Source organism: Dasypus novemcinctus, chromosome 22, assembly GCF_030445035.2.
Source record: "Dasypus novemcinctus isolate mDasNov1 chromosome 22, mDasNov1.1.hap2, whole genome shotgun sequence".
Classification (NCBI taxonomy): domain Eukaryota; kingdom Metazoa; phylum Chordata; class Mammalia; order Cingulata; family Dasypodidae; genus Dasypus; species Dasypus novemcinctus.
The window spans coordinates 27,344,379-27,632,736 of NC_080694.1; the positions used below are offsets into that span (position 1 = coordinate 27,344,379).

General features: G+C 40.3%; 2 long non-coding RNA genes across 2 annotated transcripts; both read right to left on the reverse strand.

Annotated features, from left to right (window-relative positions):
* Window positions 1–8,819: 8,819 nt before the first annotated feature.
* LOC131275218 (uncharacterized) lies at window positions 8,820–9,997 on the reverse strand. The gene is made up of 2 exons (XR_009182627.2): window positions 9,751–9,997; window positions 8,820–8,957 (listed from the first exon to the last, which is right to left on the reverse strand). It is a non-coding gene; the product is annotated as an uncharacterized lncRNA (long non-coding RNA).
* Window positions 9,998–257,298: 247,301 nt separating this feature from the next.
* Window positions 257,299–262,096, reverse strand: LOC131275219 (uncharacterized). The gene is made up of 3 exons (XR_009182628.2): window positions 261,962–262,096; window positions 261,593–261,660; window positions 257,299–257,495 (listed from the first exon to the last, which is right to left on the reverse strand). It is a non-coding gene; the product is annotated as an uncharacterized lncRNA (long non-coding RNA).
* Between the last annotated feature and the right edge of the window lie 26,262 nt (window positions 262,097–288,358).

Genomic DNA, 288,358 nt, shown 5'->3' on the forward strand with positions numbered 1-288,358 from the left:
TCCATATTTGTCTCTCACAATTATTTTGCATTTAAAGTCTATTTTGTCTGATATTAACATAGTTACTCCTGCCCATTTTTGGTTATTATTTGCCTGTAAGATGTTTTCCAGCTATTCACTTTCAACCTCCTTGAATCCCTAGGTCTAAGATGCTTTTCATGTAGACAACATATAGATGGATCATACTTTCTTATCCAATCTTCCAGTCTGAGTCCCTTGACAGGTGAGTTTAATCCATTGACATTCTGTGTTATCACTTTCAAGGAATTATTTATATTAGCCATATTTTCTTGGGATTTGTGTTTGTTATATTTTGTTTGGTTTTTTACTTTTTTTTGTCTTTTTATTGTTCTTACACTCTCCTCCAACTCTGTCTCTCCTGTTTTTTATCTTTCCTCCTATAGAACTTCCTTTAGTATTTCTTGAAGGGCAGGATTCTTGTTGGTATAATCTATTAATTTCTGTTTGTCTGTGAATATTTGAACTCTCTATAATATTGAATGTCAGTTTAGGTGGACAGAGTATTCTTTTTTGGAAATTATTTCTTTTAGTACTTTGACTATATCATACCACTGCCTTCTTGCCTCCTTGGTTTGAGATGAGAAATCAGCACTTAGTTTTATGAAGCCTCCTTTGCATGTGATGTTTCTCTTTTCTCCTGCTGCTTTTAGTATTTTCTCTTTGTCTTGAGCATTGGATAATTTGACAAGTATATGTCTTTGGGTAGGCCTGTTGGGATTTATGCTATTTAGGGTGCATTGTGCTTCCTGGATGTGGACATTCATCTCCCTCAATAGGTTTGGGAGGTTTTCACCCATTATTTCCTCCAACACCCCTTCTGTTCCCTTTCCCTTCTCTTCTTATTCTGGGATGCCTATAATGCATATGTTTTCACATTTTGCTTTGTCATTCAGGTCCCAAAGTCCCTGTTGAATTTTTTCTCTCTTTTTATCTATCAATTCTACTGTCTGTTTGATTTAGGATGTACTATCTTCCATAATAGAAGACAGTACATCACTAGTTCTTTCCTCTCCCTTTTCAAATCTGCTGTTATTTGCTGAGAGTGTATTTTTGATTTCTTGGATTGTGCTGTTACTCGCCATCATACCCATTGTCTTTTTTTTGCATGATTGCAATTTCTTCTGTATGCTCTCCAAGTGTTTTCTTCATAGTCTTATCTCTTCCTTCACCTCATTAAATTGGCCCCTATTAAATGTTTTGAGAGCTTTAATTACTTGTTTGATGTTCTGCTCTTCTTCCTACTTTTTAGTTTGTTCATTGGATTGGGTCATGTTTTTCTGATTATTGGTTTGGCTTGTAGTTTTTTGTTGCTGCCTGGTCATCATTTTATCTTGGTGGGTTGATTAGCTTCTTTGTCTAGTGTCAAGGTTTAATTAGTTGCTGCTTTTCATGTGTGTTAAGTCTTCTCTTTGCCATTTTGTTCTTCTTATTCTATTTCTGTCCTGTTGGCTAAGTTCACTTGAAGGAAAATATTAGGGTAAGTGAAAGCAAAAAGAGTAAGAAAAGAAAAAAATATAATAGTAGTATTGTTAGTAAATATTAGCAGAAGAACCATGAGAGATCTAGAAGAATGGGTATTAGACTCATATAAGCTGTGTAGAGTTATAACAGTAAGAAAAATGGAGTATCTATAATGAGACAGTAACCTGAATATGGTGAGGAATATAGTATTAATTAAAAGACCAGTGTGGTTCAGGAAAGTGGGAAGAGAAAGGAAAGGACAATAATATAGAGAGTGAATAAAAGACAGAAAACAGTACAAAGGTATTAGAAATAAAAATTGGGGGCTAAATTAAGAGCAGTGCAATGTAAGAGAAACACTAAATGATGGAGGATAGAAAGATGTAGAGGAAAGGGGTAAGTATTGGTAGCCAAAATCAGTACACACAGAAAAGAGGAAATAGAGGATGAGGAAACACAGCAAATGTGAATCACTCCCTGCCACACCTAATATAAAAAATATAAAAAAGAAGAGAAAGGGAAAAAAGGGGCAACAGTGGGGGTGGAAATTCAAGCAAGAAAAGGGGGATGAAGAAGAAGAGGAGGAGGAGGAGGAGAAGTAGGAGGGGGAGGAGGAAAGGGCTGTGGGGTTATAAAGAGGAAGGAAAAACAAAAAAAAATAAACCAATAAAAAAGACCAACGTTTCGAGCAAGGAGTCCTCTTTGCATTTAAATAAAATGCTTAGGAGTCTGACCTTCCCCCTTTCTCCCTTTTTCCCTTCTCTCTCTCCCAGGGCAGCAGGAAAGCTGTGTGAGGTGTCCAGTAGGAGAATCAAGTGGGTCCTTGGTGAACAAAATCACCAGAGAAAACAATGTCTTAATTTCCAAAGAGAGCGTGCCCACACATCACCAGGAACACCAAATATGCTAATAGAAGTTTTCAAAACACATCTTACAGTCCATCTCCCTTAGTTGTACTACAGGAGGGCTAGTTGAATTTTTTTTTAAAGATTTATTTATTTATTTATTTCTCTCCCCTTCCCCCCCCCAATTTTCTGTGTCTATTTGCTGTGTCTTCTTTGTTCGCTTCTGTTGTTGTCAGTGGCATGGGAATCTGTGTTTCTTTTTGTTGCATCATCTTGTTCTGTCAGCTCCCCGTGTGTGCGGCACCAATCCTGGGCAGACTGCACTTTCTTTCGTGCTGGTTGGCTCTCCTTACAGGGCGCACTCTTTGCACATGGGGCTCCCCTACATGGGGGACCCTCCTGCGTAGCAGGGTACTCTTTGCGTTCATCAGCACTGCGCATGGGCCAGCTCCACACAGGTCAAGGAGGCCCGGGGGTTTGAACCGCAGACCTCCCATGTGGTAGGCAGACACTATAACAACTGGGCCAAGTCTGCTGCCTAGTTGATTTTCTGACTCCACCTTCTCCCAGACCAAGTTTCCGATCCCAGCATTTTTAGGTAAATTGGGCTTTCTTGGCAGATTTGCCTTTCCTTTCTTACCCAGTTTTCCCCAAGCCAGCTGGAATGCTCCTCAGCTCAAAAAAAAAAAAAAGGGGGTGGTGGCAGGACCTGAAAATTGAACCCCCATCTCATTTGGCCCCTCTGCACCTCCCACAAAAACCCTTCAACTCACAGAGTCACTCCAAAACTGAACGGATAGTGTATTCCCTTACCGCAGGGAGCACTGGATTTGGGAGAGCACTGGATTTGGGAGTGGGAAGTCTGGGATATTGTTGGCTTGGGGTCTGTGGGTCTGTGTAATGTGGGCTGTGGTGACTTAGGGGTCATGGACCTGGGGAGCATTCTTCTGGGGAACACAGGGCTTGGGAATGTCGCCACACTACTAACAGTCTAGGGAATGCCCTAGGGGGAAGAGTCCCACCTCTCCACAACTTCTGACCTCAGTGTTAGAAACTCACAATTCTACCCTTAGCAAGCACGACTTCTGTTCCAGTCTCTCCAAATCAATGTCCAAACACTTCCTGCCTTGCATGTCCCCGAAACAGCCCACTGCAGCAAGATTCCAACTGTACTCAGCCGGCCTTTTGCAGGAACAATTATGAAGTGCATTCACTCAGGTGCCATCTTTCCCCACCCATCAGCTATCATCTTTTAATATCTCCATTTGTTCATCCCAGCTTGACCTTAAAGGGAAAGTACGTCTGCCTCATTATCTAAAAAAGATGAAGAAATGCACTTGCTAGCTGTTCTTTAATCCTCCCCTGGTTAGCCATGTATATCACTTTGGCTGCTTATATCCTCCCGACAGTGAACTCAGACACGTGGTCTTGCTGGATTTGGGCAGGATCAGGTCTCGAACCTAATGCCAGGTTGCCTAAGTTTGTTTTTGCCTTACTTTTTTCCTCTGGGTGGGTAACAAAAGGAAGCATTTCTACCAACTACAAGGCACAAGGTAGAAAGTACAGTTAAGAGAATGCAGCACATATGCAGAGTATGTTGGAAAACCCAGTAATCCCCAAGCTCACTGACTCCAGGAACTCAGACTGGGTGAAAGCAGCTTCAACTGAGTCTCTACAGACCCTTCACACACCTTCCATCCTGTGCAAGACACCTGGTCATTCTGGGGGAGGTGTGAAGATAAGTCAGCCTGGTTGTTGTCCACAGCCACATGCTAAGGCCAACAAGGCAATCCTTAGTATTTTCTTAAAGTTCTTGAGAATTCCAGGGGTGCTATACTAAAGGAACTTGTCCCATGTCTGCTGGAAATCCTGGTGTGCCTGTGCTCCAAGTCACTTTACAGGACGGGGAGGACAGAAAACCTCCCAGCATGGGCTCAGGGCTCCTGCTCCCACACGACGGCTAGCCGGAACCAGCCCACCACACCTGAGCTTCCTTCCACTGCTGCCTTTAAGCTTGTCCACTTCTGGCATGGTCACTGTGGGTGCCCCGGTCCACTGTGGCCTTCACTTCTGTGGAAAGCATCACCTCCAGTATGGCTCCTACACTCCTAGGTTAACAAGAAGCCCAAACCATGGCCAGTGATAAAGTTTTCAGTGTTTGGTACTGTGAAAACTGGATAGCTTTTTGGTTAAAATTAAACTTGTATTTTCCCACTTCATTGCAGACAAAAGAAAATTCTGGACGGATTTTAAAAGGTAAGTGAAAAAACAGCTCTAAGGGCCTTTTAATCATCAGAGCAATGGGGAGAAATCAAAAAGAAAATATCAAACACTTTGACTATGCATTAGTCAACAAAAGGGGTACTGATGCAAAGTACAAGAAATCTGTTGGCATTGACAAAGGGGGCTTATTTTGGGTAGAAGCTTACAGTCGCAACACCATAAAGTGTAAGTTACTTTCCTCACCAAAGTCTGTTACCACATGTTGGAGCAATATGGCTGCTGGTCTCTGTAAGGATTCAGCCTTCTTCTTCAGACTCCATGGTCCCAGGTTCTTCTGGTCTCTGCTGTAGGCTGGCATAAGGCTTGTCTCTCTGTCTGGGGCTTGTTTCTTTATTGGCTTGGCTGATCTGGTGTCTCCACAAGGTCAGCTGTAGACCATCAGGTTCTCTCTCTTTCCAGTCCTCTGCCATGTCTATAGAGCCATCTCTGTTCCTCTGTGTTCTTCTCCTGTGTGTTTATTTCCCTGGGATCCAGCATCAAAACTCCAACTACTTCCTTTGCCATGTCTTTTTCTTAGTGAGTCCCTGCCCACCAAGGGGGTGAAGACTCAATGTCCTACTGACATGGGCCATTTCAACCCTTGATCATAATTTAATAAAGTAAAAGTGAAACCTCTGAAGTTAATACAATCTATTATGCCCATAGGAAGAGACCAGTTTACAAACATAATCCAATATCTATGTTTGGAATTCATAAACAGTATCAAATGGCTACACTATATAAAAACTAAAGATATTTGAATTAAATCAAATAAAATCCAACATTTTAAGAAACGTAATGCACCATGGAGAGATCACATTATCTTTAACATACATAACATAGGATGTTGATTGGCCGAGAGTCACCTCTTGCTGGCAGTGTTATGTCCTCTTGAAGGAAACTTTGTAGGTAAACCCCCAGATCAGAAGGCCCTTCAGGAACCCAAGGAAACCCAAGCATCCCACCCACTCTTCTGGGATGATACAAGGTCAATTCTCCAAAGGAGAAACTTGGTCTCCTGTCAGGGAAAGTTCTGGAATCCAGACCCTCCCCTCTGAGGTTCAGAGTTACTGCCCAGCCCACTTGAGGCCAGCTGGAAAGAAAAAAAGATAACATGGTCCCCATCACTCACATCACCTCCATATGCCTAGTAAATTAAGGACTTAGAATGAAGCTGGGCTCCTGGTCATTCTGTGGCTTAAGTCCTTCCTGGCCAGCCCACCAGAGGAACACATGTGTGGCTGGAGAAGAGCCACAGGGTCCAACACATAGACCAGGCCTCCAGACAACTGGTGGAGAGGTGGGAGGCACCTTCCTCTCTCACACCTGAAAGCCTGGTGCCAAAGGGGACAGGGCAGCAGGTCAGCCAGCAGGGGGCAGTGCTAACAGCAGGGGAACAGGGAAACAGAAGATGCTCCTGGAAAAGGCTTGGCTTGTGCTTCCTCTGACCCTTCTGAGCTGAATTAACCCCTAGGGTTCTTATTCTGAGAGAAAGATCCTAAAGGGGAAGGATGGACTCAAGAACAGAACATGCAATCACCCTGCACTGAATGTAAGAGCTAATGGCACTTTATTTTGTTCCCTAAGCTGGAGAAAACCAGCATAATAGAGTATGATATGCAACATTATTGAAAAATGCCCATTTCTTTTCGTAATGAGTTCTAAAACTCTCTTTAAAGTAAGAATGATGAGTAAGCAGCAATGCCTGTCCCCCAAGCCCTGGATTAGTTACCAGGAGCCTATCATAGCTCAGAATAACTTTCCTTAGCAATGCTGGTGGATGTTATCACAATCTTAGACAGCTCTTCCTCGTGGGGATTTCGCATATTCAGAACTTTTGCAGAACAAAATGAAATTTTCTATCACAGAAAAATAAAGAAAAAAATATTCATCACCAGCCAGCCTCAGTTAGTAACATGAGTATCCATTTCCAAAAACTAATCAAACTGAAAAATCTGCTTTTCCTTGATTTGTTTCACCAATTTTTCTTCTTTCCTCTTTTTTTCTTTCACTACTTTATGGATTGAAGCAGAATGTCATTAATAAAACTGACTCAGATTTACATGCTACCACAAAATGGAGCTTCTGGGTTTATTGGTATTTCATTATTACCATTTCTCAAGGGAGTTCTTGTTTCACACAGGATGTTGCTTTTAAAACACAAAGCAAAAAGAACGCCACTTACTTTTCTCTCTTGATGTCCATTAGGCCCTTTGTGTTTTGAGCATTATTGAAATTCAGTGTTTCCTGATACTGGTTTGGCCCTTGCTGTCTACCATCACTTTTCCCTCAGAAAATAGCTGAGGTGTGAACAATGTGCAGGGTGACACAGAAGGAGGGTTGCTGAGGTTGTTGGTGCTGGGGGTAGGAAACAGACATGACAGTGGAGGAGACCTTGCTACTGCAGGTAGAGCTGCTGGCTGAGAAAGGGTACTTGGTAGGAGAAGCAAGGGCTTTCCAACAGTGGGAAATGGAGCCAGAGACACAACCCTGGAGGGCACTTCAGGATCAGCTGAGTGGTAGATGGCACCAATAGCCAATTCTCCTCCACTCCTGGTCACCCACAGGAGTAACCGTCCCTGCTCCTCTGCTAGGTGCTTGCATGTGATCAAGGAGCCATGTGTGACTCTTCAGGCAGAAGCATGTAAGCACCCATGGCCAGGAGCTCCAGAGACTTCACACTGAAAGGACAACAGCCTGATTGGTGGCCCTCCCTCCACCTGGGTTCCTGAGACTGGACTGAGCAGAGCCTCCCTGCCACATACACAAACACACACACACACATACACACACACACACACACACACACCCCTTGGCATGGGAAGTCTATCTTTACTTTTATCCACTGTCTCAGTTTGCCAGGGCTCGTCTGACAATGCCCCAGAACTGCTTATTTAAGCCCCCAGGTTGACGGTTCTATCATGTGCCTCTCTGACAGTGATCAGATCAGGAAGGAAAGGCTTGGCCCTGTGGACCCAGTCCTTAGCAAAAGGGCACTGACCATCACTAGCCAAAGACAATTAGTCTATGGGGTGCAGCAGTGCTCCAAAATGTATTCACCAAATACAATGAATGTGCCACACTAATGAAAGAGGTTGTGGATGTGGGAGGAGTGGAGTGAGGCAGTTGGGGGTATATGGGAACCTCTTATATTTTTTGAATGTAACATTTTTTGTGATCTATGTATCTTCAAAAAATACAACTAAAAATTGATATGGGTGGGAGTGGGGAGTGGGGTATATGGGAACCTCTTATGTTTTCTAATGTAACATTTTGTGTGATCTATTAACTTTGAAAAAAAGATAATTAAAAAATAAAAAAATAAAAACAAACCAGTAATTAGAGCTCCACTGACCCAGGGCTTACTGTGAGCCACTGTAGGCACACTAAGCACATTCATTCTCTTAAGTGGTCCATGAGGTCAGTTCTGTTTGATCTGTGTTAGAATGGCAAAGTGAGACAGAGAGGCTGTGACTTGTGATGGCTCCACAGCTAGTCACCACAGAGCTGATACTTCCACCAAGGACTCCTCTGCCGGGGCTGCCAACCAACACACTGACTACTGTTAACTGTGCTCAAAGGAAATTGATTTAGGAAGAATTTGATCAGCTTTAGTACAGAGTTTGATCAGCTGTAGTACAGAATTCACCCTCTTTATGACCAATGATCCCAAGGTCAGAGAAACTGCTCCTGGAGCCCTGGAGCTGATCAGATACCAGTGCCCATAATCCCAATACCATGGTGTGAACATTGGTTCAAATAGACTTTGAAATGCCTTTTGCTGTTCTTATTGCTTTTAAGGCTCTGTTCTTTAGATTTTAATTAATATTTATTTCAGTTGCATAATTTCCTTTTGGCATGCACAAAGCCCCAGGACTTGAATTTGCCTGTAACCTCAGCTAACCAAAACTGCCCTGAAATGCTTTAAACACATAAAATCCCATTTGAATGCATGCGTTCTAAAGACAGTTACCAGACATTGTATGTCCTCCCATGGCCCACTGGGTGGACTGTGGGAGAGTGTGGGCTATAATGGGGACCATTGACCATGAGGTGCAGCGGTGCTCAGAGATGTATTCACCAAATGCAATGAATGTCTCATGATGATGGAGGAGATTGTTGCTATGGGGGGAGGAGAGGGGTGAGGGGAGTAGGGGGTATATGGGGACCTCATATTTTTTGAATGTAATATTAAAAAAATAAAGACAAAAAAAATAAAGACAAAAAAAATAAATAAATAAAGACATTTCCCATTTTCCAGGAGGCAATAAGGCATTCAAGCAGCAGTCAGCGACTTTCTTTCTGGAGGGCCAGGGGGGAACTCTTCTGGCCCTGTGGGCTCTGTCGTTATCACTCAACCCCAACATCCTGCACAGGAACGTTAGAGAAATGAATGGGTGTGGGTGTGTTCTAATAAAACTTTATCAAAACAGGCAGGCGGCCAGATTTGGCCTGCAGGCCTTAGTTTGCCAACCCTGTCATATAGAAAAGTGTGCTTATGGCTCATTCCTGATGTCCCACCAAGAGATAGAGCCCTGGTCACTTCTTACCTCGGGGCCCCTCTCTGGCCCTTGTTCAGTTAGCCCTGGAAGGCGGGGCCATTTATCAGACTGCCAAATTCTGGAAGGAGACACTGAGTCTTCAGGCTCACTCTGCCCTTCTCCCTCTTGGGCCTGGCCCGCAGGGGGCAGGGGCTCTGCTCTGCATTTCTACCACATTTAAGCTTCAGAATCCACAAGCCCCACTGTGCAGTCCTCAGCGGTACCTTCCATCAGTGACACCCCATCGAGGAGCAGTCTACAGTCCACCTTATGGAAAGGGACTCCTCAAAGGTACAAACAAAACGGTGTAGTGTGAACTGTCTTTGTTATTCTGAAAATCCAGATGAATTTTATATTCTCTAGATAAAGAAGATTTGAACAACTTCATACACCAAGAGTCTTGGCTTTTGACTATTATCTCATGATGGCCATCAACTCACTGGCAGTATCATAGGCACCGTAGACTCAAAATGTAAACCCCAATTAGTAGTGAAACTATTTACAGTTGTTGAAAAGCTATTGCTCACAGGAAGAAAACAGATGAGGTGTGTGTTTACAGAAGGTCAGGAACCCTTCCGTTCCACCCCCCTCCTGTTTTAATGGCCAGTAGAGACAGGTACCTTGTCAGACGGCCCCAGAAGTCACCTTCCTCCATCCAGTTCTTCCACACGCTAGAAGCCAGGCAGAGGGGTACCTCAGATTCAAGAGACATCCCGGGGGGCAGGCTGAGGGCCATGGTTGTTTCAACTGGAAACTACGCTTCTGTGTGTGAAGTGAAGCTCATGAGACTCAAGGGGCCTCCCATCAGTACTCGAGAGAGAGTTGACCTGAACTGGGGACTCACCTGGGCACCACTGATTGTGGGTAGCCAGGAGAAGAGGAAGAAGGCATTTTGTGGGATTATTTTATACACCATTAACTTCCTTTCCAATGGAATCTGTGTTCCACGTTATGGGTTGAGCTGTGTACCCCAAAAAGATACCTTGAAGTCCTAATCCTGGGTACCTGGGAACACGAAGTTTTTGCAAAAGCGTTATTGCAAGCAGAATCATTTAAATTGAATGAGGCTGACTGCAGTGGGTGGACCCTTAGTCCAGGATGGCTGGTGTCTTTAGAGGGGTGGTGGACACAGACAAAAGTGGGGGGCGGGAGCACCATGGGAAAAGAGACAGAGCAGGCCATAGGGTGACTGAGGAGGCACTGAAAACCGAAGGCTTGCTGGCCAAGGGACAGGCGCCCCAGCGGCCAGGACTGACACAACAGCACGGCCCACGCACTTGCGGCTTAAGCCTGCCGGGCTGAGAGAGCCGTTTCTGGTGTTTTTAGCCACCCAGTTCATGGCACTTGTGACAGCAGCCTGAGAAAAGTGAGGTGTCCCTCTTCTGGCAGTCCCATCCCTCCAGGAGTCCTGAGGGATAGCCCAGGTGCCCAGCTGTCCGCCAGGCTGAGGGTCCCCAATCAAGGCTTTTATCTAATCAGATGCCCTGAGGAACACCCTGGGGACGGACAGAAACAATGTTGAAAAGAAAGGAATGGGTGACCTGGACAATTCTGAACACCCTTCTCCTCCTTCCTTCCGCACTCTCTTGGGGGCTTCGGCTGCTTAGACCCCCGAGGTCTTCCCACCACGCACACCTTCCCAGAGGGTCCAGATGGTACAGACCTATTACTGGTTCTCCTTGTCGGTGGGAAGGCAGCCCGAGGGTTCCAGTGGCCCAGGACCGTCCATCAGCCTGGTTGCTTATTCACGGCCGCGGGAACCACCGCACATACTGCTCAGAGGGCCGCATCCTGCACACTGGATAGCCTCGGGGCTCCCTTTCTAGACTGTCCGCGCACCCCCGGATTGCTGCAAGGCCCCTCCAGCCCGGGGGAGGGGTGCCTCTGTGTCTCGCAGTACTAAAAGCTCTGCTCTTTCGGGTCCAGGCGCCCATCTCACCGACCCTGCTGAGCAGCCCCTGCCCCCACCACTCCCAGGCGCCCCATGGAGTCTTCCTCCCTGGTGAGGACTCCCTCCTTGCCCGCCCCCCACTTGACCTTCCAGGTAGCCCTTTCCATCTATAATGTCCTGCTCACACCCCCACAGAAGCATCCCCCACCCTGCCCGGGTCCCGCCCCCACGCCCTTGCTTGGCCCCCAGATCCCTTCCACGCGGTGCCGCTGGGTGTCCAGTCCCCGCTCCGGGTGGCACAGCCCTGCCCCAGCCCCTCCCTGGCAGGGGAACCCTGCCCCCAGCACCGCCTCACCCTTGCCGCGAGGTGCCGCCCCTCCCGCCTCACCCGGGCCTGGCGGGAGAAGTAGCTGCGCTCCTTGGGGTCCAGGCGCCGCTGCGGGACGTAGCTGAAGGCGGACTGCGCGGAGATGGGCGGCGGCCCGGGCTTGCCCCGCAGCCTGGCGGCGGTGATCTCCTCCTCATCCGCCAGGCCGCCCGCGTCCAGCTTCTCCGCCCAGGCCATGTCGGTCCCATCCGGCCGGGGGCCCCGCCCGAGTCCGCCTCCCTGGCTGCCCGGCGCCCGCGTTCAGCAGTTGCCGGGGAACCGCGGTCTCGCGTCACAAAGCTGGGCGGCGGGCGCAGGGCTGGGGCGCAGGGCCAGGGGCGCAGGGCGGAGGGCGCAGCTGGGCTGGGGATGGGACCGTGCCCTCCCGTCTCCTTGCGGGTCCCTGGAGGGCCCACTTGAGACACAAGGAGTCGAGTCTGCTGGAATGGGGGCCTGCGCCAGATTGCCCTTGCCCTTGCCCTTGCGCGCCCGGAGGGTTCCAAGCGGGCTGTCCGGTAGAAGTGCAGGCCACACCACCGCGGCATCTGAAACTCTCCAGGAGCCGCGGAACAGTAGTGGAAGACTCAGTGGAATTCACTGCCATGGTATATTAACACAGTGTGTCTGCAGCAGCATCGTGTCAACGTGCAAAGAGTTGGTTTTCAGCGCCTCGGTCACCACGAGGGGCCACCGCTCAAGGTCCTGGCAGGTGCTGTTGTGCAGCAGCACAAATGGAATCCATTCAAGTGGTATCTGGCAAAACTGAGCTGTTCCGCAGCGCTCTGCTGTTTCTTGAGTCAAATGCTGGTTCAAGAGGTGTGTTCCTTCTGTCGAAAATTCGCTTAACTCTCAAGCCTGGGATGTGTGTGTATCAGTAAAAAGGAAAAGGAGAACTAAACAGGCCTTGGGAATCCTTTAACCAGGGCAGCTCTAGGAAGACTGGCTTGAAACATAAATGATAATGAGGGGCAAGACTTGTGAAATCTGGGGAACAGTGGGTCATTCCAGGCAGAGGGAAGAGCATCTGTGGTGGCCCTGAGACTGAGCCCATTGATGTGCGGGTGGCAGAAAGGGAGGACAAGGGCGGTGCAGCTTTCAGAAGGGGAAGGCAGTAGGGAGTGCAGGTGGACAGGCAGGCCGGGGAGGGGGCGGTCTCAGGCCCGGACCAACGAGCACCCCTCTCAGGAGGCTTCTTGCCTGTATGTCCTTGATTCAGGCAGAGGTTTCAGAGATTTTTCAGTACCATGTCCTTGATGCTAATTAACAAAAGCAATAACCACACACTTACAGTGGCACCCCTAGAAGTAGAGCACCCTAGAAATATGGCACCCATGGAAGTACAGCACACCTAGCAGTAGGGAACCCTAGAATTATGGCACCCCTAGAAGTATGACCCAGCAAGCCAGTCTGTGCTCCTCCTACACCACCTTACACATGGACACAACCATTCTAAGGTCCACAGGATGGAGGACTAGAGTATGGGTTGGAGTGGACTTACTGATATTTCTATTCATGAACTATTGTGATTAGTAATTGAAGAAAATGTGGCATTGGTGTGGAGAAAGTGGCCATGTTGGCTGCTGGGGGTGGGAGTGGGAGGAAGAAATGTAAATGTGGGGGCATTTTCGGGATTTGGAGTTGTCCTGGGTGTTGCTGCAGGGACAGTTACTGGATATTGTATGTCCTCCCATGGCGCACTGGGTGGACTGTGGCAGAGTGTGGGCTATGGTGTGGACGATTGACCATGAGGTGCAGCAGTACTCAGAGTTGTATTCACCAAATGCAATGAATGTCTCATGATGATGGAAGAGATTGTTGTTATGGGGGTTGGAGTGGGGTGAGGGCGGTGGGGGGTATAGGGTGTGACAGGGAGGGACAAGAGAGCTCACAGAAGGCAGAAGTGACACTGGTCTTGGTCTGGGTAGCAAAGAGGGACTGTGGAAGGGTTTCTGAGGCATAGTATGATCCAGAATAGTGCTCAGGCCCAAAGCCATGAAATGCTCTAAGAACTGTAAGTGAGACCACTTCACAGGTTTCCCAGAGATGTGAGAATCCTTTTGGCCTGGCCCCCAGGTGAGCGGGAATTCACTTGGGTATATGAACACATCCGAATCGATTGCAGCTCTCTCCTGGTCAATCTTTCATTTGCTTCTGTTTGTCTCATTCCTTCTCTGCAAAGAAGCATAAAATTTAAAAGTGAACTTAGAGCTCTAGAACTCATAGAGTTTCAATAACCTATGCTAAAGATAAAAAAGCCTTAAAAAGTAAAGATAAAGAGATCTAAAATGTTACAGCATGATGGGGTCATACGATGGTTAATCACCATCCAGTTGGTGCCTAGTCATTGGATGATGCAAGCCCTGGGCTGCCAGTGTGAGGGCATTCTGTAGGTGGCTTTAGACCATTAGGCAGTTGCAGCTATGGCTGATGACATCCACGAACAAGGGCGACTGCCTTCAGCAAGGAGGGGAGTCCCATCACCCCAGCAGCTGGAGGTCTTAAAGCAACACCAAGGCCCTCAGCAGTGGCAAATCCTTTCTCTCCTTCTCCAGCTTCTCCCAAGGAAGTCATCCCCTGTGCTGTCTCCAATGCATGGCCTGCCCTAGGAAATCTGAACCTGCCTATCCCCAGGGTCACTGAGCCAATTCTACTAACAAATCCCTCCCTATTTACGTATGGACCCATATCCTGTTGGCTGTTTCTTCAGAGAATCCTAATACTGGTAGAAATGCAGACGTTACTAGCTAATATGTCCTGTGATTACTTTGTGGTGGGCCTTTTTCTAAATGTTTTTATGTGTATTAACTCATTTCATCCTTATTTTCTGATTAGCCATTTGGAAATGAGGCCCAAGGTCATACAATTTGCAAGAGAGGTTGAAATCAACCCCACGTGCCTGACTCCTGAAAACAGATTCTTAGTCCTCTGCTGTATCGCTGCTCAGACCAGGTTCAAGTCTCATCTTCACCCGTGGTTCTGTATACAAGGCAGGCATTGACCATCTGTGAGCTTTGGAGAGGAAACACTGCCCAAGTCCAAGGCCCCTTGGAAATCATACAAGCCTGTGTTCAAGTGCTTAGCATAGAGCTCAGCACAGAGCGGGTGAAAAGTAAATGGAAGCTCCTTTCCCTGTCCAAGGCCCCGGAACTAGCCAGAGGTAGAAACCCAGTCTCCAAACTGTGCGGCCCTTTCCACATCTGCCTGCCTTGTCTCACTCTCCCCTCAAGCTTTAACCTGACCATAATTGGAGAGTGAAGTATCTGTACTTCACTAAATTCAATTTATTTCACGCATGATTTACATTTTAGATTTCCCCCAATCAAACCTGCCTCCTTACAACCCTACCTAAATTTACTTTACTTCATTGTATATTTAAAAAGAGAATACTCCTGAATATATATATACTTAAAGATTTTATTTTAATTTACCCCTCTCCCCGGTTGTTTGCACTTGCTGTCTGCTCATCTTCTTTTTAGGAGGCACTGGGAACCGAACCTGGGGCCTCCAATGTGGGAGGGAGGCACCTAATTACTCAAACCACCTCTGCTCCATTTCATATGTCTCATTGTGTTTCTTCACTGTGTCTCTTACTGCATCATCTTGTTTCATCAGCTAACTGAGTCATCTTGTTGCATCAGCTCACCAAGTCAGCTAGTCCTGTCAGCTTGCTATTTGGCTCATCATCTTTACGAGGCACTGGGAACTGAACCTGGGATCTACCACAGTGTGGGTACGAGTCCAGCTGCTTAAGACACATCCACTTCCCTATATTTTATTAAAGGATTATTTCTGTATAATTCTACAATTATAAATGTTATAGTAATCCAAAGTGCTGTCATCTGTTTTCCCATTGCTCCTCCTCACCATACATTATATCTGCTAACAAAGTACATCAGGAAATGGGAAAAAAAAACATTTTTTATATTTGTAGGAGGAGGAAATGAAGGTCTCTAAAAAGCATACTCTTTTCATTTATCAGATAACTGTTACAAGATGGCAGATTTAAAAATAGTCATTCATTGTATTCATTTATTGTACTTGATCGATTCTGTTTGACATATAAAATCAAGTATCTATGATACTAATATTAAATTGAACTTTAATTTTAAATCAATCACTGACACTTGGTATTCATGGTAGAGGGAAAATAAAGGCTCCTTCCATGTCTCTGTAAGATCTAGACAGATCCTTTTCAGATCACCAAATAGTCCATAATTCTGCAAAATTGCTAATTCACAAATAAGGCTCTTTTTATGCTGAGACCCATAAAAACACAACTTCTTTCATGATCTGAGTTCTGAAGTCACTATTCCTTCTTGTCAGCACTGAACCCCGGGGTTTTGAGAAAACAATTTTCTTGATAAAGATTTGACAAATTCAAGCCTTGATTTTAGCATCTCAGCCTCATGAAAATGGATCTGTTACGGGAAGAATAAAAAAAAAAGGAACTGGCTAGTATAATCCTTCACAATTGAAATTACCATGTTGAACTTGTTTGTCTCTAACAACCTGCCCACAAATACTTGCACACACATAAGAATGGAAGCTCCTCGAGGGCAAAGTCACAGCTATCTTACTTGTGTACTCCCAGAGCCCAGAACAATGCTTAGTACATAATAAGAGCTCAATAAATATTAGTTGCTTAAATAAGAGGGATAATTAAAGGATCAAAGATGATTCCTGTCCTCGAAGACCCAATCAATACTAGAAGTATGCAACAAGCCAATGCAGAGTGTGTGAAGAAAATCAACATTCCAGCCCTCAGAGGAGGTCAGGGTATTAGGTTGTGGGGAAAGAAGAGACCTGAGTGGGGTGTTGCTGAATGGACAGAATTTAGTCATGAGGAGATGCTGTCTGGAGGGAGAGGGGGCACCTAGTCAAAGGAGCAAGGGGAGAGAGAATGGAGTGGGTTAGGTGGGAGGGAAGAGACCGCCAGCTTGAAGACAGGTAACAAGGTGCAGCCTCAGGGAATCCCAAAAGTCAGAGCAGAGGAGGTTCTACTGTATCCTGTGAGTAGGAAAGAAACAAGGTTTCTGATCACAGGCTGGCATGCTGAGGGTTTTCAGAAGATTAGTCTGGGGTGTGCAAGATGAACTGGACAAGAGTAAGCCAGAGAGGAAACCAGGGAGCAGACTAGCACCAATACCTTAGAGAACTTGGGAAATTCATCTACATTCTAGTCACTCATCATCATAATGCCTTATTAAGTAACTTACAAAGGAAACAATAAGGTCTTAGACATTAGGTAGTGATGAAGTTACTGGTTTTAGTGAGTCATCCTGTCCATTCTTACACTTACATCAGGGGGAAATTTAAACAGATATTCCAATAATTTAATAAATCTAAAAGCAGAGTTGAGCATATCTTATGAAGAATATAGGCATATTCTGCTTTTGGAAAACTGAAGATCAGAAAATTCTGTATTTCAAGGGAAGCAGACTTGGCCCAGTGGTTAGTGCATCTGTCTACCACATGGGAAGTCCACGGTTCAAACCCCGGGCCTCCTTGACCCGTGCTGGCCCATGCACAGTGCTGATGCACACAAGGAGTGCTGTGCCATGCAGGGGTGTTCCCCGCATAGGGGAGCCCCACACGCAAGGAGTGTGCCCCATAAAGAGAGCAACCCAGCATAAAAGAAAGTGCAGCCTGCCCAGGAATGGTGCTGCACACACAGAGAGCTGACACAACAGGATGACGCAACCAAAAGAGACACAGATTCCCATGCCACTGACAACAACAGAAGCAGACAAAAAAGATGCAGCAAATAGACACAGAGAACAGACAACCGGGGTGGGGGTTGGGAGGGGAGAGAAATAAATAAAATAGATAAATCTAAAAAAAAAAAGAAAAATCTGTATTTCAAAACATAAGCCAAAGATTTATAAAAAATATCAAGTACACTGAAAAGCCTAATTAACAAAGTGGGTACTTCAATTAGAGATATAAGATTCTCAGCCCACTGTCCTAGCAGACTACTTAGGACCCTGGAAAAAGCAAGTATGAATGAGGGATTACTTTGGGGGGTGGAGGGAATGGACCCATACCTGGACAACTTGATAACCAAGTAAATGGAGTTGCCGTTGTTTAATAGCCTCTTTTCCTAGTAAATTTTTGCTGTTAAAACAAACTCTTTTGGGGCCATTAGTGCATAGTGTTACTCTGAAGAAAAAATCAAAGAGAAATAAACTTAGTTTTTATAACAATCCAAAACATTATTTTTTTGGCCAAAATTTACTCAAAATGTGGCTTTTCCTAATGGCCAATACTCTCACATCAATCATGAATGTGTTACTCTTTAGTCTACTGAAAAAGTACTTGGCTTAATTAATGATGCTGTTTATAAAATATTACAAAGAAATTCCAGAAAACATATCCTGAAATGTAGTTTTAATTTCTGGAATCATCTATTTTTCTCACCTTTTTAAGAAAATGATCCTTTCCTATTCACCTCAACAGGCCTTTTAATATAAAAACTAGAACAATTTCTTTATCTTTTGTGTACATCTTCATCAACTGTAAAAGGTAATACAAATCCTTCTTTATCTAATTTAATTTCAATATCTAGTGAGAGAAGGAAAAATTCTTCATGTGATACCCTCACAAACACTATCTTCCTTTACTTCTTTGTTCTGTTTTGATTTCTTCCAAACTGTATTTACCAATAGGACAGAAGGCTGCAAAGTAATGACCACAACCAAATGAGGATGTTCACTCACTCAGCTTCAAGAACAAGCCTGTCAGCCTGAAATTAAGGAGGCTTCCTGGGCTAAAGCAAGGAGTAGGTCCTCAAATTAACAGGGGAAGAGTAGGAACCACACACTTTCTCCTTCTCCTTACAAATGGTGGCACACTTTCAATTCAGACAGTGAAGAAAATGTTGTAAGTTCAGCAATTTAGACAACTAAGCAGCTCAACACATCCCTCTCTTCCAAGTCTCCTGACAGCTAATGCAGCCCATGACCGTGGCACCCCACAACTGCAACATGTGACCAAGGGGAGTGGCTGGAGTTCCCTTCCCAGCCCTCTGGTATATGCCATTCCTTCTGTAGAAAGGGCCATGAGAGCAGGAGAGGTGGAACATGTGACCATTTGAAGACTATCAGAGATGGTTCTCTTTGAGATGATTTTTAATTGATGAAAGGAAGGACTTCGACTCAAAGTCAGCATAGTTCAGCAGCTATTTCTGGGAGGATTTGTGTGCTTATATCTGTGATAATGTGGTAGCCACCAGCTATGGGAGGCTTTGGAGTACTTGAAATGTGATATATGATTAGGGAAATGAATTATAAACTTTACTTATGTTTAATGTAAATTTAAGTAGCCATCTGCACTAGTGGCTACTATACTGGACAGTGCAGGCCTAGACTATAAGAGCAGCTCAACAGACATGAGCACTTACTGTGTTATTCCCTCATTTATTCCTTCTTACTATAAGTGTTTGAGGTCAATATTCTTCTTAATCACATTTTACAGATGAGTAAGCAAACAGAAAAAGGTTAAAAAGGGTAAGTACACTGTGCAAAGACATTCTGCTACTCTGTGGCAAGCTGGATTCAAATACAGTCTATATACTATATTCTACAATCTACACTCTAGAGCCTCATGTGGGGCAGTGAAGATTCCATTTTGCATTCTGTGGCTACTAAGCTCCACCTGTCTCCCAAAGAGATAACAACCACTAAGGTTCTGTAAATAAATCCCCTGTTACTTACCTACTGTATACCAATAGGTTATTAACAATTTGGAAGCAAAGTAGGATCTTCCTCCTAAAAGGTCGATCAATTCAATTACCAGAGATTTATGAAAGTGAAAATCCACAGGGGTCTCCAGGGAATGGTATGGAGTAAAAAATGATTTCATTTGATATTTAGGAAGGAGTTTGGGATCCTAAAAATCATATATTCAAACATGAGAGAAAAATAAGATACAAAACCAGAGAATAAAGTGAAGGTAGTGAGTTACCTATGTATAAAAGTTTGATACAAAATTCCTTTAATGAATGATATTTTTCTAGTACTTAGGACTGATATCTTTCTTAACACAGCAATGAAAAATATTCTTGTTATAGTAAAGTCTAATAGCTCAACATATTCTTAAAATGTGTTTTAAAAGTAGTCACTGGAAAAAGAACAATAAACATCATGACAATGCTGTCAAATTCAAGAAACATCTCTGAAACTCTCAGAATTGCTTTAAGGAGGACACTCAGTTAAAATTATTAATCCAAGAAGAAATGATAAAACTGACATCTCAATTCAATAAATAAAGGATTGCAATGGAACAACTAGTGCTGGAAAATTAGTTATCTGTCTAGTAAAGAAGAGTTAAACTCCTACCAAACATCAGACTATGAGCATATCTCCTTTTACTGAGTTTTGCTTTATTGCACTTTGCAGATATTGTGTTTGTTTGTTTTTTTAAATAAACTGAGGGTTTGTGGCAATCCTGGGTCAAGCAAGTCTATCAGTTCCAGTTTTCCAACAATGTGTGCTTTCTTCATCTGTGTCACATTTTAATTGAGGTATATACATTTAAAAATAAAAATAATGCTTTTGCATATTTAAAAGGCTATAGTACACGTGCACTGGGAAACCAAAACATGCATGTAACTCACTTTATTATGGTGGCCTGAAACTCGACCAGCCAAATGTCTGAGGTATACCTATATAATAAATCACAGGTGGATTAAAGATCCAATGGGGAAAAATTAGTAAATATTTGCACTAACACATATTTGGTGAAATACTCTTATGCATGATGGAAAAGTCAGGAACCATTAAAAGACAGGTAGATTTGGTCACACAAAACTTAAAAACACAAAGCAATAGAAAGATGAATAAGGGAGCAGGAAGGCAATACCTAGGAAATACAAATGGCCAATAAACATTTGACAAAATGCTCAACTTCATTACTGCTCACTCAAATGCAATTTAAATACATGACAAGACACCCTTTTCCACTGAACTGAGTGGCAAAAGCTAACAGGACTAAAAAAACACAGCCACCTTCACTCACTGCTGGGGAGGTGTGACATCTACCATTCAGAGTCACTACTGACATTACACCACTGGTCCCACTCTTAACATTCTAGTCTGCAGCTTAAAGGAACATGGGCTGCAGTAGAATGACACACAAGGGTGTTTACTACAGCACTGCTGATAGAGACCAAAGTTGGAAAGAACCTGAAAGATCATAAGCTGGGAAACTGGTGAGTAAGTCCCATAAAATACTGCACCACTTTGAGGAAGAACGTATTTGTTCCACACACATTGGCCTTGAGGAAGGTCTATGTATACTGTACATAATGGTAAATTATATGATATACTGGACATAAAGAGAAAAGAAAATTTGTTTATATATTTGTGTATGTTGGGCATAGAAAGCACAGTTACAAATTTGTTATTTCAGGGAAGGGAGATGTTTGGGGTTAACTAATTTTAGTGTTTATATGCATGGCATTGTTAAAAATGTTATAAAAGAAAAGAGTAACGACTTTCCACTTCTTTACCTTTTACCAGAATATGATCCTGAGTCAAGTTTGAAGGACAAAGCAGAAGGTGATGAAGTCTGTTGGGACTATTTCCAATCACACAAAAAAGATGTGCTGTGAAGTTTATGAGAGTGAATCTTTATAGCACAGATACCACCTAAAATAAAGTCTACCAGAGAAGAGTGAAATTTCTGACTTGGTTAAAAAATACACTCAGAAATAATTAGGATTTGTAGAGTTCAGAGATTCAGACTTTTTAACCAAATGGCTATTGTGCGTGCTAAGCCCTTTAAACCCCTTGAAATGAATCAAGGAATATTAAGATTTGTATGCCTTCAACACTTGAAACCATCTAGAAATCTAACACAGCAGGAATTGGTCCTATAGGACAAGACAGAAATGGGGTCAATTTATCAAAGAAAAGGCCAGCTGTTGCACCTAGCTCCAAGTAAATGAAAGTTTTCCCTTTTAATAAAGTTATGGAGACAGGTCAAAAGAGAAAAGACTTAGTTTTCAGAAGGGGCACAAGAAACCTGTTTTCCCTCCTTGAAATAAGGCCATACACCTTTTGTTTTTACCTTATAGAAAGGATATTCTATGACTGAGAATAAGTAAAGTTGTGTCAGTTGTGCTAGCCTCAGTCTGTCCAGATATGATTTTTCACCTGAAATGAAAACATCCCAATCAGTTATGCTTGAATTTTGGTACATGTAATGAAAAAAATCATGAACATACAGCACTAATTCATTCATTCCAGAAGTGTGATGTATTTTTAAGTGACACTAGAAAGTGAAGTTGTTAGAATTATGCTCTCATGCTTGTTTAACCAATGACATCTCATTTTGACTTCTATGAACCCAAGCTCCTACCTTCTGCCCCTTTGCATGATTCAGGCAGCTACAGCAGCAGACCCCTGCTAATGGGAGCATCTCAATGATCCCCTACAGGAGCATGAATGGCCCATTGAGGTGCTGATGTCTTCCACCTATGGGAAGCACATCCACCAGCCCATCAAGCCACTGAACCACCACCATGGCAGCGCCAACCACGTGAGGGCTGACTTCTACAGGAAGAACGACATCCCCAGCATCAATTCTCCTGGCTTTGGGCACTTTTCTCCAGTCTGAGGCTCACCCCAGGCTCCAAAGGCCCAGGGTCTCCTTTTACAGGGGGTGGGGAACCTAGGGCCTTATATCCTGGTTCTGCTGACATCAAGAAACTACAGAGATGCCCCCATCTGGCCTTATGGTGGGGACAATGAAAGACAAGCAGCTTCCATAAGGGCCCTTAGTCAAGAGCCTGGGAGATACCTTTAGGATATAGGCACATCCAGCAGGTGGACTTTTACATGAGACTATTTCAGATTAAGTGATGCTGGTGACTCATTGACTGCAGGCACCTTCACAACATTAAAAATATCCCCCCACCTTAAGTGACTGGGATTTTTGTTCATGGATTCTCTGCATTTGTATTTGGGGAGGGGTGTGCAGTTATTTTCCTAATAGTCACAGAAGCCACTACTACCTGATCTTATCTCTAGTTTACCTAAAACAATGCTTGCATTTTACTTTCTTCAAGAGGAAATATCAGGAAAGTTACATTTTAGCACAACTGAACTCTAGATATACTGCAATGCACTTTCTCCCCAATGATCTGAACTGCAAATAATGGAATTTTGTTTACTTGAGGACAAAATCCCTAGGAGGATGGATGGCCCTGGTGTCCAGCATTTTCTGTTGTCACCCTGTAAGTGAGAAGCAGCTGAGGTCATGAGGCAAGCATTGGGCTTGGCATTCACCAGGGTTGGGTAAAATTCTGGCTCCTCCTTTTTCTAGCTCTGAGGTCTAGTGTAAATCATGTCATCTCTTTGAGCCAACATTCCCCCATCTTTACAGTGGGGGATGCTAACCTCATCTGTCTGAGTCTGGCTGGTTGACTGTGACACATACCATAGGCAGTAGGAATTCAGTGTCTCAGGGTTTGGAGGCTAGACATCAAATCAAGGGATTAGCAGCCCCATGGTCGTGCAGGGGGGCATCCTACTGGTGGCTCAACCTCTGCTCATCACATGGCCATCTGAATCCTGTGGTCTCCACTTCTGCACAGGGGTCCATCTGCCTAGATCCTCTCCTTGTGAGGTCTCCAGTCCTGTAGGATGAAGGCCCTCCTGGCTCAATTTGGTTTTATCTTAAAAGGATCTTAGAGATTCTTCCAAATAGCTCCCACCCACAGCACCAGGGACCAGGATTTGAATGTGTCTTGAGGAATATGAGTCAGCCCCCATCACTAAGTCTGTGAGGGGCTTGTTGTGCTCCCGGAGTTGGTCATGAAACAGGTGGCCCTGTGGTACACCACCCTGCTCAACAATCGTGGTGATGATCACCAACTTTGGGTGGTTTTTAAGGCCGTCACTTTTAACCTCATTTGGAAATGTTTACTTTGGATAGAATACGAAAAATTGTTTGAGTGTTAAGATACTATCTATATTTTTAATGAAATGATCCCTTGGAAAAGATAATCCCTCATCTTTTGTGATTAAATTCTCCAGTTTAGTAGTTGAAAGGTAGGTGATTCAGTTGATTTCAACCCTGATTCCTCAATCATTGGTTTTATTGTTTTGAAGACCAGGTCATTCTCAAAGGACACATGACATTGAATTACTGGTAATTTCAAGGCTGAGTGACTTCTAAATATGTCTTTATTAATTTGAAGCCAGCTTTTTTCACAATATTTGCCTTTTATTTTTTTCAAACAATTAACAATATTTTATTCAGAATGCCTTTGGGTCCATGATATCATATTAGTATATTAGTAATGCCATAAAGGAAATATATAAAGTTTGGGTTATAGACATTTTTATAAATAACTCTTTCTTCAGTCTAGATTACCAAGAAAAAACAATGCATCTGTGGGAGATGCCTTCATCTGAAAGTGACAGCAATAAATTAATTTCAAACTCAAGTTATTTTCATTTAGTTTAAATTAGACCTTTAACCTTTTAGTGCTTACTTTTAATAAGCAGGGTTTGAAATGGGCAAGATTTCAAAAGCTCTCATGTTTGTTAGGCAGCTAGGGAAATTAAATGTATATATGTAGATGAGACATTTTCAACTTAAATGTGTTAAGTATGCCCATTAGAGCCATATCAAGCAGAAACATATCCTTAGATTAAAATAATTTGTTTTACTTAATCAGATATCCACCATTAGTCAAAAATGAATTTTCTATTGTTAGACATATCTAGAGCAAGGGGAAGTGGAGTGGTTGCTGGCTTTAAGAATTGCACATTGAGTTTGGAAAAAGAATAATATAGAGGATTCAAGACAAAGCCTAGTCATTTCTAAACAGATGCTTTGAAATACTGGAATTTTAAAGGGTGTGGACTTAAAGTGTTTTTGTGTTTTCTAAAGATTTTATTATTTGTTTATTTATTCATTTATTTATTTAATTTATCTCTATATTTCTCACCCTCTCATTGTTTGTACTCACTGCCTGCTCTCTATGTCTAGTGTTTTTTTTGTTTTTGTTTTTTTTAGGAGGCATCTGGAACAGAACCCAGGATCTCTCATATGGGTGGGAGGTGTTCAGCCACTTGAGATACATCTGCTCCCTGCATGTAGCATCTTTTGTAGTGTTTCCTCATTGTGTTGTCTCATTGTGTCATTTTGTTGTGTCAACTTGCTGCACCAACACTTTGCATCAGCTCTCTGTCTTCTTAGTTTTCTTTAAGAGACACTGGGAACTGAAGCCAGGACTTCCCAAGTGGTGCCCAACTGCTTGAGCCAATTCTGCTTCCCCTAAAGTGCTTTTAATGAAAGAATACTTCCTACAAAGCTTAAGCGTTTAGAAGAACTTTGAGTATGGGCATTTTTACTCACCTATGGATGTCACTGTTCATTGGCTTGACAGAAGTGAACTCCAAGGCTTCTCTTTTGCATTTTTAGTTCATAGAGTTGTTCAGTTGCCTGAAGCTTTGCATAGGTTTTACTCTGTCTTGGAATTCAGGAAAGAGGCAATTTTCCATTCCATTCTTGCCTCAGCCATTGGACAACTGTGAAAATTTGGAGATGTCCCTTATCCTCTCTGCAATTCAGTTTTGTTTTTGTAAAATACAGGGGCTGGTCTAGTGCCTGGACTCTCAGCCACAGGGTCTCAAGATTGACCTTGAATCAGAGTCTCCTGGACAACTGTTAACTAAAACAGCCTGCCCTATCCCTGGAGTTTCTGATTCAGCAGGTCTGGATCTGGGTCTGAGAATTTGCCTTTCTAACAAATTCCCAGGTGATGCTGTGGCTGCTGGTAGGTGGGTTGGGGGAACCCCACTCAGCCAGGCCCTTGTATGCATAGAGTTTCATCAGGTAGACTCTGATCATAATGCTGATTGCTTTTAAGGCCTATTGGTTAGAAAGACTGCTGATAAAGCCTCAGGAAAGAAAAATCTTCCCTTTGTGTTCTTTTTGCCATAAACCCCAAATTGAGATAATCTCATGGGGGTAGAGGGGAGGGACCATATTTGAGAGGATTTAGCAATCACTAGCTGTGGACATTTCCATGGGCTAGCAAAGGGGACGGCTGTGCTACCTCAGGAAGGTCTCTATGACATGGGCTATGGGTGGGAGGCTCTTTGTCTCTTCAGAGATAACTTAAACTGTCTGACTTGTGGGTGTGAAATGGTAAGAGGCTGCAGTCCTGCCCTTGGTGACAATGGCAACATCTCCAGTCCCAGGAAACAGTTTAACAATGCAAGGTCTATAAACTTTAAGTATTAAGGGGAAATGTAAACCAAATATGCTAAAAGCTTATCTAGAATGTATGAAGTCCATGCTAAAACCTAACCTAGGATGTGGAAGATATATATGCTAATTCAAGCCTATTGAGAACTGAAACAAAGGGACCATTTAATGTTTCCTCCATAAAAAAGGGATTCAAAAATCTTGTTCAGGGCTCAGGATTGAAACAGAAAGCTCCTGAGTCCGACCACCATCAATAAACCATTTTTCCTTCTCAAAATCATTCCTGAGTCCTGGCCTCTCTATACACAAATAATTGAACCTCTCTCAAATTCTACAACAATATCATACTATTTTCTGTCTTTTAACCATTTATTTCACCCTTTGTAATAATCTTCATTTCAACACTATTCTCCAAGTCTCTCTCTTTTTTTCCCTTTCAGGATGCAGTAGTCCCTTTTGTATCTCTTGTAAGTCTTTTGGTAACATTCTATTAGTGTTCCTTTTTTTTTCCTGTGAAAACTTTGGACTCACCCTCATTTTTGAAGTTCAGTTTTACCAGATACAAAATTCTTGGCTGACGGATTTTTCTTTTTAAGTACATTAAGGACTTCATACCACTTTCTTCTCTTCTTCATGGTTTCAGATGTGAGGTCAGCACTTAATCTTACTGAGGTTCTATTGCATGTGATGCTTTTCTTTTGCTGCTTTCAGAATTCTTTTTATCTCTTATGTTTGTCATTCTGAATAGCAGGTGTCTCAGAGTAGGTCTATTTGGATTTACTCTACTTCTGGTGCATTGTCCTTCTTGGATTTTGATATTTATATCTTTCATAAGGGTTGGGAAGTTTCCATTTGCTATTCCCTCAAATATTCTTTCTACCCCTTTTCCATTCTCTTCTGGGAAACCAATAGTGTAAATTTGTGTACTTTGCATTGTTTTTTGATTTCTTGAACACTTGTTTCACTTTTTCCACTCTCTTCTCTTTTACTCTCCTGTCTTTTCCAGTTCAGGTGTTCTGTTTTTGAAATCACTAATTCTGTCATTGAACATTGAAAATCTGCATTTATTGCCTCTAATGTATTTTTAAATTCATTGAACTATGTCACTCATACATAAACATACATAAACAGTAAGTGTATAATAGTTGTAAACTTACAAAACATATATAACATCAAACAAACATATATAATATCTCACCCTACCACCAATAACTTATATTATTTTTAAAACTTTTTAACTAATAAAAAGTATTGTCAAAATATTACTACTAAACAATTTTCCCCTAACCAATCCAATTATTATCTTTACATCATTCATATATGAGCATACATAAACAATTAAGTGTATAGTATAAGTTGTGAGCTTACAAAGCAAACCTGCATAACATCATACAGGGGTCCCATACATCAACCCTCCACCAACACCTTGCACTGTCATGAGACATTTGTTACAAATTATGAAAGAATATTGTCAAAATCTTACTATTAATCATAGTCCTTATGTTACATTTGTTGTGTTTTCCCCCAACCCACCTCATTATTTTTTAAATATTTTCTATGACAGAAGTTGTAACCTTATAAAAAATCATGCATATGTGCAGAATTCCCAAACAACACCCTCCATCAACACACCACAATGTGGTGTGTGTCATTTGCTACAGATGAAATAATATCAACTGATTGTTACCATGTCCATAGTGTACATTTGGCTCACTTTTTCTGTACTGCCTCAGTACCAACACAGTACATCTTTCACACAGATGCAAGAATATTATATTATTACTACTAACCACAGTCCATAGGTCACTCCAGCTGTGTTTTTCCCATCCTTCTCCATATTCCCAACACCCAGCAGTAGTGATCTACATTTGTTTTACCTAACAAAGGACACTCTTGCATCTGTATCATCAATCACAATTCTCACCCACCTCTTAGTTTACTATGCTACTCAGTTCCTAGATTATTTCCTAGCATTCTGTCAATTGGCATTTTCAGAACTAGACTACCATTTTCAGCCACATCTCCATTTATAAACTAGCTGTTACTCACTGTGTGTTACCATCCACTCTATATATTTCCATACCTTTACAGTAAAGCTAATTAAAAATTCTACATACATTAAACATCAGTAGTCCACTCAGTCCTTCTCTTATCTCTTCTAAGAATCCACCACCCACCACCAGGTATTGAAGATATTTTCCTAAAATGTCTTCTATAAGTTTTATGGTGCTTGCTTTTATTTTCAGTTTGTGATATATTTTGACTTAATTTTTGGATAAGGTGTGAGATAGGAGTCCTCTTTCCTATTGTCAGCTATGGATGTCCAGTATTTTCAGTGCCATTTGTTGAGTGGATTGTTCTGTCCAAGCTGTGTGACTTTGATAGGCTAGTAAAAAATCACTTGAACATATATGTGAGTCTGTTTCTGAACCATAAATTTGATTCCATTGGTCTATTGTGTCTGTCTTTAGGCTAGAACCATGCTATTTTTACCACTATATGTAGGTATTGTGATTTAAAGTCTGGAGATGAGGGCTTGCTTTTCCTTTTTATGATGTTTCTGGCTATTCAGGACTCCTTACCATGCCAAATAAATTTAATGATTGTGTTTTCAATTTTTTCTTTAATGCTGGTGGAATTTTTATTAGGATTGCATTAAGTCTATATATCAACTTGAGTAGAATTGACATCTTGATGATATTTAGTCTTCCAATCCATGAGCATGGAATGTTCTCCCAGTTATTTAGGCCATTTTTGAATTGTTTTAACACTGAGTTGCAGTTTTCTGAATACAAGTGCTTTGCAACATTGGTTAGGTTTATTCCTGACTATTGAGTTTTATCTGTTATATTGTATTTTCACCACTCTTTTGACAGTATTAGTTACTTTTATTGATATAATCTTCATTTCTATACTTTCTTCCAGGCCCCTCTCTCCTGTCTTTTCTTTTCAGGCTCTAGCACACCCTTTGGTATTTCCGAAAAATCTGGTCTCTTGCTTAGAAATTCTCTCAGTTTCTGTTCATCTGTGAATATTCTAATCTCACCCTCATTTTTGAATGACAGACTTGCTGGATATAAGATTCTTGGCAGGAAGTTTTTCTCTTGTAGTATCTTAAATATATCAGACCACTGTCTTCTTGCCTCCATGATTTCTGGTGAGAAATCAGCATATACTCTTATAGGATATCCCTTATATGTTATGTATTTCTTTTCTCTTGTTGCTCTCAGAATTCTCTGTCTTAGGCCCTTGACATTTTGATGAATATGTGTCTCGGAGTTGGTCTATTTGGATATTTTTTGGATGGAAGTACATTGTGCTTCTTGGACAGGGATCTGTCCTTCAATAAGGTTGGGAAATTATCTACCATTTTTTCTTCAAATATTTCTTCTGCTCCTTTTCCCTTCATTTCTCCTTCTGGGACACCCATGACTTTTATGTTTGCATGCTTTTGCTGTCATTTCTTTCCCCAAGACCTTGTTCAATTTTTTTCCATTCTTTTCTTCATCTGTTCTTTTATATGTTCACTTTCAGAGGCCATTTCTTCAAGTTCACCAATCCTTTCTTCTGCCTCCTCAAATCTGCTCTTATATGATTCCAATGTTTTTAAAATTTCATTGATTGCACCTTTCATTCCCGTAAGATCTGCTATTTTTCTATGTATGTTTTCAAATTCTTCTTCGTGCTCATCCAGTGTCTTCTTTTTTTATTTTTTATTTTTTGTCTTTATTTTTATATTTTAATATTACATTAAAAAAATATGAGGTCCCCATATACCCCCCACTCCCTTCCTCCCCTTCCCCCCATAGCAACAACCTCCTACATCATCATGAGACATTCATTGTATTTGTTGAACACATCTCTGAGCACCACTGCACCTCATGGTCAATGGTCCACATTATAGCCCACACTCTCACACGTTCAATCCAGTGGGCCATGGGAAGACATACAATGTCCAGTAACTGTCCCTGCAGCATCACCCAGGACAACTCCAAGTCCCAAAAACACCTCCAGTGTCTTCTTAATATCCTTAATCTCTTTGGCCATCTCATTGAATTTATTAAGAAGATCTCTTTGAACATCTATAATTAGTTGTCTCAACTGCTGTATGTCATCTGTAGGCTTATCTTGTTCCTTTAACTGGGTCATAGCTTCCTATTTCTTGGTGTGGATTGTACTATTTTTGTTGGTGTCTTGGCATCTGGCTTACTAGAGAATTTATTCTGGGTGCAGTTTTTCTCTTTAGTTTAGGGCTTCCTATCATTTCTCCCTTGCTGGTTGAGCAGTAGGAGCCAAGCATGTAGTTGGTGCTGTAAGCTATGGAGGCTAAAGCTGCCCTCATTGTGCCAGGGACCAATGAAGCTTCTTCCAACTTTCAACTTTGCCAGGGGTAGGGACAGGGTCACAGCTATGTAGAATAACCCAAGTGCAGGCCTAGACTGTAGTTGCCCAGAGAGACTGATGAAGCTTCATAACTTTTTCTCCCCTGCCTGGGACAGGGATGGAGCTGCAGGTGTGGGCAGCAATCTATGCAGTGCAGGTCAAAGATGACTACAGTTGCCCTGGTAGACTTCTGATTTTTCAGTCTTTTACAGCCAAAGTTACCTGCAGTTACCTGTATAGGCTGGTGCAGGGCTCCTCAGGCTTCTCCCTGCCAGAGGCAGGGCTGAAAGCCTAGGTGGGCTGCAGGCTGATCTGCATGAAAGAAACTGGTTCCTTGCCAACACTGAGAATTTCAGTCAGCCTGGCTTCCCCTCAGTCTGGAGGTGAAGTCAGAATGATGGCTACTGGCCTCTTTTTGACTTGGGCTGGTTCACACCCCAGCTGTTCCCAGGGTTATATCTTAGCCAGCTGAGTCTACCAATCAGCAGCCCAAATTGGCAGCCAACTGTCTCCTCCTTCCCCATTTCTGGGAAATGGAGCTTCCAATTCCAGCCACAGGATAGCCTCTGGGGTGGCTCCTGCAGCCAGAGTAGGATAGTCACCAGCCTCCACGGCTTGGCTGGTAATTTCCCAGAGAGGCTGATGCAGGTCTCTGCAGCTTCCTCCCTGCTGAATAAGGCACTGGGGCCTAGGCTTGAGCTGTAATATGATCTGGGTGGGAAGAAGCCAGTCCCCACCAGCACTGGGATCCTCAGTCTACCCCGCTTCCCCTCATGCCAGGCGCAGAGTTAAGTTGGTGGCTCCCCACCTCTTTCTGACTTGTACAGTCTCAAACTTTAGCTGTTCTCAGGATTATATCATAGCACACTGAATTTACTCATCAGTAGCTGAAATTCGTGCCCAACTGACTCTTCCTCCCCCATTTTGGGGAAGTGGAGCTTTCAGTTCCAGCCATGGAAAGCTCCCAAGGTGGCTTGTGCCTTCAGTGGATGATAAGCACCGACCTCCGTGGCATGGAGTACTCTACTTATGAGTCTTCTCTGAAGATTCATCTTCAGATGAATCGTCTACTCCTTCAAGGACATTGCAGGATGCTCTTCTGGCTTCCTGGAGCACCCAAAAAGGTGCTTCAGCTAGCTCCAGAGAGCTCTTTGTGTTTACTAACAGCCCCGTAGCAGGAGCTGATTCTAGGAGCGCCTTACTCTGCCGCCATCTTGCTGGTTCCTCTAATATATATTTTATATATATAAATAAATATTTTAAAGATACATAGATTACACAAAATGTTACATTAAAAAATATGGGAGGTTCCCATATGGCCCACCCCCACATCCCCCACTTTTCCTTCATCAACAACTTCTTTCATTAGTGTGGTGCATTCATTGTATTTGCTGAATACATTTTGGAACACTGCTACACAGCATGAATTATAGTTTATGGTGTGGATTACACTACCCCAGTCCACCTAGTGGGTTATGTCCCTGCAATATCATTCAGGATAACTCCATGTCCCCAAAAAGCCCCATATCACACCTCTTACTCCCTCCCCCTGCCCTCAGTAGCTTCAATGCCCACAAGCTCCACATCAGTGACATAATTTTCTTCCATTGCTAGAGTCACAGTAGTTCTATAGTAGAATACCAGCAAGCCCACTAAAATCTGTAATATATTCCTGCATCCTGTGTAACTTGGGATGGAGATGTACACTCCACCTCTAGAATCAAGTGGGGACTTAGATTCCACATGACTGATGGATGCAATTCTCCTGCTTGCAGTTGTAGACATTCTTGGTTGCCTGGTGCGGTGGTTCATCATTATACTTCCCCATCAGCTGATCTGGGTAAGTCCAAGGAAACACAGAGTAGGTGTTCCAACTCTGTCGAGGTTCAGGGCCCAGATGACACATGGACCATCCAGAGATTCCAGTCTTCTGAGCATACACAAACTGCAGCATCAGTCACAGGTTCAGTAAAAATGACAGAAGAGGCATGTGTAGAGAGGTCACATCTGAGTCCAACTCCATCAGTCAGGAGCACAAATTCTAAAGTAAGGCCCACTGCAAGGCAATGAATTCCACAGTCATCTGTCATGACTATAGGACCTGTGTGTCTCTGTAGCCCTCAGGAGCACCAGTATCTGGGGTTGTATCTACTTTGGCTGTCTTCCAGATCCTACTGAGATGTGCATTAGTGCGACCCCTCTGATGACCTTCCAACTCATTTTGAAATCTCTTAGCCATATAAATTAATTTGTCTTTACCACTTCCCCCTTTGATTTAAGGTCTTTTTCTAGTTGCATCACCAGCAGGTGATTGGTAGCAATCCATCAGCACTAGGTAGGCTCATCCCCGGGTGTCATGTCCCACGCTGGGGAGAAGGCAGTGCATTTACATGCTGAGTTTGGCTTAGAGAGTGGCCACATTTGAGCAACATGAAGGCTCTGAGGAGGTAACTCTTAGGCACCCTGCAGGTCATGGCCTAGTTTAAATATCAAGCACAGAAGCTCATAAGCATAGTCATCAGTACAAAGGGCCCATCATTGGGCCATTCTTCTTCATGGGTCTTTTCCCTTGCACCTGGGGATTATGCTCTTCCACTGGGGGATGCAACAGAGCTCCCCAGGATGGGACCTCAGCACTCCCTCAGTTGTCATGTGTAACTCTATTCACTATGACAATATCCAATGAACATCTGAACATATCTATATATCCTATATGCATACCCTGGAGAACTCCCTCCCACCCATATATTCCCTTTCAATGACACCCCTCACCAGTACTCTTCCCCTGTCATAGTGGATCCTCTCTGTAATCCAAAACTTCTTCAAAAATTAAGTCTAATATATTGCCAAATCCAATTAGAAGGATAATGAAACAGTATTGACATGCTTATAGATTAGATATAGAATTTATAATAATTTAAAAAAACTAAAATAAAGAAATAAATTGGGGTATTAAAAAATGAAAAATATCATAAAACTTTGTTCCTGATGTTCTGTGTTTCATCATTGTAATAGGTGTTGCCCTGCAAGTACAGTGGCAAGGCAATCTCTTCCATTCCTTCTGCAGTATCTACATCAATTTAAAAAATTTTAATTTTATCTTCTAAAGTTTTAGATCACAATAAAATCACATATACAATTAGGGGACCCCCATATACCCAATATCAAACCCTTTTCCCCCTTCCTCAGCAATGATCTTTTTACATGTGCATGTTGCATTTGCTACAGCTGATGTACAGATTTTAAAATATAACTATTAACCATGATTCCGTTATGGCTAACATTATGGCTTATATTTTAGACTGTATACTTTTTGGTTACTGTATAGTTTACATTATGTTTTACATTTTTGACTATTCACTTTTATATATTTTTGGTGAAATTTAACAGGGCTTACATCCATTTTTGTAAGATCTTGTGGAACACTTCCATTGCCCTCCAGTAAACCCCACTTCCATCTATTCTATTCCTCTCTCCCACTCCCCTCAGGGCCCACAGCGACAACCAAGCTTCACTCCTTGGAGAACAAGATTCATAGATACTTACAACAATGCTGAGGGCTTGACACTCTAGTCTATCCTCCCCTTTTGGGAACCACCCATGCTCTTGAGAGACACCTTCTCCTCTGTTTGAGAACATCAGGCCTCCCCAGGATGGGCGTACAATACCTTCGCACTCATTCTAAGTATCTCCACCCACTAATAAAACACAATATGACAAGATGAACCCTCACACACTCCCTAGAAGTCTGTCCCGGGTACATCCTGTGCCAAATGTTCCCCATCAAACACCTTAAACAAGTATCCTTTCCTTAATATATTTTCTAAAGAGTTTTCTCAACATGTAGTTTTAATCACATACCTGACAATCTCCCATGTTCTCCCCCTCCCCCAACCCTTGTCCTCAACTACATGGGCCAGCTGACCCACCCTCCCAATCCTAACCCCCCAAGCCTTCAAAACCCCACCCAATAGTATACCTATGCCCTCATCTTATCTCTTCACTCCACAAAAACTTACCCACATTTTATCATAGATTTCTCTCATGTAGACATCAGCTCACACACACACACACACACACACACATTTCCTATAAGCATATCGTCCAGTCTCTAGCTCTCTGAAACAGTCTGATTTGCTTAATTCATGTCAGAGAAGATATGTAGTATTTGTCCTTCAATGTTTGGGTTACTTACTCAACGTAAGGTCCTCAAGGTTCATCCATGTTATCCCATGTGTTAGTACTGTATTCTTTCTTACAGATGAGTAGTATTCTGTTGTATGTATATACTACATTTTGTTTATCCATTCATCTTTTGATGGGCATTTGGGTTGATTCCAACTTTTGGCAAAAGTGAATAATGCTGCTATGAACATTGGTGTGCATGTATCAGTTTATGTCCTGGTTTTCAGTTCTTCTGGGGATATACCCAGCAGTAAAATTGCTGGTCATATGGCAAATCTATAGCTAGTTTTTGAGGAACTGCCAAACTGTCATCCAGAAAGGCTGGATTCTTCTACATTTCCACCAACGGTGGATAAGGGATCCCATTCATCTGCATCCTCTCCAACACTTGCACTTCTCTATTTCTTTAATAGCCTCAAGTCTAATTGGTAAGACGGTATCTCATTGTAGCTTTGCTATGTATTTCCCTAATAGGTAGTGATGTTGAGCATCTTTTCATGTGTCTTTTATCCATTTGTATTTCTTCTTTGGAGAAACATCTGCTCAAATCTCTTGCCCACATTTTGAATGGGTTGTTTGTCTTTTTATTTTTGAGAAATAGGATTTTTTATATATGTTGGATATTAGGATCCTATCTGGTATATGGTTACTAAATATTTTCTTCCATTGGGTAAGCTGCCTTTTTACTTTCTTGATAATCTCCTTTGAGGTGCAAAATGCTTTAATTTTGAGGAGGTCCCATTTATCTATTTTTTCTTTTGCTTTTGTGTTTTGGGTGTGAAGTTCATGTAGCAATTTCCTATTACAAGTTCCTGTAGATGCTTCCCTACATTGTCTTCCAAGGTCTTTATGGTCTTGGCTCTTATATTTAGATCTCTCATTTATTTGAGTTGATTTTTGTATAAGGCATGAGTTGGTAATCCTCTCGTTCCTTTGCATATGGATATCCAGTTCTCCAAGGACCATTTGTTTAAGAGGCCATTCTTCCCAGTTTAGTGGGCTTTGTACTTTCTTGAATATCAGATGACTGTATATATGAGCATGTGTGTCTGAACTCTCAATTCAGTTTCATTGGTCAGTGTGTCTATTCTTCTGCCAATACGATATTGTTTTGACCACTGTAGCTTTATTGTATGATTTAACATCAGGTAATATGGTTCCTCACATTTCATTTTTCTTTTTCAAATGTCTTTGACTGTTTGGGGCCACTTTCCCCTCTAAATAAATTTCATAGTTAGACATTCCAGTTCATTAAAAAGTGCTGTGTTGATTTTTATTGGGTTTGCATTAACTGTGTAGATGAGTTTGGATAGGATAGTCATCTTAATGATGTTTATTCTTCCTATTCATGAACAGGGAGTATTCTCCCATTTATTTAAGTGTTCTTTGATTTCCTTTAACAATGTTGTGTAGTTTTCTCTAATATAAGTCCTTTACATGTTTAAATTTATTCCTAGGTATTTGATTTTTTAATTGGTATTGCAAATGGTATTTTTTTCTTGATTTCCTCCTCAGATTGTTTAATATTGGTGTGGAGAAATCCTACTGATTTTTACACATTTGATATTATACCCTGTGACTTTACTGAACACATTTATAAGTTCTAGAAGCTTTGTTTTAGATTTCTCATGGCTTTCTATGTAGAGAATCATGTCATCTGCAAAGAGTGAAATTTTACCTCTTCCTTTCCAATTTGGATACCTTTTATATCTGTTTCTTGCCTCATGCCCGACAAGGTACTTCTAACACAATTTTAAATGGGAGAGGTGATAATTGGTATTCTTGTCTTGTTCCTAATCTTAGAGGGAAAGATTTTACAATTTCAGCATGTATATGATGTTAGATGTGTGTTTTTCATATATATCCTTTATCCTGTTCAGAAAGTTTCCTTCTTTTCTTATCTTTTGCAGTATTTTTATTGGGAAAGGGTGGGTATTTTGTCAAATGCTTTTTTCTACATCTATAGACATGATCATGTGATTTTTATTTGACCTGATTATATGGTGTATTACTCTGATTAATTTTCTTACGTTTAGATTTCATTGCATACTAGGGATGAAATCCACTTTGTCATGGTGGATAATTCATTTGATGTGTTGCTGAATACAATTAGCAAGTATTTTGTTAAGGATTTTAGTATATAGATTCATTTGAGAGTTTGGTCTGTTAATTTCCTTTCTTGTGGTGTCTTTGTTTGCCTTTGGTATTATGGTAATGTTGACATCCTAGAATGAGTTACACAATGTTTCTTTTATTTCAATTTTTTGTAAGAGTTTAAGCAGAATTGGAGGTAGTTCCTTCCAGATGTTTGGTGGAAGTCACCTGCGAGGCTGTCTGACCCAGGGCTCTCCATATTTGGGTGGATTTAATGACAGGTTTTTTCTCTTTACTTGTGATTGGTTTGTTGAGATCATCAGTTTCTTCCTTTGTGAATGTCAACTGCTTATGTGTTCTTGTTGGTATATAGTTTTTCAAAATATTCTCCTATGATTCTTTTTATTTCTGTAGGTTCAGTGGTAATATCCCCTTTCTCATTTCTTATTTTGTCTATTCACAACTTTGGTCTTTTTTCTGTGTTAAAAAAAAACACAGGAAAAAGCTAAGGTTTTGTCAATTTTATTGTTTTTTTCAAAGAACTCACTCTTTGTTTTTTTTATTTTTTCTAGTGCTTTCTTATTTTCTTTTTCATTTAGTTCTGCTCTGATCTTTGTTATTCCTTTCTTTCTTCTCCCTTTGGGGTTATTTATTCTTTCAACAATTCCTCTAAATGTGCAGTTATTTGTTTGATTTTAGCTATTTTTTCTCTTATGATATATGACTATATGGCTAAGAATTTCCCTCTCAGTACAGCTTTTGCTGCATCCCATAAGTTTTAATATGTTGTGTTATCATTTTCACTTATTTCAAAGTAGTTGCTGATTTCTTTTGAGATTTCCTCCTGGGCCCACTGTTTGTCTAAGAGTGTGTTGCTTGACTTCCATATCCTTGTGCCTAATCTGGTTCTCCAGCCCTTGCAGACTTTCAGTTTCATCCCACTGTGGTCAGAGAAATTATTTTGTATGATTCCAATCTTTCTGAATTCATTGAGGCTTTCTCTGTGGCGTAGCCTGTGGTCTATCTGGGAGAATGATCCATATGCACTTGAGAAGAATGTATTTATGCTGTATTTTGTTGTAGTGTTCTGCATATGTCTATTAGGTTCAGATCCTCTAATAAATTATTCAAATCTTTGTTTCTTTATTGATTCTCTGTCAAGATGTTCTGTCTAGTGATGATAATGGTATATTAAAGTCTCCCACAATGATTGTGGAGTCATCTATTCCTCCATTTAGTTTATCCATGAATTTTGAGGCACTCTGTATTTTGAGGCACTCATGTATTTTGAGGCACTCTGATTAGGTGCATAAATATTTATGATTGTTCTTTCTTGATAGATTACCACTTTCACTAATATGTAGTGCCCATTTTTGTCTCTCACAATAGTTTTGTTTTTAAAGTCTGTTTTGTCTGATATTAGTATAGTTACTTTTGCCTTTTTTGGTTATTAGTTGCTTATAATATTATTTTTCAGCTATTCACTTTCAACCTTCTTGAATCACTGGGTCTACGGTGAATTTCATATAGACAGCATATAGATGGGTCACATTTCCTTATCCATTCTGCCAATCTGTGTCTCTTGCCAGGTGAGTTTAATCCATTAACATTCAGTGTTATTACTCACAAGAAATTACTTACATTAGCCATATTTTCTTGGAAGTTGTGTGTGTCATATGTTGTTTTTATTTCTTTTTTGTCTTTTATGTTCGTCTTAAACTGTCCTCCAACTCCGACTTCAGTTTTTTTCTTTCAAGCTACAGAATTCCCCTTCGTATTTCTTGAAGAGCACATTCATTATTGGCATACTCTGTTAGTTTCTGTTTATCTGTGAATATTTTGAGCTCTCCATCAATTTTGAATGCCAGTTCTACTCAATAGAGTATTCTTGGCTGGAAAATTTTTTCTTTTAGTATCTTGACTATGTCATACTACTGTCTTCTTGCATCCATGGTTTCAGATGAGAAATCAGCACTTAATCTTATTGAGCCTCCCTTGTGTTCGATGGTTCTCTTTTCTCTTGCTGCTTTCAATATTTTCTCTTTGTCTTGAGCATCAGATAATTTCGCAGATATGTTTTGTATTAGGTCTTTGGGATTTATACTGTTTGGGTTGTGCTGTGATTCCTGGGCATTTACCATCCATCTCCCTCAGTAAGTTTGGGAATTTTTCAGCGATTATTTCCTCCAAAAAACCTTCTGTCCCCTTTCCCTTATCTTCTCCTTCTGGGATATTTGTGCATTTTTTGTTGTCATTCAGATCCCTAAGTCTCTATTGGATTTCTTCTAAATTCTTATCTAATAATTCTACTCTTTCTTTGATTTCAGATTTAATGATTTCCACCTCAATGATTCTTTCCTCTGCCTATTCAATTCTGGTGTTATTTGCTTAGAGTGTTTTTTATTTATTTATTTATTTTTTATTTCTTGGATTGTGCCGTTCATTACCAACAATTCTGTTATCTTTTTCCATATGTTTACAATTTCTTTAGTAGGCTCTGCAAGTGTTTTCTTAATATCCTTAATCTCTTCTTTCACTTCATTATAATGAGCCATGATATTAGTTTGGACATCTTTGTTTAGTTGTTCAAAGTTCTGCTTCTCTTTCTGGTTTTAAGTTTTTTTCATTGGTGTGGGCCATGTCTTCCTGATTATTGGTATGTTTTGTAATTTTTTGTGGCTCTCTGCTCATCATTTTATCTTGATGGGTTTCTTCAGTTGGTTATGTCCTCCATGTAGTCTCAGGTTTTATTTAGTTGTTGTTTTTGTGGGTGTATTAAGTTTTCTATTTTACACGTTGTTCTTCTTATTCTATTTCCTTGTTGTTGTCTAAGTTCCCTTGAATGAAAAAGTTTACATCCAGGGGAAGCAAAAGAAGTTAAAAAAAAGATTTAATAGTAATATTGATAGTAAATGTTAGCAGAAGAATCATATAAGACCTAAGAGATTGAATATTAAACTAATGTAACTGTGTAGAAATACAGGAATAAAAAAGTGGTGCACCTACAAGGAAATGGGAAACTGAATATCAAAAAGAATATAGTGTGAATTAACAGGTCAGTGTGATGAAGAGAGAGGGAAACAGAAAAGAAAGGATAAAAATAGAAAGGTAATAAAGGATAGAAAACAGAACGGTTAGAATTAAAAAGTCAGGAAAATTGGGGACTAAACAAAGGTAATTGGAATGTAAGGACAACAACAGAAGGTGGAAGTTAGAAAGATGCAGGAGGGAAATGAGACAGCATTGATTGCCAAAATAAGTACACACAGAAATGAGAAAATCAAGAAAGTGGAATCACACCAATCAAGAAACAAGCTGGCAGCATCGAAATGACTCTCAGTCTCTTTGAAAGAGAGCACCCACACCTTGCTGGGAACCCTAAATACGCTCTTGGAAGCTTATTAAGCACTTCCTACTGTCCCCCTCCCTTAGAGGAGTTGCACAGGACTAGTTAATTGCCTGGCTCCACCTTCTCCCAGACCAATTTTCCCTATCCCAGGGAGGCTAGGTAAATCAGACGGCCTCAGCAGATTTACCTCTCCCATCTTCCTGGTTTCTCCAGAGGCCAGCTGGTATGCTTCTGAAAGCTAAAAAAAGGGGGGTCCAGACCATAGAACCCACACTCAGGGGATCCCTCTCCACCTTTCACCAGAACCCTCCCACTCTCAGAATTTGTCTCTTTTAGATGACTGACTGGCAAGGGTCAGGGAATGCTGTGGCTCCTGCCCTGAGGGAGGGGCTCAGCTGTCCAATAGCTCCTGCCTGAAGCATCAGAAACTCATGGTTTGACCTTGCACAATCACGCTTTTTGTTATGCTCTCTGCAGATGGATGCCCTTAAGCCTCCTGCTTTTTGGGCTCCCAAAACAGCTCAGTCAGGAAGGATTTTGCTGAACTCAGTTGTTTTACTTAGGAGAGATGATGTAGGTGTACTTAATCTGTCACCATCTTGCCTCTCTCCATTTTTTTTTCTTGATTGAATTTTTTATACAAAGTCTTTGTTAATTTCAGAAGAAAAGAAGTTAATATAGGAAGGAAGAGAAGTTGGGAAGAGTGCTGGTGAAGGAAGGGATGGGTCTGTGTGAAAGGACCTTTGTGCAGAAATGCCAAACCCAGCAGTTAGACAGGGTGAAGGACATGTCACTGCTATTTGATAGGATTTGTTATCTTGTTGGTGAATGAATTGCAGTTGCTTAAAGAATTTTATCATATCACAGTTTACATAATGATTTCAAGTACTTTTCACAAGTGAATCAATTTTCTCAGTTTATTCAACTATTTTAAAAGCAGAAACCTGGGAATGATATCTACTCTTTCCCCCCACATACCAACTAACTCTGTAGGGCACAGCTTTCTACTGGGATTCCCTCATTTTTGTCTGGAGCCAGAACCCTCAGCCCAGAAGAGAAGTGGCTCTTCTCATTCAAGACCCCCAGCACTTGCCCTCTGAATTTGAGTCATTTTCTGGTTGCATAGCAAACAGGAAATCTGCTTCTCCTCCCTTGGGTCTGACCAAGGCCACCAGACATTGAGCAGTGGGGCCAGGGCTGATGAGACCACAGTAAGCAGTAGCCATGTTTAAGGGTAAAGAACACATATTGAGGTCTGGACCTCAGAAATTCAGGGTCACCCCATTCCTCTCTGTACCCCACCTTGGTCTGCAGGCAACATCTTCAGACTATCACACATAGCTTCAGAGAGAGGGAACCCGCCCCATTCCCCACAGACAAAACACCAAAGGTCAGCCCGAATAGGGGTCCTGAATGTGAAAGAGAGCCCAGTGCTGACCCTGGTTCTCCCTTGCCTCTTCACGTTTATGGGTCTTGGTCTGTCCCTTTCCTTCACATGGCCTCAGTGTCCCCATCCCTAAATGAGGGCCTAGGACTCATATGTCAGTTGTAGAATTGGAATAGAGCCTGAGGGAGCTTTTGTTGATTCACTATCTTTTACCTTATTTATCCTTGAGTAAGCCAGCATAAGCAAACTATGTCTAGAATTAAATTCATGATCATCTTTGGGAATGGTTATTATGAAAAGGAAACTAATATTTTAATCACAGATATTTTTTTGTTTAAAAATTATTTCAAAGCTGTTTTGACTCTTGACCCCTAACTGAAATCCTAAAATGACTGGGCATAAATAAGACATTAACAGAGTAAGGGATTTATTATTCTTTTATTATTCTCCCAATTACTATGAACAATTAAAAGAATCAGGGAGTTATTGTTAAGTAAAAACAGTTCAGGAGAGTGACTGTGGTTCATGTATTGAGTGCCTGTCTCTGACATGGGAGATCCTGGGTTTGGTTCCTGGTGCCTTCTGAAAAACACAACAAAAAAGAAACACCAAGGAAACAAATGAAAAAAAAACCTCAGGGGATAAGTGATGATTTCTCACTTAAAATGTCCCAGGTTCAATCTCTGGCCCTGGGACCTCAAAAAAACCCACCACATCACAAAAATTCAAAGCCCCTTACCTGGCAGATCCAGTCACAGAAATTCCTCTATTGTTTTATTTTTCCATAAATAATATAACACCAGTTTGTTATTTCATTTATATACCAAACTCTCCTAACTGGCTCTCCTGTTCATAGAAATCCTTTAAATAAAATACATTCCAAGAACTAAAAGCATCTGTAAGTAGTTAAGATTTCTACTTTGAAATCATCATCAGGACTAACAGGGATGCCTAGGCCCGCCATGACCCTGGACCACCACGTAGCATTAATCTGCATCTTCTGCCCACAGGATCAGAGCTGTGAAAGGGGGGCTGTGTATCTGTGGGTCTCGGGCCCAGGAGGAACAGGACTCACAGAAGGTGACCACTCAGGGGATGGCTGGTGGGGAAAGACAGAGAATGAGCAGGATTCTGCTGACCAAAAACAGCATTTGTCCTGAGCTTATGGAGGAATGGGAGGGTTAGGGACTATATAAAAAGGACAGGGAGGGGGAAAGGAGTTGTCTTAAATTGTCATGTTTCCATGCAAAAAAAAATCATGTACAATTGTGTTCAAGCACCTGTAAACAGAGTGATAGAGAGGGTATATTGTGTACTTTTAAGTTAATATGCATAGACAAATATAAATAGGTAAAAATTAATATTGGTGTGAATGTGTCTGTAGGTAAATATAGCCACAGTTAGTTTGGCCTCACTGGCCCCGGGGCCTATAGTCAGTCTTATTTAGGCAACTGCCTGAGTAGGAAACAGGGTTGTGGTCTGTAGACCAGGACAGAAAGTGGTCATAAGAGACCCAGGTGGGACTTTGCCTTGATTTAGGAGTCCCCATGGGAGTTTACTTTAAGAAAGTCAGTTGACATTAAAAAAAGGATCAGGAAGCCATTATAAATGGCATTACTTGGCCTAGAATTGTCTCTTAATAAACAAACATCTATCTACTGTTATGGATTAGTGATATTAACCAGACTCAGACTTTGAATAAAGTTCAAATTGAGAGCTTCATTAGCTGTGCAGTGACTGTCTCATCCTATGCGGAGGAGACAGCAGCCCTGAGTTAAGGGAACAGGTGTTTTTATAGCCTTTGAGGATGGGGGGGGGAGAGTTACTAGCAAGCAAGCAGGCACAGAAGCAGAACACTGGTTAGCTGATGATAGTGTATCTATTTTTTTCTTTTTTAAAAGCCCTTTCTTGTGATCAGTCCCATGTTATTTTTTGGCCCTTTTCTTGGGGACAGCCCTAAGTTATTTACTGACACTCTCCTTGGAGACAGCCTAAGTTATTTATTTATCTGAAGGCACATGCAATTCCCATTTCCTAATGTATTTCTAATCCTATTTTCCCAATGTGGCCTTACCCTTACACTACCAAGAAATGAAAGACCTTCCAAATGGTGTGTTTAACTTTATGATGATTGTCATCCTGTGCAGCAGCCCTTGGGGATGCATCCCTAGGAGGAGGCTTCCCTAGGAATCCCTCCACATTGAAAGCCCTCAGCACAGGGTCAGGGACAAATCATTTGTGGGAGGGGCTTAGCAGTGTTGGGAATGCTGATGAGTCATTTCAGATATAGTAGCTTTAAAACTCTCATGACTGGCTTGCCTAGCTGTCAATTTTGCAGAAAATCCTCTCGAGAAAATACCTGTGAAGAAATAAATTTATTTTGAGATCTTTGAGGCACAGCTAAACTCAAATAATTACACTTGCAATTGTCTTAAAATTAGCCCAATAAACATTTTTTAGCCATTTAGCATTAACTGGCTTTGCATACCCCAGGAAACTAGTTCAACATAGGCTCTCAATTTGTAGGTAAGCAGGGATGTTTATATGGTCCCAAGCTGCCTTGGCACTCCTTGCCCTGCTTCCCCTTCAGCGGACTCCTTCCCACCTGTGGCCTTTGGAAGCTTTTCTGTAGGGGTCCATCCTACAAAACAGTCAACACCATGTCCGATGAATAGATGGTCACTGCCATCTGGTGGTTATGTCTTCTGGGTCAACGACAAAATCCTCCATTTAAATTCCCCACAGTTGCACATCCTGTTAATGTGCTTCCTGTGTTCCCTGAGCACATGAATTGTGGAATTTCCTTTCCGACCCAAAAAGGGGCTTCACCTGGTGTTCCACTGCTTTTTCTTTAGCTGCCCCAAGGGTAGAGAGGGAAGCTGTGGAAGGGGAGCAGATACCTGGATCCTGGCCCCCGATTTGGACAGGAGTATGTCCCAAGTGGGAAACATGTCATGGGGAGTCAAGAAGGAGGAACAGGTGCCAGAGAGCATCCTCCCTTCACGCAGACTCTTCTCTCCATATTTTATCCCAGCTCCAGCTGTCACACCCAGGCTCCGATTGTAGCACCGGGGACATCTTGATCACACATATGTGATGTTACACTGGGGCACCACTTCACATCACCCTCCTCCCCCCAGGTGCTTGGCTCCCTCCATGGAGTCCCCACCCTCTCAGAGCTCTCCCTCTCTTATGCCCATCAACTCTCTGCTGTGTCCTTTTAGGAAATGTTCACAGAGATCTAGAAAGTTCATCTGGGTAGAAGCTAAATGTCTGCCTCCATGCCAGTGATTCTCTAAGAGGGCTAGGAAAAGTGAGGAATGGGATTAGCCCCAGACTGGGGGTTTCCCAGAGGCCCTCTAATTTTCAACCTGCGACCTGGGTGTGTGGGGGGGAGGAGTAGTTGAAAGAAGCCTGTGGCTGTATCCCATACTGCATTTACACTGATGCTTCTAGCTTTCAGAATGTCTGCATTTGAAAGAAGTGATTGAAATCTGCTATGGGTTTGGGAGCAAAGGTAAGGGATTGTATCTTTTTTTTCTATCTGGTTGCACCATCCTCTTTTTGGTGCTTCATTTTGCATGTGGGGGCAGGGCTGCACCTCACTGCACAGGTCTGGGATGCCTTTATTTTTTAACAGGAGGTTCCAGGAATTGAACCTGAGTCCTACATATGGTAAATGGGAGCTCAATTGCTTGAGCCACAGCTGCTTCCTTAGAGTTGCATCTTAAACGATCAACCAAGCCTGAAGCCATCTATAGGAAATTATTCTCAGATAACTAAAAGAACTTCATTAATGCCACATTTGGCAACCTGCACTAAATTCCTGTGACAGGTGACATCCTTCCATCTAAGCTCAGAAGCTTCCTGTGGAATAACAGTGTGAGGACTGGTCTCTAAAGGTAAGTTAATTCTTAAGCTGAAATTCAACAAGTGTTTTAGGCAAAGTCCCCATAGTGGTGACCCATTTGGGGATGAGACCTTTATCCTGGGATTGCCCTTCATATATCTCTGCTTTGGGATCTGGTTTTGGCTGTGAAAATCCTGGGGAGGCCTGTGGAAGGAGGTTGGTAGGGGAAGACCATAGGATGGCCAGCCAGTGGCCACTATATGGAGCTGATGCCACCCTTGACCTGAGAACACAGAGACCGCTGATCCCCAGATCTTGGGGAAGGGCAAATGGAAACCATCTGTGATCTTATGTATGCAATTGCCAGGGTTTCTATTTATTCCAGGCAAGGTGTTAAGACATCAATAACAATACTACGGGAAGTAATACCAATAGAAGTGACTACTAGTCACTGCTCTTGGATAAGAATTGTTTCAATATTCACAGTTCCTCAAGGGGCAGGGGACTGGGCTTTTTATACAGGAGGAGGAGGCAGGGACACTTCTGTAAAGGGGTGTGTGGACCCATGTAGAGTGGGTGCCTGGGTTTGATCTGTGACTGATGTGTGACCCTCCCTCCTGCTGATAGCTCACCTGGCCCAAGGCTTGCTGGCAGTAGGAGCCTTGGTTGATCCAGGCTGCCTGGTAACATGGGCAGAGGGATTTCCTCACAAAAAATGTTCCATGACTGTGTCAAAGGGGCCTCCCCAAGGCTGGAGATATACTCAGGGTATCTTCTATCACAAGGCTCAAAGAAAAGTTCTGTCCATAGCATCATCTCCATCTTTTTATGTAAAAACGTGGCCTTATGAATTGTTGGTGGGAATCTGCCTTGTCTATCAGCCAGCTCTGCAGAGAACTGTCTCTCTCCTTTTGTAGGTAAATAGAGGAGGGCCTCAGAGTCTTTAGTGTTAGGAGTCAATTACCTCTGTCTCTTTTCTTTCTGGGATGAGAGGGGCCACTCACACCCCCAGTTACACTTACCAGGCTGCCCTTTCTCCTCATTCCTCTATTTTTCACCCTGTTCATGATCATTTTTATTTTTATTTTTTTGAGTTCTTGTGACCAAGAAAACAGCTTCTTAAAGATTTGTGTACAAGATTGTATGTGGAAATATTTTCCATTTTCTTGAGTAAATATTTACAAGTGGGACTAAAGGAATATTTGTTAAGTGTATGATTTACTTTAGAAGAAACTGATATTCTATTCCAAAGTGGCAGTTTTGTTTTGTTTGGTATTCATATGAGTAAAACATATGAGTTCCTGTTGTTCTGCATTCATGCCACTATTTGATATTCTCATTTTTTTCAAACTAGTGGTAGTGTTGTCCTACGAGGTTCTAATTTGCATCTCGCTCATGGCTAATATGTAGAACTTTTTTTCATATATTTTTTCCTACCTATGTATTTTTTTAAAAGGTACTATTAGGATCACTTAGCTATTTCTAAAATTAGAATGTTTGTATTCTTATGGTTGAGGTTTTTTCTAATGGTCAGAGAAGAAGCTTCCTTCCTTCATTTTTCTCCCCATTGAAAGTAACTGTGACATTCAGAACATAGCCTGCTGCAAACACACAATGAGACATTTAATCATGAGCTGTACTAGGTTAGACATGCTTATGATTAACCAGGAAAATAGATTCATGTGTTATGTTTCATTTTTAATTCTCCATCAATGATAGAAACAGGAGAATATATATGGTTGAGTTTTGAGTATTCTTTGTATATATCTCTAAGGAAGAAATACAAATGGCCAAAAAGCACATGAAAAGATCCACAGTTCTGTGGTAACCGCTCTGGTCAAGGGCAGTCTGGGGCACCTCCCTGAAAAAAAACCCTCTTCCGAGTCCCGAGCTTATACTGACTTGTTAAGGCTAAGAGGCGCCTTGTGTTCCCACAATGGACACAGCTGGGGATGGTTGAAACAAAAGGCTGAGTGAGTATTGTGCAGTGTCAACACACAGAGGAAACATGGGAAGCACAGAAAGTAGGACCCCATTAAGTTATATGCAGAAAAACTTTCCCTGAGTTTTCCACGAAGATGTGGCATAAAGTTCTAACCAGGAAATGTTAGAATGCTTTGTGAACTACAATGGCTGGCTTTTGGCATGGGCTGGCCCCAGGAGGGCACCTTTGACCCCGGATCATCTGTAAAGTCCATGAGATGTTAACGAGAAAACCAGAGTGCCCTGGCCAGTTCCCCTACATTGATGCCTGGCAGGACACTGCAAGTCAAAGTCCGCCCTAGTTAAGGGTGAGTAAGGAAGCCAGGATTTGCCTGATACAAAAGCCCACAGGTGCTGTCTGAGGAACCAGGCCAAGCAGGTGCCTTGCAAAGGGCCAAGAGAAAGTAAGCCCCAAATCTATTGACAACCCACCCATTCTAGAGGGGCAACCAACTTATGAGATTGTTCCTACAGTGCCAGTGCCGAGGAGTGGGGATGAGCCAATTTTCCCAAGCAATGCAACCTCGCTGCCCCGACTGCCATCTCCACTGCCGTCCTCCCTGAGCAGTATGACCTCGCTACCCTGACAGCTGTCTCCACTGCCATCCTTCCTGAACAGCGTGACCTCACTGCCTCCACATCCACCGTCCTCCCTGAGCAGCGCTACCTCGCAGCCGTTCCTGCAGCCACTTCCACAGCCATTCCCACAGCCGATTCTGCAGCTGCTTTCTCCAAGCAACACAGCCCAGCTCTTCCTACAGCCACTCCCACAGTCCTTTCCACAGCCGGTTCAGTTCCATGGCCACTTTCTCCAAGAAACAGGAGCCAGTTGCTCCTGCAGCTGTTTCCACAGCCGGTTTCACAGCTGCTTTCTCCAAGCAACACAGCGCAGCTGCTGCAGCAGCCGCTCTCACAGCAGGTTCTGCTGGCAATTTCTCCAAGCAACAAGGCCCAGCCACACCCACAGCCACTCCCACAGCTGCTTTCTCCAAACAGTGCAGCCTCTGCACCTCTGCAATGGCTGTCTCCACCAATCTTGACCACTGGCAGCATAGTGCTGGCCATCACTCAGGAGGAGTCCCTGAAAGATAGCAACTCAGACCACAAGGAGCCGCAGGGACAGGTGGAGCAGGGAGAAGGGCCACCCTGCAGCTACCTCTCTCTGAAGCCTGGGCTCCAATTTATTATGATGCTGATGACCCTGTACAAGGAGGACACTTCACTACTACTGATCTCTTTATCTGGAAAAGTCACACCCCACATACCTGGAGAAGCCTCAGGTCATGATGGACCTCTTCCAGTCTATCTTTCAAACCTGCAAACCCACCTGGGCTGACTGACTGTAAGCAGCTCCTTATGACCTTACTCAACTTCAAGGAGAGAATGTGAGTCACAAAAGGAGCTTTCACCTGGCTTAAAGAGCACCCTTCTGGTAGAAGCCTGGACAGGGATCAATATGCCCACACTCAGTTCCCAGACAAGGACCCCCAATGGGATCCCAATGACATGACCAGGCCCAACTGTTTAGAAACTTTCCATAGGGCCTTAGTTGAAGGTTTCAGAGCTGGGAGACAAAAGGTAGTAAACATGGCAAAGACCACCCAAGTCCTACAGACTCTCGAGGGAAGTTGGCTCAATTCTGACAGGATTGACTCCTGACATTTATTTCAAACTTTGGGGTGTGATACGATACTACTTTTGTTGTTGATTTTCAATTTGTTCTACTTTTTAGCCATGGTAGCTCTTTGCAGTGCATCCTATTGCTCTTTACTATAACCCTATCATTGACGGGTTTATTTTACATCTATTTACTTTTTGGTACTACAAAATATTCCAGATCCTTCTTGCATATTTCTTTCCTAGAAAGAGCAATTTCTCTAAGAAGGCATTTATTGGAGAATGGTTTTAAAACCTAAAGTCTGGGCATTATCTCTACTCATTGTTACTGCAGCCTTGAGGGCCTCTCTGCAGAGAGTGTAAGGAAATATATGTGTATATACTAAGATGTGTACATGCACATATCTAGAACAACAAGAAACCTCCCCTTTAAGAAATTCTAAAGAGAATTCTGCAGAAAGAAAGGAAAAAACAGGACAGGCAGAGTTCGTGGAGAGTGTAAGAGCAACAAAAAGACAAAAAGACAAGGGAAAAAAAGCACACAAAATATGACAAACACAACTCCAATCAAAATATGGCTAACACAAATAATTCCTTGAAAGTGATAACACTGAATGTCAACGAACTTAACTCACCTATCAAAAGATTCAGACTGGGACATTGGATAAGGAAATATGACCCATCTATATGCTGTCTACAAGAGACACATCTTAGACCCAGAGACTCATGCAGGTTGAAAGTGAATGGTTGGAAAATAATCTTACAAGCAAACAATAATCAAAAAATTGCAGGAGTAGCTTTATTAATATTAGACACAATAGACTTTAAATGCAAAACAATGTTGAGAGACAAAGAAGGATACTACATTTTAGTAAAAGGGAAAATCTGTCAAGAAGATCAAACAATCATAAATATTTATGCTCCTAACAAGGGGGCCTCTAAATACGTGAGGCAAATGCTGGAAAAACTAAGTGAAAGAATAGGTGCATCTACAATTATAGTGGGGGATTTTAATACACCACTATCAACTCTGGACAGAACATCTCAAAAGAGAATCACTAAAGAAACAAAACATTTGAACAGTATATTAGAGGAGCTGGATCTAATAGACATATATAGATCATTACACCCAAACACAGCAGGATATACATTTTTCTCAAGTGCACATGGATCATTCTCCAGGATAGACCATATGCTAGGCCACAAAGAAAGGCTTAATGAATTCAGAAAGATCGAAATCATACAAAATAATATCTCTGACCACAGTGGAGTGAAGCTGGAAATCTGCAAGTGCCAGAGGCCCAGATTTCACACCAAGATACGGAAATTAAACAGCACACTCTTAGAAAAACAGTGGGTCAAAGAGGAAATCTCAAAAGAAATCAAAGACTACCTTGAAACAAATGATAATGATAACACAACATACAAAAATTTATGGGATGCAGCAAAAGCAGTACTGAGAGGGAAATTGATAGCCATAAATTCATATATCAAAAAGAAGAAAGAGCAAAAATTTAAGAACTAACTGCACATTTGGAGGAATTTAAAAAACAACAACAAAGTAATCTAAGAGGAAGAAGAAGGAAGGAAATAACAAAGATAAGAGCAGAACTAAACAAAATAAAAAATAAGAAAGTACTTGAAAAGATCAACAAGACTAAGAGCTGTTTTTTTGAGAAGATCAATAAAATTGACAAACCTTTAGCAAGACTAAAAGTAAAAAAAGAAAAAAGATGCAAATACACAAAATAAGAAATGAGAAAGGCGATATTACCACTGACCCCACAGAAATAAAGACTATCATAAGAGGATACTTTGAAAAAACTATATTCCAACAAAAATGAGAATTCAGAGGAAATGGACAAATTCCTAGAAACACATAAGCAGCCCATATTGACAAAAGAAGAAATTGATGATCTCAACAAACCAATCACTAGTAAAGAGATAGAATCAGTCATTAAAAACCTCCCAACTAAGAAGAGCCCAGGGCAAGACGGCTTCACAGGTGAATTCTACAAAACATTCCAGAAAGAAAAAACACCAATCCGGCTGAAACTATTCCAAAAAATTGAAACAGAAGGAACATTGCTGAACTCCTTCTATGATGCCAACATTACCCTAGTACCAAAGCCAAACAAATACACCACAAGAAATAAAATGACAGACCAATTTCTCTAATGAACCTAGACGCAAAAATACTTAACAAAATACTTGCTAATTGTATTCAACAACACATTAAACAAATTATACACCATGACCAAGTGAGATTCATTCCAGGTATGCAAGGATGGTTCAACATAAGAAAATCAATCAATGTAATACACCATATAAATAGATTGAAGGAAAAAAATCACATGATTATAACTATAGATGCAGAAAAACCATTTGACAAAATACAGCACACTTTCTTGATAAAAATCCTCCAAAAGATCGTAATACAAGGAAATTTTTTGAACATGATAAAGAGTATATATGAAAAACCCACAGCCAACATCATTTACAATGGAGAAATCCTAAATTCCTTCTCTCTAAAGTCAGGAACAAGACAAGGATGCCCATTGTCTCCCCTTCTATTTAACAGTGTCTTAGAAGTACTTGCTGAAACACTGAGGCAAGAACCAGATAGAAAAGGTATTCAAATTGGAAAGGAAGAAGTCAAAATTTCATTATTTGAAGATGACATGATCCTATACATAGAAAACCCTGAGAGATCTACAACAAAGCTTCCAGGACTCATAAATGAGTTTAGTAAAATCGCAGGTTATAAGTTCAATGTGCAAAAATCAGTAGCATTTTTGTACACCAATAATGAGCAAGATCAGGAGGAAATCAGGAAACAAATACCATTTACAATAGTAAGTAAAAAAATAAAATATTTAGGAATAAATTTAACTAAAGATGTAAAAAACTTATACACTGAGAACTATACAAGACTGTTCAAGGAAATCAAAGAAGACCTAAATAAATGGAAGAATATTCCCTGTTCATGGATAGGAAGACTAAATATTACTAAGATGTCTATTCTACCAAAACTGATCTACACATTCAATGCAATCCCAATAAAACCCAACACAGCCTTCTTTAAGGAACTAGAAAAACTAACTATGAAATTTATTTATAAAGGAAAGAGGCTCAAATAGCCAAGGACATATTGAAAATGAAAAACGAAATTGGAGGAATCACACTACCTGACTTCAAAACATACTACAAAGCAACAGTAGTGAAAACAGCATGGTATTGGCATAAGGAGAGACACACAGACCAAAGGAATTGAATTGAAAGTTATGATATAGAACCTCATATATATAGCCATATAATATGTGATAAAGCCATCAAACCCTCGCAACTGGGAGAGAATGGCCTATTCAACAAATGGTGTCTGGAGAACTGGATCTCCAGATGTAGAAGAATGAAAGAGGATTACCATCTCACACCTTATACAAAGATCAACTCAAGATGGATCAAAGACCTAAATATAAGAGCCAAGACCATAAAGACCTTGGAAAGCAGTGTAGGGAAACATCTACAGGACCTTGTAATAGAAAATGGCTTCATGAATATCACACCAAAAGTACGAGCAGCAAAGAACTAATAGATAAATGGGACTTCCTCAAAATTAAAGCCTTCTGCACATCAAAGGAGTTTGTCAAGAAAGTAAAAAGGGAACCCACACAATGGGAGAAAATATTTGGTAACCATATATCTGATAAGAGACTTATAACTTGCATATATAAAGAACTCATATATATTGAAAATAAAAAGATGAACAACCCGTTAAGAAATGGGAAAAAGATTTAAACAGAACTTTTCCATAGAAGAAATACAAATGGCTAAAAAGCACATGAAAAAATGCTCCAAATCTCTAGCTATCAGGGAAATGCAAATCAAAATTATAATGTGATACCATCTTATTCCCATAAGATTGGCAGCTATGAAAAAAACAGAAGACTACAAATGCTGGAGAGGATGTGAAGAAAGGGGAACACTCATCCACTGCTGGTGGGAATGCAGAAGGATCCAGCCATTCTGGATGACAGTTTGGTGGTTTCTCAAAAAACTAACCATAGATTTGCCATATGACCCAGCAAAACCACTCCTGGGTATATACCCAGCAGAACTGAAAACAAGGACACAAACCAATATATGCACACCAATGTTCATAGCAGTATTGTTCACTATCGCCAAAAGTTGGAATCAACCCAAATGCCCATCAACAGACGAGTGGATCAATAAAATGAGGTATATACATACAATGGAATACTACGCAGCTGTAAGAACAAATACACTACAAACACACGTGATAACATGGATGAATCTTGAGAACCTTATGTTGAGTGAAGCAACCCAGGCATTGAAGGACAAATACTACATGACCTCAATGATATGAAATAAGCAAGCTGCCTCAAAGAGCTAGAGACTGGAAGATAGGCTTACAGGAAACCGGGGGGTGGAGGAAGGATGTGAGCCGACGTCTGCAGGTGTGAAATCTATGATGAGCTGATGGTAAGTATGAGCACAAAGAAGAGATAAAATGGGGCAAGGGGTTGTCTTTGGGTGGGGCTTTGCAGATTTGAGGGGGACTAGGGATGGGTGGATGGGTAATATTGCCCAAAAATTGGGAGGAGGGAGGGGCAACATATGAACATAGGAGAGAGTCAGGTGTTGGTTAAGAGTAAAATACTGAGAAAATCGTATCAAAATATAATCAGGAGTGTTACCTGTTTAGGATGCTCGGAGGGGATGGTCTGATGCAGGATGGACTCCTGGGGAATGTCTGAATGCTCATTTTGCCAGGGTGGGTTGCACCATTGGGTAGAGACTCAAGTAGTGAGAGTGGGGGTGGACCCACATTCTGGGGAGGACTAATGCCATCAAATAGAGGGAACTGTATCTCTTGAGAGAAAGGATGGCTCCCAGGGCATTAGGGCAGCGGAGCAAGTCAGGCCCTGAACACTGTTGCAAGTATCTCTGTACGTGGCTCCTTGGGAATTGGAGGTTGACTGTCACTTTGGGCCACAAGGGGAGGGGAAAATGGATGTTGAATGGATAGAACCAAGGTAAATGTAGGGATAAGAGAGGAGTTTCGCGAGAGTACACAAGGATGGATATAAAACATGTAATATTACACCATAAACATATAGGGGATGACAGACTAATAATGTAAACCATAATGTAAAACATAGGATAACTAAAAATTTAGAAACCTGTGTATCCTAAAGTATGGACCACGATGTAAGCACAGATGTCACCTTGTTTGAAAGCTATTGTCTCAGAGTCTGTTCTTCAGTTTCAGTAAATATGATATGAATAAGTTATTAGAATATCACTGTGGAAGGGAAAAGGTTTTATGGTGGATGTGTGGGAGTACTGTATATAATGTATATATGAATTACTGTGATCTAGGGCTCTTGTGAAGAGAAGCTCAATAGTTAGGAGAAAAGAAAAGAAAAAGAGAGGACATAGACACTGAGGAAAAGACGGAAGTACTTGCCTTGCCTATTTGCATACAGGGCAACACTTATTGCAGTGACGGAAGGTAAAACATCCAAAACAAAGCTTTTGCATTTTTAAATTTTTTGATACCCCAATTTATTTTTACCTTAATTTTTCCAAGTTAATATGTATTCTATATCTAACCTTTAAACTCATCACTACATTCCATTTTACTATTAATGGAACCTGGCAATATATTGGGTTTCACTTTTCATGATGTTTTGGATCACAGAGAGGTTCATCAATGGCAGGGGAGGAATACTGGTGTGGGATGTTATTGACAGGGGACACATGGTTGGCAGGATGTTCTACAGGGCGTATATCCAGGGTACATAAAAATGTTGGGATATTTTCATAGTGAATACAATTAAAAACAACTGAGGGAGTGCTGAGTTCCTAGCCAGGGGAGCTCTACCACAGCCCCTAAAGGAACAGTAACAATCCCCCAAGTGCAATAGCAAAGACCAAAAAATAAGTAAGGTCCAACAATGAGCCCTTGATACTAATGATTATGCTTGTGAGCCTGTGCACCTGAAATAAGAATAAGGCCTAGAGCTGCAGGGTGCCTAAGAGTTACCTCCTGAGAGCCTTCGTGTTGCTCAAATGTGGCCAGTCTTGAAGCCAAACTCAGCATGTAAATGTGTTGCCTCCCCCTCAGATTGGGACATGACTCCCAGGAATGAGCCTCCCTGGCATGGAGGGATTACTACCAAGTACCAGCTGATGATGTAACTAGAAAATGACCTTGAATAAAACGTCAACTCGCACCAGCAAAATATCTCAATCTACATGTAATACCAGGAGTTAAAAATGCTGTGTGACCTGAATCAAAGGTGGAAATGGAAAGGACAAATTAGTCTATATGGCTGTGAGTCTCCAAAAAGTTCCAGGAGATTATCAAAGAGGTTGCCCTTATGCATTCCTCAGCAGAGTTCCAGTGACAGATAAACTAGATACAACCCCGGGTATTGGTTCTTTGGAGGGCTACAGAGATCCACAGGTCCTATGGTCATGGCACTTGGAGTTCAGTGCCATGTCAGTTGGCCCTACTTTGGAGTTTGTGTTTCTGTGTGATGGAGCTGGACTCAGATGTGATCTTTGTTCACAAGCCTCACCTGTTGATATAGATGTGGAGTGGACACAACCATTCCAAGGTCCACAGGATGGATGAATAGAGTATGGATTAGAGTGGACTTACTGATATTCTATTCATGAAATATTGTGATTAGTAATTGAAGAAAATGTGGCATTGGTGTAGAGAAAGCGGCCATGGTGACTGCTGGGGGTAGGGAATGGGAGGAAGAGATGAGATGTGGGGGCATTTTTAGGACTTGAGGTTGTCCTGGGTGGTGCTGCATGGACAGTTACCAGACATTGTATGTCCCCCCATGGCCCAGTGGGTGGAATATGGGAGAGTGTGAGTTATGGTGTGGACCATTGACCATGAGGTGCAGTGGTGCTCAGAGATGTATTCACCAAATGCAATGAATGTATCATGATGATGGAGGAGGTTGTTGTTATGGGGGGGGGAGTGGGGTGAGGGGGTTGCGGGGTGTATGGGGACCTCGTATTTATTTAATGTAATATTAAAAAATAAAGACAAAAAAATAAATGATATTCACCTATTCCTAGAAAAATAAAAGTTGCCAAAAAATAGGCCCCCAAAATTAAAAATCTGAAAAGATTCATATCTTCTTCAGTGATTGAATCTATAGATTAAAACATTCTCATAAATTTTCATATTGACCAATGGCCTTATTGGGGAATTCCACTAAACTTTCAAGGAAAAAATAATACTTATTTACTCAAACTTTTCCAAGGAATAAGAAAAAAATGGGAAAATATCTCCATTTATGATTACGGCTTAACATTTGTATCAAAATCTTATAAGGCCATTAAAAATAGGAAATTTACAGGTTTCTAGCTTTTTTAAACATAAGCTCACATATCATAAAAAAATAATCTGCAGTCTAATTCCAGCAATATTTTATAAAGAGGATTTATCATGGCAAAGCAAGGTAATTCAGTATATGTACCCCCTGAAAAGTAGAAACTGTCATCTCAGTGAATGAAGGAAAATACTTAATAAAATTCAACACCCACCAGTGATTTTAGAACAAACAACAAAAGCATAACTTATCAAATAAAAATTGAGAAGAACCATCTTCATCCTTTAAAAGATACTTCCTGAAAACTAACACAAATTTCACATCATATTGAAGTATTTCATGCCTGGGAGATCAATAACAAAACAAAAATTTTCAATATTAACACATCTAACAATGCACTGGAGATCCTTCCCAAAGCAATATTGGCAAGAAAAAGATTGGAAGGAATAATTATTTGAAAGGATAAAGTAAAATTGACATAATTTGGAAAGGAGTTTATTGCATAAGTTGAAGATCTGGAAGATTTTATAAACTCAGTTTAGTGGTCTGAATACAAGGGTAATATAAAGGCTTCTTATATATGCAACTCATAGGGCTTTATAAAATGAAACTTCCAAACATGATATTTAAAATATCTTGAAAGTATTAAATGTCTAAAAATAATATTTAGGAAAGTTTGGAAAGACTTCTGTATAATAAAGGTATCAAGAAAAATTTAAAGAAAACTAAATAAATGGAGGGATGAACCATGTTCATAATTGAAAGGACTCAATATTGTAAAGATATCATTATTCTCCAAATTGATTGACTGAGTCAATGCAATTGTTATCACAATCACAACTTTATGGGGCAATTACAACTTATTAAATCATTCTTATGAGATCATTTTCAAAAAGCTTTGCTAAGACAAACTTTAAAACAAAGAGTGAAATGGGAATGTATATTCTACCTGTTTCTTTTTTTAAGTCACTATAATGTTGTTTCATCATAAGGATAAAAAGGAAATGAAATGAACCAAATGACATATCTAGAAACAAATTGGTCACATGCAGATTCATCAATATCAGGAAAATTGTAATTCTAAATGTAAAAATAAAAACCTTAAAGAAACAAAAAGGAGAAGAATGTTTTCATTTTCAAAGGAGAAAATATGTTTAATAAGACATGTATCATCATATATCATCAACCTTAAAGGAAAAGTTTAATGAATGTTAATTACATTAATACTGATATTTTCTGTTTGGCAATGAATGGTCAAGCCACAAGTGGAATAAATTATTTAACATAGATCTAGTCAATAGTGAATTACATCAAAATTATACAGGGACCATCTACAGAAACAAGCAGAAAATCCACTAGAAAAAGTATGATGTGTGGACAAGAAAAGAATGGAAGCTCAACAGTAAATAAATTACACTGTTATCAAATTGATGGACTGAATGTTTAAAAGAAAGCCAGAGGTCTAAGAGAAAGTTTAGGGAAGGAACAAGAAGCACATTAAAGCACAGGGTTATATAAAATTATCACAAGCTGGACAAATTTGGCTGAAATTGTCCAATGTTATTCTTTTGGGTCAAGTGAATAAGTGAGAATTACTGAACATGGGCTGATGACACTTTGCATTTCTCACCAGATGTAGAACACGTGTGAAGTGTCCAGATCATCAGAATGCAAACAATGAAAGAACTCATTCCCTCCAAAAGACCCATTGGGGTTGACTCTGGTCTGCACAGCTCTTTGCTTCTCTTTCCTCACTACTGTTATTCTTGGGGTCTTTGTGAAGCACCAAGACACTCCAACCGTCAAGGCCAATAAATGGATCCTCAGCTACATCCCGCTCATCTCCCTTACCCTGTGTTTCCTATGCTCCTTGCTCTTCATCATTTATCCCAACACAGCCATCTGCATCCTCTGACAAATCACATTTAGAATTGTTTTTGCAGTGGCTGTGCCCACTGTTTTGGCCAAAACAATCACTGTGGTTCTGGAATTCAAGGTCCCTGCTCTAGGGAGAAGGATGAGGCAGTGTTTGGAATCAGGGCCACCTAACTTTACTATTTCCATTTGCTCCCTAATCCAGATGATACTCTCTGGAATCTGGTTCAGAACCTCTCCCCCATTCATTGATAAAGATGCACACACTGAGCCTGGTTATATTACCATTGAGTGTCTTAAGGGCTCAGCTACTGCCTTCTACTGTGTCCTGGGATACCTGGGCTGCTTGGCCCTCTGGAGCTTCAATGTAGCTTTCATGGCCAGGAACCTGCTTGACACCTTGCTGGTGTTCTGCAGGGTTTGGGTCAGTTTCCTCTCTGTCTACCACAGCAACAAGGGGAAGGTCATGGCAGCCATTGAAATCTTCTCCAGCTTGGCTTCCAGTGCTGGATTATTAGGCTACATCTTTGCTCCTAGGTGCTATATTATTTTATTAAGACCAGATAGGAACACTCACCATGGATTATGGTATAGAACATATTCTGTGGACAATAAGACTTCTTAAGTTGTAACTGAATATTGTCCTGCAATAAATAGAATGCCTGAAGAAAATCAACACCATGCTTGCATTTACCTTCACCAATTAAGAAGTGAATCACATTTTTTCTCTAATAATGTCAGGAGAATGACAGTCACATCATCCAACTTTTCAACATTAAATTACATTTTTTTGTCCTTTTTCATTACATTAAATCTAATATTGAATACTCATATTCTAGTTAGTTTTGTATGTTTGGAATACATTTGAATAGACTTCCACTTTGGTTTTCAGTTTTTTGTTTACAAATTTCCTTTTTTCCTAATTATCCTGGAATGCATGATAAAGGTTTCCCTCCTTTCTTCTGTCTATGGTTATTTTAAAGATCCAACAACATTTTGGGAATATTCCTTATTTTTCCACATATTTGAATTGCTATATATTGAGGATAATAAATACCTACATATAAGTTCTGTTTCTGGACACACTCTGTAGCAGTTTGATATTGATTATGAATTCCAAAAATAGATGTTAGATCTTGTTTGTGAACTGGTCAGCTCCTCTGGGCATATTAGATTAAATTGATTCAGAGGTTTCACTTTTACTTGATTGAATAATAAGCAAAGCTTTGATCGGGCCACATCTGTAGCACACTGGGTGTCCATAACTTTGGTTTCTGAGATTCCAGCTTTTGGACTCAGAAACCAATAATTCCCCAACATCAGAATAGTTTGCAGTGCAAACAGTGCACAGATGAATACCCTGTTGCCCCTAGCCCTAGAGGTGCTCGCAGTCAAGACATGGAGACCAAGCTGATACGTAAACTTTAACTGACTTCTGTACCAAGAAACACAGCATTTTTCCATTACTAGAGGCTGCAGAAACAATGGCAGGCACAGACAAGTAGTTTATTGAGGAACTAGCATGGACCAGGTCTGAAAACCATGTGGTGTATGAATGGTGGAATGGACCATTGTATAGCTCTTGCCCAGTCATTTTAGGTATCATATTAAAACAATTTTTGTACCCCTCTTTCACCTGAATGCATTAAAAATGAATATACTTGCTTACTGGAAGTACTAAAGTGGAAGATGGGATCAGATTTTTAATCACTCTACTTCTGAATCACATTTAACCTGGTATAATTTATAGTCACTAGTACTGAATTACTGGACCTGAATTTACCCTGACATTGAAATGACATTATGCGTTTTACTCTTTAAGCCTTCAGAGGAAATGTTTCCTGTGCACAACACCTTGTGCACACTAGACATCAATATGTTAATTGAATAAATTTTGTGAATGTATAAAAGTGTGATACTATGTGTGCATTTCATTTGTGTGTGTATGTTCATTCATTCAACATGTCTGCATTAATTTACCTTAAGTATTTATTCCACGAAGATACAAAATTGAATACCATAGAGCCAGAAACTGTCCTCATTAGTCTAACTGAAAAGTTCAATTGTTGGCATTGGCCTTTGACGGGCGATTCAGGATGCAATGAGAAAATAGAATGGGATGCCCTAATCTGGATATGGCAATAAGAAAAACCCTTCCATGGTAAGGAAATTAGAGAAGATACCTTGAGGAGGAGTAGGAATTGAGACTAGGCAGGGAAAGGGGACATAGATGTAGAAAATGATATTACAAGCATGGGGACAAGCTGAGCATAGACCCCAAGTTTGACAGGTGCATTGAAGAAGACAGAGGCTCTGGAATCCAATGAGGAGGGAGAAGTGAGAATAGATAGGCATGAGTCAGACTGTATGGTTTTTGTAGTTCATTTTAGGGGGAGTATGAACAATTTTATGCTACTTTTATGCTAAAAAAACTAGACAATGTAGATAAAATAGAAAACTTCCTAAGAATGTACAAACAACCTACACTGATGCTCAAAGAAATAGAAGACTCAACAAACCAATCACAAGTAAAGAGATTGAAACAGTCATTTAACAGTTCCCCAAAATGAAAAGCCCTTGACCAGACAGTTTCACAGGTGAGTACTACCAAGTATTCAAAGAAGATTTAATACCAATGTGACTCAAGTTCTTCCAAAAAATCGAACAAGAAGGAATGCTACAAAACTCATTCTATGAAACCAATATCACCCTAACACTAAAGCCAAATAAAGCTATTACAAAAAAATAAAGTTATAGGCCCATTTCTCTAATGAATATAGATGCAAAAATCCTCAATAAAATACTTGTTAATCAAATTGAACAACACATTGAAAGAATTATCCTTCTTTATTAAGTGGATTATATACAAGGCATGTAAGGCTGGTTCAACACAAGAAAATCAATCAGCGTAATACACCACATTAATAAGTCAAAGAAGAAAAATCACATGATCTTATCAATTGACACAGAAAAGGCATCTGACAAAATACAGTATCCTTTCTTGAGAAAAATACGCAAAGAAATAGGAATTGAAGGAAACTTCTCAACATGATAAAAGCCATATAAGAAAAACCCACAGCTAACAATGTATTCAATGGTGAAAGACTGAAAACTTTCTGATTGTCATCAGGGAAAGGACAAGGATGCTCACTAACCACATTGTTCTTCAATGTAGTGGTAGAGTTTCTAGCTAAAGCAATTAGACAAGAAAAAGAAATAAAAGGCATGCAAATTGGAAAAGAAGAATTAAAATTTTCACTATTCGCAGATGATGATTATATATCTAGAAAGTCCTGAAAAATCTACAACAAAGCTGCTAGAGCTAATAAATTATTTCAGTAGAGTGTCAGTATTCAAGATCAATAAGCAAAAATCAGTAGTGTTTCTTTACATGAAAAATGCACAATCTGAGGAGGAAGTCAAGAAAAACACTCCATGTACAATAACAAGAAAAAGAATCAAATATTTAGGAATAAACTTAACCTAGGATGCAAAACACTTGTATTCAGAAAACTATAATGCATTGCAAAAAGGAATTTAAAACACCTAAATAATTGGAATAACATTTCTTGCTCATGGATTGGAAGACTAAATATCATTAAGAAGTCAATTCTACCCAAATTGATATACAGATTCAATGCAATACAAATAAAAATTCCACCAGTATTTTTTTTTAGCAAATGGAAAACACAATTATCAAGTCTATATGGAAGTGTAAGAGTCCCCAAAAGGCCAAAAACATTTTCAAAAGGAAAAGTGAAGTTGGAGGACTCTCACTTACAGACTTTAAATCATATAATTAGCTACAGTGGTAAAAACAACATGGTAATGTCATAAACATAGACACATAGACCAATGGAACCAAGTTGATGGTTCATAAACAGACACTCACATCTATGGCCAAGTGATTTTTGACAATCCTGTCAAGCCCTCCCAGTTGGGGAAGAAAAGCTTATTCAAAAAATTTTGTTGGGAGAACTGGATATCCATAGGCAAAAGAAAGAAAGAAGACCCCTATCTCACATATTATACAAAAATAAACTCAAAGTCGACCAAAGACCTGAATATAAAAGGAAGTACAATAAAGCCTCTAGAGGAATATGTAGGAAAACATCTTCAAAACCTGGTGGTAGGTGAAGGATTCATAAACCTTACACCAAAAGCACGAGCAAAAAAAGAAAACATGGATAAATGGGACCTCCTCAAACTTAAACATTCCTTTGATTCAAAGGGCTTCATCAAGAAGGTTAAAAGGCATCAAGACAATGGGAGAAAATATTTGGAAACCAATTATCTGATAAGGGTTTGATTTCCATGCTATATAGAGAGATCATACAACACAACAATTAAAAAGCAAGCAATAAATTTAAAAATGGACCAAAGATTTAAATAGACATTTCTCCAAAGAGGAAATACAAATGGCCAAAAAGCACATGAATAAATGTTTCATATCACTAGCTATTAGGGAAATGCAAATTAAAACAACAATAAGATATCATTTAACACCACATAGAACGGCCATTAATAAAAAAAATAAACAGAGAACAATATGTGCTGGAGAGGATGTGGAGAAACAGGAACACTCCTTCACTGTTGGTGGGAGTGTAAAATGGTGCAGCCTTCATGGAATACAGTTTGGAGGTTCCTGAGGAAGCTAAATATAGAACTGTCACATGATCCAGCAATTCCTCTACAAGGAATATATCCAGATGAACTAAAAACTAGGCCATAAACAGACTTCTGCACACCAATGTTCATAACGAAGTTGTTCACAATTGTCAAAGATGGAAACAACTCAAGTGTCCCTTCATGTTTGAATGTATAAACAAATGTGGTCTATACAAAGGAATATTATGCTGCAGTAAGAAGAAATGAAATTGGGACATATGTGATAACATGGATGAGTCTTGAAGACATTATGCTAAGTGAAGTAAGCCAGACACAAAAGGACAAATATTGCATGGTCTCATTAATATAAACTAAATACAAATAATAAACACATGGAATTGTATATGTTATTAGGAGATAAGAGGATTTTTGAGAATAAAGATGCTTAATGTATGTAGAAGTTTTTTTCTTTATTTTCTTTTAAATGTTACATTAAAAAGTAACAGGCCCCTTTATACCTCCCACCACCCTCACCCCACTCCTCCCACAACAACAACCTCTTGCATCATCATGGCACATTCACTGCACCTGGGGAATACATTTTGGAGCACTGCAGTCCCGCATGTACAGTGGTCTACATAGTAATCTACACTCTTCTCCAGTCCACCCAGTGGGTCATGGCAGGAAACACAATGTCCGGCAGCTGTCCTGCATCATCACCCAGGACAACTCCAAATCCTGAAAATGCACCCACATCATATCTTTTCTTCCTTCTCCCTAACATCAGCAGCTACCGTGACCACTTTCTTCACATCACTACTACAATTTCTTCCCTTACTAATCACAATAGTTCTCCAGCAGAACACCAGTAAGTCAACTCTAATCTATATCCTACTCCTCCATCCTGTAGACCCTGGGATGGTTCTGTCCAGTCCACCTCTACATCAAGAAGGGACTAACATTCCACATGGATGATGGATGCAATTCTCCTGCTTGCAGTTGTAGGCACTCTTGGCTCCCTGGTGTGGTGGTTGACCTTCTTCACCTCCCTGTTAGCTGGCCAGGATAAAAGCAATAAACCAGAGGGTATGAGTTGCAAGCCTGCTGAGGCTCAGGGCCTGGCTGTCACATGGACAGTCCAGAGATTCAGGCCTCCTGAGTATACCCAAAACCCAAAGCCAACTACAGGTCTGGTAAAAGTAACAGAAGACGCATGTGTAGAAAGATCACATCTGAGTCTAACTCCATCTCACTCAGGAATGCAAACTCATAGCATGGCCAACTGACATGGCACTGAACTGCAGAGCCATCTGCCATAAACATAGGGTCTCTGCAGCCCTCAGGAGAACCAGTACCTGGGTTTCTATCTACTTTGGCTGTCTCTGGGACCCTGCTGAGATGTGCATAAACGTTACTCCATTGATGACCTCCCAACTGTTTTTGGAGAATCATAGCCATACAAACTCATTTGTCCTTTCCATTTCCCCCTTTTGTCCAAGACAAAAAGCAGTTTTAAACACTTGATATTACATGTAGGCTGAGATATTCTGCTGGTCTGAGTTGGCCCTTTTATTCAAGGTCTTTTTCTAATTACATCATCAAATGGTGCTTGGTAGTAATGCCTTGGCACCAGGGAGGTTCATCCCCAGAAGTCATGTTCCATGCTGGGGGGAAGGTAATGCATTTACATGCTAAGATTGGCTTAGTGACCACATTTGAGCAACATGGAGGTCCTCAGGAGGTAACTCTTCAGCACCTTGCAGCTCTACGCCTAGTTCATATTTCAGGCACACAAGCTCATAATCATAGCCATCAGTATCAAGGGCTCATTGCTGGGCCGCCCATCTTTATTGGTTTTTGACATTGCACTTGGGGTATTGTTGCTGTTCATTTGGGAATGTGATAGAGCTCCCCTGGATTGGAACTCAGCACTCCCTCAGTTGTCATTTTTAACTGAAACCACTATGAAAATACCCAAACATTTTCATGTACCCTGTGTACACACCGTGGAGAACTCCCTCACAATCACGTGCCCCCTTTCAATAACACACCACACCAGTATTTCTCCCCTGCCATAGTTGAACCCTTCTGTACTCCAAAACTTCTTTAGAAAGGAAGCCTAATATATTGCCAGATTCCATAAATAGCAAAATGGTGTATAATGATGGGTTTAAAGGTTAGATACAGAATATATACTAATTTAGAAAAATTTAAAAAAGGAAAAATAAATTGGAGTATCAAAAAATGAAAAACTGAAAGTTTTGTTTTAACATTTTGCCTTTCATCACTGCTGTAGGTGTTGCCCTGCATATACCGTGGCAAGGCAATTTCTTCCATTTCTTCCTCAGTGTCTACATACTTTCTTTCTTTTTTCTTCTTCCAACTATTAAGTTTATCTTCACATAAGTTTTAGATCACAATAATTCACATATACAATATATGGAACTCCCACATACCCAACATCAAACCCTTTGTCCGTTCACAAACATTGATCTTTCTACATGTTCATATTTTATTTGCTGCAGTTCATGTACAGATATTGAAACAATAGCTTTCAAACATGATTCCATTTGAGTTTCCATTATGGTTTATATTTTAGACTATACAATTTTCTAAATTTTTAGTTATCTTATGTTTTACATTATCATTTATATTTTAGCCTATAGACTTTAATACATTTTTGGTGTAATTTAACATGTCCTATATCCATCGTTGCATGATCTTATGGAATACTTCCATTGACCCACAGTTACACTGATACCATCTATTCAACACCTTTTTCCCCATCCTCTCAGGGCCCACTGTGAAATTCAATCTTCATTACATGAAGGACCATATTCAGATATACTTGCAACAATGTTGAGAGCTTGACGTACTCGACTGCCCTAACCCACTGGGAGCCACCAATTCTCTCAAGAGGTAAAATTCCCTCTATTTGAGAACATCAGTTCTCCCCAGGATGTGGGTATACATTCACCCTCATTGTATGGGTCTCCAACCAATAGTATAACCCATTATGACACTCTCCCTAGAAGCTTTCCATGTGTCAGACCCCCCCCTTAAGCATCTTAAAACAGGTAACCTTCTATACTATATTTTCTAGAGTTTTCTCTAATTTATAATTTCAACCACATACCTGACAGTTTCCTATGTTCAAATGTTCTGCCCACCGTCCCCCCAAAAAATTCGGCCATCTGATCCATTCTTTCATCTCCAGCCCCCCTCATGCTCACAAAGCCCTGCCTCGAGGTATCTTTATGCCCCCATTTTATCCCTCCTCTGTACAAATACTTATATTCAGCTTATCATAGCTTTCACCCATGCAGGTGTCAGCTTGCACCCTTTCTCCACTCCCCAACTTCCTTTAAGCATATCATCCAGTCACTCTGAAGCTGTTTCTATCTGTCTGAAACAGCTTGGTTTACTTATTTCTTATCAGAGAGGTCATGTAGTATTTGTCCTTCAATGCCTGGGTTACTTCACTCAATATAAAGTTCTCAAGATTCATCCATGTTATCAAATGTGTTTGTAGTGTATTTGTTCTTATAGCTGAGTAGTATTCCATTGTATGTATACACATTTTATTTATCCATTCATCTCTTGATGGCATTTGGATTGATTCCAACTTTTGCCAACAGTGGATAGTGCTGCTATGAACATTGGTGTGTGTATATCAGCTTGTGTCCTTCTTTTCAGATCTTCTGGGTATATACCCAGCAGTGGAATTGCTGATTCATATGGTAAATCTGCACCTAGTTTTTTGAGAAACTACCAAACTGTCCTCCAGAATGGCTAGGTCCTTCTGCATTCCAACCAGCAGTGGATGAGAGTTCTCATTCCTCCACATTCTCTCCAGCACCTGTAGATCTCTGATTTTTTGATAGCTGCCAGAATTATGGGAGTAATATGGTATCTCATTGTGTTTTGACTTGCATTTCCCTAGTAGCTAGTGATTTTGAGCATTTCTTCATGTGCCTTTTGGCTATTTGTAAAATTTCTTTTGAGAAGCATCTGTTCAAATCTTTTTCCCATTTTTTAAATGGGTTGCTTGTCTTTTTATTTTCAAGATATAGGAATTCTTTATAAATGCAAACAAAGATGTACTTACCAAATCCAATGGATGTGTCATGATGATGGGAATGAGTGTTGCTGGGGGGGGGGAGAGGTGGGGTGGGGGGATGGGGTTGATTGGGACCTCACATATATATTTTTAATGTAATATTATTACAAACTCAATAAAAAAAAAGATATATGGTTACCAAATATTTTCTCCCACTGTGTAGACTCTCTTTTCACTTTCTTGACAAAATCCTTTGAGGTGCAGAAGGCTTTAATTTTGAGGAAGCCCATTTATCTATTTGTTCTTTGGCTGCTCATCCTTTGGGTGTGAAGTTCATGAAGCCGTTTCCTATTACAAGGTCCTGTAGATGCTTCCCTACATTGCTTTCCAAAGTCTTTATGGTCTTGGCTCTTATATTTAGGTCTTTCATTCATCTTGAGTTGATTTTTGTAAAAGGTGTGAATTGGTAATCCTCTTTCATTCTTTTAAGTATGGATATCCAGTTCTCCAGGCACCATTTGTTGAAGAGGCCATTCTCTCACAGTTGAGAGGTTTGGTGGCCTTGTTGAATACCATATGGCTGTTTATTTGAGGATCTATATGAGAACTCTCATTTCAAGTCCGTTGGTCAGTATGTCTATTCTTCTGTCAATACGATGCCATTTTCACAACTGTAGCTTTGTAGTACATTTTGGAGTCAGGTAGTGTGATTCCTCCAATTTCACTTTTCTTTTTCAATATGTCTTTGGTTATTTGGGACCACTTTCCTTTCCAAATAAATATCATAGTAAGTTTATCTAGTTCATTAAAGAATGCTGCGTGGATTTTTATTGGGATTGCATTGAATCCATAGATCAGTTTTGGTAGGATAGACATTTTAATGATATTTAGTCTTCCTATCCATGGGCAGGGAATATTCTTCCATTTCTTTAGGTCTTCTTTGATTTCCTTGAGCAGTGTTTGTAGTTTTCTCTGTATAAGTCCTTTACATCTTTATTTAAATGTATTCCTAGGTATTTTATTTTTTTTATTTACTATTGGAAATGGTATTTGATTTCTGATTTCATCCTCAGATTGATCATTATTGGTATACAGAAATGGTATTGATTATTGCATATTGATTTTGTAACCTGTGACTTTACTGAACTCATTTATGAGTTCTAGAAGATTTCTTGTAGACTTCCCAGGGTTTTCTATGAATAGGATCATATCATCTGCAAATAGTGAAATTTTCACTTCTTCCTTTCCAATTTGGATGGCTCTTATGTCTGGTTCTTCCCTCAGCGCTTGAGCAAGTAGTTCTAAGACAATGTTAAATAGAAGGGCTGATAGTGGGCATCCTTCTTTTTTTCTTGATCTTAGAGAGAAAGATTTTAGATTTTCAACATTGTAAATGATGTTAGTTGTGGGTTTTTCATATATGCTCTTTATCATGTTGAGAAAATTTCCTCTATTCTGATCTTTTGCATTGTTTTTATTAGGAAAGTGTGCTGTATTTTGTCAAATGCTTTTTCTGCATCTATAGATATGATCATGTGATTCTTTTTCCTTCAGTCTGTTTATATGGTGTATTACATTAATTGATTTTCCTATGTTGACCCATCCTTGCATACCTGGAATGAATCTCACTTGGGCATGGTGTATAATTTATTTAGTGTATTGTTGAATATGATTAGCAAGTATTTCTTTGAGGATTTTCATGTCTAAGTTCATTAGAGGGATTGGTCTGTAATTTTCCCTTCTTGTGGTGTCTTTGGCTTTGGTATTAGAGTAATGTTGGCATCATAGAATGAGTTAGGCAATGTTCCTTGTATTTTTATTTTTTGGAAGAGTTTAAGCATGATTGGTGTTAGTTTTTTCTGGAATGCTTGGTAGAATTCACCTGTGAAGCTGTCTGGCCCAGGGCTCTTCTTAGTTGAGAGGTTTTAATGACTGATTCTATCTCTTTACTTGTGATTGGTTTGTTGAGATCATCAGTTTCTTCTTTCATCAATGTAAACTGCTTATGTGTTTCTAGGAATTTGTCCATTTCCTCTAAATTGTCCTTCTTCTTGGAATATAGTTTTTCAAAATATCCTTTTATAATAGTCTTTATTTCTGTGGGGTCAATGTTGATATCTCCTTTCTCATTTCTTATTTTGCATATTTGCATCATCTTCCTTCTTTTTTTCTTTGTTAGTCTAGGTAACGGTTTGTCAATTTTATTGATCTCAAAAAACCAGCTCTTGGTTTTGCTCATTTTTTCAAGTGCTTTCTTTTTTTCTATTTCATTTAGTTCTGTGCTGATCTTTGTTATTTCTTTCTTTCTTCTTCCTTTGTGTTTAGTTTGTTGTTTTTTTCACTACTTCCTCCAATTGTACAATTAGTTATTCAATTTTAGCTCTTTCTTCTTTTTTGATGTATGAATTTATGGCTATAAATTTCCCTATCGGTATTGCTTTTGCTGCATCCCATAAGTTTGGATATGTTGTGTTATAATTTTCATTAGTTTTAAGGTAGTTATTAATTTCTTTTGTCATTTCCTCCTTGACCCACTGTTTTTCTAAGAGTGCTGTTTAACTTCCAAATCTTGGTGCCAAATCTTGGTCTCTGTCCCTTGAAGTTTTCCAGCTTCATTCTACTGTGGTCAGAGAAATTATTTTGTATGATTTCAGTCTTTCTGAATTCATTGAGACTTTTTCTGTGGCCTAGCATGTAATTGTACAAGTATATGTCTTGGGTAGGCCTGTTGGAATTTATGCTGTTTGGAGTGCATTGTGCTTCCTGGACATGTACATCCATCTCCCTCAGTAGATTTGGGAAGTTTTCAGCCATTATTTCCTCCAACACCCCTTCTGTCCCTTTTCCCTTCTCTTCTCCTTCTGGGATGCCTGTAATGTATATGTTTGTGTGTTTTCCATTGTCATTCAGATCCCTAAATCCATGCTGGAATTTTTCTTTCTTTTTATCGATCACTTCTACTATCTGTTTGATTTCAGATATACTGTCTTCCACGCCACTAATTCTTTTCTGTGCCTCTTTGAGTCTGCTGTTATTTGCTGAGAGTGTATTTTTGATTTCTAGAATTGTGCTGTTCATCACCATCACATCTTTTATCTTTTTGTGTATGATTGCAATTTCTTCTGTATTCTCTCTAAGTGTTTTCTTCATATTCTTAATCTCTTCCTCCACCTCATCAAATTTGTCCCTAATATATGTTTTGAGAGCTTTAATTACTTGTTTGATGTTCTGTTACTCTTCCTGATTTTAGTTTGTTCATTGGATTGGAGCATGTTTTCCTGATTATTATTTTGGTTTGTAATTTTTTGTTGCTGTCTTGTCATCATTTTATATTGATGGTTTTAATCAGTTGCTTATCTTCTTTGTCTAGTTTGGTGTTTAATTAGTTGTTTTTGCATGTGTGTTAATTCTTCTCTTTGTCACTTTGTTCTTATTCTATTTCCTTGTTGTTGGCTAAGTTCACTTGAAGGAAAATATTAAGGTCAGGGACAGCCAAAAGAGTAAGAGAAGAAAAATGAACAATAGTAACATTGATAATAAATATTAAGAGGAACCATGTGTGATCTAGGAGAATGGATATTTGACTCATGTAAGGTATGTATACTTATAACAGTATGAAAAGTAGTGTATGTATAATGAGACAGTAAACTAAATATGGGGAGGAATATAGTGTGAATTAAAAGGCCAGTGTGATATATATGCATTGCTGTGATCTAGGCCTCCTGTGAAGAGAAGCTCAATAATTAGCGGGGGGGGGGGGAAAGATAGGATGTAGAATTTTTTCCAAGTCAACATGTATTCTTTATATAACCTTTAAACCCATCGCTATATGCCATTTCCTAGTAAGGGACCCTGACATTATATTGGGCTTCAAATTTCAGGGAGTTCTGGATCACAGAGTGGTTCAACAAAGGCAATGGAGGAATACTGGTATGGGATACCATTGACCGGGGATATATGGCTGACAGGGAGCTGTACAGAACATATGTCCAGGGTGCATGGCAATGTTTGGATATTCTCATAGTGGCAACAATTAAAAACCACAGCAGGGGGGGCACTGGGTTCCTGGCCAGTGGTGCTCTGTCGTGGTCCCTAGGGGAGCAGCGACAGTCTCCCAGGTGCAGTGGCGGGGACCGGGAGGGAGTGAGGGTTCAACAGTGAGTCCCTGATGCTAGTGACTATGCTTGTGAGCTGATAAGCCTAAAATAAGAACAAGGCCTAGAGCAGCATTGTGCCTGGGAATTTCCTCCTGTCAGCCTTCATGTTACTCAAATGTGGCCAGTCTCGAAGCCAAACTCAGCATGTAAATGCAATGCCTTCCCCCCAGCATGGGACATGACACCTGGGGATGAGCCTCCCTGGCACCGAGGGACCACTATCAACTACCAACTGATGATGCAACTGGAAAATGACCTCTTACGGAAGGTTCAACGTGGATCAGCGGAATGTCCTTGTCTACATAAAATAACATGAGTTTAAAATGCTGTTTGACCTAATGTAAGGGGGAAATGGAAAGGAGAAATGAGTTTATATGGCTACGAGTCTCTAAAAAAGAGTCTGGAGGCTGGCAGAAGGATTGCCCCTATGCACAACTGAGCAGAGTCTGAGAGACAGATAAAGCAGATACAACCCCCAGATATCGGTTCCTTCGAGGGCTAAAGAGACCCATGGGAGTTATGGTCATGGCCGATGGGGTTAACTACCAGGTCAGATGGCCCCTCTTTGGAACTGGTGTTTATGTGTGACGAATCTGGACTCAGATGGGAACTCTCTTCATAAGACTCTCATGCTAATGTGCTGGAGGTGCAGTTAGTGTCGGGGTTTAAGATATATTTAGGGGATTTGAATCTCTGGACTGACAATGTGATAGCCAGGTACTGAGCCTCAACAGACTCCAGCACCTACAATCTGACTTATTGGGCTCACCACACTCAGCTAAGATGGAGTTGAAGAAGGACAACCACCACACCATGGAGCCTAGAGTGATTACAACTGGAAGTGGGAGGATTGCATCCAGCATCCATGTGGAATCTGAGCCTCCTCTTGACATAGAGGTGCAATGGACACAACCAATCCAATGTCCACATAGAAAAGGTGGCATTGGATTGAGAAAAGTGGACATGATGGCTGATGGGTATGGGGAAAGACAGGAAGAGATGAGTGGTAGAGGCGTCTTTGGGACATGGAGCTGCCCTGGATGGTGCTTCAGGGGCAAACACTGGACATTGTAAATCCTCACAGGGCCCACTGAATGGAATGGGGGAGAGTGTTTGCCATGGTGTAAACCGTTGACCATGGGGTGTGGGGGTGCCCAGAGAGGTACTTGCCAAATGCAATGGCTGTGTCATGATGATGGGAGGGAGTGTTGCTGGGGGGGGGGGGGAAGAGGTGGGGTGGGAGTGGTAGGGTTCAATGGGACCTCATATATATATTTTTTTAATGTAATATTATTACAAAGTCAATAAAATAAAAGAAAAAAAAAAGAAAGAAAAAAGGCCAGTGTGTTCAGGAGAGAGGGAAAGAGTAAAAAAAGGACAGTAATATAAAGAGTAAATATAAGACAGAAAACAGAGCAAAGGTATTAGAAATAAATTCAGAAAAATAGGGGGGCAAACAAAGAGATGTGTAATGTAAGAGAAACAATAAATGATGGAGGATAGAAAGATGTACAGGAAAGGGGATAGTGTTGGTGACCAAAATCAATATACACACAAAAGTGGAATGGAGAATGAGGAAATACAGCAAATGTGAATCACTCCCTGCAGCACCTAATATTTTAAAAAATTTAAAAAAGGAGATGAAAGAAAGAAAAGGAAAAAAGGGACAAAAAGGAGGGGGTAAGTAAGCAAGAAAAAGAAAAAGAGAAAAAAGAAAAAGAAAAGAAAAAGACCTTGGGGGATTAAGAGAAAGAAAACAAGAAGACAACCCAATAAAATGCCAGACAAAGTTTCAAGCAAGGTATCTCTTTGCAGTTAAATAAAATGCTTAGGGATTTGACATTCTCCCCTTTTCCCCTCCTTACTTCCCTGTCACCCAGGGCAGCAGGAAAGCTGCCTGAGAGGTCCAGTAGGAGATTCAAGTGGGTCCTTGTTGAACCAGCTCTACACAGAAAACAGTGACTTTTGTTTTCCAGAGAGAGAGCACCCACAGCTCACCAGGAACCCCAAGTATGCTATTGGAAGCTTGGAAAGCACCTCCTACAGTCCCTCTCCTTTAGGTGTGCTATGAGAGGGCTAGTTGATTTTCCGACTCCACTTTCTCCCAGACCAAGTTTCATATCACAGGGTATTTAGGTGAATTGGGTTTTGTCAGGAGATTCACTACTCCTTTCTTCCCAGGCTCTCCCCAAGCCAGCTGGTATGCTCCTCGAAGCACAGATACACAGAAAAAAGAGGGAGGGAGAACCAGAAAATTGAACCTTCACTCGCTTGGCCCCTTTGCTGCACCTTCTACCGAATCCCTCCCACTCATGGAGTCAGTCCAGAACTGGAGGGCCTGGGCAATCCCGGACCTCCAGAAGTGCTGGACTTGGGAAACGGAAGCCCAGAACACTGCAGACTCAGAGTATGTAGGTGTGTGGAATGCGGGCTATGGAGCTTAGGGGACACAGACCTGGGGACCACGTATCTGGGGATCATGGTGCCCAGGGACACCACCACACAACTGACAGTTCTCAGGGATCATTGTGGCCACCAGCCATAAGTGGAAGGGTCCCGCCTCCCCACAGCTTTCGACCTCTGTGCTTGTAACCTGCAATTCTACCTTTAGCAAGCACTACTTCTGTCACTGTCTCTAAAAAACAGACTTCCATACACCACCTGCCTTGCAAGGTCCTGAAACAGCCTGCTCCGGCAAGACTCCAACACCACTTTGCTGCTTCTTTGCAGTTGCACTCACTCAGACACCACCTTGCCCTGCCTCCTCCTGTAGAAGTTTTAATTAACTGGACTTAAAAGTGTAGTGATGGATAGAGTTGATAATAACACATTATAGTGAGTAGTAACTGGATTATAAATGGGATTGTGGCTGAAAAAGTTAGTCTGGGGAAGTAAATGTCAATAGAAAGAAAGCTAAAGAATAACTAAGAGGGAAGCAGACTTGGCCCAGTGCATAGGGCATCCATCTACCACATAGGAGGTCCGCAGTTCAAACCCCAGGCCTCCTTGACCCATGTGGAGCTGGCCCATGTGCAGTGCTGATGCACACAAGGAGTGCCCTGCCACGCAGGGGTGTCCCCGCATAAGGGAGCTCCATGTGCAAGGAGTGAGCCCCATAAGGAGAGCCGTCCAGTGCAAAAGAAATTTCAGCCTGCCCAGGAATGGCAGGCAGCACACAGCAAGATGACGCAACAAAAAGAAACACAGATTCCCATGCCACTAACAACAACAGAAGCGGACAAAGAAGAGCACACAGGAGATAGACACAGAGAACAGACAACTGGGTCAGGGTGGGGGGGGAGAAATAAATAAATAAATCTTTAAAAAAAATAAAAGAATACCTGAAGGACTGAAATACACAGTAAACCCAGAGGCAGTTGAGAATTGTGGTTAAGGGTGCAAATACAAGCAAGTTCTTCTGTGAACTAGAGCAGATGTATATCACTATTGTATATACATGGAAAACTACAATTAGTGTGACCTGTAGACTGTGGTTAACAGCAATACTATAATATTCTTGCATAAATGTCAAGCTGTACTGTGTTGATAAAGGAGGTGTATGGAAAAAGTGTGCTAAATGTATGCTATGGGCAGAGGACGTGGCCCAGTGGTTAGGGCATCCATCTACCACATGGGAGGTCCGCAGTTCAAACCCTGGGCCTCGTTGACCCATGTGCAGCTGGCCCATGTGCAGTCCTGATGCACACAAGGAGTGCCCTGCCATGCAGAGGTGTCTCCTACATAGGGGAGCCCCATGCACAAGGAGAGCACCCCAGAAGGAGAGCTGCCCAGCGTGAAAGAAAGTGCAGCCTGCCCAGGAATAGTGCCACACACACAGAGAGCTGACACAATAAGATGACACAATAAAAAGAAACACAGATTCCTGTGCTGCTGACAATAACAGAAGCGGACAAAGAAGACACACCAAATAGACACAGAGAACAGACAACTGGGGTCGGGCTGGGGAAGGGTAGAGAAATAAATAAATAAATAAATCTTAAAAAAAAAAGAAAGATAAAGGTTTGCATGACTCTAAAAAAAAAGGATGCTAATGGACCATGATTGGTAGTAATAGTCTGGTCATATTGTCTCATAATCTGTAACAAATGTTCAACAAGGGTGTGGAATTGTATGGGAAATTTACATATCTGTATGATTGTTTTGCAAGTTCACAATATTTGTAATAAAAATATATTTAAAAAATAATATGGGTTGGGGAAAAAATACACCAAATGTAAGATAGGAACTATAGTTGGTAGTAATATTGTGAAGATGTTCATGCACAGTTTGTAACAAATGTTTCACAATGCAAAGAGTTGGTGAAAGGGTGATGTATGAGACACCTGTGTGATGTTATGTATGTATATTTTGTAAGATCACAATCTTTAGTGTGCATGCTAATGTATGAATGATATACTTCCATAAAATATAAAAAGTTTTTTAAGAATAGAGTGTTCAGAGATGATGAAGAAAGAGTTGGCCTTGCTGATTCTGAAACTTCAAGATTCAGAGAGCCACTTACGCACACATTGTTGTGACTGGCAATGGAAGAAATTGAGCATTGATGTGGAGTAAGTGGCCACAGTAGTTGCTGAGGGCAGGGAGAGGGAAGAAAAGAGGTGATGTGGGGACAATTTTGGGACTTGGAGTTGTCCTAAATGATATTGCAAGGACAGATGCTGGACATTATATATCCTGCCATAACCTACTGAATGGACTGGGGGAGAGTGTAAACTAAAATGTAAACTATAATCCACGTGGTGCAGCAGCGCTCCAAAATGTATTCACCAAATGCAACAAATGAACCACAATGATGAATGAGGTTGTTGATGTGGGAAGAGTGGGGTAGGGGGTTTATGGGAACCTCTTATTTTTTTGATGTAATTTGTGATCTATGTATCAATACAATTAAAAATGATGCAATTGGGGGTGGGGAGTGGGGTGTAAAGGAACTTCTTATATTTTTTCAGTGTAACATTTTGGAAAAAATTCTACTCATTCCCTATAAATGTGTGTTATTTTCATAATTAATTATCTTTAAAGACATTTTCAATGATATGTTTTAAACTCTAAAAAAAGAAGTAATATTGGATATGAATGGACTCTGTAAAATAAAGCCAAAAGAATCTATGAAAGTACAGTTCTATAATTAACAATGTACCAACCCACCATGTATGGATTAACAATTCTAATACTTCTATGCATTTGCACTGGAATCAAGTTTCATAGATAGTTGACAGATGAGGGAATATTTTTCACACTGTGAAATAGGTGATTATAGATAAGCAAGGGAGGAGACTAGAATGTTCTATATGTTACTAGTTTAGATTTATTAACTCATGTATCAGTAAATATAGAGTGTTGTATGTAGGCATATTTATAAACATGTTTATACACACATATGTTTCCTCACACTCTCTTCAGAGAGGCCTTAGAAGGCACAGTACCATGGAACTCAGAACATGGAATTTATCACCATTATCCAATAAGTGTCTTCTTGGAGAAATTGTTGACTCTAGGAGAGAAACATGCAAGAAATGACTGGCACAATTTATAGTACCATAGAGTAAATATGTGCTAAAATAAAAGTCTCAATGATGGGGTTATACTACAGATAATGAGTACAGCTGACATTTTACACCCATGGCCAAAAGTGGAACAAATTAAACAAGAAAAGTAATATTGTATCACTACTAAAAGTATCATATAAATTTCATGAGTTCATCCTGATATTAATAAATAATTGATTAAATAAATAAGAAGAGACAAATCTCTCTTGCAGGAAAAAAATCAATAATTTATGTAGATATTACTTTTTCAAGGCCATGGAGAAAAATCCCACTCTTGAAGTATGGGTTTCACTTAGTGACTTCTTCCCAAAGGTGATATAAGGAAGGTTAGAGATATGAGGAACTTTATGCTGGGGAACCACAAAACACTGCTGAAAGAAGTCAATATCAACAATGATAAGTCATGTTGATAGGATGCACCCTGGTTATGATGGTATGAAAATGATACTTTATTTCTGGTGCATTCTTCCAAAAACCCATAAGCTCAGTCTAATCATGAGAAGAACATCAGAAAATTCAAACTGAGGGAAACTTTACAATATATCTTACCTACACTCCTCGAAAGTATCCAGGTTATCAAAACCAAGAAGAGTCTGGGAAGCTGCCACAATCACAAAGTGACTAAGAAGTTATGACAAATAAATAAAAGGTGTTATTTTGGATGGCAGATGGTACGAACAGGGGAAAGGGGGTAAGAGGTTCTTGGAAACTATCTATAACATCCTTACAGGATTTCTGCAACTCTAAAACTGTTCTAAATATTAAGTTTATTAAGAAGTAAAATTTTTAGTGAAATGCAAATTCCTGGGATCATAAAACTCCAAGATTCAATACCGACACAATTATATGCATTGGAAAATTACTCCGATTTCACAGAGTAATTGGAATAACTAAATAAGATGATAAACAAGAAATGACTGACATTATGCCAAGCATTAATAGTGAAAACTTTATGATTCAACCCCACATATGCTAACTCATCACACCTCCTTCCATGCATCCACTCTTCTATTTTCATCCCTCATCATCTTTCCAAAGTTTTTACAACAGATAGAGTCATATTAACCCAGAGAAATCTTTCTACTTGGCAAGGGTTTTCATGAACATCACTCTCTCTAAACCATACACAGACTCCAATAACCTCAAACATAAAGATCCAATTTGTGGACAGAATACAAGGCTCTCTTTTACAAGGCTCATTTTCAACTTTTCATGAATGCCCATCATTGTTCTTCAGATATTCAGAATTATTTCTAAAACTGCACCACATCCTATGGTTATACTGAACTCACATTTGTGTCCCTCTTATCTCTTTTTGTTGTGCTTCTACCTCCACATCCTCATGGAATTTTTCCAATTCCTCCTTCAAGGCTCAGTTCAATCATGAGGTCCCATATGATGCCTTCATTAACTCGCACAACACAGGATGAGTCCAAAGTTCTAGACCCTCTTCACTAGGAATTCAGAGCCAGCTCAGGATATTGCATGTACTCATTTCTATGTCTCTTAAATTGTTTAGATATAATCTTTTATAAAAGAAACAATGTATCACTCAATTCTTCATTCCCAAATTCATATTTAGTTCTTCATATTGTTTGATGACTAAATGTCAGTTGAATTACTAAACGAAAAAAATGGATGAATGTGTTGAACCGGATTCTTCCCAAAATTTTAGAAAAAGAAAAAGCAGTGAAAGAAAAATCTCTATCTATGAAATTATGTTCCACTGTGTGTCTTCTCCAGTGTATCTTCATGAGTGAGTGTTCATTTATATAGGACACCAAGGGGGCAGGGACTCAACCATGAGTACCACCAGTGATATGATCAAATCAAAGCTCTAATCTTGATTTAATTAAGTAAATGTAAAAAAATGAATTTAAATCAATCAAAGGGTATCATATACAGAGGAACAGACCAGTTTACAAACATAATTGAAATCTCTTCTTGGAATTCATAAATAGTATCAACCTGCCACAGAGACCTTTAGGGATTTCATTCCCATGAAACTCATTAATGAATTATTCTTTTGTCTCTCTTCTTGATAAGATACATACTTCTCTGGAGGTAAGAAAGAAAACCACAAAGCAAACTCGTGCCAGTTTTGAACCTCAGAAGACAGATAAGGAGAATCATGTCCATCTCTTATCCCACTGAACACCTTCCTTCCCTGTAGGAAGTCACCTTTCTTAAGATGTGAACTCTAATATTACAAGGTTTCCCAAAATGGTTTCTCTATCACTGATAGTAAAAAAGATTCTGGGTACACTAAAATATCTTGTTTCCAATCTGTCTCCTTTGGAGTCATGGGACTTCCCTCTCTCAACAAGATTTTCTTTTCTCTCCCTGATTCTCCATTCTCCCCAAAACTTAGCAATATATGTGCAAATCACTCAATCATTTATTTCTTAATCATTTAACAAATATTTATTCAACAATACTGTATGGTAAATAGTAAGTTATATTCTGGGAATGAATAGAAGAGTGAGATATTTTGCTTCTGCTCAAACAGCTCACAGACTTTAGAAGGCATGAGATAAGCAAATAAGTAAATGCAACATAATAAGATGGTACTGGAGTCCTCCTGGAGTATATTTCCATATAAATCAGGATCAGCTTTTCCCTTTCTGCTAAAAAGGCTCTTAGGACTTAGATGGAATTACATCGAAGCTGTAGATAACTTTGGGTAGTACTGACATGCGGCAGCTTGCTCGGTCAGTAGAGGTGCGCTCTGGCTGTGGACGAGGGGTCGGTCCAGCTCTGGACGAGGGGTCGGTCCCGCTTGGGAGGAGGGGTCGGTCCCACTTGGTACGAGGGGTCGGTCCGGCAGCAGACGACGGATCGGTCTCACAAGGGGTTGTGCGGTTCGGCTGACGGGGTCGCCCGGCAAAGCCAGCGACGAAGGGGTCGCCCGGAGAAGCAGGCGACGAACTGGAGACAAGGGAGGCCAGGCCCTTGTCGGGGGCTCTCAGGACTGGAGGGCGCACGGCAGAAGAACTACCGCGGAGACAAGGTAAACATGCAAGTCCACTTTATTGAGGGAGAGGCAACAGTTTTATAGGGGCTGGGGAAGGCTGATTGGTCAAAGCCACGCCCTGTTCTGATTGGTTGCCGCGAAAGGTCAGTGGGCGGTACTGGACGGGGGAGGGGTGGTAGTTAGGGATTGGCTGTCGCTGTTGCTGGGGGAAGGGGCAGGGTTTAGGGATTGGTGGCTGCTGTTGCTGGGGTGGAGGGCAGACTTGAGTTTCCCACCCATGCCTGGCTGTTGCTGCTGTCCGGGGAGGGGAAAAGGGCAGACTGAATTTTTCTGCCCACGCCTGGCTGTTGCTGCTGTCAGGGGAGGGGAAAAGGGCAGACTGGAATTTTCCACCCTGCGCCTGCGCAGGGAGAAAGAAGAAGAAGGGTGCCGCCCCACAGGCATCGTGTAGCACCATCCGGGAGGAGGGGCGGCCACAGAAGCATGGCTGCCGAGAAGGGGAGACCCAAGGGCACTCTGCACCCATGTCGAGCTCCCTTCAGGGGTGGCGGTGAGTCCGACCAGCCACCCTATTATGGGGGCAGCGGCTTGGCCTGCCGGGGCTGCTCCCCCGCCAGGCCAGCAAACCACACTTCAGCCTGAGGGGTGACCGCATTTCCCCCTTCTTTTCAAATAAGGGCCAGGATGGCAGCAGCAACAAGTAGCCAAGGCCCAAGAGGCAGTAAGCAATGAGGGAAGCAGGGCTGAAGAGGGAGGTGAGTATGATGGGGATATAAATGTACAATTTGGGGGGTGGTAACTTGCCATTGCAAGCAAGGGTGGCCAATGTCCAATTCTCGTTTATCTCAGTGGCTATAAGGTCCATGTGCTGTTAAAAGTCCAGGATGATAGCACGTTACAGGTAGTTGATCTCTTCTTGGCGGCGAAGAGCGGTAGAGGCAGACTGTGTGATGGTCTGGAGGATTGCAGCGGTGAGGACAAGTCGCGTCAGGGCACCAGCGACGGTGGTGGCGGCAGCGTCGGGAGTGGTGGATAAGTAGGCGAGGACAACAAGAAGGCCAAAGTCTCCACGGGCGTGAGAGAGGCCGATGTTAACGGGGCGGGCCGACATAGGGCGGCCCAATCTGCAACACAATGGGAGTTCAAGCAAAAAAGGAGGGGGGCGGGGGATGAGAACGGATGCTTTGGATGGCTGAGAAGAGGAGCGAGGTCAAGACAGGAGGAAGCTCTGCAGAAGTATGGGTAGGCAAAAGCAGAAACATTATTAGATGCTAGAAAGCAGGCCACGGGCCGGGGAAAGTGGGTTGCGGGGCCGTTTTGCGGGGCTGGAGCTGCTTGAGAGCGATGGCGGCATGGGGGGCCGCCATTACAGAAGACTTGGGGCTGTTTAAAAGAGATCTTACACCGGTGAGTGTGTAGGAGACCGGTGAGGGCCCGAACTTGTGGGGCTTGCTTAGCAGATAGGATGTTACCCATTGCTAATGGCCTTTTGGAGCCGATAAGGAAAGGGGCCCTTACCTTGAGAGCGCAGCGATGGGAGCCGAGGTGCACGGTGAGACGAAGGGTTGGAGCCGATGGGACTCCAACGGTGGTCATGGGCCAAAAGAAGGCCCTGACGAGGGGAGGGTGGAACGATGAGCAGTGGAGCAAGGCAAAGGGGAGCAAGCACGGAGGGGAGGAGGCAGAGGTGAAGGCAGGGGTGGAGGTGCTCAGGCACGCACTCCTGAGAGTTTTATTTGTGCCTCTTAATCATAGCGGGTCGGTATAAGCCCCCGACATGGAAGGAGAAAGCCATCCAGCGATTCTCCCAGACCGCCGTGGATCGTATGAGGTCACCAAGGTTCAGGAGCAGCAATGCAGAGCGAAAAGATAGGGGTGAGAGGAGAGGAGAGCGTAGGGCTATGGTAGGGTTACTTCAGACGTGCAAGCGCGTGCTCCCGAGAAATCCAAGGCTCCTCTTAATCATAGTGGGTCGGTATAAGCCCCCGACATGGAAGGAGAAAGCCATCCAGCGATTCTCCCAGACTGCTGTGGATCATATGAGGTAGCCAAGGCTCAGGTAGCAGCAATGTTGCACGAGAGAAGTCCCATGGTGAGAAGAGAGGAGGGGGGGGCGCCAGGTAATGGAGTGAGGCTGTGGTGGAGTTGCCTTGCCCCACGTTGGGCGCCAGCTGCGGCGGCTTGCTCGGTCGGTAGAGGTGGGGTCTGGCTGCGGACGAGGGGTCGGTCCAGCTCTGGATGAGGGGTCGGTCCCGCTTGGGACGAGGGGTCAGTCCCACTTGGGATGAGGGGTCGGTCCGGCAGCAGACGAGGGATCGGTCTCACAAGGGGTTGTGCGGTACGGCTGACGGGGTCGCCCGGTGAAGCCAGCGATGAAGGGGTCACCGGGAGAAGCAGGCGATGAACTGGGGACAAGGGAGGCCAGGCCCTTGTCGGGGTCTCTCAGGACTGGAGGGCGCACGGCAGAAGAACTACCGCGGAGACAAGGTAAACATGCAAGTCCACTTTATTGAGGGAGAGGCAACAGTTTTATAGGGGCTGGGGAAGGCTGATTGGTCAAAGCCATGCCCTGTTCTGATTTGTTGCCGCGAAAGGTCAGTGGGCGGTGCTGGACGGGGAAGGGGTGGTGGTTAGGGATTGGCTGTCGCTGTTGCTGGGGGAAGGGGCAGGGTTTAGGGATTGGTGGCTGCTGTTGCTGGGGTGGAGGGCAGACTGGATTTTTCCGCCCACGCCTGGCTGTTGCTGCTGTCGGGGGAGGGGAAAAGGGCAGACTGGAATCTTCCGCCCTGCGCCTGCGCAGGGAGAAAGAAGAAGAAGGGTGCCGCCCCACAGGCATCGTGTGGCACCATCTGGGAGAAGGGGCGGCCGCGGAAGCATGGCTGTCGAGAAGGGGAGACCCAAGGGCACTCTGCGCCCATGCCAAGCTCCCTTCAGGGGTGGCGGTGAGTCCGACCAGCCACCCTATTATGGGGGCAGTGGCTTGGCCTGCCGGGGCTGCTCCCCCGCCAGGCCAGCAAACCACACTTCAGCCTGAGGGGTGACCGCACTGACATCTTAACAATATTAATTCTCCCTATTCATGAACACAGAATACCTTGCCATTTACTTAGTTCTTTTATTATTTCATTCAACTTTTTTTTTGAAGTTTTCATTGTGCATCCTTTTTAGTTAAAGTTATTCCTATGCATTTTCTTCTTTTAGATGCTATGGTGAGTGGATTTTTTTATTGTCCATTTAAGAATGTTCTTTCTGTTGTATAATATAAAACTTTTTTTTTCATGTAAACCTGATAGGTTTAATTTGGTTGAATTCATTTATGATCTCTAGGGTTTTCTTGGGGCAGCTTGTCATGATATAGATAAGGATCACCACATTTCTTAAAACAGATGATTTTACTTTTTCTTTCTAAATTGGGTAGACTTTATTTAGTTTTATGGCCTAATTTCTTAACTTCCAGTATAATACTGAATAGCAATATTGAAAGCAGTCATCCTTGTTTTGTTCCAGATCTCATTCCACTCTTTCAGGATTGAGGATAAGATTACCTGTATTTTCTTATATATTTTGTTTATTCTGTTTGGGGGGTTATTTATATTTTTATTTTTCTAAGTATTTTTATCATGAAAAGGTGTTGGAATTTATCATTCACATTTTCTGCATCAATTTAGATTTTCATGTGATTTCCTTTTCATTAGGTTAATGGGTGTATTACATTGATTTTCTTAAGTTGAACATTCATTTTGAATCCCATTTTGTCTTAGTGGGTAATTCTTGTAATATTCTCTTGGATTTGACATGCTAGTATTTGTTAAGTGCTTTGCATCTATATTTATGAGAGAAATTGCTCCTTGCTTTACTTTCTTTGATATGCTTTATGTAGTTTTGGCATCAAAATAACTTTAGTCTCATAGAATGAGTTTGGAGGCTATATGTATCTTGACTTCAAGTTGGAAGGTTATGAAAAATATTGTCATTAATTCTTCTTTGAATATTTCATAGGTTTCATTTTGGAAGATGTCTGATCCTAGACTTCTAGTTTTGAGAAGTTTTTGATAACTAATTGAATTTCTTTACTCATTATGTTTTTGTTGAGATGTATTTCTTTTCAGTCAATTTAGAGAAATTGCATGTTTTTAGGAATTGGTCCATTTCTTCTATTTTCTAGAATTCGGTAGACAATTATTCATAGATTTAATTCATAATCCCTTTAATGTCAGCAATATTTAGCAACATCCCTGATTACATTTTTTATTTTGGTAATTTACATCCTCTTTCTTGTTTCTTTTTCAATCTAAATAAACCTTTTCTATTTTATTGATCTTTTCCAAGAAAGAATTTCATTGGTTCACACAATTGTTTTTTCTATACTCTAGTCCATTTCTCTTCACTTAAATCTATATTGTTTTTCTCCTTCTTCTAGATTTAGGTACAGTTTGCCCTTCTTTTTCTATTTCCCACAAATCTGTAGTTAGGCTTTTTAAAAAAAATTTCTCTCCCCTTCCTCCCTGCCCCCACACCCCAGTTGTCTGTTCTCTGTGTCTATTTGCAGCATGTTCTTTGTCCGCTTCTGTTGTTGTCAGCAGCATGGGAATCTGTGTTTCTTTTTTGTTGTGTCATCTTGCTGCATGAGCTCTCCGTGTGTGCGGTGCCATTCCTGGGCGGGCTTAACTTTCTTTCACACTGGGTGGCTCTCTTTATGGGGTGCACTCCTTGCGCATGGGGCTCCCCTATGCAGAGACACGCCTGCGTGGAATGGTACTCCTTGCATGCAATAGCACTGTGCGTGGCCAACTGGACACAGGTCAAGGAGGCCCTCATTTGAACCGCAGACCTCCCATGGGGACCTCCCATGTGGTAGACGATGCCCTATCCACTGGGCCAAGTCTGCTTCCCTGTAGATAGGTTTTTGATGTGTTATTTTTTAAAATATGAGGATTCACACCTACAAATTTCCCTGAATATTTCAAATTCATCCGGCCTAACAGAATGAATTAGTTTAGCCACAAAATAAAAAATAAAATGGACTGTGATGTGTAGTGGATTTCAAATGCCAGCTGCAGTTTTGAGAGACTGTCCACATTAAGGAATTTGAGATTCCATATTACTAAATAAGTTCTATATGAAAATGAATTAGAAAATTATCCTAAGTGGGAACTCTGGTAAGAGATTCCTGTATAAAAGATGGATCCTTAGAATTATAGTTGCATTGTAAAGGTTAACAAAGTACAAATACATTAATCAAGTATGTGTATGAAGAGACACACTTCTCCTGACCATGGTGCTACAAGTGCCAAAGCTCTCTGAATGAGGATCCAGCATGCAGTCTGAAATCACAGAAGCTTTGTGACCTTAAAGGCTCAAGGTGCTCAACTTAACATTAAATTGTTTTAGCTTGCTAATTTCCAAATAATTTAAAACGTGAATCCTCTCTTTTCCACTGAGACCTCCAAGAATTCACACAAATATGGCCTCAAATTAAACAGCAGAATTTTAAAACTCAGTATATCAATGGATAAATTCTTACATTGCTAGAATCACAATAAGTCCATAGTAAGATACCAGTAAGTCTACTTTAGTCCAAATTTCATTCCCCAAACCAGAGGATTCTGGGATGGTGATGTCTACTCCACATCTAATAGATAGGGGTTGTGATCCTTTAGAGCTGATGGATGGGACTATGTTGCTTGCAGTTTTAGGCTTTCTCTGTTACTTGGTATGTAGTTGTCCATCATCACCCCCTTGCTTGTTGTCTTGGGTGAAAGCAATGAACTGGAGAGTAAGTGTTGCAAATCTATTGAGGTTCAGGGCCCAGCTGGCACATGGGCAGCCCCCAAACTTAAGTCACTTGTACATAAACCTACAAACTCTAGTACTAATTACAAGTACAAATGAAAGGACAGAAAAGCCACATGTAGGGAATCTGAAGGTAGTGGTCACTGGAGGTTCTGAGGGTAGGAAACAGTAAAAAGTGTTATAAGACAGGGGCATTTTTTGGAATTGGGAATTGTCCTAAAAGACATTGCAATAACAGATGCAAACCATTATATATCTTGCCATAACTATGGAATTATGTCGAAGAGAGTGTAAACTACAATGTAAACCTTTGTCCATGCTTAGTGGCAATGCTCCACAGTTTGTTCATCAATTGCAATGAATGTACCTCACTAATGAAAGATGTTGTTCATGTGGGAAAATGTGGGAAGTGTGGGGAGTGGGGCATATTAGAATCCCCTATCTTTTTCATATGATATTTGTGTAATCTAAGTATCTTTTCAAAAATTAAAAATATCTATACAGACCCTAAGAAAGCAAGTTATCATGACTAAAAGACAGAAAAAAGACAGACAATAGGAATAAAAGCTTTTAAGTTTTTTCAGATTTTGAAAATATTCAGAGAATATGAAACAACACTTTTTAATGAGTTTTAGAAGATTAAAAAGAATATTGCAATTATATTAAATGGTATATTTCAATAATTAAATAAATAGAACCTCTGAAGCTAAAATGTACAATGATGAAAATGTAAAATTTCCAAGTAGGAATGGGAGAAATTTATCTACCATGGGAATCAAAGACCCACTAATCCTGAAACAGAAATGGAAAATAAACCAAATTTATATCTGTGGACCTACTACACTTGACATTTTATCCATGTCCCTCCATTTACTGCCAGTAAAACATTCCCTTTCATATTTTCTTTGCACAGTGAAACAGATCTACAGGTTGATTTCAGTGATTTATTGTTCCACTGATGTTTTCCTTCTTGGATAATAAATAAATACAAAATATTTTCATTCAGGAAACGAAAAAAAAATATATATAACCACACTTAGGATGATGTATCTCAGAGCTATTAATATGCAGGTGCTTCCAATTCTTCTGAGAGGGATGATCTGGAAATGAGGAGAAATGGGAAGTGTGACATTGGAGAAAGACATTAGAATGTGAAATCCAGGACCTTCTCATTCAATACTGTTACTCGAGAATTTGCTTCTCTTGCAAACTCAGTTCTTGGCAGTGGAGGGAGGAGTAATTGCTCCTATGTTTGAAATATACTCACTTAGGCATGGGCTACCTTATTACAATGCATTATAATAGGTAAGTGTTCTGTTACAGTTTTCTACTTTCTCTTGGTTTAAATGATGTTCCTTGGACCTGGGTGTGTTTATTCTGACTTCCCCACTCTGGACAGTAAATCTTCAATTGGCAGTATTCATCTTTTCTAAATTTCTCATGTTAGGGTCCCAAAGTATTTATTCTACTCATAAAACATTCAATTAAACAGAACACAGATCACTCAAAATGTATCTTGCCCTCCTTCTATGTAACATATATTTCATGGTTTTCAGACAGCAAATAAATCCCCCACTTATCCAGGAAAAAAAACAGTTTTTCCCTCTGTAACTTGGTGTTTATCTCTCACTGAAATTATGGAAGTGTCTTTCGATGAAATCTATATTTTAGGAACTCTCTGCAAGGTTTCCCTTTTTAAAAAAACCTAACTGTACTTAAGTTTCACTGATAAAAGACAATATGATGCTTTTTTCCCCTTATAGCCATTTATAGACTCTTAAGGAATAAACTTTGTTTTACATGAGAACAAATTTTACCCTCATTTTAGAGTGAATCATTGTTTTCACATATTTTAGGATCCTGGAGAAGAATAAAATTCTACTGACAAAACCAGGAATACTTTTTTATTTTAAAGGAAAAGAGAAGATGCAGGAATGGGGAAATAAGAAAAGATCTTTGTAATAACATAAGTTCGAGGAGAATATAAGAGAGTTGAAAAGGTCTCCATCACTCACATATGATATTTGCTTAATAAAAATGTTACCTTATGAATCAGTGTACCAGCTAAATATTTAGAAAGGAAACAGGAAGTTTCTTAGGGGATTTTGAAAGATACCAATCACCCTCTCTTCATAAATACAATCAAAGTGTAAGTAAGTTTGGCATCCACAACTGAGTCTTCTTAGGGTGTGACTTCAGTAGGGTAGGTTATTCTTAGCAGTCTTTTCTCCCTCTTTCTGGTTTGTGTTCCTGTCCTCCAGATGGGGAAACTGCAGGTGGTGGTGCCTATTTAATCAATACTGAAGACATGAGCCTCCTTCTCCCTGACTGCAGAAAGGGGGCATATTTGTGTGGTCAATAATTCCAGTGCAGTCTTCTTGATTATACAGTGTTCCTGATTATAACAGAAGTATCACCTTTCTTAGCTGGACTGTTTTTCACTCTTTTCCATACTTCCAAATATTGAAAGACATAACTCTAGTTTCTTCAGTAACATGAGTGTTCATGACTACCACGGTTTTTCTCAAGATTCTTTTTCAAAATTTTCTTAATGTTTTTATTTTTAAAGAAGCTTTAGATTACATAAATGTTACATTGAAAATACAGGAGATTTCCATATGCTCCAGCCCCTCAAGATCCCACACTTTACCACATTAACAACATGTTTCATTAGAGTTGTACATTTGTTAACTTTGAAGGACACATATTGAAGCATTGCTACTAACCATGGACTACACTGTAGATTATAGTTTACCCTCAGTCTTAGACAATTTTATAGGCTGTGACAAAATGTATAATGGCCTTGTTTCCATCATTGAAAGGTCATGTAGGAGAACTCTTATGTCTCCAAAATGTCTCCATATTACTCCTTATTCTTCCCTTTCCTCCCCTCAGAACCTCTGGTGGCCAATGTCTTTATTTCAATGATAAAATTCTTTAATTACTATAATAACACATCTATAATAGAATAATAATATCTAGTTATTATAATGTACAATGGACTAAAGTAAAAATTCTTAAAAGCTTTTATTTGGAAAGAGATTTCTGCTCAAAAATAAGCCCTTCATGTAAACTATTTTGTACCAGAACTGATTACAAAATAGCAGTCTTGCAGGGTAGCAATTGGGAACTGATACATCAAATTGTTGGGAGTGAGAAGACCACTGACACTATTTCCATGTGGTAAATGTACATAATTGCTCTTGTATAGCTTGGAAAAAATGATTCACAATATATTGTTTGCAGTAACATTTAAAGAAAGCACCTAGGAAAGGTAATGACAAACTGGTTTATGTGAAAAATGATTTTACTGAGAATCCTAATTCAAGTTAATGTGGAATAAGGTGGGGCTCTTACTTGCACTGGAGAGAATTCCAGAAAAAAGTGACAAGCTGAGGATTTTTAATTTTCAGATTAAGGTGTAATCAAAACATACATTTTATAAAACTGCATGAATGAAATATCTTTTCCTGAAAATTTCAGTTCTGATAAGTGTATGACTCACATCAGAGACTGAACCTGTGTGTCAATAAATTACAAGTGAAAATGAATTCACAGCTTTGCCAAAGAATTTGAAGTGAATACAAATATGTAAGCAATTATTAACATCTTCAAATATGACCATTAGCTCAGAGAAATCATTACCTCCAAAATGCCACTCTGGTTTGCCATTTGTAGTGATGGCAAGGAAATCAGTTGATGAATGAAGCATTCACCTTAGTCTACCCAGAAGAAAACAGCAAGCTTACATAAAAGTCTGAAATTATGTCTTAATATCTGGGTTTAATATAAGAATAAGATATAGTAGGAAAGGCAGAAAAACACATATTTGCTTTTTATGACCCATAAATGAGGACTATTATTGCAGGGAGTGCTGAAAGAAATTTCCAGAAAATATCCTTTAATATGGAAATATTTTTTAAAGGGCAAACTTACATCACTGGAAGAATGATAGAAATTATTGAAACCATCATTGTTTGAAAAATCAGGGAATGTGTCGTTGATTACAACCTCGCTTGAATTATGATTTTGAAGGTGCAGTAGAAAGGCACATATTGGAGATGGAATGTGGATTACTATAAAGCAGTCAGATGACATCTCCAGTTCAGGATGTGACCTCTTTCAGGAACTAATGAACAAGCCCTGGTAGGTGGTACAGAGCCTTTGCTAGGAGAGCTTATTTTTCACTAACACCATAAAACACAAGCAGTTTCTTTCATCTGGGAGTGACTGCAATACACTTTCATCCCTCCAGCACCTGCTATAATTTTATATATACAGAATAAACTGAATGAAATATTTTAGTGCTGAAAATCCAGGCAGGAGTTTCTATCTTCAATCCTGAATCCAGGAATACAATGAGGGAACACATGATGTAAAATAATAGAAAAGAAATAGGAATCCGTGATATACCAAAATGAAACAAATGTAAGTTTTTATTAGGCAAATGCAAGATTATCTCTCTATACACTTACAAAGTACCTAGATTAAGATCTCCTCTAATCCATATTTTATTCCTCCACCTTGTGTACCCTGGGATGGTGATGTCCACTCCACCTCTAAATTGAAAGTTGGCTTAGATCCCACATGGCTGATGGGTGGAATTCTCCTGCTTGCACGTGTAGACTCTCTCGGTTCCCTGGTATGGTGGTTGACCATCCTCACCTCCCTGTTAGCTGACACTGGCAAATCCAATGAATTTGAGAGCAGGTGTTGCAATTCTCCTGAAGCTCATTCAAGTCTCCTGACCATACAACAAACCCAGCACCAACAAAAGGTTGAGTAAAAGTGACAGAGAGGCACATGTAGAAAGATCACATCTGAGTCCAACTCCATCACACTTCAGGGTACAAATTCCAAAGTAGGATCTTCTGACAAGACACCAAACTCCAGAATCATCTGCCATGACCATAGGAATGAGGTGTCTCTGTAGTCCTCAGGAGAACCACTACCTGGGGTAGTACCTACTTAGACTGTCTCTGAGATCCTGCTGAAAGATGCATAAGTCCAACTCATCTGAAGACCTGACTCATTTTGAAGTCTCTTAGCCATATGAACTCATTTGTCATTCCCATTTCCCCTTTTTATTCAAGGTATTTTTCTAATTGTATCACGAGCTGGTGGTTGGTAGTAATTCCTCAGCACCAGGGATTCTCAACCCAGCGGATACGTCCCATGCTGGAGGGAAAGTAATGTTGAGTTGATTTAGGGAGTGGCCACATTTGAGCAACATGGAGGCTCTCAGGAGGTTACTCTTAGGCACCTTGCATCTCTAGACCTAGTTGAAATTTCAAGCACACAGGCTCATAAGCATTGTCATCAGTATCAAGGGCCCATCATTGGACCATCCTTCTTCACTGGTCTTTGTTCTTGCACTTGGGGGATAGTTGCTCCTCAACTGGGGAGTGCAACATAGTTTCCCAGAATAGGAATTCAGCACTTCCTCAGTTGTCATGTCAAACTCTACCTAATATGACAATTAATATCCAAAATATATTTATATACCCTGCATGAATGCCCTGGAGAACTGCCCCCTGCCCATGCATCCCCCATCAATGACATCCCACACCAGTGCTCCTGCCCTGCAATTGTTGAAACACTCTGTGATCCAAAACTTCTTCAAAACTATATGCTAATATATTTCCAAACTCAATTAACAGGAAAATGAAATATTAGTGATAGGTTTAAAGATAAAAAGTAGAATATTTTTATTCTATATTTAAGAAAAACTAAAAGTAAAAAATAAATCAGGGTATTAAAATGCAAAATATCATAAAATATATTTTACATTTTGCCTTCATCACTGTAATAGGTGTTGCTGTGTATGTACAGTAGAAAAGCTCTCTCTCCCATTCTTTTCTCAGGGTCTTCATCCTTTGTTTAAAAAAAATTATACTGTCTTCAAAAAAGTTTTAGATCACAATAAAGTCACATATACAATATAAGGGAATCTGATATGCCAACATCAAACACTTTTCTCTCTTCCCCCTGCAATTATCTTTTTAATGTGCGTATATTTGCTATAGCTGATGAACAGATATTGAAACATAGATACAAACCATGGTTTCACTATGGTTTACATTATGGTTTATATTTTAGATTGTACAATTTTATAAAAATTTGGTTGTACTATGGTTTACATTTAATTTTTTGGTGAAATTTAACAAGGCCTATATCCATCACTGCATAATCTTGTGGAACACTTCCACTGCCCCCAGTTGTCCCATCTTCCATCTATTCTATTCCTCTCTCCCCCACCCCTTGGGGCCCACAGTGACAACCAAGCTTCACTGCCTGAAAGACACGATTCACAGATACTTGCAATAATGCTGAGGATTTGACACACTAGTCTGTCTGGAGACAGTGGCTGTGGGAGTTGCTGAGTGCTGGGAGAGGGAAGATGTGTGATATGGAGGCATTTTTAGGACTTGAAGTTGTCCTGAATGATATAGTACGGATAGATGAAGGACATTACATATCATGCCATAAGCCATTGAATGGACTGTGGGGAGTTGCAAACTACAATGCAAATGATAATCCACACAACCATAAGTTGTTGGTATGAGAGGAGTGGGGGTGGGGTGGGGAGTGGTATATACGGGAACCTCATATTTTTAATGTTACATTTTGCGTTATCTATGTATCTTCAAAAAAAGACAACAAAATATTTCATTTTCCAAAAAAGAATCTTCTAGTGTTTGATCTCTGTTAATCATTAGCACTTTTGTAAACTTGAGACAAAGTATCATTTTATAGACAGAATGTTTCCCAGCTTTTTAAAGGCCTGCTTTATGTCCTTGTTTCTAAGAATGTAAATAAAGGGGTTCAACATGGGAGTAATCACTGTGTACATCACTGAGGCTATTGCATTTGCCTTTGAGTTTTTGGTAGCAGCAGAGCTAAGATACACTCCAATACTTACCATAAAACAAGGTCACTACTGAGAGGTGAGATCCACAATTAGAAAATGCTTTATATTTACCACAAGCTGTTGAGATTCTCAAAATTGAGGATATAATTTTATAGTAAGAGAAAAAGATCCCAGTGAGTGGTATAACCCCCAGAAGTCCACCTGCAAAATACATCACAAGGTCATTGAGGAAGGTTTCAGAACAAGCATGTCTGACTACCTGATTAAGTTCACAGAAAAAGTGGGGCATTTCCATCTCTGTACAAAAAGACAATTGTAAAACCATTAAGTTATGCAAAAGAGAGTCCAAAACACTCAATAACCAAGATACCAGCAGTAGGAGGCCACAGAGCCAGGGGTTCATGATGACTGTGTAGTGCAGGGGGTGACAGATGGCCACGAAGCGGCCATAGGCCATTGCAGTCAAGAAGGAGTTATCTAATTGTCCACAAAGCATGAAAAAATACATCTGGGTGAGACGGTTTTCAAAAGTTATGATTTTGTTGCCTGTCTGAATGTTCAGCAGCATCTTTGGTTTCGTGGTGGAGGTGAAACAGATATCAGTAAAAGACAGGATGGAGAGGAAGAAGTACATGGGTGTGTGGAGATGGGAGTCCAAGATGATGGCCAGGATGATGAGCAGGCTGCCAATGAATGTAACCAGGTACATGGACAGGAACATCCAAAGAGGAGGGACTGCACCTCTGTATTTTCTGAGAGCCCCAGGAGGATGAATTCTAAAGCATATGTTTGGTTTTCTGTTTCCATGTGGATGATGAATTTCCTGAGGAGATATTCAATACAATGCAATTTAGCCTCAAGCCATAATCAGAAAAATATAATAAATGGTACTGTTTGTATTGTAATTACATTACATTAATATTTTTATGGATTTTATAGAGATCTAGTACCCTTTTCTGGAAATAGGGAAAACATATGTTCCTGCTTCTCCTTGATAGTTGTGATGGCTAGAAACCCTTGGTCATAATAGAATACACTTTGCCAAGGCAATAATTTCCATGATAAGTTCTCTTAGACTTTATTTTAAGCAACAAACATTATGACCATGTTTTTGTACCCTGTGACAAAATAGAAAAGAAGAACAAAGTAGTAGGAACCATGTTATTTGGTTGTAAAAGTTATTATAAAAACACAATAATTTAAAAAATCTTTTTGGTGAAATGGACAAATGACCCCACACAAATGTGTTCCACTGATGTTTCACAGAGGACAAGGGTAATTCAGTGTAGAAAGTATGATCTTTTCAAGAAGTGGTGTTGGAACAAAAGTGAAGCAGGCTAGTAAGATAGGGAATAGATGGATCTAGAACCTGACAGAATCCACATGGACATCAAAACCCCCTAATGATGGCTGCTGGAGGAATCTCACCCTGGGATTTGCTACCCAGAACAAAGCCTCCTTCCTGAGAATATGGAAAAGCCTGGATCTTCCCTAGGAACTTTATCACTGGGTCCTCACTAAGGAATTGATGGGCAGGGTAATCAATCCAAAGAGGAAACAGCTGAAACCCCCTCCCCTGCCATTAGCAAAGGGGTGGATAACTAGCAGTTTAAAAGCAAACCATGAGGATTGAGCTTGCTCTTGCCTAGCTTTTTGCCTATTGACCCGTCTTGCCTTCTGCATGTCACTTTCATCATTTTTCCTCTGCCATGTGGCCATGCAAGTTACCCTCGAGACTTATAATCTATAATGGCGAATTGTAGCTTGTAAATTAGCCCTATTCATCCCTTTTCAGCCCCTTCCTCACTACCTGCTGGGGCCCTGATCTGTTATTTTCTCCCATTTCTCTTCCCTTCCTACCTGAATTAATTACTGGCCTAACTCACCTGGCGTGTTCTTGAAATTCACTTCTGCAGCATAGCCAAGAACTTAGTTAGAAGATGGTAACAATAGGATGCACTCATGCCAAATAAAAAAGGAACTTAGGCACTGATTGAATTCATTTCACAAAAATTAAATCAAAATGAATCATACGATTTTAAAGTAAAATGCATTGTGAAAGTGCTAGACTAAAATGTGAAGAAAATCTAAGGGCCCATAGGTTGGAAAAGAGTTTTTAGATATAGTAATGGAAGCATGATTCATGAGAGATTAAAATTTATAAGTCAGTTTTTATTCAAATGTAAAATATCTACTCTGTGAAAGACATTGATAAGGGGTTGTAAGAAAACATGCAGATTTGGAAAAATACTTACAAAACACATCTGATAAAAGATTTGTATACAAATGTAGAAATTAATATTAACACCACAAAATAAGAAAGCATAAGCTGAATTTAAAAATCTGCAAAAGATATAAACAGAATCCTAACTTAGGAAGAAATTCAAAATACAAATACAAAATACAATATATAAAAAGAAATTCAACTTCACTGGCACCTAGGTATTATGACCAAATGCCAACTAGCAATGTCTCTGAAAAAGACCTTGGCCTAAAAGGGGAAATATTCAGTGCAGATGAAATTTTATGATTAAGAGATTTTAAAGTGAGTTTGGTGGTCATTCCAGAGGTTATGCTTATGCTCATCTCAGCAGAATCTCACTATCTGTTACAGTAAACAGTGCCTCAAACAGTAGGGATCCTGATGGTTCTAGAGATATCTAGACACTGTAAATAGTGCAGGGAATCTCAGGAATTTGGCACCCTGTCAGTAGACCTTACTTTGGAATTTATGCTCCCCAGTGTAAAAGAGTTAGCCTCATTTGTAGATTCCCAACATGTGGCTCTTCTCTAAATGTTATTTACATAAAGCCATGTGTTGGCACTATCCTTGTTAAATACATGAGCCAGAGCATTATGTTTTTGGTCTGTTCATGTGCCAGTTGAACCCTTAATCTAAGCAGAGTTTCAACACTTACTCTCCAGTTCATTGGACCTATGTAGAACAACTAATAAGGAGATGGTAATGGACAACACCTATCCCAAGGAGCAAAGAATGTCTGCACCTCTAAGCAAGCTAGTTCCACCCATATATCCCAAGGGATCTAAGCCCCCTCTCAATTAGAAACAGTGGGCATCACCATCACAAAATCCTGAAGATTGGGGAATGAACAATGGACTAAAGTAGGCATTATTTTTATATTATAGACTTACTATTCTAGCAATGGAAGAATGTTTATCATTGATATAAAGGCCATGGCCACCAGAGATTCTGAGAGGAGGGAGCAGGCAGAATAGGTGTAATATCAGGGCATTTTCAGGACATTGGGATTGTTCTGCATGACATTGCAATGTTGGATACAGGCCATTATATGTTTTATCATTACCTAAAATTGTGCAGGACAGGCTCTTAACTATAATATAAACTATAATTCATGGTTAGCAGCATTGTTTCTATATGCATTCATCAATTGTAGCAAATGTACTATACTAATGAAAGTTGTTGTTACTATGGGAAAGAGTGGGAGGGTGAAGGGGTGGGGCATATGGGTCCCCTCTATATTTTATGTAACATTTATGTAATCTAAACCTGTTTTAAAATTTTTAAAATTTAAATAAATAAATGAATAAATAAACTCATTAAAACTCTTTTAAAAATTAAACATCATCTGTCATTAGGGACTTGGAAGACTATGAACACAATAATATATGACCACATGTTTATTAGAAGAGATAAAAACCTAAAAACTGAGAATACCAATTGCTGTTGAGTATATGGAGCAATACATCTCTCATTCACTGCTAGTGAGAACACAAAATGGTTCATCCAGAAGACAGTTTCTTTTAAAACTAAACATTGTCTTACCATACAACCCAGCAATTTTGCTTTTAGGTGTATATATATACACACCATATCATATATATATATATGATATGAAAATTAGAGTCCACACAAAAGTCCACACATGAACGTTTACAGCAGCTATATTTTTAAACTACAAATCTGAAAGCAAACAAAATGCCGGTCAACCACCACACCAGGGAACAGAGAGAGTCCACAACTGCAAGCAGAATTCCATCCATCAAACATGTGGGATCTAAGGCCCCTCTTGATTTAGAGGTGGAGTGGTCATCACCATCCCAAGATCCTCAAGATAGAGGAATAAAATAAGAATTAGAGTGGGCTTAGCGGTATTCTACTATAGACTTATTGTGACTCTAGCAATGGAAGAAATTGTGTCACTGTCATGGAGACAGTGACCACTGGAGTTGTTGAGTGCAGGGAGAGGGAAGAAGAGGGTGTGATATGGTGGCTTTTTTGGGGACTTGGAGTTGTCCTGAAATATATCTCATGGACAGATGCAGGATATTATATATCTTACCATATCACACTGAATGGACTGGAAGAGAGTGTAAACTAACATGTAAACAATAATCCAAGCTTTGTAGCAATGATCCAAAATGTATTCATTAAATAAAAGGAATGTGCCACACTGATGAAAGGTTGTTAATGTGGGAGGATGGGGAATTTAGGGAGTGGGGTATATGGGAATGTCATATTTTAAAATGTAAAATTTAGTGTGATCTATGTATCTTTAAAAAAGAAGACCATAATAATTTTTGCTAAAGAAATCTCATAGCGAATTTATAAAAACAAACAAGAAAAATCTTTACATCTCAATGAACATACTCTAATAATGACTGAGTAATAAATGCACAATTATGTCATTAAGGCAAATACAACAAATTTTACATGTCACAGGAATTGTATGCTTTTTAAATATGTATCAATAAAGTTTATTTCTTTTTTAAAAAGAACTATTTTTAAAACCTCACCACACCATATAATTATTGACTCCATATTTGTGTCCATGTCATCTCTTCTTCATGTACTTCTAGCCTTTTCTCCTTCTGAAATTACTCTAAATCCTCTTTCAAGCCTTATTGCAATTAAAATCTCCCTTGTGATGCCTTTACTAACCTCCCCAGGATGAGTCGGTAATTTCTGATCCACTTCACCAGAATTCCAGAGCCACATATATTGAGTGACTAAAAGAAAAAAAAATGAATAAACACAGGCAAACAGATAATTTCTACAAGTATAGAGAAAGAAGAATGAGTGAAACAAGGAAACAATGCTTCTGAGAGAGGGAAGACCCAAGAGTAAGAGATCAGAGGAGGCAGATTGGGAAAAAAAATCTATTTAATTTATCTGCTATTTTCACTCAGGCTTTTTAATAAGACAGAACTTTGTGTTTTAAGTTTTCTCTGTGGTCATAATCTGCTGATTTCCTTAAAGCTTCTACCAATAAAAGGTGTCCATGGAGTCAAAAATATATTCCCCCAGTACCTGTGAAGATTCTGTAAGTCGCTCTGAAATTATCAAGTCAGGGTCTAAGTTCACCAATGCAGGTTCTTCCTTGACAGATGAATGAAGTTGGAAACTCTGTTCCCAAGAAGTGAAGTGAGATGGAATGAGTCATAAGGTCTGTAGAAGACAAATTGTGTTTTCTTTGATACAGTGAAGGAGAAGCACATAGAGTATCTGAGCAATTAGGGATTCCGTTCCCATGAACCACATTAATGAAGTATTCTTTTGTCTCAATCTCCCTGAGATAATTATTTCTCTGGAGATAAGAAAGGAAAACACAATGCAAATTTGCACCAGTTTAGTCCCTTGTGACCGCTTTGGAGCTCCATGTTCATCTCTTATCCCTGTGGACACCTACCTCCCAGGAGGAGTCACCCTTATTAAGGTGTGGACTCTAGTCTTGTAAGGTTTCCCATGCTGATTTCCCTCTTGTTGCTTCTGGAGTAAGATTCTGAATACACTAAACTATCTTATTTCCCAATTTTTCTCCTCTGGAGTTGGCTGTCATGAATGGAGACACCCACTCACAAGTGAATTTCCTCTTGTCTCACTGCTTCTCCTTTCTCCCCCATAATTAGCAATATCTCTTCAACCCACACAACCATCTGGTTTCCTAGTCATTCAACAATATTTATTCAGCAATACTGTATGGTAAATCCTAAAGTACATTCTGGGAATGAAGAGAAGACAAAGGTACTGTGTTTCCTAACAAACTGTTCACAGTTTTAAAAAGCCAAGAAATGAGCACTCACACAATCCTTAGAAGCCTGCCCCTGGTGCACCTTGTGCCAGATGTCCACCATCCAATACCCTAAAACAGTAACCCTTCCTTATTATATCATCAACAGTGTTTTCTCAAGGATGGATAGAAGACATTTAAAATTACACAAAAAATATATAGGGGCTGATAGGCTAAATATAAATCATAATGTAAAACATAAGATAACTAAAAATATAGAAAATTGTATAGTCTAAAAAATAAACCACAATGTAAACACAAATGTTACCTTATTTGAAAGCTATTGTCTCATATCTGTACATCAGTTTTAGTAAATATGGTATGAATATGTTAAAAGATTACTGCTGTGGAAGGGAAAAGATATTATGTTGGATATGTGGGATTACTGTATATTGTATATATGAATTACTGTGATCTAAAACTCTTGTGAAGATAAGCTTAATAATTAGAAAAAAGAAAAGGAAAAGATAGGATGTTGAATTTTTCCAAATTAATATGTACTGTATATCTAACCTTTAAACTCATCGCTATATTCCATTTTACTATTAAGGGAACCTGGCAATATATTGGGCTTCACTTTTCAGGAAGTTTTGGATCACAGAGAGGTTCAACAATGGCAGGGGAGGAATACTGGTGTGGGATGTTATTGACAGGGGACACATGGTTGACAGGGAGTTCTACAGGGCATATATCCAAGGTACATAAAAATGTTTGGATATTTTCATAGTGGAAACAATTAAAAACAACTGAGGGAGTGCTGAGTTCCTAGCCAGGGAAGCTCTATCACAGTCCCTAAAGGAATAGCAACAATCCCCCAAGTGCAACAACAAAGACAAATAAGAATGAAGGTCCAACAATGAGCCCCTGATACTAATGACTATGCTTGTGAGCCTGTGCACCTGAAATAAGAACAAAGGCTAGAGCAGCAATGTGTCTAAAAGTTACCTCCTGAGAGCCTCCGTGTTATGCAAATATGGCCAGTCTTGAAGCCAAAGTCAGCATGTAAATTTGTTGCCTTCCCCCCAGCATGGGACATGAATCCCAGGGATAAGCCTCCCTGGTGCCGAGGGATTAATACCAAGTACCAGCTGATGATGTAACTAGAAAATGACCTTGAATAAAAGGTTCAACTCGGACCAGCAGAATATCTCTGTCTACATATAATAACAGGAGTTAAAAATGCTTTTTGACCTAAAACAAGGGGCAAATGGAAAGGGCAAATGAGTTTATATGGCTATGAGTCCAAAAAAGAGCTGGGAGTTTATCAGAGGGGTTGCCCTTATGCACAACTCAGCAGAGTCTTAGAGACAGATAAAGTAGATAGAACCCCAGGTATTTGTTCTTCTGAGGGCTACAGAGACCCACAGGTTTTATGGTCATGGCAGATGGAGTTCAGTGCCATGTCAGTTGGCCCTTCTTTGGAGTTTGTGTTTCTGTGTGATGGAGCTGGACTCAGATGTGATCACTTTTCACAAGTCTTTCCTGTTACTTTACCAGAATTGTAGTTGGTGATGGGGATTAATATATACCCAGGGGATCTGAATCTCTGTACTGACCATATGATAGCCAGGCCCTGAGCCTCAACAGACTTCAGCTCCTACACTGGTTTATTGGACTTACCCCACTCAGAGAACATGGAGTTGAAGAAGGTCAACCACCACACCATGGAGTCAAGAGTGCCTACAACTGAAAGCAGGAGAATTGCATCCAGCATCCATGTGGAATCTAAGCCCCCTGTTGACATAGATGTGGAATGGACACAACCAATCCAAGGTCCACAGGATGTAGGAATAGAATATGGATTAGAGTGGACTTACTGATATTCTACTCATGAACTATTGTGATTAGTAATCGAAGAAAATGTGGCATTGGTGTGGAGAAATTGGCCATGGTGGCTGCTGGGTGTGGGGAATGGGATGAAGAGATGAGCTGTGGAGGCGTTTTTGGGGACTTGGAGTTGTCCTGGGTGGTGCTGCAGGGACAATTAGTGGACATTGTAGGCCCTCCCATGGCCCACTGGATGGAACATGGGAGAGTGTGGGCTATGATGTGGACCATTCACCATGAGGTGCAGCGATGCTCAGACATGTATTCACCAAATGCAATGAACGTGTCATGATGATGGAGGAGAATGTTGCTATGGGGGGAGTAGTGGGGTGAGGGGAGTAGGGGATATATGGGGACCTCCTATTTTTTGAATGTAATATTAAAAAAATGAATAAAGACCAAAAAAGTGAAAATAAAATAAAGATGCAGAATCAGGATTATAGTGACAAAAAAAGTGTTTTCTCAACATTATAATTTCAACCACGCACACATCAATCCTGCGTGTTCACCTTTCCACACCGAACATACCCACAATTCCATGGACCATCTGACCCAGTGTGTTATATTCGTGAGTGTAGAGCAATACAATGAGCAAGAATTGTTGTACACCGATAATGAAGAGGACACTTAGATGTTCTCAAATAGAGGGGAGAGTATCTCTCAAGAGCAAGGCTTGCTCCTAATGGGAGAGGATAGACCAGTTTGTCAAGCCCTCAGCATTGTTGCAAGTATCTATGAATCTTGTCTTTCAAGCAATGAAGCTTGGTTGCCAATGTGGGACCCAAGGAGAGGGAGAGAGAGAGAAAATAGATGGAAGAGGGGGTAAATGGGGGTAAATGGAAGTGTTCTGTATGATCTTTCAATGATGGATACAGGCCATGATAAATTTCAACAAAAATTTTTGAAAGCGTATGGTCTAAATTGTAAACCATATTGTGTACTACTGAGCATGGTTGGTAGCTATCCAATATTTGTACATCAGTTGTAGGAAATGTAACATCCACAAGTAAAAACATCATTGGTGAGGAAGAGGGATGATGTTGGGTATATGGGAGATACCTATATTCTGTGCATGATTTTACTGTGACCTTAAACTTTTTTGAAGATATAATGAAAAATAAAAAAGGCAAGACACTGAGGAAGAAATGAAAGAGATTGCCTTGCCACTATATATACAAAACAACACCTATTAGAGTGATAAAAGGCAAAACCTTAAAAAAAATTTATAAAAATTTTCATTTTTGTTTTCTTTATATGAGGTCCTCATATACCCCCTCTATATGAGGTCTCCATATACCCCCCACACCCTCACCACACTCCTCCCCCCATAACAACAATCTCCTCCATCATCATGAGACATTCATTGCATTTGATGAATACATCTCTGAGTACCACTGCACCTCATGGTCAGTGGTCCACACCATAGCGCACACTCCCACATTCTACCCAGTGGGCAATGGGAGGACATACAATGTCTGGTAACTGTCCCTGCAGCACCATCCAGGACAACTCCAAGCCCAAAAATCGCCCCCACATCTCATCTCCTCCCACTCCCTACCCCCAGAAGCCACCATGGCCACTTTCTCCACACCAATGCCATATTTTCTTCGATTACTAATCACAATAGTTCATGAATAGAATATCAGAAAGTCCACTCTAATCCATACTCTATTCCTCCATCCTGTGGACCTTAGAATGGTTGTGTCCACTCCACATATATATCAAGAGGGGGCTTAGATTCCACATAGATGCTGGATGCACTTCTCCTGCTTTCAGTTGTAGGCTCTCTTGGCTTCCTGGTGTGGTGGTTGACCTTCTTGACCTTCATGTTATCTGAGTGGGGTAAGTCCAATAAACCAGAGTACAGGGGTTGCAAGTCTGTTGGGGCTCAGGGCCTGGCTATCAGATCATCAGTCCAGAGATTCAGGTCCTCTGGGTATACACTAAACCCTAGCACCAACTACAGATCCAGTAAAAGCAACAGGAGGGGCTTGTGGACAAAGAACACATCTGAGTTCAGCTCCATCACACAGAAACACAAACTCCAAAGTAGGGCCATCTGACATGGCACTGAACTCCATCTGCCATTACCATAAAAACTGTGGGTCTCTGTAGCCCTCAGAAGAACCAATACCTGGGGTTGTATCTACTTTATCTGTCTCTGGGACTCTGCTGAGGTGTGCGTAAGGGCAACCCCTCTAATAAGCTCTCAGCTATTTTGGAGACTCAAAGCCATATAAACTCATTTGTCCTTTCCATTTTCCCCTTTTATTCAGATCAAAAAACAATTTAACTCCTGGTATTCTATGTAGACTTATATATTCTGCTGGTCTGAGTTGACACTTTTATTCAAGGTCATTTTCTAGTTACATCATCAGCTGGTACTTGGTAGTAATCCCTCGGTGCCAGGAAGGCTCATCCCCAGGAGTCATTTCCCACACTGGGGGGAAGACAACACATTTACGTGCTGAGTTTGGCTTTGAGACTGGCCACATTGTAGCAACACGGAGGCTCTCAGGAGGTAACTCTTAGGCACCCTGCAGCTCTAGGCCTTGTTTTTATTTCAGGTGCACAGGCTTAAGAGCATAGTTATTAGTTTCAAGGGCTCATTGTTGGACCTTCCTTCTTTTTTGGTCTTTGCCATTGCACTTGGGGGATTGTTGCTGTTCCTTTCAGGATTGTGATAGAGCTCCCCTGGCTAAGAACTCAGCACTCCCTTAGTTGTTTTTAATTGTAACCACTATGAAAATATCCAAACATTTTTATGTACCCTGGATATATGCCCTAGAAAATTCCCTCCCAATCGTGCATCACCTGTCCATAACATCCCACACCAGTATTCCTACCCTGCCATTGTTGAGGTTCTCTGTGATCCAAAACGTCTTCAAAAATGAAGTCAAATATATTGCCAGGTCCATTAATAGTAAAAAGGAACATAGTGATGAGTGTAAAGGTTAGATATAGAATACATATTAATTTAGAAAAAATAACGTACAAATAAATTGGGGAATCAACAAATTAAAAAATTCAAAGCTTTGTTTTTGATGCTCTGTCTTCCATTACTGCAATAAATGTTGCCCTGTATGCACATTGGCAAGGCAACTTCTTCCGTCTTTTCCTCACTGTCTATGTCCTTTTTTTTCTTTTATTTCCTAATTATTAAGCTTACCTTCACAAAAGTTTTAGGGCACTGTAGTTCACATATACAATATACAGTACTCTCACATATCCAACATTAAACTCTTTTTCCTTCCACAGCAATAATTTTTTTACATATTCATACTATATTTACTGAAACTGATGTACAGATATTGACACAATAGCTTTCAAACAAGGTAACATTTCTGTTTACATTGTGGTTTATATTTTAGACTATACAATTTTCTAAATTTTTGTTATCTTATGTTTTACATTATGATTTACATTTTAGCCTATCAGCCCCTATACATTTTTGGTGTAATTTAACATGTCTTATATCCATCCTTGCAAAACCTGTGGAACACTTCTATTGCCCACACAGTTATATTGGTTCCATCTATTCAATACTTCTTTCCCACTCCCATCAGGGCCCACAGTGACAGCCAATCTTCACTGCTTGAAGGGCCATGTACAGAGATACTTGCAACAGTGTTGAGGGATTGACATGGTCAACTGCCCTAATGCATTGGGTGCCACCATTTCTCTCAAGAGATACAATTTCCTCTTATTGAGAACATCAGTCCTCCCCAGGAAATGGTTATAACTTTGCTCTCATTATATGGGTCTCTATCCAATTATATAACCCGCTATGGCAAAATGAGCACTCACACACTCCCTAGAAGCCTGTTCTGCATCAGATTATTACCTTTGAGCATCTTAAATAGGTAACTTTCCTTATATTTTTGAAAAAGTTTTCTCAGCATTGTATTCTCAACCAAATACCTGAGAATCTCCTATGTTCCTATGTTCCCCCACCGTCCTCCTAATTTCTTGGGCAATATTACCCATCCTCCCATTGCTAGCCCCCCTCAAGTCCACAAAGCCCTACCCAAATTTAGCCCTATGTCCCATTTTACCCCTTCTTTGTGCAAATACCTTCAGCTTATATAGATTTCTCCCATGTAGGTGTCAGCTTACATCTTTCCTCTACCCCCCAATATTCTTTAAACCTATCATCCAGTCTCTAGCTCTCTGAGGCAGATGGTTTACTTATTTCATATCATTGAGATCATGTAGTATTTGTCCTTCAATGCTTGGGTTGTTTCACTCAGTATAAGGGTCTCAAGATTCATCCATGTTATCACTTGTGTTTGTAGTGTATTCATTCTTAAAGCTGAGTAGTATTCCATTGTATGGATATACCACATTTTATTTATTTATTTATCCATTCATCTGTTGGTGGGCATTTGGGTTGATTCCAACTTTTGGCAATAGTGAGCAATGCTGCTATGAACATTGGTGTGCATATATCGGTTTGTGTCCTTGTTTTCAGCTCTACTGGGTATATACCCAGCAGTGGAATTGCTGGGTCATATGGCAAATCTATAGCTAGTTTTTTGAGAAACTGCCAAACTGTCCTCCAGAATGGTTGGATCCTTCTGCATTTCCACCAGCAATGGCTGAGTGTTCCCATTCCTCCACATCCTTTCCAGCACTTGTAGTCCTCTGTGTTTTTGATAGCTGCCAGTCTCATGGGAGTAAGACGATATGTCATTGTAATTTTGATTTGCGTTTCCATAACATCTAGTGATTTTGAGTATTTTTCATATGCTTTTTAGCCATTTGTATTTTTTATTTGGAGAAGTGTCTGTTTAAGTCTTGCCACTTTTTAAGATGTGTAGGTTGTCTTTTTATTTTTTGAGATATAGAAGTTCTTTATATTTGAAGGATATTAGTCTCCTATCATATACATGGTTACCAAATATTTTTTCCCATTGGGTAGGCTCTCTTTTCATTTTCTTGACAAAGCCTTTTGAGGTTCAAAAGGCTCTAATTTTGAAGAAGTCTCATTTATCTATTTGTTCTTTTGCTGCTCGTGTTTTGGGTGTGAAATTCATGAAGTCATTTCCTATTACAAGGTCCTGTAGATGTTTCCCTACATTGCTTTCTAAGGTCCTTATAGTCTTGGCTCTTATATTTAGGTCTTTGATTCACCTTGAGTTGGTTTTTGTATAAGGTGTGAGTTGGTAATTCCCTTTCAGTGTGTTTGGTGGCCTTCGGAATATCATGTGTCTGTATCTATGAGGATCTATATCAGAATTTTCAAATTGGTTCCATTGATCAGTGTACCTCTCCTTGTGCCAATACCATGCTGTTTTCACTAGTGTACTATGTTTTGAAGTCAGGTAGTGTGATTTCTCCAATTTCATTTCTCTTTTTCAATATATCTTTGGATATTCGTGGCCTCTTTCATTTCCAAATAAATTTCATAGCTAGTTTTTCTAGTTCCTTAAAGAATGCTATGTTGATTTTTATTGGGATTGTATTGAATGTGTAGATCAGTTTTGGTAGGATAGACATCATACAAATATTTAGCCTTCCTATCCATGAACGGGGAGTATTCTTCCTCTTGTTTAAGTTTTTTTTGGTTTCGTTGAATAGTGTTGGGTAGTTTTCTGTGTATAAATTTTTTACATCTTTAGTTAAATTTAATCCTAGGTATTTGATTTTTAAATTTACTATTGTAAATGGTATTTTTTTCTTGATTGCCTCCTCACATTTTTCATTATTGATGTACAGACATGCTACTGACTTTTGCACATTGATTTTATAACCTTCAAAATTACTGAACTCATATATAAGTTTTAGAAGTTTCGTTGTAGACTTCTCAGGATTTTCTATGTATAGGATCATATCATCTGCAAATAGTAAATTTTGACTTTTTCCTTTCCAATTTGAATGCCTTTTATGTCTGATTCTTGCTTCAATGCTCACCCAAGTACTTCTAACAAATATTAAATAGAAGAGGTGATAATGGGTTCCTTCCTTGTCCCTGATTTTAGAGGGAAAGTTTTCAGATTTCAAAATTGTAAATGATGTTAACTGGAGGTTTTCATATATATATTTTATTATGTTCGGAAATTTTCCCTCTACTCCAATTTTGGCAGTGTTTTTATTAAGAAATAGTGCTGTATTTTGTCAAATGCTGTTTCTGCATCTATAGATATGATCATGTGATTTTTTTCCTTCAATCTGTTTATGTGGTTTTTACATTAATGTATTTTCTTATGGTGAACAATCCTTGCACACCAGGAATGAATTCCACCTGGTCATGGAGTATAATTGATTTATGGTGCTGTTGAATATGACTAGTAAGTATTTTGTTGAGGATTTCCACATCTATGTTCATTAGAGAGATTGGTCTGTAATTTTCCTTTCCTGTGGTGTCTTTGTTTGGCTTTCATATTAGGGTAATTTTGGCATCATAGTATGAGTTATGCAATGTTCTTCTGTTTCAAATTTTTGGAAGAGTTTCAGCAAGATTCGTGTTAGTTCTTTATGGAAAGTTTGGTAGAATTCACCTGTGAAGCCATTTGGCCCAGGGCTCTTAGTTGGGAGGTTTTTAATGACTGATTCTATCTCTTTACTTGTGATTAGTTTGTTGAGATCATCAATTTCTTCTTTCATCAATATAGGCTGGTTATGTATTTCTAGAAATTTGTCCATTTCCTCTGAATTGTCATCTTTGTTGGAATATAGTTTTTCAAAGTATCCTCTTATGATAGTCTTTATTTCTGTGGGGCCAGTGTGATATCTCCTTTGTTATTTCTTATTTTGTGTATTTGCATCTTCTCTATTTTTTTCTTTGTTAGTCTAGCTAAGGGTTTGTCAATTTTATTGATCTTCTCAAAGACCCATCTCTTGTTTTGTTTATCTTTTCAAGTGCTTTCTTATTTTCTATTTCACTTAGTTCTGCTCTTATCTTTGTTATTTCTTTCTTTCTTCTTCTGGCAGGGTTACTTTGTTGTTTTTTTCCTAATTCCTCCAAATGAGCAGTTAGTTCCTCAATTTTTCCTCTTTCTTCTTTTTTGATGTATGAATTTATGGTTATAAGTTTCACTCTCAGTACTGCTTTGCTGCATCCCATAAGTTTTGGTATGTTGTGTTATCATTTTCATTAGTTTCAAGGTAGTTATTAATTTCTTTTGAGATTTCCTCTTTGACCCACTGTATTTCTAAGAGTGTACTGTTTAATTTCCATATCTTGGTGTGAAATCTGGGCCTCTGGCCCTTGCAGATTTTCAGCTTGATAGTGGTGTATTAAAGTCCCCCACTATAATTGTAGAGACATCTATTCCTTCCCTTAGTTTCTCCAGTGTTTGCCTCAGATATTTGGAGGTACCCTTGTTAGGAGCATAAATGTTTATAACTGTTCTTTCTTTTTGAATGATTATCCCTTTCACTAATATGTAGTGTCCATATTTGTCTCTCACAAATGTTTTGCATTTAAAGTCTGTTTTGTCTGATATTAACATAGTTACTCCTGCCCTTTTTTGGTTATTATTTGCTTGTAAGATTCTTTTCCAGCCATTCATTTTCAACCTCCTTGAATCCCTGGGTCTAAGATGTTTTTCATGTAGACAACATATAGATGGATCATACTTTCTTATCCAATTTTCCAGTCTGAGACTCTGGACAGGTGAGTTTAATTCATTGACATTCAGTGTTATCACTTTCAAGGAATTATTTATATTAGCAATTTTTTCTTTGGATTTGTGTTTGTTATATTTTGTTCATTTTTTTAGTCTTTTTAGTTGTTCTTACACTCTCCTCCAACTCTGTCTCTCCTGTTTTTTTCTTTCCTCCTATAGAATTTCCTTTAGTAATTCTTGAAGGGCAGGATTCTTGTTGGCATACTCTATTAATTTCTGTTTATCTGTGAGTATTTGAACTCTCTATCATATTTGATTGTTAGTTTAGCTGGAAAGAGTATTCTTTTTCAGAAATTTTTTTTTCATTTAGTATCTTGACTATGTCGTAAGACTTCCTTCTTGCCTCCATGGTTTCAGATGAGAAATCAGCACTCAATCTTATGAAGCCTCCTTTGTATGTGTGGTTTTTTTCTCTTGCTGCTTTTAGAATTTTCCCTTTGTCTTGAGCATTGGATAATTTGACAAGTATATGTCTTTGGGTAGGCCTGTTGGGATTTATGCTATTTAGGGTGCATTGTGCTTCCTGGATGTGGGTGTTCATCTCCCTCACTAGGTGTGGGAAGTTTTTATCCATTATTTCCTCCAACACCCCTTCTGTTCCCTTTCCCTTCTCTTCTTTTTCTGGGATGCTTATAATGCATATGTTTTCACATTTTGCATTGTCATTCAGGTCCCAAAGTCCCTGTTGAATTTTTTCTCTCTTTTTATCTATCAATTCTACTAACTGTTTGATTTCAGATGTACTGTCTTCCACATCACTAGTTCCTCTCCCTCTTCAAATGTACTGTTATTTGCTGAGAGTGTATTTTTGATTTCTTGGATTATGCTGTTCCTTCCCATCATATCCGTTGTCTTTTTTTTTTTTTTTTTGCATGATTGCAATTTCTCCTGCATGCTCTCCAAGTGTTTTCTTCATATTCTTATCTCTTACTTCACCTCATTAAATTGGCCCCTATTAAATGTTTTGAGAGGTTTAATTACTTGCTTGATGTTCTGCTCTTCTTCCTAATGTTAGTTTGTTCACTGGATTGGGTCATGTTTTCCTGATTATTGGTTTGGCTTATAGTTTCTTGTTGCTGTCTGGTCATCATTTTTTCTTGCTGGCTTGATTAACTTCTTTGTCTAGTCTCAGGGATAACTAGTTGTTTTTGCGTGTGTGTTAAGTCTTCTCTTGGCCACTTTGTTCTTATTCTATTTCCTTGCTGTTGGCTAAGTTCACTTGAAGTAAAATATTAGGGCAAGTGAAAACAAAACAAGTAAGAAAAGGAAAAAGTAGAATAGTAGTATTGATAGTAAATGTTAGCAGAAGAACCATGTGAGATCTAGGACAATGGGTATTAGACTCATGTAAGCTGTGTAGAGTTAGAACAGTAAGAAAAATGGAGTATCTATAATGAGACAGTAAACTGAATATGGGGAGGAATATAGTATGAATTAAAAGACCAGTGTGGTCAGGAAAGTGGGAAAGAGAAAGGAAAAGACAATAATATGGAGAGCGAATAAAAGACAAAACCACACAAAGGTATTAGAAATGAAAATTGAGGGCTAAATTAAGAGCAGTGGAATGTAAGAGAGACACTAAATGATGGAGGATAAAAAGATTTAGAGGAAAGGGGTTAGCATTGGTAGCCAAAATCAGTACACACAGAAAAGAGGAAATCGAGGATGAGGAAACACAGCAAATGTGAATCACTTCCTGGAACACCTAATATTAAAAAAAGAAGAGAAGGAAAAAAGGGAGGGAAGGGGGGAAACGGGGGTGGAAATGCAAGCAAGAAAAACAGGAAGATGAAGAAAAAGAAGAAGAGGAGGAGGAGGAGGAGGAGGAAAGGGCTGTGGGGGTATAAAGAGGAAGGAAAAAATAAGAAAATAAACCAATAAAAACGAGCAAAATTTCAAGCAAGGAATCCTTTCTGTATTTAAATAAAATGCTTAGGAGTCTGACCTTCCCCCTTTCTCCCTTTCTCACTTCCCTCTCTCCCAGGGCAGCAGGGAAGCTGTGTGAGGTGTCCAGTAGGAGATTCAAGTGGGTCCTTGGTGTACCAAATCACCAGAGAAAATAATGTGTTTTAATTTCCAAAGACAGAGTGCCCCCACCTCACCAGGAACCCCAAATATGCTAATGGAAGTTTTCAAAACACATCTTACAGCTATCTCCCTTAGGTGTGCTACAGGAAGGGCAGTTGATTTTCTGACTTCACCTTCTTCCAGACCAAGTTTCCTAACCCAGCATTTTTAGGTAAATAGGGCTTTCTCGGCAGATTTGCCTCTCCTTTCTTCCCCAGCTTTCCCCAAGCCAGCTGGTATGCTCCTCCAAGTTCAAAAAAAAAAGGGGGGTCAGGACCTGAAAATGAACCCACACTCATTTTGCACCTCTGCACCTCCCACCCAAACCCTCCAACTCACAGAGTCAGTCCAAAACTGAATGGCTAGTGTATTCTTTTACTGCAGGGAGCTCTGGATTTGGGAGTGGGAAGTCTGGGATATTGTAGACTTAGGGTATGTAGGTCTGTGGAACGTCCGCTGTGGTGGCTTAGGGGACATGGATCTGGAGACCATGCTTCTGGGGAACACAGGGCCTAGGAATGCCACCACACTACTGACAGTCCAGGGAATGCCTAAGGGGGAAGAGTCCCACCTCTCCACAACTTCCGACCTCGGTGCTAGAAACCTACAATTCTACCTTAGCAAGCATGATTTCTGTCTCTCCAAATCAATGTCCAAACACCTCCTGCCTTGCAAGTTCCCAAAACAGCCCACTGCAGCAAGATTCCAACCCTACTCAGCTACTCTTCTGAGGGCGCAATTATGAAGTGCATTCACTCAGATGCCATCTTGCCCCACCCATCAGCTATCATCTTTTAATATCTCCATTTGTTCACCCCAGCTTGTCCTTAAAGGGAAAGTACATCTGCCTCGTTATCTAATAAAAGATGAAGAAATGCATATGCTAGCTGTTCTTTAATCCTCTCCTGGTTAGCCATGTATATCACTCTGGCTGCTTAGATACTCCCAACAGTGAACTCAGACACTTGTTCTTGCTGGATTTGGGAAGTATCAGGTCTCGATGCCAGGTTACCTAAGTTTGTTTTTGCATTACTTTTTTCCTCTGGGTAGTAATGCTAGGAAGCATTTCTACCAACTGCAAGGCACAAGGCAGAAAGTACAGTGAAGAGAATGCAGCACATATGCAGAGTATGCTGGAAAACCCAGTAACCCCCATGCTCACTGACTCCAGGAATTCAGATTGGGTGAAAGCAGCTTCAATTGAGTCTCTACAGATCCTTCACACACCTTCCATCCTGTGCAAGACACCTGGTCATTCTGGGAGCGGTGTGAAGATAAGTCAGCCTGGTTGTTGTCCACAGCCACCTGTTAAGGCCAACAAGGCAATCCTTAGTATTGTCTTAAAGTTCTTGAGAATTCCAGGGGTGCCATACTAAAGGAACTTGTCCCACGGCTGCTGGAAATCCTGGTGTGCCTGTGCTCCAAGTCACTTTACAGGACGGGGAGGACAGAAAACCTCCCAGCATGGGATCAAGGCTCCTGCTCCCACACCACGGCTAGCCAGAACCAGCCCACCATACCCGAGCTTCCTCCCACAGCTGCCTTCAAGCTTGTCCACTTCTGGCATGGTCACAGGGTGCCCTGGTCCCCTGTGGCCTTCACTTCTGTGGAAAGCATCACCTCCAGTATGGCTCCTACACTCCTAGGTTAACAAGAAGCCCAAACAATGGACAGTGATAAAGTTTTTAGTGTTTGGTACTGTGAAAGTTGGATAGCTCTTTAGGTTAAAAATAAACTTGTATCTTCCCACTTCATTGTAGACAAAAGAAAATTCTGGATGGATTTTTTTTTAATTTTTTTATTTTTTATTGACTTTGTAATAATACTACATCAAAAATATATATGTGAGGTCCCATTCAACCCCACCCCCCCACCCCCTCTCTCCCACCCCCCAACAACACTCGTTCCCATCATCATGACACATCCATCGGACCCGGCAAGCACATAAATGTGAAAAACAGCTCTAAGGGTCTTCTAATCATCAAAGCAATGGGGAGAAATCACAAAAAAATATCAACCACTTTGACTATATGTATTAGTCAACTAAAGGGGTACTGATGCAAAGTACCAGAAAGCTGTTGGTATTTACAAAGAGGGTTTATTTTGGGTAGAAGCTTACAGTCACATGATCATAAAGTGTAAGTTACTTCCCTTACCAAAGTCTGTTGCCACATGTTGGAACAAGATGGCTGCTGGTCTCTGTGAGGATTCAGGCTTCTTCTTCACACTCCATGGTCCCAGCTTATTCTGGTCTCAGATGTAGACTGGCATAAGGCTTGTCTCTCTGTCTGGCACTTGTTACTTTATGGGCTTGGCTTCTCTGGTCTCTCCACAAGGTCAGCCGTAGACCCTCAGGTTATCTCTCTTCCCAGGCCTCTGCCATGTCTAAGGAGCCATCTCTATTTCTCTGTGTTCTTCTCCTGTGTGTTTACTTCCCCAAGTTCCAGCATCAAAACTCCAACTACTTCCTTTGCCACGTCTTTTTCTTGCTGAGTCCCTGCCCACCAAGGGGGTGAAGACTCAATGTCCTACTGAAATGGGCCATTCAAACCCCTGATCATCATTTAATACATAAAAATGAAACCTAGGAAGTTAATAAAATCTATCATGCCCAGAGGAACAGACCAGTTTACAAACATAATCCAATATCTATGTTTGGAATTCATAAACAATATCAAATGGCTACACTATATAAAAATTAAAGATATTTGAATTAAATCAAATAAAATCCAACAGTTTAAAAAATGTAATGCACCATGGAGAGATCACATTATCTTTAACATACATAACGTAGGATGTTGATTGGCCGAGAGTCACCTCTAGCTAGCAGTGTTATGTCCTCTAGAAGGAAATTTTGTAGGTAAGCCCCTAGACCAGATGGCCCTTCAGGAACCCAAGGAAGCCCAAGCACCCCACCCACACTCCTGGGATGATGGAAGGTCAATTCTCCAAAGAAGGAACTTGGTCTCCTGTCAGGCAAAGTTCTGGAATCCAGAGGTTCAGAGTTACTGCCCAGCCCACTTGAGGCCAGCTGGCAAGAAAGAAAGATAACATGCTCTCCATCACTCACACCACTTCCATATGCCCAGTAAATTAAGGACTTAGAAGGGAGCTGGGTTCCTGGTCATTCTGTGGCTTAAGTCACTCCTGGCCAGCCCACCCATGGAACACATATGTGGCTGGAGAACACATAGACCAGGCCTCCAGACACCTGGTGGAGAGGTGGGAGGCACCTTCCTCTCTCACACCTGAAAGCCTGGTGCCAAAGTGGATAGGGCAGTAGGTCAGCCAGCTGGGGGCAGCACTAACAGCAGGGGAACAGGGAAAGGGAAGATCCACATGGAAGAGGCTGAGCTTGTGCTTTCCTCTGATCCTTCTAGGCTGAGTAAGTCCCTAGGGTTCTTATTCTGAGGGGAAGATCCTAAAGGGGAAGAAGGGACTCAAGAACAGAACATGCAATCACCCTACACTGAATGTGAGGGCAAATGGCACTTTATTTTGTTCCCTAAGCTGGAGAAAATCAGCATAATAGAGTATGATATGCAACATGACAGAAAAATGCCCATTTCTTCTCCTTCTAATTAGTTCTAAAACTCTCTTTAATGTACGAATGATAAGAAAGCAGCAATGCCTGCCTCCCAAACCCTGGATTAGTTACCAGGAGCCTATCATAGCTCAGAATAACCTTCCTTAACAATGCTGGTGGATGTTATCAGAATCTTAGACAGCTCTTCTTTGTGGGGATTTCGTGTCTTCAGAACTTTTGCAGAACAAAATGAAATTTTTTTATCACAGAAAAATAAAGAAAATAATATTCATCACCAGTCAACCTCAGTTAATAACATGGTTATCCATTTCCAACAACTAATCAAACTGAAAAATCTGCTTTTCCTCGATTTGTGTCATCAATTTTTCATCTTTCCTCTTTTTTTTTTCTTTCACTACTTTATGGATTGAAGCAGAATGTCATTAATAAAACTGATCCAAATTTAGATGCTACCACAAAACAGAGCTTCTGGGTTTATTGGTATTTCATTATTACCATTTCTCAAGGGAGTTCTTGTTTCACACAGGATGTTGCTTTTAAAACACAAAGCAAGGCTATACTCAGGCAAGACGGCATCTGAGTGAGTGCACCTTATAACCTCTCCTGCAAAGAAGCAGCTGAATAGGGTTGGAATTTTGCTGGACTGGGCTGTTTCAGGCATTTGCAGGGCAGGAGGTGTCTGGATATCAAATTAGTGGCACGGTGAAAAAGAAGATTCGTGTATAATGTAGAATTTTGGGTCTCTTTCATGGAGATTGGAGCTGCTCATACGAAGCTTCCCCCTGGGGTGGGCAGTCCTGGAGACTTTGCTGAACCAGGGAATTCCCAAGACCTGAGTGGGCTATTCGGGGGCTTGCAGGGTGGGAGGTGTCTGGAAGTCGATTTGGTGAGACAGAGATGGAGGCATTCTTGCGAGACGTGAAATTTTTGGTTTCTGACACAAAGATCAGAGCTTCCAGCTAGAGCCCCTCCCACTAGAGCAGACAGCCCATCTACCACATCCCCAAACTGCTTGTAGTACAGTGGTGCCCCCAGCAGGCTGTTTCAGGGACTTGCAGAATGGGAGGTGTCTGGAAGCCAATTAGACAAAGACGGAGATTTTTGCGAGATGTGGAATTTTGGATTTCTGAGATGGAGCTCAGAGCTTCTGGCTAGAGCCCCTTCTCGTAGGGCTGGCGGCCCATCTGCAGCAGTCCCTGAATTGTCTATAGTACAGTGGCATCCCCAGCAGGCTGTTTCAGGGGCTTGCAGGGCAGGAGGTGTCCTGAAGTTGACTTGGTGAGACAGTGACAGAAGAGACCCTTGTGAGAGGGGGAATTTTGGGTTTCTGACATAGAGGTCAGAGTTTGTGGGCATGAACCCTCCCCATAGGGCTGGTGCCCAGCTGTGGGGATCCCTGAAGGCTGTGTTGCACTGTGGTGCTCCCAGGCTCCCTGTTAACTGGATTTGTGGTTCCCAGCTCTGTGCCCCCTAAACCCTGGTGGCTTACACCCCAGAGACTCACACCTCTTGAGTCTGCAATATCACAGACTTCCTATCCCTGAATCCTCCATGCCCTGAGGGCCATCAAGGTCCTTGACTGTCCTAGCCCTTGGCGTTTGTGGTTTTTTTTTTTCCTTTTTTTTTTTTTAACTGTCTTGGTTGCTAATATTGCATTATCTCCTGGACTTTTCTCCCATTGTATCCCCCAAGGTCCTTTTTTGTTTATTGGGTTTTTTTTCTTTTTTCTTTTCTTTTTCTTGCTTGTTTCCCTCTCTTTTCTTTGCCCACCCTCTTTTTTCCTTCTCTTTTTTTTCTTTTCTCTCTTTTTCTTCCTATTTTATATTATTTTATTTATACAGTAGGTGCTGCAGGGAGCGCCTCACATTTGCTGTGTTTCCTCATCCTCCATTTACTCAGTTCTGTGTGAATTGATTTTGGTCACCTACACTAACCTCTTTCCCCCACATCTTTCTATCCACCACCATCTACTGTTTTTCTTACATTCCACCTCCATTTCTTTGGTCCCCAAATTGTCTAACTTTTATTTTCTAATACCTTTGTTCTGTTTTCTGTCTTTTATCCACTCTTGATACTATTGTCTTTCTTTTCTCTTTCCTCTCTCATGAAAACACTGGCCTTTTAATTCATACTATATTCTCCCCATAATCAGTTGACTGTCTCATTACAGATACTTTAATTACTGCTATAACTCTACACAACTTACATGAATCTAATATCCATTCTCCCAGATCTCATATTGTTGCTCTGTTAACATTTATTACCAATACTACTTTAAACATTTTCTCTTCTTATACAATTTCCTTTCGCTGGCCCTAATATTTTCCTTCAAAGTGAACTCATCCAGCAACAAGAAATTAGAATAAGAAGAACAAAGTTACAAAGAGAAGATATGACCCTTATGCAAGAACATCAACTAATTAATCCCCTAGACTAGACAAAGAAACTAAGGATGATTAAACTCATGAAGATAAAACGATGGCCAGACAGCGAAAAAAAGCTACAAACCAAAAGAATAATCAGGAAAACATGCTGAATCCAATGAACAAACTAAAAACCAGGAAGGGGCAGATAATTGGACAAATGTTTATTAAAGATCTCAGAACATATATTAGAGACCAACTTAATGAAGTAAAGGAAGAGTTTAAAAATATGAAGAAAGCACTTGGAGAGGAAATTGCAGACATACACAAAAAGATAACAGATATGATGGGAATGAACACCACAGTTCAAGAATTCAAAAATACACCTGCAGCAAATAGCAGATTAGAAGAGGCAGAGGAGAGAATTAGCAACGTGGAAGGCAGTACATCGGAAATCAAACAGATATTAGAATTCATCGATAAAAAGATAGAAAAAATCCAGCTAGGACTTAGGGACCTGAATGACAATGCAAAATGCACAAACATACGTATTATAGACATCCCAGAAGGAGTAGAGAAGGGAGAGGGGTCAGAAGGGGTGTTGCAGGAAATAATGGCTGAAAATTTCCCAAATCTACTGAGAGAGACAGATGTACATATCCAGGAAGCACAATGCACCCCAAACATCATAAATCCCAACAGGCCCACCCCAGGACATACACTTGTCATATTATCAAATGCTCAAGACAAAGAGAAAATTCTAAAAGCATTAAGAGAAAAGAAAATGATCACATACAAGGAGGGTCCATAAGATTAAGTGCTGATTTCTCATCTGAAACCATGGAGGCAAGAAGGCAGTGGTATGCTATAGTCAACGTACTAAAAGAAAAAATTCCAACCCAGAATACTCTACCAAGCTAAACTAGCATTCAAAAATGATGGAGAGTTCAAAATATTCACAGATAAACAGAAATTGAAAGAGTATGCCAACAAGAAACCTCCCCTTCAAGAAATACTAAAGGGAGCTATGCAGGAAGAAAGGAAAATACAGGAGAGACAGAGTTTGAGGAGAATGTAAGAGCAACAAAAAAGACAAAAAGAGAAGGAAAAAAACAAACAAAATATGACAAACACAAGTCCAATCAAAATATGGCTAACATAAATAATTCCTTGAAAGTAATAACACTGAATGTCAATGGATTAAGCTCACCTATCAAAAGATTCAGACTGAGACATTGGATAAGGAAATATGACCCATCTATATGCTGTCTACAAGAAACACATCTTAGAATGTGAGAGAGTCTGGGCTATGATGTGGACCATTGACTATGGGGTGCAGTGATGCTCAGAGATGAACTTACCAGGTGCAATGGATGTATCACGATGATGGAGAGAGTGTTGCTGTGGGGGGAGTGGGGGGCGGGGGCGGTGGGGTTGAATGGGACCTCATATATTTTTTCAATGTAATTAAAATAATAATAATAAATAAATATTAAAAAAAAAGATGTCTCTGGCTATTCAGGATGACTTAACCTTCCAAATAAATTTGATAATTATGTTTTCCATTTAAAAAAAAAAAAAAACACATCTTAGACCCAGGGATTCATGGAGGCTGAAAGTGAATAGATAGTTGGAAAACAATCTTACAAGCAAACAATAACAAAAACAAAACAAAAAAACAGCAGTAGCTATATTTTTATCAGACAAAATGGACTTTAATTGCAAAACAATTGTGAGAGACAAAGAAGGATACTACATATTAGTGAAAGGGACAATCTCTCAAGAAGAATGAACAATCATAAATATTTATGCTCCTAACTAGGGTGCCTCCAAATACGTGAGGCGAACACTGGAAAAACTAAGGGAAAGAATAGATGCCTCTACGACTATAATGGAAGACTTTTTTTTTTTTAATATTACATTCAAAAAATTTGAGGTCCCATTCAACCCCACCGCCCCCACCCCCCACTCCCCCCACAGCAACACTCTCTCCCATCATCATGACACATCCATTGCACCTGGTAAGTACATCCCTGAGCATCACTGCGCCCCATAGTCAATGGTCCACATCATAGCCCACACTCTCCCACGTTCCATCCAGTGGGCCCTGGGGGGATCTACAATGTCGCGTAATTGTCCATGTAGCACCACCCAGGACAACTCCACGTCCCGAAAACGCCTCCCCATCTCATCTCTTTCTCCCATTTCCCGCACCCAGCAGCCACCATGGCCACCCTTCTCAAGACCATGTCACATTTTCTCTGTGGACATTGGATTGGTTGTGTCCATTGCACATCTGTGTCAAGTGGGGGCTTGGATTCCACATGGATACTGGATGCACTCCTCCTGCTTTCAGTTGTAGACACTCTAGGCTCCATGGTGTGGTGGTTGACCTTCTTCAACTCCATGTTAGCTGAGTGGGGTAAGTCTAATAAATCAGAGTGTAGGAGTTGAAGTCTGTAGAGGCTCAGGGCCTGGCTATCATATTGTCAGTCCACAGATTCAAATCCCCCAAATATATTTCAAACCCCAGCACCAACTACAATTCCAGTAGAGTAGCATGTGAGTCTTGTGAAAAGAGATCCCCTCTGAGTCCAGTTCCATCATGCAGAAACACCAACTCCAAAGAAGGGCTATCTGACATGGCAGTGAGCCCCATCTGTATAATGGAAATAAAGACTATCATAAGAGGATAATTTGAAAAAGTATGTTCCAACAAAAATGACAATTCAGAGGAAATGGAGAAATTCATAGAAACACATAAGCAGCCTATACTGACAAAAGAAGAAACTACTGATCTCAACAAACCAATCACAAGTAAAGAGATAGAATCAGTCTTTAAAACCCTCCCAACTAAGAAGAGCCCAGGGCCAGATGGCTTCACAGGTGAATTCTACAAAACATTCCAGAAAGAACTAACACCAATCTTGCTAAAACTCTTCCAAAAAACTGAAACAGAAGGAACATTTTCAAACTCATTCTATGATGCCAACAATAAACAATACCCTAGTACCAAAGCCAAACAAAGACACCACAAAAGAAAATTACAGACCAATTTCTCTAATGAACTTAGACGCAAAAATACCTAACAAATACTTGCTAACCATATTCAACAACACATTAAACGAATTATACACCATGACCAATTGGGATTCATTCCAGGTATGCAAGGATGGTTCAACATAAGAAAATCAATGAAAGTAATACACCATCTAAACAGATTGAATGAAAAAAATGATGTGATTATATTTATAGATGCAGGAAAAGCATTTGACAAAATACAGCACCCTTTCATGATAAAAACACTGCAAAAGATTGGAATACAAGGAAATTTTTTGAACATGATAAAGTGTATATATGAAAAACCGACAGCCAACATCGTTTACAATGGTGAAATCCTAAAATTCTTCCTCTAAGATCAGGAACAAGACAAGGATGTCCACTATCACGTCTTCTATTAAACATTGTCTTAGAAGTACTTGCTCAAGGACTGAGGCAAGAACCAGATATAAAAGGCATTCAAATTGGAAACGAGGAAGTAAAAATTTCATTATTTGCAGATGACATGATCCTATATATAGAAAACCCTGAGAGGTCTCCAAGAATGCTTCTCGAACTCATGAGTTTAGTAAAGTCGCAGGTTATAATATCAATGCGCAAAAATCAGTAGCATTTCTGTACAACAATAATGAGCAAGCTCAGGAGGAAATCAAGAAACAAATACCATTTACAATAGTCAATAAAAAAATCAAATACCTAGGAATAAACTTAACTAAAGAGGTAAAGAACTTATACACACAGAACTACACAAGATTGTTCAAAGAAATCAAAGAAGACTTAAATAAATGGAAGAATATTCCCTGTTCATGGATAGGAAGACTAAATATTATTAAGATGTCTATCCTACCAAAACTGATCTACACATTCAATGCAATCCCAATAAAAATCAACACAGCATTCTTTAAAGAACTAGAAAAAAGTAATTGTGAAATTTATTTGGAAAGGAAAGAGACCCGGAATAGCCAAAGACATATTGAAAAAGAAAAATATAATTGGAGGAATCACACTACCTGACTTCAAAACATACTACAAAGCTACAATAGTGAAAACAGCATGGTATTGGCATAAGGAGAGACACACAGACCAATGGAACCGAACTGAGAGTTCTGACATAGATTCTCATATGTATAGTTATATAATATTTGATAAAGCCACCATACACTCTCAACAGGGAGAGAATGGCCTATTCAACAAATGGTGCCTGGAGAACTGGATATCCATATGTAAAAGAATGAAAGAGGATTACCATCTCACACCTTATACAAAGATCAACTCAAGATGGATCAAAGACCTAAATATAAGAGTCAAGTAATAGGAAATGGCTTCATGAACTTCACACCAAAAGCACACGTAGCAAAAGAACAAATAGATAAATGGGACTTCCTGAAAATTAAAGCCTTCTGGACCTCAAAGGAGTTTGTCAAGAAAGTAAAAAGGGAGCCTACAGAATGGGAGAAAGTATTTGGGAAACATATATCAGATAGGAAACTTATAACTTGCATATATAAAGAAATCCTATATCTTGAAAATAAAAAGATAAACAACCCATTTAAAAAATGGGGGAAAGGTTTAAACAGACACTTCTCCAAAGAAGAAATACAAATGGCTAAAAAGCACATGAAAAAATGCTCCAAATCTCTAGCTATCAGGGAAATGCAAATCAAAACTACAATGAGATACCATCTTACTCCCATAAAATTGGCAGCTATGAAAAAAACAGAAGAGTACAAATGCTGGAGAGGATGTGGAGGAATGGGAACACTCATCCACTGCTGGTGGAAATGCATAAGGATCCAACCATTCTGGAGGACATTTTGGCTGTTGCTCAAAACTAACCATAGATTTGCCATATGACCCAGCAATTCCGCTGCTGGGTATATACGCAGCAGAACTGAAAACAAGGACACAAACTGATAGATGCACACCAACGTTCATAGCAGCATTGTTCACTATTGCCAAAAGTTGGAATCAACCCAAGTGCCCATCAACAGATGAATGGATCAAGAAAATGTGGTATATACATACAATGGAATACTACTTGGCTTTAAGAACAAATACACTACAAACACATGTGATAACATGGATGAATCTTGAGAACCTTATATTGTGTGAAGCAACCCAGGAATTGAAGGACAAATACTACATGACATTAATGATATGAAATAAGTAAACACAAGGTGCCTTAGAGAGCTAGAGACTGGATGATAGGCTTACAGGAAATCGTGGTGTAGAGGAAGGATGTAAGCTGACATCTACATGGGCGAAATCTGTGATAAGCTGGAGGTAAATATGTGTACCCAGAAGGGATAAAATTGGGGCATAGGGTTACCTTTGGGTGGGGCTTTGTGGGCTTTAGGGGGGCTAGGGATAGGCAAATGGGTAATATTGCCAAGAAATTGGGGGGAGTTTGGGGCAACATACGAACATAGAAGATTGTCAGGTATTTGGTTGAGAGTATAATGCTGAGAAAACCTTTTCAAAAATATAATAAGGAAAGTTACCTGTTTAACTTCCTTAAAGGGGATAATCTGATGCAGGACAGACTCCTAGGGAATATGTGAATTCTCATTTTGCCAGAGAAGTTTATATCACTGGGTAGAGACCCATATAATGAGAGTGAAGGTATACCCACATCCTGGGGAGGACTGATGCCATCAAATAGAGGGAACTGTATCTCTCAAGAGAAATGGTGGCTCCCAGGGCATTAGGGCAGTTGAGCATGTCAAGCCCTCAACACTGTTGCAAGTATCTCTGAACATGGCTCTTCAAGAAATGAAGATGGACTGTCACTGTAGGCCCTAAGAGGAGGGGGAAATAGGTATTGAATAGATGGAACCAATATAACTGTGAGGGCAATAGAAGTGTTTCATAAGAGTACGCAAGGATGGATATAAGACATGTAAAATTACACCAAAAATACATAGGGGCTGATAGCCTAAAATGTAAATCATAATGTAAAACATAAGATAACTATAAATTTAGAAAATCGTATAGCCTAAAGTATACACCACAATGTAAACACAAATGTTACCTTGTTTGAAAGCTATTGTCTCAATGTCTGTACATCAGTTTCAGTAAATATGGTATGACTATGTTAAAAGATTATTGCTGTGGAAGGGAAAAGGTTTTCTGTTGGATATGTGGGAGTACTGTATATTGTATATATGAATTACTGCGATCTAAAACTCTTGTGAAGATAAGCTTAATAATTAGAAAAAAGAAAAGAAAAAGATAGGATGTTGAATTTTTCCAAATTAGTATGTACTCTATATCTAACCTTTAAACTCATCGCTATATTCCATTTTACTATTAAGGGAACCTGGCAATATATTGGGCTTCACTTTTCAGGAAGTTTTGGATCACAGAGTAGTTCAACAATGGCAGCAGAGGAATACTGGTGTGGTATGTTATTGACAGGGGACATATGGTTGACAGGGAGTTCTACAGGGCATATATGTTTGGATATTTTCTTAGTGGAAACAATTAAAAATAACAACTGAGGGAGTGCTGAATTCCTAACCAGGGAGCACTATCACAGTCCCTAAGGGAAGAGCAACAATCCCCCAAGTGCAACGGCAAAGACGAAAAAGGAATGAAGTTCCAACAATGAGCCCCTGATACTAATGACTATGCTTGTGAGTCTGTGCACCTGAAATAAGAGCAAGGCCTAAAGCAGTAGTGTGCCTAAGAGTTACCTCCTGAGAGCCTCTGTGTTGCTCAAATATGGCAAGTCTCAAAGCCAAACTCAGCATGTAAATGCATTGCCTTCCCCACCTCCCCACCTCCAGCATGGGACATGACTCCTGGGGATGAGCCTCCCTGGTGCTGAGGGATCACTACCGAGTACCAGCTGATGACATAACTAGACAATGACCTTGAATAAATGGTTCAACTCGGACCAGCAGAAAATCCCTGTCTACATATAATAACAGGAGTTAAAAATGCTTTTTGGCCTAAATCAAGGGGGAAATGGAAAGGACAAATGAGTTTATATGGCTATGAGTCTCTACAAAAGAGCCTGGAGGTTATCAGAGGGTTTGCCATTATGCACACCTGAGCAGAGTCTCAGAGACAGATAATGTAGATACAACCGCAGGTATTGGTTCTTCTGAGGGCTACAGAGACCCACAGGTCTTATGGTCATGGCAGATGGAGTTCATTGCCATGTCAGTTGGCCCTTCTTTGGAGTTTGTGTTTCTGTGTGATAGGGCTGGACTCAGATGTGATCTCTTTTCACAAGCCTTTCCTGTTACTTTATCAGAATTGTAGTTGGTGCTGGGGTTTAAGATATTTCTAGGGCATCTAAATCTCTGGACTGACCACGTGATAGTCAGGCCCTGAGCCTCAACAGACTTCAGCTCCTACAGTCTGGTTTATTGGACTTACCCCACTCAGTTAACATGGAGATGAAGAAGGTCAATCACCACAACATGGAGCTTAGAGTACCTACAACTGAAATCAGGAGGAATGCATCCAGCATCCATGTGGAATCTGAGCCCCCTGTTGACATAGATGTGGAATGGACACAACCAATCTAAGGTCCACAGGATGGAGGGATAGAATATGGATTAGAGTGGATTTACTGATATTCTATTCATGAACTATTGTGGTTAGTATTCAAAGAAAATGTGGCATTGGTATGGAAAAAGTGTCCATGGTGGCTGCTGGGTGTGGGGAATGGGAGTAAGAGATGAGATGTGGAGGCATTCTCGGGACTTGGAGTTGTCCTGGGTGGTGCTGCAGGGACAATTACTGGACATTGTAGATCTTCCCATGGCCCACTGGATGGAACGTGGGAGAGTGTGGGCTATGATGTGGACCATTGACCATGAGGTGCAGCGATGCTCAGAGATGTATTCACCAAATGCAATGAATGTGTCATGATGATGGAGGAGAATGTTGCTATGGGGGGAGTAGTGGGGTTAGGGGGATGGGGGGTACATGCAGACCTCATATTTTTTTAATGTAATATTTTAAAAAATGAATTAAAAAATAAAAACACGAAACAAAACAAACTCCATTTACCTTTCTCTCTTGATATCCATTTGGCCCTTTGTGTTTTGAGTATTGTTGAAATTCAGTGTTTCCTGATACTGTTTTGGCCCTTGTTGTGTACCATCAGTTTTCCCTCAGGAAATAGCTGAGGTGTGAACAAAGTGCAGGGTGACACAGAAGGAGGGTTGCTGATGTTGGTGGTGCTGGGGGTAGGAAATGGACATGACAGTGGAGGAGACCTTGGTACTGCAGATAGAGCTGCTGGCTGAGAAAGGGCACTTGGTAGGAGAAGCAAGGGCTTTCCAGCAGTGGGAAATGGAGCCAGAGACCCAACCCTGGAGGGCACTTCAGGATCAGCTGAGTGGTAGATGGCACCAATAGCCAATTCTCCTCCACTCCCAGCCACCCACAGGAGTAACCGTCCCTGCTCCTCTCCTAGGTGCTTGCATGTGATCAAGGAGCCATGTGTGACTCTTCAGGCAGAAGCATGTAAGCACCCATGGCCAGGAGCTCCAGAGACTTCACACTGAAAGGACAACAGCCTGACTGGTGACCCTCCCTCCACCTGGGTTCCTGAGACTGGACTGAGGAGAGCCTCCCTGCCGCATACACAAACACACACACACACACACACACACACACACACACCCCTTGGCATGGGAAGTCTATCTTTACTTTTATCCACTGTCTCAGTTTGCCAGGGCTCGTCTGACAATGCCCCAGAACTGCTTATTTAAGCCCCCAGGTTGACGGTTCTATCATGTGCCTCTCTGACAGTGGTCAGATTAGGAAGGAAAGGCTTGGCCCAGTGGACCCAATCCTTAGCAAAAGGGCACTGACCATCACTAGCCAAAGCCAATTAGTCTATGGGGTGCAGCAGTGCTCCAAACTGTATTCACCAAATAGAATGAATGTGCCACACTAATGAAAGAGGTTGATGATGTGGGAGGAGTGGAGTGAGGGGGGTGGGGGTATATGGGAACCTCTTATATTTTTTGAATGTAACATTTTTTGTGATCTATGTATCTTTAAAAAATACAACTAAAAAATTGATGGGAGTGGGGAGTGGAGTATATGGGAACCTCTTATGTTTTTTAATGTAACTTTTTGTGTGATCTATTAACTTTAAAAAAAGATGATTAAAAATTAAAAACCAAACAGTAATTAGAGCTCCACTGACCCAGGGCTTACTGTGAGCCACTGTATGCATGCTAATTACATTCATTTTCATAAGTGGTCCATGAGGTCAGTTCTGTTTGATCTGTCCTAGAATGGCAAAGTGAGACAGAGAGGCTGTGACTTGTGAAGGCTTCACAGCTAGTCACCGTAGCGCTGATACTTCTACCCGGGACTCCTCAGCCTGGGATGCTAACCAACACACTGACTACTGTTAACTGTGCTCCAAGGAAATTGACTTAGGAAGTAATTTGATCAGCTTTGTTAGGGGCTGAACGTACCTGCAATGAATTTTGGGGCAGTTTGGTCCTTCAGCAAACCTGTAGTACAGAATTCACACTCTTTATGATCAATGATCCCAAGGTCGGAGAAACTGCGCCTGGAGCCCTGGAGTTGATCAAATACCAGTGCCCATAATCCCAATACCATGGTGTGAACATTGGTACAAATGGACTTTGAAATGCCTTTTGCTGTTCTTGTTGCTTTTAAGGCTCTTTTCTTTAGATTTTAATTAATATTTATTTCAGTTGCATAATTTCCTTTTGGCATACACAAAGCTCCAGGACTTGAATTTGCCTGTAACCCCAGCCAATCAAAACGGCCATGAAATGCTTTAAACACATAAAATCCCATTTGAATGAATGTATTCTAAAGACAATTCCCTTTTTCCAGGCGGCAGTAAGGCATTAGAGCAGGAGTCAGCGACTTTCTCTGTGAAGGGCCAGGTGGGAACTCTCCTGTCTCAGGGGTTCTGTCACTATCACTCAACCACGACATCCTACACAGGGAGGCAAGAGAAATGAATGGGTGTGGCTATGTTCTAATAAAACTTTATCAAAACTGGCTGGGGGCCAGATTTGGCCCACAGGCCTTAGTGTGCCTACAGTGTCATATAGAAAGGCGTGCTTATGGCTCATTCTTGATTTTCCTCCAAGGGGCAGAGCCCCAGTCACTTCCTACCTCCAGGCCCCTCTCCGGCCCTTGTTCAGTCAGCCCTGGAAGGTGGGACTGCTTATCAGACTGGCAAATTCCAGAAGGAGATACTGAGTCTTCAGGCTCACTATGCCCTTCTCCGTCTTGGGCCTGGCCCACAGGGGGCAGGGGTTCTGCTCTGCTCTTCACCACATTTGAGCTTCAGAAACCACAAGCCCCACTGTGCAGTCCTCAACAGTACTTTCCATCAGTGACACCCTATCAAGGAGCAAACCACAATCCACCTTAGGGTGCTATGGAAAGGGACTCCTCAAAGGTACAAACAAAATGGTGTAGCATGAACTCTCTTTGTTATTCTGAAAATCCAGATGAATTTTATATTCTCTCAATAAAGAAGCATTGAACAACTTCAGACACCAAGAGTCCTGGCTTTTTCACTATTATCACATGATGGCCATCAACTCACTGGCAGTATCATAGGTACCATAGACTCAAAATGTAAACCCCATTTAATAAGTGAAACTATTTACAGTTGTTCAAAACCTATTGCTCACAGGAAGAAAATACACGAAGTGTGTGTTGGCAGAAGGTCAGGAACCCTTCCGTTCCACCCCTCTCCGTTTCAATGGCCAGCAGAGACAGGTACCTTGTCAGATGGCCCCAGAAGTCCCCTTCCTTCCTTCCTTCCTCCATCCAGTCCTTCCACATGCTAGAAGCCAGGCAGAGGGGTACCTTGGATTCAAGAGACATCCCGGGGGGCAGACTGAGGGCCATAGTTGCTTCAACTGGAAACTACGCTTCTATGTGTGAAGTGAAGCTCATGAGACTCAAGAGGCCTCCCACTAGTACTCCAGCAAGAGTTGACCAGAACTGGGGACTCACCTGGGCACCACTAATACTGGGTGGCTAGGAGAAGAGGAAGGAGGCATTTTTTGGGATTATTTTACACACCATTAACTTCCTTTCCAAGGGAATCCGTGTTCCACATTATGGGTTGAGCTGTGTGCCCCAAAAAGATACCTTGAAGTCCTAATCCCAGGTACCTGGGAACATGAACTTTTTGCAAAAGCATTACTGCAAGCAGAATCATTTAAACTGAATGAGGCCGACTGCAGTGGGTGAACTTTTAGTCCAGGATGGCTGGTGTCTTTAGAAGGGGGGTGTGGGCACAGATAGAAGGGGAGTGCGCCATGGGAAGAGAGACAGAGCAGGCCATAGGGTGACTGAGGAGGCACTGAAAACCGAAGGCTTGCTGGCAAAGGGACAGGTGCCCCAGAGGCCAGGACTGACCCACCAGAACGGCCCACCCACTTGAGGCTTCAGCCTGCAGGGCTGAGAGAGCGGTTCCTGGTGTTTTTAGCCACCTAGTTCATGGCACTTTTGACAGCAGCCTGAGAAAAGTGAGATGTCCCTCTTCTGGTACTACCATCCCTCCAGGAGGGCTGAGGGATAGCCCAGGTGCCCAGCTGTCCGCCAGGCTGAGGTTCCTTAACCAAGGCTTTTATCTAATCAGATGCCTTGAGGAACGCCCTGGGGACGGACAGAAACAATGTTGAAAAGAAAGGAATGGGTGACCTGGACAACTCTGAACACCCTTCTCTTCCTTCCTTCTGCCCTCTCTTGGGTGCTTCCGGTGCTTAGACCCCAGAGCTCTTCCCACCATGCACATCTTCACAGAGGGGCCGGGCCAGATGGTGCAGACCTATTCCTGGTTCTTGGTGGGTGGGAAGGCGGCCCTAGGGTTCCCGGGACCCAGGACCGTCCATCAGCCTGGCTGCTTATTCATAGCCCCGGGAACCACCGCACATACTGCTGAGGGGGCCGCATCCTGCACACTGGATAGCCTCGGGGCTCCCTTTCTAGACTCTTTGAGCACCCCCGGATTGCCGCGAGGCCCCTCCAGCTCTGGGGGGGAGGGGTGCATCTGTGTCTCTCAGTAATAGAAGCTCTGCTCTTCAGGGTCCAGGTGCCTGTCCCAACGACCCCGCGGAGCAGCCCCTGCCCCCTCCACTCCCGGGCGCCCCATCGAGTCTTCCTCCCTGGTGAGCAATCCCCGCCCCCCTCCTGTCACTTGACCTTCCCGGTAGACCTTTCCCAGTATGATGTCCCGCTCCCACCCCCACAGAAGCATCCCCCACCCTGCCCGGACCCCGCCCCCACCCCCTGCCTGGTCCCCAGACCCCTTCCACGCGGTGCCGCTGGGTGTCCTGTCCCGCACAGCCCCGCCCCAGCCGCTCCCTGGCAGGGGAGCCCTGCCCCCAGCACCGCCTCACCCCCGCCGCTCGATGCCGCCCCTCCCGTCTCACCCTGGCCTAGCGGGAGAAGTCGCTGTGCTCCTCGGGGTCCAGGCGCCGCGGCGGGACGTAGCTGAAGGCGGACAGCGCCGAGGTGGGGCGGCGGCCGGGGCTTGCCCCGCAGCGTGGCAGCGGCGATCTCCTCGTCCCCCAGGCCGCCCCCATCCAGCTTCTCCGCCCAGGCCAGGTCGGTCCCACCCGGCCGGGGGCCCCGCCCGAGTCCGCCTGGGTGCCAGGCGCCCGCGTTCGGCAGTTGCCCAGAAACCGCGGCCTCGCGTCACAAAGCTCGGCGGGGGCGCAGGGCTGGGGCGCTGGGCCAGGGGCGCAGGGCCGAGGGCGCAGCCGGGCTGGGGATGGGACCGTGCCCTCCCGTCTCCCTGCGGGTCCCTGGAGCGCCCATTTGGGACGCGAGGAGCCGCGTCTGCTGGACTGGGGGCCTGCGCCGGCTTGCCCTTGCCCTTGAGCTCGCGGAGGGTCCCAAGCGGGCTGTCTGGAAGAAGTGCAGGCCACCCGCGCGCTGCATCTGAAACCCTCCAGGAGCCGCGGAACACTAGTGGAAGAAAAAGGTGGAATTCATTGCCATCGTATATTAACTCAGCGTGTCCGCAGCAGCATCGTGTCAACGTGCAACGAATCAATTTTCAGCGCCTCGGTCATCATGAGGGATCACCTTTCACGGTACTGGCAGGTGCGGGTGTGCAGCAGCACGAATCGAATCCAGCCAAGTAATATCTGGGAAAACTGAGCTGTTCCGCAGCGCTCTGCTGTTTCTTGAGTCAAATGCTGGTTCAAGAGGTGCGTTCCTTTTGACGAAAATTCACTTAATTCTAAAGCCTCGAATGTGTGTGTGTGTATCAGTAAAAAGGAAAAGGGGAACAAAACTGGCCTTGGGAATACTTTAATCAGGGGGGCTCTAGGAAGACCGGCTTGAAACATAAATGATAATGAGGAGCCAGACTTGTGAAATCTGGGGAACAGTTGGTCATTCCAGGCAGAGGGAAGAGCATCTGTGGTGGCCCTGAGGCCGAGCCCATTGATGTGCAGGCGGCAGAAAGGGAGGACAAGGACGGTGCAGCTTTCAGAAGGGGTAGGCAGCAGGGAGTGCAGGTGGACAGGCAAGCAGGGGAGGGGTCGCTCTCAGGCCGGGACCAACTAGCACCCCTCTCAGGGGGCTTCTTGCCCGCAGGTCCTTGCTGCAGGCAGAGGTTTTAGAGATTTTTCAGTACCATGTCCTTGATGCTAATTAACAAAAACAGTAACCACACATTCACAGTGGCACCCCTAGAAGTAGAGAACCCTAGAAGTATGGTACCCCTAGAAGTACAGCACACTAGCAGTAGGGGACCCTAGAATTATGGCACCCCTAGAAGTATGACCCAGCAACCCAGTCTGTGCTTCTCCTACCCCTCCTTACACGTACCCTCACCAAAAGCTGTGTCAATAAAATCTGACTGGAAAAGAAAGCACCCTAGCACCTCTATGAGAAGCGACGATAGCACCTGCCATTGACTAAGCATTCCCTTCACTGTTTGCTAGGTGCTGCCCTAAGCAATTCCATGGCATGTTTCATTGACTATCCTCCACTATTTAGACTACACTTATTTGAAATTTTGGGGATATCTCAGCCTCCAGAGGTGCTCAGTTCACCAATGAGCCAAAATCCCCTCTGGATTTGTGGCCCAAGCCCTTGTGATGGTGTAGCCTTTTTGGAGGGAACTGACTGCTCTTCTTCCCCAGGACTATCTCAACTACACTGATTTCTGCTCCTCCCTAGTTTTCCTTCCATCTGACAAGCATTCCCCAATTTCCTTATGCACCAGCCTACAAAGGCTTGGAAGGCAGCAACTTTAGGACCACACACTCCACAGGCACCTCTCCCAGCAGCACCATCCCTCTGCCTCCAGGCCTGGCTCAGGCAAAGTGCTTCTTCACTGGGAGGAAGGTAAGCAGTGCAAGAGAAACTGCTCCCCTTTTGCTCAGCCGGAACTGTCACTGTACCTTTCTGCAGCTACTGCTCTGCCCAGCAATTACAGGATCCAGGGACCATCCAGAGTTTCAAGGGTGGCCAATAAATCTACTAAGTTTTGCTGCCCCCTACTGACCGGAGACTACCTCCATTGCTTAAGAGGTGATGCTCACAAGTACAGCTCTTTTTAATCATTTTCCTTTCTCTGCTTTAATTTTGAAGACTAATGGCAAGAAGATGCTATGTTCAAAATTATCTTCAAATGCATGGCTCCAACACTTCCAACAGGAACACTGGGAAATGTTTTGCTAATCTCTAACCATTTAGGTGAATGTCACCTCAAATTCTTCAGGGTCATCATCAGAGACCAGTGCTACGCAGTGAATACTAAAATGGTTTGAATCTTGGTTTCACTTGCTACTAGATGTCACCTGCTTTGTCTAACACCACTACAGAGTTGGTGGGCAGAGTATATGAGGAAGTGAGATGGCCCCAGCATTATCGCCCATTTGGCTTGTGTCTGTAGAAACATTAGAATTAGATATACATGAGGATTCGGGTCGTAAGGACTGGACTTTGAAATCTAACAACTTGTCAAATCCCTCCCCTTGTAGTGGGATGGTTAGTGAACGCAGCAGTCATGTAATCAGTAGCTTAAATTTTTCATAACAAGCACATGCATTCTTGCAGGATGAAACATTTTAAGCAGTTGCAGAGGGAGCGCCAGCCCCGTGGCCTGACTTTACTTCATGCTTTGCACAGTGTGCTGCAGCCGGCGCCATGTCTCAGATGCTCCCCATCCATGGCAGCCTGCAACTCAGGAACCCACCCAAGGGCCTCCTCTCACTCCCTGGGCTGGCCTGAAGTCTCCTGCACTCCCGCAGAGGTTTGCACATGCTTCCAGAATGCTGCCTGCACATCACTGGAATGTGGACTCACTTATCTCTTTGTCCCACACAACTGCTAAGGCAAGCACAGGGGATCTTTTCTCCTTTACCCTGGAGCACTTAGCACAACACCTGCAAGTGGGAATCCCTTATATGATAGATGTGTGAAGTGGGCAGGGGGAGGCCGGATGAGGCAAGGGCTCCATGGAGGAGGGAACTGAAAGAGCAATGCAGGAAAAGGCCTTGATGGATGAGGACCTGAGTGGAGAGGGTGGAGGAATGTTCTAGGCTGCACGTTTTCTTCACATTATTCACAACCACATTACCAATGTGCATGGCAATGTAATCAGGTCTCCCCTCTTTAAACTCTAAACTCAGGGTTTACTTTCATACCAAGGGTGAGCTGAGAAACAAGGAGGATGGGGGGGAGGGCTGCAAGGTGGGGCAGAGAAGGACAAGAGAGCTCACAGAAGACAGAAGTGACACTGGGCTTGGTCTCGGTAGCAAAGAGGAACTGTGGAAGGGTTTCTGAGGCATAGAATGATCCAGAACAGGGCCCAAAGCCATGAACTGCATGAACTGTAAGTAAGTACCGCTAAGAACTGTAAATGAGACCACTTCACATGTTTCCAAGATGTGAGAGTCCTTTCAGCCTGGCCCCCAGGTGAGTGGCAATTCACTTGGGCATATGAACACATCTGAATCGATTGCATCTCTCTCCCGGTCAATCTTTAATTTGCTTCTATATGTCTCATTCCTTCTCTGCAAAGAAGCATAAAATTTTACAGGGAACTTAGAGCTCTAGAACTCATAGAGTTTCAATAACCTATGCTAAAGATAAAAAAAACTTTAAAAAGTAAAGATAAAGAGATCTAAAAAGTTACATGTGATGGTTAATCACCATCCAGTTGGTGCCGAGTCATTGGATGATGCAAGCTCTGGCCTGCCACTGTGAGGACATTCTGTCGGTGACTTTAGATTATTAGGCAGTTGGTTGCATCTAAGGCTGGTTACATCCACAAACAAGGGTGACTGCCTTCAGCAAGGAGGGGAGTCCCATCACCCCAGCAGCTGGAGGTCTTAAAGCAACACCAAGGCTCTCAGCAGTCACAACTCCTTTCTCTACTTCTCCAGCTTTTCCCGAGGAAGTCATCTCCTGTGCTGTTTCCAATGCATGGCCTGCCCTAGGAAATCTGAACTTGCCTATCCCTAGGGTCACTAAGCCAATTCTACTAACAAATCCCTTCCTATTTACATATGGCCCCATATCCTATTGGCTGTTTCTTCAGAGAACTCTAATACTGGTAGAAATGCAGACATTACTAGCTAATATGTCCTGTGATTACTTTGTGGTGGGCCTTTTGCTAAATGTTTTTATGTGTATTAACTCATTTCATCCTTATTTTCTGATTAGCCATTTGGAAATGAGGCCCAAGGTTATACAATTTGCAAGAGAGGTTGAAATCAACCCCACATGCCTGACTCCTGAACACAGATTCTCAGTCCTCTGCTGCATTGCTGCTCAGACCAGGTTCAAGTCTCATCTTCACCCGTGGTTCTGTACCCAAGGCACGCATTGACCATCTCTGAGCTTTGGAGAGGGAACACTGCCCAAGTCCAAGGCCCCTGGAAGTCATACAGGCCTGTGTTCAAGTGCTTAGCATGGAGCTCGGCACAGAGCAGGTGAAAAGTAAATGGCAGCTACTTCCCCTGTTCAAGGTCCCAGAAATAGCCGGAGGTAGAAACCCAGTCTCCTAACTCTGCAGCCCTTTCCACACCTGCCTGCCTTGTCTCACTCTCCCCTTAAGCTTTAACCTGACCGTAATGGGATGTACTTCACTAAATACAATGTAATTCACTCATGATTTACATTTTAGAAGATTTCCCCCACAATCAAACCTGGCCCCTCACAACCCTCCCTAAATTTACTTTACTTCATTGTACATTTAAAAGAAAAGCTCCTGAATACATATATATTTAAGATTTTATTTTAATTGACCCCCCCCAGTTGTTTGCACTTGCTGACTGCTCATCTTCTTTTTAGGAGGCACTGGGAACAGAACCTGGGGCCTCCCATGTGGGAGGGAGGCACCTAATTACTCAAACCACCTCTGCTTCATTTGATATGTCTCATTGTGTTTCTTCACTGTGTCTCTTAGTTACATCACTCACTGCATCATCTGTTTGCATCAGCTCACTGTGTCACCTTGTTGCATCTGCTCACCAAGTCAGCTAGTCCTGCAAGGTGCCGCCTGCAGGGGTCACAAAAGTCAGCAGAGGAGGTTCTACGGTATCCTGTGAGTAGGAAAGAGACAAGGTTTTTGATCACAGGCTGGCATGCTGAGGGTTTTCAGAAGATTAGTCTGGGGTGTGCAAGATGAACTGGACAAGAGTAAGCTAGAGAGGAAACCGGGGAGCAGACTAGCACCAATACCTTAGAGAACTTGGGAAACTCATCTACATTCTAGTCACTCATCATCATAATGCCTTATTAAGTAACTTACAAAGGAAACAATAAAGTCTTAGGCATTAGGGAGTGATGAAGATATTGGTTTTAGTGAGTCATCTTGTCCATTCTTTCCCTTATATCAGGGGGAAATTAAAACAGATATTCCAATAATTTAATAACTCTAAAAACAGAGTTGAGCATAGCTTATGAAGAATATAGGCATGTTCTGCTTTTGGAAAACTGAAGGTAAGAAAATTCCATATTTCAAAACAGAAGCCAAAGATTTATAAAAAATATCCAGTACCCAGAAAAGCCTAATTAACAAAGTGGGTACTTAAATTAGAGATATGAGATTCTTAGTTCACTGGGCTAGCAGACTACTTAGGACCCTGGAAAAAGCAAGTTTGAATTAGGGATTACTTTGGGGGTGGGGGAAATGGAACCATACCTGGACAACTTGATAATCAAGTAACTGGAAGTGCCATTGTTTAATAGCCTCTTTTCCTAGTAAATGTTTGCTGTTAAAATCTTTTGGGGCCATTAATGAGTAGTGCTACTCTGAAAAAAAATCGAAAAATAAACATATTTTTTATATCAATCCAAAACATTCTTAATGTTTTTTGGCCAAAGTTTACTCAAGATTTGGCTTTTCCTAATGGCCAATACTTTCACATCAATCACAAATCTGTTACTCTTTAGTCTACTAAAAAAGTACTTGGCTTTATTAATGATGCTATTTATAAAATATTATAAGGAATTTAAAAAGAAAACATATCCTGAAAAGTAGTTTTAATTTCTGAAATCATCTATTTTTCTCACCCTTTTAAGAAATGATCCTTGCCTATTCACTTCAACAGGCCTTGTAACGTAAAAACCACAACAGTTTCTTTACCTTTTGTGTAGATCTTCATCAACTGTAAAAGGTAATACAAATCCTTCTTTATCTAATTTAATTTCAATATCTGGTGAGAGAAGGAAAAATGTCTTCATGTGATACCCTCACAAACACTATCTTCCTTTACTTCTTTGTTCTATTTTGATTTCTTCCAAACTATTTATCAATAGGACAGAAGGCTGCAAAGTAATGACCACAACCAAATGAGGATGTTCACTCAACTACAAGAACAAGCCTATAACCTGAAATTAGGGAGGCTTCCTGGGCTAAAGCAAGGAGTAGGTCCTGAAATTAGCCAGGAGCAGTAGGAACCACCCACTCTCTCCTTCTTCTTACAAGGGTGGCACACTCTCAATTCAGACAGTGAAGAAAATCTTCTAAGTTCAGCAAAGTTAGACACCTAAGCAGCTCAACACATCCATCTCTTGCATGCCTCCTGGCAGCTAATGCAGCCCATGACCGCGGCACCCCATCACTGCAACATGTGGCCAAGGGGAGTGGCTGGAGTTCCCTTCCCAGCCCTCTGGTGTATGCCATTCCTTCTGTAGAAAGGACCATGAGAGCAGCAGAGGTGGAACATGTGACATGAAGCCTATCAGAAATGGTCCTCTTTGAGATGACTTTTTAATTGATGAAAGGAAGGACTTGGACTTGAAGTCACCATAGTCCAGTAGCTATTTCCGGGATGATTCATGTGCTTACATCTGTGCTAATGTGGTAGCCACCAGCAATGGGAGGCCTTGGAGCACTTGAAATGTGATATATGACTAGGGAAATGAATTTTAAATTTTACTTATGTTTAATTTAAATTTAAGTAGCCATCTGCACTAGCGGCTACTATACTGAACAGCACAGGCCTAAACTATAAGAGCAGCTAAGCAGACATGAGCACTTCTTGTGTTAGTCCCTCATTTATACCCTCTTGCCATATGTGTTTGAGGTCAATATTCTTCTTACTCACATTTTACAGATGAGGAAGTAAAGAGAAAAAGGTTAAGAAGGGTAAATACACTGTGCAAAGACATTCTGCTGATCTGTGGCAAGCTGGATTCAAATACAATCTATATACTATATTCTACCATCTACACTCTAGAGCCTCATGCGGGGCAGGGAAGATTCCATTTTGCATTCTGTGGCTACTAAGCTCCACCTGTCTCCCAAAGAGAAAACAACCACTAAGGTTCTGTAAAGAAACTCCCTGGTACTAACCTATTGTGTACCAATAGGGTGTTACATTTTGGAAGCAAAGTAGATCTTGCTCCTAAAAGGTCAACCAATCCAATCACTAAAGATTTATGAAAGTGAAAATCCACAGGGGTCTCCAGGGAATGGTATGGAATAAGAAATGATTTCACTTGATATTTAGGAAGAAGTTTGGGACCCTAAAAATTATATATACAAACATGAGAGAGATAAACAAGATACAAAACCAGAGAATAAAGTGAAGGTAGTGAGTTACCTATGTATAAAAGCTTGATACAAAATTCCTTTAATAAATGATGCTTTTCCAGGACTTAGGACTGATACCTTTCATAACACATCAATGAAAAATATCCTTGTTATAGTTCAAGTCTAATAGCTCAAAATATCTTTAAAATGTGTTTTAAAAGTAGTCACTGAAAAAAGAACAATAAACATCACGACAATGCTGTCAAGTTCAAGAAACATCTCTGAAACTCTCAGAATTGCTTTAAGGACCTGAAGGACACTCAGTTAAAATTTTTAATCCAAGAAGAAATGATAAAACTGACATCTCAATTCAATAAATAAAGGATTGCAATGGAACAAATAGTGATGGAAAATTGGTTATCTGTCTAGAAAAGAACAGGTAAACTCCTACCAAACATCAGAATATGGGCATATCTCCTTTTACTGAGTTTTGCTTTATTGCACTTTGCAGATATTGTGTTTGTTTGTTTTTTTAAATAAACTGAGGGTTTGTGGCAATCCTGTGTCAAGCAAGTCTATCAGTGCCAGTTTTCCAACAACGTGTGCTTGCTTCATCAGTGTCACATTTTATTTTGCCCGTTTTCCAACAACATGTGCTCGCTTCATCTGTGTCACATTTTAATTGAGGTATATGTATTTAAAAATAAAAAATAATGTTATAGCATACTTAAAAGACTATAGTATATGTGCACTGGGAAACCAAAACATGCATGTAACTCACTTTATTATGGTGGTCTGGAACTGAACCTGCCAAATCTCTGAGCTATACCTATATAATAAATCCCAGGTGGGTTAAAGATCCAATGGGGAAAAATTAGTAAAATATTTGCACTAACACATATTTAGTGAAATAATCTTATGCATGATGGGAAAGTCAGGAACCATTACATGACATGTAGATTTAGCCACACAAATCTTAAAAACACAAGGCAATAGAAAGATGAATTAGGGAGCAGGAAGGCAATTCCTAGAAAATACAAATGGTCAATAAACATTTGACAAAATGCTCAACTTCGTTATTGCTCATTCAAATGCAATTTAAATACATGACAAGACACCCTTTTCCACTGAATTGCGTGGCAAAAGCTAACAGGACAAAAAAAACTGTACAGTGGAGGTGGGGGTGACACAGCCACCTTCACTCTCTGCTGGGGAGGTGTGACATCTACCATTCAGAATCACTATCTACTGACATTACACTAGTAGTCCCACTCTTAGCATTCTAGTCTGCCGCTTGAAGTAGCATGGGCCCCAGTAGAATGACATGCAAGGATGTTTACTACAGCATTGTGGATAGAGACCAAAGATGGAAAGAACCTGAAAGATTATAAGCTGGGGAACTAGTGAGTAAGTCCCATAAAATACTACACCACTTTGAAAAAGAACGTATTTGATCCACACATATTGGTCTTGAGGAAGGTCTATGTATACTGGACATAAAAGTAAATTATATGATACACTGGACATAACAAAGAGAAAAGAAAATTGGTTTCTATATTTGTGTATGTTTGGCATAGAAAGCACAGTTACAAATTTGTTATTTCAGGGAATCGAGGTGGTTGGGGTTAACTAATTTTAGTGTTTATCTTTATAGGCCTTGGCATTGTTAAAATTTTTTTAAAAGAAAAGAGTAATGACTTTTCATATATTTAGCTTTTACCAGAATATGATCCTGAGTCAAGTTTGAAGGACAAAGCAGAAGGTGTTGAAGTCTGTTGAGACTATTTCCAATCACACAAAAAAGGTGTGCTGTGAAATTTATGAGAGGGAATCTTTATAGCTCAGATACCACCTAAACTAAAGTCTCCCAGAGAAGAGTGAAATTTCTGACTTGGTTTAAAAATGCACTCAGAAATAATTAGGATTTGTAGAGTTCAGAGATTCAGACTTTTTAATCAAATGGCTATTGTGCGTGCTAAACCCTTTAAAACCCTTGAAGTGAATCAAGGAATACTAAGACTCATACACCTTCAACACTTGAAACCATCTAGAAATCTCATACAGCGGGAACTGGTCCTATAGGACAAGACAGAAATGGGGTCAATTTACCAAAGAAAAGGCCAGCTATTTCACATAGCTCCAAGTAAATGAAAGTTTTCCCTTTTAATAAAGTTATGGAGATGAGTCAAAAGAGAAGCGACTTAGTTTTCAGAAGGGGCACAAGAAAACTGTTTGCCCTCAGTGAAATAATGCCATACACTTTTTGTTTTTACCTTATAGAAAGGATATTCTAGAACTGAGGATAAGTACAGTTGTGTCAGTTGTGCTAGACTCAGTCTGTCCAGACATGACTCTTCACCTGAAATGAAAAGCATGCCAATCAGTTACGTTTCAATTTTCCTACTTGTAATGAAAAAAAATCATGAACATCCAGCACTAATTCATTCATTCCAGAAGTGTGATGGATTTTTAAGTGACACTAGAAAATGAACTTGTTAGAATTATGCCCTCATGCTTGCTTAACCAGTGACATCTTATTTTGACTTCTACAAACCCAAGCTCCTAACTTCTGCCCCTTGTTGGGAGTCAGGCAGTTACAGCAGCAGACCTCTGCTAATGGGAGCATCTCGATGATCCCCCACAGGAGCATGAATGGCCCATTGAGGTGCTGATGTCTTCCACCTTTAGGAAGCACATCCACCAGCCCATCAAGCCACTGAACCACCACCATGGCAACCCCAACCACGTGAGGGTTGACTTCTACAGGAAGAACGACATCCCCAGGATCAAGGCTCCTGGCTTTAGGTACTTTTCTCCAGCCTGAGGGTCACCCCAGGCCCCAAAGGCCCAGGAGCTCCTTTCATGGGGGAGGAGGGACACCTGGGGCCTTAAATCCTCATTGTGCTGACATCTTGAAACTGCAGAGATTCCCCATTTGGCCTTATGGTGGGGACAATGAACGACAAGCAGCTTCCCTAAGGGGCCCTGGTTAAGAACCTGGCAGACACCTTTCGAATGTAGGCACATCCAGCAGGTGGAATTTACATGAGACTATTTCAGATTGTGATGCTGGTGACTCATTCACTGCGGGCATCTTGACAACATTAAAAATATCCCCCCACCTTAAGTGACTGGGATTTGTGTTCATGGGCTTTCTGCATTTGTGTTCTGGGAGGGGTGTGCAGTTATTTTCCTAATAGTCACAGAAGCCACTACTGCCTGATATTATCTCTAGTGTACCTAAAACAATGCTTGCAATTTACTTTCCTCAAGAGGAAATATCAGGAAAGTTACATTTTAGCACAACTGAACTCTAGATATACTGCAGTGCAATTTCTCCCCAGTGGTCTGAACTGCAAATAATGGAATTTTGTTCACTCGAGGACAAAAATCCCTAGGAAGGATGGATGGCCCTGGTGCCCAGCATTTTCTGTTGTCACCCTGTAAGTGAGAAGCAGCTGAGGTCATGAGGAAAGCATGCGGCTTGGCATTCACCAGGGTTGGGTAGAATTCTGGCTCCTCCATTTTCTAGCTCTGAGGTCTAGTATAAGTTTTGTCATCTCTCTGAGCCTACATTCCCCCATCTTTACAGTGGGGAATGCTAACCTTGTCTGTGTCTGAGTCTGAATTCAGTGTCTCAGGGTTTGGAGGCTACACATCAGATCAAGGGATTAGCAACCACACAGTCCTGCAGGGGGGCATCCTGATGTTGGCTCAGCCTCTGCTCATCACATGGCCATCTGAATCCTGTGGTCTCCACTTCTGCACAGGGGTACATCTGTCTAGATCCCCTCCTTGTGAGGTCTCCAGTCCTGTAGGATGAAGGCCCTCCTGGCTCAAAATTTGGTTTCATCTTAAAAGGATCTTTGAGATTCTTCCAATAGCTCCCACCCCCAGCACTAGGGACCAGGATTTGAATGTGTCTTTGGGTATATGAGTCAGCCCCCATCAGTAAGTCTGTGAGGGGCTTGGTGAGCTCACAGAGTTGGTCATAAAACAGGTGACCCTCTGGTACACCACCCTGCTCATCAATCGTGCTGAAGATCATCAACTTTTGATGATTTTAAAGCAGACTGCTTTTTTTTTCAAATTCTACTCAGTTTATTCATTTTTTAAAAAGATATTACATTAAAAAAAATATGAGGTCCACATTCACCCCCACCGCCCCCACCCCACCACTCCCCCCACAGTAACACTCTCCCCCATCATCATGTCACATCCATTGCGTCTGGCGAGTACATCTCCAGGCATCGCTGTACCCCATGTCCCGTATTCCACACCATAGCCCACTTTCCTACGTTCCATCGGGTGGGCCATGGGAGGACAAACAACATCTGGCAATTGTCCCTGGGGCACCACCCAGGACAACTCCAAGTCCCGAGAATGCCTCCACATTTCTTCTCTTCCTTGCCTTCCCCGCACCCAGCAGCCACCATGGCCACTTTATCCTCATCAATGCCACATTTTCTTGATTATTAACCACAATAGCTCATGAATAGAATATCATTAAGTCCACTCTGATCCTTACTGTATTCCTCCTTCCTTTGGACCTTGGCTTGGTTGTGTCCATTCCACATCTATGTCAAGAGGGGGTTTAGATTCCACATGGATATTGGATGCAATCCTCCTGCTTTCAGTTGTAGGCACTCTAGCCTCCATGTTGTGGTGGTTGACATTCTTCAACTCCATGTTAGCTGAGTGGAGTAAGTCCAATAAATCAGAGTGTAGGAGCTGTAGTCTGTTGAGGGCAGGGTCTGCCTATCATATTGTCAGTCCAGAAATTCAAACCCCCAAGATATATCTTAAGCCCCAGCACCAACTACAATTCTAGTAAAGTACCATGAAAGGCTTGTGAAAAGAGATCCCATCTGAGTCCAGCTTCATCATGCAGAAACACCAGTTCCAAAGAAGGGCCAACTGACATGGCAGTGAACCCCATCTGCCATGACCATAGAACCTGTGGGTCTCTTTAGCCCTCAAAAGGACCAATATCTGGGGGTGTATCTACTTTATCTGTCTCTAAGACTCTGCTCAGGTGTGCATATGGGCAATTCTTCTGACAACCTCGAGACTCTTTTTTAGAGACTCATAGCCATATAAACTCATTTGTCCTTTCCATTTCCCCCTTAATTTAGGTCAAACAGAATTTTTAACTCCTGTTATTATATGTAGATAGGGATATTCTGCTGGTCTGCATTGAACCTTTAATTCAAGGTCATTTTCTAGTTGCATCATCAGCTGGTACTTGGAAGTGATCCCTCGGTGCCAGGGAGGCTCATCCCCGGGTGTCATGTCCCACGTTGTTGGGAAGGCATTGCATTTACATGCTGAGTTTGGCTTCGAGACTGGCCACATTTGAGTAACACGGAGGATGTCAGGAGGGAACTCCTAGGCACAGTGCTGCTCTAGGCCTTGTTCTTATTTCAGGCATATAGGCTCACAAGCATAGTCATTAGTATCAGGTGCTCACTGTTGGACCCTCATTCCTTCCTGATCCTTACCATTGCACCTGGGGTACTACCGCTGCTCCCCCCTGGACAACAGCAGAGCCCCCACTGGCCAGTAACCCAGTACCCCCCAGCTGTTGTATTTAATTTTTTCCACTATGAGTATATCCAAACATTTCCATACCCTCTGGACGTATGCCCTGTATAACTCCCTGTCAATCATATATCGCCTGTCAATAACATCCCATACCAGTATTCCTCCGCTGCCATTGTTGAACCACTCTGTGATCCAAAAGTTACTGAAAAGTAAAGCCCAATATATTGTCAGGTTCCATTACTAGTAAAATGGAATATAGCAATGAGTTTAAAGGTTAGCTGTAGAATGCATATTGATTTGGAAAAATACTACATCCTCTCTTTCTCTTTTCTTTTTTCCTAACTATACAGCTTCTCTTCAGAGGAGTCCCAGATCACAGTAATTCGTATATACAATGTATAGTACTCCCACACATCCACCATAAAACCTTTTCCCTTCCACAGCGATAATCTTTCAACTTATTCATATCATATTTACTTAAACTGATGTACAGAATCTGAGACAATAGCTTTCAAACAAGGTGACATTTGTGCTTACATTGTGGTCCATACTTTAGGATATACAGTTTTCTAAATTTTTTAGTTATCCTTTGTTTTACATTATGGTTTACATTATTAGTCTGTCGTCCCCTATATGTTTTTGGTGTAATATTACATGTTTTATATTCATCCTTGTGTACTCTTACGAAACTCCTCTCTTGCCCCCACATTTACATGGTTCCATCCATTCAACATCCATTTTCCCCTTCCCTTGGGGCCCACAGTGACAGCCAATCTCCATTTCCCAAGGAGCCACGCCCAGGTATACTTGCAACAGTGCTCAGGGCCTGACTTGCTCAACTGCCCTAATGCCCTGGGAGTCATCCTTTCTCTCGATTGATACAGTTCCCTCTATTTGATGGCATTAGTCCTCCCCAGGGTGTGGGCCCACCCCCACTCTCACTACTTGGGTCTCTACACAATGGTACAACCCACCCTGGCAAAATGAGCATTCAGACATTCCCCAGGAGTCTGTCCCGCATCAGACCATTCCCTCCAAGCATCCTAAACAGGTAACCCTCCTAATTATATTTTGATAAGGTTTTCTCTGCATTTTACTCTCAACCAACACCTGACACTCTCATTTGTTCATATGTTGCCCCTCCCTCCCCCAATTTTTTGGGCAATATTACCCCTCCGCCCATCCCCAGGCCCCCTCAAACCCGCAAAGCCCCACCCAAAGGCAACCCCTTGCCCCCATTTTATCTCTTCTTTGTGCTCATACTTAAAGCCAGATCATCATAGATTCCACCCCTGCAGACGTCAGCTTACATCCTTCCTCTACCCCCCGATTTCCTGTAAGCCTATCTTCCAGTCTCTAGCTCTATCAGACAGCTAGCTTATTTCATATCATTGAGGTTATGTAGTATTTGTCCTTCAATGCCTGAGTTGCTTCACTCAATATAAGGTTCTCAAGATTCATTCATTTTATCACGTGTGTTTGTAGTGTATTTGTTCTTAAAGCTGAGTAGTATTCCACTGTATATATATACCATATTTTATTGATCCACTCATCTGTTAATGGGCATTTGGGTTGATTCCAACTTTTGGCAATAGTGAACAATGCTGCTATGAACATTTGTGGGCATATATCTGTTTGTGTCCTTGTTTTCAGTTCTTCTGGGTATATACCTGCAGTGGTATTGCTGGGTCAAATGGCAAACCTATGGTTAATTTTTTGAGAAACCACCAAACTGTCCTCCAGAATGGTTGGATCCTTCTGCATTCACACCAGCAGTGGATGAGGATTCCCATTTCTTCACATCCTCTCCAGCATTTGTATTCTTCTGTTTTTTTCATAGCTGCCAATCTTAAGGGAGTAAGATGGTACCTCATTGTAGTTTTGATTTGCATTTTCCTGATAGCTAAAGATTTGGAGCATTTTTTCATGTCCTTTTTAGCCATTTGTATTTCTTCTTTGGAGAAATGTCTGTTTAAACCTTTCCCCCATTTTTTCAATGGGTTGTTTATCTTTTTATTTTCAAGATATAGGAGTTCTTTATATATGCAAGTTACTCGTCTCTTATCAGATTATGGTTGAAAAATATTTTCTCCCATTGTGTAGGTTCCCTTTTTACTACCTTGACAAACTACTTTGAGGTGTAGAGGGCTTTAATTTTGAAGAAGTCCCATTTAACTATTTGTTTTTTGCTGCTCGTGCTTTTGGTGTGATTTTCATGAACCCATTTCCTATTACAAGTTCTTGTAGATGTTTCCCTAAACTGCTTTCCAAGGTCTTTATGTTTTTGGCTCTTATATTTAGGTCTTTGATCCCTCTTGAGTTGATGTTTGTATAAGGTGTGAGATGGTAATCCTCTTTCATTCTTCTACATATGGATATCCAGTTCTCCAGGCACCATTTGTTGAATAGGCCATTCTCTCCCAGTTGAGAGGGCTTGGTGTCTTTATCGAATATTATATGGCTATATATATGAGGTTCTATATCAGAACTTTCAGTTCAATTCCATTGGTCTGTGTGTCTCTCCTTATGCCCATACCATGCTGTTTTCACTTCTGTAGCTTTGTAGTATGTTTTGAAGTCAGGTAGTGTGATTACTCCAATTTTAATTTTTCTTTTTCAATACGTCTTTGGCTATTCAGGGCCTCTTTCCTTTACAAATAAATTTCATAGCTAATTTTTCCAGTTCCTTAAAGAAGGCTGTGTTGATTTTTATTGGGATTGCATTGAATGTGTAGATCAGCTTTGGTAGGATAGACATCTTAATAATATTTAGTCTTCCTATCCATGAGCACGGAATATTTTTCCATTTATTCAGGTCTTCTTTGATTTCCTTGAACAGTCTTGTATAGTTCTCGGTGTATAAGTTTTTTACCTCTTTAGTTAAATTTATTCCTAAGTATTTGATTTTTTTTTTACTATTGTGAATGGTATTTGTTTCTTGATTTCCTCCTGATCTTGCTCATTATTTGTGTACAGAAATGCTACTGATTTTTGCGCATTGGTCTTGTAACCTGCGACTTTACTAAACTCATTTATGAGTTCCAGAAGCTTTGTTGTAGACCTCTCAGGGTTTTCTATGTATAGGATCATGTCATCTGCAAATAATGAAATTTTGACTTCTTCCTTTCTAATTTGAATTCCTTTTATATCTGGTTCTTGCCTCAGGGCTCGATCAAGTACTTCTAAGACAATGTTTAATAGAAGGGGAGACAGTGGGCATCCCTGTCTTGTTCCTGACTTTAGAGGGAAGGATTTTAGGATTTCTCCATTGTAAACAATGTTGACTGTAGGTTTTTTCATATATACTCTTTATCATGTTCAAAAAATTTCCTTGTATTCCAATCTTTTGGAGTGTTTTTATCAAGAAAGGGTGCTGTATTTTGTCAAACACTTTTTCTGTATCTATAGATAAAATCATGTGATTTTTTTCCTTTAGTCTGTTTATATGGTGTATTACATTGATTGATTTTCTTTTGTTGAACCATCCTTGCATACCTGGAATGAATCTCACTTGGTCGTGGTGTATAATTTGGTTAATGTGTTGTTGAATATGATTAGCAAGTATTTTGTTAAGTATTTTTGCGTCTAAGTTCATTAGAGAAATTGGTCTGTAATTTTCCTTTCTTGTGGTGTCTTTGTTTGGCTTTCGTACTAGGATAATGTTGGCAAGAAAGAAGGAGTTAGGTAATGTTCCTTCTGTTTCGATTTTTTGGAAGAGCTTCACCAGGATTGGTGTTAATTTTTTCCTGAATGTTTCGTAGAATTCACCTGTGAAGCCATTTGGCCCTGGGCTCTTCTTAGCTGCGAGGTTTTTAATGACTGATTCTATCTCTTTACTTGCAATTGGTTTGTTGAGATCATCAATTTCTTCTTTCATCAATATAGGCTGCTTCTGTGTTTCTAGGAATTTGTCCATTTCCTCTGAATTATCATTTTTGTTGGAATATAGCTTTTCAAAGTATCCTTTTATGATAGCCTTTTTTTCTGTGTGGTCAGTTGTGATATCTCCTTTCTCGTTTCTTATTTTGTGTATTTGCATCTTCTCTCTTTTTTCTTTGTTAGTCTCGCTAAAGGTTTGTCAATTTTATTCATCTTCTCAAAAAAACAGCTCTTGGTCTTGTTTATCTTTTCAAGTGCTTTCTTATTTTCTATTTCATTTAGTTCTGCTCTTATCTTTGTTATTTCCTTCCTTCTTCTTCCTGTGGGATTACTTTGTTGTTTTTTTTCTAATTCCTCCAAATATGCAGTTAGTTCTTCAATTTTTGCTCTTTCTTCTTTTTTGATGTATGAATTTATGGCTATAAATTCCACTGTCAGTACTGCTTTTGCTGCATCCCATAAATTTTGGTATGTTGTGTTATCATTATCATTTGTTTCAAGGTAGTCATTGATTTCTTTTGAGATTTCTCTTTGACCCACTGTTTTTCTAAGAGTGTTCTGTTTAATTTCATTATTTTGGTGTGAAATCTGGGCCTCTGGCCCTCGCAGATTTCTAGCTTCACTCCACTGTGGTCAAAGATTTTATTTTGTATTATTTCAATATTTCTGAATTCATCAAGCCTTTCTTTGTGGCCTAGCATAGGTCTATCTTGTAGAATGATCCATGTGCACTTGAGAAGAATGTATATCCTGCTGTGTTTGGGTGTAATGATCTGTATATGTCTATTAGACAAGCTCCTCTAATAAATTGTTCAAATATTTCATTTCTTTAGTGATTCTGTTTTGAGATGTTCTGTCCAGAGTTGATAGTGGTGTATTAAAATCCCCCACTATAATTGTAGATGTGTCTATTTTTTCACTTAGTTTTTCTGGTGTTTGTCTCACGTATTTAGAGGAGCCCTTTTTAGGAGCATAAATATTTATGATTGTTCATTCTTCTTGACAGATTGTCCCTTTCACTAATATGTAGTATCCTTCTTTGTCTCTCACAATTGTTTTGCATTTAAAGACTACTTTTTCTGCTATTAATATAGCTATTCCTGCCCTTTTTTTTGGGTTATTGTTTGCTTGTAAGATTGTTTTCCAACCATTCATTTTCAGCCTCCATGAATCTCTGGCTCTAAGATGTGTCTCTTGTAGATAACATATAGATGGGTCATATTTCTTATCCAATGTCCCAGTCTGAATCTTCTCATAGGTGATTTTAATCCATTGACATTCAGTGTTATTACTTTCAAGGTATTATTTATGTTAGCCATATTTTGATTGGACTTCTGTTTGTCATATTTTGTTTTTTTTTCTTCTTCTCTTTTTGTCTTTTTTTTGCTCTTACACTCTCCTCCAACTCTGCCTGTCCTGTTTTGTCCTTTCTTCCTGCAGAACTCCCTTTAGAATTTCTTGAAGGGGAAGTTTCTTGTTGGCATACTCTTTCAATTTCTGTTTATCTGTGAATATTTTGAACTCTCCATCATTTTTGAATGCTAGTTTAGCTGGATAGAGTATTCTTGGTTGGAAATTTTTTCTTTTTGTAATTGACTATATCATACCACTGCCTTGTTGCCTCCATGGTTTCAGATGAGAAATCAGCCCTTAATTTCATGGGGCTTCCCTTGTATGTGATGGTTTTCTTTTCTCTTGCTGCTTTTAGAATTTTCTCTTTGTCTTGAGCGTTGGATAATTTGACAAGTATATGTCTTGGGGTGGGCCTGTTGGGGTTTATGATGTTTGGGGTTCACTGTGCTTCTTGGATATGTACATCTGTCTCTTTCAGTAGATTTGGGAAGTTTTTGGCCATTATTTCCTGCAACACTCCTTCTGACTCCTTTCTCTTCTCTTCTCCTTCTGGGATGCCTATAATATGTATGTTTGAGCATTTTGCATTGTCATTCAGGTCCCTAAGTCCTAGCTGGATATTTTCTATCTTTTTATCAATCAATTTTCTATCTCTTTGATTTCCGGTGTACTGTCTTCCACATCACTAATTCTCTGCTCTGCCTCTTCTAATCTGCTGCTATTTGCTGCAGGTGTATTTTTGATTTCTTGAACCGTGGTGTTCATTCCCATCATATCTGTTATCTTTTTGCATATGTCTGCAATTTCCCCTTCAAATGTTGACTTCATATTGTTAACCTCTTCCTTTACTTCATTAAAGTTGTCTGTGATATATGTTCTGAGATCTTTAATTACTTGTGCGAAGTTCTGCTCCCCTTCCTGATTTTTAGTTTGTTGATTGGATTCAGCCATGTTTTCCTGATTACTGGTTTGTTTTGTAGTTTTTTGTTGCTGTCTGGTCATCATTTTATCTTGATGGGTTAATCAGTTTCTTAGCTTCTTTGTCTAGTCTTGGGGATTAGTTAGCTGTTGTTTTTGTGTAAGTGTTATATCTTCTCTTTATCACTTTGTTCTTCTTATTCTAATTTCTTGTTGCTGGGTGAGTTCACTTTGAAGTAAAGTATATATAGGGCCAGGGAAAGGCAATTGTGTAAGAAAGGAAAATGCGTAAAGTAGTATTGGTAAGAAATGTTAACAGAGCAACAATATGAATTCTGGGAGAATGGATATTAGATTCATGTATGTTGTGTAGAGTTATAGCAGTAGGTAGAGTACCTATAATGAGGTAGTTGACTGAATATGGGAGGAATATGGTATGAATTAAAAAGCTAGTGTTTTCGTGAGAGAGGGAAAGAGAAAAGAAAGGCAATAGTTTCAAGAGTGGATAAAAGACAGAAAACAAAACAAATGTATTAGAAATTAACAGTTAGACAATTTTGGGGATCAAAGAAAGGGAGGTGGAATATAGGAGAGACAATAGATGATGGAGGATATCAATATGTGGGGGAAAGGAGATAGTGTAGGTAGCCAAAATCAATTCATACAGAAATGAGACAGTGGAGGATGAGGAAACCCAGCAAATGTGAGGTGTTCCCTCCAGCACCTATTGTATAAGTAAGATAAAATAAGAAGAAAATGAGTGACAAGAGAGAAAGAAGAAAAAAAAGACCTTGGGGGATACAATGGGAGAAAAGATTAGGAGATAATGCAATGTTAGCAATCACTACAATAAAAAATAAAAAAAAATTTAAAAAAAAACAAAACAAAAAAACAAAAAAGAAAAAACACAAATGTTGAGGGCTAGGACATTCAATGACATCAGATGTACCCCAGGGCGTGGTGGATTCAAGGAAGGAAAGTCTGTGATATTGCAGACTCAAGAGGTGTGATTCTTGGGGTGTAGGCCACCAGGGTTTAGGGGACACAGACCTGGCAACTTCAAATCTGGTTAACAAGGAGCCTGGGAGCACCGCAGTGCAACACAGCCATCAGGGATCCCCACAGCTCAGTGCCAGACCTATGGGGGAGATCACATCCACAAACTCTGACCTATGCTTCAGAACCCCACAATTCACCCTCTCACTAGTGTCTCCTCAGTGGCTGTATCACTAATTTGACTTCAGGACAGCTCCCGTCCTGCAATCACCCGAAACAGCCACCTGTGGGTCCCTCTACACTGCAGCCAATTTAATGACGCTGCAGATCAGCAGCCAGGCCCAGCTGGCGTGGCTCCAGCCGGAAGCGCAGATATCAGTGTCTGAACCCTAAATTCCCATGCCTTGCAAAAGATTCCCCTAATCTGCTTCCAGATGTCTCCCACCCTGCAGGCCCCTGAACCAACCACCTAGTGATGTCTCTTTTTTGTGAGCGATTTAAGGCTGCTGCAGTTTGGCAGCCAGCTTTGGGGGTGGGGCTCTAGCTGGAAGCACTATTATTCATTTCAGAAATAAAAAATTTCACCACCTCACACAAAACTCCCGTCTGTCTCCCCAAATTGGTCTGCGAAGGCCTCCTGCAGCTCCGCCCACCCCAGGAGGGAGCGTCCCACACGCAGCCCCCACCACCGTGTAAGAGAGCCTCAATTTTATCTTATACATGAATTTTTTCTATTGCCTTCCCACCAAATCAATGTCCAGACACCTCCTGCCCTGCAAAATCTTGAAACAGCCTGGTTCTGAAGAATTTCCAATGCTGCCCAGTTGCTTCAATGCAGGAGAGACACTCAGGTGCACTCACTCAACCACCATCTTGCCCCTTCCCTCTCCCCCTGCCTTTGAATTCAGCCCCCTACCCTCCAGCAAGTGTGAGGGAGGAACAATTCTTATCCAACAGTGGCCCCTACTGGTGGTAGATTTGCCTCTGACTTTCCACCACAGAGCCGCTTTCTTTTTCCTGTAGCTTCTTCTGCCTCTTTTCTTCCCATCAGACATACATGAGAGAACTGTCCAGGACACAAGAGCAGAGGTTCTCTTCTCACAAAATGATTTTAAGAGCCAAAGATGGGTTCCATATATTAGTAAAAGGGGTAAACTTTCAGGAAGAAAGAACAAAAATAAAGATTTATGCACCTAAGCATGAGGCTCAAAATACATGAGGCAAACACTGGGAAAATTAAGTGGAGAAATAGATGCTTATACAAGTATAGTGGGGTAATTTAATACAAAATTATTATGACTAGACAGAACATCTCAACAAAGAATCAATAAAGAAACAAAGACTCTGAATAATACATTAGAGGATCTGGACCTAATTGACATATACAGAACAATACACCCAATACAGTGGGATATACTTTCTTCTCAAGTGCACATGGACCATTATCCAATATACACCACATACTAAGCCACAGAATAACACTCAAAGAATTAAAAAAGACTGAAATTATACAAAGTAATTTCTCTGATTATAATGGTATGAAGCTTGAAATTAGCAGGGGCCAGAAAACTAGGTCAGACACAAATATATGGAAATTAAACAACACACTCTACAACAAACACTGGGTCAAGGAGGAAATTACAAAAGAAATCAGGAAATACCTTGAAATGAATGAAAATGACAACAATACATATCAAAACTTATTGGATTCAGCCAAAGCTGTACTGAGAGGGAAATTTATAGACATAAATATATAAATGAAAAAAAAAAAAAGAAGAGCAAAAATCAAAGATCTAACTACACACCTGTAGGAATTAGAAAAAGAAAAACAAACTAACCCCAAATGAAGTAGAAAGAACTAAATAAAGATTAGAGTAGAAATAAATGAAATAGAAAATAAGAAATCACTAGTAAAAATTAAGAAAACTAAAACATGGCTCTTTGAGAAGATCACTAAGATTGAAAAACTCTTAGCTATATCAACAAAGAAAAAAGGAGATAAGATGTAAATACACAAAATAATAAATGAAGAAGGGGATATCACCATTAACCCCACAGAAATAGAGTACCAGAAAAGGATACTTTGAGAAATTATATGCCAACAAGAAGGATAATTTAAAGGAAATGAACTAATTCTTAGAAACACACAAGCAGCTTACATTGACAAAAGAATTTGATGAACTCAACAGACCAATCACAAGTAAATATGGAATCAGAACCTCCCAAATAAGAAGAGTGCAGGATCAGACAGCTTCACAGGTGAATTCTACCAAACATTCCACAGAGAACTAACACCAATCCTGCTTAAACTCTTCCAAAAAAAAACAGAAGTAGAAGGACCATTGCCTAGCTCATTCTATGATGCCAACATTACCCTAAAAACAAAGCCAAACAAAGACACCACAAGAAAGGAAAATTACAGACTAATTTCTGCAATGTCCTTAGATGCTAAAATCCTCAAAAAAATACTTGCTAATCATATTCAAAAGCACATCAAATGAATTATATACCATAACCAAGTGAGTTTCATCCCAGGTATATAAGGATTATCCAACAAAAGAAAATCAATCAATGTAATACACCATATAAACAGATTGAAATTAAAAATCACATGATCATATCTACAGATGCAGAAAAGCATTCACCAAAATACATCACCCTTTTCCTGATAAAAATCCTGCAAAAGAGATAGTAATAGGAGGAAAATTTTTGAACTGGAGTATATATGAAAAAGCCACAGCTAACAACATGTACAATGGTGAAATCCTAAAACCTTTCCCACTAAGATCAAGAACAAGACAACGATCTCCACTGCCCCTGCTTCTATTTAACATTGTGTTAGAAGTACTTACTCAAGCACTTAGGCAAGAAAAAGATATAAAATGCATCCAAATTGAAAGGAAGAATTCAAAATTTCACTATTTGCAGATATCATGATCCAATGTATGAAAGGCCCTGAGAAATCTACACCAAAACTTGTAGAACTTATAAATTATTTCAGTAATGTCACAGGTTATAATATTAATGCACTAAAGTCAGTAGCATTTCTGTACATTAGTAATGAGCAATCTGTGAAGGAAATCATGACAAAAATCCAATGTACAAGAGCAAATAAAAGAATCCAATACCTAGGAATAAACTTATCGAAAATGTAAAGGATTCTACACAGAAAACTACACAGCCCTGTTAAAGTAAATCAAAGAAGACTTTTTTAAAAATGAAGAATATTCCATTTTCATGGATGGGAAGACTAAACTTCATTAAAATGTCCATCCTACTGAAAATGATCTACACATTTAAAACAATCTCAATAGAAATCAACACATCATTTTTATTGAATTGGAAAAACTAAATATGAAATTTAAATGGAAGGGCAAGTGTCCTCAAATAGCAAAAGATATATTGAAAAAGGAAAATGAAATTGGAGGAATCACACTTTTTGACTTTAAAACATTCTATAAAGCTACAGTGGTCAAAACTTCATGGTATTGACACAAGGATAAACATACCAACAAATTGAGTCAAATTGAGAGTTCTGATATAGAATCAGATATTCAAAAAGGCCACCAAACACATTCAACTGGGAGAGAATGGCATCTCCAACAAATTGTGCTTGGAAAACTGGAATCCATATCCAAAAGAATTTGAAAGAAACACCATCTCACACTACATACAAAAATCAACTCAGGATTGATCAAAGATCTAAATGTAAGAGCAAACAGCATAAAGACCTTGGAAGATAATCTAGTGGAGCATTTACAGGACCTTGTAATAGGGAATATTTTTTCATCTCTTTATTGTTTTTAATGTTACATTAAAAAAATATGAGGCCTCCATATACCCCCCACGCCCTCACCCCACTCCTCCCACATCAACAACTTCTTTCATCATTGTGGGATATTCATTGCTTTTGGTGAATATAATTTGGAGCACATGGATAATGGTTTACATTGTAGTTTACACTCTCCCCCAGTCCACCTAGTGAGCCATGGCAGGACATACATTGTACAATGTCTTTCCTTGCAGTACCACCGAGGACAACTCCAAGTCCTGAAAATGCCCCCACATCATATCTCTTCTTCCCTCTCCCTAACCTCAGCAGGTACTGTGGCCACTTTCTCCACATCAATGCTACAAATTCTTCCATTACTAATCACAATAGTTCCATAGTAGAATGCGGTCACCCCTCAGGCTGAAGTGTGGTTTGCTGGCCTGGCAGGGGAGCGGCCGTGGCAGGCCAAGCCGCTGCCCCCATAATAGGGTGGCTGGTCGGACTCACCGCCACCCCTGAAGGGAGCTCGGCATGGGCGCAGAGTGCCCTCGGGTCTCCCCTTCTCGGCAGCCATGCTTCCACGGCCGCCCCTCCTCCCGGATGGCGCCACACGATGCCTGTGGGGCGGCACCCTTCTTCTTCTTTCTCCCTGTGCAGGCGCAGGGTGGAAAAATCCAGTCTGCCCTTTTCCCTCCCCCTGACAGCAGCAACAGCCAGGTGTGGGCGGAAAAATCCAGTCTGCCCTCTTCCCTTCCCCCAACAGCAGCAACAGCCAGGTGTGGGCGGGAAACTCAAGTCTGCCCTCCACCCCAGCAACAGCAGCCACCAATCCCTAAACCCTGTCCCTTCCCCCAGCAATCAGCAATAGCGACAGCCAATCCCTAATCACCACCCCTCCCCCATCCAGTACCGCCCACTGACCTTTCTCCAGCAACCAATCAGAACAGGGCGTGGCTTCAACCAATCAGCCTTCCCCAGCCCCTATAAAACTGTTGCCTCTCCCTCAATAAAGTGGACTTGTGTGTTTAACTTGTCTCCGCGGTAGTTCTTCTGCCGTGCGCCCTCCAGTCCTGAGAGCCCCTGACAAGGGCCTGGCCTCCCTTGTCTCCAGTTCGTCGCCTGCTTCTCCGGGCAACCCCTTCATTGCCGGCTTCGCCGGGCGACCCCGTCAACCGAACCGCCCAACCCCTGTGAGACCGATCCCTCGTCTGCTGCCGGACCGACCCCTCGTCCCAAACGGGACCGACCCCTCATCCTAAGCTGGACCAACCCCTCGTCCGCAGCCAGACCCCACCTCTACCGACCGAGCAAGCCGTTGCAGCTGGCGCCCAACGTGGAGCAAGGCAACTCCACCAGACCGATCCCTCGTCTGCTGCCGGACCGACCCCTCGTCCCAAGTGGGACTGACCCCTCGTCCCAAGCGGGACTGACCCCTCGTCCAGAGCTGGACCGACCCCTCATCCGCAGCCAGACCCCACCTCTACCGACTGAGCAAACCATAACAGTAGAATATCAATAAGTTTACTCTAATCCATAATCTAATCCTCCAGCCTGTGGACCCTGGGATGTTTATGTCCACTCCACCTCTATATTGCAGGAGCTTAGGTTCCACATGGATGAAGGATGCAATTTTCCTGCTTGCAGGTGTAGGCACTCTTGGCTCTGTGGTGTGGTGGTTGACCTTCTTCACCTCTCTGTTAGGTGGCCAGGGTAAGTCCAATAAACCAGACAGTATAAGTTGCAAGTCTGCTGAGGCTTAGGGCCTGACTATCACATGGACAGTCCAGAGATTCAGGTCTCCTGAATATACACCAACTCCAGTGCTAACCACAGGTGCAGTAAAAGTGACAGAAGAGGCATGTGTAGAAAGGCCATATGTGAATCCAACTCCATCACACTCAGGAACACAAACTCCAAAGTAGGGCCCACTGACATGGCACTGCACTCTGGAGCCATCTGCCATGACCATAGAACCTGTGGGTCTCTATAGCCCTCAGGAGAACCAGTACCTGAGGTTGTATCTACTTTGGCTGTCTCTGGGACCTTGCTGAGGTGTGTGTAAGCACAACCTCTCTGATGACCTCCTGACTCTCTTTTAGAGACTCATAGCCATATAAACTCATTTGTTCTTTTCATTTCCCCCTTTTATTCAAGATCATAAAGCAGTTTTTAATGCCTAATATTACATATAGGCTGAGGTATTCTGCTCTTCTGAGTTGACCATTTTATTAAGTCTTTTTCTAGTTACATCACCAGCTGGTGATTGGTAGTAATTCCTCAGCACCAGGGAGGGGCATCCTTGGGAGTTGTGTCCCATGATGGGGGGAAGGTAATGCATTTACATTCTGAGTTTGGCTTGAACTTCACATCCAAATCCCAAGCAGTGAAAGAAAAAATAGATAAATGGGAACTCCTCAAAATTAAAACTTTTACACCTCAAAGATGTGATGGAAGAAAATATTTGGTAATTATATATCTGATAGGAGCCTATCATAAAGCATATATAAAGAAAACATATCTAAAAACAAAAGACAAACAACCCTTTTAAAAATGGGGGAAAAGAGAAAGACAAAGTAGATACAACTCCAGGTATTGGTGCTCCTGAGAGGTATGGAGACACACAGATTCTACGGTCATGGCAGATGCCTCTGGAGTGGGCCTTACTATGGACATTGTGCTCCTGAGTGTGATGGAGTTGGACTCAGAAGTGACCTTTCTACACATGCGTCTTTTGTCACTTTTACTGAATTTGTAGTTTTTCACTGGGGTTGGTGTATCCTAAGAAGACTTGAAGCTATGGACTGGCCATGTGGCAGCTGGGCTCTAAGCCTCAGCAGATTTGAACCTCCTATTCTCTGGTTTGTTGAACCTCCTATTCTCTGGTTTGTTGAACACCGGCCAGCTAACAGGAAAGTGAAAATGGCTAACCACCACACCAGGGAACTGAGATTGCCTACAACTTTAAGTAAGAGAATCATATCCACCAACCATGTTGGAATAAGTCCCCTCTCAGTATAGAGGTGGAATGGACATCACCAACCCAGGGTCTACAGGATGGAGGAATAAATTATGGAATAGTGTGAGCTTAATGGTATTCTACTGTAGAATCGTTTTGAATAGTAAGGGAAGCAGCTGTAGCATTGATCTGGGGAAAGTGGCTATGGTAGTTGCTGAGGGAAGGGAGAAGGAAGAGTTGAGATGTGGGACATTTTTGCTACTTGAGGTTGTCCTAAATGATATTGCAGGGACAGATGCTGGACATTATATATCCTGCCATAACCCACTGAATGTACTGGGGAGAGTGTAAACTACAATGTAAACTATAATCCATGCGGTCTGGCAGCGCTCCAAAATGTAGTCACCAAATGCAAATAATATGCCACAATGATAAACAAGGTTTTTGATGTGGGAGGAGTGGGAGGGTGGTGTGTGGGAAATGGAAGAACCTTTTACTTTTTTTAATACAACTTTATTTTGTGATCTATTTATCTTTAAGAAACATACAATTTAATAAGTAAAAAGAAAGAATACGGAACTAGCTCATGGAATAACATGGATGAACCTTGAGGTCCTTATGTTGAGTGAAGCAAGTCAGACATTGAAGGACAAATATTACATGACTTTTGATATAAATTAAGCAAATCAAGCAGACTCAGAGAGCTATTGTCTGTAAGAGATATTTAGAGGAAAGACAAAGGGAGAAGTTTGTGAGCCAATGCCCATATGGACCAAATCTATGATAAGGTGAAAGTGTGTCATTGGGTAGTGAAGGACTATGACAAAACATTGGTGATACTATTGGGTTAGGCATTGCTGGTTTGACAGGGGTGGGGTAGTGAGGGTAGGTTGCATGGCTCATGGAATTGGGGGAGGGTTGGGCAATGGACCATGTGAACGCTGGGAATTGTCAGGTATGTGGCTGAACGTAAAAAGTTGAGAACACTCCTATGGCAATATGACAAGGGAGGGTTATTGCCTTATGGTCTTGGATGGGGAGCATTCAGGACAGGGTGCACCTGGTGCAGGCTTCCAGGGAGAGTGTGAGAGATCATTTTGTCATAATGTTTTGGGTCGGTGTGTGGAAACCCACATAATGAGTGGGAAGCTGTTGAACTCCCATCCTGGGGAGAACCTATGTCTTCTCAAACAATGGGACAGGAGTCATTTGAGGGCATAGGTGATTCCTAGGAGGGGAGGACAAACCAGAATGTCAAGACTTCAGTGTTGCAAGTAACTATGAATCTTATCCAAGTAGTGAAGCCAGATGATCAATATTGGCCCCAAGGGGAGGCAGAGGTAGCACATAGAGTACATGAAAGAGGGGTATTTATTGGGCAATGGAAGTGTTCTACATGATCTTACAATGATGGACACTAGTCATGTTAAATGTCATCAAAATTTATAAATGTATGTGCTGTAAAATGTAAACCACAATATAAACCATTGACCGTGGTTAGTAGCTATGATTTACTGCTTGTATAACAGTTGAAACAAATGTACCATCCACATATAAAATGGTATTAACATGGGAAGGGGAAAATGGGGGAGGATGTTGGGTATATGGGAGTCTCCTATATGCTGTTTGTGACTTTTCTGTGAACTAAAACTTCTTTGAAAACAAAATTTTATAGTTTTGTTTAATGGAACAAACAAAATGGAGTAAATGGAAGGAAATGTCAGTATACACACAGTACAATATATATTAAACTGATGAAAGAAAAAAGTTTTTAAAAAAATAATAGTTTTCATTATTTTGTAATATCCCAAATTTTAAATTTTATTTTAAATTTTTTTTGTATTTTATTTTTAATATTTAACCTATCATTATTATTTGATTCCTAATAATTGTATTTGGCTATTTTATTGGCTTCATTTTTGAAGAAGCTTTGGATCACAGAAGAGTTACAATTGGTGAAGGGGAGAATCATTAGTGTGGAGTGTCAGTAATGAGGGATACATGGGAGGAATTTCACCTGGAAATACACATAAGGTATATAAATGTTTTCAAATATTCATGTGGCATTGCCACAGTGGATGGAGAGGCACACAATAACTGAGAGAATATTGAATTCTAATCCTGGAGAGCTCTGCTCCATTCTCTAATGGAACAGCAGCAATCCCCCAAGTACAGGGGCAATCACTAGTGAAGAAAAATGGCCCATTGATGGACCCTTAATATTGATGACTGTGCTTATGATCCTTTGCTCTTGAAATTGAAACTTAGCCTTGTGTTTAGGGTGCCTAAAAGTTACCTTCTGAGATCCTCCTTGTTGCTCAAATGTAGCCTCTTTCTAAGACAAATTCAGCATACAAATGCGTTGTCTTCCCCCCAGAGTAGGACATGACTCATAGGGATGAGCCTTCACCAATCACATAGCAGGGTAACTGGAAAATGATGTAAAAGAAAAGGGGAGGAATGCAAAGACAAACGAGTTCAAAAGGCTGAGAGACTTCAAAGTGAATTGGGAGGTCATTTCAGAGGTAGCACTTATGCACATCTCAGCAGGATCTCATAGACTGCCAAAATAGATACTACCCCAAATAGTGAGTCTCCTGAGAGCTCTGGAGACACCTAGGTCCTATGGTCATGGTAGATAGGTCAGGAATTTGGTGCCTTCCCAGTGGGCCTACCTTTGGGTTTGTGCTCCCCATTGTGACAGAGCTGGGACTCAGTTATGACTTCCCTACACATAGCTCATCTGTCCCTTCTATTTGAACTTATACTTGGTGATGGTGTTAGTAGGTGTACACCCAAGAAACTTAAGTCTTTGGACTGCCCATGTGCCAGCTGTGCCCTGAGCCTCAGTGGAGTTGCAACACCTACTCTCCAGTTCATTGGACCCACCCAGGGCAATTAACAAAGAGGTGAGGATGGGCAAACACTATGCCAAGGAAATAAGAAAGCCTATAACTGCCAGCAAGAGCATCCCATCCATATATGGGATCAAACTCCCCTCTCAATTAGAGGTGGATTGGGCATCACCATCCCAGAATCCTTAAGAATGGGAAAGAACTATGGACTAGAGTGGACTTACTGGTATTCTTCTATAGCCTTTTTGTCTATACTTCTTGTTACTTATTGTAATTCTAGCAATGGAAGAAATTATAACATTGGTGTGGAGGCAGTGACCGCTGGAGGATCTGAGGGCAAGGAGAGGGAAAAACAGTCGTAACATGGGGGCATTTTGGGGACTTGGAGTTGTTCTGAATGGCTTTGCAATGACAGATAAAGGCCATTATATGTCTTCCCATAACCTACAAAATTATGTGGGAGAGAGTGTCAACTACAATGTAAACTATAATCAATGCTCAGTAGCAATATCCTGAAATGTGTTTATCGATTGCAATGAATGTATGTCCCTAATGAAAGATTTTGTTTATGTGGGAGAATGTGGGAGCTACGAGGAGCAGGGCATATAGAAATTCCTACACATTTTATGTAACATTTATGTAATCTAAGTACCTATAAAATAATTTTAAAAAAATATTTTTTAAAAAAGAAACCAGTGTAAGTAGGATAAGACAAAACAGCAGAGATATTAGAATGATCACTGTTTGCCCAGGCCTTAGGCAGAGGGAGGTACATTGAGTAGGTGAAGCTCAGAAATTTTCAGAACAGTGAAATTATTCTCTGTTATACTGGGATTGCAGGCATATGACATTATGTATTTTTCAAAACCCATTGAACTTGACAACATCCAAGTTCAAAAATAATCTAACTGTATTGTAAATGCATCAAATGCCCTATCTGAGGGGTATGGGAGGAAAAGATGCTGGATTAGTAATATTGGATATGAACAGTGTCTGTAATATGAAATCAATGGGCACTGTACACAGGTATGCTACTCTATTTGATATTGTGTCCCGTCAGGGTATGGGTTAACAAATTTTACTTTTATACATGTACACTGGAATTAAGCAATGAAGTAAATGAATGGAATATGGGAAATATGCTTCCCAACATGGTGTGGAAGGATTCAGATAAGCAAGGGGAGGATGTTAGATTGTTCTGTTAATGAGTTAGAGACAGACACATCAGTGTGAATTTGTGTGGAGGTAAATATAGTTACACAGGGTTGCATGTAGAAATATTTGCAGATATGTATATATACATAGGATTGTGTACACACATGTGTGTTCTTGTAATATCCATGGAGATGGCCCAGTAGCAAGGCACATATAGTGTCCAGACTTTAGATATTAAAAGCATTTTTGCAAGAAGAATTTTCTTGGAGAAATAGCTGCCTGCAGGACTAGGTCAAGAAATATACAAAAAGAGTCTGGAGTATCTCTTAGTACCAAAAAGTTAGTATGTGTTAAAATAAAACTGGTAATGTTGGGGATAATTTCAAATAGACACAGGACATAGCCAAAAGGGTTCCAAAGGTCAAAACTGGAATAAACTGAAAAACAAAATAAAGTAGTACTGTATCACAACCCAAAGTAAGAAATAAATGTCATGAAGCAATCCTAATATAAATAATTGATTTTTAAAAGATACATATTTATTGTGAAGATGAATTCCATAATATATGGAGATATTTTTCTCTCAAGGCAGTGGCACAAACATCACACTCCTGAATGTGGGCTTCACGTATTAATTTCATTCCAAAAGCCATATATGGAAATGCAGAGAATTGATGAGTATTGGGGAAGCTGGGGAAGCTCCAAACACTGTTGATCAAGGTCAACATCAAGAGTGATAAGTCATGTTGATAGGATGCACCCTAGATATGATGCAATGAAAATAACACATTATCCTGGGATCTTCCTCCAAAATCCCATTAACCCTGTCTAAACATGAGAAGAATATCAGGCAAATTCAGAGTGAGGGGCACTTTACAAAATACCCGACCTACACTCCTGAAAAGTATACAACTCATAAAACATGAGGAGAAAATCTGAGACGTTGTCACTGCCTGAATGGCTTAAGAATTTTTGAAAATAAATATAATTTGCTATTCTGGCTTGGAGGTGTTAAGATGTTGGAAAAGTATGTGAGAATTTCTTGAAACTCCTCTCTACTATCCTTGCAACTTTTCTGTAAATCTAACACAGTTTTAAAATATTAATGTTATTAATAAATAAGTTATTAGTGAAGTGCAAAATTCCAGAAACTTTGAACGCCAAGGTTCAATCCATGACAATTACATTTACATATCTTGGATAAGAATATAGCATTGCTGCCTCACATTATTCTTCCATTAAATCAGAATAGTGAAAAACAACTTCATGGAATAATTGAATTAAATGAAATAATGAATACAAAATACCTGACACTACTGTGGGCACCAAGGTGGAAGGGAAAATGGACGCTAAATGTGTGGAACCAAAGTAAATGGGGGGTAAGAGAGGAGTTTCTTGAGAGTACACAAGGATGGATATAAAACATGTAATATTACACCATAACATATAGGAGATGACAGACTGATAATGTAAACCATAATGTAAAACATAGGATAACTAAAAATGTAAAGAACTGTGTATCCTAAAGTATGCACCATAATGTAAGCACAGATGTTACCTTGTTAGAAAGCTAATGTCTCAGACTCTGTACATCACTTTAAGTAAATATGATATGAATAGGGCGTAAGAGTATCACTGTGGAAGGGAAAAGGTCTTCTGGTGGATGTGTGGGAGTGCTGTATATTATATATATGCATTGCTGTGGTCTAGGACTCCTGTGAAGAAAAGCTGAATAATTAGGGGGGGAAAAAAAAAAAAGATAGGATGTGGAATTTTTTTCAAGTCAACATTCTTTATCTCAGTTCTTTATCTAACTTTATCCAAGTTCTTTATCTATCCTTTAAACCCATCGCTATATGCCATTCCCTAGTAAGGGACCATGACATTATATTGGGCTTCAAATTTCAGGGAGTTCTGGATCACAGAGTGTTTCAACAATGGCAATGGAGGGATACTGGTATGGGATACCAATGACAGGTGATATATGGCTGACAGGGAGCTGTACAGAACATATGTCCAGGGTGCATGGTAATGTTTGGATATACTCATAGTGGCAACAATTAAAAACCACAGCAGGAGGGGTACTGGGTTCCTGGCCAGTGGTGCTCTGTCGTGGTCCCTAGGGGAGCAGCAACAGTCTCCCAGGTACAGCAGCGGGGACCGGGAGGGAGTGAGGGTTCAACAGTGAGCCCCTGATGCTAATGACTTTGCTTGTGAGCTGATAAACCTAAAATAAGAACAAGGCCTAGAGCAAGATTGTGCCTGGGAATTTCCTCCTGTCAGCCTTCATGTTACTCAAATGTGGCCAGTCTCGAAGCCAAACTCACCATGTAAATGCAATGCCTTTCCCCCAGCGTGGGACATGACACCCGGGGATGAGCCTCCCTGGCAACGAGGGACCACTATCAACTACCAACTGATGATGCAACTGGAAAAGGACCTTATACGGAAGGTTCAATTCGGATCAGCAGAATATCCATGTCTACATAAAATAACATGACTTTAAAATGCTGTTTGACCTAAAGTAAGGGGGAAATGGAAAGGAGAAATGAGTTTATATGGCTACGAGTTTCTAAAAAAGAGTCTGAAGGCTGGCAGAAGGATTGCCCTCATGCACAACTGAGCAGAGTCAGAGAGACAGAAAAAGCAGATACAACCCCCAGATATTGGTTCCTTTGAGGGCTAAAGAGACCCATGGGAGTTATGGTCATGGCCGATGGGGTTAACTACCAGGGCAGATGGCCCATCTTTGGAAATGGTGTTTATGTGTGATGAATCTGGACTCAGATGGGATCTTCCTTCATAAGACTTTCATGCTAATGTGCTGGAGGTGCAGTTAATGTTGGGGTTTAAGATATATTTAGGGGATTTGAATCTCTGGACTGACAATGTGATAGCCAGGTCCTGAGCCTCAACAGACTCCAGCACCTACAATCTGATTTATTGGACTTACCACACTCAGCTAAGATGGAGTTGAAGAAGGACAACCACCACACCATGGAGCCTAGAGTGATTACAACTGAAAATGGGAGGATTGCATCCAGCATCCATGTGGAATCTGAGCCTCCTCTTGACATAAAGGTGTAATGGACACAACCAATCCAATGTCCACATAGAAGAGGTGGCATTGGATTGGGAAAAGTGGACATGGTGGCTGATGGGTATGGGGAAAGGCAGGAAGAGATGAGAGGTGGAGGCGTCTTTGGGACATGGGGCTGCCCTGGATGGTGCTTCAGAGGTAATCACCGGACATTGTAAATCCTCACAGGGCCCACTGGATGGAATGGAGGAGAGTATGGGCCATGATGTGGACCATTGTCTATGAGGTGCAGAGGTGCCCAAAGATGTACTTACCAAATCCAATGGATGTGTCATGATGATGGGAACGAGTGTTGTTGGGGGGGGGGAGAGGGGGGGTGGGGGGTGGGGTTGAATGGGACCTCACATATATATTTTTAATGTAATATTATTACAAAGTCAATAAAAAAATGCTAAAAAAATAAATAAATAAATAAATGGTAATAAAAATTATCTTGATTCTGTTAGGAATCTTCTGTTTTCATTTTAACTATGAAAAATAATTTTTTACCTCTATTACTAAAGTAAAATACCTACTATTATCTTCATGGTAAAATTGTATAAGTAAACAGTCATTTAATACGATGTGTTGCACTAAATTGTTTAAAATGTATATAAAAACAAGGAATAAACTTTAACATTGTCAAAAAATAAATAAAAATAAAAAATAAAAATAAAATAAAAAAAAAAATACCTGACACTGTGCTTAGGATAAAAATGAATATTTTTCTTTGTAGTCCAAGCCCACACAGATTCACTTCCCACTACAATTGTGCTATTTCCATCCCTCATCCTCTCTGTAGGGTTTTGGCAACAGCGATCATCATGTTGACTGAGAGTAAGCTTTCATCATGGCAAGTAATTTCATGACCATCACCTTCTATAAACCTGCCCTGACTCTCAATAATTTAAAACATAAATATCCATGTTCTGCACAAAACACCAGGCTCTCTATACTATGGCTACTGCCAAACTGGTCAGACTGCTTATCCCCTTTTCACATCCTACCCCTTCATTGTTCATCAGATAGCAAGAACTAATTTTAAAACCTCACCACACCATATGGTTATCTTGATTGGATTGTTTCCCTCTTGTTTCTTCTTGGTGTGCTTCTACACCTTTCTCCTCTTGAAGTTACCCCAATCTCTACTTTCAGTGTCAGTGCAGTCATCTCCCTTGTGAAGCCTTCACTTGTCTCCACAGAATGAGCATAAACTTTTAGATCCACTTCACCAGGATGTCAGTGCCATCTCAGGGTATTTCATGTAGTCACTACTATTTTTCCTTGCACATAATCTCTATAAGATGTGGAAGAATATTTTACTTATCTCTTTATTCACAAAATATTATTTAGTAACTTCCATGATGTGTTTGATGACTAAATGGTTGTTGAATGACTAAAATTAAAAATGAATGAGGGATGTGCAGAAAGGTCACATCTGAGTAAAATTCCATCATACTCAGGAATACAAACTCCAAAGTAGGACCCACTGATATGGTGCTGAACTCCAGAGCCAGCTGCCATGACCACAGAACCCGTGGATCTCTGCAGCCTTCAGGAGAACTAGTATCTGGGCTTCTATCGAATTTGGCTGTCTCTGGGACCCTGCTGAGGCATGCATAAGCATGACCCTTCTGATGACCCCCTGACTCTTTTTTGGCAACTCATAGCCATATAAACTCATTTCTCCTTTCCATTTCCCCCTTTTATTCAATCAAAAAACAATATTTAACAACTGTTATTACGTTATTACGTGAAGGTTGAGATATTCTGCTGGTCTGAGTTGACCCTTTTATTCAAAGTCTTCTTCTAGTTACATCATCAACTGGTGCTTGGTAATAATCCCTCAGCACCAGAGAAGCTCATCCCTGGGAGTCATGTCCCATGCTGGGGGAAAGTAATGCATTTTCATGCTGAGTTTGGCTTAGAGAGTGGCCACATTTGACCAACATGGAGGATCTCAGGAGGTAACTGTTAGGCAAACTGCACCTCTAGGCCTAGTTCATATTTTAGGCACACAGGCTCATAAGCATAGTCATCAGTATAAAGGGCTCATTGTTGGACCATCCTTATTAGTCTTTGTCATTGCATTTGGGGATTGATGCTGTTCCATTGGGGAATGTGATAGAGCTCCCTAGTTTAGGAACTCAACATTCCCTTATTTGAAGTTTTTAATTGTAACCACTATGAAAATATCCAAACATTTTTATGTACCCTATATACATGCCTGGAGAACTCCCTCCCAGCCATGTGGCTCCCATCAATAACATCCCACACAGTGTTCCTCCCCTGCCAGAGTTGAACCTCTCTGTTCACACTGAGACGATTTTAATACTTACTCTTTGAAATCTAAATGTGATTTTGAAAATAATTGATTTTTCCTTCCAATGTACAATATATAGTCAAAATAACCTGCTGGATGTTGATTAAATTTAGAATATTAAAATTTTGTTCAACACACACAAAAAAAAACTTCTTAAAAAATGAAGCCTAATATATTGTCAAGTTCCACAAATAATAAAGTGGAAGATAGTGATGGATTTAAAGGTTAGATATAGAATACAGAGTAATTTAGAAAAACTAAATAAAGTAAAAATAAATTGGGGTATCAAAAAATGAAAATGCTTCATTTTTGATGTTTTGTCTTTCATTAATGCAATAGGTGTTGCCCCGTATGTACAGTGGCAAGGCAATTTCATTTCTTCCTCAGTGTCTACATCCTTTCTTTTTTTCTAATTATTTGTTTCGTCTTCACAAAATGTTTAGATCACAGTAATTCACATATATAATATAGGGTATTCCCACATATCCAATATCAAACATTTTGTCCCTTCCCTAGCAATGATATTTTTACATGTTCATATTGTGTTTGCTGCACTTGATGTACAGATATTGAAACATAAATTTCACCCAAGGTTCCATGTTGGCTTACATTATGATCTATATTTTAGACTATACACTTTTCTAAATTTTTAGTTATCTTATGTTTTACATTATAGTTTACATTTTAACCTGTAGACTTTTATACAATTTTGGTGTAATTTAACATGTCCTATATCCATCATTGCATGATCTTGTGGAACACTTCCATTACCCTACAGTTACCCTGATTCCATCTATTCAATACCCCTCTCCCCCTCCCCAGAGCACCCACTGTGACAATCAGTCTTCATTACTTGAAGGACCATATTCAGAGATACTTGCAACAGTGTTGATGGCTTGACATACTCGACTGTCCTAACCCATTTAGAGCCACCAGTATTCTTGAGAGACACATTTCCCTGTTTGAGAACATCAGTCCTCAGGATGTGGGTATAACTTCACACTAATTGTATGGATCTCCACCGAGTGATATAACCCACTATGACAAAATGAGCATTCACACACTCCCTGGAAGCCTGACCTGTGTAAGATGTCCCTGCTTAAGCATCTTAAACAGGTAAAGTTCCTTATTATATTTTCTAAAAAGTTTTCTCAACATTACAGTTGCAACCACATACCTGACAATCTACTATGTCCAAATATTTCCCCACCCTCCCCCCAATTTCTAGGGCCATCTGACCCTTCCTCCCATCCCTAGCCCCCCTCAAGCCATCAAAGCTCCATCCAAGGCATCCCTATGCCCCCATTTTATCCCTTCCCTCTACAAATACTTACATACAGCTTATCATAGATTTCACCCATGTAGGTGTTAGCTCTCTTCCAAACTTTCTTTAAGCCTATCAACCAGTCTGTAGCTCTCTGAGACAACTTATCATGTAATATTCGTGCTTCAATGCCTGGGTTGCTTCACTCAACGTAAGGTTCTCAAGATTCATCCATGTTATCACATGTGTTTGTACTGTATTCCATCTTATAGCTGAGTAGTAGTCCATTGTATGTATATGCCACATCTTATTTATCCATTCATCTACTGATGGGCATTTGCATTGATTCCAACTTTTGGCAATAGTAAATAATGCTGCTATGAACATTGGTGTGCATATATCAGTTTGTATCCTTGTTTTCAGTTCTACTGGGTAAATACCCACCAGTGGAATCACTGGGCCATATGGCAAATCCATAGCTAGTTTTTTTTTTTTGACAAACCCACAAACTGTTCTCCAGAATGGCTGTATCCTTCTGCATTTCCACCAGCATGAGTGAGTGTTCCCATCCTCCACATCCTCTCCAGTACTTGTAGTCTTCTGTGTTTTTGATAGCTGCCAGTCTCGTGGGAGTAAGATGGTATCTCATTGTAGTTTTGATTTGCATTTCCCTAATATCTAGTGATTTTGAGCATTTTTCATGTGCTTTTTAGTCATTTGCATTTCTTATTTGGAGAAGTTTCTATTTAAGTCTTGCCACTTTTTAAAATGGGTGGGTTGTCTTTTTATTTTTGAGATATAGGAATTCTTTATATTTGAAGGATATTGGTCTCCTATCAGATATATGGTTACCAAATATTTTTACCCATGGGGTAGGCTCTCTTTTCATTTTCTTGACAAAGTCCTTTGAGGTGCAAAAGGCTTTAATTTTGAAGAAGTCTCATGTATCTATTTGTTCTTCTACTCGTGCTTCTGGTGTGAAGTACATGAAGCCATTTCCTATTACAAGGTCCTGTAGGTGTTTCCCTACATTGCATTCCAAGTTCCTTATGGTCTTATGGTCTTGGCTCTTATATTCAGGTCTTTGATCCATCTTGAGTTGATTTTTTTATAAGATGTGAGTTGGTAATCCTCTTTCAGTGGGTTTGGTGGTCTTGTGAATATCATATGACTGTATCTATGAGGAGCTATACCAGAATTTTCAAATTGGTTCCATTGGTCAGTGTGTCTCTCCTTGTGCCAGTACCATGCTGTTTTCACTACTGTACTATGTTTTGAAGTCAGGTAGTGTAATTCCTCCAATTTTGTTTTTTCTTTTTCAATATGTCTTTGGCTATTCGGGGCCTCTTTCCTTTCCAAATAAATTTCTTAGCGAGTTTTTCTAGTTCATTAAAGAATGTTGTGTTGATTTTCATTGGGATTACATTGAATGTATAGATCAGTTTTGGTAGGATAGGCATCTTAATAATATTTAGCCTTCTTATCCATGAACACGGAGTATTCTTCCATTTATTTAAGTCTTCTTTGATTTCCTTGAACAGTGTTGTATAGTTTTCTGTGTATAAATTTTGTACATCTTTAGTTAAATTTATTTCTAGGTATTTGATTTTTTAATTTACTATTGTAAATGGTATTTTTTATTGATTTCCTCCTCAAGTTTTTCATTAGTGTTGTAAAGACATGCTACTAATTTTTGCGCATTGATCTCATAACCTGTGACATTACTGAACTCATTTATAAATTCTAGAAGCTTTGTTGCAGATTTCTCAGGGTTTTCTATGTATAGGGTCATATCATCTTCAAATAGTGGAATTTTGACTTTTTCTTTTCCAATTTGAATGCCTTTTATGTCTGGTTCTTGCCTCAATGCTCAGGCAAGTACTTCTAACACAATATTAAATAGAAGGGGTAATAATGGGCATCGTTGTCTTGTTCCTGATCTTAGAGGGAAAGATTTTCAGATTTCAAAATTGTAAATGATGTTAACTGGGGGTTTTCCATATATATCTTTTATCATGTTCAGAAAGTTTCCATCTACTCCAATCTTTTGCAGAGTTTTTTATTAAGAAATAGTGCTGTATTTTGTCAAATGCTTTTTCTGCATCTGCAGATATGATCATGTGATTTTTTTCCTTCAATCTGTTTATGAGGTGTTTACATTAGTGTATTTTCTTATGTTGAACCATCCTTGCATACGAGGAATGAATTCTTCCTGGTCATGGTGTATAATTCGTTTAATGTGCTGCTGAATATGATTAGTAAGTATTTTGTTGAGGATTTCCACATCTATGTTCATTAGAGAGATTTGTCTGTAATTTTCCTTTCCTGTGGCATCTTTGTTCAGCTTTGATATTAGGGCAATATTGGCATCATAGTATAAGTTAAGCAATGTTCTTCTGTTTCAATTTTTTGGAAGAGTTTCAGCAAGATTGGCATTAGTTCTTTATGGAAAGTTTGGTAGAATTCACCTCTGAAGCCATCTGGCCCAGAACTCTTATTAGTTGGGAGGCTTTTAATAACTGATTCTATATCTTTATTTGTGGTTGATTTGTTGAGATTGTCAGTTTCCTCTTTCATTAATACAGGTTGCTTATGTGTTTCCAGGAATTTGTCCATTTTCTCTGAATTTTCATTTTTGTTGGAATATAGTTTTTCAAAGTATCCTCTTATGATAGTCTTTTTTCTGTGGGGTCAGTGGTGATATCCCCTTTCTCATTTCTTATTTTCTGTATTTGCATCTTTTTTTTTTCTTGTTAGTCTAGCTAAGGGTTTGTCAATTTTATAGATCTTGTCAAAGAACTGGCTCTTGGTTTTGTTTATTTTTTCAAGTGCTTTCTTATTTTTTCATTTAGTTCTGCTCTGATATTTGTTATTTCTTTCCTTTTCCTTTGTGTTTAGTTTGTCATTGTTTTTTTTTACTAAATCCTCCAACTGTGAAGTTAGTTTTTCAATTTTAACTCTTCTTTTATCACGTGTGAATATATGGCTATAAATTGCCCTCTCAGTACCACTTTTGCTGCATCCCATAAGTTTTGATATGTGCATTATCATTTTCATTTGTTTCAAGGTAGTTATTGATTTCTTTTGAGAGTTCCTCCTTGACCCACTGTTTTTCTAAGAGTGTTTTATTTAACTTTCATATCTTGTTGCCAAATCCGGGTCTCTGACCTTTGCAGAATTCTAGCTTCATTCCACTGTAGTCAGAGAAATTATTTTGTATGATTTCAAACTTTCTGAATTCACTGAGACTTTCCCAGCAACCTATCCTGTTGTCTATCTTGGAGAATGTTCCATGTGCACTTGAGAAGAATGTTTATCCTGCTTTATTTGGGTGTAATGTTCTGTATATGTCTATTAGGTCCAGTTCCTCTAATATATTGTTCAAAGTCTTTTCTTCTTTATTGATTTTCTTTTGAGATGTTCTGTCCAAAGGTGATAGTGGTGTATTAAAGTCCCCCACTATAACTGTAGAGGCATCAATTCCTTCCCTTAGATTCTCCAGTGTTTGTCTTACATATTTGTAGGCACCCTTGTTAGGAGTGTAATGTTTTTTGTTTGTTTTTGTTTTTGTTGTTAACGATGTATTTATTTATTTCTCTCCCCTCCCCCCCCACACTAGTTGTCTGTTCTCTCTCTTTTTGCTGCATCTTCTTTGTCCGCTTCTGTTGTCAGTGGCATTGGAATCTGTGTTTCTTTTTGTTGCATCATCTTGCTGTGTCAGCTCTCTGTGTGTGCAGTGCCATTCCTGAGTAGGCTGCACTTTCTTTCACACTGAGCAGCTCTCCTTACAGGGTGCACTCCTTACGCTTGGGGCTCTCCTACACGGGGACACCCCTGCATGGCACAACAATCCGTGTGCGCATTAGCTCTGTGCATGGGACAGCTCCACATGGGTCAAGGAGGCCCCAAGTAGGTCCAGGGTTTGAACCGCGGACCTCCCATGTGGTAGACAGATGCCCTAATCACTGAGTCAAGTCTGCTTCCCAGGAGCATAAATGTTTATACCTGTTCTTTCCTTTTTGAATGATTATCCCTTTCACTAATATGTAGTGTCCATATTTGTCTCTCACAATTATTTTGCATTTAAAGTCTATTTTGTCTGATATTAACATAGTTACTCCTGCCCATTTTTGGTTATTATTTGCCTGTAAGATGTTTTCCAGCTATTCACTTTCAACCTCCTTGAATCCCTAGGTCTAAGATGTTTTTCATGTAGACAACATATAGATGGATCATACTTTCTTATCCAATCTTCCAGTCTGAGTCCCTTGACAGGTGAGTTTAATCCATTGACATTCTGTGTTATCACTTTCAAGGAATTATTTATATTAGCCATATTTTCTTTGGATTTGTGTTTGTTATATTCTGTTTCATTTTTTACTTTTTTTTGTCTTTTTATTGTTCTTACACTCTCCTCCAACTCTGTCTCTCCTGTTTTTTATCTTTCCTCCTATAGAACTTCCTTTAGTATTTCTTGAAGGGCAGGATTCTTGTTGGTATAATCTATTAATTTCTGTTTCTCTGTGAATATTTGAACTCTCTATAATATTGAATGTCAGTTTAGGTGGACAGAGTATTCTCTTTTGGAAATTATTTCTTTTAGTACTTTGACTATATCATACCACTGCCTTCTTCCCTCCTTGGTTTGAGATGAGAAATCAGCACTTAGTTTTATGAAGCCTCCTTTGCATGTGATGTTTCTCTTTTCTCCTGCTGCTTTTAGTATTTTCTCTTTGTCTTGAGCATTGGATAATTTGACAAGTATATGTCTTTGGGTAGGCCTGTTGGGATTTATGCAATTTAGGGTGCATTGTGCTTCCTGGATGTGGACATTCATCTCCCTCAATAGGTTTGGGAGGTTTTCACCCATTATTTCCTCCAACACCCCTTCTGTTCCCTTTCCCTTCTCTTCTTATTCTGGGATGCCTATAATGCATATGTTTTCACATTTTGCTTTGTCATTCAGGTCCCAAAGTCCCTGTTGAATTTTTTCTCTCTTTTTATCTATCAATTCTACTGTCTGTTTGATTTAGGATGTACTGTCTTCCATAATGGAAGACAGTACATCACTAGTTCTTTCCTCTCCCTTTTCAAATCTGCTGTTATTTGCTGAGAGTGTATTTTTGATTTCTTGGATTGTGCTGTTACTCCCCATCATACCCATTGTCTTTTTTTTTGCATGATTGCAATTTCTTCTGTATGCTCTCCAAGTGTTTTCTTCATAGTCTTATCTCTTCCTTCACCTCATTAAATTGGCCCCTATTAAATGTTTTGAGAGCTTTAATTAGTTGTTTGATGTTCTGCTCTTCTTCCTACTTTTTAGTTTGTTCATTGAATTGGGTCATGTTTTCCTGATTATTGGTTTGGCTTGTAGTTTTTTGTTGCTGCCTGGTCATCATTTTATCTTGGTGGGTTGATTAGCTTCTTTGTCTAGTGTCAAGGTTTAATTAGTTGCTGCTTTTCATGTGTGTTAAGTCTTCTCTTTGCCATTTTGTTCTTCTTATTCTATTTCTGTCCTGTTGGCTAAGTTCACTTGAAGGAAAATATTAGGGTAAGTGAAAGCAAAAAGAGTAAGAAAAGAAAAAAGTATAATAGTAGTATTGTTAGTAAATATTAGCAGAAGAACCATGTGAGATCTAGAAGAATGGGTATTAGACTCATGTAAGCTGTGTAGAGTTATAACAGTAAGAAAAATGGAGTATCTATAATGAGACAGTAACCTGAATATGGTGAGGAATATAGTATTAATTAAAAGACCAGTGTGGTCAGGAATGTGGGAAGAGAAAGGAAAGGACAATAATATAGAGAGTGAATAAAAGACAGAAAATAGTACAAAGGTATTAGAAATAAAAATTGGGGGCTAAATTAAGAGCAGTGGAATGTAAGAGAAACACTAAATGATGGAGGATAGAAAGATGTAGAGGAAACGGGTAAGTATTGGTAGCCAAAATCAGTACACACAGAAAAGAGGAAATAGAGGATGAGGAAACACAGCAAATGTGAATCACTCCCTGCCACACCTAATATAAAAAATATAAAAAAGAAGAGAAAGGGAAAAAAGGGGCAACAGTGGGGGTGGAAATTCAAGCAAGAAAAGGGGGATGAAGAAGAAGAGGAGGAGGAGGAGGAGGAGAAGTAGGAGGGGGAGGAGGAAAGGGCTGTGGGGTTATAAAAAGGAAGGAAAAACAAAAAAATAAACCAATAAAAAAGACCAACGTTTCGAGCAAGGAGTCCTCTTTGCATTTAAATAAAATGCTTAGGAGTCTGACCTTCCCCCTTTCTCCCTTTTTCCCTTCTCTCTCTCCCAGGGCAGCAGGAAATCTGTGTGAGGTGTCCAGTAGGAGAATCAAGTGGGTCCTTGGTGAACGAAATCACCAGAGAAAACAATGTCTTAATTTCCAAAGAGAGCGTACCCACACATCACCAGGAACACCAAATATGCTAATAGAAGTTTTCAAAACACATCTTACAGTCCATCTCCCTTAGTTGTACTACAGGAGGGCTAGTTGAATTTTTTTTTAAAGATTTATTTATTTATTTCTCTCCCTTCCCCCCCCCAATTTTCTGTGTCTATTTGCTGTGTCTTCTTTGTTCGCTTCTGTTGTTGTCAGTGGCATGGGAATCTGTGTTTCTTTTTGTTGCATCATCTTGTTGTGTCAGCTCTCTGTGTGTGCGGCATCAATCCTGGGCAGACTGCACTTTCTTTTATGCTGGGTGGCTCTCCTTACAGGGCGCACTCCTTGCACATAGGGCTCCCCTTCGTGGGGGACCCTCCTGCTTAGCTGGGTACTCTTTGTGTGCATCAGCACTGCGCATGGGCCAGCTCCACACAGGTCAACAAGGCCCGGGGGTTTGAACCACAGACCTCCTATGTGGTAGGCAGACACTATAACAACTAGGCCAAGTCTGCTGCCTAGTTGATTTTCTGACTCCACCTTCTCCCAGACCAAGTTTCCGATCCCAGCATTTTTAGGTAAATTGGGCTTTCTTGGCAGATTTGCCTTTCCTTTCTTACCCAGTTTTCCCCAAGCGAGCTGGAATGCTCCTCAGCTCAAAAAAAAAAAAGGGGGGGGGGGTGGCAGGACCTGAAAATTGAACCCCCATCTCATTTGGCCCCTCTGCACCTCCCACCAAAACCCTTCAACTCACAGAGTCACTCCAAAACTGAACGGCTAGTGTATTCCCTTACCGCAGGGAGCACTGGATTGGGAGAGCGCTGGATTTGGGAGTGGGAAGTCTGGGATATTGTCAGCTTGGGGTCTGTGGGTCTGTGTAATGTGGGCTGTGGTGGCTTAGGGGTCATGGACCTGGGGAGCATTCTTCTGGGGAACACAGGGCTTGGGAATGTCACCACACTACTAACAGTCCAGGGAATGCCTTAGGGGGAAGAGTCCCACCTCTCCACAACTTCTGACCTCAGTGTTAGAAACCCACAATTCTACCCTTAGCAAGCACGACTTCTGTTCCAGTCTCTCCAAATCAATGTCCAAACACTTCCTGCCTTGCACGTCCCCGAAACAGCCCACTGAAGCAAGATTCCAACTGTACTCAGCCGGCCTTTTGCAGGAACAATTATGAAGTGCATTCACTCAGGTGCCATCTTTCCCCACCCATCAGCTATCATCTTTTAATATCTCCATTTGTTCATCCCAGATTGTCCTTAAAGGGAAAGTACGTCTGCCTCATTATCTAAAAAAGATGAAGAAATGCACTTGCTAGCTGTTCTTTAATCCTCCCCTGGTTAGCCATGTATATCACTTTGGCTGCTTATATCCTCCCGACAGTGAACTCAGACACGTGGTCTTGCTGGATTTAGGCAGGATCAGGTCTCGAACCTAATGCCAGGTTGCCTAAGTTTGTTTTTGCCTTACTTTTTTCCTCTGGGTGGGTAACAAAAGGAAGCATTTCTACCAACTACAAGGCACAAGGTAGAAAGTACAGTTAAGAGAATGCAGCACATATGCAGAGTATGTTGGAAAACCCAGTAATCCCCAAGCTCACTGACTCCAGGAACTCAGACTGGGTGAAAGCAGCTTCAACTGAGTCTCTACAGACCCTTCACACACCTTCCATCCTGTGCAAGACACCTGGTCATTCTGGGGGAGGTGTGAAGATAAGTCAGCCTGGTTGTTGTCCACAGCCACATGCTAAGGCCAACAAGGCAATCCTTAGTATTTTCTTAAAGTTCTTGAGAATTCCAGGGGTGCCATACTAAAGGAACTTGTCCCATGGCTGCTGGAAATCCTGGTGTGCCTGTGTTCCAAGTCACTTTACAGGACGGGGAGGACAGAAAACCTCCCAGCGTGGGCTCAGGGCTCCTGTTCCCTCACGACGGCTAGCCGGAACCAGCTCACCACACCCGAGCTTCCTTCCACTGCTGCCTTCAAGCTTGTCCACTTCTGGCATGGTCACAGGGTGCCCTGGTCCACTATGGCTTTCACTTCTGTGGAAAGCATCACCTCCAGTATGGCTCCTACACTCCTAGGTTAACAAGAAGCCCAAACCATGGCCAGTGATAAAGTTTTCAATGTTTGGTACTGTGAAAACTGGATAGCTCTTTGGGTTAAAAATAAACTTGTATTTTCCCACTTCATTGCAGACAAAAGAAAATTCTGGATGGATTTTAAAAGGTAAGTGAAAAAACAGCTCTAAGGGCCTTTTAATCATCAAAGCAATGGGGAGAGATCAAAAAGAAAATATCAAACACCTTGACTATATGCATTAGTCAACAAAAGGGGTACTGATGCAAAGTACAAGAAGTCTGTTGGCATTGACAAAGGGGGCTTATTTTGGGTAGAAGCTTACAGTCGCAAGACCATAAAGTGTAAGTTACTTTCCTCACCAAAGTCTGTTACCACATGTTGGAGCAAGATGGCTGCTGGTCTCTGTGAGGATTCAGCCTTCTTCTTCAGACTCCATGGTCCCAGCTTCTTCTGTTCTCAGCTGTAGGCTGGCATAAGGCTTGTCTCTCTGTCTGGGGCTTGTTTCTTTATTGGCTTGGCTGCTCTGGTGTCTCCACAAGGTCAGCTGTAGACCATCAGGTTCTCTCTCTTTCCAGGCCTCTGCCATGTCTATAGAGCCATCTCTGTTCCTCTGTGTTCTTCTCCTGTGTGTTTATTTCCCTGGGATCCAGCATCAAAACTCCAACTACTTCCTTTGCCATGTCTTTTTTTAGTGAGTCCCTGCCCACCAAGGGGGTGAAGACTCAATGTCCTACTGACATGGGCCATTTCAACCCTTGATCATAATTTAATAAAGTAAAAGTGAAGCCTCTGAAGTTAATACAATCTATTATGCCCATAGGAAGAGACCAGTTTACAAACATAATCCAATATCTATGTGTGGAATTCATAAACAGTATCAAATGGCTACACTATATAAAAACTAAAGATATTTGAATTAAATCAAATAAAATCCAACATTTTAAGAAACGTAATGCACCATGGAGAGATCACATTATCTTTAACATACATAACATAGGATGTTGATTGGCCGAGAGTCACCTCTTGCTGGCAGTGTTATGTCCTCTTGAAGGAAACTTTGTAGGTAAACCCCCAGATCAGAAGGCCCTTCAGGAACCCAAGGAAACCCAAGCATCCCACCCACTCTTCTGGGATGATACAAGGTCAATTCTCCAAAGGAGGAACTTGGTCTCCTGTCAGGGAAAGTTCTGGAATCCAGACCCTCCCCTCTGAGGTTCAGAGTTACTGCCCAGCCCACTTGAGGCCAGCTGGAAATAAAAAAAGATAACATGGTCCCCATCACTCACATCACTTCCATATGCCTAGTAAATTAAGGACTTAGAATGAAGCTGGGCTCCTGGTCATTCTGTGGCTTAAGTCCTTCCGGGCCAGCCCACCAGAGGAACACATGTGTGGCTGGAGAAGAGCCACAGGGTCCAACATATAGACCAGGCCTCCAGACACCTGGTGGAGAGGTGGGAGGCACCTTCCTCTCTCACACCTGAAAGCCTGGTGCCAAAGGGGACAGGGCAGCAGGTCAGCCAGCAGGGGGCAGTGCTAACAGCAGGGGAACAAGGAAACAGAAGATCCTCATGGAAAAGGCTGGGCTTGTGCTTCCTCTGACCCTTCTGAGCTGAGTTAACCCCTAGGGTTCTTATTCTGAGAGAAAGATCCTAAAGGGGAAGGATGGACTCAAGAACAGAACATGCAATCACCCTACACTGAATGTAAGAGCTAATGGCACTTTATTTTGTTCCCTAAGCTGGAGAAAACCAGCATAATAGAGTATGATATGCAACATTATTGAAAAATGCCCATTTCTTTTCGTAATGAGTTCTAAAACTCTCTTTAAAGTAAGAATGATGAGTAAGCAGCAATGCCTGTCCCCCAAGCGCTGGATTAGGTACCAGGAGCCTATCATAGCTCAGAATAACTTTCCTTAGCAATGCTGGTGGATGTTATCACAATCTTAGACAGCTCTTCCTAGTGGGGATTTCGCATATTCAGAACTTTTGCAGAACAAAATGAAATTTTCTATCACAGAAAAATAAAGAAAAAAATATTCATCACCAGCCAGCCTCAGTTAGTAACATGACTATCCATTTCCAAAAACTAATCAAACTGAAAAATCTGCTTTTCCTTGATTTGTTTCACCAATTTTTCTTCTTTCCTCTTTTTTTCTTTCACTACTTTATGGATTGAAGCAGAATGTCATTAATAAAACTGACTCAGATTTACATGCTACCACAAAACGGAGCTTCTGTGTTTATTGGTATTTCATTATTACCATTTCTCAAGGGATTTCTTGTTTCACACAGGATGTTGCTTTTAAAACACAAAGCAAAAAGAACGCCACTTACTTTTCTCTCTTGATGTCCATTTGGCCCTTTGTGTTTTGAGTATTATTGAAATTCAGTGTTTCCTGATACTGGTTTGGCCCTTGCTGTCTACCATCACTTTTCCCTCAGAAAATAGCTGAGGTGTGAACAAAGTGCAGGGTGACACAGAAGGAGGGTTGCTGAGGTTGTTGGTGCTGGGGGTAGGAAACAGACGTGACAGTGGAGGAGACCTTGCTACTGCAGGTAGAGCTGCTGGCTGAGAAAGGGTACTTGGTAGGAGAAGCAAGGGCTTTCCAACAGTGGGAAATGGAGCCAGAGACACAAACCCAGAGCGTTGTTCAGGATCAGCTGAGTGGTAGATGGCACCAATAGCCAATTCTCCTCCACTCCCAGCCACCCACAGGAGTAACCATCCCTGCTCCTCTCCTAGGTGCTTGCATGTGATCAAGGAGCCATGTGTGACTCTTCAGGCAGAAGCATGTAAGCACCCATGGCCAGCAGCTCCAGAGACTTCACACTGAAAGGACAACAGCCTGACTGGTGAACCTCCCTCCACCTGGGTTCCTGAGACTGGACTGAGCAGAGCCTCCCTGCCACATACACAAACACACACACACACACACACACACACACACACACACACACACACCCCTTGTCATGGGAAGTCTATCTTTACTTTTATCCACTGTCTCAGTTTGCCAGGGCTAGTCTGACAATGCCCCAGAACTGCTTATTTAAGCCCCCAGGTTGACGGTTCTATCATGTGCCTCTCTGACAGTGGTCAGATCAGGAAGGAAAGGCTTGGCCCAGTGGACCCAATCCTTAGCAAAAGGGCACTGACCATCACTAGCCAAAGCCAATTAGTCTATGGGGTGCAGCAGTGCTCCAAAATGTATTTGCCAAATACAATGAATGTGCCACACTAATGAAAGAGTTTGTTGATGTGGGAGGAGTGGGGTGAGGGGGGTGGGGGTATATGGGAACCTCTTATATTTTTTGAATGTAACATTTTTTGTGATCTATGTATCTTCAAAAAATACAACTAAAAAATTGATAGGGGTGGGGGTGGGGAGTGGGGTACATGGGAACCTCTTATGTTTTCTAATGTAACATTTTGTGTGATCTATTAACTTTGAAAAAAGATAATAAAAAAATAAAAACAAAACAGTAATTAGAGCTCCACCGACCCAGGGCTTACTGTGAGCCACTGTATGCGCACTAAGCACATTCATTCTCTTAAGTGGTCCATGAGGTCAGTTCTGTTTGATCTGTCCTAGAATGGCAAAGTGAGACAGAGAGGCTGTGACTTGTGAAGGCTCCACAGCTAGTCACCACAGAGCTGATGCTTCCATCCAAGTCTCCTCAGCCTGGGCTGCTAACCAACACACTGACTACTGTTAACTGTGCTCCAAGGAAATTGATTTAGGAAGAATTTGATCAGCTTTAGTACAGAGTTTGATCAGCTGTAGTACAGAATTTGCCCTCTTTATGACCAATGATCCCAAGGTCAGAGAAACTGCTCCTGGAGGCCTGGAGCTGATCAGATACCAGTGCCCATAATCCCAATACCATGGTGTGAACATTGGTTCAAATAGACTTTGAAATGCCTTTTGCTGTTCTTGTTGCTTTTAAGGCTCTTTTCTTTAGATTTTAATTAATATTTATTTCAGTTGCATAATTTCCTTTTGGCATGCACAAAGCCCTAGGACTTGAATTTGCCTGTAACCTCAGCTAACCAAAACTGCCCTGAAATGCTTTAAACACATAAAATCCCATTTGAATGCATGCGTTCTAAAGACAGTTACCAGACATTGTATGTCCTCCCATGGCCCACTGGGTGGACTGTGGGAGAGTGTGGGCTATAATGGGGACCATTGACCATGAGGTGCAGCGGTGCTCAGAGATGTATTCACCAAATGCAATGAATGTCTCATGATGATGGAGGAGATTGTTGCTATGGGGGGAGGAGAGGGGTGAGGGGAGTAGGGGGTATATGGGGACCTCATATTTTTTGAATGTAATATTAAAAAAATAAAGACAAAAAAAATAAAGACAAAAAAATAAATAAATAAAGACATTTCCCATTTTCCAGGAGGCAATAAGGCATTCGAGCAGCAGTCAGCGACTTTCTTTCTGGAGGGCCAGGGGGGAAGTCTTCTGGTCCTGTGGGCTCTGTCGTTATCACTCAACCCCAACATCCTGCACAGGAACGTTAGAGAAATGAATGGGTGTGGGTGTGTTCTAATAAAACTTTATCAAAACAGGCAGGCGGCCAGATTTGGCCTGCAGGCCTTAGTTTGCTGACCCTGTCATATAGAAAAGTGTGCTTATGGCTCATTCCTGATGTCCCACCAAGAGATAGAGCCCTGGTCACTTCTTACCTCTGGGCCCCTCTCTGGCCCTTGTTCATTTAGCCCTGGAAGGCGGGGCCATTTATCAGACCGCCAAATTCTGGAAGGAGACACTGAGTCTTCAGGCTCACTCTGCCCTTCTCCCTCTTGGGCCAGGTCCGCAGGGGGCAGCGGCTCTGCTCTGCATTTCTACCACATTTAAGCTTCAGAATCCACAAGCCCCACTGTGCAGTATTCAGTGGTACCTTCCATCAGTGACATCCCATCGAGGAGCAGTCTACAGTCCACCTTATGGAAAGGAACTCCTCAAAGGTACAAAGAAAACGGTGTAGTGTGAACTGTCTTTGTTATTTGAAAATCCAGATGAAATTTATATTCTCTAGATAAAGAAGATTTGAACAACTTCATACACCAAGAGTCTTGGCTTTTTGACTATTAACTCATGATGGCCATCAACTCACTGGCAGTATCATAGGTACCGTAGACTCAAAATGTAAACCCCACTTAGTGAAACTATTTACAGTTGTTCAAAAGCTATTGGTCACAGGAAGAAAACAGATGAGGTGTGTGTTTACAGAAGGTCAGGAAACCTTCCATTCCACCCCCCTCCTGTTTTAATGGCCAGCAGAGACAGGTACCTTGTCAGACGGCCCCAGAAGTCCCCTTCCTCCAACCAGTTCTTCCACACGCTAGAAGCCAGGCAGAGGGGTACCTCAGATTCAAGAGACATCCCGGGGGGCAGGCTGAGGGCCATGGTTGCTTCAACTGGAAACTACGCTTCTGTGTGTGAAGTGAAGCTCATGAGACTCAAGGGGCCTCCCATCAGTACTCGAGAGAGAGTTGACCTGAACTGGGGACTCACCTGGGCACCACTGATAGTGGGTAGCTAGGAGAAGAGGAAGGAGGCATTTTGTGGGATTATTTTTTTTTTATTTTTTTATTTTTTTATTTTTTTTATTTTTTTAAATAATTTATTTATTTTTTTAAATTACATTATGAAAAATATGAGGTCCCATTCAACCCCACCGCCCCCGCCCCCCACTCCCCCCATAGCAACACTCTCTCCCATCATCATGACACATCCATTGCACCTGGTAAGTTCATCTCTGAGCATCACTGCACCCCATAGTCAATGGTCCACATCATAGCCCAGACTCTCTCACGTTCCATCCAGTGGGCCCTGGGGGCATCTATAATGTCCCGTAATTGTCCTTGAAGCACTATCCAGGACAACTCAACGTCCCGAATTATTTTATACACCATTAACTTCCTTTCCAATGGAATCTGTGTTCCACGTTATGGGTTGAGCTGTGTACCCCAAAAAGATACCTTGAAGTCCTAATCCTGGGTACCTGGGAACACGAACTTTTTGCAAAAGCGTTATTGCAAGCAGAATCATTTAAATTGAATGAGGCTGACTGCAGTGGGTGGACCCTTAGTCCAGGATGGCTGGTGTCTTTAGAGGGGGGGTGGACACAGACAAAAGTGGGGGGCGGGAGCACCATGGGAAAAGAGACAGAGCAGGCCATAGGGTGACTGAGTAGGCACTGAAAACCCAAGGCTTGCTGGCCAAGGGACAGGTGCCCCAGCGGCCAGGACTGACACACCAGCACGGCCCACGCACTTGCGGCTTCAGCCTGCCGGGCTGAGAGAGCCGTTTCTGGTGTTTTTACCCACCCAGTTCATGGCACTTGTGACAGCAGCCTGAGAAAAGTGAGGTGTCCCTCTTCTGGCACTACCATCCTTCCAGGAGGGCTGAGGGATAGCCCAGGTGCCCAGCTGTCCGCCAGGCTGAGGGTCCCCAATCAAGGCTTTTATCTAATCAGATGCCCTGAGGAACACCCTGGGGACGGACAGAAACAATGTTGAAAAGAAAGGAATGGGTGACCTGGACATCTCTGAACACCCTTCTCTTCCTTCCTTCCGCCCTCTCTTGGGGGCTTCGGCTGCTTAGACCCCGGAGGTCTTCCCACCACGCACACCTTCCCAGAGCGGCCGGGCCAGACGGTGCAGACCTATTCCTGGTTCTCCTTGTCGGTGGGAAGGCGGCCCGAGGGTTCCAGTGGCCCAGGACCGTCCATCAGCCTGGTTGCTTATTCACGGCTGCGGGAACCACCGCACATACTGCTCAGGGGGCCCCATCCTGCACACTGGATAGCCTCGGGGCTCCCTTTCTAGACTGTCCGCGCACCCCCGGATTGCTGCAAGGCCCCTCCAGCCCGGGGGAGGGGTGCCTCTGTGTCTCGCAGTACTAAAAGCTCTGCTCTTTCGGGTCCAGACGCCCATCTCACCGACCCTGCCGAGCAGCCCCTGCCCCCACCACCTCCAGGCGCCCCATCTAGTCTTCCTCCCTGGTGAGCACTCCCTCTTTGCCCGCCCCAGACTTGACCTTTCCGGTAGCCCTTTCTCACTATGATGTCCTGCTCCCACCCCCACAGAAGCATCCCCCACCCTGCCCGGGTCCCGCCCCCACGCCCTTGCTTGGCCCCCAGATCCCTTCCACGCGGTGCCGCTGGGTGTCCAGTCCCCGCTCCGGGTGGCACAACCCCGCCCCAGTCCCTCCCTGGCAGGGGACCCCTGCCCCCAGCCCCGCCTCACCCCCGCCGCGCGATGCCGCCCCTCCCGCCTCACCCGGGCCTGGAGGGAGAAGTAGCTGCGCTCCTTGGGGTCCAGGCGCCTCTGCGGGACGTAGCTGAAGGCGGACTGCGCGGAGATGGGCGGCGGCCCTGGCGTGCCCCGCAGCGTGGCGGCGGTGATCTCCTCCTCATCCGCCAGGCCGCCCGCGTCCAGCTTCTCCGCCCAGGCCATGTCGGTCCCACCCGGCCGGGGGCCCTGCCCGAGTCCGCCTCCCTGGCTGCCCGGCGCCCGCTTTCAGCAGTTGCCGGGGAACCGCGGTCTCGCGTCACAAAGCTGGGCGGCGGGCGCAGGGCTGGGGCGCAGGGCCAGGGGCGCAGGGCGGAGGGCGCAGCTGGGCTGGGGATCGGACCGTGCCCTCCCGTCTCCTTGCGGGTCCCTGGAGGGCACACTTGGGACACAAGGAGTCGCGTCTGCTGGACTGGGGGCCTGCGCAGGCTTGCCCTTGCCCTTGCCCTTGCCCTTGCGCTCCCGGAGGGTTCCAAGCGGGTTGTCCGGTAGAAGTGCAGGCCACGCCACCGCGGCATCTGAAACTCTCCAGGAGCTGCGGAACAGTAGTGGAAGACTCAGGTGGAATTCACTGCCATGGTATATTAACTCAGTGTGTCCGCAGCAGCATCCTGTCAACGTGCAACGAGTCGGTTTTCAGTGCCTTGGTCACCACGAGCGGACACCGCTCACGGTACTGGCAGGTGCTGTTGTGCAGCGGCACAAATGGAATCCATTCAAGTGGTATCTGGCAAAACTGAGCTGTTCCGCAGCGCTCTGCTGTTTCTTGAGTCAAATGCTGGTTCAAGAGGTGTGTTCCTTCTGTCGAAAATTCGCTTAACTCTCAAGCCTGGGATGTGTGTGTATCAGTAAAAAGGAAAAGGAGAACTAAACAGGCCTTGGGAATACTTTAACCAGGGCAGCTCTAGGAAGACTGGCTTGAAACATAAATGATAATGAGGGGCAAGACTTGTGAAATCTGGGGAACAGTCGGTCATTCCAGGCAGAGGGAAGAGCATCTGTGGTGGCCCTGAGGCCGAGCCCATTGATGTGCAGGCGGCAGAAAGGGAGGACAAGGACGGTGCAGCTTTCAGAAGGGGTAGGCAGCAGGGAGTGCAGGTGGACAGGCAGGCAGGGGAGGGGGCGGTCTCAGGCCCGGACCAATGATCACCCCTCTCAGGAGGCTTCTTGCCTGTATGTCCTTGATTCAGGCAGAGGTTTCAGAGATTTTCCAGTACCATGTCCTTGATGCTAATTAACAAAAGCAATAACCACACACTTACAGTGGCACCCCTAGAAGTAGAGCACCCTAGAAATATGGCACCCCTAGAAGTACAGCACACCTAGCAGTAGGGAACCCTAGAATTATGGCACCCCTAGAAGTATGACCCAGCAAGCCAGTCTGTGCTCCTCCTACACCACCTTACACATGGACACAACCATTCTAAGGTCAACAGGATGGAGGACTAGAGTATGGATTGGAGTGGACTTACTGATATTTCTATTCATGAACTATTGTGATTAGTAATTGAAGAAAATGTGGCATTGGTGTGGAGAAAGTGGCCATGTTGGCTGCTGGGGGTGGGAGTGGGAGGAAGAAATGTAAATGTGGGGGCATTTTCGGGATTTGGAGTTGTCCTGGGTGTTGCTGCAGGGACAGTTACTGGATATTGTATGTCCTCCCATGGCGCACTGGGTGGACTGTGGGAGAGTGTGGGCTATGGTGTGGATGATTGACCATGAGGTGCAGCGGTACTCAGAGTTGTATTCACCAAATGCAATGAATGTCTCATGATGATGGAAGAGATTGTTGTTATGGGGGTTGGAGTGGGGTGAGGGGGGTGGGGGGTATAGGGTGTGACAGGGAGGGAAAAGAGAGCTCACAGAAGGCAGAAGTGACACTGGGCTTGGTCTGGGTAGCAAAGAGGGACTGTGGAAGGGTTTCCGAGGCATAGTATGATCCAGAATAGTGCTCAGGCCCAAAGCCATGAAATGCTCTAAGAACTGTAAGTGAGACCAACTCACAGGTTTCCCAGAGATGTGATAATCCTTTTGGCCTGGCCCCCAGGTGAGCGGGAATTCACTTGGGTATATGAACACATCCGAATCGATTGCAGCTCTCTCCTGGTCAATCTTTCATTTGCTTCTATTTGTCTCATTCCTTCTCTGCAAAGAAGCATAAAATTTAAAAGTGAACTTAGAGCTCTAGAACTCATAGAGTTTCAATAACCTATGCTAAAGCTTAAAAAGCCTTAAAAAGTAAAGATAAAGAGATCTAAAATGTTACAGCATGATGGGGTCATGCGATGGTTAATCACCATCCAGTTGGTGCCCAGTCACTGGATGATGCAAGCCCTGACCTGCCAGTGTGAGGGCATTCTGTAGGTGGCTTTAGACCATTAGGCAGTTGCAGCTATGGCTGATGACATCCGCAAACAAGGGCGACTGCCTTCAGCAAGGAGGGGAGTCCCATCACCCCAGCAGCTGGAGGTCTTAAAGCAACACCAAGGCCCTCAGCAGTGGCAAATCCTTTCTCTCCTTCTCCAGCTTCTCCCAAGGAAGTCATCCCCTGTGCTGTCTCCAATGCATGGCCTGCCCTAGGAAATCTGAACTTGCCTATCCCCAGGGTCACTGAGCCAATTCTACTAACAAATCCCTCCCTATTTACGTATGGACCCATATCCTGTTGGCTGTTTCTTCAGAGAATCCTAATACTGGTAGAAATGCAGACGTTACTAGCTAATATGTCCTGTGATTACTTTGTGGTGGGCCTTTTTCTAAATGTTTTTATGTGTATTAACTCATTTCATCCTTATTTTCTGATTAGCCATTTGGAAATGAGGCCCAAGGTCATACAATTTGCAAGAGAGGTTGAAATCAACCCCACGTGCCTGACTCCTGAACACAGATTCTCAGTCCTCTGTTACATTGCTGCTCAGACCAGGTTCAAGTCTCATCTTCACCCGTGGTTCTGTATCCAAGGCAGGCATTGACCATCTGTGAGCTTTGGAGAGGAAACACTGCCCAAGTCCAAGGCCCCTGGAAATCATACAAGCCTGTGTTCAAGTGCTTAGCATAGAGCTCAGCACAGAGCGGGTGAGAAGTAAATGGAAGCTCCTTTCCCTGTCCAAGGCCCCGGAACTAGCCAGAGGTAGAAACCCAGTCTCCAAACTCTGTGGCCCTTTCCACATCTGCCTGCCTTGTCTCACTCTCCCCTCAAGCTATAACCTGACCGTAATTGGAGAGTGAAGCATCTGTACTTCACTAAATACAATGTAATTCACGCATGATTTACATTTTAGATTTTCCCCCAATCAAACCTGCCCCCTTACAACCATACCTAAATTTACTTTACTTCATTGTATATTTAAAAAGAGAATACTCCCGAATATATATATACTTAAAGATTTTATTTCAATTTACCCCTCTCCCTGGTTGTTGGCACTTGCTGTCTGCTCATCTTCTTTTTAGGAGGCACTGGGAACCGAACCTGGGGCCTCCAATGTGGGAGGGAGGCACCTAATTACTCAAACCACCTCTGCTCCATTTCATATGTCTCATTGTGTTTCTTCACTGTGTCTCTTACTGCATCATCTTGTTGCATCAGCTAACTGAGTCATCTTGTTGCATCAGCTCACCAAGTCAGCTAGTCCTGTCAGCTTGCCAAATGGCTCATCATCTTTACGAGGCACTGGGAACTGAACCTGGGATCTACCACAGTGTGGGTACGAGTCCAGCTGCTTAAGACACATCCACTTCCCTATATTTTATTAAAGGATTATTTCTGTATAATTCTACAATTATAAATGTTATAGTAATCCAAAGTGCTGTCATCTGTTTTCCCATTGTTCCTCCTCACCATACATTATATCTGCTAACAAAGTACATCAGGAAATGGGAAAAAAACATTTCTTATATTTGTAGGAGGAGGAAATGAAGGTCTCCAAAAAGCATACTCTTTTCATTTAGCAGATAACTGTTACAAGATGGCAGATTTAAAAATAGTCATTCATTGTATTCATTTATTGTACTTGATCGATTCTGTTTGACATATAAAATCAAGTATCTATGATACTAATATTAAATTGAACTTTAATTTTAAATCAATCACTGACACTTGGTATTCACAGTATAGGGAAAATAAAGGCTCCTTCCATGTCTCTGTAAGATCTAGACAGATCCTTTTCAGATCACCAAATAGTCCATAATTCTGCAAAATGGCTAATTCACAAATAAGGCTCTTTTTATGCTGAGACCCATAAAAACACAACTTCTTTCATGATCTGAGTTCTGAAGTCACTATTCCTTCTTGTCAGCACTGAACCCCGGGGTTTTGAGAAAACAATTTTCTTGATAAAGATTTGACAAATTCAAGCCTTGATTTTAGCATCTCAGCCTCATGAAAATGGATCTGTTATGGAAAGAATAAAAAAAAAAGGAACTGGCTAGTATAATCCTTCACAATTGAAATTACCGTGTTGAACTTGTTTGTCTGTAACAACCTGCCCACAAATACTTGCACACACATAAGAATGGAAGCTCCTCGAGGGCAAAGTCACAGTTATCTTACTTGTGTACTCCCAGAGCCCAGAACAATGCTTAGTACATAATAAGAGCTCAATAAATATTAGTTGCTTAAATAAGAGGGATATTTAAAGGATCAAAGATGATTCCTGTCCTCGAAGACACAATCAATACTAGAAGTATGCAACAAGCCAATGCAGAGTGTGTGAAGAAAATCAGCATTCCAGCCCTCAGAGGAGGTCAGGGTTTTAGGTTGTGGGGAAAGAAGAGACCTGAGTGGGGTGTTGCTGAATGGACAGAATTTAGTCATGAGGAGATGCTGTCTGGAGGGAGAGGGGGCATCTGGTCAAAGGAGCAAGGGGAGAGAGAATGGAGTGGGTTAGGTGGAAGGGAAGAGACTGCCAGCTTGAAGACAGGTAACAAGGTGCAGCCTCAGGGGATCCCAAAAATCAGAGCAGAGGAGGTTCTACTGTATCCCGTGAGTAGGAAAGAAACAAGGTTTCTGATCACAGGCTGGCATGCTGAGGGTTTTCAGAAGATTTGTCTGGGGTGTGCAAGATGGACTGGACAAGAGTAAGCCAGAGAGGAAACCAGGGAGCAGACTAGCACCAATACCTTAGAGAACTTGGGAAATTCATCTACATTCTAGTCACTCATCATCATAATGCCTTATTAAGTAACTTACAAAGTAAACAATAAGGTCTTAGACATTAGGTAGTGATGAAGATACTGGTTTTAGTGAGTCATCCTGTCCATTCTTACACTTACATCAGGGGGAATTTAAAACAGATATTCCAATAATTTAATAACTCTAAAAGCAGAGTTGAGCATATCTTATGAAGAATATAGGCATATTCTGCTTTTGGAAAACTGAAGATCAGAAAATTCTGTATTTCAAGGGAAGCAGACTTGGCCCAGTGGTTAGTGCATCTGTCTACCACATGGGAAGTCCACGGTTCAAACCCCGGGCCTCCTTGACCCGTGTGGAGCTGGCCCATGCACAGTGCTGATGCACGCAAGGAGTGCTGTGCCATGCAGGGGTGTTCCCCACATAGGGGAGCCCCACACGCAAGGAGTGCGCCCCATAAGGAGAGCAACCCAGCATAAAAGAAAGTGCAGCCTGCCCAGGAATGGTGCTGCACACACGGAGAGCTGACACAACAGGATGACGCAACCAAAAGAGACACAGATTCCCATGCCACTGACAACAGCAGAAGCAGACAAAGAAGATGCAGCAAATAGACACAGAGAACAGACAACCGGGGTGGGGGTTGGGAGGGGAGAGAAATAAATAAAATAGATAAATCTTAAAAAAAAAAAAGAGAAAAATCTGTATTTCAAAACATAAGCCAAAGATTTATAAAAAATATCAAGTACACTGAAAAGCCTAATTAACAAAGTGGGTACTTCAATTAGAGATATAAGATTCTCAGCCCACTGTCCTAGCAGACTACTTAGGACCCTGGAAAAAGCAAGTATGAATGAGGGATTACTTTGGGGGGTGGAGGGAATGGACCCATACCTGGACAACTTGATAACCAAGTAAATGGAGTTGCCGTTGTTGAATAGCCTCTTTTCGTAGTAAATTTTTGCTGTTAAAACAAACTCTATTGGGGCCATTAATGCATAGTGCTACTCTGCAGAAAAAATCAAAGAGAAATAAACTTAGTTTTTTTTTATTTTTTATTTTATTTTTTATTTTTTTTATTGACTTTGTAATAATATTACATTAAAAATATATATGTGAGGTCCCATTCAACCCCACCCACCCACCCCACCTCTCCCCCCCCCCAGCAACACTCGTTCCCATCATCATGACACATCCATTGGATTTGGTAAGTACATCTTTGGGCACCTCTGCACCTCATAGTCAATGGTCCACATCATGGCCCATACTCTCCTCCATTCAATCCAGTGGGCCCTGTGAGGATTTACAATGTCCGGTGATTGCCTCTGAAGCACCATCCAGGGCAGCTCCATGTCCCAAAGATGCCTCCACCTCTCATTTCTTCCTGCCTTACCCCATACCCATCAGCCACCATGTCCACTTTTCCCAATCCAATGCTACCTCTTCTATGTGGACGTTGGATTGGTTGTGTCCATTGCACCTCTATTAAACTTAGTTTTTATAACAATCCAAAACATTATTTTTTTGGCCAAAATTTACTCAAAATGTGGCTTTTCCTAATGGCCAATACTCTCACATCAATCATGAATGTGTTATTCTTTAGTCTACAGAAAAAGTACTTGGCTTAATTAATGATGCTGTTTATAAAATATTACAAGGAATTTCCAGAAAACATATCCTGAAATGTAGTTTTAATTTCTGGAATCATCTATTTTTCTCACCTTTTTAAGAAAATGATCCTTTCCTTTTCACCTCAACAGGCCTTTTAATATAAAAATTGGAACAATTTCTTTATCTTTTGTGTACATCTTCATCAACTGTAAAAGGTAATACAAATCCTTCTTTATCTAATTTAATTTCAATATCTAGTGATAGAAGGAAAAAATTCTTCATGTGATACCCTCACAAACACTATCTTCCTTTACTTCTTTGTTCTGTTTTGATTTCTTCCAAACTGTATTTACCAATAGGACAGAAGGCTGCAAAGTAATGACCACAACCAAATGAGGATGTTCACTCACTCAGCTTCAAGAACAAGCCTGTCAGCCTGAAATTAAGGAGGCTTCCTGGGCTAAAGCAAGGAGTAGGTCCTCAAATTAACAGGGGAAGAGTAGGAACCACACACTTTCTCCTTCTCCTTACAAATGGTGGCACACTTTCAATTCAAACAGTGAAGAAAATGTTCTAAGTTCAGCAAAATTAGACAACTAAGCAGCTCAACACATCCCTCTCTTCCATGTCTCCTGACAGCTAATGCAGCCCATGACCGTGGCACCCCACAACTGCAACATGTGACCAAGGGGAGTGGCTGGAGTTCCCTTCCCAGCCCTCTGGTATATGCCATTCCTTCTGTAGACAGGGCCATGAGAGCAGGAAAGGTGGAACATGTGACCATTTGAAGCCTATCAGAGATGGTTCTCTTTGAGATGATTTTTAATTGATGAAAGGAAGGACTTCGACTCAAAGTCAGCATAGTTCAGCAGCTATTTCTGGGAGGATTTGTGTGCTTATATCTGTGCTAATGTGGTAGTCACCAGCTATGGGAGGCATTGGAGCACTTGAAATGTGATATATGATTAGGGAAATGAATTATAAACTTTACTTATGTTTAATGTAAATTTAAGTAGCCATCTGCACTAGTGGCTACTATACTGGACAGTGCAGGCCTAGACTATAAGAGCGGCTAAACAGACATGAGCACTTACTGTGTTATTCCCTCATTTATTCCTTCTTACCATAAGGGTTTGAGGTCAATATTCTTCTTAATCACATTTTACAGATGAGGAAGCAAACAGAAAAAGGTTAAAAAGGGTAAGTACACTGTGCAAAGACATTCTGCTACTCTGTGTCAAGGTGGATTCAAATACAGTCTATATATTATATTCTACCATCTACACTCTAGAGCCTCATGTGGGGCAGGGAAGATTCCATTTTGAATTCTGTGGCTACTAAGCTCCACCTGTCTCCCAAAGAGATAACAACCACTAAGGTTCTGTAAATAAATCCCCTGTTACTTACCTACTGTATACCAATAGGTTATTAACATTTTGGAAGCAAAGTAGGATCTTGCTCCTAAAAGGTCGATCAATTCAATTACCAGAGATTTATGAAAGTGAAAATCCACAGGGGTCTCCAGGGAATGGTATGGAGTAAAAAATGATTTCATTTGATATTTAGGAAGGAGTTTGGGATCCTAAAAATCATTTATTCAAACATGAGAGAAAAATAAGATACAAAACCAGAGAATAAAGTGAAGGTAGTGAGTTACCTATGTATAAAAGTTTGATACAAAATTCCTTTAATGAATGATATTTTTCTAGGACTTAGGACTGATATCTTTCTTAACACAGCAATGAAAAATATTCTTGTTATAGTTAAAGTCTAATAGCTCAACATATTCTTAAAATGTGTTTTAAAAGTAGTCACTGGAAAAAGAACAATAAACATCATGACAATGCTGTCAAATTCAAGAAACATCTCTGAAACTCTCAGAATTGCTTTAAGGAGGACACTCAGTTAAAATTTTTAATCCAAGAAGAAATGATAAAACCGACATCTCAATTCAATAAATAAAGGATTGCAATGGAACAACTAGTGCTGGAAAATTAGTTATCTGTCTAGTAAAGAAGAGTTAAACTCCTACCAAACATCAGACTATGAGCATATCTCCTTTTACTGAGTTTTGCTTTATTGCACTTTGCAGATATTGTGTTTGTTTGTTTTTTTTAAATAAACTGAGGGTTTGTGGCAATCCTGGGTCAAGCAAGTCTATCAGTTCCAGTTTTCCAACAATGTGTGCTTTCTTCATCTGTGTCACATTTTAATTGAGGTATATACATTTAAAAATAAAAATAATGCTTTTGCATATTTAAAAGGCTATAGTACACGTGCACTGGGAAACCAAAACATGCATGTAACTCACTTTATTATGGTGGCCTGAAACTCGACCAGCCAAATGTCTGAGGTATACCTATATAATAAATCACAGGTGGATTAAAGATCCAATGGGGAAAAATTAGTAAATATTTGCACTAACACATATTTGGTGAAATACTCTTATGCATGATGGAAAAGTCAGGAACCATTAAAAGACAGGTAGATTTGGTCACACAAAACTTAAAAACACAAAGCAATAGAAAGATGAATAAGGGAGCAGAAAGGCAATACCTAGGAAATACAAATGGCCAATAAACATTTGACAAAATGCTCAACTTCATTACTGCTCACTCAAATGCAATTTAAATACATGACAAGACACCCTTTTCCACTGAACTGAGTGGCAAAAGCTAACAGGACTAAAAAAACACAGCCACCTTCACTCACTGCTGGGGAGGTGTGACATCTACCATTCAGAGTCACTACTGACATTACACCACTGGTCCCACTCTTAACATTCTAGTCTGCAGCTTAAAGGAACATGGGCTGCAGTAGAATGACACACAAGGGTGTTTACTACAGCACTGCTGATAGAGACCAAAGTTGGAAAGAACCTGAAAGATCATAAGCTGGGAAACTGGTGAGTAAGTCCCATAAAATACTGCACCACTTTGAGGAAGAACGTATTTGTTCCACACACATTGGCCTTGAGGAAGGTCTATGTATACTGTACATAATGGTAAATTATATGATATACTGGACATAAAGAGAAAAGAAAATTGGTTTATATATTTGTGTATGTTGGGCATAGAAAGCACAGTTACAAATTTGTTATTTCAGGGAAGGGAGGTGTTTGGGGTTAACTAATTTTAGTGTTTATATGCCTTGGCATTGTTAAAAATGTTATAAAAGAAAAGAGTAACGACTTTCCACTTCTTTACCTTTTACCAGAATATGATCCTGAGTCAAGTTTGAAGGACAAAGCAGAAGGTGATGAAGTCTGTTGGGACTATTTCCAATCACACAAAAAAGATGTGCTGTGAAGTTTATGAGAGTGAATCTTTATAGCACAGATACCACCTAAAATAAAGTCTACCAGAGAAGAGTGAAATTTCTGACTTGGTTAAAAAATACACTCAGAACTAATTAGGATTTGTGGAGTTCAGAGATTCAGACTTTTTAATCAAATGGCTATTGTGCGTGCTAAGCCCTTTAAAACCATTGAAGTGAATCAAGGAATATTAAGATTTGTATGCCTTCAACACTTGAAACCATCTAGAAATCTAACACAGCAGGAATTGGTCCTATAGGACAAGACAGAAATGGGGTCAATTTATCAAAGAAAAGGCCAGCTTTTGCACCTAGCTCCAAGTAAATGAAAGTTTTCCCTTTTAATAAAGTTATGGAGACAGGTCAAAAGAGAAAAGACTTAGTTTTCAGAAGGGGCACAAGAAACCTGTTTTCCCTCCTTGAAATAATGCCATACACCTTTTGTTTTTACCTTATAGAAAGGATATTCTATGACTGAGAATAAGTAAAGTTGTGTCAGTTGTGCTAGCCTCAGTCTGTCCAGATATGATTCTTCACCTGAAATGAAAACATCCTAATCAGTTATGCTTGAATTTTGGTACATGTAATGAAAAAAAATCATGAACATACAGCACTAATTCATTCATTCCAGAAGTGTGATGTATTTTTAAGTGACACTAGAAAGTGAAGATGTTAGAATTATGCTCTCATGCTTGTTTAACCAATGACATCTCATTTTGACTTCTATGAACCCAAGCTCCTACCTTCTGCCCCTTTGCATGATTCAGGCAGCTACAGCAGCAGACCCCTGCTAATGGGAGCATCTCAATGATCCCCTACAGGAGCATGAATGGCCCATTGAGGTGCTGATGTCGTCCACATATGTGAAGCACATCCACCAGCACATCAAGCCACTGAACCACCACCATGGCTGTGCCAACCACGTGAGGGCTGACTTCTACTGGAAGAACGACATCCCCAGCATCAATTCTCCTGGCTTTGGGCACTTTTCTCCAGTCTGGGGCTCACCCCAGGCTCCAAAGGCCCAGGGTCTCCTTTTACAGGGGGTGGGGAACCTAGGGCCTTATATCCTGGTTCTGCTGACATCTAGAAACTGCAGAGATGCCCCCATCTGGCCTTCGGGTCGGGACAATGAAAGACAAGCAGCTTCCGTAAGGGCCCTTGGTCAAGAGCCTGGGAGACACCTTTAGGATATAGGCACATCCAGCAGGTGGACTTTTACATGAGACTATTTCAGATTAAGTGATGATGGTGACTCATTGACTGCAGGCACCTTCATAACATTAAAAATACCTCCCCCACCTTAAGTGACTGGGATTTTTGTTCATGGATTCTCTGCATTTGTATTTGGGGAGGGGTGTGCAGTTATTTTCCTAATAGTCACAGAAGCCACTACTACCTGATATTATCTCTAGTGTACCTAAAACAATGCTTGCATTTTACATTCTTCAAGAGGAAATATCAGGAAAGTTACATTTTAGCACAATTGAACTCTAGATATACTGCAATGCACTTTCTCCCCAATGATCTGAACTGCGAAAAATGGAATTTTGTTCACTCGAGGACAAAATCCCTATGAGGATGGATGGCCCTGGTGTCCAGCATTTTCTGTTGTCACCCTGTAAGTGAGAAGCAGCTGAGGTCATGAGGAAAGCATGGGGCTTGGCATTCACCAGGGTTGGGTAAAATTCTGGCTCCTCCTTTTTCTAGCTCTGAGGTCTAGTGTAAGTCATGTCATCTCTTTGAGCCTACATTCCCCCATCTTTACAGTGGGGGATGCTAACCTCGTCTGTCTGAGTCTGGCTGGTTGACTGTGACACATACCATAGGCAGCAGGAATTCAGTGTCTCAGGGTTTGGAGGCTAGACATCAAATCAAGGGATTAGCAGCCCCATGGTCGTGCAGGGGGGCATCCTACTGGTGGCTCAACCTCTGCTCATCACATGGCCATCTGAATCCTGTGGTCTCCACTTCTGCACAGGGGTCCATCTGCCTGGATCCTCTCCTTGTGAGGTCTCCAGTCCAGTAGGATGAAGGCCCTCCTGGCTCAATTTGGTTTTATCTTAAAAGGATCTTAGAGATTCTTCCAAATAGCTCCCACCCACAGGACCAGGGACCAGGATTTGAATGTGTCTTGGGGAATATGAGCCAGCCCCCATCACTAAGTCTGTGAGGGGCTTGTTGTGCTCCCGGAGTTGGTCATGAAACAGGTGGCCCTGTGGTACACCACCCTGCTCAACAATCGTGGTGATGATCACCAACTTTGGGTGGTTTTTAAGGCAGTCACTTTTAACCTCATTTGGAAATGTTTACTTTGGATAGAATATGAAAAAGTGTTTGAGTGTTAAGATACTATCTATATTTTTAATGAAGTGATCCCTTGGAAAAGATAATCCCTCATCTTTTGTGATTAAATTCTCCGGTTTAGTAGTTGAAAGGTAGGTGATTCAGTTGATTTCAACCCTGATTCCTCAATCATTGGTTTTATTGTTTTGAAGACCAGGTCATTCTCAAAGGACACATGACATTGAATTACTGGTAATTTCAAGGCTGAGTGACTTCTAAATATGTCTTTATTAATTCGAAGCCAGCTTTTTTCACAATATTTGCCTTTTATTTTTTTCAAACTATTAACAATATTTTATTCAGAATGCCTTTGGGTCCATGATATCATATTAGTATATTAGTAATGCCATAAAAGAAAATCTATAAAGTTTGGGTTATAGACATTTTTATAAATAACTCTTTCTTCAGTCTAGATTACCAAGAAAAACAATGCATCTGTGGGAAATGCCTTCATCTGAAAGTGACAGCAATAAATTAATTTCAAACTCAAGTTATTTTCATTTAGTTTAAATTAGACCTTTAAGCTTTTAGCGCTTACTTTTAATAAGCAGGGTTTGAAATGGGCAAGATTTCAAAAGCTCTCATGTTTGTTAGACAGCTAGGGAAATTAAATGTATTTCTGTTGATGAGACATTTTCAACTTAAATGTGTTAAGTATGCCCATTAGAGCCATATCAAGCAGAAACATATTCTTAGATTAAAATAATTTGTTTTACTTAATCAGATATCCACCATTAGTCAAAAATGAATTTTCTATTGTTAGACATATCTAGAGCAAGGGGAACTGGAGTGGTTGCTGGCTTTAAGAATTGCACATTGAGTTTGGAAAAAGAATAATATAGAGGATTCAAGACAAAGCCTAGTCACTTCTAAACAGATGCTTTGAAATACTGGAATTTTAAAGGGTGTGGACTTAAAGTGTTTTTGTGTTTTCTAAAGATTTTATTATTTGTTTATTTATTCATTTATTTATTTAATTTATCTCTATATTTCTCACCCTCTCATTGTTTGTACTCACTGCCTGCTCTCTATGTCTAGTGTTTTTTTTGTTTTTGTTTTTTTTAGGAGGCATCTGGAACAGAACCCAGGATCTCTCATATGGGTGGGAGGTGTTCAGCCACTTGAGATACATCTGCTCCCTGCTTGTAGCATCTTTTGTAGTGTTTCCTCATTGTGTTGTCTCATTGTGTCATTTTGTTGTGTCAACTTGCTGCACCAACACTTTGCATCAGCTCTCTGTCTTCTTAGTTTTCTTTAAGAGACACTGGGAACTGAAGCCAGGACTTCCCAAGTGGTGCCCAACTGCTTGAGCCAATTCTGCTTCCCCTAAAGTGCTTTTAATGAAAGAATACTTCCTACAAAGCTTAAGCGTTTAGAAGAACTTTGAGTATGGGCATTTTTACTCACCTATGGATGTCACTGTTCATTGCCTTGACAGAAGTGAACTCCAAGGCTTCTCTTTTGCATTTTTAGTTCATAGAGTTGTTCAGTTGCCTGAAGCTTTGCATAGGTTTTACTCTGTCTTGGAATTCAGGAAAGAGGCAATTTTCCATTCCATTCTTGCTTCAGCCATTGGACCACTGTGAAAATTTGGAGATGTCCCTTATCCTCTCTGCAATTCAGTTTTGTTTTTGTAAAATACAGGGGCTGGTCTAGTGCCTGGACTCTCAGCCACAGGGTCTCAAGATTGACCTTGAATCAGAGTCTCCTGGACAACTGTTAACTAAAACAGCCTGCCCTATCCCTGGAGTTTCTGATTCAGCAGGTCTGGATCTGGGTCTGAGAATTTGCCTTTCTAACAAATTCCCAGGTGATGCTGTGGCTGCTGGTAGGTGGGTTGGGGGAACCCCACTCAGCCAGGCCCTTGTATGCATAGAGTTTCATCAGGTAGACTCTGATCATAATGCTGATTGCTTTTAAGGCCTATTGGTTAGAAAGACTGCTGATAAAGCCTCAGGAAAGAAAAATCTTCCCTTTGTGTTCTTTTTGCCATAAACCCCAAATTGAGATAATCTCATGGGGGTAGAGGGGAGGGACCATAATTGAGAGGATTTAGCAATCACTAGCTGTGGACATTTCCATGGGCTAGCAAAGGGGACGGCTGTGCTACCTCAGGAAGGTCTCTATGACATGGGCTATGGGTGGGAGGCTCTTTGTCTCTTCAGAGATAACTTAAACTGTCTGACTTGTGGGTGTGAAATGGTAAGAGGCTGCAGTCCTGCCCTTGGTGACAATGGCAACATCTCCAGTCCCAGGAAACAGTTTAACATGCAAGGTCTATAAACTTTAAGTATTAAGGGGAAATGTAAACCAAATATGCTAAAAGCTTATCTAGAATGTATGAAGTCCATGCTAAAACCTAACCTAGGATGTGGAAGATATATATGCTAATTCAAGCCTATTGAGAACTGAAACAAAGGGACCATTTAATGTTTCCTCCATATAAAAGGGATTCAAAAATCTTGTTCAGGGCTCAGGATTGAAACAGAAAGCTCCTGAGTCCGACCACCATCAATAAACCATTTTTCCTTCTCAAAATCATTCCTGAGTCCTGGCCTCTCTATACACAAATAATTGAACCTCTCTCAAATTCTACAACAATATCATACTATTTTCTGTCTTTTAACCATTTATTTCACCCTTTGTAATAATCTTCATTTCAACACTATTCTCCAAGTCTCTCTCTTTTTTTCCCTTTCAGGATGCAGTAGTCCCTTTTGTATCTCTTGTAAGTCTTTTGGTAACATTCTATTAGTGTACTTTTTATTTCCTGTGAAAACTTTGGACTCACCCTCATTTTTGAAGTTCAGTTTTACCAGACACAAAATTCTTGGCTGATGGATTTTTCTTTTTAAGTACATTAAGTACTTCATACCACTTTCTTCTCTTCTTCATGGTTTCAGATGTGAGGTCAGCACTTAATCTTACTGAGGTTCTATTGCATGTGATGCTTTTCTTTTGCTGCTTTCAGAATTCTTTTTATCTCTTATGTTTGTCATTCTGAATAGCAGGTGTCTCAGAGTAGGTCTATTTGGATTTACTCTACTTCTGGTGCATTGTCCTTCTTGGATTTTGATATTTATATCTTTCATAAGGGTTGGGAAGTTTCCATTTGCTATTCCCTCAAATATTCTTTCTACCCCTTTTCCATTCTCTTCTTCTGGGAAACCAATAGTGTAAATTTGTGTACTTTGCATTGTTTTTTGATTTCTTGAACACTTGTTTCACTTTTTCCACTGTCTTCTCTTTTACTCTCCTGTCTTTTCCAGTTCAGGTGTTCTGTTTTTGAAATCACTAATTCTGTCATTGAACATTGAAAATCTGCATTTATTGCCTCTAATGTATTTTTAAATTCATTGAACTATATCACTCATACATAAACATACATAAACAGTAAGTGTATAATAGTTGTAAACTTACAAAACATATATAACATCAAACAAACATATATAATATCTCACCCTACCACCAATAACTTATATTATTTTTAAAACTTTTTAACTAATAAAAAGTATTGTCAAAATATTACTACTAAACAATTTTCCCCTAACCAATCCAATTATTATCTTTACATCATTCATATATGAGCATACATAAACAATTAAGTGTATAGTATAAGTTGTGAACTTACAAAGCAAACCTGCATAACATCATACAGGGGTCCCATACATCAACCCTCCACCAACACCTTGCACTGTCATGAGACATTTGTTACAAATTATGAAAGAATATTGTCAAAATCTTACTATTAATCATAGTCCTTATGTTACATTTGTTGTGTTTTCCCCGAACGCACCTCATTATTTTTTAAATATTTTCTATGACAGAAGTTGTAACCTTATAAAAAATCATGCATATGTGCAGAATTCCCAAACAACACCCTCCATCAACACACCACAATATGGTGTGTGTCATTTGCTACAGATGAAATAATATCAACTGATTGTTACCATGTCCATAGTGTACATTTGGCTCACTTTTTCTGTACTGCCTCAGTACCAACACAGTACATCTTTCACACAGATGCAAGAATATTATATTATTACTACTAACCGCAGTCCATAGGTCACTCCAGCTGTGTTTTTCCCATGCTTCTCCATATTCCCAACACCCAGCAGTAGTGATCTACATTTGTTTTACCTAACAAAGGACACTCTTGCATCTGTATCATCAATCACAATTCTCACCCACCTCTTAGTTTACTATGCTACTCAGTTCCTAGATTATTTCCTAGCATTCTGTCAATTGGCATTTTCAGAACTAGACTACCATTTTCAGCCACATCTCCATTTATAAACTAGCTGTTACTCACTGTGTGTTACCATCCACTCTATATATTTCCATACCTTTACAGTAAAGCTAATTAAAAATTCTACATACATTAAACATCAGTAGTCCACTCAGTCCTTCTCTTATCTCTTCTAAAAATCCACCACCCACCACCAGGTATTGAAGATATTTTCCTAAAATGTCTTCTATAAGTTTTATGGTGCTTGCTTTTATTTTCAGTTTGTGATATATTTTGAGTTAATTTTTGGATAAGGTGTGAGATAGGAGTCCTCTTTCCTATTGTCAGCTATGGATGTCCAGTATTTTCAGTGCCATTTGTTGAGTGGATTGTTCTGTCCAAGCTGTGTGACTTTGACAGGCTAGTAAAAAATCACTTGAACATATATGTGAGTCTGTTTCTGAACCATAAATTTGATTCCATTGGTCTATTGTGTCTGTCTTTAGGCTAGAACCATGCTATTTTTACCACTATATGTAGGTATTATGATTTAAAGTCTGGAGATGAGGGCTTGATTTTCCTTTTTATGATGTGTCTGGCTATTCAGGACTCCTTACCATGCCAAATAAATTTAATGATTGTGTTTTCAATTTTTTCTTTAATGCTGGTGGAATTTTTCTTAGGATTGCATTAAGTCTATATATCAACTTGAGTAGAATTGACATCTTGATGATATTTAGTCTTCCAATCCATGAGCATGGAATTTTCTCCCAGTTATTTAGGCCATTTTTGAATTGTTTTAACACTGAGTTGCAGTTTTCTGAATACAAGTGCTTTGCAACATTGGTTAGGTTTATTCCTGACTATTGAGTTTTATCTGTTATATTGTATTTTCACCACTCTTTTGATAGTATTAGTTACTTTTATTGATATAATCTTCATTTCTATACTTTCTTCCAGGCCCCTCTCTCCTGTCTTTTCTTTTCAGGCTCTAGCACACCCTTTAGTATTTCCGAAAAATCTGGTCTCTTGCTTAGAAATTCTCTCAGTTTCTGTTCATCTGTGAATATTCTAATCTCACCCTCATTTTTGAATGACAGACTTGCTGGATATAAGATTCTTGGCAGGAAGTATTTCTCTTGTAGTATCTTAAATATATCAGACCCCTGTCTTCCTGCCTCCATGATTTCTGGTGAGAAATCAGCATATACTCTTATTGGATATCCCTTATATGTTATGTATTTCTTTCTCTTGTTGCTCTCAGAATTCTCTGTCTTAGGCCCTTGACATTTTGATGAATATGTGTCTCGGAGTTGGTCTATTTGGATATTTTTTGGATGGAAGTACATTGTGCTTCTTGGACAGGGATCTGTCCTTCAATAAGGTTGGGAAATTATCTACCATTTTTTCTTCAAATATTTCTTCTGCCCCTTTTCCCTTCATTTCTCCTTCTGGGACACCCATGACTTTTATGTTTGCATGCTTTTGCTGTCATTTCTTTCCCCAAGACCTTGTTCAATTTTTTTCCATTCTTTTCTTCATCTGTTCTTTTATATGTTCACTTTCAGAGGCCATTTCTTCAAGTTCACCAATCCTTTCTTCTACCTCCTCATATCTGCTCTTATATGATTCCAATGTTTTTAAAATTTCATTGATTGCACCTCTCATTCCCTTAAGATCTGCTATTTTTCTATGTATGTTTTCAAATTTTTCTTCGTGCTCATCCAGTGTATTCTTTTTTATTTTTCATTTTTTCTCTTTATTTTTATATTTTAATATTACATTAAAAAAATATGAGGTCCCCATATACCCCCCACTCCCTCCCTCCCCCTCCCCCCTTAGCAACAACCTCCTCCATCATCATGAGACATTCATTGCATTTGTTGAACACATCTCTGAGCACCACTGCACCTCATGGTCAATGGTCCACATTATAGCCCACACTCTCACACGTTCAATCCAGTGGGCCATCGGAAGACATACAATGTCCAGTAACTGTCCCTGCAGCATCACCCAGGACAACTCCAAGTCCCCAAAACACCTCCAGTGTCTTCTTAATATCCTTAATCTCTTTGGCCATCTCATTGAATTTATTAAGAAGATCTCTTTGAACATCTATAATTAGTTGTCTCAACTCCTTTATGTCATCTGTAGGCTTATCTTGTTCCTTTAACTGGGTCATAGCTTCCTATTTCTTGGTGTGGATTGTACTATTTTTGTTGGTGTCTTGGCATCTGGCTTACTAGAGAATTTATTCTGGGTGCAGTTTTTCTCTTTAGTTCAGGGCTTCCTATCATTTCTCCCTTGCTGGTTGAGCAGTAGGAGCCAAGCATGTAGTTGGTGCTGTAAGCTATGGAGGCTCAAGCTGCCCTCATTGTGCCAGGGGCCAGTGAAGCTTCTTCCAACTTTCTCCTTTGCCAGGGGTAGGGACAGAGTCACAGCTATGTAGAATAACCCAAGTGCAGGCCTAGACTGTAGTTGCCCAGAGAGACTGATGAAGCTTCATAACTTTTTCTCCCCTGCCTGGGACAGGGATGGAGCTGCAGGTGTGGGCAGCAATCTATGCAGTGCAGGTCAAAGATGACTACAGTTGCCCTGGTAGACTTCTGATTTTTCAATCTTTTACAGCCAAAGTTACCTGCAGTTACCTGTGTAGGCTGGTGCAGGGCTCCTCAGGCTTCTCCCTGCCAGAGGCAGGGCTGAAAGCCTAGGTGGGCTGCAGGCTGATCTGCATGAAAGAAACTGGTTCCTGCCAACACTGAGAATTTCAGTCAGCCTGGCTTCCCCTCAGGCTGGAGGTGAAGTCAGAATGATGGCTACTGGCCTCTTTTTGACTTGGGCTGGTTCACACCCCAGCTGTTCCCAGGGTTATATCTTAGCCAGCTGAGTCTATCAATCAGCAGCCCAAATTGGCAGCCAACTGTCTCCTCCTTCCCCATTTCTGGGAAATGGAGCTTCCAATTCCAGCCACAGAATAGCCTCTGGGGTGGCTCCTGCAGCCAGAGTAGGATAGTCACCAGCCTCCACGGCTTGGCTGGTAATTTCCCAGAGAGGCTGATGCAGGTCTCTGCAGCTTCCTCCCTGCTGAATAAGGCACTGGGGCCTAGGCTTGAGCTGTAATATGATCTGGGTGGGAAGAAGCCGGTCCCCACCAGCACTGGGATCCTCAGTCTACCCCGCTTCCCCTCATGCCAGGCACAGAGTTAAGTTGGTGGCTCCCCACCTCTTTCTGACTTGGACAGTCTCAAACTTTAGCTGTTCTCAGGATTATAACATAGCACACTGAATTTACTCATCAGTAGCTGAAATTCGTGCCCAACTGACTCTTCCTCCCCCATTTTGGGGAAGTGGAGCTTTCAGTTCCAGCCATGGAACAGCTCCCAAGGTGGCTTGTGCCTTCAGTGGATGATAAGCACCGACCTCCGTGGCATGGAGTACTCTACTTATGAGTCTTCTCTGAAGATTCATCTTCAGATGAATCGTCTACTCCTTCAAGGACATTGCAGGATGCTCTTCTGGCTTCCTGGAGCACCCAAACAGGTGCTTCAGCTAGCTCCAGAGAGCTCTTTGTGTTTACTAACTGCCCCGTAGCAGGAGCTGATTCTAGGAGCTCCTTACTCTGCCGCCATCTTGCTGGTTCCTCTAATATATATTTTATATATATATAAATATTTTAAAGATACATAGATTACACAAAATGTTACATTAAAAAATATGGGAGGTTCCCATATGGCCCACCCCCACATCCCCCACTTTCCTTCATCAACAACTTCTTTCATTAGTGTGGTGCATTCATTGTATTTGCTGAATACATTTTGGAACACTGCTACACAGCATGAATTATAGTTTATGGTGTGGATTACACTACCCCAGTCCACCTAGTGGGTTATGTCCCTGCAATATCATTCAGGATAACTCCATGTCCCCAAAAAGCCCCATATCACACCTCTTACTCCCTCCCCCTGCCCTCAGTAGCTTCCATGCCCACAATCTCCACATCAGTGACATAATTTTCTTCCATTGCTAGAGTCACAGTAGTTCTATAGTAGAATACCAGCAAGCCCACTAAAATCTGTAATATATTCCTCCATCCTGTGTAACTTGGGATGGAGATGTACACTCCACCTCTAGAATCAAGTGGGGACTTAGATTCCACATGACTGATGGATGCAATTCTCCTGCTTGCAGTTGTAGACATTCTTGGTTGCCTGGTGCGGTGGTTGACCATTATACTTCCCCGTCAGCTGATCTGGGTAAGTCCAAGGAAACACAGAGTAGGTGTTCCAACTCTGTCGAGGTTCAGGGCCCAGATGACACATGGACCATCCAGAGATTCCAGTCTTCTGAGCATACACAAACTGCAGCATCAGTCACAAGTTCAGTAAAAATGACAGAAGAGGCCTGTGTAGAGAGGTCACATCTGAGTCCAACTCCATCACAGTCAGGAGCACAAATTCCAAAGTAAGGCCGACTGCAAGGCAATGAATTCCACAGTCATCTGTCATGACTAAAGGACCTGTGTGTCTCTGTAGCCCTCAGGAGTACCAGTATCTGGGGTTGTATCTACTTTGGTTGTCTTTCAGATCCTTCTGAGATGTGCATTAGTGCGACCCCTCTGATGACCTTCCAACTCATTTTGAAATCTCTTAGCCATATAAATTAATTTGTCTTTACCACTTCCTCCTTTGATTTAAGGTCTTTTTCTAGTTGCATCACCAGCAGGTGATTGGTAGCAATCCATCAGCACTAGGTAGGCTCATCCCCGGGTGTCATGTCCCACGCTGGGGAGAAGGCAGTGCATTTACATGCTGAGTTTGGCTTAGAGAGTGGCCACACTTGAGCAACATGGAGGCTCTGAGGAGGTAACTCTTAGGCACCCTGCAGCTCATGGCCTAGTTTAAATATCAAGCACAGAAGTTCATAAGCATAGTCATCAGTACAAAGGGCCCATCACTGGGCCATTCTTTTCATGGGTCTTTTCCCTTGCACCTGGGGGATTATGCTCTTCCACTGGGGGATGCAACAGAGCTCCCCAGGATGGGAACTCAGCACTCCCTCAGTTGTCATGTGTAACTCTATTCACTATGACAATATCCAATGAACATCTGAACATAACTATATATCCTATATGCATACCCTGGAGAACTCCCTCCCACCCATATATTCCCTTTCAATGACACCCCTCACCAGTACTCTTCCCCTGTCATAGTGGATCCTCTCTGTAATCCAAAACTTCTTCAAAAATTAAGTCTAATATATTGCCAAATCCAATTAGAAGGATAATGAAACAGTTTTGACATGCTTATAGATTAGACATAGAATTTATAATAATTTAGAAAAACTAAAATAAAGAAATAAATTGGGGTATTAAAAAATGAAAAATATCATAAAACTTTGTTCCTGATGTTCTGTGTTTCATCATTGTAATAGGTGTTGCCCTGCAAGTACAGTGGCAAGGCAATCTCTTCCATTCCTTCTGCAGTATCTACATCATTTTAAAAAATTTTAATTTTAACTTCTAAAGTTTTAGATCACAATAAAATCACATATACAATTAGAGGACCCCCATATACCCAATATCAAACCCTTTTCCCCCTTCCTCAGCAATGATCTTTTTACATGTGCATGTTGCATTTGCTACAGCTGATGTACAGATTTTAAAATATAACTATTAACCATGATTCCGTTATGGCTAACATTATGGCTTATATTTTAGACTGTATACTTTTTCGTTACTGTATAGTTTACATTATGTTTTACATTTTTGACTATTCACTTTTATATATTTTTGGTGAAATTTAACAGGGCTTACATCCATTTTTGTAAGATCTTGTGGAACACTTCCATTGCCCTCCAGTAAACCACACTTCCATCTATTCTATTCCTCTCTCCCACTCCCCTCAGGGCCCACAGCGACAACCAAGCTTCACTCCTGGGAGAACAAGATTCATAGATACTTACAACAATGCTGAGGGCTTGACACTCTAATCTATCCTCCCCCTTTGGGAACCACCCATGCTCTTCAGATACACCTTCTCCTCTGTTTGAGAACATCAGGCCTCCCCAGGATGGGCGTACAATACCTTCGCACACATTGTAAGTATCTCCACCCACTAATAAAACACAATATGACAAGATGAACCCTCACACACTCCCTAGAAGTCTGTCCCAGGTACATCGTGTGCCAAATGTTCCCCATCAAACACCTGAAACAAGTATCCTTTCCTTAATATATTTTCTAAAGAGTTTTCTCAACATGTAGTTTTAATCACATACCTGACAATCTCCCATGTTCTCCCCCTCCCCCAACCCTTGTCCTCAACTACATAGGCCAGCTGACCCTCCCTCCCAATCCTAACCCCCCAAGCCTTCAAAACCCCACCCAATAGTATACCTATGCCCTCATCTTATCCCTTCACTCCACAAAAACTTACCCACATTTTATCATAGATTTCTCTCATGTAGACATCAGCTCACACAAACACACACACACATTTCCTATAAGCATATCGTCCAGTCTCTAGCTCTCTGAAACAGTCTGATTTGCTTAATTCATGTCAGAGAAGATATGTAGTATTTGTCCTTCAATGTTTGGGTTACTTACTCAACGTAAGATCCTCAAGGTTCATCCATGTTATCCCATGTGTTAGTACTGTATTCTTTCTTACAGATGAGTAGTATTCTGTTGTATGTATATACTACATTTTGTTTATCCATTCATCTTTTGATGGGCATTTGGGTTGATTCCAACTTTTGGCAAAAGTGAATAATGCTGCTATGAACATTGGTGTGCATGTATCAGTTTATGTCCTGGTTTTCAGTTCTTTTGGGGATATACCCAGCAGTAAAATTGCTGGTCATATGGCAAATCTATAGCTAGTTTTTGAGGAACTGCCAAACTGTCATCCAGAAAGGCTGGATTCTTCTGCATTTCCACCAACGGTGGATAAGGGTTCCCATTCATCTGCATCCTCTCCAACACTTGAACTTCTCTATTTCTTTAATAGCCTCAAGTCTAATTGGTAAGATGGTATCTCATTGTAGCTTTGCTATGTATTTCCCTAATAGGTAGTGATGTTGAGCATCTTTTCTTGTGTCTTTTATCCATTTGTATTTCTTCTTTGGAGAAACGTCTGCTCAAATCTCTTGCCCACATTTTGAATGGGTTGTTTGTCTTTTTATTTTTGAGAAATAGGACTTTTTATATATGTTGGATATTAGGATCCTATCAGATATATGGTTACTAAATATTTTCTTCCATTGGGTAAGCTGTCTTTTTACTTTCTTGATAATCTCCTTTGAGGTGCAAAATGCTTTAATTTTGAGGAGGTCCCATTTATCTATTTTTTCTTTTGCTTTTGTGTTTTGGGTGTGATGTTCATGGAGCAATTTCCTATTACAAGTTCCTGTAGATGCTTCCCTACATTGTCTTCCAAGGTCCTTATGGTCTTGGCTCTTATATTTAGATCTCTCATTTATTTGAGTTGATTTTTGTATAAGGCATGAGTTGGTAATCCTCTCGTTCCTTTGCATATGGATATCCAGTTCTCCAAGGACCATTTGTTTAAGAGGCCATTCTTCCCAGTTTAGTGGGCTTTGTACTTTCTTGAATATCAGATGACTGTATTTATGAGGATGTGTGTCTGAACTCTCAATTCAGTTTCATTGGTCAGTGTGTCTATCCTTCTGCCAATACGATGTTGTTTTGACCACTGTAGCTTTATTGTATGATTTAACATCAGGTAATATTGTTCCTCACATTTAATTTTTCGTTTTCAAATGTCTTTGACTGTTTGGGGCCACTTTCCCCTCTAAATAAATTTCATAGTTAGACATTCAGGTTCATTAAAAAATGCTGTGTTGATTTTTATTGGGTTTGCATTAACTGTGTAGATGAGTTTGGATAGGATAGTCATCTTAATGATGTTTATTCTTCCTATTCATGAACAGGGAGTATTCTTCCATTTATTTAAGTGTTCTTTGATTTCCTTTAACAATGTTGTGTAGTTTTCTCTAATATAAGTCCTTTACATGTTTAAATCTATTCCTAGGTATTTGATTTTTTAATTGGTATTGCAAATGGTATTTTTTTCTTGATTTCCTCCTCAGATTGTTTAATATTGGTGTGGAGAAATCCTACTGATTTTTACACATTTGATATTATACCCTGTGACTTTACTGAACACATTTATAAGTTCTAGAAGCTTTGTTTTAGATTTCTCATGGCTTTCTATGTAGAGAATCATGTCATCTGCAAAGAGTGAAATTTTACCTCTTCCTTTCCAATTTGGATACCTTTTATATCTGTTTCTTGCCTCATGCCCGACAAGGTACTTCTAACACAATTTTAAATGGGAGAGGTGATAATTGGTATTCTTGTCTTGTTCCTAATCTTAGAGGGAAAGATTTTACAATTTCAGCATGTATATGATGTTAGATGTGTGTTTTTCATATATATCCTTTATCCTGTTCAGAAAGTTTCCTTCTATTCTTATCTTTCGCAGTATTTTTATTGGGAAAGGGTGGGTATTTTGTCAAATGCTTTTTTCTACATTTATAGACATGATCATGTGATTTTTATTTGACCTGATTATATGGTGTATTACTCTGATTAATTTTCTTACGTTTAGATTTCATTGCATACTAGGGATGAAATCCACTTTGTCATGGTGGATAATTCATTTGATGTGTTGCTGAATACAATTAGCAAGTATTTTGTTAAGGATTTTAGTATATAGGTTCATTTGAGAGTTTGGTCTGTTAATTTCCTTTCTTGTGGTGTCTTTGTTTGCCTTTGGTATTATGGTAATGTTGCCATCCTAGAATGAGTTACACAATGTTTCTTTTATTTCAATTTTTTGTAAGAGTTTAAGCAGAATTGGAGGTAGTTCCTTCCAGATGTTTGGTGGAAGTCACCTGCGAGGCTGTCTGACCCAGGGCTCTCCATATTTGGGTGGATTTAATGACAGGTTTTTTCTCTTTACTTGTGATTGGTTTGTTGAGATCATCAGTTTCTTCCTTTGTGAATGTCAACTGCTTATGTGTTCTTGTTGGTATATAGTTTTTCAAAATATTCTCCTATGATTCTTTTTATTTCTGTAGGTTCAGTGGTAATATCCCCTTTCTCATTTCTTATTTTGTCTATTCACACCTTTGGTCTTTTTTCTGTGTTAAAAAAACCACAGGAAAAAGCTAAGGTTTTGTCAATTTTATTGTTTTTTTCAAAGAACTCACTCTTTGTTTTGTTTATTTTTTCTAGTGCTTTCTTATTTTCTTTTTCATTTAGTTCTGCTCTGATCTTTGTTATTTCTTTCTTTCTTCTCCCTTTGGGGTTATTTATTCTTTCAACAATTCCTCTAAATGTGCAGTTATTTGTTTGATTTTAGCTATTTTTTCTCTTATGATATATGACTATATGGCTAAGAATTTCCCTCTCAGTACAGCTTTTGCTGCATCCCATAAGTTTTAATATGTTGTGTTATCATTTTCACTTATTTCAAAGTAGTTGCTGATTTCTTTTGAGATTTCCTCCTGGGCCCACTGTTTGTCTAAGAGTGTGTTGCTTGACTTCCATATCCTTGTGCCTAATCTGGTTCTCCAGCCCTTGCAGACTTTCAGTTTCATCCCACTGTGGTCAGAAAAATTATTTTGTATGATTCCAATCTTTCTGAATTCATTGAGGCTTTCTCTGTGGCGTAGCCTGTGGTCTATCTGGGAGAATGATCCATATGCACTTGAGAAGAATGTATTTATGCTGTATTTTGTTGTAGTGTTCTGCATATGTCTATTAGGTTCAGATCCTCTAATAAATTATTCAAATCTTTGTTTCTTTATTGATTCTCTGTCAAGATGTTCTGTCTAGTGATGATAATGGTATATTAAAGTCTCCCACAATGATTGTGGAGTCATCTATTCCTCCATTTAGTTTATCCATGAATTTTGAGGCACTCTGTATTTTGAGGCACTCATGTATTTTGAGGCACTCTGATTAGGTGCATAAATATTTATGATTGTTCTTTCTTGATAGATTACCACTTTTACTAATATGTAGTGCCCATTTTTGTCTCTCACAATAGTTTTGTTTTTAAAGTCTGTTTTGTCTGATATTAGTATAGTTACTTTTGCCTTTTTTGGTTATTAGTTGCTTATAATATTATTTTTCAGCTATTCACTTTCAACCTTCTTGAATCACTGGGTCTACGGTGAATTTCATATAGACAGCATATAGATGGGTCACATTTCCTTATCCATTCTGCCAATCCGTGTCTCTTGCCAGGTGAGTTTAATCCATTAACATTCAGTGTTATTACTCACAAGAAATTACTTACATTAGCCATATTTTCTTTGAAGTTGTGTGTGTCATATGTTGTTTTTATTTCTTTTTTGTCTTTTATGTTCGTCTTAAACTGTCCTCCAACTCCGACTTCAGTTTTTTTCTTTCAAGCTACAGAATTCCCCTTCGTATTTCTTGAAGAGCACATTCATTATTGGCATACTCTGTTAGTTTCTGTTTATCTGTGAATATTTTGAGCTCTCCATCAATTTTGAATGCCAGTTCTACTCAATAGAGTATTCTTGGCTGGAAAATTTTTTCTTTTAGTATCTTGACTATGTCATACTACTGTCTTCTTGCATCCATGGTTTCAGATGAGAAATCAGCACTTAATCTTATTGAGCCTCCCTTGTGTTCGATGGTTCTCTTTTCTCTTGCTGCTTTCAATATTTTCTCTTTGTCTTGAGCATCAGATAATTTCGCAGATATGTTTTGTATTAGGTCTTTGGGATTTATACTGTTTGGGTTGTGCTGTGACCCCTGGGCATGTACCATCCATCTCCCTCAGTAAGTTTGGGAATTTTTCAGCCATTATTTCCTCCAAAAAACCTTCTGTCCCCTTTCCCTTATCTTCTCCTTCTGGGATATTTGTGCATTTTTTGTTGTCATTCAGATCCCTAAGTCTCTATTGGATTTCTTCTAAATTCTTATCTAATAATTCTACTCTTTCTTTGATTTCAGATTTAATGATTTCCACCTCAATGATTCTTTCCTCTGCCTATTCAATTCTGGTGTTATTTGCTTAGAGTGTTTTTTATTTATTTATTTATTTTTTATTTCTTGGATTGTGCCATTCATTACCAACAATTCTGTTATCTTTTTCCATATGTTTACAATTTCTTTAGTAGGCTCTGCAAGTGTTTTCTTAATATCCTTAATCTCTTCTTTCACTTCATTATAATGAGCCATGATATTAGTTTGGACATCTTTGTTTAGTTGTTCAAAGTTCTGCTTCTCTTTCTGGTTTTAAGTTTTTTTCATTGGTGTGGGCCATGTCTTCCTGATTATTGGTATGTTTTGTAATTTTTTGTGGCTCTCTGCTCATCATTTTATCTTGATGGGTTTCTTCAGTTGGTTATGTCCTCCATGTAGTCTCAGGTTTTATTTAGTTGTTGTTTTTGTGGGTGTATTAAGTTTTCTATTTTACACGTTGTTCTTCTTATTCTATTTCCTTGTTGTTGTCTAAGTTCCCTTGAATGAAAAAGTTTACATCCAGGGGAAGCAAAAGAAGTTAAAAAAAAGATTTAATAGTAATATTGATAGTAAATGTTAGCAGAAGAATCATATAAGACCTAAGAGATTGAATATTAAACTAATGTAACTGTGTAGAAATACAGGAATAAAAAAGTGGTGCACCTACAAGGAAATGGGAAACTGAATATCAAAAAGAATATAGTGTGAATTAACAGGTCAGTGTGATGAAGAGAGAGGGAAACAGAAAAGAAAGGATAAAAATAGAAAGGTAATAAAGGATAGAAAACAGAACGGTTAGAATTAAAAAGTCAGGAAAATTGGGGACTAAACAAAGGTAATTGGAATGTAAGGACAACAACAGAAGGTGGAAGTTAGAAAGATGCAGGAGGGAAATGAGACAGCATTGATTGCCAAAATAAGTACACACAGAAATGAGAAAATCAAGAAAGTGGAATCACACCAATCAAGAAACAAGCTGGCAGCATCGAAATGACTCTCAGTCTCTTTGAAAGAGAGCACCCACACCTTGCTGGGAACCCTAAATACGCTCTTGGAAGCTTATTAAGCACTTCCTACTGTCCCCCTCCCTTAGAGGAGTTGCACAGGACTAGTTAATTGCCTGGCTCCACCTTCTCCCAGACCAATTTTCCCTATCCCAGGGAGGCTAGGTAAATCAGACGGCCTCAGCAGATTTACCTCTCCCATCTTCCTGGTTTCTCCAGAGGCCAGCTGGTATGCTTCTGAAAGCTAAAAAAAGGGGGGTCCAGACCATAGAACCCACACTCAGGGGATCCCTCTCCACCTTTCACCAGAACCCTCCCACTCTCAGAATTTGTCTCTTTTAGATGACTGACTGGCAAGGGTCAGGGAATGCTGTGGCTCCTGCCCTGAGGGAGGGGCTCAGCTGTCCAATAGCTCCTGCCTGAAGCATCAGAAACTCATGGTTTGACCTTGCACAATCACGCTTTTTGTTATGCTCTCTGCAGATGGATGCCCTTAAGCCTCCTGCTTTTTGGGCTCCCAAAACAGCTCAGTCAGGAAGGATTTTGCTGAACTCAGTTGTTTTACTTAGGAGAGATGATGTAGGTGTACTTAATCTGTCACCATCTTGCCTCTCTCCATTTTTTTTTCTTGATTGAATTTTTTATACAAAGTCTTTGTTAATTTCAGAAGAAAAGAAGTTAATATAGGAAGGAAGAGAAGTTGGTAAGAGTGCTGGTGAAGGAAGGGATGGGTCTGTGTGAAAGGACCTTTGTGCAGGAATGCCAAACCCAGCAGTTAGACAGGGTGAAGGACATGTCACTGCTATTTGATAGGATTTGTTATCTTGTTGGTGAATGAATTGCAGTTGCTTAAAGAATTTTATCATATCACAGTTTACATAATGATTTCAAGTACTTTTCACAAGTGAATCAATTTTCTCAGTTTATTCAACTATTTTAAAAGCAGAAACCTGGGAATGATATCTACTCTTTCCCCCCACATACCAACTAACTCTGTAGGGCACAGCTTTCTACTGGGATTCCCTCATTTTTGTCTGGAGCCAGAACCCTCAGCCCAGAAGAGAAGTGGCTCTTCTCATTCAAGACCCCCAGCACTTGCCCTCTGAATTTGAGTCATTTTCTGGTTGCATAGCAAACAGGAAATCTGCTTCTCCTCCCTTGGGTCTGACCAAGGCCACCAGACATTGAGCAGTGGGGCCAGGGCTGATGAGACCACAGTAAGCAGTAGCCATGTTTAAGGGTAAAGAACACATATTGAGGTCTGGACCTCAGAAATTCAGGGTCACCCCATTCCTCTCTGCACCCCACCTTGGTCTGCAGGCAACATCTTCAGACTATCACACATAGCTTCAGAGAGAGGGAACCCGCCCCATTCCCCACAGACAAAACACCAAAGGTCAGCCCGAATAGGGGTCCTGAATGTGAAAGAGAGCCCAGTGCTGACCCTGGTTCTCCCTTGCCTCTTCACGTTTATGGGTCTTGGTCTGTCCCTTTCCTTCACATGGCCTCAGTGTCCCCATCCCTAAATGAGGGCCTAGGACTCATATGTCAGTTGTAGAATTGGAATAGAGCCTGAGGGAGCTTTTGTTGATTCACTATCTTTTACCTTATTTATCCTTGAGTAAGCCAGCATAAGCAAACTATGTCTAGAATTAAATTCATGATCATCTTTGGGAATGGTTATTATGAAAAGGAAACTAATATTTTAATCACAGATATTTTTTTGTTTAAAAATTATTTCAAAGCTGTTTTGACTCTTGACCCCTAACTGAAATCCTAAAATGACTGGGCATAAATAAGACATTAACAGAGTAAGGGATTTATTATTCTTTTATTATTCTCCCAATTACTATGAACAATTAAAAGAATCAGGGAGTTATTGTTAAGTAAAAACAGTTCAGGAGAGTGACTGTGGTTCATGTATTGAGTGCCTGTCTCTGACATGGGAGATCCTGGGTTTGGTTCCTGGTGCCTTCTGAAAAACACAACAAAAAAGAAACACCAAGGAAACAAATGAAAAAAAAACCTCAGGGGATAAGTGATGATTTCTCACTTAAAATGTCCCAGGTTCAATCTCTGGCCCTGGGACCTCAAAAAAACCCACCACATCACAAAAATTCAAAGCCCCTTACCTGGCAGATCCAGTCACAGAAATTCCTCTATTGTTTTATTTTTCCATAAATAATATAACACCAGTTTGTTATTTCATTTATATACCAAACTCTCCTAACTGGCTCTCCTGTTCATAGAAATCCTTTAAATAAAATACATTCCAAGAACTAAAAGCATCTGTAAGTAGTTAAGATTTCTACTTTGAAATCATCATCAGGACTAACAGGGATGCCTAGGCCCGCCGTGACCCTGGACCACCACGTGGCATTAATCTGCATCTTCTGCCCACAGGATCAGAGCTGTGAAAGGGGGGCTGTGTATCTGTGGGTCTCGGGCCCAGGAGGAACAGGACTCAGAGAAGGTGACCACTCAGGGGATGGCTGGTGGGGAAAGACAGAGAATGAGCAGGATTCTGCTGACCAAAAACAGCATTTGTCCTGAGCTTATGGAGGAATGGGAGGGTTAGGGACTATATAAAAAGGACAGGGAGGGGGAAAGGAGTTGTCTTAAATTGTCATGTTTCCATGCAAAAAAAAATCATGTACAATTGTGTTAAAGCACCTGTAAACAGAGTGATAGAGAGGGTATATTGTGTACTTTTAAGTTAATATGCATAGACAAATATAAATAGGTAAAAATTAATATTGGTGTGAATGTGTCTGTAGGTAAATATAGCCACAGTTAGTTTGGCCTCACTGGCCCCGGGGCCTATAGTCAGTCTTATTTAGGCAACTGCCTGAGTAGGAAACAGGGTTGTGGTCTGTAGACCAGGACAGAAAGTGGTCATAAGAGACCCAGGTGGGACTTTGCCTTGATTTAGGAGTCCCCATGGGAGTTTACTTTAAGAAAGTCAGTTGACATTAAAAAAAGGATCAGGAAGCCATTATAAATGGCATTACTTGGCCTAGAATTGTCTCTTAATAAACAAACATCTATCTACTGTTATGGATTAGTGATATTAACCAGACTCAGACTTTGAATAAAGTTCCAATTGAGAGCTTCATTAGCTGTGCAGTGACTGTCTCATCCTATGCGGAGGAGACAGCAGCCCTGAGTTAAGGGAAGAGGTGTTTTTATAGCCTTTGAGGATGGGGGGGGGGGGAGAGTTACTAGCAAGCAAGCAGGCACAGAAGCAGAACACTGTGGTTAGCTGATGATAGTGTATCTATTTTTTTCTTTTTTAAAAGCCCTTTCTTGTGATCAGTCCCATGTTATTTTTTGGCCCTTTTCTTGGGGACAGCCCTAAGTTATTTACTGACACTCTCCTTGGAGACAGCCTAAGTTATTTATTTATCTGAAGGCACATGCAATTCCCATTTCCTAATGTAGTTCTAATCCTATTTTCCCAATGTGGCCTTACCCTTACACTACCAAGAAATGAAAGACCTTCCAAATGGTGTGTTTAACTTTATGATGATTGTCATCCTGTGCAGCAGCCCTTGGGGATGCATCCCTAGGAGGAGGCTTCCCTAGGAATCCCTCCACATTGAAAGCCCTCAGCACAGGGTCAGGGACAAATCATTTGTGGGAGGGGCTTAGCAGTGTTGGGAATGCTGATGAGTCATTTCAGATATAGTAGCTTTAAAACTCTCATGACTGGCTTGCCTAGCTGTCAATTTTGCAGAAAATCCTCTCGAGAAAATACCTGTGAAGAAATAAATTTATTTTGAGATCTTTGAGGCACAGCTAAACTCAAATAATTACACTTGCAATTGTCTTAAAATTAGCCCAATAAACATTTTTTAGCCATTTAGCATTAACTGGCTTTGCATACCCCAGGAAACTAGCTCAACATAGGCTCTCAATTTGTAGGTAAGCAGGGATGTTTATATGGTCCCAAGCTGCCTTGGCACTCCTTGCCCTGCTTCCCCTTCAGCGGACTCCTTCCCACCTGTGGCCTTTGGAAGCTTTTCTGTAGGGGTCCATCCTACAAAACAGTCAACACCATGTCCGATGAATAGATTGTCACTGCCATCTGGTGGTTATGTCTTCTGGGTCAACGACAAAATCCTCCATTTAAATTTCCCACAGTTGCACATCCTGTTAATGTGCTTCCTGTGTTCCCTGAGCATGTGAATTGTGGAATTTCCTTTCCGACCCAAAAAGGGGCTTCACCTGGTGTTCCACTGCTTTTTCTTTAGCTGCCCCAAGGGTAGAGAGGGAAGCTGTGGAAGGGGAGCAGATACCTTGCCCCTGGCCCCAGATTTGGACAGGAGTATGTCCCAAGTGGGAAACATGTCATGGGGAGTCAAGAAGTAGGAACATGTGCCAGAGAGCATCCTCCCTTCACCCAGACTCTTCTCTCCATATTTTATCCCAGCTCCAGCTGTCACACCCAGGCTCCGATTGTAGCACCGGGGACAACTTGATCACACATATGTGATGTTACACTGGGGCACCACTTCACATCACCCTCCTCCCCCCAGGTGCTTGGCTCCCTCCATGGAGTCCCCACCCTCTCAGAGCCCTCCCTCTCTTATGCCCATCAACTCTCTGCTGTGTCCTTTTAGGAAATGTCCACAGAGATCTAGAAAGTTCATCTGGGTAGAAGCTAAATGTCTGCCTCCATGCCAGTGATTCTCTAAGAGGGCTAGGAAAAGTGAGGAATGGGATTTCCCCCGACTGGGGGTTTCCCAGAGGCCCTCTAATTTTCAACCTGCGACCTGGGTGGGGGGGGAGTAGTTGAAAGAAGCCTGTGGCTGTATCCCATACTCCATTTACACTGATGCTTCTAGCTTTCAGAATGTCTGCATTTGAAAGAAGTGATTGAAATCTGCTATGGGTTTGGGAGCAAATGTAAGGGATTGTATCTTTTTTTTCTATCTGGTTGCACCATCCTCTTTTTGGTGTTTCATTTTGCATGTGGCGTCAGGGGCTGCACCTCACTGCACAGGTCTGGGATGCCTTTATTTTTTAACAGGAGGTTCCAGGAATTGAACCTGAGTCCTACATATGGTAAATGGGAGCTCAATTGCTTGAGCCACAGCTGCTTCCTTAGAGTTGCATCTTAAACGATCAACCAAGCCTGAAGCCATCTATAGGAAATTATTCTCAGATAACCAAAAGAACTTCATTAATGCCACATTTGGCAACCTGCACTAAATTCCTGTGACAGGTGACATCCTTCCATCTAAGCTCAGAAGCTTCCTGTGGAATAACAGTGTGAGGACTGGTCTCTAAAGGTAAGTTAATTCTTAAGCTGAAATTCAACAAGTGTTTTAGGCAAAGTCCCCATAGTGGTGACCCATTTGGGGATGAGACCTTTATCCTGGGACTGCCCTTCATATATCTCTGCTTTGGGATCTCGTTTTGGCTGTGAAAATCCTGGGGAGGCCTGTGGAAGGAGGTTGGTAGGGGAAGACCATAGGATGGCCAGCCAGTGGCCACTATATGGAGCTGATGCCACCCTTGACCTGAGAACACAGAGACCACTGATCCCCAGATCTTGGGGAAGGGCACATGGGAACCATCTGTGATGTTCTGTATGCAATTGTCAGGGATTCTGTTTATTCCAGGTAAGGTGTTAAGACATCAATAACAATACTACGGGAAGTAATACCAATAGAAGTGACTACTAGTCACTGCTCTCGGATAAGAATTGTTTCAATATTCACAGTTCCTCAAGGGGCAGGGGACTGGGCTTTTTATACAGGAGGAGGAGGCAGGGACACTTCTGTAAAGGGGTGTGTGGACCCATGTAGAGTGGGTGCCTGGGTTTGATCTGTGACTGATGTGTGACCCTCCCTCCTGCTGATAGCTCACCTGGCCCAAGGCTTGCTGGCAGTAGGAGCCTTGGTTGATCCAGGCTGCCTGGTAACATGGGCAGAGGGATTTCCTCACAAAAAATGTTCCATGACTGTGTCAAAGGGGCCTCCCCAAGGCTGGAGATATACTCAGGGTATCTTCTATCACAAGGCTCAAAGAAAAGTTCTGTCCATAGCATCATCTCCATCTTTTTATGTAAAAACGTGGCCTTATGAATTGTTGGTGGGAATCTGCCTTGTCTATCAGCCAGCTCTGCAGAGAACTGTCTCTCTCCTTTTGTAGGTAAATAGAGGAGGGCCTCAGAGTCTTTAGTGTTAGGAGTCAATTACCTCTGTCTCTTTTCTTTCTGGGATGAGAGGGGCCACTCACACCCCCAGTTACACTTACCAGGCTGCCCTTTCTCCTCATTCCTCTATTTTTCACCCTGTTCATGATCATTTTTATTTTTATTTTTTTGAGTTCTTGTGACCAAGAAAACAGCTGCTTAAAGATTTGTGTACAAGATTGTATGTGGAAATATTTTCCATTCTCTTAAGTAAATATTTACAAGTGGGAATAAAGGAATATTTGTTAAGTGTATGATTTCCTTTAGAAGAAACTGATATTATATTCCAAAGTGGCAGTTTTGTTTTGTTTGGTATTCATATGAGTAAAACATATGAGTTCCTGTTGTTCTGCATTCATGCCACTATTTGATATTCTCATTTTTTTCAAACTAGTGGTAGTGTTGTCCTACGAGGCTCTAATTTGCATTTCCCTCATGGCTAATATGTAGAACTTTTTTTCATATATTTTTTCCTACCTATGTATTTTTTTAAAAGGTACTATTAGGATCACTTAGCTATTTCTAAAATTAGAATGTTTGTATTCTTATGGTTGAGGTTTTTCCTAATGGTCAGAGAAGAAGCTTCCTTCCTTTATTTTTCTCCCCATTGAAAGTAACTGTGACATTCAGAACATAGCCTGCTGCAAACACACAATGAGACATTTAATCATGAGCTGTACTAGGTTAGACATGCTTATGTTTAACCAGGAAAATAGATTCATGTGTTATGTTTCATTTTTAATTCTCCATCAATGATAGAAACAGGAGAATATATATGGTTGAGTTTTGAGTATTCTTTGTATATATCACTAAGGAAGAAATACAAATGGCCAAAAAGCACATGAAAAGATCCACAGTTCTGTAGTAACCGCTCTGGTCAAGGGCAGTCTGGGGCACCTCCCTGAAAAAAAACCCTTTTCCATGTCCCGAGCTTATACTGACTTGCTTAGGCTAAGAGGCGCCTTGTGTTCCCACAATGGACACAGCTGAGGATGGTTGAAACAAAAGGCTGAGTGAGTGTTGTGCAGTGTCAACACACAGAGGAAACATGGGAAGCACAGAGAGTAGGACCCCATTAAGTTATATGCAGAAAAACTTTCCCTGAGTTTTCCACGAAGATGTGGCATAAAGTGCTAACCAGGAAATGTTAGAATGCTTTGTGAACTACAATGGCTGGCTTTTGGCATGGGCTGGCCCCAGGAGGGCACCTTTGACCCTGGATCATCTGTAAAGTCCATGAGATGTTAACGAGAAAACCAGAGTGCCCTGGCCAGTTCCCCTACATTGATGCCTGGCAGGACACTGCAAGTCAAAGTCCGCCCTAGTTAAGGGTGAGTAAGGAAGCCAGGATTTGCCTGATACAAAAGCCCACAGGTGCTGTCTGAGGAACCAGGCCAAACAGGTGCCTTGCAAAGGGTCCAGAGAAAGTAAGCCCCAAATCTAGTGACAACCCACCCATTCTAGAGGGGCCACCAACTTATGAGATTGTTCCTACAGTGCCAGTGCCGAGGAGTGGGGATGAGCCAATTTTCCCAAGCAATGCAACCTCGCTGCCCCGACTGCCATCTCCACTGCCGTCCTCCCTGAGCAGTATGACCTCGCGACCCTGACAGCTGTCTCCACTGCCATCCTTCCTGAACAGCGTGACCTCACTGCCCCCACACCCACCGTCCTCGCTGAGCAGCGCTACCTCGCAGCCGTTCCTGCAGCCGCTTCCACAGCCATTCCCACAGCCGATTCTGCAGCTGCTTTCTCCAAGCAACACAGCCCAGCTGTTCCTACAGCCACTCCCACAGTCCTTTCCACAGCCGGTTCAGTTCCACGGCCACTTTCTCCAAGAAACAGGAGCCAGCTGCTCCTGCAGCTGTTTCCACAGCCGGTTTCGCATCTGCTGCAGCAGCCGCTCCCACAGCAGGTTCTGCTGGCAATTTCTCCAAGCAACATGGCCCAGCCACACCCGCAGCCACTCCCACAGCCGCTTTCTCCAAACAGTGCAGCCTCTGCACCTCTGCAATGGCTGTCTCCACCAATCTTGACCACTAGCAGCATAGTGCTGGTCATCACTCTGGAGGAGTCCCTGAATGATAGCAACTCAGACCACAAGGAGCCCCAGGGACAGGTGGAGCAGGGAGAAGGGCCACCCTGCAGCTACCTCTCTCTGAAGCCTGGGCTCCAATTTACTATGATGCTGATGACCCTATACAAGGAGGACACTTCACTACTACTGATCTCTTTATCTGGAAAAGTCACACCCCACATACCTGGAGAAGCCTCAGGTCATGATGGACCTCTTCCAGTCTATCTTTCAAACCTGCAAACCCACCTGGGCTGACTGACTGTAAGCAGCTCCTTATGACCTTACTCAACTTCAAGGAGAGAATGTGAGTCACAAAAGGAGCTTTCACCTGGCTTAAAGAGCACCCATCTGGTGGAAGCCTGGACAGGGATCAATATGCCCACACTCAGTTCCCAGACAAGGACCCCCAATGGGATCCCAATGACATGACCAGGCCCAACTGTTTAGAAACTTTCCATAGGGCCTTAGTTGAAGGTTTCAGAGCTGGGAGACAAAAGGTAGTAAACATGGCAAAGACCACCCAAGTCCTACAAACTCTCAAGGGAAGTTGGCTCAATTCTGACAGGATTGACTCCTGACATTTATTTCAAACTTTGGGGTGTGATACAATACTACTTTTGTTGTTGATTTTCAATTTGTTCTACTTTTTAGCCATGGTAGCTCTTTGCAGTGCATCCTATTGCTCTTTACTATAACCCTATCATTGACGGGGTTATTTTACATCTATTTACTTTTTGGTACTACAAAATATTCCAGATTCTTCTTGCATATTTCTTTCCTAGAAAGAGCAATTTCTCTAAGAAGGCATTTATTGGAGAATGGTTTTAAAACCTAAAGTCTGGGCATTATCTCTACTCATTGTTACTGCAGCCTTGAGGGCCTCTCTGCAGAGAGTGTAAGGAAATATATGTGTATATGCTAAGATGTGTACATGCACATATCTAGAACAACAAGAAACCTCCCCTTTAAGAAATTCTAAAGAGAATTCTGCAGGAAGAAAGGAAAAAACAGGACAGGCAGAGTTCGAGGAGAGTGTAAGAGCAACAAAAAGACAAAAAGACAAGGGAAAAAAAAGCACACAAAATATGACAAACACAACTCCAATCAAAATATGGCTAACACAAATAATTCCTTGAAAGTGATAACACTGAATGTCAACGAACTTAACTCACCTATCAAAAGATTCAGACTGGGACATTGGATAAGGAAATATGACCCATCTATATGCTGTCTACAAGAGACACATCTTAGACCCAGAGACTCATGGAGGTTGAAAGTGAATGGTTGGAAAATATTCTTACAAGCAAACAATAATAAAAAAATTGCAGGAGTAGCTATATTAATATTAGACAAAATAGACTTTAAATGCAAAACAATGTTGAGAGACAAAGAAGGATACTACATTTTAGTAAAAGGGAAAATCTGTCAAGAAGATCAAACAATCATAAATATTTATGCTCCTAACAAGGGGGCCTCTAAATACGTGAGGCAAATGCTGGAAAAACTAAGTGAAAGAATAGATGCATCTACAATTATAGTGGGGGATTTTAATACACCACTATCAACTCTGGACAGAACATCTCAAAAGAGAATCACTAAAGAAACAAAACATTTGAACAGTATATTAGAGGAGCTGGATCTAATAGACATATATAGATCATTACACCCAAACACAGCAGGATATACATTTTTCTCAAGTGCACATGGATCATTCTCCAGGATAGACCATATGCTAGGCCACAAAGAAAGGCTTAATGAATTCAGAAAGATCGAAATCATACAAAATAATATCTCTGACCACAGTGGAGTGAAGCTGGAAATTTGCAAGGGTCAGAGGCCCAGATTTCAGACCATGATTTGGAAATTAAACAGCACACTCTTAGAAAAACAGTGGGTCAAAGAGGAAATCTCAAAAGAAATCAAAGACTACCTTGAAACAAATGATAATGATAACACAACATACAAAAATTTATGGGATGCAGCAAAAGCAGTACTGAGAGGGAAATTGATAGCCATAAATTCATATATCAAAAAGAAGAAAGAGCAAAAATTTTAGAACTAACTGCACATTTGGAGGAATTAGAAAAACAACAACAAAGTAATCTAATAGGAAGAAGAAGGAAGGAAATAACAAAGAAAAGAGCAGAACTAAACAAAATAAAAAATAAGAAAGTACTTGAAAAGATCAACAAGACCAAGAGCTGTATTTTTGAGAAGATCAATAAAATTGACAAACCTTTAGCGAGACTAAAAGTAAAAAAAGAAAAAAAGATGCAAATACACAAAATAAGAAATGAGAAAGGCGATATTACCACTGACCCCACAGAAATAAAGACTATCATAAGTGGATACTTTGAAAAAACTATATTCCAACAAAAATGAGAATTCAGAGGAAATGGACAAATTCCTAGAAACACATAAGCAGCCCATATTGACAAAAGAAGAAATTGATGATCTCAACAAACCAATCACTAGTAAAGAGATAGAATCAGTCATTAAAAACCTCCCAACTAAGAAGAGCCCAGGGCAAGACAGCTTCACAGGTGAATTCTACAAAACATTCCAGAAAGAACAAACACCAATCCTGCTGAAACTATTCCAAAAAATTGAAACAGAAGGAACATTGCTGAACTCCTTCTATGATGCCAACATTACCCTAGTACCAAAGCCAAACAAATACACCACAAGAAATAAAATGACAGACCAATTTCTCTAATGAACCTAGATGCAAAAATACTTAACAAAATACTTGCTAATTGTATTCAACAACACATTAAACGAATTATACACCATGACCAAGTGAGATTCATTCCAGGAATGCAAGGATGGTACAACATAAGAAAATCAATCAATGTAATACACCATATAAATAGATTGAAGGAAAAAAATCACATGATTATAACTATAGATGCAGAAAAATCATTTGACAAAATACAGCACACTTTCTTGATAAAAATCCTCCAAAAGATCGGAATACAAGGAAATTTTTTGAAGATGATAAAGAGTATATATGAAAAACCCACAGCCAACATCGTTTACAATGGAGAAATCCTAAATTCCTTCTCTCTAAAGTCAGGAACAAGACAAGGATGCCCATTGTCTTCCCCTTCTATTTAACAGTGTCTTAGAAGTACTTGCTGAAACACTGAGGCAAGAACCAGATAGAAAAGGTATTCAAATTGGAAAGGAAGAAGTCAAAATTTCATTATTTGAAGATGACATGATCCTATACATAGAAAACCCTGAGAGATCTACAACAAAGCTTCCAGGACTCATAAATGAGTTTAGTAAAATCGCAGGTTATAAGTTCAATGTGCAAAAATCAGTAGCATTTTTGTACACCAATAATGAGCAAGATCAGGAGGAAATCAGGAAACAAATACCATTTACAATAGTAAGTAAAAAAATAAAATATTTAGGAATAAATTTAACTAAAGATGTAAAAAACTTATACACTGAGAACTATACAAGACTGTTCAAGGAAATCAAAGAAGACCTAAATAAATGGAAGAATATTCCCTGTTCATGGATAGGAAGACTAAATATTACTAAGATGTCTATTCTACCAAAACTGATCTACACATTCAATGCAATCCCAATAAAAACCAACACAGCCTTCTTTAAGGAACTAGAAAAACTAACTATGAAATTTATTTAGAAAGGAAAGAGGCCCAAATAGCCAAGGACATATTGAAAATGAAAAATGAAATTGGAGGAATCACACTACCTGACTTCAAAACATACTACAAAGCAACAGTAGTGAAAACAGCATGGTATTGGCCTAAGGAGAGACACACAGACCAATGGAATCAAATTGAAAGTTATGATATAGGACCTCATATATATAGCCATATAATATGTGATAAAGCCACCAAACCCTCTCAACTGGGAGAGAATGGCCTATTCAACAAATGTTGTCTGGAGAACTGGATCTCCAGATGTAGAAGAATGAAAGAGGATTACCATCTCACACCTTATACAAAGATCAACTCAAGATGGATCAAAGACCTAAATATAAGAGCCAAGACCATAAAGACCTTGGAAAGCAGTGTAGGGAAACATCTACAGGACCTTGTAATAGAAAATGGCTTCATGAATATCACACCAAAAGTACGAGCAGCAAAAGACTAATAGATAAATGGGACTTCCTCAAAATTAAAGCCTTCTGCACCTCAAAGGAGTTTGTCAAGAAAGTAAAAAGGGAACCCACACAATGGGAGAAAATATTTGGTAACCATATATCTGATAAGAGACTTATAACTTGCATATATAAAGAACTCATATATCTTGAAAATAAAAAGATAAACAACCCGTTAAGAAATGGGAAAAAGATTTAAACAGAACTTTTCCATAGAAGAAATACAAATGGCTAAAAAGCACATGAAAAAATGCTCCAAATCTCTAGCTATCAGGGAAATGCAAATCAAAATTACAATGAGATACCATCTTATTCCCATAAGATTGGCAGCTATGAAAAAAACAGAAGACTACAAATGCTGGAGAGGATGTGAAGAAAGGGGAACACTCATCCACTGCTGGTGGGAATGCAGAAGGATCCAGCCATTCTGGATGACAGTTTGGTGGTTTCTCAAAAAACTAACCATAGATTTGCCATATGACCCAGCAAAACAACTCCTGGGTATATACCAAGCAGAACTGAAAACAAGGACACAATCCGATATATGCACACCAATGTTCATAGCAGTATTGTTCACTATCGCCAAAAGTTGGAATCAACCCAAATGCCCATCAACAGACGAGTGGATCAATAAAATGAGGTATATACATACAATGGAATACTACGCAGCTGTAAGAACAAATACACTACAAACACACGTGATAACATGGATGCATCTTGAGAACCTTATGTTGAGTGAAGCAACCCAGGCATTGAAGGACAAATACTACATGACCTCAATGATATGAAATAAGCAAGCTGCCTCAAAGAGCTAGAGACTGGAAGATAGGCTTACAGGAAATCGGGGGGTGGAGGAAGGATGTGAGCCGACGTCTGCAGGTGTGAAATCTATAATGAGCTGATGGTAAGTATGAGCACAAAGAAGAGATAAAATGGTGGCAAGGGGTTGCCTTTGGGTGGGGCTTTGCAGATTTGAGGGGGGCTAGGGATGGGTGGATGGGTAATATTGCCCAAAAATTGGGAGGAGGGAGGGGCAACATATGAACATAGGAGAGAGTCAGGTGTTGGTTAAGAGTTAAATACTGAGAAAATCGTATCAAAATATAATCAGGAGTGTTACCTGTTTAGGATGCTCGGAGGGGATGGTCTGATGCAGGATGGACTCCTGGGGAATGTCTGAATGCTCATTTTGCCAGGGTGGGTTGCACCATTGGGTAGAGACCCAAGTAGTGAGAGTGGGGGCAGACCCACATCCTGGGGAGGACTAATGCCATCAAATAGAGGGAACTGTATCTCTTGAGAGAAAGGGTGGCTCCCAGGGCATTAGGGCAGCTGAGCAAGTCAGGCCCTGAACACTGTTGCAAGTATCTCTGTACGTGGCTCCTTGGGAAATGGAGGTTGACTGTCACTTTGGGCCACAAGGGGAGGGGAAATTGGATGTTGAATGGATAGAACCAAGGTAAATGTAGGGATAAGAGAGGAGTTTCGCGAGAGTACACAAGGATGGATATAAAACATGTAATATTACACCATAAACATATAAGGGACGACAGACTAATAATGTAAACCATAATGTAAATCATAGGATAACTAAAAATTTAGAAACCTGTGTATCCTAAAGTATGGACCACGATGTAAGCACAGATGTCACCTTGTTTGAAAGCTATTGTCTCAGAGTCTGTACATCAGTTTCAGTAAATATGATATGAATAAGTTATTAGAATATCACTGTGGAAGGGAAAAGGTTTTATGGTGGATGTGTGGGAGTACTGTATATAATGTATATATGAATTACTGTGATCTAGGGCTCTTGTGAAGAGAAGCTCAATAGTTAGGAGAAAAGAAAAGAAAAAGAGAGGACATAGACACTGAGGAAAAGACGGAAGTACTTGCCTTGCCTATTTGCATACAGGGCAACACTTACTGCAGTGACGGAAGGTAAAACATCCAAAACAAAGCTTTTGCATTTTTCAATTTTTTGATACCCCAATTTATTTTTACCTTAATTTTTCCAAGTTAATATGTATTCTATATCTAACCTTTTAAGTCATCACTATATTCCATTTTACTATTAATGGAACCTGGCAATATATTGGGTTTCACTTTTCATGATGTTTTGGATCACAGAGAGGTTCATCAATGGCAGGGGAGGAATACTGGTGTGGGATGTTATTGACAGGGGACACATGGTTGGCAGGTGTTCTACAGGACATATATCCAGGGTACATAAAAATGTTTGGATATTTTCATAGTGGATACAATTAAAAACAACTGAGGGAGTGCTGAGTTCCTAGCCAGGGGAGCTCTACCACAGCCCCTAAAGGAACAGTAACAATCCCCCAAGTGCAATAGCAAAGACCAAAAAATAAGTAAGGTCCAACAATGAGCCCTTGATAGTAATGATTATGCTTGTGAGCCTGTGCACCTGAAATAAGAATAAGGCCTAGAGCTGCAGGGTGCCTAAGAGTTACCTCCTGAGAGCCTTCGTGTTGCTCAACTGTGGCCAGTCTTGAAGCCAAACTCAGCATGTAAATGTGTTGCCTCCCCCTCAGATTGGGACATGACTCCCAGGAATGAGCCTCCCTGGCATGGAGGGATTACTACCAAGTACCAGCTGATGATGTAACTAGAAAATGACCTTGAATAAAAGGTCAACTCGCACCAGCAAAATATCTCAATCTACATATAATACCAGGAGTTAAAAATGCTGTGTGACCTGAATCAAAGGGGGAAATGGAAAGGACAAATTAGTCTATATGGCTGTGAGTCTCCAAAAAGATCCAGGAGATTATCAAAGGGGTTGCCATTATGCATTCCTCAGCAGAGTTCCAGTGACAGATAAAGTAGATACAACCCCGGGTATTGGTTCTTTGGAGGGCTACAGAGATCCACAGGTCCTATGGTCATGGCACTTGGAGTTCAGTGCCATGTCAGTTGGCCCTACTTTGGAGTTTGTGTTTCTGTGTGATGGAGCTGGACTCAGATGTGATCTTTGTTCACAAGCCTCTCCTGTTGATATAGATGTGGAGTGGACACAACCATTCCAAGGTCCACAGGATGGACGAATAGAGTATGGATTAGAGTGGACTTACTGATATTCTATTCATGAAATATTGTGATTAGTAATCGAAGAAAATGTGGCATTGGTGTAGAGGAAGCAGCCATGGTGGCTGCTGGGGGTAGGGAATGGGAGGAAGAGATGAGATGTGGGGGCATTTTCAGGACTTGAGGTTGGCCTGGGTGGTGCTGCATGGACAGTTACCAGACATTGTATGTCCCCCCATGGCCCAGTGGGTGGAATATAGGAGAGTGTGAGCTATGATGTGGACCATTGCCCATGAGGTGCAGTGGTGCTCAGAGATGTATTCACCAAATGCAATGAATGTATCATGATGATGGAGGAGGTTGTTGTTATGGGGGGGAAGTGGGGTGAGGGGGTTGGGGGGTATATGGGGACCTCATATTTTTTTAATGTAATATTAAAAAATAAAGACAAAAAAATAAATGATATTCACCTATTCCTAGAAACATAAAAGTTGCCAAAAAATAGGCCCCCAAAATAAAAAATCTGAAAAGATTCATATCTTCTTCAGTCATTGAATCTATAGATGAAAACATTCTCATAAATTTTCATATTGACCAGTGGCCTTATTGGGGAATTCCACTAAACTTTCAAGGAAAAATAATACTTATTTACTCAAACTTTTCCAAGGAATAGGAAAAAAATGGGAAAATATCTCCATTTATGATTACGGCTTAACACTTGTATCAAAATCTTATAAGGCCATTAAAAATAGGAAATTTACAGGTTTCTAGCTTTTTTAAACATAAGCTCACATATCATAAAAAAATAATCTGCAGTCTAATTCCAGCAATATTTTATAAAGAGGATTTATCTTGGCAAAGCAAGGTAATTCAGTATATGTACCCCCTGAAAAGTAGAAACTGTCATCTCAGTGAATGAAGGAAAATACTTAATAAAATTCAACACCCACCAGTGATTTTAGAACAAACAACAAAAGCATAACTTATCAAATAAAAATTGAGAAGAACCATCTTCATCCTTTAAAAGATACTTCCTGAAAACTAACACAAATTTCACATCATATTGAAGTATTTCATGCCTGGGAAATCAATAACAAAACAAAAATCTTCAATATTAACACATCTAACAATGCACTGGAGATCCTTCCCAAAGCAATATTGGCAAGAAAAAATTGGAAGGAATAATTATTTGAAAGGATAAAGTAAAATTGACATAATTTGGAAAGGAGTTTATTGCATAAGTTGAAGATCTGGAAGATTTTATAAACTCAGTTTAGTGGTCTGAATACAAGTGTAATACAAAAGCTTCTTATATATGCAACTCATAGGGCTTTATAAAATGAAACTTCCAAACATGATATTTAAAATATCTTGAAAGTCTTAAATGCCTAAAAATAATATTTAGGAAAGTTTGGAAAGACTTCTGTATAATAAAGGTATCAAGAAAAATTTAAAGAAAACTAAATAAATGGAGGGATGAACCATGTTCATAATTGAAAGGACTCAATATTGTAAAGATATCATTATTCTCCAAATTGATTGACTGAGTCAATGCAATTGTTATCACAATCACAACTTTGTGGGGCAATTACAACTTATTAAATCATTCTTATGAGATCATTTTCAAAAAGCTTTGCTAAGACAAACTTTAAAACAAAGAGTGAAATGGGAATGTATATTCTACCTGTTTCTTTTTTTAAGTCACTATAATGTTGTTTCATCATAAGGATAAAAAGGAAATAAAATGAACCAAATGACATATCTAGAAACAAATTGGTCACATGCAGATTCATCAATATCAGGAAAATTGTAATTCTAAATGTAAAAATAAAAACCTTAAAGAAACAAAAAGAAGAAGAATGTTTTCATTTTCAAAGGAGAAAATTTGTTTAATAAGACATGTATCATCATATATCATCAACCTTAAAGGAAAAGTTTAATGAATGTTAATTACATTAATACTGTTATTTTCTGTTTGGCAATGAATGGTCAAGCCACAAGTGGAATAAATTATTTAACATAGATCTAGTCAATAGTGAATTACATCAAAATTATACAGGGACCATGAACAGAAACAAGCAGAAAATCCACTAGAAAATGTATGATGTGTGGACAAGAAAAGAATGGAAGCTCAACAGTAAATAAATTACACTGTTATCAAATTGATGTACTGAATGTTTAAAAGAAAGCCAGAGGTCTAAGAGAAAGTTTAGGGAAGGAACAACAAGCACATTAAAGCACAGGGTTATTTAAAATCATCACAAGCTGGACAAATTTGGCTGAAATTGTCCAATGTTATTCTTTTGGGTCAAGTGAATAAGTGAGAATTACTGAACATGGGCTGATGACACTTTGCATTTCTCACCAGATGTAGAACACTGTGTAAAGTGTCCAGATCATCAGAATGCAAACAATGAGAGAACTCATTCCCTCCAAAAGACCCATTGGGGTTGACTCTGGTCTGCACAGCTCTTTGCTTCTCTTTCCTCACTACTGTTTTTCTTGGGGTCTTTGTGAAGCACCAAGACACTCCCACCGTCAAGGCCAATAAATGGATCCTCAGCTACATCCCGCTCATCTCCCTTACCCTGTGTTTCCTATGCTCCTTGCTCTTCATCATTTATCCCAACACAGCCATCTGCATCCTCTGACAAATCACATTTAGAATTGTTTTTGCAGTGGCTGTGCCCACTGTTTTGGCCAAAACAATCACTGTGGTTCTGGAATTCAAGGTCCCTGCTCTAGGCAGAAGGATGAGGCAGTGTTTGGAATCAGGGCCACCTAACTTTGCTATTTCCATTTGCTCCCTAATCCAGATGATACTCTCTGGAATCTGGTTCAGAACCTCTCCCCCATTCATTGATAAAGATGCACACACTGAGCCTGGTTATATTACCATTGAGTGTCTTAAGGGCTCAGCTACTGCATTCTACTGTGTCCTGGGATACCTGGGCTGCTTGGCCCTCTGGAGCTTCAATGTAGCTTTCATGGCCAGGAACCTGCCTGACACCTTGCTGGTGTTCTGCAGGGTTTGGGTCAGTTTCCTCTCTGTCTACCACAGCACCAAGGGGAAGGTAATGGCAGCCATTGAAATCTTCTCCAGCTTGGCTTCCAGTGCTGGATTACTAGGCTACATCTTTGCTCCTAGGTGCTATATTATTTTATTAAGACCAGATAGGAACACTCACCATGGATTATGGTATAGAACATATTCTGTGGACAATAAGACTTACTCCTTAAGTTGTAACTGAATATTGTCCTGCAATAAATAGAATGCTTGAAGAAAATCAACACCATGCTTGCATTTACCTTCACCAATTAAGAAGTGAATCACATTTTTTCTCTAATAATGTCAGGAGAATGACATTCACATCATCCAACTTTTCAACATTAAATTACAGTTTTTTGTCCTTTTTCATTACATTAAATCTAATATTGAATACTCATATTCTAGTTAGTTTTGTATGTTTGGAATACATTTGAATAGACTTCCACTTTGGTTTTTAGTTTTTTGTTTATAAATTTCCTTTTTTCCTAATTATCCTGGAATGCATGATAAAGGTTTCCCTCCTTTCTTCTGTCTGTGGTTATTTTAAAGATCCAACAACATTTTGGGAATATTCCTTATTTTTCCACATATTTGAATTGCTATATATTGAGGATAATAAATACCTACATATAAGTTCTGTTTCTGGACACACTCTGTAGCAGTTTGATATTGATTATGAATTCCAAAAATAGATGTTAGATTTTGTTTGTGAACTGGTCAGCTCCTCTGGGCATATTGATTAAATTGATTCAGAGGTTTCACTTTTACTTGATTGAATAATAAGCAAAGCTTTGATCGGGCCACATCTGTAGCACACTGGGTGTCTATAACTTTGGTTTCTGAGATTCCAGCTTTTGGACTCAGAAACCAATAATTCCCCAACATCAGAATAGTTTGCAGTGCAAACAGTGCACAGATGAATACCCTGTTGCCCCTAGCCCTAGAGGTGCTCGCAGTCAAGACATGGAGACCAAGCTGATACGTAAACTTTAACTGACTTCTGTACCAAGAAACACAGCATTTTTCCATTACTAGAGGCTGCAGAAACAATGGCAGGCACAGACAAGTAGTTTATTGAGGAAATAGCATGGACCAGGTGTGAAAACCATGTGGTGTATGAATGGTGGAATGGACCATTGTATAGCTCTTGCCCAGTCATTTTAGGTATCATATTAAAACAATTTTTGTACCCCTCTTTCACCTGAATGCATTAAAAATGAATATATTTGCTTACTGGAAGTACTAAAGTGGAAGATGGGATCAGATTTTTAATCACTCTACTTCTGAATCACATTTAACCTGGTATAATTTATAGTCACTAGTACTGAGTTACTGGACCTGAATTTACCCTGACATTGAAATGACATTATGCGTTTTACTCTTTAAGCCTTCAGAGGAAATGTTTCCTGTGCAAAACACCTTGTGCACACTAGACATCAATATGTTAATTGAATAAATTTTGTGAATGTATAAAAGTGTGATACTATGTGTGCATTTCATTTGTGTGTGTATGTTCATTCATTCAACATGTCTGCATTAATACACCTTAAGTATTTATTCCATGAAGATACAAAATTGAATACCATAGAGCCAGAAACTGTCCTCATTAGTCTAACTGAAAAGTTCAATTGTTGGCATTGGCCTTTGAAGGGCGATTCAGGATGCAATGAGAAAATAGAATGGGATGCCCTAATCTGGATATGGCAATAAGAAAAACCCTTCCATGGTAAGGAAATTAGAGAAGATACCTTGAGGAGGAGTAGGAATTGAGACTAGGCAGGGAAAGGGGACATAGATGTAGAAAATGATATTACAAGCATGGGGACAAGCTGAGCATAGACCCCAAGTTTGACAGGTGCATTGAAGAAGACAGAGGCTCTGGAATCCAATGAGGAGGGAGAAGTGAGAATAGATAGGCATGAGTCAGACTGTATGGTTTTTGTAGTTCATTTTAGGGGGAGTATGAACAATTTTATGCTACTTTTATGCTAAAAAAACTAGACAATGTAGATAAAATAGAAAACTTCCTAAGAATGTACAAACAACCTACACTGATGCTCAAAGAAATAGAAGACTCAACAAACCAATCACAAGTAAAGAGATTGAAACAGTCATTTAACAGTTCCCCAAAATGAAAATCCCTTGACCAGACAGTTTCACAGGTGAGTACTACCAAGCATTCAAAGAAGATTTAATACCAATGTGACTCAAGTTCTTCCAAAAAATCGAACAAGAAGGAATGCTACAAAACTCATTCTATGAAACCAATATCACCCTAACACTAAAGCCAAATAAAGCTATTACAAAAAATAAAGTTATAGGCCCATTACTCTAATGAATATAGATGCAAAAATCCTCAATGAAATACTTGTTAATCAAATTGAACAACACATTGAAAGAATTATCCTTCTTTATTAAGTGGATTATATACAAGGCATGTAAGGCTGGTTCAACACAAGAAAATCAATCAGCGTAATACACCACATTAATAAGTCAAAGAAGAAAAATCACATGATCTTATCAATTGACACAGAAAAGGCATCTGACAAAATACAGTATCCTTTCTTGAGAAAAATACGCAAAGAAATAGGAATTGAAGGAAACTTCTCAACATGATAAAAGCCATATAAGAAAAACCCACAGCTAACATTGTATTCAATTGTGAAAGACTGAAAACTTTCTGATTGTCATCAGGGAAAGGACAAGGATGCTCACTAACCACATTGTTCTTCAATGTAGTGGTAGAGTTTCTAGCTAAAGCAATTAGACAAGAAAAAGAAATAAAAGGCATGCAAATTGGAAAAGAAGAATTAAAATTTTCACTATTCGCAGATGATGATTATATATCTAGAAAGTCCTGAAAAATCTACAACAAAGCTGCTAGAGCTAATAAATTATTTCAGTAGAGTGTCAGTATTCAAGATCAATAAGCAAAAATCAGTAGTGTTTCTTTACATGAAAAATGCACAATCTGAGGAGGAAGTCAAGAAAAACACTCCATGTACAATAACAAGAAAAAGAATCAAATATTTAGGAATAAACTTAACCTAGGATGCAAAACACTTGTATTCAGAAAACTATAATGCATTGCAAAAAGGAATTTAAAACACCTAAATAATTGGAATAACATTTCTTGCTCATGGATTGGAAGACTAAATATCATTAAGAAGTCAATTCTACCCAAATTGATATACAGATTCAATGCAATACAAATAAAAATTCCACCAGTATTTTTTTTTAGCAAATGGAAAACACAATTATCAAGTCTATATGGAAGTGTAAGAGTCCCCAAAAGGCCAAAAACATTTTCAAAAGGAAAAGTGAAGTTGGAGGACTCTCACTTACAGACTTTAAATCATATAATTAGCTACAGTGGTAAAAACAACATGGTATTGTCATAAACATAGACACATAGACCAATGGAACCAAATTGATGGTTCATAAACAGACACTCACATCTATGGCCAAGTGATTTTTGACAATCCTGTCAAGCCCTCCCAGTTGGGGAAGAAAAGCTTATTCAAAAAATTTTGTTGGGAGAACTGGATATCCATAGGCAAAAGAAAGAAAGAAGACCCCTATCTCACATATTATACAAAAATAAACTCAAAGTCGACCAAAGACCTGAATATAAAAGGAAGTACAATAAAGCCTCTAGAGGAATATGTAGGAAAACATCTTCAAGACCTGGTGGTAGGTGAAGGATTCATAAACCTTACACCAAAAGCACGAGCAAAAAACGAAAACATGGATAAATGGGACCTCCTCAAACTTAAACATTCCTTTGATTCAAAGGGCTTCATCAAGAAGGTTAAAAGGCATCAAGACAATGGGAGAAAATATTTGGAAACCAATTATCTGATAAGGGTTTGATTTCCATGCTATATAAAGAGATCATACAACACAACAATTAAAAAGCAAGCAATAAATTTAAAAATGGACCAAAGATTTAAATAGACATTTCTCCAAAGAGGAAATACAAATGGCCAAAAAGCACATGAATAAATGTTTCATATCACTAGCTATTAGGGAAATGCAAATTAAAACAACAATAAGATATCATTTAACACCACATAGAACGGCCATTAATAAAAAAAATAAACAGAGAACAATATGTGCTGGAGAGGATGTGGAGAAACAAGAACACTCCTTCACTGTTGGTGGGAGTGTAAAATGGTGCAGCCTTCATGGAATATAGTTTGGAGGTTCCTGAGGAAGCTAAATATAGAACTGTCACATGATCCAGCAATTCCTCTACAAGGAATATATCCAGATGAACTAAAAACTAGGCCATAAACAGACATCTGCACACCAATGTTCATAACGAAGTTGTTCACAATTGCCAAAGATGGAAACAACTCAAGTGTCCCTTCATGTTTGAATGTATAAACAAATGTGGTCTATACAAAGGAATATTATGCTGCAGTAAGAAGAAATGAAATTGGGACATATGTGATAACATGGATGAGTCTTGAAGACATTATACTAAGTGAAGTAAGCCAGACACAAAAGGACAAATATTGCATGGTCTCATTAATATAAACTAAATACAAATAATAAACACATGGAATTGTATATGTTATTAGGAGATAAGAGGATTTTTGAGAATAAAGATGCTTAATGTATGTAGAAGTTTTTTTCTTTATTTTCTTTTAAATGTTACATTAAAAAAATAACAGGCCCCTTTACACCTCCCACCACCCTCACCCCACTCCTCCCACAACAACAACCTCTTGCATCATCATGGCACATTCACTGCACCTGGTGAATACATTTTGGAGCACTGCAGTCCCGCATGTACAGTGGTCTACATAGTAATCTACACTCTTCTCCAGTCCACCCAGTGGGTCATGGCAGGAAACACAATGTCCGGCAGCTGTCCTGCATCATCACCCAGGACAACTCCAAATCCTGAAAATGCACCCACATCATATCTTTTCTTCCTTCTCCCTAACATCAGCAGCTACCGTGACCACTTTCTTCACATCGCTACTAAAATTTCTTCCCTTACTAATCACAATAGTTCCCCAGCAGAACACCAGTAAGTCAACTCTTATCTATATCCTATTCCTCCATCCTGTAGACACTGGGATGGTTCTGTCCAGTCCACCTCTACATCAAGAAGGGACTAACATTCCACATGGATGATGGATGCAATTCTCCTGCTTGCAGTTGTAGGCACTCTTGGCTCCCTGGTGTGGTGGTTGACCTTCTTCACATCCCTGTTAGCTGGCCAGGATAAAAGCAATAAACCAGAGGGTAGGAGTTGCAAGCCTGCTGAGGCTCAGGGCCTGGCTGTCACATGGACAGTCCAGAGATTCAGGCCTCCTGAGTATACCTGAAACCCAAAGCCAACTACAGGTCTGGTAAAAGTAACAGAAGAGGCATGTGTAGAAAGGTCACATCTGAGTCTAACTCCATCTCACTCAGGAATGCAAACTCAAAGCAGGGCCACCTGACATGGCACTGAACTGCAGAGCTATCTGCCATGAACATAGGGTCTCTGCAGCCCTCAGGAGAACCAGTACCTGGGTTTCTATCTACTTTGGCTGTCTCTGGGACCCTGCTGAGATGTGCATAAACGTTACTCCATTGATGACCTCCCAACTGTTTTTGGAGAATCATAGCCATACAAACTCATTTGTCCTTTCCATTTCCCCCTTTTGTCCAAGACAAAAAGCAGTTTTAAACACTTGATATTACATGTAGGCTGAGATATTCTGCTGGTCTGAGTTGGCCCTTTTATTCAAGGTCTTTTTCTAATTACATCATCAAATGGTGCTTGGTAGTAATGCCTTGGCACCAGGGAGGTTCATCCCCAGAAGTCATGTTCCATGCTGGGGGGAAGGTAATGCATTTACATGCTAAGTTTGGCTTAGTGACCACATTTGAGCAACATGGAGGTCCTCAGGAGGTAACTCTTCAGCACCTTGCAGCTCTACGCCTAGTTCATATTTCAGGCACACAAGCTCATAATCGTAGCCATCAGTATCAAGGGCTCATGGCTGGGCCGCCCACCTTTATTGGTTTTTGACATTGCACTTGGGGTATTGTTGCTGTTCATTTGGGAATGTGATAGAGCTCCCCTGGATTGGAACTCAGCACTCCCTCAGTTGTCATTTTTAACTGAAACCACTATGAAAATACCCAAACATTTTCATGTACCCTGTGTACACACCGTGGAGAACTCCCTCCCAATCACGTGCCCCCTTTCAATAACACACCACACCAGTATTCCTCCCCTGCCATAGTTGAACCCTTCTGTACTCCAAAACTTCTTTAGAAAGGAAGCCTAATATATTGCCAGATTCCATAAATAGCAAAATGGTGTATAATGATGGGTTTAAAGGTTAGATACAAAATATATAGTAATTTAGAAAAATTTAAAAAAGGAAAAATAAATTGGAGTATCAAAAAATGAAAAACTGAAAGTTTTGTTTTAACATTTTGCCTTTCATCACTGCTGTAGGTGTTGCCCTGCATATACCGTGGCAAGGCAATTTCTTCCATTTCTTCCTCAGTGTCTACATACTTTCTTTTTTTTTCCTCTTCCAACTATTAAGTTTATCTTCACATAAGTTTTAGATCACAATAATTCACATATACAATATATGGTACTCCCACATATCCAACATCAAACCCTTTGTCCGTTCACAAACATTGATCTTTCTACATGTTCATATTCTATTTGCTGCAGTTCATGTACAGATATTGAAACAATCGCTTTCAAACATGATTCCATTTGAGTTTCCATTATGGTTTATATTTTAGACTATACAATTTTCTAAATTTTTAGTTATCTTATGTTTTACATTATCATTTATATTTTAGCCTATAGACTTTAATACATTTTTGGTGTAATTTAACATGTCCTATATCCATCATTGCATGATCTTATGGAATACTTCCATTGACCCACAGTTACACTGATTCCACCTATTCAACACCTTTTTCCCCATCCTCTCAGGGCCCACTGTGACATTCAATCTTCATTACATGAAGGACCATATTCAGAGATACTTGCAACAATGTTGAGAGCTTGACGTACTCGACTGCCCTAACCCACTGGGAGCCACCAATTCTCTCAAGAGGTAAATTTCCCTCTATTTGGGAACATCAGTTCTCCCCAGGATGTGGGTATACTTTCACCCTCATTGTATGGGTCTCCACCCAATAGTATAACCCATTATGACACTCTCCCTAGAAGCTTTCCATGTGTCAGACCCCCCCCCTTAAGCATCTTAAAACAGGTAACCTTCCATACTATATTTTCTAGAGTTTTCTCTAATTTATAATTTCAACCACATACCTGACAGTTTCCTATGTTCAAATGTTCTGCCCACCGTCCCCCCCAAAAATTGGGCCATCTGATCCATCCTTTCATCTCCAGCCCCCCTCATGCTCACAAAGCCCTGCCTCGAGGTATCTTTATGCCCCATTTTATCCCTCCTCTGTACAAATACTTATATTCAGCTTATCATAGCTTTCACCCATGCAGGTGTCAGCGTGCACCCTTTCTCTACTCCCCAACTTCCTTTAAGCATATCATCCAGTCACTCTGAAGCTGTTTCTATCTGTCTGAAACAGCTTGGTTTACTTATTTCTTATCAGAGAGGTCATGTAGTATTTGTCCTTCAATGCCTGGGTTACTTCACTCAATATAAAGTTCTCAAGATTCATCCATGTTATCAAATGTGTTTGTAGTGTATTTGTTCTTATAGCTGAGTAGTATTCCATTGTATGTATACACATTTTATTTATCCATTCATCTCTTGATGGCATTTGGATTGATTCCAACTTTTGCCAACAGTGGATAGTGCTGCTATGAACATTGGTGTGTGTATATCAGCTTGTGTCCTTGTTTTCAGATCTTCTGGGTATATACCCAGCAGTGGAATTGCTGGTTCATATGGTAAATCTGCACCTAGTTTTTTGAGAAACTACCAAACTGTCCTCCAGAATGGCTGGGTCCTTCTGCATTCCAACCAGCAGTGGATGAGAGTTCTCATTCCTCCACATTCTCTCCAGCACCTGTAGATCTCTGATTTTTTGATAGCTGCCAGAATTATGGGAGTAATATGGTATCTCATTGTGTTTTGACTTGCATTTCCCTAGTAGCTAGTGATTTTGAGCATTTTTTTCATGTGCCTTTTAGCTATTTGTAAAACTTCTTTTGAGAATGATCTGTTCAAATCTTTTTCCCATTTTTTAAATGGGTTGCTTGTCTTTTTATTTTCAAGATATAGGAATTTTTATAAATGCAGGATATTTCTCCCATAAGATATATGGTTACCAAATATTTTCTCCCAATGTGTAGACTCTCTTTACACTTTCTTGACAAAATCCTTTGAGGTGCAGAAGGCTTTAATTTTGAGGAAGCCCATTTATCTATTTGTTCTTTGGCCGCTCATGCTTTGGGTGTGAAGTTCATGAAGCCGTTTCCTATTACAAGGTCCTGTAGATGCTTCCCTACATTGCTTTCCAAAGTCTTTATGGTCTTGGCTCTTATATTTAGGTGTTTCATCCATCTTGAGTTGATTTTTGTAAAAAGTGTGAATAGGTAATCCTCTTTCATTCTTTTAAATATAGATATCCAGTTCTCCAGGCACCATTTGTTGAAGAGGCCATTCTCTCACAATTGAGAGGTTTGGTGGCCTTGTTGAATACTATATGGCTGTTTATTTGAGGATCTATATCAGAACTCTCATTTCAATTCCATTGGTCAGTATGTCTATCCTTCTGTCAATACGATGCCATTTTCACAACTGTAGCTTTGTAGTACATTTTGGAGTCAGGTAGTGTGATTCCTCCAATTTCATTTTTCTTTTTCAATATGTCTTTGGCTATTTGGGACCACTTTCCTTTCCAAATAAATATCATAGTAAGTTTATCTAGTTCATTAAAAATGCTGAGTGGATTTTTATTGGGATTCCATTGAATCCATAGATCAGTTTTGGTAGGATAGACATTTTAATGATATTTAGTCTTCCTATCCATGGGCAGGGAATATTCTTCCATTTATTTAGGTCTTCTATGATTTCCTTGAGCAGTGTTTGTAGTTTTCTGTGTATAAGTCCTTTACATCTTTATTTAAATTTATTCCTAGGTATTTTATTTTTTTTATTTACTATTGGAAATGGTATTTGATTTCTGATTTCATCCTCAGATTGATCATTATTGGTATACAGAAATGGTATTGATTATTGCATATTGATTTTGTAACCTGTGACATTACTGAACTCATTTATGAGTTCTAGAAGATTTCTTGTAGACTTCCCAGGGTTTTCTATGAATAGGATCATATCATCTGCAAATAGTGAACTTTTCACTTCTTCCTTTCCAATTTGGATGGCTCTTATGTCTGGTTCTTCCCTCAGCGCTTGAGCAAGTAGTTCTAAGACAATGTTAAATAGAAGGGCTGATAGTGGGCATCCTTCTTTTTTTCTTGATCTTAGAGAGAAAGATTTTAGATTTTCAACATTGTAAATGATGTTAGCTGTGGGTTTTTCATATATGCTCTTTATCATGTTGAGAAAATTTCCCTCTATTCTGATCTTTTGCATTGTTTTTATTAGGAAAGTGTGCTGTATTTTGTCAAATGCTTTTTCTGCATCTATAGATATGATCATGTGATTCTTTTTCCTTCAGTCTGTTTATATGGTGTATTACATTAATTGATTTTCCTATGTTGACCCATCCTTGCATACCTGGAATGAATCTCACTTGGGCATGGTGTATAATTTATTTAGTGTATTGTTGAATATGATTAGCAAGTATTTCTTTGAGGATTTTCATGTCTAAGTTCATTAGAGGGATTGGTCTGTAATTTTCCCTTCTTGTGGTGTCTTTGGCTTTGGTATTAGAGTAACGTTGGCATCATAGAATGAGTTAGGCAATATTCCTTGTATTTTTATTTTTTGGAAGAGTTTAAGCATGATTGGTGTTAGTTTTTTCTGGAATGCTTGGTAGAATTCACCTGTGAAGCTGTCTGGCCCAGGGCTCTTCTTAGTTGAGAGGTTTTAATGACTGATTCTATCTCTTTACTTGTGATTGGTTTGTTGAGATCATCAGTTTCTTCTTTCATCAATGTAAGCTGCTTATGTGTTTCTAGGAATTTGTCCATTTCCTCTAAATTGTCCTTTTTCTTGGAATATAGTTTTTCAAAGTATCCTTTTATAATAGTCTTTATTTCTGTGGGGTCAATGTTGATATCTCCTTTCTCATTTCTTATTTTGCATATTTGCATCATCTTCCTTCTTTTTTTCTTTGTTAGTCTAGGTAACGGTTTGTCAATTTTATTGATCTCACAAAACCAGCTCTTGGTTTTGCTCATTTTTTCAAGTGCTTTCTTTTTTCCTATTTCATTTAGTTCTGTGCTGATCTTTGGTATTTCTTTCTTTCTTCTTCCTTTGTATTTAGTTTGTTGTTTTTTTTTCACTAATTCCTCCAATTGTACAATTAGTTATTCAATTTTAGCTCTTTCTTCTTTTTTGATGTATGAATTTATGGCTATAAATTTCCCTATCGGTATTGCTTTTGCTGCATCCCATAAGTTTGGATATGTTGTGTTATAATTTTCATTAGTTTTAAGGTAGTTATTAATTTCTTTTGTCATTTCCTCCTTGACCCACTGTTTTTCTAAGAGTGCTGTTTAACTTCCAAATCTTGGTGCCAAATCTTGGTCTCTGTCCCTTGAAGATTTCCAGCTTCATTCCACTGTGGTCAGAGAAATTATTTTGTATGATTTCAGTCTTTCTGAATTCATTGAGACTTTTTCTGTGGCCTAGCATGTAATTGTACAAGTATATGTCTTGGGTAGGCCTGTTGCAATTTATGCTGTTTGGAGTGCATTGTGCTTCCTGGACATGTACATCCATCTCCCTCAGTAGATTTGGGAAGTTTTCAGCCATTATTTCCTCCAACACCCCTTCTGTCCCTTTTCCCTTCTCTTCTCCTTCTGGGATGCCTGTAATGTATATGTTTGTGTGTTTTCCATTGTCATTCAGATCCCTAAATCCATGCTGGAATTTTTCTTTCTTTTTATCGATCACTTCTACTATCTGTTTGATTTCAGATATACTGTCTTCCACACCACTAATTCTTTTCTGTGCCTCTTTGAGTCTGCTGTTATTTGCTGAGAGTGTATTTTTGATTTCTAGAATTGTGCTGTTCATCACCATCACATCTTTTATCTTTTTGTGTATGATTGCAATTTCTTCTGTATTCTCTCTAAGTGTTTTCTTCATATTCTTAATCTCTTCCTTCACCTCATCAAATTTGTCCCTAATATATGTTTTGAGAGCTTTAATTACTTGTTTGATGTTCTGTTACTCTTCCTGATTTTAGTTTGTTCATTGGATTGGAGCATGTTTTCCTGATTATTATTTTGGTTTGTAATGTTTTGTTGCTGTCTTGTCATCATTTTATATTGATGGTTTTAATCAGTTGCTTATCTTCTTTGTCTAGTTTGGTGTTTAATTAGTTGTTTTTGCATGTGTGTTAATTCTTCTTTTTGTCACTTTGTTCTTATTCTATTTCCTTGTTGTTGGCTAAGTTCACTTGAAGGAAAATATTAAGGTCAGGGAAAGCCAGAAGAGTAAGAGAAGAAAAATGAACAATAGTAGCATTGATAACAAATATTAAGAGGAACCATGTGTGATCTAGGGGAATGGATATTTGGCTCATGTAAGGTAGCGTATACTTATAACAGTATGAAAAGTAGTGTATGTATAATGAGACAGTAAACTAAATATGGGGAGGAATATAGTGTGAATTAAAAGGCCAGTGTGTTCAGGAAAGAGGGAAAGAGTAAAAAAAGGACAGTAATATAAAGAGTAAGTATAAGACAGAAAACAGAGCAAAGGTATTAGAAATAAATTCAGAAAAATAGGGGGGCAAACAAAGAGATGTGTAATGTAAGAGAAACAATAAATGATGGAGGATAGAAAGATGTAGAGGAAAGGGGATAGTGTTGGTGACCAAAATCAATATACACACAAAAGTGGAATGGAGAATGAGGAAATACAGCAAATGTGAAGCACTCCCTGCAGCACCTAATATTTTAAAAAATTTAAAAAAGGAGATGAAAGAAAGAAAAGGTAAAAAGGGACAAAAAGGAGGGGGTAAGTAAGCAAGAAAAAGAAAAAGAGAAAAAAGAAAAAGAAAGAGAAATAGGACCTTGGGGGATTAAGAGAAAGAAAACAAGAAGACAACCCAATAAAATGCCAGACAAAGTTTCAAGCAAGGTATCTCTTTGCAGTTAAATAAAATGCTTAGGGATTCGACATTCTCCCCTTTTCCCCTCCTTACTTCCCTGTCACCCAGGGCAGCAGGAAAGCTGCCTGAGAGGTCCAGTAGGAGATTCAAGTGGGTCCTTGTTGAACCAGCTCTGCACAGAAAACAGTGACTTTTGTTTTCCAGAGAGAGAGCACCCACAGCTCAACAGGAACCCCAAGTATGCTATTGGAAGCTTGGAAAGCACCTCCTGCATTCCCTCTTCTTTAGGTGTGCTATGAGAGGGCTAGTTGATTTTCCGACTCCACCTTCTCCAAGACCAAGTTTCATATCACAGGGTATTTAGGTGAATTGGGTTTTGTCAGCAGATTCACTACTCCTTTCTTCCCAGGCTCTCCCCAAGCCAGCTGGTATGCTCCTCGAAGCACAGATACACAGAAAAAGGAGGGAGGGAGAACCAGAAAATTGAACCTTCACTCACTTGGCCCCTTTGCTGCACCTTCTACCGAATCCCTCCCACTCATGAAGTCAGTCCAGAACTGGAGGGCTTGGGCAATCCCGGACCTCCAGAAGTGCTGGACTTGGGAAACGGAAGCCCAGGACACTGCAGACTCAGAGTATGTAGGTGTGTGGAATGCGGGCTATGGAGCTTAGGGGACACAGACCTGGGGACCACGTATCTGGGGATCATGGTGCCCAGGGACACCACCACACAACTGACAGTTCTCAGGGAACATTGTGGCCACCAGCCATAAGTGGAAGGGTCCCGCCTCCCCACAGCTTTCAACCTCTGTGCTTCTAACCTGCAATTCTACCTTTAGCAAGCACTACTTCTGTCACTGTCTCTAAAAAACAGACGTCCATACACCACCTGCCTTGCAAGGTCCTGAAACAGCCTGCTCCGGCAAGACTCCAACACCACTTTGCTGCTTCTTTGCAGTTGCACTCACTCAGACACCACCTTGCCCTGCCTCCTCCTGTAGAAGTTTTAATTAACTGGACTTAAAAGTGTAGTGATGGATAGAGTTGATAATAACACATTATAGTGAGTAGTAACTGGATTATAAATGGGATTGTGGCTGAAAAAGTTAGTCTGGGGAAGTAAATGTCAATAGAAAGAAAGCTAAAGAATAACTGAGAGGGAAGCAGACTTGGCCCAGTGGATAGGGCATCCATCTACCACATAGGAGGTCCGCAGTTCAAACCCCAGGCCTCCTTGACCCATGTGGAGCTGGCCCATGTGCAGTGCTGATGCACACAAGGAGTGCCCTGCCACGCAGGGGTGTCCCCGCATAAGGGAGCTCCATGCGCAAGGAGTGAGCCCCATAAGGAGAGCCGTCCAGTGCAAAAGAAATTTCAGCCTGCCCAGGAATGTCAGCCAGCACACAGCAAGATGACGCAACAAAAAGAAACACAGATTCCCGTGCCACTAACAACAACAGAAGCGGACAAAGAAGAGCACACAGGAGATAGACACAGAGAACAGACAACTGGGGCAGGGTGGGGGGGAGAAATAAATAAATAAATCTTTAAAAAAAATAAAAGAATACCTGAAGGACTGAAATACACAGTAAACCCAGAGGCAGTTGAGAATTGTGGTTAAGGGTGCAAATACAAGCAAGTTCTTCTGTGAACTAGAGCAGATGTATATCACTATTGTATATACATGGAAAACTACAATTAGTGCGACCTGTAGACTGTGGTTAACAGCAATACTATAATATTCTTGCATAAATGTCAAGCTGTACTGTGTTGATAAAGGAGGTGTATGGAAAAAGTGTGCTAAATATATGCTATGGGCAGAGGACGTGGCCCAGTGGTTAGGGCATCCATCTACCACATGGGAGGTCCGCAGTTCAAACCCTGGGCCTCGTTCACCCATGTGCAGCTGGCCCATGTGCAGTCCTGATGCACACAAGGAGTGCCCTGCCATGCAGGGGTGTCTCCTACGTAGGGGAGCCCCATGCACAAGGAGAGCACCCCAGAAGGAGAGCTGCCCAGCGTGAAAGAAAGTGCAGCCTGCCCAGGAATAGTGCCACACACACAGAGAGCTGACACAATAAGATGACACAACAAAAAGAAACACAGATTCCTGTGCTGCTGACAATAACAGAAGCGGACAAAGAAGACACAGCAAATAGACACAGAGAACAGACAACTGGGGTCGGGCTGGGGAAGGGTAGAGAAATAAATAAATAAATCTTAAAAAAAAAGAAAGATAAAGGTTTGCATGACTCTAATAAAAAGGATGCTAATGGACCATGATTGGTAGTAATAGTCTGGTCATATTGTCTCATAATCTGTAACAAATGTTCAACAAGGGTGTGGAATTGTATGGGAAATTTACACATCTGTATGATTGTTTTGCAAGTTCACAATATTTGTAATAAAAATATATTTAAAAAATAATATGGGTTGGGGAAAAAATACACCAAATGTAAGACAGGAACTATAGTTGGTAGTAATATTGTGATGATGTTCATGCACAGTTTGTAACAAATGTTTCACAATGCAAAGAGTTGGTGAAAGGGTGATGTATGAGACACCTGTGTGATGTTATGTATGTATATTTTGTAAGATCAAAATCTTTAGTGTGCATGTTAATGTATGAATGATATACTTCCATAAAATATAAAAAGTTTTTTAAGAATAGAGTGTTCAGAGATGATGAAGAAAGAGTTGGCCTTGCTGATTCTGAAACTTCAAGATTCAGAGAGCCACTTACGCACACATTGTTGTGACTGGCAATGGAAGAAATTGAGCATTGATGTGGAGTAAGTGGCCACAGTAGTTGCTGAGGGCAGGGAGAGGGAAGAAAAGAGGTGATGTGGGGACAATTTTGGGACTTGGAGTTGTCCTAAATGATATTGCAAGGACAGATGCTGGACATTATATATCCTGCCATAACCTACTGAATGGACTGGGGGAGAGTATAAACTAAAATGTAAACTATAATCCACGTGGTGCAGCAGCGCTCCAAAATGTATTCACCAAATGCAACAAATGAACCACAATGATGAATGAGGTTGTTGATGTGGGAAGAGTGGGGTAGGGGGTTTATGGGAACCTCTTATTTTTTTGATGTAATTTGTGATCTATGTATCAATACAATTAAAAATGATGCAATTGGGGGTGGGGAGTGGGGTGTAAAGGAACTTCTTATATTTTTTCAGTGTAACATTTTGGAAAAAAATCTACTCATTCCCTATAAATGTGTATTATTTTCATAATTAATTATCTTTAAAGACATTTTCAATGATATGTTTTAAACTTTAAAAAAAGAAGTAATATTGGATATGAATGGACTCTGTAAAATAAAGCCAAAAGAAACTATGAAAGTACAGTTATATAATTAACAATGTACCAACCCACCATGTATGGATTAACAATTCTAAAACTTCTATGCATTTGCACTGGAATCAAGTTTCATAGATAGTGGACAGATGAGGGAATATTTTTCACACTGTGAAATAGGTGATTATAGATAAGCAAGGGAGGAGACTAGAATGTTCTATATGTTAATAGTTTAGATTTATTAACTCATGTATCAGTAAATATAGAGTGTTGTATGTAGGCATATTTATAAACGTGTATATACACACATATGTTTCCTCACACTCTCTTCAGAGAGGCCTTAGAAGGCACAGTACCATGGAACTCAGAACATGGAATTTATCACCATTATCCAATAAGTGTCTTCTTGGAGAAATTGTTGACTCTAGGAGAGAAACATGCAAGAAATGACTGGCACAATTTATAGTACCATAGAGTAAATATGTGCTAAAATAAAACTCTCAATGATGGGGTTATACTACAGATAAAGAGTACAGCTGACATTTTACCCCCATGGCCAAAAGTGGAACAAATTAAACAAGAAAAGTAATATTGTATCACTACTAAAAGTATCATATAAATTTCATGAGTTCATCCTGATATTAATAAATAATTGATTAAATAAATAAGAAGAGACAAATCTCTCTTGCAGGAAAAAAGTCAATAATTTATGTGGATATTACTTTTTCAAGGCCATGGAGAAAAATCCCACTCTTGAAGTATGGGTTTCACTTAGTGACTTCTTCCCAAAGGTGATATAAGGAAGGTTAGAGAAATGAGGAACTTTATGCTGGGGAACCACAACACACTGCTGAAAGAAGTCAATATCAACAATGGTAAGTCATGTTGATAGGATGCACCCTGGTTATGATGGTATGAAAATGATACTTTATTTCTGGTGCATTCTTCCAAAAACCCATAAGCTCAGTCTAATCATGAGAAGAACATCAGAAAATTCAAACTGAGGGAAACTTTACAATATATCTTACCTACACTCCTCGAAAGTATCCAGGTTATCAAAACCAGGAAGAGTCTGAGAAGCTGCCACAATCACAAAGTGACTAAGAAGTTATGACAAATAAATAAAAGGTGTTATTTTGGATGGCAGATGGTACGAACAGGGGAAAGGGGGTAAGAGGTTCTTGGAAACTATCTATAACATCCTTACAGGATTTCTGCAACTCTAAAACTGTTCTAAATATTAAGTTTATTAAGAAGTAAAATTTTTAGTGAAATGCAAATTCCTGGGATCATAAAACTCCAAGATTCAATACCGACACAATTATATGCATTGGAAAATTACTCCGATTTCACAGAGTAATTGGAATAACTAAATAAGATGATAAACATGAAATGACTGACATTATGCCAAGCATTAATAGTGAAAACTTTATGATTCAACCCCACATATGCTAACTCATCACACCTCCTTCCATGCATCCACTCTTCTATTTTCATCCCTCATCATCTTTCCAAAGTTTTTACAACAGATAGAGTCATATTAACCCAGAGAAATCTTTCTACTTGGCAAGGGTTTTCATGAACATCACTCTCTCTAAACCATACACAGACTCCAATAACCTCAAACATAGAGATCCAATTTGTGGACAGAACACAAGACTCTCTTTTACAAGGCTCATTTTCAACTTTTCATGAATGCCCATCATTGTTCATCAGATATTCAGAATTATTTCTAAAACTGCACCACATCCTATGGTTATACTGAACTCACATTTGTGTCCCTCTTATCTCTTTTTGTTGTGCTTCTACCTCCACATCCTCATGGAATTATTCCAATTCCTCCTTCAAGGCTCAGTTCAATCATGAGGTCCCATATGATGCCTTCATTAACTCGCACAACACAGGATGAGTCCAAAGTTCTAGACCCTCTTCACTAGGAATTCAGAGCCAGCTAAGGATATTGCATGTACTCATTTCTATGTCTCTTAAATTGTTTAGATATAATCTTTTATAAAAGAAACAATGTATCACTCAATTCTTCATTCCCAAATTCATATTTAGTTCTTCATATTGTTTGATGACTAAATGTCAGTTGAATTACTAAACGAAAAAAATGGATGAATGTGTTGAACCGGATTCTTCCCAAAATTTTAGAAAAAGAAAAAGCAGTGAAACAAAAATCTCTATCTATGAAATTATGTTCCACTGTGTGTCTTCTCCAGTGTATCTTCATGAGTGAGTGTTCATTTATATAGGACACCAAGGGGGCAGGGACTCAACCATGAGTACCACCAGTGATATGATCAAATCAAAGCTCTAATCTTGATTTAATCAAGTAAATGTAAAAAAAATGAATTTAAATCAATCAAAGGGTATCATATACAGAGGAACAGACCAGTTTACAAACATAATTGAAATCTCTTCTTGGAATTCATAAATAGTATCAACCTGCCACAGAGACCTTTAGGGATTTCATTCCCATGAAACTCATTAATGAATTATTCTTTTGTCTCTCTTCTTGATAAGATACATACTTCTCTGGAGGTAAGAAAGAAAACCACAAAGCAAACTCGTGCCAGTTTTGAACCTCAGAAGACAGATAAGGAGAATCATGTCCATCTCTTATCCCACTGAACACCTTCCTTCCCTGTAGGAAGTCACCTTTCTTTAGATGTGAACTCTAATATTACAAGGTTTCCCAAAATGGTTTCTCTATCACTGATAGTAAAAAAGATTCTGGGTACACTAAAATATCTTGTTTCCAATCTGTCTCCTTTGGAGTCATGGGACTTCCCTCTCTCAACAAGATTTCCTTTTCTCTCACTTCTTCTCCATTCTCCCCAAAACTTAGCAATATATGTGCAAATCACTCAATCATTTATTTCTTAATCATTTGACAAATATTTATTAAACAATACTGTATGGTAAATAGTAAGTTATATTCTGGGAATGAATAGAAGAGTGAGATATTTTGCTTCTGCTCAAACAGCTCACAGACTTTAGAAGGCATGAGATAAGCAAATAAGTAAATGCAACATAATAAGATGGTACTGGAATCCTCCTGGAGTATATTTCCATATATCAGGATCAGCTTTTCCATTTCTGCTAAAAAGGCTCTTAGGACTTAGATGGGAATTACATCGAAGCTGTAGATAACTTTGGGTAGTACTGACATCATAACAATATTAATTCTCCCTATTCATGAACACAGAATACCTTGCCATTTACTTAGTTCTTTTATTATTTCATTCAACTTTTTTTTTGAAGTTTTCATTGTGCATCCTTTTTAGTTAAAGTTATTCCTATGCATTTTCTTCTTTTAGATGGTATGGTGAGTGGATTTTTTTATTGTCCATTTAAGAATGTTCTTTCTGTTGTATAATATAAAACTTTTTTTTTCATGTAAACCTGATAGGTTTCATTTGGTTGAATTCATTTATGATCTCTAGGGTTTTCTTGGGGCAGCTTGTCATGATATAGATAAGGATCACCACATTTCTTAAAACAGATGATTTTACTTTTTCTTTCTAAATTGGGTAGACTTTATTTAGTTTTATGGCCTAATTTCTTAACTTCCAGTATAATACTGAATAGCAATATTGAAAGCAGTCATCCTTGTTTTGTTCCAGATCTCAAAGAGATAACTTCCACTCTTTCAGGATTGAGGATAAGATTACCTGTGTTTTCTTATATATTTTGTTTATTCTGTTTAGGGAGTTATTTATATTCTTATTTTTCTAAGTATTTTTATCATGAAAAGGTGTTGGAATTTATCATTCACATTTTCTGCATCAATTTAGATTTTCATGTGATTTCCTTTTCATTAGGTTAATGGGTATATTACATTGATTTTCTTAAGTTGAACATTCATTTTGAATCCCATTTTGTCGTAGTGGGTAATTCTTGTAATATTCTCTTGGATTTGACATGCTAGTATTTGTTAAGTGCTTTGCATCTATATTTATGAGAGAAATTGCTCCTTGCTTTACTTTCTTTGATATGCTTTATGTAGTTTTGGCATCAAAATAACTTTAGTCTCATAGAATGAGTTTGGAAGCTATATGTATCTTGACTTCAAGTTGGAAGGTTATGAAAATATTGTCATTAATTCTTCTTTGAATATTTCATAGATTTCATTTTGGAAGATGTCTGATCCTAGACTTCTAGTTTTGAGAAGTTTTTGATAACTAATTGAATTTCTTTACTCATTATGTTTTTGTTGAGATCTATTTCTTTTCAGTCAATTTAGATAAATTGCATGTTTTTAGGAATTGGTCCATTTCTTCTATTTTCTAGATTTCGGTAGACAATTATTCATAGATTTAATTCATAATCCCTTTAATGTCAGCAATATTTAGCAACATCCCTGATTACATTTTTTATTTTGGTAATTTACATCCTCTTTCTTGTTTCTTTTTCAATCTAAGTAAACCTTTTCTATTTTATTGATCTTTTCCAAGAAACAATTTCATTGGTTCACACAATTGTTTTTTCTATACTCTAGTTCATTTCTCTTCCCTGAAATCTATATTGTTTTTCTCCTTCTTCTAGATTTAGGTACAGTTTGCCCTTCTTTTTCTATTTCCCACAAATCTGTAGTTAGGCTTTTTAAAAAAAATTTTCTCTCCCCTTCCTTCCTGCGCCCACCCCCCAGTTGTCTGTTCTCTGTGTCTATTTGCAGCATGTTCTTTGTCTGCTTCTGTTGTTGTCAGCAGCATGGGAATCTGTGTTTCTTTTTTGTTGTGTCATCTTGCTGCGTGAGCTCTCCGTGTGTGCGGTGCCATTCCTGGGCAGGCTGAACTTTCTTTCACACTGGGTGGCTCTCTTTATGGGGTGCACTCCTTGCACATGGGGCTCCCCTATGCAGGGACACCCCTGCGTGGAATGGTACTCCTTGCATGCAATAGCACTGTGCATGGCCAACTGGACACAGGTCAAGGAGGCCCTGATTTGAACTGCAGACCTCCCATGGGGACCTCCCATGTGGTAGGCAGATGCCCTATCCACTGGGCCAAGTCTGCTTCCCTGTAGATAGGTTTTTGATGTGTTATTTTTTAAAATATGAGGATTCACACCTACAAATTTCCCTGAATATTTCAAATTCATCCCAAATCTGGCCTAACAAAATGAATTAGTTTAGCCACAAAATAAATAATAAAATGGACTGTGATGTGTAGTGGATTTCAAATGCCAGCAGCAGTTTTGAGAGACTGTCCACATTAAGGAATTTGAGATTCCATATTACTAAATGTGTTCTATATGAAAATGAATTAGAAAAGTATCCTAAGTGGGAACTCTGGTAAGAGATTCCTGTATAAAAGATGGATCCTTAGAATTATAGTTGCATTGTAAAGGTTAACAAAGTATAAATACATTAATCAAGTACATGTATGAAGAGACACACTTCTCCTGACCATGGTGCTACAAGTGCCAAAGCTCTCTGAATGAGGATCCAGCATGCAGTCTGAAATCACAGAAGTTTTGTGACCTTAAAGGCTCAAGGTGCACAACTTAACATTAAATTGTTTTAGCTTGCTAATTTCCAAATAATGTAAAACGTGAATCCTCTCTTTTCCACTGAGACCTCCAAGAATTCACACAAATATGTCCTCAAATTAAACAGCAGAATTTTAAAACTCAGTATATCAATGGATAAATTCTTACATTGCTAGAATCACAATAAGTCCATAGTAAGATACCAGTAAGTCTACTTTAGTCCAAATTTCATTCCCCAAACCAGAGGATTCTGGGATGGTGATGTCTACTCCACATCTAATAGAGAGGGGCTGTGATCCTTTAGAGCTGATGGATGGGACTATGTTGCTTGAAGTTTTAGGCTTTCTCTGTTACTTGGTATGTAGTTGTCCATCATCACCCCCTTGCTTGTTGTCTTGGGTGAAAGCAATGAACTGGAGAGTAAGTGTTGCAAATCTATTGAGGTTCAGGGCCCAGCTGGCACATGGGCAGCCCCCAAACTTAAGTCACTTGTACATAAACCTACAAACTCTAGTACTAATTACAAGTACAAATGAAAGGACAGAAAAGCCATATGTAGGGAATCTGAAGGTTGTGGTCACTGGAGGTTCTGAGGGTAGGAAACAGTAAAAAGTGTTATAAGACAGGGGCATTTTTTGGAATTGGGAATTGTCCTAAAAGATATTGCAATAACAGTTGCAAACCATTATATATCTTGCCATAACCTATGGAATTATGTCGAAGAGAGTGTAAACTACAATGTAAACATTTGTCCATGCTTAGTGGCAATGTTCCATAGTTTGTTCATCAATTGCAATGAATGTACCTCACTAATGAAAGAGTTGTTCATGTGGGAAAATGTTGGAAGTGTGGGGAGTGGGGCATATTAGAATCCCCTATCTTTTTCATATGATATTTGTGTAATCTAAGTATCTTTTCAAAAATTAAAAATATCTATACAGACCCTAAGAAAGCAAGTTATCATGACTAAAAGACAGAAAAAAAGACAGACAATAGGAATAAAAGCTTTTAAGTTTTTCAGATTTTGAAAATATTCAGAGAATATGAAACAACACTTTTTAATGAGTTTTAGAAGATTAAAAAGAATATTGCAATTATATTAAATGGTATATTTCAGTAATTAAATAAATAGAACCTCTGAAGCTAAAATGTACAATGATGAAAATGTAAAATTTCCAAGTAGGAATGGGAGAAATTTATCTACCATGGGAATCAAAGACCCACTACTCCTGAAACAGAAATGGAAAATAAACCAAATTTATATCTGTGGACCTACTACACTTGACATTTTATCCATGTCCCTCCATTTACTGCCAGGAAAACATTCCCTTTCATATTTTCTTTGCACAGTGAAACAGATCTACAGGTTGATTTCAGTGATTTATTGTTCCACTGATGTTTTCCTTCTTGGATAATAAATAAATACAAAATATTTTCATTCAGGAAATGAAAAATATATATATATAAACACACTTAGGATGATGTATCTCAGAGCTATTAATATGCAGGTGCTTCCAATTCTTCTGAGAGGGATGATCTGGAAATGAGGAGAAATGGGAAGTGTGACATTGGAGAAAGACATTAGAATGTGAAATCCAGGACCTTCTCATTCAATACTGTTACTCTAGAATTTGCTTCTCTTGCAAACTCAGTTCTTGGCCGTGGAGGGAGGAGTAATTGCTCCTATGTTTGAAATATACTCACTTAGGCATGGGCTACCTTATTACAATGCATTATAATAGATAAGTGTTCTGTTACAGTTTTCTACTTTCTCTTGGTTTAAATGATGTTCTTTGGACCTGGGTGTGTTTATTCTCACTTCCCCACTCTGGACAGTAAATCTTCAATTGGCAGTATTCATCTTTTCTAAATTTCTCATGTTAGGGTCCCAAAGTATTTATTCTACTCATAAAACATTCAATTAAACAGAACACAGATCACTGAAAGTGTATCTTGCCCTCCTTCTATGTAACATATATTTCATGGTTTTCAGACAGCAAATAAATCCCCCACTTATCCAGGAAAAAAAAACAGTTTTTCCCTCTGTAACTTGGTGTTTATCTCTCACTGAAATTATGGAAGTGTCTTTCGATGAAATCTATATTTTAGGCACTCTCTGCAAGGTTTCCCTTTTTAAAAAAACCTAACTGTACTTAAGTTTCACTGATAAAAGACAATATGATGCTTTTTTCCCCTTATAGCCATTTATAGACTCTTAAGGAATAAACTTTGTTTTACATGAGAACAATTTTTACCCTCAGTTTAGAGTGAATCATTGTTTCCATATATTTTAGGATCCTGGAGAAGAATAAAATTCTACTGACAAAACCAGGAATACTTTTTTATTTTAAAGGAAAAGAGAAGATGCAGGAATGGGGAAATAAGAAAAGATCTTTGTAATAACATAAGTTCGAGGAGAATATAATAGAGTTGAAAAGGTCTCCATCACTCACATATGATATTTGCTTAATAAAAATGTTACCTTATGAATCAGTGTACCAGCTAAATATTTAGAAAGGAAACAGGAAGTTTCTTAGGGGATTTTGAAAGATACCAATCACCCTCTCTTCATAAATATAATCAAAGTGTAAGTAAGTTTGGCATCCACAACTGAGTCTTCTTAGGGTGTGACTTCAGTAGGGTAGGTTATTCTTAGCAGTGTTTTCTCCCTCTTTCTGGTTTGTATTCCTGTCCTCCAGATGGGGAAACTGCAGATGGTGGTGCCTATTTAATCAATACTGAAGACATGAGCCTCCTTCTCCCTGACTGCAGAAAGGGGGCATATTTGTGTGGTCAATAATTCCAGTGGAGTCTTCTTGATTATACAGTGTTCCTGATTATAACAGAAGTATCACCTTTCTTAGCTGGACTGTTTTTCACTCTTTTCCATACTTCCAAATATTGAAAGATATAACTCTAATTTCTTTAGTAACATGAGTGTTCATGACTACCACGTTTTTTCTCAAGATTCTTTTTCCAAATTTTCTTAATGTTTTTATTTTTAAAGAAGCTTTAGATTACATAAATGTTACATTAAAAATATAGGAGATTCCCATATGCTCCAGCCCCTCAATGTCCCACACTTTACCACATTAACAACTTGTTTCATTAGAGTTCTACATTTGTTAACATTGAAGGACACATATTGAAGCATTGCTACTAACCATGGACTACACTGTACATTATAGTTTACCCTCAGTCTCAGACAATTTTATAGGCTGTGACAAAATGTATAATGGCCTTGTTTCCATCATTGAAAGGTCATGTAGGAGAATTCTTATGTCTCCAAAATGTCTCCATATTACTCCTTATTCTTCCCTTCCTTCCCCTCAGAACCTCTGGTGGCCAATGCCTTTATTTCAATGATAAAATTCTTTAATTACTATAATAACACATCTATAATAGAATAATAATATCTAGTTATTATAATGTACAATGGACTAAAGTAAAAATTCTTAAAAGCTTTTATTTGGAAAGAGATTTCTGATCAAAAATAAGCCTTTCATGTAAACTATTTTGTACCAGAACTGATTACAAAATAGCAGTCTTGCAGGGTAGCAATTGGGAACTGATACATCAAATTGTTGGGAGTGAGAAGACCACTGACACTATTTCCATGTGGTAAATGTACATAATTGCTCTTGTATAGCTTGGAAAAAATGATTCACAATATATTGTTCGCAGTAACATTTAAAGAAAGCACCTAGGAAAGGTACTGACAAACTGGTTTATGTGAAAAATGATTTTACTGAGAATCGTAATTCAAGTTAATGTGGAATAAGGTGGGGCTCTTACTTGCACTGGAGAGAATTCCAGAAAAAAAGTGACAAGGTGAGGATTTTTAATTTTCAGATTAAGGAGTAATCAAAACATAGACATTTTATAAAACTGCATGAATGAAATATCTTTTCCTGAAAATTTCAGTTCTGATAAGTGTATGACTCACATCAGAGACTGACCCTGTGTGTCAATAAATTACAAGTGAAAATGAATTCACAGCTTTGCCAAAGAATTTGAAGTGAATACAAATATGTAAGCAATTATTAACATCTTCAAATACGACCATTAGCTCAGAGAAATCATTACCTCCAAAAGGCCACTCTGGTTTGCCATTTGTAGTGATGGCAAGGAAATCAGTTGATGAATGAAGCATTCACCTTAGTCTACCCAGAAGAAAACAGCAAGCTTACATAAAAGTCTGAAATTATGTCTTAATATCTGGGTTTAATATAAGAATAAGATATAGTAGGAAAGGCAGAAAAACACATAATTGCTTTTTATGACCCATAAATGAGGACTATTATTGTAGGGAGTGCTGAAAGAAATTTCCAGAAAATATCCATCAATATGGAAATATTTTTTAAAGGGCAAACTTACATCGCTGGAAGAATGATAGAAATTATTGAAACCATCATTGTTTGAAAAATCAGGGAATGTGTTGTTGATTACAACCTCGCTTGAATTATGATTTTGAAGGTGCAGGAGAAAGACACATATTGGAGATGGAATGTGGATTACTATAAAGCAGTCAGATGACATCGCCAGTTCAGGATGTGACCTCTTTCAGGAACTAATGAACAAGCCCTGGTAGCTGGTACAGAGCCTTTGCTAGGAGAGCTTATTTTTCACTAACACCATAAAACACAAGCAGTTTCTTTCATCTGGGAGTGACTGCAATACACTTTCATCCCTCCAGCAGCTGCTATAATTTTATATATACAGAATAAACTGAATGAAATATTTTACTGCTGAAAATCCAGGCAGCAGTTTCTATCTTCAATCCTGAATCCAGGAATACAATGAGGGAACACATGATGTAAAATAATAGAAAAGAAATAGGAATCCGTGATATACCAAAATGAAACAAATGTAAGTTTTTATTAGGCAAATGCAAGATTATCTCTCTATACACTTACAAAGTACCTAGATTAAGATCTCCTCTAATCCATATTTTATTCCTCCACCTTGTGTACCCTGGGATGGTGATGTCCACTCCACCTCTAAATTGAAAGTTGGCTTAGATCCCACATGGCTGATGGGTGGAATTCTCCTGCTTGCACTTGTAGACTCTCTCGGGTCCCTGGTATGGTGGTTGATCATCCTCACCTCCCTATTAGCTGACACTGGCAAATCCAATGAATTTGAGAGCAGGTGTTGCAACTCTCCTGAAGCTCATTCAAGTCTCCTGACCATACAACAACCCCAGCACCAACAAAAGGTTGAGTAAAAGTGACAGAGCGACACATGTAGAAAGATCACATCTGAGTCCAACTCCATCACACTTCAGGGTACAAATTCCAAAGTAGTATCTTCTGGCAAGGCACCGAACTCCAGAATCATCTGCCATGACCATAGGAATGAGGTGTCTCTGTAGTCCTCATGAGAACCACTACATGGGGTAGTACCTACTTAGGCTGTCTCTGAGATCCTGCTGAAAGATGCATAAGTCCAACTCATCTGAAGACCTGACTCATTTTGAAGTCTCTTAGCCATATGAACTAATTTGTCTTTCCCATTTCCCCTTTTTATTCGATATTTTTCTAATTATATCACCAGCTGGTGCTTGGTAGTAATTTCTCAGCACGAGGGATTCTCAACCCAGGGGATATGTCCCATGCTGGAGGGAAGGTAATGTTGAGTTGACTTAGGGAGTGGCCACATTTGAGCAACATGGAGGCTCTCAGGAGGTTACTCTTAGTCACCTTGCATCTCTAGACCTAGTTGAAATTTCAAGCACACAGGCTCATAAGCATTGTCATCAGTATCAAGGGCCCATCATTGGACCATCCTTCTTCACTGGTCTTTGTTCTTGCACTTGGGGGATAGTTGCTCCTCAACTGGGGAGTGCAACATAGTTTCCCAGAATAGGAACACAGCACTTCCTCAGTTGTCATGTCAAACTCTACCTAATATGACAATTAATATCCAAAATATATTTATATACCCTGCATGAATGCCCTGGAGAACTGCCCCCTGCCCATGCATCCCCCATCAATGACATCCCACACCAGTGCTCCTGCCCTGCAATTGTTGAAACAATCTGTGATCCAAAACTTCTTCAAAACTATAAGCTAATATATTTCTAAACTCAATTAACAGGAAAATGAAATATTAGTGATAGGTTTAAAGATAAAAATAGAATATTTTTATTCTATATTTAAGAAAAACTAAAAGTAAAAAATAAATCAGGGTATTAAAATGCAAAATATCATAAAATATATTTTACATTTTGCCTTCATCACTGTAATAGGTGTTGCTGTGTATGTACAGTAGAGAAGCTCTCTCTCCCATTCTTTTCTCAGGGTCTTCCTCCTTTGTTTAAAAAAAATTATAATGTCTTCAAAAAAGTTTTAGATCACAATAAAGTCACATATACAATATAAGGGAATCTGATATGCCAACATCAAACACTTTTCTCTCTTCCCCCTGCAATTATCTTTTTAATGTGCGTATATTTGCTATAGCTGATGAACAGATATTGAAACATAGATACAAACCATGGTTTCGCTATGGTTTACGTTATGGTTTATATTTTAGATTGTACAATTTTATAAAAATTTGGTTGTACTATGGTTTACATTTAATTTTTTGGTGAAATTTAACAAGGCCTATATCCATCACTGCATAATCTTGTGGAACACTTCCACTGCCCCCAGTTGTCCCATCTTCCATCTATTCTATTCCTCTCTCCCCCACCCCTTGGGGCCCACAGTGACAACCAAGCTTCACTGCTTGAAAGACACGATTCACAGATACTTGCAACAATGCTGAGGATTTGACACACTAGTCTGTCTGGAGACAGTGGCTGTGGGAGTTGCTGAGTGCTGGGAGAGGGAAGATGTGTGATATGGAGGCATTTTTAGGACTTGACGTTGTCCTGAATGATATAGTACGGATAGATGAAGGACATTACATATCATGCCATAAGCCATTGAATGGACTGTGGGGAGTTGCAAACTACAATGCAAATGATAATCCACACAACCATAAGTTGTGGGTGTGAGAGGAGTGGGGGTGGGGTGGGGAGTGGTATATATGGGAACCTCATATTTTTAATGTTACGTTTTGCGTTATCTATGTATCTTCAAAAAAAGACAACAAAATATTTCATTTTCAAAAAAAGAGTCTTCTAGTGTTTGATCTCTGTTAATCATGAGCACTTTTGTAAACTTGAGACAAAGTATCCTTTTATAGACAGAATGTTTCCCAGCTTTTTAAAGGCCTGCTTTATGTCCTTGTTTCTAAGAATGTAAATAAAGGGATTCAACATGGGAGTAATCACTGTGTACATCACTGAGCCTATTGCATTTGCCTTTGAGTTTTTGGTAGCAGCAGAGCTAAGATACACTCCAATGCCTACCATAAAACAAGGTCACTACTGAGAGGTGAGATCCACAATTAGAAAATGCTTTATATTTACCACGAGCTGTTGAGATTCTCAAAATTTAGGATATAATTTTATAGTAAGAGAAAAAGATCCCAGTGAGTGGTATAACCCCCAGAAGTCCACCTGCAAAATACATCACAAGGTCATTGAGGAAGTTGTCAGAACAAGCATGTCTGACTACCTGATTAAGTTCACAGAAAAAGTGGGGCATTTCCATCTTTGTACAAAAAGACAATTGTAAAACCATTAAGTTATGCAAAAGAGAGTCCAAAACACTCAATAACCAGGATACCAGCAGTAGGAGGCCACAGAGCCAGGGGTTCATGATGACTGTGTAGTGCAGGGGGTGACAGATGGCCACGAAGCGGCCATAGGCCATTGCAGTCAAGAAGGAGTTATCTAATTGTCCACAAAGCATGAAAAATACATCTGGGTGAGACGGTTTTCAAAAGTTATGATTTTGTTGCCTGTCTGAATGTTCAGCAGCATCTTTGGTTTCGTGGTGGAGGTGAAACAGATATCAGTAAAAGACAGGTTGGAGAGGAAGAAGTACATGGGTGTGTGGAGATGGGAGTCCAAGATGATGGCCAGGATGATGAGCAGGCTGCCAATGAATGTAACCAGGTACATGGACAGGAACATTCCAAAGAGGAGGGACTGCACCTCTGTATTTTCTGAGAGCCCCAGGAGGATGAATTCTAAAGCATATGTTTGGTTTTCTCTTTCCATGTGGATGATGAATTTCCTGAGGAGATATTCAATACAATGCAATTTAGCCTCAAGCCATAATCAGAAAAATATAATAAATGGTACTGTTTGTATTGTAATTACATTACGTTAATATTTTTATGGATTTTATAGAGATCTAGTACCCTTTTCTGAAAATAGGGAAAACATATGTTCCTGCTTCTCCTTGATGTGATGGCTAGAAACCCTTGGTCATAATAGAATACACTTTGCCAAGGCAATAATTTCCATGATAAATTCTCTCAGATTTTATTTTAAGCAACAAACATTATGACCATATTTTTGTACCCTGTGACAAAATAGAAAAGAAGAACAAAGTAGTAGGAACCATGTTATTTGGTTGTAACAGTTATTATAAAAACACAATAATTTAAAAAATCTTTTTGGTGAAATGGACAAATGACCCCACACAGATGTGTTCCACTGATGTTTCACAGAGGACAAGGGTAATTCAGTGTAGAAAGTATGATCTTTTCAAGAAGTGGTGTTGGAACAAAAGTGAAGCAGGCTAGTAAGATAGGGAATAGATGGATCTAGAACCTGACAGAGTCCACATGGACAGCAAAACCCCCTAATGATGGCTGCTGGAGGAATCTCACCCTGGGATTTGCTACCCAGAACAAAGCCTCCTTCCTGAGAATATGGAAAAGCCTGGATCTTCCCTAGGAACTTTATCACTGGGTCCTCACTAAGGAATTGATGGGCAAGGTAATCAATCCAAAGAGCAAACAGCTGAAACCCCCTCCCCTGCCATTAGCAAAGGGGTGGATAACTAGCAGTTTAAAAGCAAACCATGAGGATTGAGCTTGCTCTTGCCTAGCTTTTTGCCTATTGACCCGTCTTGCCTTCTGCATGTCACTTTCATCATTTTTCCTCTGCCATGTGGCCATGCAAGTTACCCTCGGGACTTATAATCTATAATGGGGAATTGTCGCTTGTAAATTAGCCCTCTTCATCCCTTTTCAGCCCCTTCCTCACTACCTGCTGGGGCCCTGCTCTGTTATTTTCTCCCATTTCTCTTCCCTTCCTACCTGAATTAATTACTGGCCTAACTCACCTGGCGTGTTCTTGAAATTCACTTCTGCAGCATAGCCAAGAACTTAGTTAGAATATGGTAACAATATAATGCACTCATGCCAAATAAAAAAGGAACTTAGGCACTGATTGAATTCATTTCACAAAAATTAAATCAAAATGAATCATACCATTTTAAAGTAAAATGCATTGTGAAAGTGCTAGACTAAAATGTGAAGAAAATCTTAGGGCCCATAGGTTGGAAAAGAGTTTTTAGATATAGTAATGGAAGCATGATTCATGAGAGATTAAAATTTATAAGTCAGTTTTTATTCAAATGTAAAATATCTACTCTGTGAAAGACATTGATAAGGGGTTGTAAGAAAACATGCAGATTTGGAAAAATACTTACAAAATACATCTGATAAAAGATTTGTATACAAATGTAGAAATTAATATTAACACCACAAAATAAGAAAGCATAAGCTGAATTTAAAAATCTGCAAAAGATATAAACAGAATCCTAACTTAGGAAGAAATTCAAAATACAAATACAAAATACAATATATAAAAAGAAATTCAACTTCACTGGCACCTAGGTATTATGACCAAATGCCAACTAGCAATGTCTCTGAAAAAGACCTTGGCCAAAAAGGGGAAATATTCAGTGCAGATGAAATTTTATGATTAAGAGATTTTAAAGTGAGTTTGGTGGTCATTCCAGAGGTTATGCTTATGCTCATCTCAGCAGAATCTCACTATCTGTTACAGTAAACAGTGCCTCAAACAGTAGGGATCCTTATGGTTCTAGAGATATCTAGACACTGTAAATAGTGCAGGGAATCTCAGGAATTTGGCACCCTGTCAGTAGACCTTACTTTGGAATTTATGCTCCCCAGTGTAAAAGAGTTAGCCTCATTTGTAGATTCCCAACATGTGGCTCTTCTCTAAATGTTATTTACATAAAGCCATGTGTTGGCACTATCCTTGTTAAATACATGAGCCAGAGCATTATGTTTTTGGTCTGTTCATGTGCCAGTTGAACCCTTAATCTAAGCAGAGTTTCAACACTTACTCTCCAGTTCATTGGATCTATGTAGAACAACTAATAAGGAGATGGTAATGGACAACACCTATCCCAAGGAGCAAAGAATGTCTGCACCTCTAAGCAAGCTAGTTCCACCCATATATCCCAAGGGATCTAAGCCCCCTCTCAATTAGAAACAGTGGGCATCACCATCACAAAATCCTGAAGATTGGGGAATGAACAATGGACTAAAGTAGACATTATTTTTATATTATAGACTTACTATTCTAGCAATGGAAGAATGTTTATCATTGATATAAAGGCCATGGCCACCAGAGATTCTGAGAGGAGGGAGCAGGCAGAATAGGTGTAATATCAGGGCATTTTCAGGACATTGGGATTGTTCTGCATGACATTGCAATGACGGATACAGGCCATTATATGTTTTATCATTACCTAAAATTGTGCAGGACAGGCTCTTAACTATAATATAAACTATAATTCATGGTTAGCAGTATTGTTTCTATATGCATTCATCAATTGTAGCAAATGTACTATACTAATGAAAGTTGTTGTTACTATGGGAAAGAGTGGGAGGGTGAAGGGGTGGGGCATATGGGTCCCCTCTATATTTTATGTAACATTTATGTAATCTAAACCTGTTTTAAAATTTTTAAAATTTAAATAAATAAATGAATAAATAAACTCATTAAAACTCTTTTAAAAATTAAACATCATCTGTCATTAGGGACTTGGAAGACTATGAACACAATAATATATGACCACATGTTTATTAGAAGAGATAAAAACCTAAAAACTGAGAATACCAATTGCGGTTGAGTATATGGAGCAATACATCTCTCATTCACTGCTAGTGAGAACACAAAATGGTTCATCCAGAAGACAGTTTCTTTTAAAACTAAACATTGTCTTACCATACAATCCAGCAGTTTTGCTTTTAGGTATATATATATACACACCATATCATATATATATATATATGATATGAAAATTAGAGTCCACACAAAAGTCCACACATGAACGTTTACAGCAGCTATATTTTTAAACTCCAAATCTTAAAGCAAACAAAATATTGGTCAACCACCACACCAGGGAATAGAGAGAGTCCACAACTGCAAGCAGAATTCCATCCATCAAACATGTGGGATCTAAGGCCCCTCTTGATTTAGAGGTGGAGTGGTCATCACCATACCAAGATCCTCAAGATAGAGGAATAAAATAAGAATTAGAGTGAGCTTAGTGGTATTCTACTATAGACTTATTGTGACTCTAGCAATGGAAGAAATTGTGTCACTGTCATGGAGACAGTGACCACTGGAGTTGTTGAGTGCAGGGAGAGGGAAGAAGAGGGTGTGATATGGTGGCTTTTTTGGCGCCTTGGAGTTGTCCTGAAATATATCTCATGGACAGATGCAGGATATTATATATCCTACCATATCACACTGAATGGACTGGAAGAGAGTGTAAACTTAACATGTAAACAATAATCCAAGCTTTGTAGCAATGATCCAAAATGTATTCATTAAATAAATGGAATGTTCCACACTGATGAAAGGTTGTTAATGTGGGAGGATGGGGAATTTAGGGAGTGGGGTATATGGGAATGTCATATTTTAAAATGTAAAATTTAGTGTGATCTATGTATCTTAAAAAAAGAAGACCATAATAATTTTTGCTAAAGAAATCTCATAGCGAATTTATAAAAACAAACAAGAAAAATCTTTACATCTCAGTGAACCTACTCTAATAATGACTGAAGTAATAAATGCACAATTATGTCATTAAGGCAAATACAACAAATTTTACATGTCACAGGAATTGTATGCTTTTTAATATGTATCAATAAAGTTGATTTCTTTTTTAAAAAGAACTATTTTTAAAACCTCACCACACCATATAATTATTGACTCCATATTTGTGTCCATGTCATCTCTTCTTCATGTACTTCTAGGCTTTTCTCCTTCTGAAATTACTCTAAATCCTCCTTCAAGCCTTACTGCAATTAAAATCTCCCTTGTGATGCCTTTACTAACCTCCCCAGGATGAGTCGGTAATTTCTGATCCACTTCAACAGAATTCCAGAGCCACATATATTGAATGACTAAAAGAAAAAAAATGAATAAACACAGGTAAACAGATAATTTCTACAAGTATAGAAAAAGAAGAATGAGTGAAACAAGGAAAGAATGCTTCTGAGAGAGGGAAGACCCAAGAGTAAGAGATCAGAGGAAGCAGATTGGGAAAAAAAATCTATTTTAGTTTATCTGCTATTTTCACTCAGGCTTTTTAATAAGACAGAACTTTGTGTTTTAAGTTTTCTCTGTGGTCATAATCTGCTGATTTCCTTAAAGCTTCTACCAATAAAAGGTGTCCATGGAGTCAAAAATATATTCCCCCAGTACCTGTGAAGATTCTGTAAGTCGCTCTGAAATTATCAAGTCAGGGTCTAAGTTCACCAATGCAGGTTCTTCCTTGACAGATGAATGAAGTTGGAAACTCTGTTCCCAAGAAGTGAAGTGAGATGGAATGAGTCATAAGGTCTGTAGAAGACAAATTGTGTTTTCTTTGATACAGTGAAGGAGAAGCACATAGAGTATCTGAACAATTAGGGATTCCATTCCCATGAACCACATTAATGAAGTATTCTTTTGTATCAATCTCCCTGAGATAATTATTTCTCTGGAGATAAGAAAGGAAAACGCAATGCAAATTTGCACCATTTTAGTCCCTTGTGACAGCTTTGGAGCTCCATGTTCATCTCTTATCCCTGTGGACACCTACCTCCCAGGAGGAGGTCACCCTTATTAAGGTATGGGCTCTAGTCTTGTAAGGTTTCCCATACTGATTTCCCTCTTGTTGCTTCTGGAGTAAGATTCTGAATACACTAAACTATCTTATTTCCCAATTTTTCTCCTCTGGAGTTGGCTGTCATGAATGGAGACACCCACTCACAAGTGAATTTCCTCTTGTCTCACTGCTTGTCCTTTCTCCCCCATAATTAGCAATATCTGTTCAACCCACACAACCATCTGGTTTCCTAGTCATTCAACAATATTTATTCAGCAATACTGTATGGTAAATCCTAAAGTACATTCTGGGAATGAAGAGAAGACAAAGGTACTGTGTTTCCTAACAAACTGTTCACAGTTTTAAAAAGCCAAGAAATGAGCACTCACACAATCCTTAGAAGCCTGCCCCTGGTGCACCTTGTGCCAGATGTCCACCACCCAATACCCTAAATCAGTAACCCTTCCTTATTTTATCATCAACAGTGTTTTCTCAAGGATGGATATAAGACATTTAAAATTACACAAAAAATATATAGGGGCTGATAGGCTAAATATAAATCATAATGTAAAACATAAGATAACTAAAAATATAGAAAATTGTATAGTCTAAAAAATAAACCACAATGTAAACACAAATGTTACCTTATTTGAAAGCTATTGTCTCATATCTGTACATCAGTTTTAGTAAATATGGTATGAATATGTTAAAAGATTACTGCTGTGGAAGGGAAAAGATATTATGTTGGATATGTGGGATTACTGTATATTGTATATATGAATTACTGTGATCTAAAACACTTGTGAAGATAAGCTTAATAATTAGAAAAAAGAAAAGGAAAAGATAGGATGTTGAATTTTTCCAAATTAATATGTACTGTATATCTAACCTTCAAACTCATCGCTATATTCCATTTTACTATTAAGGGAACCTGGCAATATATTGGGCTTCACTTTTCAGGAAGTTTTGGATCACAGAGAGGTTCAACAATGGCAGGGGAGGAATAGTGGTGTGGGATGTTATTGACAGGGGACATATGGTTGACAGGGAGTTCTACAGGGCATATATCCAAGGTACATAAAAATGTTTGGATATTTTCATAGTGGAAACAATTAAAAACAACTGAGTGAGTGCTGAGTTCCTAGCCAGGGAAGCTCTATCACAGTCCCTAAAGGAATAGCAACAATCCCCCAAGTGCAACAACAAAGACAAATAAGAATGAAGGTCCAACAATGAGCCCCTGATACTAATGACTATGCTTGTGAGCCTGTGCACCTGAAATAAGAACAAGGGCTGGAGCAGCAATGTGCCTAAAAGTTACCTCCTGAGAGCCTCCGTGTTACGCAAATATGGCCAGTCTTGAAGCCAAACTCAGCATGTAAATTTGTTGCATTCCCCCCAGCATGGGACATGAATCCCAGGGATAAGCCTCCCTGGCATGGAGGGATTACTACCAAGTACCAGCTGATGATGTAACTAGAAAATGACCTTGAATAAAAGGTTCAACTCGGACCAGCAGAATATCTCTGTCTACATATAATAACAGGAGTTAAAAATGCTTTTTGACCTAAATCAAGGGGCAAATGGAAAGGGCAAATGAGTTTATATGGCTATGAGTCCAAAAAAGAGCTGGGAGTTTATCAGAGGGTTTGCCCTTATGCACAACTCAGCAGAGTCTTAGAGACAGATAAAGTAGATAGAACCCCAGGTATTTGTTCTTCTGAGGGCTACAGAGACCCACAGGTTTTATGGTCATGGCAGATGGAGTTCAGTGCCATGTCAGTTGGCCCTTCTTTGGAGTTTGTGTTTCTGTGTGATGGAGCTGGACTCAGATGTAATCACTTTTCACAAGTCTTTCCTGTTACTTTACCAGAATTGTAGTTGGTGATGGGGATTAATATATACTCAGGGGATCTGAATCTCTGGACTGACCATATGATAGCCAGGCCCTGAGCCTCAACAGACTTCAGCTCCTACACTGGTTTATTGGACTTACCCCACTCAGAGAACATGGAGTTGAAGAAGGTCAACCACCACACCATGGAGTCAAGAGTGCCTACAACTGAAAGCAGGAGAATTGCATCCAGCATCCATGTGGAATCTAAGCCCCCTGTTGACATAGATGTGGAATGGACACAAACAATCCAAGGTCCACAGGATGTAGGAATAGAATATGAATTAGAGAGGACTTACTGATATTCTACTCATGAACTATTGTGATTAGTAATCAAAGAAAATGTGGCATTGGTGTGGAGAAATTGGCCATGGAGGCTGCTGGGTGTGGGGAATGGGATGAAGAGATGAGCTGTGGAGACGTTTTTGGGGACTTGGAGTTGTCCTGGGTGGTGCTGCAGGGACAATTAGTGGACATTGTAGGTCCTCCCATGGCCCACTGGATGGAACATGGGAGAGTGTGGGCTATGATGTGGACCATTCACCATGACGTGCAGCGATACTCAGACATGTATTCACCAAATGCAATGAACGTGTCATGATGATGGAGGAGAATGTTGCTATGGGGGGAGTAGTGGGGTGAGGGGAGTAGGGGATATATGGGGACCTCGTATTTTTTGAATGTAATATTAAAAAAATGAATAAAGACCAAAAAAGTGAAAATAAAATAAAGATGCAGAATCAGGATTATAGTGAAAAAAAAAAGTGTTTTCTCAACATTATAATTTCAACCACGCACACATCAATCCTGCGTGTTCACCTTTCCACACCGAACATACCCACAATTCCATGGACCATTTGACCCAGTGTGTTATATTCGTGAGTGTAGAGCAATACAATGAGCAAGAATTGTTGTACACCGATAATGGAGAGGACACTTAGATGTTCTCAAATAGAGGCGAGAGTATCTCTCAAGAGCAAGGCTTGCTCCTAATGGGAGAGGATAGACCAGTTTGTCAAGCCCTCAGCATTGTTGCAAGTATCTATGAATCTTGTCCTTCAAGCAATGAAGCTTGGTTGCCAATGTGGGCCCCAAGGAGAGGGAGAGAGAGAGAAAATAGTTGGAAGAGGGGGTAAATGGGGGTAAATGGAAGTGTTCTGTATGATCTTTCAATGATGGATACAGGCCATGATAAATTTCAACAAAAATTTATAAAAGCGTATGGTCTAAATTGTAAACCATATTGTGTACTACTGAGCATGGTTGGTAGCTATCCAATATTTGTACATCAGTTGTAGCAAATGTAACATCCACAAGTAAAAACATCATTGGTGAGGAAGAGGGATGATGTTGGGTATATGGGAGATACCTATATTCTGTGCATGATTTTACTGTGACCTTAAACTTTTTTGAAGATATAATGAAAAATAAAAGAGGCAAGACACTGAGGAAGAAATGAAAGAGATTGCCTTGCCACTATATATACAAGACAACACCTATTAGAGTGATAGAAGGCAAAACCTTAAAAAAAATTTATAAAAATTTTCATTTTTGTTTTCTTTATATGAGGTCCGCATATACCCCCCCTATATGAGGTCTCCATATACCCCCCACACCCTCACCACACTCCTCCCCCCATAACAACAATCTCCTCCATCATCATGAGACATTCATTGCATTTGATGAATACATCTCTGAGCACCACTGCACCTCATGGTCAGTGGTCCACACCATAGCGCACACTCCCACATTCCACCCAGTGGGCAATGGGAGGACATACAATGTCTGGTAACTGTCCCTGCAGCACCATCCAGGACAACTTCAAGCCCAAAAATCGCCCCCACATCTCATCTCCTCCCACTCCCTACCCCCAGAAGCCACCATGGCCACTTTCTCCACACCAATGCCATATTTTCTTAGATTACTAATCACAATAGTTCATGAATAGAATATCAGTAAGTCCACTCTAAACCATACCCTATTCCTCCATCCTGTGGACCTTAGAATGGTTGTGTCCACTCCACATATATATCAAGAGGGGGCTTAGATTCCACATAGATGCCGGATGCACTTCTCCTGCTTTCAGTTGTAGGCTCTCTTGGCTTCCTGGTGTGGTGGTTGACCTTCTTGACCTTCATGTTATCTGAGTGGGGTAAGTCCAATAAACCAGAGTACAGGGGTTGCAAGTCTGTTGGGGCTCAGGGCCTGGCTATCAGATCATCAGTCCAGAGATTCAGGTCCTCTGGGTATACACTAAACCCTAGCACCAACTACAGATCCAGTAAAAGCAACAGGAGAGGCTTTTGGACAAAGAACACATCTGAGTTCAGCTCCATCACACAGAAACACAAACTCCAAAGTAGGGCCATCTGACATGGCACTGAACTCCATCTGCCATTACCATAAAACCTGTGGGTCTCTGTAGCCCTCAGAAGAACCAATACCTGGGGTTGTATCTACTTTATCTATCTCTGGGACTCTGCTGAGGTGTGCGTCAGGGCAACCCCTCTAATAAGCTCTCAGCTATTTTGGAGACTCAAAGCCATATAAACTCATTTGTCCTTTCCATTTTCCCCTTTTATTCAGGTCAAAAAACATTTTAACTCCTGGTATTCTATGTAGACTGAGATATTCTGCTGGTCTGAGTAGACCCTTTTATTCAAGGTCATTTTCTAGTTACATCATCAGCTGGTACTTGGTAGTAATCCCTCGGTGCCAGGAAGGCTCATCCCCAGGAGTCATTTCCCACACTGGGGGGAAGACAACACATTTACGTGCTGAGTTTGGCTTTGAGACTGGCCACATTGTAGCAACACGGAGGCTCTCAGGAGGTAACTCTTAGGCACCCTGCAGCTCTAGGCCTTGTTTTTATTTCAGGTGCACAGGCTTAAGAGCATAGTTATTAGTTCCAAGGGCTCATTGTTGGACCTTCCTTCTTTTTTGGTCTTTGCCATTGCACTTGGGGGATTGTTGCTGTTCGTTTCAGGATTGTGATAGAGCTCCCCTGGCTAGGAACTCAGCACTCCCTTAGTTGTTTTTAATTGTAACCACTATGAAAATATCCAAACATTTTTATGTACCCTGGATATATGCCCTAGAAAACTCCCTCCCAAACGTGCATCACCTGTCCATAACATCCCACACCAGTATTCCTACCCTGCCATTGTTGAGCTTCTCTGTGATCCAAAACTTCTTCAAAAATGAAGTCAAATATATTGACAGGTCCATTAATAGTAAAAAGGAACATAGTGATGAGTGTAAAGGTTAGATATAGAATACATATTAATTTAGAAAAAATAACGTACAAATAAATTGGGGAATCAAAAAATTAAAAAATTCAAAGCTTTGTTTTTGATGCTCTGTCTTCCACTACTGCAATAAATGTTGCCCAGTATGCACATTGGCAAGGCAACTTCTTCCGTCTTTCCCTCACTGTCTATGTCCTTTTTTTTCTTTTATTTCCTAATTATTAAGCTTACCTTCACAAAAGTTTTAGGGCACTGTAATTCACATATACAATATACAGTACTCTCACATATCCAACATTAAACTCTTTTCCCTTCCACAGCAATAATTTTTTTACATATTCATACTATATTTACTGAAACTGATGTACAGATATTGACACAATAGCTTTCAAACAAGGTAACATTTCTGTTTACATTGTGGTTTATATTTTAGACTGTAAAATTTTCTAAATTTTTAGTTATCTTATGTTTTACATTATGATTTACATTTTAGCCTATCAGCCCCTATACATTTTTGGTGTAATTTAACATGTCTTATATCCATCCTTGCAAAACCTTGTGGAACACTTCTATTGCCCACACAGTTATATTGGTTCCATCTATTCAGTACTTCTTTCCCCCTCCCATCAGGGCCCACAGTGACAGCCAATCTTCACTGCTTGAAGGGCCATGTACAGAGATACTTGCAACAGTGTTGAGGGCTTGACATGCTCAACTGCCCTAATGCATTGGGTGCCACCATTTCTCTCAAGAGATACAATTTCCTCTAATTGAGAACATCAGTCCTCCCCAGGAAATGGTTATAACTTTGCTCCCATTATATGGGTCTCTATCCAATTATATAACCCGCTATGGCAAAATGAGCACTCACACACTCCCTAGAAGCCTGTTCTGCATCAGATTATTACCTTTGAGCATCCTAAATAGGTAACTTTCCCAATATTTTTGAAAAAGTTTTCTCAGCATTGTATTCTCAACCAAATACCTGAGAATCTCCTATGTTCCTATGTTCCCCCACCGTCCTCCTAATTTCTTGGGCAATATTACCCATCCTCCCATTGCTAGCCCCCCTCAAGTCCACAAAGCCCTACCCAAATTTAGCCCTATGTCCCATTTTACCCCTTCTTTGTGCAAATACCTTCAGCTTATATAGATTTCTCCCATGTAGGTGTCAGCTTACATCTTTCCTCTACCCCCCAATATTCTTTAAACCTATCATCCAGTCTCTAGCTCTCTGAGGCAGCTTGGTTTACTTATTTCATATCATTGAGATCATGTAGTATTTGTCCTTCAATGCTTGGGTTGTTTCACTCAGTATAAGGGTCTCAAGATTCATCCATGTTATCACTTGTGTTTGTAGTGTATTCATTCTTAAAGCTGAGTAGTATTCCATTGTATGGATATACCACATTTTATTTATTTATTTATCCATTCATCTGTTGGTGGGCATTTGGGTTGATTCCAACTTTTGGCAATAGTGAGCAATGCTGCTATGAACATTGGTGTGCATATATCGGTTTGTGTCCTTGTTTTCAGTTCTACTGGGTATATACCCAGCAGTGGAATTGCTGGGTCATATGGCAAATCTATAGCTAGTTTTTTGAGAAACTGCGAAACTGTCCTCCAGAATGGTTGGATCCTTCTGCATTTCCACCAGCAATGGCTGAGTGTTCCCATTCCTCCACATCCTTTCCAGCACTTGTAGTCCTCTGTGTTTTTGATAGCTGCCAGTCTCATGGGAGTAAGACGATATCTCATTGTAATTTTGATTTGCGTTTCCATAACATCTAGTGATTTTGAGTATTTTTCATATGCTTTTTAGCCATTTGTATTTTTTATTTGGAGAAGTGTCTGTTTAAGTCTTGCCACTTTTTAAGATGTGTAGGTTGTCTTTTTATTTTTTGAGATACAGAAGTTCTTTATATTTGAAGGATATTAGTCTCCTATCATATACATGGTTACCAAATATTTTTTCCCATTGGGTAGGCTCTCTTTTCATTTTCTTGACAAAGTCTTTTGAGGTTCAAAAGGCTCTAATTTTGAAGAAGTCTCATTTATCTATTTGTTCTTTTGCTGCTCGTGTTTTGGGTGTGAAATTCATGAAGTCATTTCCTATTACAAGGTCCTGTAGATGTTTCCCTACATTGCGTTCTAAGGTCCTTATAGTCTTGGCTCTTATATTTAGGTCTTTGATTCACCTTGAGTTGGTTTTTGTATAAGGTGTGAGTTGGTAATTCCCTTTCAGTGTGTTTGGTGGCCTTCGGAATATCATGTGTCTGTATCTATGAGGATCTATATCAGAATTTTCAAATTGGTTCCATTGATCAGTGTACCTCTCCTTGTGCCAATACCATGCTGTTTTCACTAGTGTACTATGTTTTGAAGTCAGGTAGTGTGATTCCTCCAATTTCATTTCTCTTTTTCAATATATCTTTGGATATTCGTGGCCTCTTTCATTTCCAAATAAATTTCATAGCTAGTTTTTCTAGTTCCTTAAAGAATGCTGTGTTGATTTTTATTGGGATTGTATTGAATGTGTAGATCAGTTTTGGTAGGATAGACATCATACGAATATTTAGCCTTCCTATCCATGAACGGGGAGTATTCTTCCTCTTGTTTAAGTTTTCTTTGGTTTCGTTGAATAGTGTTGTGTAGTTTTCTGTGTATTAATTTTTTACATCTTTAGTTAAATTTAATCCTAGGTATTTGATTTTTAAATTTACTATTGTAAATGGTATTTTTTTCTTGATTGCCTCCTCACATTTTTCATTATTGGTGTACAGACATGCTACTGATTTTTGCGCATTGATTTTATAACCTTCAACATTACTGAACTCATATATACGTTTTAGAAGTTTCGTTGTAGACTTCTCAGGGTTTTCTATGTATAGGATCATATCATCTGCAAATAGTAAATTTTGACTTCTTCCTTTCCAATTTGAATGCCTTTTATGTCTGATTCTTGCTTCAATGCTCACCCAAGTACTTCTAACAAATATTAAATAGAAGAGGTGATAATGGGTTCCTTCCTTGTCCCTGATTATAGAGGGAAAGATTTTCAGATTTCAAAATTGTAAATGATGTTAACTGGAGGTTTTCATATATATCTTTTATTATGTTCAGAAAGTTTCCCTCTACTCCAATTTTTGCAGTGTTTTTATTAAGAAATAGTGCTGTATTTTGTCAAATGCTGTTTCTGCATCTATAGATATGATCATGTGATTTTTTTCCTTCAATCTGTTTATGTGGTTTTTACATTAATGTATTTTCTTATGGTGAACAATCCTTGCACACCAGGAATGAATTCCACCTGGTCATGGAGTATAATTGATTTATGGTGCTGTTGAATATGATTAGTAATTATTTTGTTGAGGATTTCCACATCTATGTTCATTAGAGAGATTGGTCTGTAATTTTCCTTTCCTGTGGTGTCTTTGTTTGGCTTTCATATTAGGGTAATTTTGGCATCATAGTATGAGTTATGCAATGTTCTTCTGTTTCAAAATTTTGGAAGAGTTTCAGCAAGATTCGTGTTAGTTCTTTATGGAAAGTTTGGTAGAATTCACCTGTGAAGCCATTTGGCCCAGGGCTCTTAGTTGGGAGGTTTTTAATGACTGATTCTATCTCTTTACTTGTGATTAGTTTGTTGAGATCATCAATTTCTTCTTTCATCAATATAGGCTGGTTATGTATTTCTAGAAATTTGTCCATTTCCTCTGAATCGTCATTTTTTTGGAATATAGTTTCTCAAAGTATCCTCTTATGATAGTCTTTATTTCTGTGGGGCCAGTGGTGATATCTCCTTTGTTATTTCTTATTTTGTGTATTTGCATCTTCTCTATTTTTTTCTTTGTTAGTCTAGCTAAGGGTTTGTCAATTTTATTGATCTTCTCAAAGACCCATCTCTTGGTTTTGTTTATCTTTTCAAGTGCTTTCTTATTTTCTATTTCACTTAGTTCTGCTCTTATCTTTGTTATTTCTTTCTTTCTTCTTCTGGCAGGGTTACTTTGTTGTTTTTTTTCTAATTCCTCCAAATGTGCAGTTAGTTCCTCAATTTTTCCTCTTTCATCTTTTTTGATGTATGAATGTATGGTTATAAGTTTCACTCTCAGTACTGCTTTGCTGCATCCCATAAGTTTTGGTATGTTGTGTTATCATTTTCATTAGTTTCAAGGCAGTTATTAATTTCTTTTGAGATTTCCTCTTTGACCCACTGTATTTCTAAGAGTGTGCTGTTTAATTTCCATATCTTGGTGTGAAATCTGGGCCTCTGGCCCTTGCAGATTTTCAGTTTGATAGTGGTGTATTAAAGTCCCCCACTATAATTGCAGAGACATCGATTCCTTCCCTTAGTTTCTCCAGTGTTTGCCTCAGATATTTGGAGGTACCCTTGTTAGGAGCATAAATGTTTATAACTGTTCTTTCTTTTTGAATGATTATCCCTTTCACTAATATGTAGTGTCCATATTTGTCTCTCACAAATGTTTTGCATTTAAAGTCTGTTTTTTCTGATATTAACATAGTTACTCCTGCCCTTTTTTGGTTATTATTTGCTTGTAAGATTCTTTTCCAGCCATTCATTTTCAACCTCCTTGAATCCCTGGGTCTAAGATGTTTTTCATGTAGACAACATATAGATGGATCATACTTTCTTATCCAATTTTCCAGTCTGAGACTCTGGACAGGTGAGTTTAATTCATTGACATTCAGTGTTATCACTTTCAAGGAATTATTTATATTAGCAATTTTTTTCTATGGATTTGTGTTTGTTATATTTTGTTCATTTTTTTAGTCTTTTTAGTTGTTCTTGCACTCTCCTCCAACTCTGTCTCTCCTGTTTTTTTCTTTCCTCCTATAGAATTTCCTTTAGTATTTCTTGAAGGGCAGGATTCTTGTTGGCATACTCTATTAATTTCTGTTTATTATTTGAGTATTTGAACTCTCTATCATATTTGATTGTTAGTTTAGCTGGAAAGAGTATTTTTTTTCGGAATTTTTTTTTTCATTTAGTATCTTGACTATGTCGTAAGACTGCCTTCTTGCCTCCATGGTTTCAGATGAGAAATCAGCACTCAATCTTATGAAGCCTCCTTTGTATGTGTGGTTTTTTTCTCTTGCTGCTTTTAGAATTTTCTCTTTGTCTTGAGCATTGGATAATTTGACAAGTATATGTCTTTGGGTAGGCATGTTGGGATTTATGCTATTTAGGGTGCATTGTGCTTCCTGGATGTGGATGTTCATCTCCCTCACTAGGTGTGGGAAGTTTTTATCCATTATTTCCTCCAACACCCTTCTGTCCCCTTTCCCTTCTCTTCTTTTTCTGGGATGCCTATAATGCATATGTTTTCACATTTTGCATTGTCATTCAGGTCCCAAAGTCCCTGTTGAATTTTTTCTCTCTTTTTATCTATCAATTCTACTAACTGTTTGATTTCAGATGTACTGTCTTCCACATCACTAGTTCCTCTCCCTCTTCAAATGTACTGTTATTTGCTGAGAGTGTATTTTTGATTTCTTGGATTATGCTGTTCCTTCCCATCATATCCGTTGTCTTTTTTTTTTTTGCATGATTGCAATTTCTCCTGCATGCTCTCCAAGTGTTTTCTTCATATTCTTATCTCTTACTTCACCTCATTAAATTGGCCCCTATTAAATGTTTTGAGAGGTTTAATTACTTGCTTGATGTTCTGCTCTTCTTCCTAATTTTAGTTTGTTCACTGGATTGGGTCATGTTTTCCTGATTATTGGTTTGGCTTATAGTTTCTTGTTGCTGTCTGGTCACCATTTTATCTTGCTGGCTTGATTAACTTCTTTGTCTAGTCTCAGGGATAACTAGTTGTTTTTGCGTGTGTGTTAAGTCTTCTCTTTGCCACTTTGTTCTTATTCTATTTCCTTGCTGTTGGCTAAGTTCACTTGAAGTAAAATATTAGGGCAAGTGAAAACAAAACAAGTAAGAAAAGAAAAAAGTAGAATAGTAGTATTGATAGTAAATGTTAGCAGAAGAACCATGTGAGATCTAGGACAATGGGTATTAGACTCATGTAAGCTGTGTAGAGTTAGAACAGTAAGAAGAATGGAGTATCTATAATGAGACAGTAAACTGAATATGGGGAGGAATATAGTATGAATTAAAAGACCAGTGTGGTCAGGAAAGTGGGAAAGAGAAAGGAAAAGACAATAATATGGAGAGCGAATAAAAGACAAAACCACACAAAGGTATTAGAAATGAAAATTGAGGGCTAAATTAAGAGCAGTGGAATGTAAGAGAGACACTAAATGATGGAGGATAAAAAGATGTAGAGGAAAGGGGTTAGCATTGGTAGCCAAAATCAGTACACACAGAAAAGAGGAAATCGAGGATGAGGAAACACAGCAAATGTGAATCACTTCCTGGAACACCTAATATTAAAAAAAGAAGAGAAGGAAAAAAGGGAGGGAAGGGGGGGAAACGGGGGTGGAAATGCAAGCAAGAAAAACAGGAAGATGAAGAAAAAGAAGAAGAGGAGGATGAGGAGGAGGAGGAAAGGTCTGTGGGGGTATAAAGAGGAAGGAAAAAATAAGAAAATAAACCAATAAAAAAGAGCAAAATTTCAAGCAAGGAATCCTTTCTGTATTTAAATAAAATGCTTAGGAGTCTGACCTTCCCCCTTTCTCACTTCCCTCTCTCCCAGGGCAGCAGGGAAGCTGTGTGAGGTGTCCAGTAGGAGATTCAAGTGGGTCCTTGGTGTACCAAATCACCAGAGAAAACAATGAGTCTTAATTTCCAAAGACAGAGTGCCCCCACCTCACCAGGAACCCCAAATATGCTAATGGAAGTTTTCAAAAACACATCTTACAGCTATCTCCCTTAGGTGTGCTACAGGAGGGGCAGTTGATTTTCTGACTCCACCTTCTTCCAGACCAAGTTTCCTAACCCAGCATTTTTAGGTAAATAGGGCTTTCTCAGCAGATTTGCCTCTCCTTTCTTCCCCAGCTTTCCCCAAGCCAGCTGGTATGCTCCTCCAAGTTCCAAAAAAAAAAGTGGGGTCAGGACCTGAAAATGAACCCGCACTCATTTTGCCCCTCTGCACCTCCCACCCAAACCCTCCAACTCACAGAGTCAGTCCAAAACTGAATGGCTAGTGTATTCTTTTACTGCAGGGAGCTCTGGATTTGTGAGTGGGAAGTCTGGGATATTGTAGACTTAGGGTATGTAGGTCTGTGGAACGTCCGCTGTGGTGGCTTAGGGGACATGGATCTGGAGACCATGCTTCTGGGGAACACAGGGCCTAGGAATGCCACCACACTACTGACAGTCCAGGGAATGCCTAAGGGGGAAGAATCCCACCTCTCCAGAACTTCCAACCTCGGTGCTAGAAACCTACAATTCTACCTTAGCAAGCATGATTTCTGTCCCTCCAAATCAATGTCCAAACACCTCCTGCCTTGCAAGTTCCCAAAACAGCCCACTGCAGCAAGATTCCAACCCTACTCAGCTGCTCTTCTGAGGGCGCAATTATGAAGTGCATTCACTCAGATGCCATCTTGCCCCACCTACCAGCTATCATCTTTTAATATCTCCATTTGTTCACCCCAGCTTGTCCTTAAAGGGAAAGTACCTCTGCCTCATAATCTAATAAAAGATGAAGAAATGCATATGCTAGCTGTTCTTTAATCTTCTCCTGGTTAGCCATGTATATCACTCTGGCTGCTTAGATACTCCCAACAGTGAACTCAGACACTTGTTCTTGCTGGATTTGGGAAGTATCAGGTCTCGATGCCAGGTTACCTAAGTTTGCTTTTGCATTTCCTCTGGGTAGTAATGCTAGGAAGCATTTCTACCAACTGCAAGGAACAAGGCAGAAAGTACAGTGAAGAGAATGCAGCACATATGCAGAATATGTTGGAAAACCCAGAAACCCCCATGCTCACTGACTCCAGGAACTCAGATTGGGTGAAAGCAGCTTCAATTGAGTCTCTACAGACCCTTCACACACCTTCCGTCCTGTGCAAGACACCTGGTCATTCTGGGAGCGGTGTGAAGATAAGTCAGCCTGGTTGTTGTCCACAGCCACCTGCTAAGGCCAACAAGGCAATCCTTCGTATTGTCTTAAAGTTCTTGAGAATTCCAGGAGTGTCATACTAAAGGAACTTGTCCCAGGGCGGCTGGAAATCCTGGTGTGCCTGTGCTCCAAGTCACTTTACAGGACGGGGAGGACAGAAAACCTCCCAGCATGGGATCAGGGCTCCTGCTCCCACACCACGGCTAGCCAGAACCAGCCCACCATACCCGAGCTTCCTCCCACAGCTGCCTTCAAGCTTGTCCACTTCTGGGATGGTCACAGGGTGCCCTGGTCCACTGTGGCCTTCACTTCTGTGGAAAGCATCACCTCCAGTGTGGCTCCTACACTCCTAGGTTAACAAGAAGCCCAAACAATGGCCAGTGATAAAGTTTTCAGTGTTTGGTACTGTGAAAGATGGATAGCTCTTTAGGTTAAAAATAAACTTGTATCTTCCCACTTCATTGTAGACAAAAGAAAATTCTGGATGGATTTTAAAAGGTGAAAAACAGCTCTAAGGGTCTTCTAATCATCAAAGCAATGGGGAGAAATCACAAAAAAATACCAACCACTTTGACTATATGTATTAGTCAACTAAAGGGGTACTGATGCAAAGTACCAGAAAGCTGTTGGTATTTACAAAGAGGGTTTATTTTGGGTAGAAGCTTACAGTCACATGATCATAAAGTGTAAGTTACTTCCCTTACCAAAGTCTGTTGCCACATGTTGGAGCAAGATGGCTGCTGGTCTCTGTGAGGATTCAGGCTTCTTCTTCACACTCCATGGTCCCAGCTTCTTCTGGTCTCAGATGTAGACTGGCATAAGGCTTGTCTCTCTGTCTGGCACTTGTTACTTTATGGGCTTGGCTTCTCTGGTCTCTCCACAAGGTCAGCTGTAGACCCTCAGGTTATCTCTCTTCCCAGGCCTCTGCCATGTCTAAGGAGCCATCTCTATTTCTCTGTGTTCTTCTCCTGTGTGTTTACTTCCCCAAGTTCCAGCATCAAAACTCCAACTACTTCCTTTGCCATGTCTTTTTCTTGCTGAGTCCCTGCCCACCAAGGGGGTGAAGACTCAATGTCCTACTGACATGGGCCATTCAAACCCCTGATCATCATTTAATACGTAAAAATGAAACCTATGAAGTTAATACAATCTATCATGCCCAGAGAAACAGACCAGTTTACAAACATAATCCAATATCTATGTTTGGAATTCATAAACAATATCAAATGGCTACACTATATAAAAATTAAAGATATTTGAATTAAATCAAATAAAATCCAACAGTTTAAAAAACGTAATGCACCATGGAGAGATCACATTATCTTTAACATACATAACGTAGGATGTTGATTGGCCGAGAGTCACCTCTAGCTAGCAGTGTTATGTCCTCTAGAAGGAAACTTTGTAGGTAAGCCCCTAGACCAGAAGGCCCTTCAGGAACCCAAGGAAGCCCAAGCACCCCACCCACACTCCTGGGATGATGGAAGGTCAATTCTCCAAAGAAGGAACTTGGTCTCCTGTCAGGCAAAGTTCTGGAATCCAGAGATTCAGAGTTACTGCCCAGCCCACTTGAGGCCAGCTGGCAAGAAAGAAAGATAACATGCTCTCCATCACTCACACCACTTCCATATGCCCAGTAAATTAAGGACTTAGAAGGGAGTTGGGTTCCTGGTCATTCTGGGGCTTAAGTCACTCCTGGCCAGCCCACCCGTGGAACACATATGTGGCTGGAGAACACATAGACCAGGCCTCCAGACACCTGGTGGAGAGGTGGGAGGCACCTTCCTCTCTCACACCTGAAAGCCTGGTGCCAAAGTGGATAGGGCAGTAGGTCAGCCAGCTGGGGGCAGCACTAACAGCAGGGGAACAGGGAAAGGGAAGATCCTCATGGAAGAGGCTGGGCTTGTGCTTTCCTCTGATCCTTCTAGGCTGAGTAAGTCCCTAGGGTTCTTATTCTGAGGGGAAGATCCTAAAGGGGAAGAAGGGACTCAAGAACAGAACATGCAATCACCCTACACTGAATGTGAGGGCAAATGGCACTTTATTTTGTTCCCTAAGCTGGAGAAAATCAGCATAATAGAGTATGATATGCAACATGACAGAAAAATGCCCATTTCTTCTCCTTCTGATTAGTTCTAAAACTCTCTTTAATGTACGAATGATAAGAAAGCAGCAATGCCTGCCTCCCAAACCCTGGATTAGTTACCAGGAGCCTATCATAGCTCAGAATAACCTTCCTTAACAATGCTGGTGGATGTTATCAGAATCTTAGACAGCTCTTCTTTGTGGGGATTTTGTGTCTTCAGAACTTTTGCAGAACAAAATGAAATTTTTTTATCACAGAAAAATAAAGAAAATAATATTCATCACCAGTCAACCTCAGTTAATAACATGGTTATCCATTTCCAACAACTAATCAAACTGAAAAATCTGCTTTTCCTTGATTTGTGTCATCAATTTTTCTTCTTTCCTCTTTTTTTTTCTTTCACTACTTTATGGATTGAAGCAGAATGTCATTAATAAAACTGATCCAAATTTAGATGCTACCACAAAACGGAGCTTCTGGGTTTATTGGTATTTCATTATTACCATTTCTCAAGGGAGTTCTTGTTTCACACAGGATGTTGCTTTTAAAACACAAAGCAAGGCTATACTCAGGCAAGACGGCATCTGAGTGAGTGCACCTTATAACCTCTCCTGCAAAGAAGCAGCTGAATAGGGTTGGAATTTTGCTGGACTGGGCTGTTTCAGGCATTTGCAGGGCAGGAGGTGTCTGGATATCAAATTAGTGGCACGGTGAAAAAGAAGATTCGTGTATAATGTAGAATTTTGGGTCTCTTTCATGGAGATTGGAGCTGCTCATACGAAGCTTCCCCCTGGGGTGGGCAGTCCTGGAGACTTTGCTGAACCAGGGAATTCCCAAGACCTGAGTGGGCTATTTGGGGGCTTGCAGGGTGGGAGGTGTCTGGAAGTCGATTTGGTGAGACAGAGATGGAGGCATTCTTGCGAGACGTGGAATTTTTGGTTTCTGACACAGAGATCAGAGCTTCCAGCTAGAGCCCCTCCCACTAGAGCAGACAGCCCATCTACCGCATCCCCAAACTGCTTGTAGTACAGCGGAGCCCCCAGCAGGCTGTTTCAGGGACTTGCAGGATGAGAGGTGTCTGGAAGCCAATTAGACAAAGACGGAGATTTTTGCGAGATGTGGAATTTTGGATTTCTGAGATGGAGCTCAGAGCTTCTGGCTAGAGCCCCTTCTCGTAGGGCTGGTGGCCCATCTGCAGCAGTCCCTGAATTGTCTATAGTACAGTGGCATCCCCAGCAGGCTGTTTCAGGGGCTTGCAGGGCAGGAGGTGTCCTGAAGTTGACTTGGTGAGACAGTGACAGAAGAGACCCTTGTGAGAGGGGGAATTTTGGGTTTCTGACATAGAGGTAAGAGTTTGTGGCTGTGACCCCTCCCCATAGGGCTGGTGCCCAGCTGTGGGGATCCCTGAAGGCTGTGTTGCACTGTGGTCCTCCCAGTTTCCCTGTTAACTGGATTTGTGGTTCCCAGGTCTGTGCCCCCTAAACCCTGGTGGCTTACACCCCAGAGACTCACACCTCTTGAGTCTGCAATATCACAGACTTCCTATCCCTGAATCCTCCATGCCTGGAGGGCCATCAAGGTCCTTGACTGTCTTAGCCCTTGGCGTTTGTGGTTTTTTTTTTTCCTTTTTTTTTTTTTTAACTGTCTTGGTTGCTAATATTGCATTATCTCCTGGTCTTTTCTCCCATTGTATCCACCAAGGTCCTTTTTTGTTTATTGGGTTTTTTTTCTTTCTTCTTTTCTTTTTCTTGCTTGTTTCCCTCTCTTTTCTTTGCCCACCCCCTTTTTTCCTTCTCTTTTTTCTTTTCTCTCTTTTTCTTCCTATTTTATATTATTTTTTTATACAATAGGGCTCACATTTGCTGTTTTTCCTCATCCTCCATTTACTCAGTTCTGTGTGAATTGATTTTGGTCACCTACACTAACCTCTTTCCCCCACATCTTTCTATCCACCACCATCTACTGTTTTTCTTACATTCCACCTCCATTTCTTTGGTCCCCAAATTGTCTAACTTTTATTTTCTAATACCTTTGTTCTATTTTCTGTCTTTTATCCACTCTTGATACTATTGTCTTTCTTTTCTCTTTCCTCTCTCATGAAAACACTGGCCTTTTAATTCATACTATATTCTCCCCATAATCAGTTGACTGTCTCATTACAGATACTTTAATTACTGCTATAACTCTACACAGCTTACATGAATCTAATATCCATTTTCCCAGATCTCATATTGTTGCTCTGTTAACATTTATTACCAATACTACTTTAAACATTTTCCCTTCTTATACAATTTCCTTTCCCTGGCCCTAATATTTTCCTTCAAAGTGAACTCATCCAGCAACAAGAAATTAGAATAAGAAGAACAAAGTTACAAAGAGAAGATATGACACTTATGCAAGAACATCAACTAATTAATCCCCTAGACTAGACAAAGAAACTAAGGATGATTAAACTCATGAAGATAAAACGATGGCCGGACAGCAAAAAAAAGCTACAAACCAAAAGAATAATCAGGAAAACATGCTGAATCCAATGAACAAACTAAAAACCAGGAAGGGGCAGAACATTGGACACGTAATTAAAGATCTCAGAACATATATTAGAGACCAACTTAATGAAGTAAAGGAAGAGTTTAAAAATATGAAGAAAGCACTTGGAGAGGAAATTGCAGACATACACAAAAAGATAACAGATATGATGGGAATGAACACCACAGTTCAAGAAATCAAAAATACACCCGCAGCAAATAGTAGATTACAAGAGGCAGAGGAGAGAATTAGCAACGTGGAAGGCAGTACATTGGAAATCAAACAGATATTAGAATTCATCGATAAAAAGATAGAAAAAATCCAGCTAGGACTTAGGGACCTGAATGACAATGCAAAATGCACAAACATACGTATTATAGACATCCCAGAAGGAGTAGAGAAGGGAGAGGGGTCAGAAGGTGTGTTGCAGGAAATAATGGCTGAAAATTTCCCAAATCTACTGAGAGAGACAGATGTACATATCCAGGAAGCACAATGCACCCCAAACATCATAAATCCCAACAGGCCCACCCCAGGACATATACTTGTCATATTATCCAATGCTCAAGACAAAGAGAAAATTCTAAAAGCATTAAGAGAAAAGAAAATGATCACATATAAGGAGGGTCCATAAGATTAAGTGCTGATTTCTCATCTGAAACCATGGAGGCAAGAAGGCAGTGGTATGCTATAGTAAACGTACTAAAAGAAAAAATTCCAACCCAGAATACTCTACCAAGCTAAACTAGCATTCAAAAATGATGGAGAGTTCAAAATATTCACAGATAAACAGAAATTGAAAGAGTATGCCAACAAGAAACCTCCCCTTCAAGAAATACTAAAGGGAGCTCTGCAGGAAGAAAGGAAAATACAGGAGAGACACAGTTTGAGGAGAGTGTAAGAGCAACAAAAAAGACAAAAAGAAGGAAAAAACCAAACAATTTATGACAAACACAAGTCCAATCAAAATATGGCTAACATAAATAATTCCTTGAAAGTAATAACACTGAATGTCAATGGATTAAGCTCACCTATCAAAAGATTCAGACTGAGACATTGGATAAGGAAATATGACCCATCTATATGCTGTCTACAAGAAACACATCTTAGACCCAGGGATTCATGGAGGCTGAAAGTGAATAGTTGGAAAACAATCTTACAAGCAAACAATAACAAAAACAAAACAAAAAAAAGCAGCAGTAGCTATATTTTTATCAGACAAAATGGACTTTAATTGCAAAACAATTATGAGAGACAAAGAAGGATGCTACATATTAGTGAAAGGGACAATCTCTCAAGAAGAATGAACAATCATAAATATTTATGCTCCTAACTAGGGTGCCTCCAAATACATGAGGCAAACACTGGAAAAACTAAGGGAAAGAATAGATGCCTCTAGGAGTATAATGGGAGACTTTTTTTTTTTAATATTACATTCAAAAAATTTGAGGTCCCATTCAACCCCACCGCCCCCACCCCCCACTCCCCCCCATAGCAACACTCTCTCCCATCATCATGACACATCCATTGCACCTGGTAAGTACATCCCTGAGCATCACTGCGCCCCATAGTCAATGGTCCACATCATAGCCCACACTCTCCCATGTTCCATCCAGTGGGCCCTGGGGGGATCTACAATGTCCCGTAATTGTCCATGAAGCACCACCCAGGACAACTCCATGTCCCAAAAACGCCTCCCCATCTCATCTCTTCCTCCCATTTCCCGCACCCAGCAGCCACCATGGCCACCCTTCTCACGCCCATGTCACATTTTCTCTGTGGACATTGGATTGGTTGTGTCCATTGCACATGTATGTCAAGTGGGGGCTTGAATTCCACATGGATACTGGATGCACTCCTCCTGCTTTCAGTTGTAGACACTCTAGGCTCCATGGTGTGGTGGTTGACCTTCTTCAACTCCATGTTAGCTGAGTGGGGTAAGTCTAATAAATCAGAGTGTAGGAGTTGAAGTCTGTTGAGGCTCAGGGCCTGGCTATCATATTGTCAGTCCAGAGATTCAAATCCCCCAAATATATTTCAAACCCCAGCACCAACTACAATTCCAGTAGAGTAGCATGCGAGTCTTGTGAAAAGAGATCCCCTCTGAGTCCAGTTCCATCATGCAGAAACACCAACTCCAAAGAAGGGCCATCTGACATGGCAGTGAGCCCCATCTGTATAATGGAAATAAAGACTATCATAAGAGGATACTTTGAAAAAGCATGTTCCAACAAAAATGACAATTCAGAGGAAATGGAGAAATTCATAGAAACACATAAGCAGCCTATACTGACAAAAGAAGAAATTACTGATCTCAACAAACCAATCACAAGTAAAGAGATAGAATCAGTCTTTAAAAACCTCTCAACTAAGAAGAGCCCAGGGCCAGATGGCTTCACAGGTGAATTCTACAAAACATTCCAGAAAGAACTAACACCAATCTTGCTAAAACTCTTCCAAAAAACTAAAACAGAAGGAACATTTTCAAACTCATTCTATGATGCCAACAATAAACAATACCCTAGTACCAAAGCCAAACAAAGACACCACAAAAGGAAAATTACAGACCAATTTCTCTAATGAACTTAGACGCAAAAATACCTAACAAATACTTTTTAACCATATTGAACAACACATTAAACGAATTATACACCATGACCAATTGGGATTCATTCCAGGTATGCAAGGATGGTTCAACATAAGAAAATCAATGAAAGTAATACACCATCTAAACAGATTGAATGAAAAAAATGACGTGATTATATTTATAGATGCAGGAAAAGCATTTGACAAAATACAGCACCCTTTCATGATAAAAACACTGCAAAAGATTGGAATACAAGGAAATTTTTTGAACATGATAAAGAGTATATATGAAAAACCTACAGCCAACATCGTTTACAATGGTGAAATCCTAAAATTCTTCCTCTAAGATCAGGAACAAGACAAGGATGTCCACTATCACGTCTTCTATTAAACATTGTCTTAGAAGTACTTGCTCAAGGACTGAGGCAAGAACCAGATATAAAAGGCATTCAAATTGGAAACGAGGAAGTAAAAATTTCATTATTTGCAGATGACATGATCCTATACATAGAAAACCCTGAGAGGTCTCCAAGAATGCTTCTCGAACTCATGAGTTTAGTAAAGTCGCAGGTTATAATATCAATGCGCAAAAATCAGTAGCATTTCTGTACAACAATAATGAGCAAGCTCAGAAGGAAATCAAGAAACAAATACCATTTACAATAGTCAATAAAAAAATCAAATACCTAGGAATAAACTTTACTAAAGAGGTAAAGAACTTATACACACAGAACTACACAAGATTGTTCAAGGAAATCAAAGAAGACCTAAATAAATGGAAGAATATTCCCTGTTCATGGATAGGAAGACTAAATATTATTAAGATGTCTATCCTACCAAAACTGATCTACACATTCAATGCAATCCCAATAAAAATCAACACGGCATTCTTTAAGGAACTAGAAAAAAGTAATTGTGAAATTTATTTGGAAAGGAAAGAGACCCAGAATAGCCAAAGACATATTGAAAAAGAAAAATATAATTGGAGGAATCATACTACCTGACTTCAAAACATACTACAAAGCTACCATAGTGAAAACAGCATGGTATTGGCATAAGGAGAGACACACAGACCAATGGAACCGAACTGAGAGTTCTGACATAGATTCTCATATATATAGCCATATAATATTTGATAAAGCCACCATACACTCTCAACAGGGAGAGAATGGCCTATTCAACAAATAGTGCCTGGAGAACTGGATATCCATATGTAAAAGAATGAAAGAGGATTACCATCTCACACCTTATACAAAGATCAACTCAAGATGGATCAAAGACCTAAATATAAGAGTCAAGTAATAGGAAATGGCTTCATGAACTTCACACCAAAAGCACACGCAGCAAAAGAACAAATAGATAAATGGGACTTCCTGAAAATTAAAGCCTTCTGGACCTCAAAGGAGTTTGTCAAGAAAGTAAAAAGGGAGCCTACACAATGGGAGAAAATATTTGGTAAACATATATCAGATAGGAGACTTATAACTTGCATATATAAAGAAATCCTATATCTTGAAAATAAAAAGATAAACAACCCATTTAAAAAATGGGGGAAAGTTTTAAACAGACACTTCTCCAAAGAAGAAATACAAATGGCTAAAAAGCACATGAAAAACTGCTCCAAATCTCTAGCTATCAGGGAAATGCAAATCAAAACTACAATGAGATACCATCTTACTCCCATAAAATTGGCAGCTATGAAAAAAACAGAAGAGTACAAATGCTGGAGAGGATGTGGAGGAATGGGAACACTCATCCACTGCTGGTGGAAATGCATAAGGATCCAACCATTCTGGAGGACATTTTGGCTGTTGCTCAAAACTAACCATAGATTTGCCATATGACCCAGCAATTCCGCTGCTGGGTATATACGCAGCAGAACTGAAAACAAGGACACAAACTGATAGATGCACACCAATGTTCATAGCAGCATTGTTCACTATTGCCAAAAGTTGGAATCAACCCAAGTGCCCATCAACAGATGAATGGATCAAGAAAATGTGGTATATACATACAATGGAATACTACTTGGCTTTAAGAACAAATACACTACAAACACATGTGATAACATGGATGAATCTTCAGAACCTTATATTGTTTGAAGCAACCCAGGAATTGAAGGACAAATACTACATGACATTAATGATATGAAATAAGTAAACACAAGGTGCCTTAGAGAGCTAGAGACTGGATGATAGGCTTACAGGAAATCGTGGTGTAGAGGAAGGATGTAAGCTGTCATCTACATGGGTGAAATCTGTGATAAGCTGGAGGTAAATATGTGTACCCAGAAGGCATAAAATTGGGGCATAGGGTTACCTTAGGGTGGGGCTTTGTGGGCTTTAGGGGGGCTAGGGATAGGCAAATGGGTAATATTGCCAAGAAATTGGGGGGAGTTTGGGGCAACATACGAACATAGAAGATTGTCAGGTATTTGGTTGAGAGTATAATGCTGAGAAAACCTTTTCAAAAATATAATAAGGAAAGTTACCTGTTTAACTTCCTTAAAGGGGATAATCTGATGCAGGACAGACTCCTAGGGAATATGTGAATTCTCATTTTGCCAGAGAGGTTTATATCACTGGGTAGAGACCCATATAATGAGAGTGAAGGTATACCCACATCCTGGGGAGGACTGATGCCATCAAATAGAGGGAACTGTATCTCTCAAGAGAAATGGTGGCTCCCAGGGCATTAGGGCAGTTGAGCATGTCAAGCCCTCAACACTGTTGCAAGTATCTCTGAACATGGCTCTTCAAGAAATGAAGATGGACTGTCACTGTAGGCCCTAAGGGGAGGGGGAAATAGGTATTGAATAGATGGAACCAACATAACTGTGAGGGCAATAGAAGTGTTTCATAAGAGTACACAAGGATGGATATAAGACATGTAAAATTACACCAAAAATACATAGGGGCTGATAGCCTAAAATGTAAATCATAATGTAAAACATAAGATAACTATAAATTTAGAAAATCGTATAGCCTAAAGTATAAACCACAATGTAAACACAAATGTTACCTTGTTTGAAAGTTATTGTCTCAATGTCTGTACATCAGTTTCAGTAAATATGGTATGACTATGTTAAAAGATTATTGCTGTGGAAGGGATAAGGTTTTCTGTTGGATATGTGGAAGTACTGTATATTGTATATATGAATTACTGTGATCTAAAACTCTTGTGAAGATAAGCTTAATAATTAGAAAAAAGGAAAGAAAAAGATAGGATGTTGAATTTTTCCAAATTAGTATGTACTCTATATCTAACCTTTAAACTCATTGCTATATTCCATTTTACTATTAAGGGAACCTGGCAATATATTGGGCTTCACTTTTCAGGAAGTTTTGGATCACAGAGTAGTTCAACAATGGCAGCAGAGGAATACTGGTGGGGTATGTTATTGACAGGGGACTTATGGTTGACAGGGAGTTCTACAGGTAATATATGTTTGGATATTTTCTTAGTGGGAACAATTAAAAATAACAACTGAGGGAGTGCTGAATTCCTAACCAGGGAGCTCTATCACAGTCCCTAAGGGAACAGCAACAATCCCCCAAGTGCAACGGCAAAGACGAAAAAGTAATGAAGTTCCAACAATGAGCCCCTGATACTAATGACTATGCTTGTGAGTCTGTGCACCTGAAATAAGAGCAAGGCCTAAAGCAGTAGTGTGCCTAAGAGTTACCTCCTGAGAGCCTCTGTGTTGCTCAAATATGGCAAGTCTCGAAGCCAAACTCAGCATGTAAATGCATTGCCTTCCCCACCCCCCCACCCCCAGCATGGGACATGACTCCTGTGGATGAGCCTCCCTGGTGCTGAGGGATCACTACCTAGTACCAGCTGATGACGTAACTAGACAATGACCTTGAATAAATGGTTCAACTCGGACCAGCAGAATATCCCTGTCTACATATAATAATAGGAGTTAAAAATGCTTTTTGGCCTAAATCAAGGGGGAAATGGAAAGGACAAATGAGTTTATATGGCTATGAGTCTCTGAAAAAGAGCCTGGAGGTTATCAGAGGGTTTGTCATTATGCACACCTGAGCAGAGTCTCAGAGACAGATAAAGTAGATACAACCCCAGGTATTGGTTCTTCTGAGGGCTACAGAGACCCACAGGTCTTATGGTCATGGTAGATGGAGTTCAGTGCCATGTCAGTTGGCCCTTCTTTGGAGTTTGTGTTTCTGTGTGATAGGGCTGGACTCAGATGTGATCTCTTTTCACAAGCCTTTCCTGTTACTTTATCAGAATTGTAGTTTGTGCTGGGGTTTAAGATATTTCTAGGGCATCTAAATCTCTGGACTGACCACGTGATAGTCAGGCCCTGAGCCTCAACAGACTTCAGCTCCTACACTCTGGTTTATTGGACTTACCCCACTCAGATAACATGGAGATGAAGAAGGTCAATCACCACACCATGGAGCCTAGAGTACCTACAACTGAAAGCAGGAGGAATGCATCCAGCATCCATGTGGAATCTGAGCCCCCTGTTGACATAGATGTGGAATGGACACAACCAATCTAAGGTCCACAGGATGGAGGGATAGAATATGGATTAGAGTGGATTTACTGATATTCTATTCATGAACTATTGTGGTTAGTATTCAAAGAAAATGTGGCATTGGTATGGAAAAAGTGGACATGGTGGCTGCTGGGTGTAGGGAATGGGAGTAAGAGATGAGATGTGGAGGCGTCTTTGGGGACTTGGATTTGTCCTGGGTGGTGCTGCAGGGACAATTACTGGACATTGTAGATCTTCCCATGGCCCACTGGATGGAACGTGGGAGAGTTTGGGCTATGATGTGGACCATTGACCATGAGGTGCAGCGATGCTGAGAGATGTATTCACCAAATGCAATGAATGTGTCATGATGATGGAGGAGAATGTTGCTATGGGGGGAGTAGTGGGGTTAGGGGGATGGGGGGTACATGCAGACCTCATATTTTTTTAATGTAATATTTTAAAAAATGAATTAAAAATAAAAATACAAAACAAAACAAACTCCATTTACCTTTCTCTCTTGATATCCATTTGGCCCTTCGTGTTTTGTGTATTGTTGAAATTCAGTGTTTCCTGATACTGGTTTGGCCCTTGTTGTGTACCATCAGTTTTCCCTCAGGAAATAGCTGAGGTGTGAACAAAGTACAGGGTGACACAGAAGGAAGGTTGCTGATGTTGGTGGTGCTGGGGGTAGGAAATGGACGTGACAGTGGAGGAGACTTGGTACTGCAGATAGAGCTGCTGGCTGAGAAAGGGCACTTGGTAGGAGAAGCAAGGGCTTTCCAGCAGTGGGAAATGGAGCCAGAGACCCAACCCTGGAGGGCACTTCAGGATCAGCTGAGTGGTAGATGGCACCAATAGCCAATTCTCCTGCACTCCCGGCCACCCACTTGAATAACCGTCCCTGCTCCTCTGCTAGGTGCTTGCATGTGATCAAGGAGCCATGTGTGACTCTTCAGGCAGAAGCATGTAAGCACCCATGGCCAGGAGCTCCAAAGACTTCACACTGAAAGGACAACAGCCTGACTGGTGACCCTCCCTCCACCTGGGTTCCTGAGACTGGACTGAGCAGAGCCTCCCTGCCACACACACACACACACACACACACACACACACACACACA